Here is a 288,358-nt window from a genome sequence, read left to right on the forward strand (position 1 = left end):
CCACACTTCATGTATAAGTGAAATCATGTGGTATTTATCTTTCTGTGCCTGGTTTATTTCACTTAACATAATTTTCTCTGGGTTCATCTATGATGTTGCGAATGACAATATTTCCTTCTTTTTAAAGGCTGAATAATATTCCACTGTATGTAGATGACATTTTCTTGATCCAAGAGTAATATTTCTAGACTTGGCTATCTTATTCTTTGTCTGATTTTCTCCTGCCCCATTATTCATTCGTTCATTCGTTTATTTTAATTTTATTATTATTATTATTTTGTGATGGAGTTTTGCTCTGTTACCCAGGCTAGAGTGCCATGGGGTGATCTCGGCTCACTGCAGCCTCCACCTCCTGCTTTCAAGCAATGCTCCTGCCTCTGCCTCCCAAGTAGCTGGGATTACAGGCCCCTACCACCACACCTGGCTAATTTCTATATTTTTAGAAGAGATGGGTTTCACCATGTGGGCCAGGCTGGTCATGATCTCCTGGCCTCATGTGATCCACCTACCTCAGCCTCCCAAAGTACTGAGATTACAGGAATGAACCATCATGCCTGGCCTATTTATTGCTTTAAATAGTATACTAGGCCAGGTGTGGTGACTCACACCTGTAATCCCAGCATTTTGGGAGGCCAAGGTGGGCAGATCACAGGAGGCCAGGAGTTCATGACCAGCCTGGCCTACATGGTTAAAACCCCATCTACTAAAAATACAAAAATTAGCCAGTCATGGTGGTGGGCATCTGTAATCTAGCAACTTGGGAGGCTAAGGCAGGAGAATCTCTTGAACCCAGGAGTGGGATGTTGCAGTGAGCCAAGGTTAGGCCACTGCTCTCCAGCCCCAACAGAGCAAGCCCTGTCTCAAAACACCAAATAAATAAATAAAAATTAAGTGGTACTCGCCATCTTAGACCCCAGCTACTAGAGCCAGAGATTGGCATTGACCCCAAGATGGACATTCATAGGTGCCCCAAGTCCAAGGAAATGGTCTGGTATGAGAGTATCAACCACATCACATTTCCCTGTACTATGCCTGGTCAACCAATTAGACAAGTTTTCAGATTCTGAATGTGAGCCATAGATAGGAAGAGATACAGATTGAGAGATAAAAAGATTGTAATTTCAACCATATTAAATTTAACCACTCTGTTAATCAAAACACCAGATAGAGAGTACAAAGACAAGCCACAAAGTGAGAGAACATATTTGCAACATTATGTAAAAGATCAATTATTACATAAAAGAATTCCTACAAATTGCATTAAAAGGTTAGATAACCCAAGAGCTCTCTCCAAAAGTTTACAAATGACAAGCTTTGAGTTTGGCATTTCTAGTAAAGTACTCTCTACAACTCATCAATTGTACTCCTGAGAATATAGCCTAGAGAAATCTGTGCACAGGTGCAACTAGAAGTACGTACAAGAATGTTCACATACATTTTGGCCAGAGAAAACCTAGAAACAACCTAAACATCTGTCAATGAAGAATAGATAATTAACTATGGTATACTCTTACAATGGAATACTATGAAAATAAATGAGCAATAGCTACATGCAACAACATGGTTAATCCAAGTGGGCAGGAAGTGGTAAGTATGGAATAGGTATGTCCATGGTCCCTCATGACTGATGGCTTCACTTCTGAGAGGTTCATTTATTAGCCCCTCTTGGAACATACAAAGTGAGTGTTGGATTAAGCCCTCTTAGGAGCTATGCAGATTTCACAGCCTGGCCTTGCTAATGCAGACATGGTGGGCCAAGTGCTTTTTTTTTTTTTTTTTGAGACAGAGTCTCACTCTTTTGCCAGGCACCAGGCAGGAGGGCAATGGTGCGATCTCAGCTCACTGCAACCTCTGCCTCCTGGCTTCAAGCAATTCTCCTGCCTCAGCCTCCCGAGTAGCTGAGATGACAGGCGTGTGCCACCACATGCAGCTAATTTTTGTATTTTAGTAGAGACGGGGTTTCAGTGTGTTGGCCAGGATGGTCTCGATCTCTTGACCTCATGATCCGCCTGCCTAAGCCTCCCAAAGTGCTGGGATTACAGGCGTGAGCCACCGCGCCCAGCCCCCAAGTGCTTTTTAAGGCTTAAATACTTAAATACTTTTTCATTGATGAGGCTTGAAATTTATTTGGCAATCAGTTTCCTCAAAAACTGAGAAACTCAGTCAGTTCCATGGATGAGTCACCACTCCCCAAGTTCTTTCCTGGATATAGTTGTTGTTGTTGTTGTTGTTGTTGTCGTTGTCGTCGTCGTCGTCGTTGTCCTCCTCCTCCTCCTCGTCCTACTCCTCGTCCTCCTCCTCCTCGTCCTCGTCCTCCTCCTCGTCTTCCTCGTCGTCGTCGTCCTCCTCCTCCCCCTCCCCCTCCCTCCTCCCTCCTCCCCCTCCTCCCTCCTCTTCCTCTTCTTCATTATTATTATCAGAGATGGGGTCTCATTCTGCCACCCAGGCTAGTGTGCAGTTGCGCAATCATACATAGCTCATGGCAGCCTCGAACTCCTAGACTCAAGTGCCTGGTTATAGTTCTCATAGCTGCTTTGTTTCTTTGTTTTCTTGATAAACCAGTGATTGATTCTCTCCCTCATTTTAATGGTGGCTACCTTGAGTCTGTCTGAAATAATTGTCTTCAATGCAAATCCTTAGCTTAGTCTCATCTTTGCCCCACATGGTGCTCTTAGTTTGACTGAGATGTTTTAATGGGCCTTTGAAAAATGCTTTGAGCAACTATAGTTAATGTCTTCTTGTTTGGGGTACATAAGCAATTGACTTTTTAAACTCTGTAAAGGTCCACATTACCCTATTTTTGGACAATTTCTGCTATCTGACCAATTTTTGCCTGCACTCTTTGGTGTAACACCTTGCTAAACAGCAGGAAGGAGGCCCTAAGCTGCACATACCAACCATGTGGTTTTATGCAACTGCTTACTGTAAAGGTAAAGGCTAAGTAGACAAGTGCTCTCTTTCCCTTCAATTTATTGCCAAACTTTTTTTGCCTCAACATAAAATGGACACTGGCTTTCCAGTACACAATATCAATTTTCTTATCTCTCAACTGCTGAGACAATGCCACGTATTTCAGATTTTGATAATAGCAATGCTATATTTTCTATATTAATTTCTGTATTAGTTAGCATAATGTTCAGTTTCTCTAACAAAGAGATCCATCAATCATTTCGTACCTTAAAGAAATAAAAGAGGCTGGGCACAGTGGCTCATACGTGTAATCCCAGCACTTTGGGAGGCTGAGGCTAGCAGATCACTTGAGGCCAGGAGTTCAAGAGCAGCCTGGGCAACATGGCAAAACCTTGTCTCTACTAAAAATACAAAAATTAGCTGGGTGTGGTGGTGTGCACCTATAGTCCCAGCTATTTGGGGGGCTGATGTGGGAGGATGGCTTGAACCTACTAGGTCAAGGCTTCAGTGAGCCGAAATGACGCCACTGCAGTCCAGCCTGGGTGACAAAGTGAGACCCTATCTCAAAAAAAAAAAAAAAAAAAGATAAAAGTTGGGCCGGGCACTGTGGCTCAAGCCTGTAATCCCAGCACTTTGGGAGGCCGAGGTGGGTGGATCACAAGGTCAAGAGATCAAGACCATCCTGGTCAACATGGTGAAACCCCATCTCTACTAAAAATACAAAAAATTAGCTGGGCATGGCGGCGCGTGCCTGTAATCCCAGCTACTCAGGAGGCTGAGGCAGGAGAATTGCCTGAAGCCAGGAGGCAGAGGTTGCGGTGAGCCGAGATCGCGCCATTGCACTCCAACCTGGGTAACAAGAGCGAAACTCCGTCTCCAAAAAAAAAAAAAAAAAAAAAACATAAAAGTTTAGTTCTTTCTCATATAACACAGTTCAAGGTGAGCATTCCAAGCAGTGGGTGGCTCTGTGCCACCTAATCATTCAGGGATCTAAGTTTTTTCCATCTTGTTGCTCCTCTATTCCCTAGGCCTTGCTGTTGTCTACATAGTCCTGGTTGAATCATTGCTGTGTCTCAGTCTCAGTGTGTGGAAATGGGGAAGAGACTGAGGACGAAACACATTCAGGCATAGTGCTGGAAGTGCCACACGGCACTTGTGCTCACATTCCTTTGGAGGACATCTATGCACTTGGCCATATCTAACTATAAGGAAGGCTAGGACATGTGACTGGGATGCAGAGGAGAACAGGTTTTGGTGAGCAATTAGAGCTATGTTACCCAAAAATGTTCAATCTCAAGACTTTAACTTACTTTGCTGCTTTGAGAATAGAATGAGACTCAGAATATTGACCATAAAGTCAGAGCCACATAGAAGACCAGGAATATAAGAGACAGTTCTTTTGTCATGTATATTATCTTCAAAAAGTCAAGCAATTTTACATCTTTTTTTTTTTTTTTTTTTTTTTTTGAGACGGAGTCTTGCTCTGTTGCCCAGGTAGGATTGCAGGGCCATAATCTCAGTTCACCGCAAACGCTTCCTCCCAGTTCAAGTGATTCTTCTGCCTTAGCCTCCTGAGTAGCTGGGACTACAAGTGCCCACCACCATGCCTGGCTAATTTTTGTATTTTTACTAGAGATGATGTTTCACCATGTTAGCCAAGCTGGTCTCCAACTCCTGACCTTGTAACCCATCTGCCTTGGCCTTCCAAAGTGCTGGGATTACAGGTGTGAGCCACCACACCTGGCTATCACATCTTTTTTAATGACTAAAGTAATATATTTACTTTTCTTTTAAAATTTCCCATGTTGGCTATGTGTTCATTATCCATTGATTCAATGTGAAAAGGGGGATTTTGGTTTTAACTTTTTTTTTTCCCAGCATTATTGAGGTAGAATTGACAAATAGGAATTGCATATATTCAAATTGTACAACATGATGTTTTGATATATGTATATATTGTAAAATGATTACCACATCTAGGCTAAGTAAGTTATCCATCATCTCACATAGTTACCTTTGTGCATGTCTGTATATGTGGTGATACTTAAACCTACTTTCAGGTGGTGACTCACTCACACCTGTAATCCTAGCACTTTGGGAAGTCAAGTCAGGCAGATCACTTGAGGTCAGGAGTTCAAGACCATCCAAGCCATCATGATGAAACCCCGTCGCTACTAAAAATACAAAAATTAGCCGGGCGTGGTGGTGCGTACCTGTAATCCCAGCTACTTGGGAGGCTGAGGCAGAAGAATTGCTTGAACCCAGGAGGTGGAAGTTGCAGCAAGCCGAAATCATGCCACTGCACTCCAGCCTGGGCAAGTGAGACTCCACAGAAGAAGAAGGAGAAGGAGAAGTAGAAAGGAAAGCCCAGCACAATGCCTGGCATAAAGTAGGCACTTACATGTCAGTTCCCCTCCCTGTGAATTCCCTTTCAGCATGTTTATTTCTCTCCTGGGGCTGACCTGGCTCACAGAGCAGGTGATGTAATCCAGGATGGCAGAGGGAGCCCCTGCTGCCCAAAGAGCCCAGAGCAAAGTTGGTGGCAGCAATGTAATGTCAAGAGTTGCCTGGTAAAATGGCAAGTGCCACTACTGGGGAGCAGCACCCTGAACACCAAGAAGTGGTGACTACCTGCATAACCCATGCACAGCCATCTCCTCACTCATAAAGGCATCTCCCAGCTGGCTCTTCTCTTCTCACCCCTCTCTCCTCTAATAGCCTCATCATATAGCCTCAAGGCCTCTATCACTGGCTTGTTGTGGGAAGGTAACAGCCTATAAGGGCTACAGCAGCAGGGAGGGCAGATGTTACATAGTCCCCACCGAAGGAGCTCACCCATGGCACGTGTGCACCTGCTGCCTGACTGTTGGGGACAGGGGTGATCTCCCAGGAGGCACTTCACCTCTTGTTTGCTCTGTTCAGGCAGGTCAGAAAGTGGAGGAATGTGATGTGATAGATTTTCCTAAGCTCAATCAGGATGATTAAATAGATGTCTCTATTTCTGGATGTTTGAGTAAATTCCTGCCTGTGTTGCCTAAGCCAAAGGGTCACTCCTGTTGAGTCTAAAGCCTCATGTTGAACTATGTCCACTGTCAAGATGTGAGCAGCCATAAGGAGAGAAAGTAAAGGACAGAGCAGCAAGGACATTGCTGTTTGGGAAGCTCCCTGGGAAAGAATAAGCATGAAGATTATTATGTTGAACTCCAAAACATGCAGAAACATACACACACACACACACACACACACACACACACACACACACACACACGTTGACACCAGTTGATGTGAAGCCTCATGCTAGGTATGAAAAGGCAAGTAGAGGAAGCCCATGTTATACAGTCCTTCAGTTGCACCAAGGGAAGACAGGGTTATCTTAAAAGAAATGTTAGTGAAGTAAAGCATAACATGTTCCATATGTCAGAGGGAAGAGACAGTGAATGAAATGGATCTGGGAAAAAATGAGTTTGTTTAATCATTCATTTATTCTTTCAATCATTTACTCCACAGTGATTTATTAAGTACCAAGTATGTGCCATCCACTCTGATAAGGGTCTAGAGACATGTCACCAACTGGGCACAGACCTTGCCCTTCAGGAGCCCCTGAGTAGAAGTGAGAGACGGGTGGCTGAACAAGTAGAAGCAGAAATGTGTCATTGGGGCTATCATAGATTTGGGGACAAGGTTCAGGGTGAAGCCAACCAGGCAGGAGTCTGTGGGCAGAAGCCAAGAGGAGGCTTGTGAGAAGAAGTGGCAGTGGTGGCAGTTCTGACAGGCAGATGTGTGGCGAGCAGGTGCAGGTCTGGGGTGGTGGGAGGTGAAGGTGAGAGCTAGTGCTGGGAGCTGCCAGAGGCTTAGGAAGCCAAGCTCCTAAAGGAATTGCTCCTGTTGCATGCTATTAAAATGCGGGAAGCAACAGTGTTGCAGGAAAGTTGCCCACTGTTCCAGGGAGAACGTGATGTTGGAAATAGATAGGTGTGTGACCAGTCAACTCTGGGAACTAGTTTCATTCCTGATGGTCAGCCCCTGTGCTCATCAGAGCAGCTGGTTCTTGAGCTGGCAACACCTAATCGGCATGGGGGCCACCTTGATGTAGCAGAGAGAGCGCTGTCCCACCAGACCTCCTAGGAAATGTGACTTTAAAACTCCCACAATGGAGCAGTCAGAAAAGAGGCAGGAGCTCCTCATGGACTCTGCGCAGGTACAAACTTGTGTTGGAATACTGGCTCCTTATTTAACAGATGGACAAAGGACTTGTATTAATATGAGCTTATTGGTTGCAAGTCATAGACACTCAAGCTGGCAGAAGTAATAAGAATCAGTTTAGGGAGGGACAGCAGGGGGTGGGGAGTTGGGGAGGGAAAACATGGGGAGAAATGCCAGATATAGGTGCTGGGGAGGAAGGCAGCAAACCACATTGCCATATATGCACCTATGCAACAATCTTACATGTTCTTCACATGTACCCCAAAACCTAAAATGTAATTTAAAAAAATCAAACAGGTGGTCCTGAAAAGTGCCACTTCAACACCCTCCAAAAGGAGGGATAGGGGAAATGGCAGGTTTACACCACAGAGAAGGGTATTTATTGCTTTCATTTAGGAAAAAAGAGTGCAGGGAAAAGGCTCTGTATCCTAGCGCAGGAAAAAGGCTCTGATACCGACTCTGTATCCTAGTTGGAGCATTTAAGGTAAATAAACAGCTCGAACTTTATATCTGAAAAAAAAAAAAAAAAAAAGAATCAGTTTGTTATAAAGATATACGGCTGTCTCTTCACTGGAGGGCAGGAAGGACCCAGATCCCAGGAAGAACCAGAAACAGGGAGTGGGCGGCCACCCACAGGGTGGCAAGTGGTTCCTCTCTTTGTCTCTGTATCTCTCTGTGCATCTACTTCCTCTCTCTCTCCCTCTCTCTCTCTCCCTCTGTCTCTTTCCTCGCATCTTCCTCTGTCTCAGCATAGCAGAATATGACCATCCAGTGCCCTTGCTTCAAATTATAGCTCCTATCCCATGGAAAGCCTAGATCTCTCTTTGGACGAAATTCCAGATGTGTGCCTTCTTGGGGGAGGGGCTCTGACTCAGCCAAGGACAGACAGCAAGGTTCACACTGAATGGAGGGTGCTAGGAGCAACCACTGTGAGCAAGGGGCAGTGAAGAGGGCTCTTGTGAGTTAGGCAGACACCCCAAAAGCCATCAGCCATAGTTCTTCATATCTCTGACCCCTGGTCCCTGTAGATAATGGTTACTGCTTTACCTGGCTATTGAACTGATTTGATGAGATAATGTATGTAAAACAACTGTTACCCAGTGGGCCCTCAGTAAATGGAAATGATTGTACTTATTATAGCAGTCAATAAAGGTATCTGTGATCTGTTTAGGAAAGCCCAACTCAGGAGACTGGCATGTGCCTTCTTTCCTCCACCAAAGCTGTTCACATTAACACAGAGATGCGGGGCAGGGCCTCTCTTCCTCTCAGTCCCCACCCCTCTCATCTCTTGGTTACAACTTAAAACTCCTGCCTCCTCATGCCCCAAGCTTTCTTTGCTATTACAAATCAATCATGTACTCTTTCAGCCCTTGCTACCCCCATAGGTACTCATCTGTAATGACTATATTTAGGATTATTATTATATGGTGATTAGATGTCTTTCCTCTCAAAGTCTAAGACTGTGAACTGAGAGACCTTTCTGAACACCTGGGACATTGCCACACATCTCATATTTACCTGGTCATATTTGTTGATTCATCATGTTTTCACAGGAAGGACAATTTTCATTTATAGCCTCATAAAAGGAATATTGGAAACTCATTTATTTCGGGTCACTGCCTTTAGCCAGGATAAGAGTTCAGCTTCCTAAATAAATGACCGTGCATTTTATTTGTACTCCCCCGAAAGCCTATGGTCATACAATCTGAGGAAAGGGACATGGAAGGTCTTCTGGACCAGGTACCTCCCAGAGTGGGATTCTGCTATCCACGCCCCCTATGACATGGGCATTTGGTCTGCAGAAGAACAGGGAGTTGTGGCCTTCCTGGGAAGTCCATTCCATCTTTGTTCTTTTTTTGTTTTGAGACAGAGTTTCACTCTTGCCACCCTGGCTGGAGTGCAATGGTGCAATCTCAGCTCACAGCTCACTGTAACCTCTGCCTCTCGGGTTCAAGTGATTCTCCTGCCTCAGCCTCACAAGTAGCTGGGATTACAGGCATGCACCACCACGCCTGGCAAATTTTTTGTATTTTTAGTAGAGACAGGGTTTCACCATGTTGCCCAGGCTAGTCTCAAACTCCTGACCTCAGGTGATCCACCCATCTTGGCCTCCCAAAGTGCCGGGATTACAGGCATGAGCCACCGTGCCCAGCCTGTTCTTTTACAATATAGCATGTTCTTCTTTGTATGAAAGATATCAACTCTGCCTCTGTGTCACTGGTATTCAATGTTCCTAATTCTGTAGGACCAGAACTACTGCCTCTTCCCCGTGGCAGCTGTTCCCCCACACCGCGTGAGGGTGTGTTCATGATACCATGTCCCCTCTAAGTCTCCTTCTATTCCTCCCAGTTGTCCTTCTTCTCCACAAGACAGTTTACAGACCTTTGTCTCCCCTTTCACACCTTGACATGTTATGTTTGCCTTTGTGAATGTTAGAGCTCAGAATTCAGCACTGCACACACACTCCAGCATGCTCTGATGGGGATGTGGGGGTGGGAGTAGGACCTTCTTTGTTCTAGAGGTAGCTACTGTGTTTTTAGTAATGCTGCGTAAATTTGAGCTAGCTTTTTATTTTATTTTTGGTAGAACAATCTCAATTTTGGTTCATATTGTTTTAAAATCCTCATTTTTTTTTCCATTATGGAAAATTCAAGGGAGAAAAAGTAAAACATGCAAAGATAAAGAAGAGAAGAACAACAATATTTTAACCTTATCTCTTCAAGTTAAGTATTGTTTGCAATTTGGTATATATTCTTCCAGGCACTTTCTATGCATACACACATTCTCTGTCTCTCTCTCTCTCTCTCTCTCTCTCTCTCTCTCTTTCTTTCTCTCTCTCTCTCTCACACACACACACACACATACACACACACGAACACACACATACACATACACACACAGAAAAGTGGGATTAAACATCTGTGATAAATTAAAAATGACTTCTAATCCTTTGCTGCTCCCCTCACTGAAAGGTGGGATCTGATTCCTCTCCCTGTGTATCCAGGCTGGGCCTGAGACTGGCCTTTACCAATAGAATGTAGTGGAAGTAACACTGGGTAGCTTCCAAGGCTGGGCCTTTAGAGACTGCAGCTTCTGCCTTCGCCTCTCGGAGCCCAGCCACCCTGTGAGGAGGCCTCACTAGCCACATGAAGAGGGGCATATGGAGAACTGAAGCCTGTGGCAAGAATGCCAACAGAGCTCCCAGGTGGTCCCAGTACCAAATGTGAGCTGCCCCAGAGCCCCAGTCAGTACCAAGTGATACAAACAAATCCACAGAATCATGGGAAGTAGTAAATTGTCATTTTAAATCACTGAATTTTGGGGGTGGTTTGTTAAAACAGTAATTGATAACTGAAACAACTGCACAGAAAAACAGTATTATATCATGCTTACTCTGTGCTAGGCAGCTATAATTTTAAAATACATATTAATTCACATAACCTTTATATTAATCTGATGCAGTAAGTACTATGATTATATATCATTATCCCCACTTTACAGATGAGGAACCTGAGATGCGAGTGAGCAAGCAATGGGGCTGGGATTTGCACCTGGGCGGCCCATTAGGATCCATGCTCCAAAACATCTATGCTCAAAACTATCATATCCCACTGCCTCTCTGCTGCTTCCTCTCATTTAAAATAACATGAACAACTTTAATGTCAATAAATATTAACCTACAACATGATACTTCATGGTACATGTTGAAATCTTAATCCTCTTAGGACCCTTTAAACCATCTTGGGCGCGTTGTTGAGCTTGAAGAGGCTTCTTCTCTTCAGTCTCCTCCCCTTCATTCTTCATTCATTGAGCAAATGTATTATACTCCTACTATGTGCCAGGCCCTGGGCTTAGCTGAATATTCAGAGACTTGCCTGTGTCTCCAGTAGTGGAAAAGAACAAGCACTTAGGAGCTGAATGGCTCCTCTTTCTCTTTGTGATTTGTTAGCACTTCGCTGTTTGCCAAGCTGTGGGACTAGTTTATCTTGTTCTGAACTTTATTGCCCTGGTCACGATTTGCAAGGCCCCTCTCTATAGTGATTTTAACCTTCCTGGCACCATTCTTAGAAGTTTGTGTCTTTCTATTCCTTTCTTAGCTTCCAGGTTCCTCCTTCCAGCTCTTGCAGCCAGCATGGGCAAGAGCCAACATCAAAGTTTCATCCATTGAGGATACTCTATCATACTCTGTACTTTATCTTGCCTGATACAGTTGTGGGGTATCAGGCAAAATAAAGCACACAGAGTCTCTCTGCATGATGGAGACCATTTTACAGCATGAGGAGATGTTTTCTGCCCTGGCTGTGTACTGAAATCCTCCATGGAGCCTGAAATGTGAGTGTAGGTGTTGGGGGTGGGTTGATGGCTGTATGCTTTGGTTTAAGTTCCGCCAGTGATTTTGATGCACATTCAAATGTGGAAACCATTGACAAAGTACAAAAGACAAACAGAAGAAGATAAATAAATTACTCTGTGAGCTAAAGACACAGGCACATTTTAAGCTCTCTTTAGAGTGTATAACTAAGGGCAAACTTAGAGAATAATTAAATTGCCTATCTTTTTCAAGGTACCAAAAACCCTAATGTCAAGTCCCTTTTTTCTTCCTGGAAAAGATGTTTGTGACTTCAATTACATTACTTTTCTTATCTAACAATCTAAAGACACACTGAAGATTTCACACACACACACACACACACACACACACACACACACACTTCATGAGTTACCTCTGCCTGCTTGCATGCTGAAGTCAGATTCTGAGAAATGTCTTGTATTCTTTAACCTCTGAGTAATCACTCTGGCCCTGGTCTGCTCTTTATTATCCAGGAAAACAATCTGATCAGGCCTTGGATGATGGATTCATAGCAGCCCAAATCTCCAGAGTGCTGTATAAACCAGACTATTAATTTATTCTGTGGGGATATTCTGTGAGAGTTCTAGTTCTCCTTGTTAATAATTGAGTAGCCTTGAGCAAGTTGCTTAATCTCTCTGGGTCTCTAACATGATGATGATCACTGAGCATCACCCATTACAAAGTATTTCCTTCTTTGTGGTGGCTCTCTTTAAAATGCCACTTGAGTGTTCTCAGAAAGTTGCTTCGGTGGGCATAACATTAAAGAAAATGGATAAGAATGAGAACAATGAATTTAAGAAACATTTCATTCAGTCCATGGGACATCAGAGTGAACAGCTGTGACTTTTGTCTGCTCAGCACCTCTTCCACTCTTCAGTGGACAGAAGTTCCTTTCATGGGGGAACAGCTCCTTTTTTCTTTCACGTGGTTGTGGGTGGCTGGTGATTAAAGGACCTTGGTCTCCTCCTCTTGGGCCACAGGAGTAGGCATGAGACCCTGACTGAATCATAATAAGAACCTACTCACCCGGCCACAGTGATGGATCTGGGAATTCATCCTAGGATCAATCTGGGGAGAGAGAGACAGAGAGAGAGAGAGAGATGGAGAGAGAGAGAGAGAGAGAGAGAGAGAGAGAGAGAGAGAGAGAGAGAGAGAGAGGAAAGAGAAAGAAAAGAAAGAAAGAAAAAGAGAAGGAAGGAAAGAAAGAAGGAAGGAAGGAAACCAGGAATTTTTCTAAATTAAGCTTATAGGGAAAAGTATCTTTCTTTTCTGGTCAAGGAGGTTTATCAGTGTGACCCTATGTGCCACATGAGAAGGCTGGGAGGACAAGGCCACCAGCCAGAGGGAAGAAGAAATGAGGCAGCAAGAGACAGAGATGGAAACAAGGGTCTGTGGTGTCGAGTTCCAGGTCTGACTCTCCTGGCGTCATCTGGCAATTATTCTTTTAATTCCTCAAGCTACCCCAGGGTTTTCCCAAAAAGACACTCTCTCTTTTTTTTCTCACTTAGGCCAGTTTGTTTTAGAATTTCTACCACTTGCAACTCTGTCTTGATGAACAGAAACACTCTGAAAGTTTTCCTTTCAGCTATACTTAAAAAAAAAAATTTGCCCCAAATTTGAGGCTCTATGCCCTCTTATCACCTGGCCCTTGCCAGCAGCCAGACTTGTGTTGCTTTCTGCAAGCTGCACCTTGTTCACCCATGCCAGGCCAAGCAGTGACTCTCCTGTGATTCTTCACCTCCCCTTTTCAGATCTTCACTTCCCCACTTCCTGCCCCCTCCCCATGTTTTGTAAGATCTCATTTTTGTAATAAATACCTTAGTCCATAATACTCAGTGGTTCTGCTCCCATGGTTCAGCCCTGACAAATGCAATGCTCTTGGGTATTGGGTGGGCCCTGACAAAGAAACTTCCTCCTCCTTCTCCTTTTTTTAGTCAGTGTTTCACTCTTTTCACCCAGGCTGGAGTGAGCATGATCTGGCTCACTACAACTTCCGCCTCCTGGGTTTAAGTGATTCTCCTGCTTCAGCCTCCCCAGTAGCTAGGATTACAGGTGTGTATCACCATGCTTGGCTAATTTTTTTGTATTTTTAGTAGAGAAGGGGTTTCACTATACATGTTAGCCATGCCGATCTCGAACTCCTGACCTCAGGTGATCTGCCCGCCTTGGCCTCCCAAAGTGCTGGGATTACAGGCTTGAACAACCGTTTCCGGCCAAAGCTTCCTGCTTCCATTCTTTGCTTCCTGCCCACACCGCCTCCATCTCTCCATCCGCCCCTCCTCTCCGGTTACCACATCGCCATCTTTCCTCATCCTCTCCCTGCATCAGCGGGAAGGTCTGATGCAGCCCCTGGTCCCTTTAACCACTGTGCTATTTGCAGTCCCAAGCCACTCTTCTCTTTGACCTCTGTCTGGTTCACTTTTGCACTATTTCCTGCGCCTCATTCCCAGTCACAAGTCTGTGTCTGGCAGGCAGCCTGAAAATTTAACACGGGCTGGCACCCAGCAAAGGCAAATGCCGAGATGCCCTGCCCAGAGCTTCTCACTCATTATTTCCAATTAGAAAATGTCACTAGGGAAGAAAACAAATACCCTCAAAGATAACTCAGTGGGGACTGTGTGTTTGTTGCCTGGAATAGATGCCAAATAAATATTTTATCAAAGGAACTTACATAGTAAAAGCTATTTGAGTTGAAAATTATCCAGGAATACTTTCAAAATGAACATGGTGGGTTTTTTTGTTGTGTTTTGTTTTGTTTTTGTAGCATGCATGGATTTGAAATTTCCCCTGGGAGCTGGCTCTGTTTTTGATGAGCTCAAGGTCTCTTCCAACTCTGTGATGTTGGCTCAAAGGCCAGAGCTTCTGATCCCAGCCCAGCCATTGCTCAATGTGAGTCAGCTGACCTCTCTAGACTTTGCCTAGTCTAACTGGATCAATGAAATAAACAGAGAGAAAAAAAAATCAAAATCATTGTATCGTAGGTTTGGAAGCAACCTTACAGGTTATCCCTAATTAAGGAAGCTGGCTGTTGTGTGTCTCCATCCAGCCCCTCTGGCTTCACTTGACCCACCACTTAGCTGGGACCCCATAGGCATACAGTATTGTCTCCTCTCTGAAGGCAGATGCTGGGTATGGTGACTCAGCCTCTGTCCAAGAGTTGGGACAAGTGTCTAACAGCAGAATTTTCTTCATGTAGAATTAGACACCCTAAATCTTAAAAGGGCATTGTTACCAGGTTGACATGGGACATGAATAGCAAAATATTTACCAGTTTTTTAGTAAGAAGGAAATTGAAAGTGGGTATCAAATCATATATCACATCAGATCATATATCAATATATAGTTGGGTAAATTTATGATTAAACAATGTAATTATCTTCTAGTCCTGCAGATTTATTCTTACCTCCTTCTTTCATTATCTACATACATTCCTCAATTGTGTAAGCCTTCTGTTCATATGGGCTGGGTGGATTCTACCAGGCCATGGAAATCAAGGCCAGGTGTCCTTGACCAGGCAAGCTGAGTGAGCAGCAGCCCTTACCAGAGGTTGGTTTGACAAAGTTTACTTGGTTCTGCTGCCTATCACACTTTTCTCACATCTGTCCTCAGAACCTCTTGAAGCACAGGGGCAGCCCAGAGGAGCCCTGACTGCAGCCCAGAGAGAAAAATGACTTGCTCCAGTCTGTGACGAAGCTGGTACCTGAAGCCGAGATCCCTGACTCCTGTTTGTACTTTTCAATGTTTCTTTCATATACGTATGATGTATTTTTACCTATGGCTAGTGCTGCTTTCAAGAGGAGTGGAGGCCTTAGCCACCCCCTCTTAATCTCCGTCAGCATTCCCATGCCCCCCAACACACACACCTCCTTCTTTGTCGTGAGCATCTGGTGTTTTCTCAGTTCAGGTAAGGTCCCGTGAAAACACAACAATCCAGGTCCCCAAGCCTGCCCGTTCCTAAGTAAATGAAGCCCCTGTGTCCTTCCTAGGTGGAAATTCTGAGGTCATCTGCACCTGTGCTTATCTCTTCCGTGAGACTATCCACTCCCTCCAAAGGGCAGGAAATAAACCTCTTTCTCTTTGACACCCCCAAAAGATTAATGAGGGCTCTGCACACTTGCAGTGAATATTTGTTACTGTGCCTGCTGCTGCAGTGACCAGCTATGTTTGGTCCCAATTAAGAAGTCTTGTGCTTGTGTGTTTGGAAGTAGGCATTCCTTGCGCTTCATCTCTGATGTAGGCAAGTAGTCAAAAGAGAAGGTGGATTTTAATTTTTAATGTCTCATGTCACTTTCCCACTGTATATGTTACGGAATCCCATCTTAGACTGTGGGTTCCTCAAGCAAAGCAATCACATATCAAGCATGTAGTTGCTCCCCAGTAAGTGGTTGCCAGGTGAACGACTGAGCATCTGAACACTGCTCCTGATAGCACCTAATAAAAGGGAACACACTTCATCTGAAAAGGGGAGTCGGCAGTCAGGCATACTGTCACTTAACAGGGAGTCATCACATGATGCTTTTTGCTGCAGAAGGAGATAAAACAAATGGATCTGCCACACAATGTAAAACACGAGGGCAATCATCACACACTTCCATGCCTTCTGCCTGTCACTTGTTAGTGACTTAAAGATACACTTACAAGAAAGGATAGTACATACTTCAGAACTGCAGTGGGTTATCTGCTCAGCTGCTCTTCTCTGGGGCCAGTACAACCTCCCCCACCCTTCTGATGCACACACCCCTAGATAGTTCCAGGTGGCCATCATTTATGCTGTAACCTGCCCAGATTCCTCTCCCAGGAATTTGGAATTTTGGACACAGAGGCACAAAGAAAGGGGGCTGTCTGGGGAGGTGGGCCCATTATGGTAGCCTCCTGGAGGGAAGCCCACCACCACCTACTGCTGCAGACAAAGATCAGCAACAGCAATTGCCCATTCTGGGCACAACACAAACAAACACAACATAGAAATAGACTCTAGTAAAACACACACACACACACACACACACACACACACACACACACACAGATGGAATCAGAAAACTTGCTAGTCCTCATGAATAAAGATATAGAATTTAGACGTGAGTTAAATATTTTTTCTCCATTGCTCTCCGTACTTCTGTGGTATCCGCATGGCTTGTATTTTACTTAATATTTTCAACATTTCTAGAAACCCATGAGTGGACCCATGGAGGGCAAGAATGTGCCTTTTTCACCTTTGTACATCTCACTGGCCTAGTCCACCCCTCACCTCCACAGGCATTCGATGGACACCAATGTAGCTGAATTAAGTTTGATTGACTAGGACAAAAATAATGAATTTGCATGTTTCTAGGGTAAACAATATTAAAACTATTAAACTCAAATTTAATTATTTATCCTTCTTCACATCCAGATATTATTTAGGAACCAGGCAGCCATTAGATAAGTGATTGTGCTTTTTAAAAAAGGGGGGAAACAAAGATGAGAGGGAAGTTCCTGTGGTATATTTCCCATTTCTTCCTTGTCCCAACTTCTGTCCCTTGCCTCTCTTTAGTGCCCTTTCTCTGCCCTTAGCCTTCCTCACTACCTCAAATCCCCCACTCCAGGGCTGTGTTCTGTCTGGGGCCCCACGGCAGACATCATGAGTTGTGTCTTACTATGGTAGGACAGAGCACAGAGGGAAACTGGGCGCTGCCATTCTGGAAGCATCACCAAGCAGACTCTTACCAGAGCCCAGCTGCCATTCTGAGCATTAGAACCAAAGGGCATGGCTGAGGAAAGAGCCACAAACCAACAGGCATCAGAAACGGGTCCCCAAGACGGTCCCCAAGATGGTGAGCTTGGAGAACAACAAGCAACCCTAAGGAGTCCTTTGGCCATTGTTTAGGGCTGAGTAGCCTCCTTGTCAGAAGGGCTTTTTATTTTTTTTTTTAATTTAATTTTTCTTTTTTTTTATTTTTTTGTGAGACAGAGTCTCACTCTGTCACCAGGCGCCAGGCTGGAGTGCAGTGGTATGATCTCAGCTCACTGCAACCCCTGCCTCCCTGGTTCAAGCAAGTCTCCTGCCTCAGCCTCCTCAGGAGCTGGGACTACAGGTGCTCACCACCACGCTTGGCTAATTTTTTGTATTTTTAGTGGAGACCGGGTTTCGCCATGTTGGCCAGGCTGGTCTCAAACTCCTGACCTTAAGTGATCCACCCGCCTTGGCCTCCCAAAGTGCTGGGATTAAAGGCATGAGCCACCACACCCAACTGGAAGGGGCTTTTTATAGTGATTTACTGATCACTGAATTTGCCACCTAAAAACATTCCAGAGGTATGGGTGATGATTTTGGTGAGATGGGGAGAGGTTCTGAGTCAAGAGCAGCAGTCTTATGCTCAGAGCAGTCAGGACTGTCACTGTAGTGCCAGGTGTCACCCAGCTGTTCCTTCCTGTCCTGCCCTCCTGGCTGCCTTACCCCAGAAGGCAGCTGTGGGGTGTTGCCTGAGATGTGGCCATGCATGCAATTGAAGACCATGGACATTCAAATGCCTTCCCTGCTGGCAGCTCAGAAAGTGCTGGACAAAGGAGAGGGAGATGTTACCAGACACATTTTTTAGAAATCTGTAAACCTGTATTTGCTTACATGCTACACTGAATATTGTATACAATGAAGGGGGCCTTGCACTTTGAGGGTCTTCCATTCACGTTTCAGAATGTTAGTGACAAGAAAATGTATTCTTATATTCTCTTCTCTTTCCATGCCTATAATATATCTTAGAAAGTAAGCAATTGAGGTAGGTGTTTTAATATTACAGACCTATTAAAAATAATTGAAATATATCTTTTGATTATTTTCTTTTGTTTAATTTTTTTTCTTTTTTTTTTGAGACACGGTCTTGCTCTTTGACCCAGACTGGAGTGCAGTGGTGCAATTTCGGCTCACTGCAACCTTGATCTCCTGGGCTCAAGCAATCCTCCTGCCTTAGCCTCCTAAGCATCTGGGATTACAGGAGTTCACCACCACATCTGGCTAATTTTTCTTTTCTTTCTTTTTTTTGTAGAGATAGGACCTCAATATATTGCTCAGGCCGGTCTCATACTCCTAGGCTCAAGAGATTTCCCTTCCTTGGCCTCCTAAAGTTCTGAGATTATAGGCACGAACCACTGCACCTGGCCTATTTTCTTGACGTAAGTAATACATGTACCCTTTAGAAAGAAGAACCCTATTGATATTTCTATAGACATTCTTACATATGTGCCTTTACATGAAAATATATAGTTTTAAAAATAGATTATATCATAACCATAATGTTTTGAAACTTTACTCAAAAATATATCATGAATATAGTTCAATGACAGTCAACAGATGTACGTTATCATCATCAATCTTAATATTACATAGTTTTCTATTTTATGGAGTTAGTATAATTTGGTCAATTTCCATTGTAAGACTATAGATTTTTTCTAATTTTTGTCTAAATAAACCACATTATATGTATATACATACATATATATATATATATATATATATTTTTTTTTTTTTTTTTTTTTTTTTTTTTTTTGAGACGGAAGTTTGCTTTGTTGCCCAGGATAGAGTGCAGTGGCGCGATCTCAGCTCATTGCAAACTCCACCTCCCAGATTCAAGCAATTCTCCTGCTTCAGCCTCCCAAGTAACTGGGATTACAGGAGCGTGCCACCAGGCCTGGCTAATTTTTTTTTTTTTTTTTTTCAGACAGAGTCTTGCTCTGTCGCCAGGCACCAGGCTAGAGTGCAGTGGCGCGATCCCAGCTCACTGCAATCTCCACCTCCTGGGTTCAAGCAATTCTCCTGCCGCAGCCTCCGAAGTAGCTGGGACTACAGGCGTGCACCACCATGCCCAGCTAATTTTTGTATTTTTTTTTTTTTTTAGTAGAGATGGGGTTTCACCATGTTGGCCAGGCTGGTCTCGATCTCTTGACCTCCTGATCCGCCTGCCTCAGTCTCCCAAAGTGCTGGAATTATAGGCATGAGCCACCTTGCCTGGCCAAATTTTTATATTTTTGATAGAGACAGGATTTCACCATGTTGGCCAGACTGGTCTCGATCGCTTGACCTTGTGATTTGCCTGCGTTGGCCTCCCAAAGTGCTGGGATTACAGGCGTGAGCCACCATGCCTGGTCGATAAATATATTTTTATAATACTTCTGTTTTCTTGTCTGATCACTGTTTTAGGAAAATTTCTTAGAAGTATAATCTTTACATGATTTTTAACTCATAGCCACTCTTTCATCTAGAAAAACTCTACCAATTTATACTTCATCCCATCCCCAACAGGAATGGTATAAAAGCCTATTTAAAATAATTTAAAATTTGTTTTTATTAAATATTAAATACATAAAATATTTCTAATGTGAAGGACATAAAGAATACTCAAACATCTGTGAACCCATCATCTAGCTTAAGAGCTAGAATATTACTAGTCTTGTAGAAGCCCCACTGTGCCCTCTGACCCCATCCCTGTACTCTTCCTCCCCAGAAGAATCCACGTTCCTAAACTGTGTCTCTACCAGTTCCTTGCTTTTAGTTAGTTTCACCACATTTGCTTGTATCCTTTAACAATACGTGCCTTTATTCTGCATATTTTTCCTTTATATAAATTAAATTTTGTATGTATTCTTTTATAACTTGCTTCTAAAAACTGTAAATGAAGTATGTCACACATACAGAGAAGTGCATGTATCTTAAGTGTTCAACTTGGTGGATTTTCCAAGTGAGCACACACCTGGATCAAGACTCAAAACATTATTAGCACCCCAGAAACCCTCTTGACTCCCTCCAAGTTACTGTCTCTGAAAGGAACCACTATTCTGACTTCTAACACCGTACAATTTGTTTAAATGGAATTAGGGTGACTGACTTCACACATTCAACTTTATGTTCATGCCTCTTGCTACATATAGATACAATTCACTCATTTTTACCACTGTATAGTGCCCTATTATACAAATATGTAATTTATATATCTACTTATTTATCAATGGATATTTGGGTTTCTTCCAGCATTTACTCTTATAAACAGGGGTTTTCTAAGCATTCTCTTACATGTCTTCTTAAGCCCAGATGCAAAGGTTTCTTTAGGAGAAACTAGGGATGGAATTGCAGAGTTATAGAAAATAATTATTGTTCGCTTTAGAAGTAATTTCCAGCATGAGCTCAGCACTTACCAGTAAAAAAAAAAAAAAAAAAAGGCCAATCTAATAGGTAAAATTAAATTCATTGCTTAAATTTGCATTTTAAAATTATATTTATTTCATTATTACTTTTTTTTTTTTTGAGAAAATGTCATGCTCTGTTGCCTGTGTAGTGCAGTGGTTATTCACAGGTGATTTTTGTGCATTACAGCTTTTAACACTTGGGCTTAAGCAATTCCTCCCATCTCAGCCTCCTGAGTAGCTGGGACCACTGGCAGGCCCACTGCACATAACTACATCATTACTTTTTTTTTTTTTCTGTGCTGGTTACTGGTCTTTTTCTTAATGATTTGTAAATACTTTTATATATTAAAGCTATTATTCTGACATCTATTATGAATGCTGCAAATATATTCCCTATAATTTTTCTATCTTGTAGTTTGACTTATCATGCTTTTTGCCATTTAAAGTTTTATTTCTTTCCCCTGGGATGTGCAAACTCCAGAAAAAAATGGGGCCAGTGCTCCCCCATTTCAAGTTTTAAATTAAAATTTTTGTGCAATTAGTGCCTTCACTCTTTTTTTCTTACAGGCTCTGCTCTTTGTGCTGTTGGAAGCAGTTTTAAACATGCTTTTCTACTACAGGATGATGCATTTGTTAAGGTGACTTTTTATTTTTCATATTCATAGAGCAACTGGTTTTCCCAAGTTACTGTCCAGAGATAGCAATGGCTGGGTCAGGGGGTGACCAGATGACATTTCTGCTAGGCAGATTTTAGAAGCAAAAGTGATGATGCAGCTCCCATTATCTGAAGATCTGTTTTCATCATACAGAGAATGAGAAGTGAATTGAGTTGTGTGTTAAGGCCAGTTCTTTGCTTATTATGCAAAGGATGTGAAAATAATGGTCCTTTCTTCCTAGAACCCAGCAGGTAGGCTGGGCTCATTACAACAGGGAAATTTCGCCAAAGCAAGAACACCTGAGGGACAAAACTGGTCTGCCGGACCAACCAAATGAACTCTCCAGCAATTGCCTGGCATGGGCTCCCCTCCCACAGGGGTTGCTGATGGCTCAGGCTTTTATAATTCTTGAGCCCTGTTCCAAGGAGCTTTTGTGGTTTAAATCAATATGCTTCTGGGAATAAGTGCCCTTATTATTTCCTCGTTCACATTATTTGCTGTGCTCTTATACTACCCTGACATAATACTCTTTGTGCTGCAGTACAATAACAGTCCTTTCAGGAATCTCTAAGGGCTTTCTAATTAGAACCTACAACCTCACAACAGATGGAGAACATGAAGCCCAGAGACAGGGATGATGAAGCTTCACCTTGGTCACAAAGGAGCCAAGCTTCAGTGTCCAGGTTACGTTGCTTATCTAGCAGTGATTGCAGAATTATAAGTCTGCTTCAGTGCATGGCAGGGAATGCTGAATCCTTTGCAATATGGCTTAGGGGCACCTGCTGTTGAGTTGAGGACTGAGAACTAGCCTATGCCATTTCTAGCCACACCCAGGAATTGGCTGGACAATAGCTCTTGTGTTTACAACCAGTTCTCAGTGACAAGGCTCAGACCAGAAACTGCATGAAGGCTAGGTCATTTGAAACCAAATTTTGCATTCGATAGTTAAACTTTCTTGATTGCTTACCATGTGCTAGCCACCATATTGAACACCAGTAAGGCAAAGACGAACCCCCAATCCCTCCCTTTAAATATTTACAGTCTAGAACAGGAGACATATGTAAGCAGAAAGTTATAAAGTTATAAGAAGCCAAGTGCTTTACTAGAGACCAGAACAGAAGGCGAGGGTAGTCCTCAGACCCGGGGCCTTCAGGGTATTCTTCCTGCTTCCTGGGGAGGAGGACTTTTGACTTGGGTAAATCTTAGGACACAGGCTGGAGCTTGCTGGGCAGAGCTGGGGAAGTGCATTGCATGCTGAGAGCCAAGCAGAGAAAGGCCCAGAGATGGGCAATGTACAGGGGTTCAGGGAGCAACGAGAAAGTCAGCATGTCCAAAGTGACCATGGTCATCCCACTATTCTTTCTCTTGTCCGTTGTTACAGCAAAAATCTCTCTTTCTGTGCTCAATATTTTATTTCAGATGTTGAAAAGGCTGAACATTGGTTTTGTCTTTGTCTTGTTATTTTAACCCTCCATTTCTCCTCAGGGCCTTGTGGTATGCCTCTGAGGGGGAAGATCATGTCTTTCCTGAAAAAAAAAAGCACAAAGATGAATATCTCACTGCAGTATGAAGAAACAAGGGCAGTTCAGGGAATTTAGGGCAGGAACCCAGCTGGGCCTTCTTTTATCATCTTTAGAGCAGAAAACATGGCCTTGGAAAGCTTCCAAGGTTACCTGTCACAGGTCCGGCCACCCAGTGGGAAGTCCTGTGGTCCAAAGCTTGTTGCAGAATCCATAGATGAAAAGACATGGGGGCTAGGGGTGTGAAGGGAAAACACAAGCTAACAGATGGCCCACACAAGAGCAGAAGCCTCGGATGCAAGCTTCATAGCTGGGTCTATAATTGGGCTGGACTGCAGTGGTGGGAAACTGAAGGCCACTTCTGGCTTCCTTTTTTTTTTTTTTTTTTTGAGACGGAGTCTTGCTCTGTTGCCCAGGCTGGAGTGCAGCGGCAGGATCTCAGCTCACTGCAACCTCCGCCTCCCGGGTTCAAGCGATTCTCCTACCTCAGCCTCCTGAGTAGCTGGGATTACAGGCTTCCACCACCACACCTGACTAATTTTTGTATTTTTAGTATAAACTGGGTTTCACCATATTGGCCAGGCTGGTCTCAAACTCCTGACCTCAGATGATCCACCTGCCTCCCAAAGTGCTGAGATTATAGATGTGAGCCACCACACCGAGCCTCTTTGTGTTTCTTTTCCCTGATGTCTTCCTTGCTCACGCCACATTCCACAGGGTCTTCCAGGTTTCATATACCTCCTTGGTCAATGCAAATAATGTGTGCCCTGCTCAAGTCTCCTTCAGTGCCACTTTGCCACCTCAGCTAGATCTTGGCAACATGGACACTCACTGAGCACCCTAGCATAGGTGACAACATCTGGAAGCTTCCTGGGGGCAGGGACTCTGTACCTCCTACACATGTACATAATGCCTTGCACATAGTAGATATTCCAGGAAGAAGAAGGGCCAAGAGGGAGGAAGGATGATCAGGAAAGAACCTATCTTGAAACTACAACCCCAGCCATCCAAAGCAACAACATATTCTAAATTCTGACCAAGAGGAGGCTGCTGCTGGAGGAGGGTGAGAATAACTAGGAGGAAAGAGATAGATAAGTACTCTTAAAAAAAAAAAAACTTTCTTGCAAATTTTAGTCACTGCCCACTCCCTCCTACCTTAGCCCTCAGTTCAGAGCCTCAGCTGCACTCAAGAACCACAGTGGGCCTCTGTGATACTAGCAGGCCCTACTCCAACCCCTCCACTGCTCAGAGCTCAGACATCTTGCCTCTCTGCCTCGCTCCCTCTGAGGTGAACATCTGGGATGACCAGCAGGCAGATCAGCTAGGACTGCTTCACACCAGGGTGTCAAGCAGGGCTGGAGGCCAGAGAATAGCCAGGGAGCTGCTGGAAGGCATGGGGCAATGGAGGGAGCTAGCTGCTCCCGACAGGACATGGTAATATTAGCCTCGATTTGTCCACAGTGATTCCAACCTGAGGGCCATGCAGCTTGACTGCTTCACACAGATGGAATGGGAAATGGGCTATGGAAGAATCCTGAGTATTATGCCTGGCTGGCGATCAAAACAGGGAAGGATGAACAGGTTTTTCAGGGATGGAGGGAAGAGTGTTCAGACAGAGGGAAAATATGAGCAAAGCCACAGAGGTAAGAATGTGCAAACTGAGCTCATGGAATGCGCAGGGTGCCAGTTTTACTGCTGGCTGGGATATACGCAGAGGGCTGCAGAAAAGAGAGGCCCGGCTACTAGACCTGTGTCTAATTACGGAGGATCTTCAATGATAAATTGAAGAATGTGCTGTATTGAGAACTCAGTGGGAATAAAGTTTTGTTTTGTTTGTTTGTTTTAACTAGAAGAGTAAATTGCAGTTGGGCACGGTGGCGCACATCTGTAATCCCAGCACTTTGGGAGGCCAAGGTGGGTGGATAGTTGGAGACCAGCCTGGGCAACATGGTAAAACCCCGCCTCTACAAAAAAATACAAAACATTAGCCAGATGTGGTGGCATATGCCTGTAATCCCAGCTATTCGGGAAGCTGAGGTGGGAGGATCCTTGAACCCAGGAGGTTAGAGTTGCAGTAAGCTTTGATTGTGCCACTGCACTCCAGCCTGGGCAACAGAGTAAGACTCTGTCTAGATTAGGGAAAAAAAAAAAAAAAAAAAAAGTGAATTGGGAAGCAATGGTAAGAAAAAGTTCACTCAGGGGAGATCAAAACTGGCAGCAAAGAAATTAGGAAGTGAAAGCAATATTCCAGGAAGACATAATGAGGTTGTGAACTAGGATGATGGTAGTGGAAACGGAAAGAAAGCACACTGTGGAGAACAGCACCCCCTTCCCCAAAAGTAGGACAGCTCCTCTCCGTGCCTGAACACCTGTCTCACAGAAACATGCACACACACACTTAGGAGGTGAGAGAAAACAGCCTCTTCACATCACTCTCTTCCCAGCTGTCAACCCCAGCCCTCCCCAACTCCATGCCCCACTTCTCCATGCACCCTTCTCCTGTTCCCTCCATCCCATTCTGGGCAATGGCTGGAGGCATCTGCTCTAAGGACAGAGTCACACAAAGGTTATTTATGTCTGTGGCTGCACTGCCTGAGCCCTTAGTCTCAAGGGCATGTGTTTTGTGGGGAGCTAGGCCACACCCCATCTCCCAGGCAAAGCCCTCCTGCTGGGAAGTCTGCAGCGGTGGCCTCCATGAGATCTTGCTGCTGAAATAGGGCCAAGACGGGTATAGTGGCTCATGCCTGTAATCCCAGTGCTTTGAGAGGTCAAGGCAGGCAGATCACGAGGTGAGGAGTTCGAGACAAGCGTGGCCAACATGGTGAAAGCCCGTCTCTACTAAAAATACAAAAAAATTAGCTGGGCATAGTGGCTGGTGCCTGTAACCCCAGCTACTCAGGAGGCTGAGGCAGGAGAATTGCGTAAACCCAGAAGGTGGAGGTTGCAGTGAGCTGAGATCGTGCCACTGCACTCCAGCCTGGGCAACGGAGTGAGACGCTGCCTCAAAAACAAACAAACAAAAATAGGGCCAAAAGGTCATAGAGTCCATTCCTCTGCCTTCAGAGAGGTTCTTAGCAAATGCACTCCTGTGGTTGAGCAGGCTTCCTGTCTTAAGGCCCTTCAGAAGCACCCATGAAGCCTGAATGCCTCCTTTTTTCAGTATGTAATTGTTTCCAGAGTTCACCAAGTTATTTCTTATACCTAACCCAAACTTCTTACTTACGTGAAGCAAGCTGCCTTGCTTCTTGCTCTGTTTTGGGGGGTGGCAAACCCTCCAAAACCTTGTCAGTAGGTCAAGAGTTCTGATCAGTTAGGTATGAAGCACCCATGAACCATGGGGCTTATGTCCAATAGATTTGATGGTGCAAACTAACTTTGGATATAAGCCCATTTATTTTGCACTTGACCAAGTAAGTCTCAGAAAGAATGACAGATGTCTGGGTCAGTTCACTGCACTAGTGATACTTCTCCCATATCTTCCTGGCACACCCCTGGCCCCTCTCCCACTTTCCCAGGAACCAAGACTTCTGCTGACAGGGAAGGCTGAGATGGAAATACCCTCCTCCCAACAGAAAAGGATACATTCCTCTTGATCTAAGAGCTTTTAGTCCCTTCTAGGTCCTCATATGACCTGGAACATCATCCTTCTTTAAGGCAGAGATGACCTGAAATATCACTGTTGTGTAGTGCTGTAAGTTCCTGTCCCAGCTGCTCTCTGGGCCACTGGGCCAGGTTGGCCAATCCGCCACTGAGGAGGAAGGCAACCAACATCTCCTGGGCACCTGCCAGGCACCAGGCTTTGTACATGTTATCACATTTAATCTTCACAAGTCTTCAACGGGGTAACTATGAGCCCCCTTTCACAGATGAAGAAGCCAAGGCTCAGAGAGATGTGATAAGAAGAAACAGACTTGGAGAATAGCCAGGTGGCTGATATGGGGTGTGGGGCAATGAAGAGAGCTGTTTGTTCCCATTAACAGGACCTGATAACATTAGCCACCATTTTTCCACATTTCAGCCAACCCCAGGCTCAGGCAGCTGAATGTACACAATACTGGTCACAGAGAAATACAAAGGATCATGCTTGGTTAGACCAGTCAGGGCCAGGGTGTTTTCTGCAGGGTCTGGAGGGACAGATGGGATTTTCAATATGGAATAGTTGGTGTCAGGAGAGACTGAATTCTGACTGGAGCTATTTCCCTCTGACCGAAGTTTTATGGGAGTTTCCCATCTTTCCCAATAGCAGAGAATTGAAGCAGGTTTAAGATTGCAGTGAGAGGCTGAGATGGGAGGATTGCTTAAACCGAGGTTGAGGCTGCAGCGAGCTGATTGCACCATTACAATCCAGCCTGGGTAACAGACCCTTCTCATTTTTTAAAAGTAAAAATTAAAAGACTGCAATGAGTGGTTTAGGTTGGGTGTTAAGGAAAACTCAATGGGTTGTGAGGAAGGTTAAATACCAAAGGAGACACAGGGCTAGTGAGCCTTTCTGAAGGGCTGCACAGGGAACTGCAGTGGCTCTGACCTGGGGAGTCCCGTCCAAACCCATTCGTTTCTCCTTTCACTGGAGAACATGACCAGCCATGTGAGGAAGCTCAGGCTCACCCTACATAGGGTCAGAATGGGTTTCTCACCACCCTCCCTCCCATGATCTCTGCAGGAAAGGGGGTGGCATGGCACTGAACCCCAGGAGCTTGTCCACCACTGTATTCCCAGCACCTGCTATGCTGCATGTATTTGACAAACACCTCGTGCATAAATTAAAGGTTACCTTCTCAAAACGGTTTATGCCCTTGCTGGCCCTGCCTTTGGCATAAATCTGGGAAATCTGTGTTCAAATTCCTTCTCTGACAAATGTTGCTGACTGAGCTGCAGTGCTCTGTGATGTCAGCTGAGTTACCTTCAGTGCTCAGGAGTGCTTTCTTTTCATCAGCTACTCCTGGTCAGCTACGTGGGAGTGGGGGGCAGGGGCAATTGGTACTTCGGACAGATTCTCAGACCTTCTACCGTGTCAAGGGCCCTCAAGGAGAGATTCCAGATGTGCTCACTCTCAGAACAATTCTAGTCAGGGCCAATATGCTTTTGAGTATCCCAGGGGACATGGCAACCATTGAGTAGGATAGCTCTGATGTTGCTGAAGGGATTCTGTGATTATAATTATTTCTCCCTAATGCTCCTATACCTTAAAATGTGACACGGAGGGGTTCAAATCATCCAGGAGCCTGGCCAGAGGCAGCAGCAGTTTCTGTAAGCAGACAGTATTTAATTTTTTTTTTTTTTAAGTATAAACTCCTATCTCCTTGAAGTTTTAACTATTTTCTTTATACTTTAGGGGCATATCCTTTTTTTTTTTTTTTTTTGGCAATGCTCTTTTGTCCCTTTCTGGCTAACAAGTAGTAGGTACTCAGTTGTTTGAATTACATCAAGAAGAGGCTGAGGAGGAAGGGACATGTGTTCTAAATGCTGCAGAAGGAAATGCCAAACGATGGCCAGTTTTTAGATTACTTAAAGTTGTCTCCTGACTGCTACATACAAGGGGACACTATCAAGAATTTCAGAAATTGCACTGTTTGGTGTTTTGTCATTTTTTAAAGCCCTCTCCACATTTCCTAAAAATAGGCCTTATTCTGTCCAATGAGACTCCAAGTTGCTTGGGGGCTCCGTCAGTTTCCTTTTGACTCTCCCATTGCCAGCCCAGGCCTGGCCTCCTGTTGTGCTCTCACAGGGAAAGTCCACCTCCTCCATTTGCATTTTCCAATCAGTCCTCTCTTCTGCTTCTCCTGTGACCCTCCTAATCACAGGATGTCCACTTTTGCTAGTGGGTGGGATGCGAAGGCAAAGCAAGGCAGGGGCAAGTGTTAACAATTCATCATCACTTTGCTCACCTCACTACACTTTAATGCCATTAGGGTGAGGTGACATAAACAGAAAGCATCATTAGCTTCACCACTTCCAGTAGGGATGGAGGGAAACTCCAGGCAGCTCAGCCTATTTTCACCTTTCATGATCTTGGGAAATACGAGAGCTAGACACTGGTATCTTCTCATAATTCCTTAGTGTAATTTAGCTCCATTTTATTTGTCCATAATCCCCTACTTTAAACATTTTTGACTCATCACCACAGATAAATTCATCAAAACCCTCAAATGAAATCACCAAGAAAACCAAAGAACGTTGGGTTAGAGAATATTTCTTCTCTGCATACCATGTACTTTTCTTCAAAACATCCTGGCCTTCCGGGTATTTGAGATGCTAATTTTCCTGACTGTTATAATTCTTTTGGAATTACCCCATCTTTATTAATTTTACTTAAAAAAATTATCTGGAAACAATGTATTTTTAGAACAGCAAGTTTCAAAGATGATGTCCAAAGGAAAAATGGTTCTGGAAAAGGGGGGAAATGGGGACACGTGTTTGGGAGCAACAGTGCTGACAAGATGGTTCAGAGCCCCAAAGTAGATGGCAACAAAGTAAATAGACACATTCTACTTGAAAAACATGGCAGAACCATGGAAAAGTTAAAATCTAGGATGAGACTCAATGAAGTGGCTGCACAATATGGTTCCGATAAAGCCAGGCTAGGGGACGACTTGGATTGGAGGAACCCACGGACCCCGGCTTTTCAAGCAGCAGCATTTGCCTTGCCTGTAAGTGGAATGGGTAAGCCTGTGTTTACAGATCCGCCCATTAAGGTAAAATCTGTGTATCATATTATTATGGTTGAAGGAAGAAACTAAAATCAAGTTAAGCCAACTCACCAGACTTTGGACTTCTTACTACATCTCATTATACTGTTAATGGCTGTGGGACTGGTAAAGGCTAAGTCCAAGGCATTGTGCAAGTAACAGGGTTTGATTGAGCAACATAGTATTTTAATAACAGAAGCAAAGCAAATGCATGAATCTAAATACTCTCCTTGTCATCTATACTCTCTTTTGTGTGGAACTCTTAGTGAGTCAAATAATTCCAGTGAAGGACCCCTTATCTTGAAGCCTACTGAAGGGTTATCTGTGTCTTAGTAGTCCTCATTTTTTCATTTCTCATTCTCTGCACTTTCCAACTCCACAGGCCATAGCCACATGAGGCTATTTAACTGAATTAGGACAGGCACGGTGGCTCACACCTGTAATCCCAGCAGTTTGGGAGGCCAAGGTGGGCGGACCACTTGAGGTCAGGAGTTTGAGACCAGCCTGACCAACATGATGAAACCCCATCTCTACAAAAAACCACAAAATTTAGGCGTGTGGTGCATGCCTGTAATCCCAGCTACTTGGCAGGCTGAGGCAGGGGAGTCATTTTAACCTGGGAGGAGGAGGTTACAGTGAGCCAAGATCACACCACTGCACTCCAGCCTGGACAATAAGAGTGAAACTGTCTCAAAATAAATAAATCTGGATTAAAAGTAAATAATTCAGTTCGTCAATCACATTAGCTATATTTTAAGTACTCAATAGCTACATGTGGCTAGTGGCTGTACTGGGTTAGTGGAAATTTAGGATGCCTCCATCATTACAAAGTTCTGTTGGTCGGTGCTGCCTAAACTCAACATACCAAGTGCGAGGTCATCGTACTCTCAATATTCTGTTGGCAGGTATTGGCATAGAAAGATCAAGTGACTTATCTAAGGATTAATGAGTCTTAGAAATAGAATTTAAACTGACATCTCTGGGACCCTAGTCTAAGGATCTTGTTTAATTGGTTTGTTCTTCTCTGAACAGTATCTTAACATGAGAAATGACATATCCCCTAGTTGCAAACTGCCTATCTTGGTTGGGTTGCGCTAGAAAGGTTATATCTGAAGATCTTAGTTTAAACTGGAATATATTAATTTCTGAATAGTCAACATTCTATTGCTATCATCACTGAAGGCAATCGGCAGAATGTATTTACATATATTTCTTTGTATGTCTGTCTTTACATATTTTAATTAAATGATTTACAACATAGACAGAAATTCTATTTTGTTTAGGTCATTATTACTTAATGTACCCAAATTGCATATGAGCAAAGATAGCTTAAATGTGTTTAACAGCAGAGACAAGGTAATAAAATGCTCAGTGAGAACCGATCTAACACTGTGGAAAAAAGATACTAAGGAGGATAATGACAATAGTAGTAATAATAAAACCAAATGCTTCTATATCTGTTTACTATCTGCCAAACATGTTCTGTGCTTTCATACATTAATTCTATACTAACTCACTTAATTTTCATACTTACCCCATGAAGCAGTATCATGTTTCTCTATTTTAGAAATAAGGAAATTGAGGCATGGAGAGAATAAGTAGCTTGCCCAAGGTCACTAAGTTAAGATTGGAACCTCAGCAGTGTGGCTCCAAAGGCTGTGCTCTCAGTCACAAACTACACAGCAGTCCCCCTTATCGGTAGCAATCCATTCCAAGACCCCTAGTGGATGCCTATGACAGGATATGCTGAGGATATGCTACATTTTTTCCTATACATACATACCCATGCCAAAGTTAATTTGGCACAATAAGAAATTAAAAGCGATTCTAAAATAGAACAATTATGACAATATACTATAATGAAAGCTATATGAATATGGTCTCTCTCAAAATATCTTCACCTCTGGGAACCGAAACTGTGGAAAGCAGAACTGCAGATTAGGAGAGGCTACTGCACTGCAAAGTGATGAAGCACAGAAAAACTAGCCCCGTTTTCCTAGCTTTAACCAGCAAGTGCCCTTCATATTTCTCAATTCAGGGAACATGCCACTTCACAATTAGTATTCATATTTTTCTTTTATGCATCTTTCATTATCTTTCTTTTCATTCATTAGTGTAATGTTGAAGTTATAGTTTCCCTCTGCGACAAACAACTTAACAGTGGATGCCAAAATTCAGCAGATATTTTACCAAACAAAATCAGAGTTCTGATACTGGATCTAATGGACATACTGAAATAAAAGTATTTCTTGCTTCAGAGTTATGTTCACACTCTGAACTTCTTGGATTTGTTTTTATTTGAATAATTCCTAGCCAGGCGCGGTGGCTCACACCTGTACTCCCAGCACTTTGGGAGGCCGGGACCGGTGAATAACCGGAGTTTGGGACCATTCTGGCCAACATGGTGAAACCCCATCTCTACTAAAAAATATAAAAATTAACTGGACATGGTGGCGTATGCCTGTAAGACCAGCTACTTGACAGGTTGAGGCAGGAGAATCACTGGAACCTGGGAGGCAAAGGTTGAAGTGAGCCGGGATCGCACCACTGCACTCCAGCCTGGGCAAAAGAGCAAGATCCCATCTCAAAAAAAAAAAATCCTTTCTGAGTTTGTGCCAGGAGCCCATAATACACCAGGTTAAAAAGTTCATAAACACATCTATCAAAATACTATCTTTTAAGAACATAAAATTTGGGAAGTTCTCAAAGGGAACTGACAGCTTACAAGATTTGCTTCTTTTTTTTTGGGAGAAGTCTACCTTGAATAGAACCAGAAGCTTGAAATTCACATTGTAAACCTTAATCCTGTAAATAACCACTTAATTACAAATAAAAAAGATCTTCCCCAATTTAAGAAACTTTTGTTTTTAGTCTTTCAGTCACTTGATAATAAACCTCTAGGCTGGAATCCAGAAATCCAGTCTAACTCAATCACTTTAGAGACAAAAAAACAAAACAAAACAACCCTAAGATGCAGAGAGGTAAAGTGACTTGCATTGGTCACAGAGCTAAGTCATTAGAACCAAGAGTAGAACTCAGGCTGATTCAGCTGTTTCCATACCTGGTAAAAGAACAGGGGGTTCTGCAGGTCTTCTGCACTGCTCTGGCAATTGTTCCTAAGGCAGGTGTTCCCAGATGCTGACATGACTGTGCAGGTTGTGTGAACTGTGTACAACTGAGCTGCATCTAAAGAGATGTCATTCGCAGTGGACACCGTGGCTCTCTACACATTTTATGAGAATGTTCTGGCTGTTAGCAGTACAATGGGTTGTGCTCATGGAGGCAAGCAATCTTGGAGAGACCCAAGTTGCTAATGACTTTTCAGTCCCAGAGGCCAAATGACAAGGAAAAAAAAAAAAAGTTTCTTTTTTAACTTACATTCCATTCTCCTTTGAATTAATGTTGATTTTGAAGAGAAAAAGGCAAAACACAAAGAAAGAAACTGAGATGTTTATTTAAAAGGGAAATGCCAGGGAAAGTACCCTGCTTTACCTTAGGAGCTGCATCCAGCCAAATTACTTATAGCATCAATATCTGCAACCATATGATCCCTGATGTTTAGAAATCATGATCCTGAAGCCCTAAATCAGGCGTCCCCAAACTGCGGCCCACGGGCCGCATGCGGCCCCCTGAGGCCATTTATCCAGCCCCCCACCGCACTTCAGGAAGGGGCACCTCTTTCATTGGTGGTCAGTGAGAGGAGCACAGTCTGTGGCGGCCCTCCAACGGTCTGAGGGACAGTGAACTGGCCCCCTGTGTAAAAAGTTTGGGGACGCCTGCCCTAAATGATCCCCAATGAAGAAGCAGTTAGGTTACATCTAGTACACTGTGTTAAGAAAGTCTGTTTTATCATGGTTTTTAACTAATATTAAAATAAGAAAATAAGAAAAAAAAAAAAAGGAGGCGGTTTCTGGCTAACCGGAAAACTCTGTTCCCTGAGCATCCCAATTAACTGAGCCTATGTTATAAAAAGACTGCTCTCTCCAAACAATCAAGTCTAGCATAACTCGTCAAGTAGAAACAAAAGCAATCACCAATGAAAGGAAAAGATCCACCCCTTCTAACTTAAAACATGAAAATACTAAAGGAATTATTTTTTTTCACTTTTAGAACCAATGTGAAATGTCTGTTATTATACAGTCGCAGACATATTAGAAAAAAGCAAATTATTAATTTTTAATTTTCTATGAAATTTCTAGCTGCTCTTTGTGTCAGTTAAATATGAAAATAATAAATTAAGATTGCTTTAGCACAGGAATAGATAGATAGATATGTGGTTGAAATAATACAGCAGGATGTTTCAATACTACTAGACTGTGGGCTTTCATAATCCGAAAGGCTGGATATTGCAGGGTACAGTTTTCAAGTCCATCTATAGGAGGACTCAGGTTCTGCTACCATGGACAAACCTTGTAGTGACTGGTCAGAACTTCCCAATGAGCATCTCAGAATTCTAGGTCTAACTCAGGTAGCAAATGATGTATTTTGGAAGAGGAGCAGTCAAATTTACTAATTTAATGATCTCAACATGTGAATATTCTTTTTTTGTTTGTTTGTTTTGTTTTTTGTTTTGTTTTTTTTTTTTTTTTGAATATTCTTGAAAGAAAAAGAAAAAGCCCAGCAAAAGAAAAAGTAATAATAAAACAAGAAAAAAACGATCTTTCTGGCCAGGAGCCCAATTATTTTTCAAACAAAATTTTTTCCAGAATATTACAAAAATCAATGAATAAATGAACTACATTACAACTTCCATACTTATTCCATATGAAAAACTGTTTCTGCCAATGTGATTGATCTCTTTGAAGTTTGCAGTGCATTCATCCCATGGTTAAAACCGTGTGTAGGCATTGCGCTGCTGCTGTTGCTGTAATGGCTGCTGGGCTTGCTGCTGTTGTAAGCGAATTTGCTGGGAATAAGGGTCTTCCAGGGATTTTACAAATATGGTAGTTCTGGGACCAGTTTTCCATACTATACCATTGGCATCTTTCACTGAAGATTCCACTGTAATGTTGTGTGTTCCAAGAACAGCAAAGTTCAACAGAAATTGAGTACTGAAGTAATCATTATGAGGTTCAACCCTTTGCTCCATCTCATTGGTCATGTTGTCAATGAGTATCTGGAATGAAACAATTGATAAATAACAATGGCTAACATTTATTCAGTGCTTACTATGAGTTAGGCTCTGTTTTAAGAGCTTATTTAGACTATGTAATCAAAAAGTAGGTATTGCTATCATCCTTGCTTCAGAGATTAGGAGTCTGAGGCAGACAGGTTAAATAATTTCTCCAGAAGTCACATGATAAGTGAATGGAGTAGGAATCTGAACTCAGGCAAGCTACCTCCAGAGCCAACACTCTGAACTACTAAGTGATGCTCCTCATTGTTCTTGAGTAGAATGAGCTCCCAGAGCTGTGTTTTGTTTTTTTGTTTTTTTTTTGAGACGGAGTTTCGCTCTTGTTACCCAGGCTGGAGTGCAATGGCGCGATCTCAGCTCACCGCAACCTCCACCTCCTGGGTTCAAGCAATTCTCCTGCCTCAGGCTCCTGAGTAGCATGCCCAGCTAATTTTTTGTATCTTTAGTAGAGACGGGGTTTCACCATGTTGACCAGGATGGTCTCGATCTCTTGACCTCATGATCCACCCGCCCTGGCCTCCCAAAGTGCTGGGATTACAGGTGTGAGCCACCGCGCCCGGCCTTCCCAGAGCTGTTTACAGCCCCTTCGCATGCTAGCCTTTCTTCCTTGCTTACTCAACCCATCTCTAAACCTCTATCTTTCTTTAGACTGTGAAGAGATATTCTGAAGAAACAGGATGAAATCACCTGTTCCAGAGAGTTTAAAGTCTAAGAGACTAAAAAGGAACAAAACACTAAGCAAATTTAAGTTAGGTTTCCTCCCCAGTTAGTCTGGTTTTTATTACTTAAGTAATGTAGTGATTCCCTACTCCTTTAATGAATTAACATTTTGTACATTGCTCATTTAATAAGTGTCTTGTTCAGACTGGAAGTACAATATGTTATAAAACACAGATTTACAGGCTCATTCATTTATTTAGCCAGACTTTCATGCCTCTGTTCTTCAAAGACCAGAATAAAACCTGCTGATGTACTCTTACCTGTACTCAAGATGAAATGTGTCAAGAGACAGACTTATTCTGAGAATGCACATAAAGGTGATCTTAATGTGTATTTGACCAAATTGCTCTAGGGTTATGTGCATGTTTCTGTGGTGTAATTAATTACATAAATGTGCCCTGCAGCTCTGTGTCTCAAGGAGCAGTTACCATGTCATTTTTCCAGAGATATTTACCTGTAACATTAATGAACTGACATTACCAACCAATTCAAGATCATAGAATTATTTATAGTATAGGTACTTTTTCACATTTAGCCTTTGTACAGTTTTTATTTCCCTAAAGAATAAGCCTACCAAAGAACTTCCTTGAAAAGACCAGAAATAAGCCAAGGCAACCTGATCACCCTGAATGGATGGCTGTATTTTAAGGTAAGAGCTCACTGTGAATAACATTGCAAATAATCATGTTATTACATTGCTTATTATGTCAGCTTTCTGACTTTAATCAATGCCTCTTGAGAGGTAAGTCAACAAGCAGAAGACCATAGCTTCTAGGTTTAAATGTAGTTTTCTTCACGGTAGAAATTATATGCAAGGAACAAAGAAAATCATGGTTACTACTGTTTCAAATTCAAATTCAGAGCTGCAGACAGGGATAAATAATGTAAATTCTCATTACAACGTTCTGTGATAGCAGATACCCAATTTTAACAGTTGTACTCTAAATATAGTAAATAATTTTTCATCATTCACAAATTATTGAGTGGCTACTTAAGGCACCATGCTTTATGGCATAGAAGTTAAAACACGAAAAGAGGAGAATGAAGGCTGAACCATGTTAGAGAGTGGACAAAGAGTGCCACAGTGAATACCAGAGTTACGAAAGTAATAATGGTTTAAGAAAGTAATAATAGTTTAGACCCAGACCTTCCCTTGGCTTTTCAACCTAAAACCTCTGAGGATAATAAAACTCTCTCTTTTTATACCTTCACTGATACCCCTCCCTTTCATGCTATGCCACAATAAACCTGGACACAGCCAATCTGGGCATCTGAACAACTTTGCTGCTGTACAACTGTAGACTTGATGCCTTGCTTCATTTACTGGGGATAAACCACCAAGGAATTGGAAATAAATGTCTAAAGCAAGGAACATTTTTCATTTGGAACACTGGCATTTCATGGGCACAGATTCAGCATCTTAGCTCTGGCTAACAATGTAAGCCTAATTCAGGTTAATACTTATCTATATCTTGACTTCTCAAAGCAGCAAATTCCTAGAGTTATACTCTTAAAAGATTTTACTTTATCTGATCATTTTATATAAATGCTATATACTTTATGCTAAAATTTACTTAAAATGGAGAAAACTAAATAGATGTGTATTTTTTGTGGGGTGGAATTAGGTGAGTTAGGGAGAGACTTGTTTTCCAAATTCCAACGTTTGAAGGTTGGAAAAATGTTGGGGGGACCTTTCATTAGATTAATATTACTGGCCTAGCAAGGAGGAGTTGAGTCTTATTGATAGGTGAGTTTCTGGGCAGGAACCAGACATGATGGGAAGGTAAGTACTTGCTCTTTCTCTTCTGTTTTGGGCACCCAAGTCCTCGTGCCCTGCCATATATTTTATGGGGACAGGCTCTCATATGTACTGGCTGAGGCTAGGTAGGAAAATCCAATTCAGGGGTCTAAGGTTAGAAAGTCCTTGCTGCCAGGCATCAGACTTAGGTTTTCCCATAGCTCTTAACAGTAATAAAACTCATACTTTGATCTCTGCCTGGATGCTTTCTCTATTAACTGGTTCAGGGAGAGAAAAGAGAAGTGTTTATCAGCCCCTTCAAGCCCCAGTGTGGACCTTTAATTTATGACCATCTGATCCCTTTGGAGGTGTAACTGCAATCTGCTTCACCATGAAAAACACTGGAAAACTTCCAAGAATGAGCTCATAGTCTCCTATCACAATTCTGCCTCTTTTCTAAATTACCTTGTAGTCTTGTCCGGATTTACTCTGCAGGGTGGAAGAAACATTCAGACAGACAGACTGAATTTTGCGAAAGAGTCCTGGTTTAGATCCGTGCTGAACCACACCCTCCACCTTTAGCGCCAGCTGCTGGTTATTCTGGACAGCAATGGGCTCTGCAGGGTTCCGGGGTGATGGTGACAGAGCAAGCTGAAATGCCAACACTCAAATAAATGCCAACAACCAAGAGCAAGCTTCCTTCCAACAAAAACATGTCTGTGCTAATCACTAGTTACAGGTTAACACATTTGTGTGTTCACTCCCCAACCCAACATGACCTGACTGTGCTGGGACAAGACAGACGTACCTTTAAAGTGCTTCCTTCTAAGTATCACTGTGGTTTTCATTCCAAACCTCAGTTCTATTTGAGGGTAATAGAGAATTAGAGAAAAGCAAAGGCACTGTTCTCCCGATTTCTGTGGTGAGGCATTTCTTTGCCAATGAACCACTTCTAGTAGGGAAATGCATTATGTAAATTTTCATTACCTAAGAGCTGCTGTCTCTTTGGTCTTAGGTAATTTTAGACAAACTAAATTCAAATGTAAATGAACTTAAAGTTCCAGGATTACCTACACGATGAAGTCGCTGTGCTATAAAAAAGTCAATATCCACAAATGAATCAAATGACATTTTTAACCTCTCAGTTTTTCTTTAAAAATGTATTAAAAATCCCAAATACACATCAATTACAGAAAGCTCAAGTCTTGCTGAATGAAAACATGGAAGAAATTTGAGTCTTTTTGATAATGTTGTTGAACTACTAAACTTATCAACCCTGGAGACATCCTACTTTAGGACTTCCCTAGATAATCAATCTTCCTTATTATTCTGGTCATTTTGAAATGGTATGCTCTGATATTTGTCATCAAAAGCACGTGCATGGATGCAGAAGTTCACTGAAGACATTAACTGACAGGGACAATTCAGGAGATCTCTCAGAAGTGACAATTTTCTTCCTTTTCCAACAATTTCATTTTCTGAATCAAAAATCGCTTTTGAATTGTGAGTGGCTTCAATATTTAAAATTACTAATGCTACTCACTGGTAAGTCTCTCAGAACATGTTATTCAAAGGCAAAAGTACTTTGGAAGTAGAACTGGTGAGAGTTTACTAGACCTGATTCATTCTAACTTGGGTCTGAATAGACAGCTCAAGATCCTTGCAGGCTACTGTGATAAATCACTAATTTATTCCTGGAGGTAAGAGACAAACAACGGCGCTCCAGTTACCCAAATGCCTGTCTTTTAGCATTTGGCACCAACAATTAAAAAGGGAGAGAGGTTAACTCTCAAATCCATTCCTTTCACCAAACCACTTGATAAAAGAGAGAAATGGCTTACAGCCAGTTTATCAAAACCAAAGGTAGGCCAGGTACTGTGGCTCACACCTGTTGTCCTTGGGAAGCAGAGGCAGGTGGATCACTTGAGGTCAGGAGTTCCTGACTAGCCTGGCCAACATGGTGAAACTCCATCTCTACCCAAAATACAAAAATTAGCTGGGCATGGTGGCAGGTGCCTATAATCCCAGCTACTCAGAGGAGGCTGAGGCAGGATAATCGCTTGAACCCAGAGGTTGCAGTGAGCCAAGATCACACAACTACTCTCCAGCCTAGGCGACAAAGTGAGATTCTGTCTCCAAAAAAGAAAAGAAAAGAAAACACACACATACACAACAAACCAAAGGTAACACATTAAAGTATAGCTATGTCCTACATAATCCTCCGAAGACAACCTGGTTTTAAAACCTATATGAACCTTCGTATTCTCTGAATATTACCTTGATGCTTGTAGACTGTAGTTTCTGGAAAAAATATCTCTGGAAAGAAAGGGGAACTTTCAGCAAAGCAATGATGGCATTGCAGAGGCATGCTGTATGCTGGGGGGAAAAAGAAACTAAATCAAATAAAAATAAATTTTTCAAATTTCATCAACAAGTGATACATTCAGTATAAAACTACAAATGCCCATACAGATTATTATAAAGGTACATACCAATCAAGAAATAGGTACAACATCCAGGAACTGTGTATACATACTAAATCATTCATGTCAAGAATCACAATTACAGATTTTTACTTTATTGTGAAGTATATTCAATAAAATATAAGTGACAGAAATGAGAAAATCCAGTCCTCAAGATCAAGCAATAGGCAAATTTCACATTTCTACAGTGCTTAGAACCATTAGACGTATTAAACAATTGTAGTAGATACTAAAATATAGAATAACTATCACATGGCAGAGTATGATAAATAGTATGGTAAAGAAGCTTGAGCATTTTGTAGGACCTTGGCTTTAAGTTGGCTCATTCTTTCATCCCATCTCCACTAGGTGGCTTCTTTGTCTCTATGGCCATTGGTCCTCACAGAGTAAGCAATGGTGGAAACAGAATTCATATGAAGGAGGACTGTATCATCGGGGAATCCTGACACTTTAATAAAATATCTTATTTCTCAAATTTGTTTCACACATTTAACTGAGTTTTGAAAATCCCAGCATGACTGCAGAGGTACAGAAACACTGCAGAGAATATTCTGAGCCTTAATCATAGAATCAGAATTTAAGAGTTCAAAGATACTTTAAAGATTCACCAGTTTAATCGTCAATATTGCTGATGACACAGGTCACACAGATAGGGAATGGAACAAGCTGGGACTAGAATCTAGGTTACCTGACTCTTCAGTGATTTTCTTCTATATCACCGATGATTTGCAAACTTAAAAGAAAACTGAAAGCATCATCAGAACACTTTCAACTCCTGCTTGGTCTACTATTCCTTCTTCAGTCTGCTCCCAACTTGGTAGCCTCCTAAGACACCACAGGTTAAAACCTGCTGCATGCACCATGTGGTATGCTGCCTGTCCCTCTAAGCTCTTGCTTTCAAGCAGAGTGTCACCTAGTTGCTCATGCTGTAAACATTTTTAAGTTGTGTGTTAAGGCTAAAAGCCAGAAAATTCCATTCCTTACTGGGTTCAGACAGTGGAACATTTTGTGCCCAATAGACTCAGAACAAATGCCAGGTCTATTACCTGAGATAATCACAAGATTTAAAGACATTGGTTCTATTTCTTCAGATTTCCTCCAAAGAGTAATCTACAAAGTATATCCAGGAACATCCACCTTTGGTGGACCTCTGATGCCACAATAGTGTTTAAGGAGAGAAACATCTTTGAAGGGTAGACTCAGAGGACAAGTGACTTCAGGCTGTTTTCAGGCAGAAAGCCGCCATTTTGCCTTTTAAAAGAATGGTGCAGGTTTTGCAATACTCCCCTTGGAAAAATGTGGAGTGCCTCTGAGGTCAACAGCCCCTTTCAGTAAACCAGCCGAAGGAAGATGTTAATGCTCTCTTAATTGTCAATCTACTGGACACTTTTTAGTCTTTGTATTTTCTGACATTTCTGTGGCACCTGATAATGCTTTTCCTTCCATGAAATTCCACCTAATAGTCACCATCCTTACTTATTTCTGATTCTTCCTTTCACCATCTTCCTTCTGAAGAGCCTTTTATGTGTCCCTTAAAGTTGAGGCTCTCCTAGTCATCTTTTCTTCTCAATTCAAGTATTTTTCATAGGCAATTCTCCCACTCCCATGACTTTAAGAACTTCGATGTGCAGATCACCTTATATGCATCCCAGTCCATCTTTCTTCCAACTCCAACCTATTTATTATCCAACTGCCTAAAAACAGCAACATGTCTGAAAATAAAAACTTCATCTTCTATCACCTCTCTATAGTCTCTCAGTAAAGGATCAATCAATTGTGTAACTAGCCATTCAAGCTGGAAACCTGGAAGGCATGTCTCCATCATCTCATGTCTAAGAGAAAATTCAGCCTTGAAAATATTTTCACTAAGTATCTCTCATCTCTATCTGTTTTTCTCAGTCTACTGCCATTTTAGTAATTTGTTCCTTTCTTTGGATGACTGAAAAAACCTTGTAGTCATTCTTTCCTCTAATTTCACACCCTAACGGCATTTCCTGCTTTGCTTCTATGTAACAATAATATACAATCTGTATTAAGCACTTCTCTCTCCCAACCATTTAAAATTTCTAAGAAGCCCCCCAGTGCCCAAGAACAAAGGCCAAACTCCTTAATACTGTGTTCAAAGCCTTTTGTCACCTGGCTTCTGGCTACCTCTCTGATTTCATCTCTCTAGTCCCTAGCCTGTACGTTACACTGCAGCAATAACAAACTGTTCCTGGAAGACACCATGCTATTTCATGCCTCTGCTTTTGAACATATTCTCTGCCTGAGATTCCCAAACCCTTCTTATCTGTCTGGAAAATTCATATACAAAGATATCTTCTCTCTCAACTGCACCACCAATCCATTTTTCCTATCTTTCGATGTGAATTACTCTCTTTTTTTGTATTACATCTCTACTTTGTGCAGAATTCTATTAATGCACATGTACTGTATTGTATTTGTTTATAAAATCTTTCTTTCTTAGACTATGGACAATTTGAGGGAAGATCCTGTGTCTTTGTCATTTTTCTATTCCTAGGATCCCATAAATACTTATTGAACTGAATTTGGAGGCTCAAAAAGTATCAAATCTATATAATTTGGAAATGGAGAAAAAGGGAAATAACTTTTATTTTTATTTATTAATTTTTTTTTTTGAGATGAGGTTTTATTCTTGTTGCCCAGGCTGGAGTACAATGGCACAATCTCAGCTCACTGCAACTTCTGCCTTCTGGGTTCAAGTGATTCTCCTGCCTCATCCTCCTGAGTAGCTGGGATTACAGGGCTCACCATCACGCCTGGCTAAGTTTTGTGGTTTTGGTAGAGACAGTGTTTTACCATGTTGGCCAGGTTGGTCTTGAACTCCTGACCTCAGGTGATCCGCCTGCCTCAACCTCCCAAAGTGCTGGGATGAGCCACTGCACCAGGCTGGGAAATAACTTTTATTTACCACTCCTTATATGAGAGCATTGTACTAGGCAATAAGCATTATTTCACTTAAACCTTACAGTAATCCTATGAGGCAGGCATTTTTTTCCTCTTCATATAAAAGGATGTTAAGTAATGTGCCCAAAGTCACAGAGCTGCTCAGTAGTAATGCCAGAATTTGAACCTAGTTCTGAATGAGCCTAGGGTCCTTTTTTCTGTACTGTGTTTTCTCCTGGGCAGAAAATTCCCATTCCATTATATATAGTGTGATTCAATTCCATCAAAATGAAGTTTCTGTTTAGCATCTATTTCATTTTTTAGGATGAAGCTTAGAGGAATGTGAAAATAACAACTGCCTCACACAGATATATTTCCTTCAAAGACTGTCTTTCACTCTCCCTTAGCAAACAATGTCACTGTCAAACAGCTGTCAATTTGATTCAGTAAATACTATTGACAATTTTATATGGAAAGCAGTATGTCAAGAGAATTTTCCATCTTTAGATCTAACCTAACTCTTTAATGACACATTCTATTTATTCTAAACACTTCTTAAAGCACGAAAGTACAGAATGAGAAGAGCAGCAGCAGGAGAAGATAAACTTTCCAAGGGGTAAAGTTCAAAGACTGGGGATTGCAGATTGAATGTTTGTGTTCCCCCAAATTAGTATGTGGAAGCCCTAACCTCCAAAGTAATGGCATTTGGAGGTAGGCCCCCATGATGGGATGAGTGTTCTTAAAGAAGAGGAAGAGTGACTACAGCTCTTGATCTCTCCCTACCACATGAAGACACAGTGAGAAGGTGGCTATCACAAGGGCCAGGAAGAAAGCCCTCACCAGGAACCAAATCTACTGGCACCTTGATCCTGGACTTCCTTGCCTCCAGAACTGTGAGAAATAAATGTCTGTTGTTTAAGGCACCAAGTCTATGGCATTTTGTTATAAAACCTGAACAGAGACACTGGGAAATGGTCAGACAGGGAGGAGAAATTGAGTGAGAATATGTCAGCCTGTACTGTGACTGGTAAATCAGGAGAGAAGATTTAATAAAGGGTGAGCGTGCTGAGAAGTTCTTAGGAAGTGCCAACGGCAGCAGAGATTCAGCAGGCTAAAGGCTGAAGAGTGTACTAAAAGGCATTAATGTCATCACCTGGTAGGAAATGATTCATTGCCAATCAGACAACAAGCCAGTTCTTTCTGTTTCAATTGGCCAGTGGTTCTCCCAACCATGTCAGCATGAGAGTATACAAAACTACTAATGCCTGGGCTCCAATTCCAGAAATGGTCAGGGATAAGGTCTGTGTATTAATGTAGTTTATTTTTTTATAATTTTTTTAAAATTTTAAATGTTTTTAAAAGAGATGGGGTTTCACCATGTTGGCCAGGATGGTCTCGACCTCCTGACCTTGCGATCTACCCACCTCGGCCTCCCAAAGTGCTCGGATTATAGGCGTGAGCCACTGTGCCCAGCCTGTAGTTTTTAAAAAGCCCTCAAAATGATTCTTTTTTTTTTTTTTTTTTTGAGACGGAGTTTCGCTCTTGTTACCCAGGCTGGAGTGCAATGGCGCCATCTCGGCTCACCGCAACCTCCGCCTCCTGGGTTCAGGCAATTCTCCTGCCTCAGCCTCCTGAGTAGCTGGGATTATAGGCACGTGCCACCATGCCCAGCTAATTTTTTTTTTTGTATTTTTAGTAGAGACGGGGTTTCACCATGTTGACCAGGTTGGTCTCGATCTCTCGACCTCGTGATCCACCCGCCTCGGCCTCCCAGAGTGCTGGGATTACAGGCTTGAGCCACCGCGCCCGGCCTCAAAATGATTCTTATTGTAGCCTGGGTTGAGAATTACTGCAACTTCAGTTAAATTGTTAAAAAAAGAAAAAGCAGCTTTATTTGCATTCTGGTAGAGCAGATTTTATATATTAATGTAGCTATGTAGCAGCTAGAGATGTGCTAAATGCTTTCATGGATTATCTAATTTACTCCCCACTACAATGCTGTGAGGTAGGTATTAACCCTGTTTTATAGATAAGGAAAACAGGCACAGTAAGGTTAATTTGTTGAACTCACACAGTAAGTACCAGAGATGTGTGAAAAACCTACTTCCATACAATAAAAACTCAATAAAACAAATGCCACTTGCCATATAAGAAACAGGGGTATATTTCCGATTGAGTGATTCTACCTCCTCCAAGACATGATTATATACAGACATCATTCTTCTTTCATATTCACTATCAGCATGGGCTGTTCCAGTAGATCCATATTCCTGGAAACTGAAGTAAAGGTCAATATTCATTAATCCATCAAAATAACATGGCTATTTAATGCCTACATGTATCAGGTACTTTCAACATATTTTCATTTGATTTTTAAAATAATGAAGTTATTTCCATTTATAGGTGAGAAAACTGAGGCTAAGAGCGGAATTAAGGCTAGGAAAGGGTAAGTAGTTTGCCTACAGTCAAATAGCTTGTAAACAGCAAGCAAGAATTCAAACCCAGATATGACTTCAAATTATGTAATTCTTAATCTCTTTGGTTGCCAGGAAATATGAAAATGTTATTGCCATAGATGAAAGAGACATAAGACATTTGAAAAGGGGACTATCAATAAAGCCAGCAGCTAAGTACCAAATTATCAATAAAGATATATACTAACAGGTTAGATACATAAATTAACAGGTCAGAACATGGAGGAATGTCACAGAAGAAAATGGTCTTGAACATATAAGTAGGCAAGTAAGACAGGTAAACTGTGAAGAGATGGAAAGTACAGAACATTCATGGCTAGGGAAATGGAATGAATCTAAAGCATGGAGATGAAACACACAGGCATGTTCAGAAGACAGTTTGTATACACAGCACGTTAGGATAAGTTTAATTAACCTCAGTTTCTTCATTTTTCCTTTACTGCTTCAAACCCCTGCACATTTCTGAAAATATTTCTAAGTGAAAAAAGGCACTTCTAACTAAACTTTTGAAAATACAATGTAAGCAAATATGCTGGGCATAACACTACTCTTATTATTCCCTACTATCACTTTAATGCCTACTATGCATAAGGCATTTCAACCAGGTATTTTATATATATTAGTTCACTTAAACTTCACAACTACTCTGGGAAACAGGCATCATTATCTACCTATAGTTTATGCATACGTGGCTCACTGAGAATGGTATATACATTCACAGAGCTAGGAGTGACTGGTGATGGATTCATGTTTGTATCTGCTGGGCTCCAAAGCTCTGTTTCCTGCTCTGTACTGTATTTTCAGTTCCATTAAGACAAGAACTGAAGCTCATTTTTGTGATGGACTTTAAGGACAACTAAATTACATAAAAGACTCGCTAACAAAACAATTCCATTTCTAGGTGTAGGCAACCACAGATTTGCTTTTTATCTTTGCAAATGAGATTAGTTTCCTAATAGTTCATATAAATAGAACCATACAATACATACTCTTTTGTGTTTGGTATGGAGTAAGGAAGATTTATTTTTTCCCTTTTATATATTTAGTTGTTCTAGCACAATCTGTTGAAAAGACTATTCTTTTCCCATTTAATTATCTTGGCACCTTTGACAAAAATCAAGTCACTGCATACCTATTTCCGGACACTCCACCCTACCCTTAAGCCATCATCACATTGTCTTAATTACTATAGGTTTAAACTAAGTCTTGAAATCAGTAATTAAGTCTTCCCACTTTAGTTTTTCTCATTTATTTTGCAATATGGTAAAGCACATGAATCGATGTTCTAATGTTAACCCAACCTTGCATTCCTGGGATAAACCCTAGTTAGTTTTAATGTATTATATTCATATAAATTGTTGGACTGAATTTGTTCGTTTTGTTAAAATTTTTTGTCTATGCTAATAAAGAATATTTAAGTTTGTCCTGTTCACCTAAGGAAATTTCTTGGCACAAAGTTATTCTTCCCTTATTATGCTTTTACTATATTTAAGATTTTTATTGATGCTACTTTTTTATTTTTATTTTTTTATTTTTTTTTGAGATGGAGTTTCACTCTTGTTACCCAGGCTGGAGTGCAATGGCGCGATCTCGGCTCACCGCAACCTCCGCCTCCTGGGTTCAGGCAATTCTCCTGCCTCAGCCTCCTGAGTAGCTGGGATTACAGGCACATGCCACCATGCCCCGCTAATTTTTTGTATTTTTAGTAGAGATGGGGTTTCACCATGTTGACCGGGATGGTCTCGATCTCTTGACCTCGTGATCCACCCGCCTCAGCCTCCCAAAGTGCTGGGATTACAGGCTGAGCCACCGCGCCCGGCCTGATGCTACTATTTTATTTCTAATATTAGTGATTTATTTATTTTTCTTGCTCACACTAGTTAGTTTTATCAATTTTATTAATCTTTCCAAAGAACCAGCTTCTAGTTTCACTGATTTTCTCTACTGGCTGCTTTCACAGCATGTTTTTGAGGGCACCCATGGTTTCCATATGACCTACTGAATGATCAACATGTCATTCATCTTTATTACTGAGTATACTCAGCATTCTAATTGTGGATATACTACAATTTGTTTATCCATTAGCCTACTGAGAGACACTTGGGTTTTTCCAGCTTTGTTATTATGAATAAAGTGCTATGAACATTTGTGTATATGTCTGTGTGGAAATACGTTTTCATTTCTCTTGGGTAAAATAGTAGGAGTAGAACTGGTGGTCATATGATAAATGTATGTTTAACTTTATATGATACTGTCAAACAGTTTTTCAAAGTGGCTGTATCATTTTGTATGCTCAACAATATATTACTATGAATTCAAGCTCCTCTACATCTTCACTAACACTGCATACTGAAGGTCTTTTTGGTCTTAGCTGTTCTAGTATAAGTAGTATCTCATTGTGATTTTAATTTCTCTAATGACTGGTATTAAGCATCTTTTCACGTGCCTACTGTATATTAATATAACTTCTTTTCTGAAGTGTCTAAAACTCTTGCCAATTTTTAAAAATTGGATTGTCAGGGCTCACACCAGTAATCCCAGCACTTCAGGAAGCCGAGGTGGATGGATCACCTGAGGTCGGGAGTTCGAGACCAGCCTGGCTAACACGGTGAAACCCCATCTCTACTACTAAAAATACAAAAATTAGCTGGGCATGGTGACGCACTTCTGTGATCCCAGCTACTTGGGAGACTGAGGCAGGAGAACTGCCTGAACCCAGGAGGTAGAGGTTGTGGTGAGCCAAGATCGCGTCACTGTACTCCAGCCTGGGTGACAGATAAGACTGTGTCTCAAAAAAAAAAAAAAAAAAATTGGATTGTCGAGTTGTATGGTTTTTTTTGTTTTTTGTTTTTTGTTTTTGAGACAGTTTCGCTCTTGTTACCCAGGCTGGAGTGCCATGGCGTGATCTCGGTTCACCACAACCTCCGCCTCCTGGGTTCAGGCAATTCTCCTACCTCAGCCTCCTGAGTAGCTGGGATTACAGGCATGTGCCACCATGCCCAGCTAATTTTTTTGTATTTTTAGTAGAGACGGGGTTTCACCATGTTGACCAGGATGGTCTCGATCTCTTGACCTCGTGATCCACCCACCTCGGCCTCCCAAAGTGCTGGGATTACAGGCTTGAGCCACCGCGCCTGGCAATTGTATGGTGTTCTTAATAAAACAATGTTTGAATAAAAGTCTTCTGATAAAATGTTTTGAGATTATTTTCTTGCTGTTTGTAACCTTTTTCACTTTTTAAATGACATCTCAACAAAAGCATATTTAAAAGCTTAAATCCAATTCAGAAAATTTTTCTCTTATGGTAACTGTTATTTGTGTCCTACGAAATCAAAATCATAACCAACCTCAAGATCATGAAGAGGTTTTCCAAAGTCATATTCTAGAAAATTTGGGAGTTTTATATTTTGGTCTACGATTCATTTGGAATTAACTTTTGTGTATGCTGTGAGGTAAGGTTATAATTTTTTGCCTCAATATAGGCATCTAGTTGTTTGTTTCGAATTCACTGATAGCAGTCTTTATTATTTGCATCCTTTTAATTACTTTGGGTTTAATTGCTTTCTTTTCCTAACTTCATAAAGTAGAAACTGTGATTACTGATCTTAAACTTTCTTTTATATATTTAAGCATTTAAATCTATAAATTTTTCTTTAAGTTCTACTTATCCCACAAATTAGCTGCATCCCACAAGTTTTGTGGTATGTTCTCATTTTCATTCCGTTTAACATGTTTTCTGATTTCCTTTGTAATTTCTTGGCCTACTGGATTTAGAAATGTTGTTTAATTTCTAAATACCTGGAAATTTTTCAGAAATCTTTCTTCTTTTCTAATTTAATTATGTCAGATAACATATTTGATTTCAATGCTTTTGCATTTATTAAAACTTGTTTTATGGCCCAACATATGATTTATCTTGGTAAATGTTCCAAATGCACTTGAAAAGATGTGTGCTGCTGCAGATGACGTATAAATGTCAGCTAGGTAAAGTTGGTTGATAGTATCGTTCAAGTTACTATCAACCAGAAGGAAGTGGTGAAATCTCCAACCGCAACTGTGGATTTGTGCATTTCTCCTTCAACTCTGTCAGTTTTTGCTTTATGTATTTGGAAGACCTGTTAGCAGGCCTGTAATACTGAAGATTATGTCTTCTGGATGAACTGATCTTTCATCATGATGAAGTATACCTCTTTCTCACTACCAACAGCCCCTATCTTGAAGTCTACTTTGTATGATATTCATATGGCCATTACAGCTTTCTTAGGAGGGTTTGCATGTTATATCCTTTTCCATCCTTTTATTTACTTTTAACCCATGTCTTTATATTCAAAGTGGATTTCCTGTAGTAAGCATATAGTTGAATTTTTCTTTTTAAATCCAGCCTATCTCTGGCTTTACTTAGAGTAAGACCATACACATTCATTGTAATTACTGGTATGAGTGGGTTTAAGTGTACCATCTTTTGTTTTCTACTTTTTTTTTTTTAATCTGTTCTCTGTTCCTGTTTTCCTCTTTCTCTGGCCTCTTTTGGATTAACTGAGTATTTTAGTAATCCACTTTATGCCTCTACTGCCTTGTTTTATTTCTTGGTGGCTGCTTGAGTTTAAAATACCCTCAGTTTATCAAAAGTTACTGTCAAATGATATACTAATAAATGTAAGATTCTTACTACTATATCCTCCCCTTGTCTTATTTCATATATTTTACTTATATATGTTATAAACTCCTAAACATCATTTTTTCTATAAATGGCCAATTATTTTTTAAAAATTAAAAATAAAACATATACCATTTGTATTACTCCTTATTCAGTTTTGTAGGTCTGAGTTTATATCTGAAATAATTTACCTTCAGCCTAAAGAACTTCCTTTATCATGTCTTGTAGTACAGATCTGCTGATGGCAAAATTTATTAGATTTTATCTGAAAATGTCTTTATTTAACCTTAATTTATTGAAGAATATTTTTCCTAAAAATCGAGTAAATTAACATGTTTTTTTCTTCCAGGACTTTGAGGATGTTGTTCCAATTGTCTTTTGGCTTGCAGTATTTCTGATGAGAAATCAAGAGACATTCTGATCTTTCTTCCCTTCTAAATAATGTCTTTCTCTTCATAAAATTTTTCTCTTTATCATTGGTTTCCAGCAATTTGATTATTAGGTGTGTACCTTGCTCTGAGTTCATGTTTTCCCTGCTAGAGATTCATTAAACTTCTTGACTCTGTGGGTTTACATGTTAATTAAATACAAAATACTTGTAGCCATTTAAATGTTTCTGTTCCCCCTTTCCCTCTTTCTAGGATTCCAGTTACATGCGTAAGTCTAAATGACATTATCCCACAGGCCAACTTTGACTCTTCATTTTTTCAGCCCTTTTCCCCCTCTGTTCCAATCTGAGTAGAGAAGTTTAAACTGCTTTGTTGATTATATTCTCTTTGAGGGAACTGACTTTGGAATCTCAGGCCTTACTAGATTGAAATTATATAGAAAGTGTAAATCCAAGAGCTGGGCAAGATGGCTGACTAGACACAGTCAGGTGGAACAGCTGCCCCCAAGGGACCAGGACAATTGGTGCTCTCCTAATAGATCTTTAGAGGGAAAGCACTAAGAGTGGACAGAGGAAAAGCACAGAAGCTGGGTTAAAGAGGAGGCTGGGACCCCTGCATGGGAATATTACACAGCGGAACAGTGAGTTGAACTGGCAAAAAACAAACAGCTACTGCCACGGGCCTCTGGAATTCCAGCAGAAAGAGATTGCTCAACCATTATGAGTTGGCATGGAGAGCTCCTGTGCCAACAATGCCCTGGGAGTGATACCAGGCATGAAGAACAGTGGACCTTCCCCTGTCCTAAGCAGCCACCTCCACCTGCTAAGAGGGCACACACAGTCCTGTATCCACCAACGCCAAGTCCCTACGCTTACACTACCCACCAGTGCCATGGCACACCCAGTCACCAGCAGGGCTCTCCTATACCCCTCCTCCAGGCAGCTGTGCTGCCTCTGCTGCTGCTGTGAAGTCCCAAAGGCTGGCATCCCAGACCGGCTAGCATCCTGCTACAGTGGGCAAGTGTGCATCCTGCTATGCTCCTGCTGCTGGCATGTGAAACTGAGGATGGATCCTACTGCCGTCACCCTAGAAAAGACTTTGACTGGCACCACCCACTGGAGTGTCGTAGCCAGTGGCCCTGGAGCACCTTGGCCCCTTACCCAGTGCAGTCAGTTTCTAACCTCAAGGAGCCAGAGAACAAACTCGGGGCTGATACCAGCTCCCAAGAGCAGGCAGTCCAGGAGTTATGAGCTGAGCCTTGGCTCCCCTAAATCTTCCAGAAATGAAGCCAGTTGACTAAATCTACCTTATACGACAATCAAACCCTCAGGGTCATCGCACAGGAGAAAAGAAAAAAAAAAAATGCAAAGAACAGCAACTTCAAAGGCCGAAGGATCATCAGCCCACAAAGACAAGAAAGAACCAGCGCAACAACTCTGACAACTCAAAAAGCCAGAATGCCTTCTTTCTGCTGACTGACTGCACTAACTCTCCAGCAAGGGTTCTGAACTGAGCTGAAATGGCTGAAATGACAGAAATAGAAATCAGAATACGGATAGGAATGAAGATCATCGAGAAGCAGGAGTACATTGAAACGCAATCCAAGGAAGCTAAGAAGCACAATACAAGGATACAGGAGCTGACAGACAAAAAGAGCCAGTATAAAAAAGAGTGTAACCAACTTGATAGAGTAGAAAAACATACTGCAAAAATTTCACAATGCAATCCTTAGAATTAATAGCAAAGTAGACCCTATGGAAAGAATCACAGAGCTTGAAGACAGGCTTTCTGAGTAAGACAAGAATAAAGAAAAAACACCTTGGGAGGCTGAGATGGGTGGATCGCTTGAGATTAGGAGTTTGAGATAAGCCTGGCCAACGTGGTGAAATCCCATCTCTACTAAAAATACTAAAAAAACTTAGCCAGGTGTGGTGGCGCATCCCTGTAATCCTAGCTACTCAGAAGGCTGAGGCAGGAGAATCGCTTGAACCTTGGAGGCAGAGGTTGCAGTGAACTGAGATTGTGCCACTGCGCTCCAGCCTGGGAAAGAGTGAGATTCTGTCTCAGAAAAAAGAAAAAAAGAATAGAGAAGAAAGAATAAAAAGGAATAAACAAAAATCCTGAGAAATAGGGGATTATGTAAAGAAACCAAATCTACAACTCACTGGTGTCCCTGAAAGAGATGGGGAGAATGGAAGCAACTTGGAAGACATATTTTAAGATATCATCCACGAGAACTTCCCCAACCTAGAAAAAGAGACCAACATTCAAATTAGGAACTGCAGAGAAACCCAGTAAGATACTTCACAAGATCATCGTCAAGACATACAATCATCAGATTCTCCAAGGTTGGAAAAAAAAAAAAAAAAAAAAAAGGCAGCTAGAAAGGTCAAGCCACCTACAAAGGAGAAGTGTATCACACTTAACAGCAGACCTTTAAGCAGAAACTCTATAAGCCAGAAGAGACTGGGAGCCAATACTCAACTCTTTTTTTTTTTTTTTTGAGATGGAGTCTTGTTCTGTCACCCAGGCTGGAGTGCGATGGCATGATCTCGGCTCACTACAACTTCCGCCTCCTGGGTTCAAGAGATTCTCCTGCCTCAGCCTCCCAAGTGGCTGTGATTACAGAGATGTGCCACCACACCAGGCTAATCTTTTAAATATTTTTAGTAGAGACAGGGTTTCACCATGTTGGCCAGGCTGGTTTTGAACACTTGACTTCAAGTGATCCACCCACCTTGTCTTCCCAAAATTCTGGGAGTACAGGTGTGAGCCACCTTGCCTGGCCTCAACATTGTTAAAGAAAAGAAATTCCTATCCGGCCAAACTAAGCTTCATAAGTGAAGGAAAAATAAGATCTTTTTCAGACAAGCAAATGATGAGGAAATCTGTTACCACCAGACCTGCCTTACAAGAGCTCCTGAAGGAAACACTAAATATGGAAAGACCATTACCAGCCACTACAAAAACATGCTAAAGTACACAGACCAGTGAGACACTATAAAGCAACCACACAAAGAAGCCTGCATGATAACCAGCTGCTATCATAATGACAGGATCAAATCCACACATCAATACTAACCTTTAATGTAAATTGGCTAAATGTCCCAATTACAAGGCACAGATTGACAAGGTGGATAAAGAACCAAGACTCAATGGTATGCCAACAGACTCATCTCACATGCAATTACATCCATAGGCTCAAAATAAAGGGACAGAGAAAAACCTACCAAGCAAATGAAAAATAGAAAAAAAGAGGGGTTGCAATCCTAAATCAGACAAAACAGACTTTAAGCCAATAAAGATTTAAAAAAAAAAAAAAAAAAAAAAAAAAAAGACAAGGGCATTATATAATGGTAAAGGGTTTAATTCAATAAGAAGACCTAACTCTCCTAAATATATATGCACCCAACACAGGAGCACCCAGATTCACCAAGCAAGAGCTCAGACACCTTCAAAGAGACTTAGACTCCCACACAATAACAGTGGGAGAATGCATCACCCCATGACAGTATTAGATCATTGAGGCAGAAAATTAACAAACATACTCAGGACCTAATCTCAGCACTGAACCAAATGGACCTGAGAGACATCTACAGAACTCTCCACCTAAAAACAACAGAATATACATTCTTCTCATCACCTCATGGCATATACTCTAAAGTCAACCACACAATTGGATACAAAACAATCTTCAGCAAATGCAAAAGAACTAAAATAATAACTACTTTCTTGGACCACAGTGCAATAAAATTAGAAATCAAGACCAAGAAAATAGCTCAAAACCATACGATTATATGGAAATTAAATAACCTATTCCTGAATGACTTTTCAGCAAATAATGAAATTAAGGCAAAAATCAGGAAGTTCTTTGAAACTAATGAGAATAAAGAGACAACATACCAGACTCTGGGATATAGCTAGTGTTAAGAGGGAAATTTACAGCACTAAACATCTAAATCAAAAAGAAAGACCTCAATTTACAAAGTACATCACAACTAAAAGAACTAGAGAATGAAGAGCAAATCAACTCTAAAGCTAGCAGAAGACAAGAAATAACCAAAATCAGACCTGAACTGGAGATTGAGACACAAAAAAAACCATTCAAAAGATCAATAAATCCAGGAGTTGGTGTTTTGAAAAAAAAAAAATTAGTATCTATTTAATAGACAGCTAGCTAGACTAATAAAGAAGAGAGAAGATCCAAGTAAACACAATTAGAAACAACAAAGAAGATATTATCACTGACACCACAGAAATATGAATACCTCTATGGACACAAACTAGAACATCTAGCTGGAATGGATAAATTCCTGGACATATACACTCTCCCAAGACTGAACCAGGAAGAAACTGAATCCCTGACCAGACCAATAATGAGTTCTGAAATGGAATCAGTAATAGCCTACTAACCAAAAAAAAAAAAAAAAAAAAAAAAAAAAGCCAAGATCTGATGGATTCATAGCCAAACTCTACCAGGTATACACAGAAGAGCTGGCTCCATTCCTACTGAAGCTATTCCAAAAAACTGAAGAAGAGGGACTCCTTCCTAACTCATTCTGAGGCCAGCATCATCCTGATACCAATCCTGATGGAGACACAACAACAATAACAAAAACCTCAGACCAATATTGTTGATGAACATTGATGCAAAAATCCTCAAAAAATACTGGCAAACTGAATCCAGCAGGAAATCAGAAACTTATCCACCATGATCAAGTAGGCTTTATCCCTGGGTTGCAAGGTTGCTTCAACACATGCAAATCAATAAATGTGATTCATCACATAAATGGTACTAAAGACAAAAACCATATGATCATCTTAATGAAGAAAAGGCCTTTGATAAAATTCCATATCCCATCATATTAAAAGAAAACTTTGACTAAACAAGAAATTGAAAAAATATTTCTCAAAATAGTAAGAGTCACCTAGGACAAACCCACAGCCAATATCATACTGAATGGGCAAAAGCTAGAAGCATGTCACCTGAAAACTTGCATAAGACAAGGATGCCCTCTCTTACCACTCCTATTCAACATGGAACTGGAAGTTGCAATCAAGTCAGAGTGATCAGGCGAGAGAAAGAAATAAAGGGCATCCAAATAAGAAGAGAGGAAGTCCAACTATCCCTGTTTGCAGACAACATAATACAATATCTAGAAAACCCCACAGTCTTGGCCCACAAGCTCCTTAAGCTGATAAACAACTTCAGCAAAGATCCAGGATACAAAATCTACATTAAAAAATCACTAGTATTCCTATACACCAACAACAGCCAAGCTGAAAGCCAAATCAGAAATGCATTCCCATTCACAACTGTCACAAAAAGAATAAAATACCTAGGTATACAGCTAACCAGGGAGGTGAAAGATCTAAGGAAAAACTACCAACTACTACTTAATGAAATCAGAGGTGACACAAACAAATGGAAAAACATTCCATGCTCATGAATAGGAGAAATCAATATTGTTAAAATGGCCATAATGCCCAAAGCAATGTATAGATTCAATGTTATTTCTATCAAACTGCCAATGACATTCTTCATGGAAGCAGAAGAAACTATTTTAAAATTCATACAGAACCGAAAAGAGCCTAGACAACCTCAGCATAAAGAGCAAAGCTGGAGGCATCAGGCTACCAACTTCAAACCATACTACAGGGCTACAGTAACTTTATGGTACTGGTATAGAAACACACACAGACCAATGGAACAGAATAGAGAGCCCAGGAACAAGGACACACACACCTACAACCATCTGATTTTTGACAAAGCTGACAGAAACAAGCAATGGGGAAAGGACTTCCTATTCAATAAATGGTGCTGGGATAACTGGATGTCCATATGCTGGACCCCTTCCTTACACCACAGACAAAAATCAACTAAAGATGGATTAAAGATTTAAATGTAAAACCCAAAATGATAGAACCCTGGAAGACAACCTTGGAAGTATCATTCAGGACATAGGCATGGGCAAAGATTTCATGACAAAGATGACAAAAGCAATTGCAACAAAAGCAAAAATTGACAAATGGGATCTAATAAAACTAAAGAGCTTTCATGTAACAAAAGAAGCTATCCACAGATTAACAAACAACTTATAGAATGGGAGAAAATTTTTGCTAACTATGCATCTGACAAACGTCTAATAGCAAGCATCTATAAGGGGCTTATATTATTTACAAGAAAAAAACAGGCCCATTAAAAAGTGGGCAAAGGACATAAACACTTTTCAAAAGAAGACATACACATGGCCAAAAAGCATATGAAAACAAAGTTCAACACTAATCATTAGAGAAATGCAAATCAAAACCATAATGAGACATCATCTCACACCAGTCAGAATGGCTATTACTAAATCATCAAAATTTAACAGCGTCTGTGCTGGTGAGGGTGCAGAGAAAAAGGAACCCTTATACACTGTTGGTGGGAGTGTAAATTAGTTCAACCACTGTGGAAAGCACTGTGTTGATTCCTCAAAAAGCTAAAAACAGAACTACCATTCAACTCAGCAATCCTATAACTGTGTATATACCAAAAGGAATAGAAATCATTCTATCATAAAGACACATGCACACATATGTTCACTGCAGCACTATTCACAATAGCACAGACCTGAAATTAACCTAAATGTCCATCAATGGCAGACCAGATAATGAAAATGTGGTACATATGCACCATGAAATACTATCCAGCCATAAAAAAGAACAAGATCATGTCCTTGACAGGAAGATGAATGGAGCTGGAGGCCATTATCCACAGCAAACTAACGCAGGAACAGAAAACCAAATACCACATGTTTCTCCCTTAGCAGTGGGAGATAAATGATGAGAACATACGGAAACATAGAGGGAACACCACACAGTGGGGCATACCTGAGGGTGGAAGGTGGAAGGAAAAAGAGGACAAGGAAAATTAACTATTGGGTACTAGGCTTAAAATCTGGGCAATGAAATCATTTGTACAACAAACCCCAGTGACAAGAGTTTACCTATATAACAAACCTGCACAAGTAACTCTGAACTTAAAAGTTAAAAAAGAAAGAAAATAAATATTCTAAAATAGAATACTGTGATAGGAAGAACAAGAACTCATTCTTTAATGAAAATAATCAGCCGGGTACGGTGGCTCACATCTGCAATCACAGCACTTTGGGAGGCCGAGGCAGGCAGATCATGAGGTCGAGAGATCGAGACCATCCTGGCCAACATGGTGAAATCCCGTCTCTACTAAAAATACAAAAATTAGCTGGGGGTGGTGGCGCACGCCTGTAGTCCCAGCTACTCAGGAGGCTGAGGCAGGAGAATTGCTTGAACCCAGGAGGCGGAGGTTGCAGTGAGCCGAGATTGTGCCACTGCACTCCAGCCTGGTGCCTGGCGACAGAGCAAGACTCTGCCTCAAAAAAAAAAAAAAAAAAAAAATTTATTTTGAATAAATTAATTGGTTATTAGAGGAGAGGAGAAAAAATTTAAAAGAGCAAAACCAGGGATATTTTGGTTTAGGAAATAAACCAAAGGAAAAAAATCTCAAGTTCAAGTTTAATTGTATCACCAACTCAATTTTTAATAAACAGTTTAATTATAATATGCAAGAAGAAATTGTTCATATTTAAAGAATTTCTCACTTTGAGAGGCCAAGGCAGGTGGATCACCTGAGGTCGGAGTTCGAGACCAGCCTGGCCAACATGGTGAAATCCCATCTCTACTAAAATAAAAAATTAGCCAGGTGTGGTAGCACATGCCTTAGTGCCAGCTACTCAGGAAGCTGAGGCAGGAGAATCACTTGAACCAGGGAGGCGGAGACTGTAGTGAGCTGAGATCAAGCCACTGCACTCTAGCCAGGGTGACAGAGTGAGACTCCGTCTCAAAGAAAAAAAAAAAAAAAGAATTTCTTCCCAGTTACCTTTCCACATTAATTTTTATGAAAACAGGCAGGAGGTAAGTAGAGTCAGAAGATCTGTTTTGTCACGAGTTATATGACCCAGAGAAAATGCTGGAAGAATTCTTCCTCTTTGTTTTTACTACCATAATTCTTGTCCCAAAATACTCTTCTGATGATTATGTAAGAGAATGTACAGAAAGTGTTCTGTAACATCAACTATTATTAATATTAGAATTACCTTGCTGATTCTGGATCCAAAATCAGGGCTTCTATCGCATGAGATATCAGTAAACAGCTCTGCTGCTGTCTGGATTGATGTTAAGGTTATACACAAAAACAGAGAAGAAACCCCCTATAGGTTCTATTATCTGAATATTAAATGGGTTAAGATTTAATGATTGCCTAGTGAAGGTAATCATGTTAGCAACTCAAATGGTCTGGGGCTGTAACTTTTATATCAATGTGTAAGGGATATACATTGTCTCTAACAGTGATTCTCAAACTCTGTTCCAAGAAGGGTACTTCAGAGGCTACTACTGTGGGAAGGAGAAACTAAGTGACAGGCCATGTGATTCAATCACAGCAACTCTGATTTTAGATATAGGGGTTTTTCATAAGAGTTTGAGACAAAGAAGCAAATAAAGGCTTCACCAATAAAAGTTTAAAAAAACAAAAACAGAGTGGTCTAAAGAGTCTTTATCCCAGAAGTTCCTAATCTAGAGCTCAGGGGTCTGGCAACCCCATTGAACTTATATGCACATTTTGGTTGTGTGTGCACATATACATTTTGTAGGGCAGAGGGCCCATAGCATTCACTGGGTTTCAATCAGTAAACTAAATGCCAAGAACTACTGACTGGTTAAGTCCTACAACTTAAAAAAAGAATTTCGATTCCTTCCTTTCAAAACTAATTTGAAGTTACTAATAAGAAAATACAGAGAACTTAGGAAGGATTTAAAAGTGACAAATAGGCTGGGTGCAGTGGCTCACTCCTATAATCCCAGCACTTTGTAGGCTGAGGCAGGCTGATCACTTGAGGCCAGGAGTTTGAGACCAGCCCAGCCAACATGGTGAAACCCTGTCTCTACTAAAAATACAAAAAGCCAGGTTATGGTGGCATGCGCCTGTAATCCAGCTACTAGGGAGGCTGAGGCAGGAGAATCAGTTGAACCCAGGAGGCTGAGGTTGCAGTGAGCCAAGATCATGCTACTGCACTCCAGCTTAGGCAACAGGGTGAGACTGCATCTCAAAAAAAAAAAAAAAAAAAAAAAAAAAAAGTGACAACTAATGCTACTGAAGAGATCATTAATAAAGGAGATGAAACACATGTTTTTTGGTAGGAAAATGTGTTTAGTTGTCTGTCGTAGTTCAAGTGAGCACAGGTAAGCAACAGTGGCTTTGCATGTTGCTTTGGATGCACTTCCTGAATATAAAAAAAGACACCTTTGAGTTACCATTTTTTGTTAAAATCCTGGGTAAAGTTAAAAAGTAAGATAATTCTGCTCATAGTAGATTTCAAAGGGGAAACTATATAATAAATTTGTAGGCTTATCTAATATGTATTTTGTAGGTAAGCACAGCTGACGTAGTTAGTCTCAAGAAAACTTCAAAAAAAAAAAAAAAACAATACTGGGTCAAGCTTGGGATATAGTTCGACGTTCCTCAAAGTTGCTGAGTCAGCATCAAAAGAAGCCTGGTAAAGATCCCCATATCGAGAAGCAAGGCTCCGAAATTCTTCCATGGACTGTTTCATCTATTAAAAAATGTATCAATTATGACAAACAAACATGCTATCATTAATATATAAACAACACAAAAATCAAAACATAAAAAAGCACCTTCAAACAATAATTCAAAAAAATACTGCAATATTTTCATTGTCATTCCATTCATTTTCATAAACTTCGTTAAATAAAAACAAAAATGGCAAATGAAACTATACGTGTTCACAATATTATTACATATGACATATAGAAACAAAAACATTTATATTTTAGATTCTTCAAGTTCCACTAAAATAATTTAGTTATAAACATTCTGAAGTCTTTAAAAAAAATTCTATGTCCTTTCTCTTTATATAAATATCTAGCACTCATAGATACCATTAATCACTTTATTATTCTAATAACACGTCAGTCTATTTTTGGCCAGACAGCTGAGTTAATAAACATTTATGATAGTGTCTGAGTCAAACCACTGATTTTAAATTTCACAACTTTTTATCTTATAACTAACTTCAAAAACCTCTAAAGTGTAAATTAAAAAGTGCACTGAAAGTTAAGACCTGCCTGATTGGAGATTCGACCACACCTCTGAAGGTCATTTCCTAGGGTCATGGCAATTGTTGTGGCAATTGCAGGTGGGGGGCTTGTCTTTAGGCTATTACAAGTACAGATAAGTTGAGAGAAGGCTTGTAGAAGGTCAATCCTGAGTTTTACAAATTCACATTGAAAGCTTAAAGGATTCAGTGGTGTGCTAGCTGCCTGAAAAAAAAGAAAGAAGAGATATTTAAGATAAAGTAAACATAGCAGTGAGATGGGGCAGTACCAAGTATTTATAAGTTTGTGGTCGAGTACAGTAGTTCTCTAACAACACTGATGGATAAAGACCTAAATGATAAAAAGAATAATGTAATATTAGAATGAAAAACATTGTTATTAAACACCAGGTCTGAAAAACTGCATGTACTATCACTATTCATAGGTTCCTTACTTCCAACATTCACAATATGTGGGTTGTCAAGAACATCATCAAGAAGATAATCACATAAAGAATGCTTCAAGGACACTACCATCCCCCCAAAAACCCTGAGAGTATACAGAACAGTCAGAGTTGTGGGAAGTTTCCAGTAACTCTCAGGATCATGCTGCCTTCCCCTAGAGACTACACTCAATCATTTCCTGTTTTTCTTAATCCTAAAAACACAGTGTTTGGCATATAGCAAGTGCTTATGATATGTGGAATAAAATAACTCCACTTCAAAAGGAGAGTATCAGAGGCCTAATGACCTACCCAAAGTCATACCCTGTTAATGGCAGAACCACAACTAAGACAAGGTCTCCTCTCTGTCAATCAAGTGCTTTCTTCCTGTGTCAGAGTTCAATCCTTAATTATTGTCAAGCCTTGTTAAATACACATACCACACAAATCATTAACTCAGCATTAAAATTCAACAGAATTTTTCATAAAATTAATTCCATTTGCCTCATTGTGTTATCATTTATGGTACTCAATAATTAACAATTTTCTGCTCTACATAAACTAGAAAATCAAATGATTCTATTGATCTGAACCAGTAATTGTAACTTTTACTTTTCTGAGGCATTTATTAGCCTAATATAGGAAACAACAATCTCTTCCCAGAATAATCAAGAGGAAAGAATCAAAGTAGTTAGTGCTACTCTTTAAGATGGAAAGGAGCCTGTATTACTGTTTTAAACAACCATCAATCAATCCTAGTAAAAAAAAAGAAATATATATATATATATAATGCTTCAAAATGTATGTGCCTCACAGTAGTCTGAATATTCTCTTTAGTGACACCTGCTTGTTCTGATTCGAAACATTTCAAGATAGCTCACCATTAAAAATATTTCAGGTACTAAAAGTTTTATGGTCCCATCTCAATATATACAATTTTTAAAGTAATGTGACAATTATTTTAAAAATGTTTAATGTTGATTATATAACCTCTTTACTTTTAAGGGGAAAAAGCCCTTGCATTAATATAAAAACTGCTTATTTTAAGGAACGGGTTCTTACTTAGGAATATAACTAATTTCAAGGAAACATAAGGATTTGCCTTCTTTGCAACTCTTTTGTTTTCTTGGCTGAGAAAACAGAAATTGTAGCTAGCAAATGTTTAATGTGGAGTAGGAGGATATCACAGAGAGGTACAAGTGGGACACTAGAATCTCTGATCATTTCTCTTTATCTGTAAAGCAAGAAACTCTAGTTACTTAGTCTGTAGCTGCCAGGTATGAGATGAGGTCAGGGGTTTATGTTTGATGGTTGTACTGATGCAGGCTGGAATCTTACAAAAAAGAGTCTGTACAGGGAGGATCCTATCTCCACACCACTTACCCCTTCTACATGGATTCAGCAATCCTCTTCACATGTGGTGCCCAGTTCTTTATAACAAGAAAATGATAAACTTTTATCAATCTAAGAATGTTAAAAAGGGGGAAAGGTTAAGGTTTTATTTCCATGACCTATTTCTTATGTTGCTATTGCCAAATATACATCAGCAGGTTTCTCAAGTTAGCTAAAATAGGACAATCGAAAAAGAGAAGGGAGAGAATTCTCACACAAGTCATCATCACCAAAGGTGAATTAAGAGGACTTACTGTTAAGGAAGCAATTCCTTTGTGATAGAATTTTAAAGACTCAGCAATGCAAGAAAGTGCTGAACTATAGTTTTCCTCTTGCAACCCAGTGAGACACTGCTCTGCATGTGAGAACTCCTTCAGACTATTTAGCCAGAAGTAGAAGTGTTCTGAGGCAACCTGAGTCAGCAAACTCTGATAAAGCTCTTTGGCCATATCATGATTACCCTAAAAACAAAAAACATAAAGAAAAAAAACAGGAGCACATGGTGAGGTTCTTATATTTGAAAGAGTTGAGGCAGCAGCTAAAAGAGAAACCCAAACCTTGCATAAGTCTGAACAATCATTTCTCATATTATATAATTCTCTGAGACTCTGTCTAAATATTTCTTCAGAGAAAATATGCTGAGTTGTTTTTATGTAATATAATGCTTGAAATTCTTTACTAAAGCAGTTCCAAAGAGAAAATGAATGGAATTAACTATAAACTAAGTCTAGAACTTTAGCCCAAAATACAGAAAGTATAAACGTTATTCTGGATGAACTATTTAGTGGGTGAGAGAAACCCCAGGGGAGAAGGCATAGTTGTTGGGAAAAATGTGAAAAACAGTTAATGCCTGGGGCCAGGGATGCTCAATGTCCTGCAATGCTTGAGACAGATCAGTATAATGAAGAACTGTCCTGCCAAGAGTGTGTGCTCCTCCTTCATTTGAGAAGCAATGCAAAATTAAGAACATGCACTTCAATCACCTAGAGTAATGCTTTCTCAAACTTTGGTCTCTGGACTTATCCTAAAAGGATTTTTTTTTCTTTCTTTTTTTTTTTTTGTATTTTAGTAGAGACAGAGTTTTGCTATGTCAGCCACGCTGGTCTCAAACTACTGGCCTCAAGAGATTTTCCCGCCTTGGCCTCCCAAAGTGCTGGGATTACAGGTGTGAGCCACCCCACCGCTGGCTAGGATTTCTGTACTAAACCAAGGTTTCTATTTCCTTTCAAACAAAATTAATAAAACTTGTTAGACTTTCCATATGGCTGAGAAGAGTACAGCATACTAAAGCTCTCCCATTTCTACTTAAGAATGACAAGGTTGGGGAGAGGAACAAAGATGTGGTAAACTGAGAAAGACAGAAACAGCGGGTGGTAGGTGGCCTTGGTTAGGACAACACAGAGCAAAATCAAAGTGGCACTAACAACCTACAGCCAGAAAGGGCCCAGATTTTAACTTCCTCATTACTAATAACAACAATATATATACCATTCATTTATGATAAAAGTTAAAAGTCAGGCCCTTTCCTTCCTCATCTTCAGAACCCATGACTAAAAGGTTACTTCCATCTTTATTTTTAGTTTGACTAGATTAATAATCATATAATTGAAGGTACATGACCTGACATTTCCACCAACCCAATTCACTCAGAAAGGTAACACATACCATTCTGGAAGCCTGTCTGGCAATACGGTATACAGTCCATCCATTGGAGACACTTTCAAGCTGCTGCTTAATCACTGCCTTCACTTCCACAGATAATGCCTTCTGACTTGCTACAAAAATCACAGTAGCCAAACTCACCTAACATCGGGCAAGAAGAAAACCAAGAAAATCATTTAATTTTATCCAGTGTCATACATAACCTACCCCAAAGGGAGGAAAACTAATTACAGCCCACTGCAAAAGAGCAAAATTTGTTTTCCATTGATATTTAATTTTTTATTTTGAAGTCATTATGTAATTTATTCTGTTCACTCAGAGCACTCTTTATAACAGCAAATAACTAGAAGCAATGTCCATAATGGGATACATACATTAAATAACTTATAATCCACAATAAGATACATAAGTAAAATGGATAAACTAGAGATACACTTACCAATATAGATGACAAACAAAATAGGCAAGAATATGCAAAATGCAAAAGATTACAAGTAGTATAATAATGTTTATATACAATTTAAAATATGCAAAATAATACTGCATATTATTTAGGGATATACACTTTGGTAATAAAAGAATAACAGCCATGAGAACGAGAAATACCAAATTCAGGATAGTGGTTACCTCTGACAGAAGGGAGGAGATGCTATCAGCAAGGTACACCAGGGGCTTCAACTAAACAGGTAATATCTTTTTCTTAAGCTAGATAATGAATGCAAGAGTTTTCATTGTATTATTCCCTAGATTTTTAATCTTAAAGCAGTACTCACAAAAAGGATACAAAGGCCATTAGTTCAAAATACAACTTCAGTAAAAAATAAACTTAGCTAACTGCCTGTTAATATTTCAAAGCCGATTCATATAAAGATCCATACATATTTTAATAAGTGAATGATGTCATCCTCTTGACCACAGCTACCTGGTCATCAAGGTAACCTTTTCTGGCAGCAAATGATAAGATGGGGTCAATCTTTTATACAATTCCCTCTGGAGGATTAAAACAGGCTTAAATAAGTCATTTCATTATGTTTTTTTCCCACATTCTAAATTCAGATGAACGGAATGGCGACCTTACAACTTTCATTTCATTTACAACTATTTAGCATGTACCCTACTCTCAGTCCTGCAGAACTTTTCAATTAAACATTTTACAACTTCCATAGTTTCTGTTTCTTTCTAAGCATCTACCTTTTCTAATTCCAAGGGTCTACAGAAGCCTAAACAGGATCCTAAATAGCTAAAGAGGTCCTGGAATGAAAAACGTAAATTTGGGCTAATCAGGCCCTTTCCTTCTTATTATCATTAGATTTTTTTTTTTTTTGAGACGGAGTTTCGCTCTTGTTACCTAGGCTGGAGTGCAATGGCGCGATCTCAGCTCACTGCAACCTCCGCCTCCTGGGTTCAGGCAATTCTCCTGCCTCAGCCTTCTGAGTAGCTGGGATTACAGGCATGCGCCACCATGCCCGGCTAATTTTTTGTATTTTTAGTAGAGACGGGGTTTCACCATGTTGACCAGGATGGTCTCAATCTCCGGACCTCATGATCCACCCGCCTCGGCCTCCCAAAGTGCTGGGATTACAGGTGTGAGCCATCGCGCCGGGCCATCATTAGATTTTTAACTTCTATTTTCTGAAGTATAAAACAGGGTTTACATCATTATTTGCTTTGTATAAGAAAGAAAAAAGTTTCACTTTCATTTGTCCTTTGTAATAAAATAAAAACATGAGATTGAAGGCTTTGGCTACACTAAGCTGATTTGACAAGGCTTAGGAAGAAAGCAGTTTTAGAGGCGAACAAAAATGGCTTTCTAAATCAAGTGAAAAAAGTGAAAAGCTCATAGAGCCAATTCTATTTTGACATCAACACATTCTTTAGTCTTAGATAATGAATTTAACCTATTGTTTGTTTTGTTTTTTTAAGTAAAGCCAAACAGTAATGTTGACTTAGAAGTAATTCCCACTAGACCAGAGCCTCGTCATTCAAAGGAGATTCAAAATGGGGCTTTTTACCAGAAGTTCTTGTTGCTTGTCTGTGGCTGATCGTCCAATCACCTTGTATAGCTCCATGAGGTCACCAAGCATCCCATCACCCAGCACCGGCAGCTGCATGGCAATGGCTGCCAGACAATGGCACATCAAAATCCGGTCAGCATCCTGAGCACTGTGCAACTGAGTTAACAAGGTCTCAACCACTGACTGACTAAGATGGGGCCTGCCCTTGGCCAACTTCACCATACAGTTTAGAGCAATCTGCATGCCAAAAAGAAAATGAACTAGTTACAGTTGGAAAATATAAATGAAGCTTTGAAGAGAAGGGCTTTGTACAGGTTACTGGGGAAAATCAAGGGCGAGGTTTCTCGTAGGTGTACGCTTTTCTTCGTAAGATACACGAAGTACTGAATCCCACATTAGGGTTTGTGAAGGGCAAAAGGAAAAGCATAGTTAATAGAAGTAAGAAACTGTTAGATAAACATTGGTGCATGTAAGAGCATTAGCTTGTCATAGGTATGGTTTCAAGGAAGTCATGGCTCATTTTAGAATGTTAAGGAAAGTAGTGATGTGGTCATAGTGATAAACAATAAAGAGTAATATCATTAAGTGAAAGTTAATAAGAAGTGGAGAAGGGGGCCAGACATGGTGGCTCACTCCTGTAATTCCACCACTTTGGGAGGCCGAGGCGGGTAGATCATGAGGTCAAGAGATTGAGACCATCCTGGCCAACATGGTGAAACCTCATCTCCTCTAAAAAAAATACAAAAACTAGCCAGACGTGATGGCGCATGCCTGTAGTCCCAGCTACTCAGGAGGCTGAGGCAGGGGAATCGTTTGAACCCCGGAGGCGGAGGTTGCAGTGAGCCAAGATTGTACCACTGCACTCCAGTCAGTCTGGTGATAGAGCAAGACAGTCTCAAAAAAAAAAAAAAAAAAAAGAAGTGGAGAAAGGAAGTAGCAAAACATATGTTTGGCAATGCATTCTGAGGGGATCCTCAGAATCCCCTTGGAACCACAATACATTTAAAACTTTATTTTAAGCAAATCATTTTTCAACAATTGTGAGTGTCAGTAAAATGCTAGACTCAGCACAGTGGGACATACGTAGATGACCAAAAAAGATTACTGTATTAGAGGAGCTTCCCATCTAGAATAAGCTCCTGATGTTTGTAAAGGGGCCTATAATATCAAGCAGAACACAATACATTCTCTGACAGTACACCAAAAAAGTACATAAAGGTCAGAGTCAGGAGTGATTAAGCCAAGGATATTAGGGAAGACTTCAAATAAATGTCATGAGTTGAGTCTTGAAAGATGCTATCAAATTAAAGTAATAAGGAAAGACTGTTTGAGCCCAATGACCACTGTTAGAAAAGACTTGCAAGTAAGAATTTACCTGTTGTGGTGGAAAAATGGTGAAAGCCCACTGTGGCTGGGTGAAATAATATGAGATTTGAAAAGTAGTTCAATCATAGAGGATATAAAATAACATACTATTATGGCCTTGATTCTACAGGTAATGAGGCAATAATAGGATTTTAAAGTAACATTTGTTGTAATTATTATTGTTATTTGAATGTCTATTATGCGCCAAACTTTGTTAAAGACATATATACATTTCTTTCAGTCCCTTAATAACCCTATAATGAAATGTGTTCCCCTCTTATACATATCAGAAACTTAAGCTGAGAGAGATGAAGTACGTTGTTCAAAGCCACTTAGCTAATAAGGGGCAAGCTGATCATCAGCCCTTGCTTGGATTTATCAGACTCTAAAGTTTATGTGTGTGCCTAACACCCCACTGATGGCTACATGGCTGCATTGTGAAGGATGGATTGATGGGCCCATCTTTCAAGAAATTGGAATTAGGGAGAGATTTATGATGTGGTAGAGAGAATGGAAAGGTGCTAACAGTGGATATTAGAGACGACAGAAGAATCTGTTAGCTATGTAAAAGTGGGACTATTTCTAACTTTCTGGTTTTTTGGCTGGATATTAGTGATGTCCTTAACAAGGTCTTAGTAAGAGAAAATCTGGTTTTTAGATTTCAGTTGACAAATAAGAGAAAATTAGGAACCTCTTTCCCATTTTAATGTACTTAGAGTCATCCAGGTAATCTTTTTAAAACTGTGAACCCTCAGTAGCTCCAACATGCGCGCGCGCGCACGCACACACACACACACACACACACACACACACGTACATTAATTCATTAGGGTAGGGCCCAGGAATCTATATCTTTATTTTCATTCTGGAAGATGCTGGTATAGTTTAAAAGCCACACTTCAGAAGCAGTTCCTGAAAAGTTATGATAGTACAGTGTTGGTGACATTTGGCCTGTGTTTGCCTCTTTAGCATTCTTCCTTATGATTTCCAGCTTTCTTAAAAATATTTTAATAGTCTTAGATTGAAATGAGTGGGTTGACATGCAGTCCTAATTTGTAATTTTAAACAAATTAATTTCCTTTGTTATTAATCTTTGAACCATCACAAGTTGTATTTCATGTTTCACTCCAAAAAGAGTAGTCTCATTTCACATTTTAAATTTTTTTTTTTTTTTTTTTTGAGACAGGGTCTCACTTTGTCACATAGGCTGGAGAACAGTGCTGCAATAATAGCTCACTGTAGCCTCAACGTGTGGGGCTTGGGCGATCCTCTCATCTCAGCCTCATGAATGGCTAGGATTATAGGTGTGTTCCATCATGCCCTGATAAATTTTTTAAAATTTTTCTAGAGATGGGGTTTCACTATGTTTCCCAGGCTGGTCTTGAACTCCTAGGCTCATGCAATCCTTCCACCTTGACCTCCCCAAAATGCTGGAATTACAGGCATGAGACACTGTGCCTGGCCTCATTTCAAATTTTAAAAATCTTACATATTTCTAAGATGATTTCTGTAATTAAGTGAAGGTGAAAATTCTTTAAATTATCCTTTCCTTGGCTTATAAACTAGAGCTTATACCACTGGGAAATTAATGAATACTTAGATTAAATTAATGAACATTTACGAGTTTGAATGCAGTCATTTAATCAGGTTTTTTTGTGGTTTTATCAGTTAGATTTAATCACTTAGATTAAAACTTCTAAGAGTATAGGAGCTCTGTCTGCTTAACTTTGCTTTCTATTGTCTAAGACCATCATATATACCTATTACAACTTAATAAATAGAAGTTTTCACCTTTAAAGTGGCCTGAGCACCTGGACTATCATCTTGACTGCAAAGTACCAGTAGAGATTCCAGGCCAAAGACAGCATCTTGTTCCAGTGCCAAAAGATCTAGAAGAAAAACACTAAGCTTTATGACGGCCAAGTGATGTGTGTATAAACACACACATACATATATACACATACACACATAACCTCAGAAAAAAACATTAAGAAGTTTAAGATACAGGAAATAATTAAATGTATAAAGTTAACCTTCCTTGAAAAAGTACATGTGGCATTACTTCTGGAATATAAAGTCTATCTTCAGACTTTATTTCTACCACTTTATTGAAGATTATAAAAATATACACATTAAATCAAAAGCTAAAGCCACAAAGCTATAAATAAACCAAAACTGAAATAGTGTCACTAGCTTAGCTAAGGAAAATACTAAGAACAGCAAACTATGCAGGATGTGTTAATCTCCCTAATCAGAAATAAATTATACAGGTGCATTTTTACCTAAAATTTAACAGTTTTCAGGTTTTTTTTTTTTTTTTTTGAGACGGAGTTTCGCTCTTGTTACCCAGGCTGGAGTGCAATGGTGCGATCTCGGCTCACCGCAACCTCCGCCTCCTGGGCTCAGGCAATTCTCCTGCCTCAGCCTCCTGAGTAGCTGGGATTACAGCCACGTGCCACCATGCCCAGCTAATTTTTTGTATTTTTAGTAGAGACGGGGTTTCACCATGTTGACCAGGATGGTCTCCATCTCTCGACCTCGTGATCCACCTGCCTCGGCCTCCCAAAGTGCTGGGATTACAGGCTTGAGCCACCGTGCCCGGCCAGTTTTCAGGTTCTAATGAAAGTTGAACCACTTTTAGGAAATAATAAAAACTCTACCTTATTAATGTTTTTAAGTCCGACCATAAAGAATGAAACTCTTAGGTCAGGCGTCCCCAAACTATAGCCCGCGGGCTGCATGCGGCCTCCTGAGGCCATTTATCCGGCCCCCCTGCTGCACTTCAGGAAGGGGCACCTCTTTCATTGGTGGTCAGTGAGAGGAGCACAGTATGTGGCGGCCCTCCAACAGTCTGAGGGACAGTGAACTGGCCCCCTGTGTAAAAAGTTTGGGGACGCCTGTCTTAGATGTCTCATGAAATAGCAGTACTACAACATCTTTTCACTACCATCGGGCTAAAATTTCTCAAAGGTTTTTACAAAGTTCTGAATATATTAGTCGTCTTTAGGTTAATCTATTTCAGTGTTGATAACATACAGCAGTTTTCTGTGTTACATGAGAGAAAATACTCTTTGCTATGCCAAATATAAAACAGGCTTAATTATCCAAATCAGAATCAACATTCAACTTTAAGAAAGGTTTCCTTAGTGTAGGAGCTTGGCAAACAGAGTAAAGGCTAGTGAAGGTCAGGTTGCTAGAAAAAGACAGGTACTAGGAACAAGCAGTGCTAAAGGCCAGTGGGGATAAAGGGAACCACTGAGCTTGTAATCCTTAATAAAGATCAAAATCAGCACTGAAACAGATGGAAGATCTAAAATGCATTTCTTGTTCTTGAACACAAGCATGAAATTTTTCAAGTGCTTAGGTCAAAAGATGTTAGGTAGACAACAGAATATGTGCATTATTTTCCTTGCGTGTCCTCCTTGATTATGCAAGTCAGTTTAATACCATGTATATCTAAATTATGTGAAAATTTAATTCACATTGGTCTGTGAATTCACTTGCCTCTAGGTGTAACTATTTGTTATTTAAGTCCCTTGAGAATCTACGTAAATTTTCTAGGTTTCTGTATAAGTGAACACAATACCTTCTTATACAAAAGGGGTAGAGTCCTAAGCAACCTCTATCCACCAGCACCATATGTGCAAAGGTAAGCAGTGGGAGGAAATGGGCAATCCTCCACAAAACCTTTCACTTCCATTCCCAAGGTCTTCGTCCCTTTATTACTTTTCACAAGAATAGAGTAGTCTTGAGAACATATGCTCTAAGAACACTTTGAAAAAAGTCAATTTGTAGATCAAGGTACACAGGCTAAAAATAGGGGATTAAAAAAAACCAAACAGAATTCTGTCCAAGCTCTAAACCAAAGTTTATATATAATATCAGTCCTAATCAAACTTACCCTTTTCTTGACAAGAAACAGTTATATTAGTTAGGACTCTAACTCCATGAGCTGCAATGCCCCTGTTATTATGGTAACAGCACTCTTGGGCTAGTTTGACTAAATCAGAAGATCTGGGAGAAGAACTCACATTTCCTAAAAAAGAAGAGAAAAGTAGTAGAGACTGTAATTCAAACAGTTCAAAAGGAGTTCAGCTTATATGTTCAATTTTCTTAATTTTTGAGAAAAATCTCTAACAATAAACTTCAATGAAATTTCCTACCATAATCCCACTATGAATATACATCAGCATTTCTCTTCCCCATTAAAGTACTTAAAATAGATATATGCCAACAGTTTTGTAATGACTAAAATCTAAAATCAACATAGAATTTCTTTTTAAAATACTAATAAAAATTGACTAACAGTACAAAAGCCAAAACAACTATCCTAAGAGTTCAAATGAATTCTGATTAAAACAAATAACATTATAGGCCGCTTGTCAGACAAAACCATACCTTTAAAATAGGAGAGAAAAGAGAACAATTTTTAAGTTTGCTTTTTTTTTTCCCCCCCAATCTCAGATTGCTGGCAGCATACATTTATACCTCAAGAGGCTTACATAAGAATTCATGATTTTAGAGTTGGAAAGAATTTTGGTATCATCTGATTTAACACATCCTATTTTTACAGATGAAATCAAAGCCCAAAGCCCAAAAATTTTAAGAATCTTGCCATTAAGGTCATACAACTTATTAGTTGTGTACTAATGCCCCTCTTATTCTACTCTTGCACTTTATACCTTAAGTTCTATGCTAAAGATTGCAGCAATTTTTAAAATTCAAATTTGAAATTCTGGAATGCAAGTTCATGTTATAACTATTTTAATTTATAGTAGAGAAGTTGTAACTGAATAAGCTTAGCTTCAAGAACATAAGATTAGAGCCTGTTCAGCTACTTAAAAGAGTCTCCCATTCCTGTCTTCCTTTCCTCTGCTTACTTTTCCATGATTCCTGTCAACTTAGTCTCTCATACCAAAGTTGACCGTATTTTTTGAGGCTGAAAGGGACACTATTAAGAACTGCAATAGGCATAAACCATAAATATTGAAGGCAGTGTGGGACATATGGTCACTTTATTGGTTTCTGGTTTAATACCAGCTTAAGAGAGAGCCTCAGTGTTTTTTGGTTTTTTATTTGTTTTGTTTTGTTTTATTGAGACAGAGTCTCACTCTTGCTCAGGCTGGAGTGTAGCAGTGTGATCATGGCTTACTACAGATTGCTCACTCTTGCTCAGGCTGGAGTGTAGCAGTGTGATCATGGCTTACTACAGGTTGCAGCTCAGACAGTCTCAAACTCTGAGTCTCCAGCAATCCTCCTACCTTAGCTTCTGAGTAGCTGAGAATACAGGTGCATGCCATCATTCCCAGCTAATTTTTTTGTTTTTTATAGAGACGAGGTTTTGCTTTGTTGCTCAGGCTGGTCTCAAAACTCCTGGCTTCAAAAGATCCTCCCATCTTAGCCTCCCAAAGTGTTGGGATTACAGGTGTGAGCCACCATGCCTGGCCCCTTCAAGTGTTTTTAAGTTAGGCAAAACATTAGAAAGCTGAAACTGTATCTTTATTTTTTCAAACCTGTGGAAATTGTATTTCCTCTATTCTTTTTGTCCATGTGATGTGGACAACGCAGGTCATCTATAAATTTACAAACATGTTTTATAAATGCTTTTTTCTTTGTTTTATTCCTATCAACACTCACCATAGAAAACTCAGGGAAAAATATAAAAAACAGAAAAATCCAAAGAACAACACAAAAATCACACCAAATCTCACAAACCAGCATGACCTTATTGTTAACTTTCTGAAATATTTCTTTTAAATCTTTCTCTCCCTATGTACAATACAATTTAAAAACTCACACACAATCAGGATCTGTAGATACTGCAATATCCTGCTTTTAAAATGTAATTTTTTTTAGCATTTTCCAGGAATAAAATTAATTTAATTTTTAATTATTTAGTAATGATTTTCTAAGATAAACTCACATGGCTCATAAGGTACAACAAAGAGTAGAAAATGTTAAAAATGCTAGTGAGAGAAAAGTTTTCCTCACCCACCCAAGGTTATCAGCTTCCTGTGTATTATTTCAGAGAGTCTACAAATTTACAAGCACATGTGTTCCTTTTTCTTTTTCACATACTATTTTGCACCTTGTTTTATTTCTCTTTAAATATTATATCACGGAGACTGTTCCATGCCATATTTTCTTTTTAGTAAATTAGTAAATTGCATTGATTTTTATTGCAGTGATGTGTCATAATTTCTTTGAGCCCTCTTTGATGGACCTTTCAATGCTATTATATCCTCTAATGATGGATAATATTTTGCTATTATATAAACTGGTACTAAGAATTATCTTGTATATATGCCATTTCTCAATGTGTGACTATATAGATAAGATAAATTCCCAGAAGTGGAATTTTTGCGTTATCTGTAATTTAATGAGTATTTCTAAATCGTCCATGTACAAGTTTAATAATTTATATTAGTAGCAGTAATGATTGCTTACCCACACCCTTGTCAACACAGCATATTTATCAAACTTCTATATCCTTGCCAATCTGATGGATTAAAATGATTTCAGTATTGTTTTAATGTGCATTTTCTTAAATATGTCTGATACTGAACATCTTAGATATTTGAGCCATTTGTTAGTGATGATTTAGACATACTAAATTTAAGTTTGCTTTTTAAACTACTTTTGGCTATACTGAAAAAACCTAATCAACCAAAATAAACTTAAAGATTTACTATTGCTTATGGAAATAATCTAACTTTGGAAAATCCTTGACTTTTATTTTTTATACATATTGTCTATTTAAGCCTTTGCTTAATTCCATATATAAGCCAAAATTAACAAACTTCAACAAAAGGACAAATACCTGGCTTGAAAAGTGTCTGAATATTATAACCCAGCATAATACTAATACATATCTTTGGAATTAAAAAATAAATAAAAAGAAAGTTATCGTCCATGTAGGTCAGTTTGGTACAAAAAAAAAAAAGAATTCTGAGTCAGACCACTGAATTCAGGCGTAGGCTCAGACACTTCACAAGTATGTGAACTTTGGACATACCGTCACACATCTGTGAGCCTCAGTTTCAATACTTACAAACTCCTTTGCATATGCCTCACTTGAAAGGCTACCTGTATGGGAAAGCTCTCATCTATTATAATACATAAGACTTTGCCTACCACGGCTCTTTCAAAGTGCAATGTTGGTCAAGGACGTTAACTGCAAACTAAGAAACAGACTGGCTGATTTGGGCAGAAAAAGAATTGAAAGCACACTAGGTATATGGTAGGTTATTTATAAAGAAGGCTGTGATAATCTCTCACATCCCTTGTGGACATGCTCCTTTACCATGTGATTTTCCAATTCCATGTGACTTGCTTTGGCCAATAAGGCACTGGAAAACATGCTGCAAGCGAAAGGTTGACAAGTGCTTATGTGTTGGTGGCTTACTTTCTTTTGGATCCAGCCAACATCCTGAAAACACGCCCAAGCTAGCCCACCAAGTCACATGGATAAAAACTAAGGTGCCTCAGCAGAAAGCCTTTCAACTTCTAGCATGTGAATGAGGCCATCTTTGACCATCCAGTCCTGGTCAAAGCTTTACATGACTGTAGTCACATGAGTCACCCTAGGGTGAGGCCAACAGAACTGCCCAGCTGAGCACAGGCAAAATTGCTAATTGACAGAATTAGAGCAAACAGAAAGGTCATGGTTTTAAGCCACTTGGTTTGGGGTGATTTTGTTACGTAGCAACAGATAACTGAAAATGTACTTCACAGAATCACTGGAAAGCCTGTAAAATTAATAGGAAAACAACGTCAGAAAAAAAAGAGACCAACCAAAACCACAGCCCAAAAGACCATGCAAGGAATGAGTCCGGTGAGTACATGTCAGCCATTGTTACTGATTATTTGATGTCACAGCTTAACTTCTATCACTGGGTACCAGACATAGCAAACACAGACTGCTAGAATGTATTCTGGAAACGAATGTTGCTCTGTCATTGCTGTATCACCAAATCCCCATATCCCCATTCTCCTATATCTCCACTTCCTTGTTGTTACTGGCTCCAAATTGAGTCCGTGGCATGGACATGATTAGTTGAGTCCAGGCCACATGTGTGCCCACTAGCTGGAAGGGAGGTGTAAAAACAGAGTATCAGGTCTTTTTAGCTTCCTATTAAGACTTAAATGGCAGGGAATTCCCTTCACCTAGAAAGTAAGTTCATATACTATGCAGCCATAAAAGGGACAAACAAATGTACATTACAGTTCTGTAATTCAAATTAACTGACTACAAAAGGAAGCAACAGAAGTTTCACCAAACTTGCATTAAAACAAAACAACCAGCCCAGAAGCAGTGGCTCGTGGCTCATATAATCCCAGCACTCTGGAAGGTCAAGGTAGGTGGATCACTTGAGGCCAGGACTTTGAGACCAGCCTGGGCTACATGGTGAAACCCCATCTCTATGACAAATACAAAAATTAGCCAGGCATGGTGGCAGGCACCTGTAGTCCCAGCTACTCAGGAGGCTGAAGCAGGAAAATTGCTTGAACCCAGGAGGTGGAGATTTCAGTAAGCCAAGATCTCCCTACTGCACTCCAGCCTGGGCGACAGTCAGTCTCTGTTTCAAAACAAAACAACAACAACAAAAAACCCCAAAACGACAAAAAAATTTAGCTTTAAGTCTGTTAGGTGAGCAAGCTCCTTACTGGGCATTAATGAAAGCATTTTAGAGTTAATCGTCTTGAACAGGTAACCAGGAAAGCATTATTGAGCTGCAGTAAGGTTTTATTTTATTGTTTTCCAGAGAAATAATAAGCACCTAAAAGGAAGAATATGACATTTGCTCTTAAAACTCACCACCACTTGACCTTTGAAATGTACTTAAATTCAAAGGGCACTTTGAGCCAGACATACACAAAAGCAAACCAACTATTTTAAGCATCCTCAAAAATATTTTCACCCACATATAATTCAAAAAAAGTACAAACCTAGAAAAATATATTCTTGAGTTAAGATCAAGAATACAAGAGGTTGTTATCATAGGCATTAGTTAAGAAATCATGTTCAAATACATCACTAGCCTGTAATAGAGCAGGGGATTCTGAAACTTTCCCTGATGTTAAAGCTTTACAGAAGAAACAACCTGAAACATAAATATGGATAAACGAATTAGCACATTATTTATATAGTATCTCCTTTCTTTTCCTTACCTGGAACTATACTGAAGTAATGTTTGATGGCGATGGTCCCTGATAGTGTGGAAAGGACAGACAACATCCCTAATTTTAAGCTGTCATAAGGAGTCTGGAGGGCACACTCACAAAGTGCCTGGAATGTAGAAGAGAAATCAATATAGAAGTTAAAACATCAATATACTTCTAAATCATCTACTCCATTTACATTTTCTGGCTTTTAGAACAATCATATATTATGGACTTCTTTTCATGTTAAAAAACTTAAGTTGAGGCCAGGTGTAGTGGCTCATGCCTGTAATCCCAGCAGTTTGGGAGGCTGAGGTGGGAGGATCACTCTAGCTAAGGAGTTTGAGACCAGCCTGGGCTCAAAGTGAGACCTCGTCTCTACAAAAATTCAAAAAATTAGCTGGGTGTGCTGGTACATGCCTATGGTTCCAAATATTTGGGAGGCTGAGGCAAAAGGATCGCTTGAGCCCAGGAAGTTGCGGCTGCTGTAAGCCATGTTCACACCACTGCACTCTAGTCTGGGAGACAGAGCAAGACTCTGTCTCAAAAACAAAAACAAAAAAAAGCACTAGGTCAAAATGCCAAACTCCTTAGGGGAGCCTCAGGAGTCAGGATAACTAAATATAAAGTATCCTGATACATAAAAAGGACACTAGGTAAAGACTGAAGAATTATGAATAAAGAATGAATTTTGGTTAATAATAATAACGTATCAATACTGGTTCATTTATAACAAAAGTACTATATTACTGTAACCTGTCAATAAAAGGAAAAATGGTGGGGGAATGTGGGTACCCTGGGTATTATCTTCCCAACTTTTCTGTAAAACTATTCTGAAACTTCCACCATATTTTGCTTACCTAAGAGATATGAATATTGGTTCATATATGTATAATTTTTAAAAATAATGAAGAGTATGGCATTCTAAGTGAATGGAGCTATATTCCTCCCATTTCTGGTCATTTACTCTACTCTTGACCAGGTAGTCTAAAGTATTACCAAAAATAAAAATGCTAGTTTTTCTTTCAATGCAGTGAACTATGAATATATGATCGCAGTACAGTGACTCTTGCCTTATCCTTTATCACATGACTCTATCACATGACTGCACGTAATATAACAAGTCAAAATAACTCTTTTGTTAAACTGACTTCCATTCTCCCACAAAGACAAAGGTTCCAAAAATAAGCAAAACTTAAAAGTCCAGGGAAAAAGTTAAAAATAAAACTTCAGAAAGGATTAAAATAAATTTAATATGACCCTCAGTAAAAATGTCAACAAAATGGCCGTGTGTGGTGGCTCACATCTGTAATTCCAGAACTTTGGGAGGTCAAGGTGGGTGGATCATGAGGTCAAGGTGGGTGGATCACGAGGTCAGGAGTTCAACACCAGCCTGGCCAATATGGTGAAACTCCATCTCTACTAAAAATACAAAAATTATCCAGGCATGGTGGTAGGCGCCTGTTATCCCAGCTACTTGGGAGGGTGAGGCAGGGAACTGCTTGAACCCGGGAGGCGGAGGTTTCAGTGACCCAATACCACACCACTGCACTCCAGCCTGGGTGGCACCACAAGATTCTGTCTAAAAAAGAAAAAAGGCAACAAAATTGCAAGATATTTTAGTTTAACTGATTTTATACGTCACATGGAAAAATAAAAATTAGAAAACATCCAGAAAAACTGCCAAGGAACAGATTCCAATATATACTAGAATTTAACATATGATAATAGCATTTTAAATTAAAGATACCAGTTAATAAAAACTACAAAGACAATTGACCAGTCATCTGGTAAAATAAAACTAGATCCCTGTTTCTTTTTTCATAGCAAATAAAAAATCAAAACTGTAAAAAGTACTATGAGGTAACATGGAACAAAACAAAGTAAAAAGATAACTGGCAAAACTAGAAAAAAATATTCACATCACATAACATCAATAAAGGACGAAGACCCTTAATATATAAAAAGTTCTGGCTGGTCACGGTGGCTCACACCTATAATCCTAGCATTTTGGGAGGCTGGGGTGGGCAGATTGCCTGAGGTCAGGAGTTCAAGACTAGCCTGGCCAACACGGTGAAACCCCCATCTCTACTAAAAATACTAAAATTAGCTGGGTGTGGTAATGCATGCCTGTAGTCCCAGCTACTTGGGAGGCTGAGGCAGAAGAATCACTTGAACCCAGGAGACAGAGGTTGCAGTGAGCTAAGATCGCACCACTGCACTCCAGCCTGGGCAACAGAGCAAGACTCTGTCTCAAAAAAAAAAAAGTTCTAATAAATAGGCAAAAACTCAATAAAAATTTGGTATTTTGCAGAAAGAATTTACACAAATACCTTTTAAATAAAAAGTCTAACCTCATTCATACTTTGAAAAAAAAATTTTTTTTTTTGAGACGGAGTTTCACTCTTGTTACCCAGGCTGGAGTGCAATGGCGCGATCTCGGCTCACCGCAACCTCCGCCTCCTGGGTTCAAGCAATTCTCCTGCCTCAGCCTCCTCAGTAGCTGGGATTACAGGCACGTGCCACCATGCCCAGCTAATTTTTTGTATTTTTAGTAGAGACGGGGTTTCACCATGTTGACCAGGATGGTCTCGATCTCTTGACCTCGTGATCCACCCGCCTCAGCCTCCCAAAGTGCTGGGATTACAGGCTTGAGCCACCGCGCCCGGCTACTTTGAAATTTTTAAATTAAAATGTGTCACTTTTTACCTATCACACTAAGGTTAAAGTTTGATAATACAAAACACTGAAGAATATGGAGAAATAGGGGCTCTCACACATTGTTGTTAGAAGAGTAAAATGGTATAAATCTCTTTGGTGAGTCATTGGTATTAACTCTCAAAAATTAAAAACTATCCATCATTATACCCAGAAGTTTCTTTTCTGAAAATTTATGTTCAGAAAGGTGATTTTCAACAAACTATTCAATGTAGAAATGTCAACAGTAACAGTCAAAGTATCAGAATCAACCCTAATGTCTATCAATGGGGAACTGGGAATAAATATAAAGGAAGTACCACACATCTGATTTAAAAAATTCAGTAGATCTAGCTGCTAATATAAGATGTTCCCCATATTAATAAAAGGTTTAGAACATGCATATAGTATATTTTCATTTGTAAAGAAAAAAGATGGGGCATATACATGTTTGCATATTGATGCAAAAGTTTAGGAAGGAGATATAAAAAACTATTAACAGTGACCACCTCTGCAGAGGAGGCCTATGAGAAGTGATGACTTACATTTCACTCACTGTATACCTTTGAACTCTAAAAAATTTTTTTCATGTGCATGAATACTTTTTTGACTGAAAGAAAAATCTATAAAAACAGCAGCAGCAGCAAAAATTATCATGAAAGGAATGGAAATAGACCTGAAAGATACAGTACGTTTCTGGTAATGGAAGGGAGGACAGTCTAGGTAATGCATACACATACTCTGGCAATTAGGCCAGAATATGGGGTGTTTACTTTTGGCATACAAGGAAATATGTTCAAAAGGATGGAAGCTAAGAAAGGTGGGGGGAATGAGGTCAGATGGTATAGGGCCTTAAAAGTTAAGCAGAGTCATTAAAACCTGATGAAAAAGAAAAAAAAGAAGCCAGAGGAGAGGAATAATGGCATCTAAAGTGTTAAGGAAGATTATTCTGGCAATGGTAAACAAAACAAGTCAAGAAAGAGAACTGAGAGTTAAGAATGCAGTAATCCAGGCAGGTGGTGATGATGGCCTGAACTACAACTTGGTGGCAGGAATGGAGACTAGCGAATGAGGATGACAGACATTTTAAAAGAGATTACATATCAAGGAATGAACAAGAAGGATTTAATAACTATTGCAAACTTTCAAACCTAGCAACCAGATTCCATTTACAAAGACTGAAATTTATGGGGGATAAACTAATTTTAGAAAAAGGACAGAAAACAGGATGAGGTGTGAAGTCCAAGAAGATATATCCACCAGGCATTTGGAATCTAAGACAGAGCAAATTTTCAATCAGAAAACTCACATCAGAATTCTGGCTCTGCCACCTACCATCTCTGTAATCAGAGAGTCTCAACTTCTTTGTCTGCAAAATGGGGGTAAATCTTTATAAAGCACTGCTGATTCTGTCTGTAAAACGAGGGTAAATATAAAGAATTGCTGATCTGTTCACAAAGGTGATTTTCATGAAAAAACACCTCTAGAAAAATATACAAGAAAATGGATATTGGTTGCCACTGGGCAAAGGAGCTGTGCAGATAAGAGAACAGTAGGTGGGAAACAGTCACTAAATATCCTTTTGTAGTTTTAGAATTTTGACCACATGAATGCATTGGCATTTAAAAAACTGAATTAAAATTAAAAATCAAATGTAAGTCAGGTAATATCTATTGTTTGTAAGATTACAAAGCCACTGAAAGTCAAAGCACTTTGCAACCCATACAGGCTACTATGTTAGAGGGCAATGCAGAAGCTCAGGTAAAAGGACTAGATTGTCAGAGGCTCTGCAAACTGGCATTAAGAAAGGCCATTAAGAATGACAGAGAATAAACGGTAGAAAGCAAGAGAGCCATGGACTCAACTTGGAGGTAAAAGGGCAGCGAATACGGAGAAGGCACAGGTTAGGCAGTGTAACGAATGAGTGAGAACAGTTAAGTGCCAAAGAGGCCAAGAGAAGGGGTAGGTCAAAAGTCCCAAATGTAAAGTGCCTAAGCAAAGTGACAGGAAAACAGAACAAAATTTGCAAGTGTATAAAAGAAAGAGCAGGGGATGAGGAAGTAAAGCAGATATAGATGCTGTTTTTGAAGTTCAAAAGAACACATCTTTTAAAAGTGACTATTATTTAATACTATACTTTATTCAAGCACTTAGGCCATTTCCGTTTGTTCACTTTTTGTTACCTAAATTGGCCTGTCTTGTATTGTTAATTAGCTTGTGATTAGAACCAAATAACCTAAACCAAATAGCCCCAGAAGTTAGGAACTATGTTCTATATTTATAATGTATTCCACATTATGCCTTAGATTGCTCTATGTATAATATTTAGCCTTCTGTGATAATAAACTAGGCAAATGAAACATTTTATACAAAAGGACAATAATTCCAAATCAGAAGAATTTTTCAATTAAAAAAACTGAGTATTAGATAATCTTGTGATAAAATTATTTACAAAGTTATATTCTGTTTCTGCCATCTAGCACATTATTGGGAATCTAAGGCAATCTTGGTAAATAAATACTGGTTTAAGCCTGGGCACACAGCAAAGTTCCATCTCTGCTAAAAATTTTTTTAAAATTAGCTCGGTGTGGTGGGGCGCATCTGTAGTCCTAAGCTACTTGGGAGGCTGAAGTGGGAGAATCACTTGAGCCCAGGAATTTGAGGTTGCAATGAGCACTCCAGTCGGGGCAGTAGAGTAAGACCCTGTCTTTAAAATAATAATAAATAAAATAAAAAATACTGATTTAAAAGTTCATTAATCCAAATCAGTAAGCTTAACAGAGCAAATAATGAAGTTCCCCAGAAATGGTACCTGACATTTCAATATAAAAATCTAGTTCAAGAATATTACCTATTACACAATTCTTACCAGAACCATTTTTCATATTAACAAAAAGAAAAAACTGTCTTTTCTAACAGAGTCCTCTGTCTCATTCATTACCACTGCCTTCTTCACTAACTATTTGGTCTAAATCTCCCTCTCCGCTGGCTTAACTCACTGCTCAACTAGAGGCCCTGGCCTGAATTACTGTTTTCTGGGTCAATCCCTAAATAGGGGCTTCTCCTATTCCCTGGAATAGGACTGGCCACCAGGGATGTGTTCCAGAAAAGTATAGTAAAAAGAAGTTTATAATCTTTAAAGAAAACTGTTATGTATGAAAATATTCTGTCAGAGACATAACACCTCAACATTTTCTATGTCTCCATTGTACTAACTGCAAAGAAAAAGATTATTAAAAGAACTAATTCTCAGGCTGAACTTGTCACTCCTCCTAGTAACAGGTAAGATACAAATCAGAAGCTCTCACAAGAGATAATGCTAAAAATAAAATTTAAATCTTTGAGACTATCTCAAACAAATAATATTTTGCTCTGTAACAAAGAGGCTGCATAAATCAAATATTCTCTTCCAATAAGACTACAGGCTGGACGCGGTGGCTCATGCCTGTAATCCCAACACTTTCAGAGGCCGAGGTGGGTGGATCACCTGAGGTCAGGACTTCAAGACCAGCCTGGCCAACACAGGGAAACCCATCTCTACTAATACAAAAATTAGCTGGGCTCGGTGGCAGGCACCTATAATTCCAGCTACATGGAAGGCTGAGGCAGAATTACTTGAACCCAGGAGGCAGAGGCTGCAATGAGCCAAGATAGCACCACTGCATTTGAGCCTGGGCAACAAAGCGAGACTCTATCTCAAAAAAAAAGACTACAGCATCAGATACTGTAAACTATCAATATAGATTAACACCAACGAAGGACATTTATCCTAGCAAGGCATCAAAAAATCTAAAAAACTATATAAACATACTAAAAATATTTTCATATGAAACTATTATTTTTGACTACCTTAATAATAATAATATATTTGGATCTTGACTTAGGTAGACCCCTCCTTCTTTCAGGTTTTTAAAGGCATACAGAATGAAAGCCATTTATTTAAACCTGAAATATCTGATTCCATGTGAAAATTATAATACTAACCAATAAACCAGAAAAAGTAGAATAGAAATGGACACAACGTGAACTTAAAATACTAAAACTCAAAAACCAACCAGCAATGATAAGACTGCCTGAGAGGAAGGCAGGAAGTAACAAAAGAAGAAAAGACGAAAGGAGAGAAGGAAGGAGGGAAGCCCTGCGATTACTTTTGATAATTGTAAAATAGTGATGAAAGAAGTAAGTAAAAAAACCTGTTATACAATTACTCTTGGTAATTGTGAGTAAAATTCAAATTCAAAATCAACACCTTATTACTTTATAAAAGGTTAAATCATTAGAAATGTTTTCCCCTGCTGTATTTCAGTATTTTCAAAAATATGTCTAGGCTATAAGAAATAAATAATTATTTGACAACATCCATTTAATTAAAATCAACATCCTTAGGTTTCAGCCACAATGGAAAAAAAATTCTTCACAGAAGAAACAAATATTTAAAAAAATATATGTTCAATAAAAAAAAAACCCCCACAAAAAGCCGTAAGAAACATAAATCAGAATAAAAATTTCAGGTAAGGGAAGATATGGTATAATGAAGAAATAATAGTAAGCCGTGAAATCGACAAACCAATTACATTTAACTGATTGTTAATGTGATTGTAAAGCTCAATGCAAATATTATTTTAAAAAATTATTACAAAAAAGAAACTTCAGGCCAGGTGCAGTGACTCATGCCTGTAATCCCAGCACTTTGGGAAGCCAAGGCAGGCAAATCACCTGAGGTCAGGAGTTCGAGACCAGCTTGATCAACACAGAGAAACCTCATCTCTATTAAAAATATAAAATTAGCTGGGCATGGTGGCACATGCCTGTAATCCCAGCTATTTGAGAGGCTGAGGCAGGAGAATTGCTTGAACTCAGGAGGCAGAGGTTGTGGTAAGCAGAGATTGCGCCATTGCACTCCAGCGTGGGCAACAAGAGTGAAACTCAAAAAAAGAGAAAGTATGTCTTCTTTTCGAATCCCTGAACTGTTTACAAAAAGTGTTCCTACCATGGGCCACAAATAAACTTTAAGAATTAATAACAAAAGGTTAGCAACAACAAAAATTCTACCAACAAATATAGAAAATTAATTGCTTCAAAAGTAGAAAACATGAAGCTAATGCCATGGTCAAAGAAGAAATAAAAATTACTCTGATGGATATTTAAAAAATTATTTACAGTAGCATTAAAACCATTAAATATTTAGAAAAGTATCTAGCAAAATATACGCAAGATTTGTATGCTGAACTAATCACCACTGATGTAGCCCAGCACGGTTGTACACACCTATAACCGCAGCACTCTGGGAGGCTGAGGCAGGCAGACTGCTTGAGCCCAGGAGTTTGAGACCAGCCTGGACAAAATAGTGAGATCCTGTCTCTACAAAAAAATATAAAAATTGGCATTGGTGAGCACCTGTGGTTTCAGCTCCCTGGGAGGCTGAGGTGGGAGGACCGCTTAAGCCCAGGAGGTCAAGACTGCAAAGAGCCATAATCATGTCACTGCACTTCAGACTGTGCACTGGAGTGAGACCTTGACTCAAAAAATAAATAAATAAAAATAAAAATCACTGAGGAGATAAGGGATAAAAGAATACAAATTGCGTACAGTACATACTGCTTGGATGCACTGGGTCATGGGTGCACCAAAATCTTACAAATCACCACCAAAGAACTTACTCATGTAACCAAACACCACCTGTTTCCCAAAAACCTATGAGAAAAACAAAACAAAACAAAACAAGCCTCTGATGAGAAAATGAAGAGCTTAAAGAAAAACAAAGGGGAGACAGGCCAGGTGTCGTGGCTCACGCCTGGAATCCCAGCACTTTCGAGAGGCTGAGGTGGGGGTATCATTTGAGACCAGGAGTCTGAGACCAGCCTGGGCAATGTGGCAAAATACCATCAACACAAAAATTAGCCAGGCATGGTGGAGTACACCTGTAGTTCCAGCTACTCGAAAGGCTGAGCTCACCTGAGGCTGCAGTAAACTAAGATTGCACCACTGCACTCCAGCCTAGGCAACAGAGTAAAACCTATCTCCAAATAGGAAGGAAAAAAAAAAAAAAAGGATGGAGAGATGTACCATGCGCATGGATCAAAAAACATGATACTATTGCCCAGAGACAGTGGCTCACCTGTAGTCCCAGCATTTTGGGAGGCTGAGACAGGTAGATCATTTGAGGTCAGGAGTCTGAGACCAGCCTGGCCAACATGGTGAAACCCCATCTTTACTAAAAATACAAAAATTAGCCGGGGGTAGTGGTGCACACCTATAATCTCAGCTACTTGGGAGGCTGAGGCAGGAGAACTGCTTGAACAGAGGTTTCACTGAGCTGAGATAGTGCCATTGCACTCCAGCCCTGGAGACAGAGCAAGACTCTATCTTAAAAAAACAAAAAACAAACCACAATACTATTAAGATGTCCATTTGTTTCAAATTAATCTTTAGATGTAAAGTCCAATAAAAATCCCAACAGGGTTTTCTTGGTAGAAATTGACAAACTGATTCTAAATTTTACATGAAAAGGCAGTAGACCTAGAATAGCCAAATTTGAACTCCTGGGCTCAAGCGATCCTGCCAGCTCACTCTCCCAAGTTGCTAGGACTGTAAGTGTACGCCATCACACCCAGCTCAATTTTTTTTTTTTTTTTTTTTTTTAGAGACAGGGTCTCAATATATTGCTCAGGCTAATCTTAAACTCCTCACCTTGTGATCCTCTCACCTTGGCCTCTTAAAGTGCTGAAATTATAGGCACAAGCCACTACACCCCACCTAGCCAAACTATTTTGAAAAACAAATACAAAGGTAGAGGACTCACACTATCTGATTCCAAGAGTTGCCAAAAAGCTAGAGTAATCAAGACACTGTACTATTCGCTTAATGACAGATATACAGACTAATGGAACAGAATAGAATTTAGAAATAAATCCACACAGATATGGTCAACTGATTTTCAACAAAGATGCTAAAGTAATTCAATGGGGAAGGAAAAGTTTTCCCCACTAAATGGTGCCACAACTGGCTATCCAAATGCACCCTGATGTTAATTTTGTACTATACACAAAATTCAACTCAAAATAGATCACACAGGGCTATATACAAAACTTAACCTATAAACCTTTTAGATAAAACTTTTGTGATTTTGGATTAGGCAGACTTCTCAGATAAAACACAACCCATAAAAGAAAAAAACATTAATAAACTACATAGATTTTATCACAACTTAAAACTTCTACTTTCAAAGGACATGTACTAAAGATACATACTGAGAAGAAATATTTGTAAAATATGTATCTGATAAAGGATTAGTATCAAGAGTATGTAAATAACTCAACAAAAAAAAGACAAACCTAATAAAAAATGAATAAAACATTAGAACAGGCACTTCACTGAAGATAACAGATGACAAACAAGCCTGTAATATGATCAACATCATTAGTCATTAGGAAAATACAAAATAAAACCATGATGAAGTATCACTACACACCTATTACAAAACCATACAGTACAAAGTGCCGGCAAGGATACAGAACTAGAACTCACATATGGCTGGTAGGTAAATAAAATGGTATTGGAATTTTGGAAAAAAGTTTGGCAGTTTCTTACAAAGTTAAACAGAGTAAGTTTTTAACCACACAACCCAGCAATTCCATTTCTAGGTGTCACACCCAAGAGATGTCACACAAAGACGTGTAAGATTGCAGCTTTATTCATAATGGTCAAAAACCCAGAAACAATCCAAATGTCCGTCAACTTATGAAAAGACAAATAAATTGTTGTATGCTCATATATTTAAATACTCCTCAGCAATAAGAAGGAACGAACTATTGCTACATGTAACAACATGTATAATTATTAAAAGCATTATGATAAGTGAAAGAAGGGATATCCAAAAGGTCACATACCATGTGATTATTTATATCCTGGAAAGGCAAAATCACAGCAGCAGGAATCAGATTTGTAGTTGCCAGGGGTTGGGGAAAGAACTGACTACAGAGGGGCCTGCAGAAACTTTTGGGGGTAATTGAAATGTTCTGTATCTCAACTGTGATGGTGGTTTTGTACACTTGTAAAAACTCATCCAGTTATATACATGGAAAAGTTTCTGTAAATAAATTATACCACAATAAATCTGGCTTTTTAAAAAACGCATTTCTGGCCAGGTGCAGTAGCTCTCGCCTGTAATCCCAGCACTTTGGGAGGCCAAGGCGGGTGGATCACAAGGTCAAGAGATTGAGACCATCCTGGTCAACATGGTGAAACCCTGTCTCTACTAAAAAGACAAAAAATTAGCTGGGCATGGTGGTGTGTGCATGTAATCCCAGCTACTCAGGAGGCTGAGGCAGGAGAACTGCCTGAACCCAGGAGGCGGAGGTTGCGGTGAGCTGAGATCGCGCCATTGCACTCCAGCCTGGGTAACAAGAAACTCCATCTCAAAAAAAAAAACAAAAACCACGCATTTCAAACTAATGGCAATGAGAACAATACAAGACATAATTTATGAAATTTGGCCAATCTGTACCAAGAAGCAAATTAGCAGTCTTAACTGCTTTCATTATTAAACAAGAAAAGCAAAAATGTACCAAGCACTTGAAAAGATAAGAAAGCAAAGCTTCTGGCAAGTCTAATCAAGTAAAAGGGATATAAACACAAATGTGCAAGATTAAAAAATTTTTTTTAATCAAATACAAAGATATTAGAAGTTACAGACTTTTCGTGCTGATACTAATGAACTTGAGAAGTAAATTAAATGAAAAACAAATGACCAAAACTGATGTCAGAGAGGTAGAAAACTGATAGGACAATAACATGTAGTGATTGGAAATGTTCTCAACGTAACTATCGCTGGAAATACTTCTAGATTCAGATAAATTTATGGCAATTTTAAAGTTATACCTGCAGAAACAGAAAATTCTGTTATAGTTCTTAACCATTCCAGAGTATAGAAAGAGAAACTTCCCAGTTCATTTTATTAAGACAGTACAACCCCAACATTACAATCTGTCAAAGTATTTAAAAACGAAAACTAAAGAATAAACTTACCTTTAAGATAACTTACAGCTATCCTTAAAAAAGCATTTATTTGTATGTGCCACACAACACATTATATATTGCTTTACTCAAATATCTTTCCTGGCAATCCTCTATTTCCCTAGTTTATTTGAATTTCTGTGTTTCCTTAAAACCTTTGTTGTACTCCTCCCAGGATAAAAACAAACACCATACCCTTTAGCAATACCATATCGTTTCTCTGTTCCCTTGAGAGAATTCCTTTCAAAAAGTTTTCTACAGTAGGCATTCAATATTCATGGCTTTCACATCCACTAATTCAACCAAATCCAGATCAAAGGTATTTGAAATATTAATAACAAAAAAAATACAAATAAAAAGCAACATAATACAACCATTTATTTAAAATTACATTATATTGGGTAGTATAAGTAATCTAGAAAAGGGTCGGTCCTGGAACCAATCTCCAGTGGATACTGAGGGACCAATGTACATTCACTGCCTTAAATCTCTCTCCTGTTTTCCTGCAGAATCCACTCTGATCAGTCTTTTACCCACAATGCTGCAGCAAAATTGCTCTCTTAAGGTTATCAATGACTTCATGTTGCCAAATGCAAAGGTGAACTATCAGTCTTTATCTTGGTGAATATGGCTGCAGTAGTTCTCTATTTTATAGGGAGAAGACTAAGGTCTTCTCCCTATAAAATACTATTCTGACTTCTTTATCACAGGCCACTCCTTTTCAGGCTCCTTTGCTGGTTGTTTCTCATTTTAACATTCTCTAAATCTTCTCTAGCCATATTCTCTCCCTAGTCAAGTCATCTAGTCGCATGGTTTCAATTACCATCTATAAAAATAATAACTCTCATATTTATAACCACAACTGGATCTGTCCACTGAACTCCAGGTACATATGTCCTTGACATCTCCACCTGGATGTCTGACATCTTACACTTTATATACTCAGAAGTGAACTCTTCATCTTCCCTTCAAGAAATGAGTCTCCCAGAGTCTTGCCCATTTCAAGCAAACGGCAATTCCATTTGCTGATGGCAAAACACTTAGAGCCAATTTTCTTTCTCTACAATATGCCAAGAAATCCATCAGCTCTAACCTTAAAATATATCCAGACTACTACCACTTCTCACCACCACCCCAACTACCTTGGTTCAGGTAACCAAAATATTTTCCCACTGGATTATTTATAACTGCCTCTTAAATGTTCTCCCTACTTCTGCCTTTAGGCCCCTTCAATATAGTCTCAATAGAGCTAAGCTAGAGATAATCTTTTAGAACTTCAGTTAGATAATGTCCTCTGCTCAAAATCTTCCAAAGGCAATCTATCTCATGTAGACTTAAAAGCTAAAGTCCTTAGGAAGGTCTCAAAAGCCCTAAAAAATTATAGATAATGTCCTCTGCTCAAAATCTTCCAAAGGCAATCTATCTCATGTAGACTTAAAAGCTAAAGTCCTTAGAAGGACTCAAAAGCCCTAAAAAATTACTCCTCCCTCTCATCAACTAACTTCACCTCCTACTAATAGCCCCTATTAACAGTCACACTGACCTCAAACTCCTGAATGCTCTTACTTCGGGGTCATTTTGCTGTTCTCTTGCTGATGATATCCTTCCTTCAGGGGCCCCCAAAATTGACATTCCCTTCTGTAGGTCCTTGCACAAATGTCAACTTCTCAGAGAGAGTTTCTATAACCAGCTTACTTAAAACTGCAACCTCCATCTTCCATATTCACTAATCTTCTTCCTGCCTTAATGTTTCTTGGCAGCATTTAGCACTAATCGGACATCTCTGCCTGGCAGAAGCCAACACAAATCTCTACAGGATACATTCATACAATGGAATGCTATATTACAATTAAAGGGAAAAGACATGGATGAGTCTCACCAGTGTAATGCTGAGCAAAAGAAACAAAAGCAAAGCTAAACAGTATTCTTTAGAAAGACATGTGAAGAAGGCACAACTACAAAGGAGAGCAAAGAAATTATCACGAAAGTCAAAATAGTGGTTTCCCTTTGGTAGGTGTAAAGTTCCAATCAGGAAGGACCATGAAAGGGAAGGAGGCAGGGTTCTGTGATCCTGTAATATTCTATTTCTAGTTGGATGGTAACTGCATGGGTTTTCACTTAAATGTATTTAAACTATTTATACATTTCACATATGTTTCTGTATGTGAGATCTATCTCACAATAAGAAAAAAATGAGAAAGAATTGAGAAAGAATAATACTGTGCTTCTCACTGATCTTTCTAAGTAACTGGGTTTGGTTCTTTGCACAAATTCTCTAAATGACTAAAGTGGTTGGGCATATTCTCTTCTTGGAAAGATAGCATTATTTAGTAGAAAAAGCATTAGGACTAGGGATGAGAAGACAGAAGCTCTCTTTTTTTTTTTTTTTTTTTTTTTGAGATGGAGTTTCGCTCTTGTTACCCAGGCTGGAGTGCAATGGCGCGGTCTTGGCTCACCATAACCTCCGCCTCCTGGGTTCAGGCAATTCTCCTGCCTCAGCCTCCTGAGTAGCTGGGATTATAGGCACGCGCCACCATGCCCAGCTAATTTTCTGTATTTTTAGTAGAGACGGGGTTTCACCATGTTGACCAGGATGGTCTCGATATCTTGACCTCGTGATCCACCCACCTCGGCCTCCCAAAGTGCTGGGATTACAAGCGTGAGCCACCGCACCTGGCTAGAAGCTCTCTTAAACTATTAATTTACTTCTCTTAAGACACTCTCTTAAGCCTATTAAGTCTTTTTGAACCCTAACTGCGTATCTATTAAATGCAGATTTAACAACTGCCCTTATCTTGGGATATCTGTGACTACCAAATCATAATATAATAAATTAAAAGACATTTAGAAAACTGCAAACAAACAGAAAAACAAACACAGCAGTTTAGTTTTAATAATCTGAAATTCAAAGATTTTTGATCCACTGGAATCATGATGATGCTAAGAGATAAAAACTTGCATTCCATTTTAAACAGCATGGTAATGAGTAAACAAACAGGGTTGCATTTTGAGAAAAAATATAAAATATTAATTTAATCTAACAGATAATGTCAAAGTTGTCACATCAAGTCTAAAGAGTGAGATCTGCTCTTCTGTTTACAAAAGAAGACTTAAGAATGTCTTCTGCTCTCTATGAGTAGAGAAATACACTTTCCAAGTTGCCTATCCAGCCCTTCTCCATTATACGTAACAGTCAGCCCCTAAATTTTTCTCCCCAAATTGACTGAAAAATACAAGAATAAAAAAAACAATGTAATTGGGCTTCTCAGTTAGACTTAGTGCCGCTATGGCAAATGAACAAGCAATTGAGTGGCAAGTTTCATTGACTAGAACAAACACTGAAGTATAGAAGTTTTATGTATTTATTATGCCACTTATAAAATAACTTCTGCTACAAACATCAATACTTTTAGACATTTTTCATATTCAACCACTTAGAAGATGACAAAGGACAAAATAAAAATGCAAAACATTTTACATTATAATGTTATATTATTTTTTTCTATATAAAATATTAAGGTTACAAGTTCTACATACCTGAATGTTCTCCTTACTCCAAGTATGTGGTGTTTTATTAGCAAGTAATTTCAAATCTTGAATAGCAAGTCTCTTTACTGCTTTCCTGGGATCATTCTTCAAATACTGCAACAGAAGCTGAATCTATAAAGAAAATAAGTCACTCCATGAACAACACTATAATTGAAATTATCATGAGAAATGCAGTGTAGTTTAGTGAAACTTATAAAGGGACAGGACTCACTTCAAATCAGAGCCCTGTCATTAATTAGCTACATGCCCACATTTAGGCCTCTTTCTCCATGTTTGTAAAATACTACCATTTAAAGTTTTAGCACAGGACCTGGCATTTTTTTTTATTACACTGCCAACTTCACACCCAGCCATGTACCCCACATCTCATTTTCCTCAAGGGCTCTCAACAATCAGTACCGTGAACATAGATAATACAGGCTCATGCCTGTAATCCCAGCACTTTGGGAGGCCAAGGCAGGAGGATCACAAGGTCAGGAGTTCAAGACCAGCCTGGCCAATATGGTGAAACCCCATCTCTACTAAAAATACAAAAAAATTATCCAGGCATGGTGGTGCATACCTGTAATGCAGCTACTCAGGATGCTGAGGCAGAACTGCTTGAAGCCGGGAGGCAGAGGTTGCAGTGAACCAAGATGATGCCACTGCACTCCAGCCTAGGTGACAGAGCGAGACTCCGTCTTATTAAAAAAAAAAAAAAAAAAAAAAGCAAGCAAAAGGAAATTAATCTGACCTTTATTAGAGAAAAGAACCTTAATGTCCTCATGACTTACATGCTACTTTCTTATTTCTAAGCACATATTTAATATGTAAGTTTACCAAGTAATAGGCAGTTTAAAGAAAACTGAAATTACCTGCTTAGGTGTATCAACCAAAGATGAAGCTGCAAGCAGAGTGAAAGTGTGCAAAGAAACAATCACCATTTTGGTGGATGGATAGGATGTGACCAGCTGTTGTAAAAGCTGACGAGCACTGGAAGCCAGGATTGCATCATGGTGCATGTGCTGTAGGATGGGTATCAATTTTAGCTTCAAGTCTACTGGTGTCGCTAAACCTAGACACAAAAAGAATTCTCAAGGTATTTGTGATCATCATCCTTAATGATAGTTCGGATTTAAAAACTGACTCAATTAGCAAAATAGCACTTTAAAAATACAGTATACTTATATTTTATTTATAACATTAAAGATTATATTAGAACTAATCAATAAATTCAATATTTTTTCCAAAGTATTTATCTTAATATTAACTTTTCAATGATTATAAAACTACATGCTGATAGTGAAAACTGCCTTTAAAAAGCACAGTAGAAAGCAAAGTCATATTTGCTGCCAATTTCCTCTCATTATCATAGTAAAAAAATTATACATACACTTATACATATATATACACAAACACACACACTTGATGCCTATAGTCTGACTATACTTATCATTTTAATTATTTCCTTCAACAACTAAATCAGAATCAGGATGTGAATAAACTGTGTATAGAATAGTTTGGAAGTCCTCTGAACTTCGTGTAGTAATTTTTTTTTTTTTTTTGAGACAGAGTCTTGCTCCATTGCCCAGGCTGGAGTGCAGTGGTGCAATCTTGTCTCACTGCAACCTCCACCTCCCGGGTTCAAGTGATTCTCCTGGCTCAGCCTCCCAAGTACCTAGAATTACAGGCATGAGCCATCACGCCTGGCTAATTTTTCTGTATTTTTAGTAGAGATGTGGTTTCACCGTATTGGCCAGGTTGGTCTCGAACTCCTGACCTTGTGATCCACCCACCTCGGCCTCCCAAAGTGCTGGGATTACGGGCATGAGCCACCATGCCCGACCCTATGCCTTTCCTTATTGCACACACAACTGGATCCATGAAGACTAACCCCAATACATCCGTCTATGCTTTAATTTCTGATATTCCCGTGGGTTGTTACTAAATTTCCTTCTCATTCTATGTGCTTTCCCCGAGTGAGCTGATATAATCCCATGGTTTCCATTATCAGCTGAATGTGAAAGACTCCCACACACCCGTCCTCCTGCTGCGGACATCACATGCATGTATCTCATTACTTTCTGCTCATCTGCACTAGGAGATCTCAGAAACATTTTGCATTAATAGGACCCAAAGAAAATTGATCTTCACGTTGAAACTGCCCCTCCAAAAATATTTCTGTCCCAGTAAATGACATCATTATGGCTCCTCAGACCTCAAAGTCTTTCTTGATTAGTGAAAGAAGAATTCTCTTACATCCCATTTCCAAATGTATTAGCAAATCTTACTGGTTTTATCTTTAAAATAAAACCCAAAACTGATTCTACCTTTCTGCCTCCATTGTTAACAAACCGATCCATTTCCATTATCAAATCCTGACTAAATTATTGCAAGTCTCCTAAGTATGCTCCCTACTTAGGCCTTTCCCCATGGCAGACTCTAGTCTCATATCCCTCTTTCCTACACTGCAAGTTCATTCTTAACCCAGTACTCAGAGAAGTCTTTGAGTTTACAGGCATCTTTACCAAAGATTTAGGGAAGCTCGGAGATTTTACTTTGCAGAAATACAAGTGACTTAAATCTAAATGTCAGGATACTCTGTTCCTAAAACTCCTCTTCCATTTGCGTATCTTGGGTTTCAATGTTCCTCTACTTTTCCTCCACCCATACGCCTATGTTTTCCTCTGCCTCTCTCTTCTCCTAATTCCTGTTCTTTTAGATTGTTTAAGATAAAATTTAAGGAAAAATAAAGTAATTAATCGGCCGGGCACAGTGGCTCACATCTGTGGTCCCAGCACTTTGGGAGGCAGAGAGAGGTGGATAACAAGGTCAGGAGTTAGAGATCAGCCTGGCCAACATGGTGAAACCTCATCTCTACTAAAGATACAAAAAATTAGCTGGGTGAGGAGGCATGCACCTGTAATCCCAGCTACTCCAGAGGCTGAGGCAGGAGAATCACTTGAACCCTGGGAGGTGGAGGTTGCAGTGAGCTGAGATTGCACCACTGCACTTCAGCCTGGGCAACAGGGCGAGACACTGTCTCAAAAAAAAATAAAAATAAAGTTAAAAAACAATGAATCTTAAGTGTAAAGATTAATGAATTTCTACGTATGTATGTTCCCATATAACTACCACCAGACACACAAAATACGCAACACAAAATCCTAGAAGGCTCACTTGTACAGCTTTCATCAACTCCCTTGCTATCTGCCCTCTTTTTGGGTTGAACCAATGGAGTGTCCAGCAGAAGTTGCAGAGTAATGAGGTCAGAGTACTTATTCCCTGCTTCTCTCACTGCAGGGTCACATCATGCTCCTGAAGGTTAGTTTCTCAAAGTGGCCCTTCAGACATGACTTCAAGAAGTGTGGTAAAAGTTATTACGGGCTAGGAGGCTGAGGTGGGTGGATCACAAGGTCAAGAGATCGAGACCATCCTTGTCAACATGGTGAAACCCCGTCTCTACTAAAAATACAAAAAATTAGCTGGTCATGGTGGCGCGTGCCTGTAATCCCAGCTACTCAGGAGGCTGAGGCAGGAGAATTGCCTGAACCCAGGAGGCGGAAGTTGCAGTGAGCCGAGATCGCGCCATTGCACTCCAGCTTGGGTAAACAAGAGCGAAACTCTGTCTCAAAAAAAAAAAAAAAAAGTTATTACGGGCTCAAGAACTACATTATCCCCTATAGCACCCCCGGACCATGCCTTTGTGAATGGTTTTTTTATTATATCTTCCTTGAGTTATCTTAATTCAAATGTGCCACCTGTTTCCAGCTGAAATCTTGTCTGATAACAGCAGGCAATTGATAAAATCCTGCTCAATGAATAAGTGATGCTTCCTTCTAATGTCACAAGGATATATCTTTCTGCAAGAAAGCCCTTTTGCTAATGGTGGAAGAAAAAAGACAAAGGGATAAAAGGGAACACAACAAAGTTAATTCTCTATATCTTGGTCTTTAAGTGGTTTTTATTATTTATGCAAGTGAGCAAGTTCTCTTTAATTTTAATATGAAAGACAATTTAAATGCATGCAAAATATAACTACACTGAGAAATTGATGCCCTAGAAAGGCATGATAGCATAGTGGTTAAAAGCATGGGCCTCAAAGCCAAACAGCAAGTTATCAGATGTATAACTATGAACCAATTATTCAGCTTTAATGTGGCTCCATTTCCTTTCCCATAAAATGAACATTATAGTATGACGTATCCAAGGCTGCCAAGTTGCACACTCCGAAGGAATGCTCTTTATAAGAATATAAACAAACTGGTGTTCTCTAGAGTCATGCAATATTGTACCCAAAGAGCTCCCTTTTATGACTGTTATAAGGATAAATAGGGATATGACACACTTATTAACCTTATGGGAGCTCTTGGGCTCCCATAATGACTGTTATAAGATAAATAGGGTTAATACACATGACTCATGGTATAAAAGAGATTGGAAAACCAGGGCTTTGTGGTCTATGGTAAGGAATCTGGATTTGATTCTAACTGCAACTGGAAGACACTGGAGGGACATTAACAGAGAGTCCCAGAGCTCCTAATGGCATTATTCTCTCTCAGACAGAATAGTTTTCCCTAAACCAATCATGCACCCCATAACTATGCCTTGATGAATGACGGACCACATGACAGGCAGTGGTCCCGTATGATAATGGAGCTGAAAAATTCCTAGTAACTCATAGACCCTACGGTCATTGTAACACTACAGTGCAATATATTACTTTTTCTACCTCAGATATACAAATACTTATTATTTTGTTACAATTGCCTATGGTATTCAATACAGTTACATGCTGTACAGGCTTATAGCCTAGGAGCAAGAGGCTATACCACATAGCCTAAGGGTATAGGCAGGCTATACCATTTAGGTTTATATAAGTACACTCTATGAAGTTCAAACAACAAAATTGCCTAAGGATACATTTCTCACAAAGGATCCCCACTGCTAAGCAATGCTGGACTATATCTGCATGGCTCACTCCTTTCCCTCCTTCATGTCTCACTCAAATATCACTTCATTAGAGACCTTCTCTGATCAATATATATAAAATAGAAAAGTCCCTTCTCTCACCCCACTATCGACTTACTTTTGAGACTCTCCTTCTCTCACTTTTTCACCATAGCACAAAATATGCCATATGCATATTTGTCTATCCTCACCCACTCCACCCCAGACTAGAATGTAGGTCAGGTGAGGGCAAGGACTTCGTTTTGCTCAGTCCTATATCCTCAGCATTTAGAACAGTTTGGGCACACAGAAGACACTTAATAAATATTATCTGAATGTATGGTGACTAGCAAATAGTAAGTACTTAATTAGTATTAGCAACTTATCATAAATCTCATGAAGTCACTTCATAATACTGAAAGAAGAATACATACCTTGAATCATTTCACTGATTTTGTTACAGATTCCTACAGCAAAATCTCTTTGGGAAAAAAGATCAGAAAAAAACTTTAAAACCAAAAAATTAAATCTGCTTATGTTTTCTAAGTACTTAAAAGAAATAGAACACAATTAGCACAGAAAAAAATGCAATACTCCAAACTGCAACAAATATTCCAAAGTTAGGTGCTAGGGTCAGGGTAGGTGGTAAGAAACACAACTAAAATAAAAACTCCAGCAACCAAATGGGCTTTGCCAACGCTGCTCTAAAGCAGCTCACTTAGGCCATTATCACAATGCAGCGTTATTTTTTCATAACACTAACAAGCATCTGAAATGATTTTGGGTTTACATAACGATAAGGCCTGAACTTTTTCACCCCTATATTCCTGGCACTTAGAAAAGTGTCTGAACACATTGGATATTAAATAAATATTTCTTTAATGACCATATAAAGACTTCTTATAAAAACTTAAAATTTAAAGATCTGTTACAAAACTGCAAACTAGGAGACTGCAAGTTTTTTGTAATAATATTTTAAAAATTCTTTTTAAAATAACATTTAAACAATTCTTAATGTCAACATTTAAATACAGTGAGACCAAACAGAATAATCTGGTTTCTCAGATGATCCCTTCTCCTTTGTCAAAAACTGAGACCTGAGTACTGGGCATCCATTCCTTTGGTGGTGTGGACATGCTTCAGTTCACCACAAGTGCCACTAGAGGACACTGCTCTCACTGACAATGTTCACCTGGCCCCAGAAAGCATCTGAATCTTGCAACTCTTGCTTTGCAACCCAAGGACTAGCAATTTAAAAGTATCTGGTTTAGAATAAGACAGATGTGGTTTACGGTAGGAGACAGGGGAAGAACAAGATTAAATAAATTCTAAAGGTCTTATTTGGCTATTTACTCTGATTTAATATCCAAAACTGATCAATACAGATACCAGACAAAAAAATCTATCAGTACTGACCGAGATATGTGATCTCAAGCCAGGTCATTATTTCTGGGAGAAGACATGAACACTGATCTCAAAAATATCAATCTCGTCAGCTGGTCGCAGTAGCTCACACCTGTAATCCCAGCAATTTGGGAGGCTGAAGTGAGAGGATCACTTGAGTCCAGTAGTTTGAGGCTACAGTGAGCCATGACTGCGCCAATGCATTCCAGCCTAGGTGACAGAGACTCATTTGGTATTTTTTAATATAATAAATTACAAGCATATCATATTGAAGCATGTATATTAAAAACTGTTTCTACATCAACTGCTAATTTAGATGTTTATAATCATAAATTCCAAAGGTGAAGAATCTTGCTGCTTCTGCTAGTTGGTCTTAATCATTTTCCAAGAACAATAATTACACAGCTAATTTTATTTTAAATTAGCTTCTCATAATAACACAAGAAAAAACTGAACTAAAAATGATTCTCATCTATAAAATTTTATCACTAAATTACAAACTTATCATCCAAATTTAGAAACTAAATTTAGAAAACTATTTTTGGAACCACTAGAAGTACATATTTAATCTGACAGTTTATGAAGCACTGACACCTTGACAGTGGTAATCAGATGATATTTATTCACTAGGTACAACTCCTAATCAATAAAAGTAGTCATGTGTGGCATAACAACGTTTTGGTCAATGACAAACCACATATATGACAGCGGCCTCAAGATTACAGCAGAGATGAAAAATCCATATTGGCCAGAGATGTCTTGATTTCTGACCCAGTAAAGGCCTAGGTTAATGTATGTCTGTCTGTCTTTTGTTTTTTGAGGGGTCTCACTATATTGCCTACATTGGTCTTGAACTCCTGAGTTCAAGCAACCCCCTCCCCCCCACCCACCTCAGCCTAAGTAGCTGGAATTACAGGTGTGAGACATTGTGCGCAGCTGTCTTAATTTTAACACCATTTTAACAAAAAAAGCTTACAGAATAAGAACATGAAGAAATTATGTTTATACAGCTATACAATGTTTGTGTTTTAAGCTAAAAGTGTTATTATAAAAGAGTCAAAAAGTTAAAAGTTATGGTAAGGTAAGGTTAATTTATTATTGAATAAGGAAAAACTTTAAAAATGTAGTGAAACCTAAGTATACTGTGTTTAGGAAGTCTACAGTAGTGTACAGTAATGTCCTAGGCTTTCACATTCATTTACCACTCACTCACTGATCACCCAGAGCAAATTCCAGTCCTGCAAGCTCTATTAATGGTAAGTGCCCTATAAAGGCATACCATTTTGATCTTTTACGCCATATTTTTTCTGAGCCTTTTCTATGTTTAGATATACAAATACCACTGTGCTCCAATTGCCTGTTATTCAGCACAGAAAGTGGTTTACAACCTAACGGCAACACGTTATACCATATAACCTAGGTGTGTAATATGTTATACCATCTAGATTTGTGTCCTCTATGATGTTTGCACAATGATGAAACTGCCTAAAAATGCGTTTCTCAGAATGAACCCTAATAGTTAAGAGACAATTTACTGAAATTTTTTGAAGTCCTCAATACCAATGACTCTCTCAATAAGAAAAACAAAATGCTTATTTTCAAAGACACAAATAGAAACTGTATTTATTGAGATATTTCTGATCATTAATTACTGCTACATCTATTAATTTTGATCTGTGAAATTAAAAATTATATCCTGGCATTATCTACTTTTTCAATAAGAATTCCTGGAATTCTGGAGGTTTCTTAAGAATAGCTGAAGGGGTTGGGCATGGTGGCTCACGCCTATAATTCCAGTGCTTTGGGAGGCTGAGGTGGCAGATCACCTGAGGGCAGGAGTTCAAGACCAGCCTGGCCAATGTGCTGAAACCCTGTCCCTACTAAAAATACAAAAATTAGTTAGGCATGGTGGCCGGTGCCTGTAATCTCAGCTACTCAAGAGGCTGAGGCAGAAGAATCACTTGAACCTGGAGGTGGAGGCTGCAGTGAGCCAAGACTGAGCCATTGTACTTCAGCCTGGGCAACAAGATTGAAACTCTATATCAAAAAAAAAAAAAAAAAAAAAAAATAGCTGAAGAGTTATGTAAATACTTTTTTTTTTTTTTTTTAGACAGAGTTTTGCTCTGTCGCCCAGCTGGAGTGCAGTGGCACGATCTCAGTTCACCGCAACCTCTGCTGCCCAGGCTCAAGCTATTCCCCTGTCTCCAGCCTCCTGAGTAGCTGGGACTACAGGCACCTGTCACCACGCCCAGCTAATTTTTTTTTTTTTTTGGAGACAGAGTCTTGTTTTGTCACCAGGCACCAGGCTGGAGCGCAGTGGTGCGATCTCAACTCACTGCAACCTCCGCCTCCCGGGTTCAAGCAATTCTCCTGCCTCAGCCTCCTGAGTAGCTGGGACTACAGGTATGCGCCACCACGCCCGCCCAGCTGATTTTTTTATTTTTAGTAGAGATGGGGTTTCACCGTGTTGTCCAGGATGGTCTCGATCTCTTGCCCTTGTGATCCACCCACCTCGGCCTCCCAAAGTGTCAGCTAATTTTTTTGCATTTTTAGTACAGACAGGGTTTCACCATGTTGGCCAAGATGGTCTCAAATCTCCTGACCTCGTGGATCTACCCACCTCAGCCTCCCAAAGTGCTGGGATTACAGGCGTAAGCCACTGTGCCTGTCCACAGATAGTATTTTTTATGCTAAAAAAAACCTTATTTTTCAACTGGTTATAAAACTGGAACCTGTTCATGGCAAAATATAGGAAATTAACAAAAAGAAAATAACGATTGTATACCATCTTACCACCCAGAGATAAGATTTTGATATATACCCTTCAAGTCTTTTTTTCTATTGCATAAATACAATTAGGGCATTTTTTAAAACAAATCTGTTATATTACATAAGCTATTAGGGTTTTTTATTTTTTGTTTTTTGTTTTTGAGACAGAGACTTGCTCCCCCTCACCAGGCTAGAGTGCAGTGGCACGATCTCGGCTCACTGCAACCTGTCTCTCAGGTTCAAGCAATTCTCCTTCCTCAGCCTCCCAAGTAGCTGGGACTACAGAGCGCACACCACGACACCCAGCTAATTTTCGTATTTTTAGAAGAGACATGGTTTCACCATGTTGGCCAGGATGGTCTCAATTTCTTGATCTTGTGAACTACCCACCTTGGCCTCCCAAAGTGCTGGGATTACAGGCGTGAGCCACTGCACCTGGCCAGGGATTTTTTTTTTTAAACGAACCTATTATATTACACCTGCTTCCAAATATGTTTCTAAAAACATTCGTTTTAAGCTGTTACTGTATTCTATTGTATGATCATATTATAATTTATCTAAGCTCATTGGCAGAAAGTTAGGTTGCTTCTTTTGTTGCTGCAAGTTAATACTACACCTAGCATCCATACAAATAATTATCAGTACATATTGCTGATATCTTAGAATAAATTCTGGAAGTGAATTTTCTGGGTCAAATATTACCAAAACTCACTCCAGAAGGCAATGCTACTTTTCCTATCAGTCAGGGGGATATTATATTTTCTTTTACAGAGGATAAACAAGCCAATCAAACATGGTAATAAAACCATGGTCAACATTTAATCCTCCTGCCAAAAAAAATACTGTTCTGTAAAACAACAGTGTAAGACACAACATTCTGAATAGGTTAATATTGGTTTTAATTCAAGTCATTGTCTTTGCCAAACTGTGTACAGCTCTAATGCAAAACAAATCAACATTAGAAGATAGTAAGTACTTAATTTAGTATTAGAGATATATATGTCTGAGAGAAGCTCCTCAGTGACCAAAACTTCTGCTACCCATTGAAGCCTTCCCCAACTCATCTATGCTGATCTCGTCCTTCTGGAAACTCATTTCATTTACAATTAATGCCAACATTTGCACTTACATTTTCTATTTTAAGTATTTAAGTCTTATTTCCCCAACATAAGGTAAACCTTCTTGGTAAATATACATTTACACTTTCCTGAATCTCTTAGAGTTTATATACATTGATCAGTTATTCCTTCAAAAACTTTTCTTGGGAAGCCAAATTACTAAAAGGCATATGCTTACTTTGACTGTGCAGAGAAGTTTGCGGCAGCAAAAACAGCAGCTTCGACTTCTACATTATCATGTGAATCTAAACTCTGACGAATACTATGATGAGCATTCTTCCTCTCAGGAATTATTGATGCCAGACTTCCCAACATCCTACAGAAACAGAGAAACCCAAGAAGATCGGATATACAATAAAGTCAAGGTCAGAAATGGAAGAGGCAAGGCAAAGCCTGATTATCGAAACTAAAGTTTATAGGTAATTCCACCAAAACCAGTTAATAAAGCATAACTTTAGGAATCAGTGACTCAAATTTTAAACACTTTTACATACTTCAATATTTCAGAAAAATTAAAATGACTTGTCTAAAAAGCAAAGTTTTTAACAATCATCTTTGGTACATCCCAGGTACCAAACAGCCCAGAAAGGAAACTTTTGAATTATTAAAGCATCAAAATATCAATTTTCCAATGTTGCATAAAGAAGTCCATTTCAGCAAAACATTAAGAATATAGCATTTTTGCTATTAAGCAGATACACAAAGTAAAAAAAGTAAGACCTCCCAATCTTTTTTTTTCCACATCAGTAAATAGTGGTATGATGATTTTCAAATGCCCTCAAGATCCAGAAAACAGAGATTAAGGACACCCCTGCAGATCACACCAGAATCCACAAAGGTGTGGAAGTTAAAGCTTGGAAAACACAGCCCATGTTATAATAAAATTATACATTTAGAAAGGAAACAAATCTATTGTTTGTAATATAAACCACAGAAAACAGTTTGAAAAATCCTTTCAGCAGAAAGACATAAACTTTAGCAATCTGCAAAACACTGCAGTAAATAAAACCTACAATCTTCCTACAACGACAACCTCCTTCAAAGTCAACATCCTAAATAACTTTCCAACATGACATGTAATCACCTAATTATTTCTTGGAACTATACTCAATTAAAAATTAGTATTGTTTCTATAAGCAAGATACTAAAAACTAAATATGTAATTTATATATAATTTGAAAAGTTTTGAAATTATATATTTTTCAAAAGAAAACAAATTACTATTAATCTGTTATACCAGAAAAGATTACACCAGGGTAATACTGACACAATTAATGACGTATTCCTACTGCTTCCAGCTTAATTTTTCTCTACCTAATGAGAAACTCCTCCAAGAATGTTTACAAAACAGGTCCTATATGGCAAACTTCCTAAGGCCTTGTGTGCCTGAGAGTCTTTTTATTTTACTACTCTTTTAAATGAAAAGTGGATTAGATATAAAATTCTTAGCTCAATTTTCCATTAATACTTTTTGCATCAAGTTTTTCTGTTGAAAAATCTGATTTCAATCTAATTTTTTTTTTCCTTTAAAGTGATCCTTCTTTTTGGAAGCTTTCTAGAGATTGCTGGTTTTACTGATAACCACAATGCTTAAAAAAAGAACTGAGGTAAGACTCAATTTTCTTGACTTAAAGAAGGGAAAACATGCAAAATGAATAACAACCAAATATTAATCTACATTCTTATCAAAATATTCAGGCTAGCTCTAAATTATTTATGAATTTCATTCCACCAGTTAAATTCTATCCTTCTCTATTATCTTTTGATATTAAAAAACAAAACCACATTTGTGAAAAACAATTCAAACATTACAAAAAAATGGAAAAGGCTCTTGTAATCTATAACCAAATGACTCTACCAAAGATAATCACTGTTAACAGTATGTATTCCTCTAGATTATTTTCCTGAGCCTAAACATATATATTAGTATTAACTGACAAAATGGATACTATTTGACTACCTTTTAAAACTTAATATCTTTCTACCTTAGTATATGTACACTCACAACTCACTTTATTCTTTAAAAAAGTTATACAGGAGTCCACAAATAACTATAACCATGTTGATTTTTCCTCAATTTTTCATTCTACAAAAATGATACTATAATCATCTATATACACATATTCACCAACTTCAAAAAATTATTTCTTTTAAAAATTCCTATAGGCTTATTTGTTGAAGTAAAGGGTAAAAATATCTTAAATTTAAATTCTGGGCCAGGTGCAGTGGCTCACGCCTGTAATCCCAACATTTTGGGAGGCCAAAGTGGGGAGATCACCTCAAGTCAGGAGTTCAAGACCAGCCTGCCCAACATGGTAAAACCCCATCTCTACCAGTAAACTATAAAAATCAGCCAGGTGTGGTGGTGGTACCTATAATCTCAGCTACTCAGGAGCCTGAGACAGGAGAACTGCTTTGACCATAGGAGGCAGAGGTTGCAATAAGCTGAGATCATGCCACTGCACTCCAGCCTAGGTGATAGAGTGAGACTCCATCAATCGACAGATAGACAGATAGACAGATAGATAGACAGATAGATAGATAGATAGATAGATTCTATTGAATATAGTTTTCAAAAGATAAAAATCAATTAACTGACTTTAAAATATCACATACTGCTCACAGTTTAATCACTCAAAAGGCAAAGAAATGACAAAGGCACTAAATTCTGAACAAGAAGGAAGAACTGATTCCTGGTGTGGAAAAAAGGGCACTCAGGGACGATGTGACATCCCGAACTTCCTAGTTAAAAAGATTGTCTGGGCAAGGTAGGTCAGAAATGAACCCTATAATTTAGGAAAGTGAACTGCAAAAAATGTAAAAAGTTATAGTTATGAGTCTATAAACAGCAGAGCTAAAAAGATAATATGGTTCAAGCTGGATATAAAGCTTACAAAATGAAATTCTAAAAAATAAATTTTTTATAATATGCCAAGAAAGAAAAGAAAAAGCTAAAGAAACAATAGTGGTTTTATCTGATGTTCTCCAATGAGATCGAATATAATTTATCACATTAAAAATGATCACATAATCAAGAAAAACTATAGAAAACTAACAGAAAACAGTAAGTACAAGGTCAGGAAGGCAAAGTTCAAAATGAGCTGAGGCTAAGCTATATTAAGATCCACCAAGTTATTTGACCAGAACATCTACTTACATAGCGATGCATTTCAAACACAAGTTAGGCAACAACTTATAAACAAAACAGTAATATACATGTTGACTAAAAAGCATTTACAGATCAGGATGGTTATCACATTTCTGCACTGACTCTTAGTCAAAAAAACAAAACCAACTTCTAATATTCAAAATGAAAAATGTAAATATGTTGCTTTTTTTGTTCACATAATCTTATAGTGAATTATTATAATACGGTATACCGGAGTGTGATGGCTCTTGCCACGGGATCATTACTATGAATCACAGAAAAAATTCTCTTCACAAATTCATCCACATTTAGAATCTTCTCCAAATGTTTCTCACTTTGTTGGGTAACTTTAAGAACACATAGCCTCAGGAAATTATTTCTAGAAAAAAAAATAAAATAAATTAGGTCACTTTAGAAAGTAATATTTAATTAGGGACTAAAGCAACACTAGTGATATTCAATTTTAGCAACATGCTAATATTTTTCAATTTTATCATTATTTGTCTCACTACTAAAAGAGTTACCTAAAGTTTGTACTTTAGGTAGACACCAAGTATAACCAATCAGCTACGCTATAATCTTGCTGCAAAACACCAAAATGGCAGTGACACAAGGAGAAGCTCTAGAGCAGAACTAAATCTCCTCAAATTATAACCAAGGCCAGGAAGTCAGATGGGCTTTTTCTTCTCTTGGGCTTTCCACGACTTCTTTTCTCCTTCAGGTGTGGTACTGGGTACATTATGAGCACATGAATGCACAAAGAATGGCAGAAAGCAGCAGAAGAGGGAACGGAAGGGGGAGAAAAAGCAAACAGGTATGTATTCAGTGCTTGCATGTTTCAGGTACTTCACAGACATGCATCTCATGTACAAAGCCACAGATTTTCCTGAATTACATAGTAAAATATTAAGGTTATCTGAATTTTATTCTGTTCCCCAAATAAATATTCTCTAAATTATACTCATTTTTGCTTTAAATGTCATGAAATCTCACACAGTCATGTGTGTCCACTAACGGTAACTAACAAGGTGGAAGTCCTATCAGGCAAAAAGAAAAAGACCACAATATAAAACAAGAACTATGAACAAAGTATTTTAGGATACTGAGGCTTTAAAAAGACTTACCCAACTCTGAAAACATCAGCTAACTTTAGAAATGCAGAATTGATAAGAATAGGGAATGGATACTTCTGAAAAAGTCTGGGAAAGCGAACAACTGCTTCACACTGTTCACCAAGTTTGCCAGATCTTAGGCCTGTGAAAAGTACAGAGAGGGAAGAACAGTTTGTATATTTGTGACTACAAAGCAAAAATAAGCAAATATTAATTTACTACATAATAAAGAAATAATCATTCTTAAGAAACAGGTAAACTATATTCATTACCCTTTTAAAAGTAAAAATGGTATATGAAATAGTAATCTGGAAATCACTACTTTTAGATACATAATAATGAAAAAAATGTTTTAAAGATAAGAGTTAAGAATATTCAAAGCCATAAAACAAACCTCAACAAATTTAAAAGGACTGAAATCATACAATTTATGTTTTCCTAATTAAATTAAAAATTGGGGGAAAAAATGCAAGTTTAAATAACCCATAGGTGGTTGGACATGGTGGCTCATGCCTATAATCTCAACACTTTGGGAGGCTGAGACAGGACTGCTTGAGCTTGGGAGTTCATGACCAGCCTGAGCAACATAGTTAAGATCTCATCTCTACAAAAATAAAAAAATAAAAAAAATCCAAGTGTGGTAGTGTATACCTGTGGACCCAGCTACTGGGGAGGCTGAGGTGGATGGATCCCTTGAGCCTGGGAGGTTGAAGCCATAGTGAACTGTGATTGTGTCACTGTACTCCAGCCTGGGCAGCAGTGTAAGACCCCACCTCAAAAAAAATTTTTAAATAACAAATAACCCACAGTTGAAGAAATTAGAAAAATATTTTGAATTGAATGAAAATAAAAGCACAATCTATGGGATGCAACTAGAGTAGTGCTTCAAGGAACACTGATAACATTGAAGGCTTATATTAAGAAAGAAGAAAGTTCTCCAATCAACGATCTAACAAAGACACCAACATAATTCAATGCGGAAAGGATAATCTTTTAAACGTGATTCTGGAAAAACTAGATGAGCATAGGCAAAAAGAATTACCCTCCACCCTTAAGTTGTATCATACACAAAAATTAACTCAAAATGAATCACAGACCTAAGTGTAAGAGCTAAAATTATAAACTATGTAGAAGAAGACATAAAGAAAAACTTTATGAACTTGCGTTAGGCAAAGAATTCTTAGATTAAAAAAAGGCATAAACCATAAAATTAAAAAGTAGTAAGTTAAATTCCATCAAAATTAAAAACTTCTGCTCTTCAAAAGACACTGTTAAGAAGAAGAAAAGACAACCCACATACTGAAAGAAAATATTTACAAAACACATACGTGATAAAGGACTTCATCCACAGTTGCTGCAACTCAGTAAGACAAACCAATTTTTTTAAATGAACAAGAATTGAAGAGAAATTTCATTGAGGAAGAAATATAGATGGCAAATATAAGCACATGAACAGATGCTCAGCACTGTCATCGGGGAAATGAAGATTTAAAACTCCAATAAGATACCACTACACATTCACTAGAATGGCAAAAACTTTAAAAAGACTGATGGGACAGGGTGCGGTGGCTCACGCCTGTAATCCCAGCACTTTGGGAGGCCGAGGCGGGTGGATCATGAGGTCAAGAGATCGAGACCATCCTGGTCAACAAGGTGAAACCCCGTCTCTACTAAAAATACTAAAAATTAGCTGGGCATGGTGGCGCGTGCCTGTAATCCCAGCTACTCAGGAGGCTGAGGCAGGAGAATTGCCTGAACCCAGGAGGCGGAGGTTGTGGTGAGCCGAGATCGCGCCATCGCACTCCAGCCTGGGTAACAAGAGTGAAAGTCTGTCTCAAAAAAAAAAAAAAAAAAAAAGACTGATGATGTCAAGTGCTAATAAGGATATGGGGTAACTATAACTCTCATACATTGTTAGTGGGAATGTAAAACTGTACAGCTCTTTTGACAACACTCTGGCCCTTTCCTTTCTCATTTTTCTTTTATTTTAGTTTCGGGGGTACGTGTGCAAGTTTGCTAATGGCTATACTGTGACACTGAAGTCTGGGGTACAAATGACCCCATTACCCAGGTAGTGAGCATAGTACACAATAGGTAGTTTTTCAACTCTTCCCTTCTCCCTTCCTCCCCACTTTTAGAGTCCCCAGAGTTTATTGTTCCCCTCTTTATGTCCATGTGTACCCAATGCTTAGCTCCCACTTGTGAGAAGATGCAGTAGTTGGTTTTCTGTTCCTACATTAATCTGCTTAGGGTAGTGGCCTACAGTTGCATCCATTTTGCTGCAAAAGACGTGTTTTCATAGTTTATGACTGCATAGTATTCCATGGTGCATATGTACCATATTTTCTTTATCCAGCCCATCATTGACAGGCATCTAGGTTGATTCCACATCTTTGCTATTGTGAACAGTGCTGAGATAAACATGGGCCCATGTGTCTTTTTGGTAGAATAATTTAGTTTCCCTTGGATATATATACAATAATGGGATTACAGGGTCAAATGGCAGTCCTAAGTTCTTTAAGAAATCTCCAAACTGCTTTCCACACTGGCTGAACTAATTTACATTCCCACCAACAGTGTATATATAAGCATCCCCTTTGCTTCACAGCCACACCAACATGTTATTTTTTGACTTTTCAATAATGGCCATTTTGACTGGTATGAGACGGTATCTCACTATAGTTTTAATTTGCATTCTCTGATGATTACTGATGCTGACCACTTTTTCATGTTTGTTGGCTGCTTGTATATCTTTTTTGTGTTTGTTGCTTGTATATCTTCTTTTGAGAATGTCTGTTCATGTCCTTTGCTCACTTTTTAATAGGGTTTTTTTTTTTTTTGCTTGTTGAATTGTTTATGGTCCTTATAGAGTCTAGATATTACACCTTTGTCAGATGCCGAGTTTGCAAATATTTTCTCCCATTCTGTAGGCTGTCTGCTTACTCTGTTGATAGTTTGTTCTGCTGCACAGATGCTCTTGTTTAATTAGGTCCCACTTGTCAATTTTTGGTTTTGTTGCAATTGCTTTTGAGGACTTAGTCATAAATTCTTTCCCAAGGCTTATGTCAAGAATGGTGCTTCCTAGGTTCTCTTCTAGGATTCTTATAGTTTGAGGTCTTACATTTGAATATTTAATCCACCTTGAGTTAATTTTTAAATATGGTGAAAGCTAGGGGTCCAGTTTCATTCTTCTGCATAGGGCTAGCCAGCTATTCCCACACCATTTATTGTACAGGGAATCCTCTTCCCATTGCTTATTTTTATGCACTTTGTTGAAGATCAGATGGCTGTAGGTGTGCAGCTTTATCTATGGGCTCTCTATTCTGCTGGTCTATGTGTCTGTGTGTGTACCAGTTCCATGCTGCTTTGGTTACTGTAACCTTACACGATAGTTTGAAATTGGGTAATGTGATGCCTTCAGTTTTATTTTGCTTAGGATTGCTTTGGCTATTTAGGCTCCTTTTTGGTTCCACATGAATTTTAGAAGAGTTTTTTTTTTTCTCTAATTCTGTGAAAAATGATGTTGGTAGTTTGATAGTAATCGCACTTTGTAGATCGCTTTGGGTGGCTCTCCTTGGGAAAGAGGAAGTGAGAAGTCAGGCTGGCTCTGAAGGATAGGAGCTAAGGTAAAAAGAAGGAAGAAGTGTTTTAAAGGCCTATTGTTTAGTGACAACCCTGGGTTGGGGTAGTATGGTACTCATCTTCCTTGCTCTAGGCCAATTTTGCAAGCACAGGAAAATAGAAGCTCAGCACATTCTGGTTCTAGACTAAGAGGAGTTAGACATTTTATTTCTGTTGCTTGCTACAGGAAGAATGCCCTGATCATAATACCACTAATCATAAGAATACTACTGTAAGCCCAGAGACAAGATTGAGAAGAAGGAATGTGATTGCCCTATCTATATTTTTTATTCTTCCACCAAAAAAAAAAAAAAAAGACAGATCTCTCTTCCTTTTCCGTGCCTAAACAGTGCTTAACTCAGTTGCAACATGCATGTAGACCTGGGGAAGTAAAACAGGCTGTAAATCATTTATTCATTCAAAATTCATTTGGCAGTAATAAAGCATTCATTATTCTAATCATATTTTGCACTTAAAATGTGCAGAGCATTTTGCTAGGCTACTGGTTTTCAGCTTGGTTCTGCATCAGAAACATCTGTTAAGTTTTTCAAAAACATCTATACCAGGGGCTCTACTCCAAACCTACTAAATACATGGGGCAGAAGCCCAGGCATGTTTAACTGCTTTGAAAAGGTTAGAACCTAGGTTTTTGTTTTTTTTTTTTTTGAGACAGAGTCTCACTCTGTTGCTCAGGCTGGAGTACAGTGGTGCAACGTCAGCTCACTCCAGGTTCAAGAGATCCTTGTGACTCAGCCTGCCGAGTAACTGGGATTATGGGCATGCCGCACCACACCCGGCTAATTTCTGCATTTTTAGTAGAGACAGGATTTCACCATGTTGGCTAGGCTGGTCTCAAACTCCCAATCTCAGGTGATCCTCCCACCTCAGCCTCCCAAAGTGCTAGGACTACAGGTGTGAGCCACTGCACCTGCCAGCACCTAGATTCTCAAGTTAACTTCTGCCAATTGATAACTTATTTCACTAGCCTGCCCACGCTGATTATACTGGAGTTAGAAAACTACTAGGCTGCTGAATTTGGTCCTCAGAATGCTTTTATCTGACAGGCACAATGTTTTCAAAGATTTGGAACACACTGTCAAGTTTTACAAATCATACTTCACATAAAACCCCAGGATCTCTTGTTTTAGAAAAGTAAAAGATCTGAAATGTTACCGAAGAATGTAGCAGTGCCTGATCAAAGAAACATAGTAGTACTGCAGAAACATTACAGTATTGCAGGTCTGCGTATTCCACTGTATGACTTTCAGCAGCAATTTTTGACTGCCTTTGGGAATACATGAGTAGAATGGAACCCTGGATGAGAATTTGAAGTACTGGTAAGAAAGTAAATAAAGTTAATAAAATGAGAGACCAAGAAATCGAAGCTAAATAAAGAAGTAAAACAGGTATAGAAAAGTAGAGCTGCGATATATTCAGGTCTGAATGAAAATAAAGACTAGCCAAAACAGCAGTTAATCATAATGATAATGACGATACAGATGAAGTGCTTATTCTGTGCCAGTCACTCTACTAAGCACTTTACATGTATTAAAGTCTCACTAAAAATCACATAAATTAGATACCATTATTTTCCCCATTTGAAAGGTGAAGAAACAGGCACAGACCAGTTAAGCAATTTGCCTAAGAAACAACAATGCTAATAAATGGCAAAGTTCGGATTCAAATTCTAGCAATGTGGCTCCAGAAGCTATAGTGATAACCATTATGCTAAAATGCATCTCTAGCAAGCAACTAGAAAGAAAGAGATTAAGATTTAAGAATGAGGCATTTAAATTAGTGATTAAATGGTGGAATTCTGAGGTGACAAATTCTAGGGAATTAAAGAGGAATGCCATAAATTATGGTACTCTTGGGGTTTGGGATATATATTAATCAAGTTTTCAAAACAGCACAAATCTCCAAGTAGCATCTATCAGCAGTTCTTAGCTGCAAGCAACAGAAGATACCTCTGGCTTATAAGACAGAAAATGCATTTATTAAAAGCCTAAGAGATATTTTAAGGCTCAATTTCTAGGAACACCTAATATCACACTACCAAACCAATTGGATGGAGGAACCCTGCCTTTGATAAGAAACACCAGATGCAACAATTAGCTCTGTTGTCATCTAGGAATACTGTAGCCATTGTTGTTGCTACTGTACACTAGAAACACCTCTGCTGCCAGGGCAAAACTGTCAGTGGACACTTCAACTCTTCTTTCTTGTATCTCTAACTTCTAAATCTCAGTGTGAAGGAGGTGTGCCTGACTGGCAGAGCCTAAGTCAGATCCTGCACTCTTGCAAGGGAAACTAGGAAATGAGTTTCTGCTTCTACCTTGACAGAGTTCATGATGTGGGACATTCCTTAAGCACAAAAAGAGTGTTCAAAGATATTAAGCAACCATCGACATAACTAACGTCCACTACAAAGAACACCACAAATAAAGCATTACCAAACTAACACAATTTAGGAGAATTTGTGAGATACATTTGTTTTAGCTAAGAGATGAAGATGATTCAAAATTGAACCATAACACATACATATCTTAAAGTCTACACATTAACAAAATGTGTGTGTGTGGGGGGAAGATGGGTAGAAATATGAACACAAGCATGCAACCTACAGCTTAAAAAACTGATGATGGCAAAGCCTTGACTTATATTTTAAAAGCACAAATAGAAACAAGTAAAATGACAATAAAAACTAATGATGCATTAATAAGGCAGCATCCATTCACCAAATTTCAGAAAATGTCTGTAATTGCATATGGTGAGATGTATGCAATGTTATCCAGCATGTACAAGTGAGAATACTAATTTATAATCTTAAACAAATTTGAGTTTATGAATACCAACTTCTAGGAATATTTAATAACTCACTTTGCAAATTCCAAGACAGTAGATCTTAGTTATATAAAGAATGAGTCTGTGGGTTTCAGTAAAAGTTGAAGAAGGCCCTTGAATTTTTGGATTAGTTCATAGCCCATCAGGGAATTACCAACCAGGCTGCTGGCTTTTAATGTGGCATTATTAAGTTGCCCAGTGTCTCACCTTAGCCTGAATTCTACATGACTTTTTTTTTTTTGAGACGGAGTTTCACCTTTTGATGCCCAGGCTGGAGTGCAATGGCGCGATCTAGGCTCACTGAAACCTCTACTTCCCGGTTTCAACTGACCTCCTGTCTCAGCCTCCCAAGTAGCTAGGATTACAAGTGCCTGCCACCACACTCGGCTAATTTTTCTATTTTTAGCAGAGATGGGGTTTCACCAGGTTGGCCAGGCTGGTCCCAAAATCCTGACCTTGGGTGATTCGCCCGCCTCAGCCTCCCAAAGTTCTAGGTGTGAGCCAGCAGGCCCAGCCTAATTCTACATGATTTAGGTCCACTTCTCAACACTCTGAGACTAAGTGTGCTCTGGCAGCAGAGATTCTCAGGAGAAATAATTTGACTTAGTGTGGGTCACATGACTACTTCTGAATCCGTCAGTTACGGCATGGAATTAGTAACCTGGAATAAATCAGGCTGCTTAGGCCTTTCTCTTCAGGAGGGGCTATGAAGATACTTCCCCAAAGGCCTCATGTTTGTTCATTGCAATACCAACAGCATCTGAGCCATATCGATAATGTAAAAGCAATCTGTGGTCTTTTTTGACGATCTTTTTTGATGGTCTGAGAATTCAGGTATTTTGGAATACAGGTGAGGTGACAGTGTCTAAGGGGAAAATTCAAGTGTAGAGATAGTTGTCCTCATTCACATTGGTTCTCTATTTCATAACTAAATTTTTCATTAAGCATACCACCGAGCTTTTCACATAACATTACATTCACCAGCATCTCCAGCAGCCACTCTACCCTCTACATTTCCCCCCTTCCCATTGCACCAGCTTCAAGAAAGGGCATGAGAATCACCTCTCTCTTCCCCATTGCTTTTACCTCATCCTTTCCAAGGTCAACACTGCAGAAAGCCGATAGGCTAAACAATGTCATTTAGAGACTCCTCTTTTCCCAGAGGGGAAGGAGATCTTGCGTAAGTTTTCCCAAATCATCAGGATAACCTCCCATCAGCTCATCTAAAAATGTTAAGACTAAGAAGTTATATTGGTGAAAAAGTTATACTAATTTTTGTGAGATGCATCCTTTATATTGCCAATTGTGTGTAATGATTATATCATGAAATGTGTCAGATAAACATAAGCTGTAATGTATCTGATTATGACACTTAACTCTGCTTACGTATGCTCAGCCTTACAGAAGCTCACTTAGCATGGCCATCAGCCTACAACTTTCAATGTCTTCCCATTGCACTCTGCATAAAATTCAACTTCTTGTCCTGATTAACAGCGCCACATTTGATCTAGCATAGTCTATCTCCTTACATTTGTATGCAAGCTCCTTAAAGATGTCTTGTTTGCCAATATAGCCCCTAGTCTGAGAACAGAGCCTAACACAATGCAGGTAGTCAGTAAATATTTGTTGAGTAAATGAATGGCTATCCCATAAATGATTATTTTCCTGTTACTAAGTACATCCAGAAGTAATAGAATTGAGTCAGCTTCAAAATAGTGTTCACTTATTCCTATAGAGATCAGAAACAATCAACTTACTGCCAGTGCTTGCTCAACAGACTCAGAATGAAGTATAATAGGTTATAAATATATAACAGGTTATGGATGGCAGCATTTTCCAAGTGTGTTTCTAAGGACACCAGTGCCACAAAATATTTCTTTAAAATAGAGTTTGAAGGTTACATCTTATGCATAACTGCCTACGCATCTCCATTTGGATGTCTAAGAGACATCTCAAATTTAACATGTCCAAACTGATTTGATTTCAGTAAACAGCAATACATACACCCTTCCAGTAGCTCAGACCAAAAACCTCTTAAGTTTTCTTGGCCACTTATTCTTACATCCTCATCTAATTCATTAGCAAATCTTATTGGCTCTACCTTGAAAATGTATCGAGAATCTCAGCACTTGACACACTTTCAGTGTCACCACCCTGGTCCAAGTCACTATTTTCTTTTCCCTGGATTGCTATAGTTGCATTCTCATTGGCCTCCCTACTTCGGTCCCGGGCCCTCCCCACTTCAGTCTATTCTCAACACAGTAGCCAGACTGATCCTTTTCAAAGGGGTCATATCATCTTACACACCTGCTGAAAATCTTCCATGGTCTCCTATCTCACTCAGAATGAAAGTCAAGTCTTTCTGATGGCTTGCACGGCCCTACTTGAACTGGACTCTGGTTATCTTTCTATACTCATTGCCTATTACTTTGCTCCAGATAACAGCATGCAAAGCGGGTTTCCACCTCAGGGTCTTTGCACTTGCTGTTCCTCCACTTGATTGAGAAGGCCTTTCTTGACTATCCTTCATAACATAAGAAATCAACTCCAGCCCCCGATCACTTTTCTCCAGCACCCTTCATTGCTTCATTTCCCTTTATAATATGTATCACTAACTATCACATGTTTGCTGTATTTGCTGAGGGTCTGTGCCTGCTGTCTAGAATGCAAGCTCTATAAGGGCAGGAGCTTTGTTTTGTTTCATTAAACTACCATGTTTCTAGTACAAAGCCATGTATCTGAGTGTGTGTGCAGAGGTGGGGGAGATATTTCAGAAACAGTATTTCTTGGAGTTTGGGAATGAAAAGAGTTGGAACTTGGAGCCTTCTGACCTTTAGCTCACAAAACAGAAATACTTTAACAGGTAAAAGATGAAACGACTCGATATTTAAAATACTTGACTATATTCTAAATGAAAGTGGCTATAACTTAATTTCCTAACAGCTTTAAAAGGTACTGTATCATGAGGTGAAAAAGAACAAGTTTTCTTTCTGAGCCTGAGATTCATTTGTAAAATACTCAAGCAGGGCATTGCTGGGAGGAGTGAAAATGATCACTTACTTTGTGCCTAGGATTGACACTTGCTATCTTTCTTACAGATATAAAATATTTTCATTTCAACTTTTCTTTTAAAAGAAAAAATTGTGGTCTTTTTATTACAACTGCAAAATTCTAGGGCTTGAACAATTCTAAACTCCTCTTCAGTGCCCTATCTGATCCCTGTTCCACAACCACTATACCACTGTCAGCATGGGATAAGCTCAGCTGGACCAGAATGGCAGAAAATGTCCTTAGAACTGGCAGGGATATTAGATGTTATCCTGATCTGTAATTTTCTCTGAGGAATAAGAAAGAAATGTATCAGAATGAAGAGTGTTTGAAAAACACATTTAATATTACAATTTTATTTTTCAGAGGAGAAAAACCCTATGGATTTGGTAAGAGGAAGAAAAGCTCAGTATCATTTTCTTGGTTGATAAGGGTGCACTAAAGACATGGAAACTCAACCAAGAGAATATTCCATTAGTGCGCTGTGACATTTTTGTGTTTATCAAAAGGAGGTAAAAGGTTTTTTAAGAGCCCGAGAAATTCTTATTTAAACTAAACCACTAAAAATGTTTACAGTTTAAAAAAGAAAACAAACAGAAAAAGAGTCTCAAAAAGTGAATAGACATGTCCAACTCAGAAAACTGGTTAGTGGCTCAAAGGGGAATTAAAGACACATCCTTCTGAGTTCTAGTCCAATTCTCTAACATGATACACTGGCTATGGTTAATCAAGATTTAATTGTATACCAGCTGCCAAAACGGTTCGCGTACAATAAAAATCCTTAATAGGAAACAAAGGTTTCATACTACTACTCCAGTTCTTCACTGACAAGTTTCTGACCTTGCCTCCCACATCCGTATCAAAGAAGGAAGGTGTATCTCTTCCGTATTTACTAAATGCTTCTTTGGCATACCATTAAGTCAATTAATAGAACAATTCTGCCAGCTCAATGGTACTGTACCCACTTTGCAGACAATAAACCGAGGCAACATGAAGTTAATCATAAAATTAGCGCCACTGAAATTGAACTCAGTGTAACCCGAAAGCTCCTTCTACACCAAGCTGCTCCCTGTAAGGAAACAGAACCCCTGGAACTTGTCTGCAGAGAATGAGCAGGGACCTTACTTTCTGTATGATCTTGGCCATATTTAGTCTGCCTTGTAAACCGCAGGTACCAGGACTACGGTAATCAAATGAATCACTGTAAAGTTGGTGCAAGATTACTATTCAGCACATTTGATGAAGACCTGATATCAACCGAACAGACTGAAAACCAACTTCACAATATCTTTGTAGTGTTTCTTAGACCCTAGCCACTGTCACTACTTAGAAAATCGGGGGACTTTGGGAGGCCGAGGCGGGCGGATCACGAGGTCAGGAGTTCAAGACCAGACTGGCCAACATGGTGAAACCCCATCTCTACTAAAAAATACAAAAATTAGCTAGGCACAGTGGCTCGTGCCTGTAATCCCAGCTACTCGGAAGACTAAGGTAGGAGAACTGCTTGATCCGGGACCAGGGAGGAGGTTGCAGTGGGCCGAGATCGCGCCACTGCACTCCAGCCTGGGCTACAGAGCGAGACTCCATCTCAAATAAGAAAAAAAGAAAAGAAAATCGAGGACTGTTCTCTCAACTGGTCAAAACAGGCTCCTCACTAGAGTTCGCTACTGGGTTAGCCGGTGTGAGGCCTATCAGACAATCCTGCAAATTTCCTGCAACATCCCGAAGGGGTCAAAGCCCACGCCCCAGCAAAAGCACTCTCCGCCCAGCGAGGAAATGCGCATGCGCTTTCCCGGCCTCTCGCAAGACTACCACCACCTGGTGGCGCCACCTTCCCCCATGCCGTTTCACCACTCAGCCCGCTCTTTCGAATACCTTTGTCCAATTCCATAAGGGCAGAGTTGGCATCCAGTTCCTGTTCGCCATAGCCGGCGTCTGCCAGGAAAGACTTAGTTGAGTTTGATGCCATGACCCGAACAGTTACTCGACTAGCCTAGTCAGAAAGATTGCAAATTCAGCCCCAGGACCGCCATCTTCTCCCGCCGCCTTCTTGCTGGTTTTTCCTCCGCGCGCTGTCAAGCCCTGTTACGCATGCGCCCTGGTCACCCCGCGGTTCGCCGGTGCCGCTGCTGCCCTCTGCGCAGGCGCTCACGGAGCTCCTGGACTCCTGGTTCCCGCGGCTGGGAGAAAAGGAGGCGGGGATCCGAAGGGGGAAGTGACTCTAAGGCGCCCCGACGCCGCTCGGAAGCCAATCAAAGAGCGTGACGTCAGTTTGGCGCGGAGTTTGGCGGCCGGGGCTTCTTACAGTGGCGGGAGTTGGAGGCGATAACGAGTCGTGTTTTGAGAGGCGAAAGCTGCGATTTCTGCTGGACTTAGAGGCATTTCTGCGACTTTTCTTTCAGCTGAGACTTTTCCTCCGGCCCTGATGCTCTTCAATTCGGTGCTCCGCCAACCCCAGCTTGGCGTCCTGAGAAATGGTGAGTTAACGGTCCCAACCGCTGCTCGCGGCTGGCGGAATTCATCTCCCACACGCCACCTCCTACCAGGGCCGACTCCAACTCAGCTTCTGAGTTCTCAAGGCAAGGGTAAATTAATGTTAACGGGGGCTACTGAGGAAAGCTGTGCTCTTTTAATCATAAACGAGGTTTTAAAATCGAAACGTAGGTAGCGACGTTGAAATAACTGCCTTCCAAGGCCCTTTGCAGCTGATATCTACATTGAGCGTTAACTGGAAAATGCATGCACTTGTGTGTATATGTTTCTTCTCAACAATTATTTGAGATGATCAAAACTGATACTTATTGACTAATTCATCTGTTTGTTGTAGAACCTTAGGGAACCCAGCTATTTGCTATGGATATGTATCAGTGAATATGACCCGCTCTTAAGAAACTCAGTCAAGCAGAGGATTATCTGCTTCTAACAGGATCAAAATCTTTTTTTCCACGTTTACTACATGGTCATAAAAATTTAAATTACAGCGTGAAAGATGCCTGTAACCACATCCCCCAGAGATGACCCCTGTTAATAGATTGAAGTATATTATTCCAGATGTTTTCCATGCTAGACGTCGTATCTATTATTTTCAGAAATAGAATCAAAATGTCATGTTTTTCACTTTAATGGTGTAAGTTGAACATATTCCCGTGTTTTTATGTAGAAATCTGACTTATTTTCTACAGTTCGTTAGGTTCTTAAACTAACGCATTGGCAATAAGAGATTTGAGGTCAGGTTTGGGTGTCATCAACCTAAACTTTCTGATAAGTTTCTTATAAGAGATTTAACTACCCAGACTAACCTTGGGCAGAAGTAAAATCTCACTCATGTAAAGGTCGACTATACCCAGAGGTTCTTTTTGCCCTTGAAACCATGTGAAACGAATCCAAGAAGGCAATTTTTATATTCAGGGATGTCTAGGAAAATGATATTGAGAAGGAGACTGAGAAGTAAGTCCCTCAACTTGCAGCTACCAATCTAAAACTTTATACCATCCTTATTTATTTCCTTCTTAGATAATCTTTGTAATTATACTCTAAATGCACCTCTTTCTATCTCTCCTGGGACCTTGTTTGAGTAACTTCTCTATCCTCTTTTTAAGAGTGATAGTACTGAAGTGGTTAAGAGCTCTGTCTTTGGAGTTAAACTGCCTGGGTTTTATTATACCTCCACACTTTATTATATGTGTGTCCTTGGGGAACTGTTCATCCTCAATTTTGTGACAGATTTTCTCCTCCTAATTATCCATGTGTTTACCTTTCTCTTCTCTATTTCCGTACTGAAATTCATTCATTATAATATGTTGCCAACTGAAATCTATACAATCATCTCCTTTCCTCTTCAGTGTTGGTGTTTCATCCTTGGCCCTTTTTCTTCTAGCTACTCGTATGGATGGTCATAGCAATAACCAGGGCTTCTTCCACTTCTACGTACAACCTTCTGTTTCTTATACAGTAAGTCCTCCCTTAATATCTAGATAGGTTCTTGGAAACTGTGACTTTAAGGAAAACAGTGTATAACTAAACCAAGTATACCGTAGGCTACTTGATAAAAACAAGAATTAAGTTCCAGTGGCATAATACAGGTCACACAAACACCACCAAACTCCCAAAGACCCAAAACACTTTTAATATTAAATATTGAAATAATTGTGCTATACATACATTTGAGAAAGATTAATAAAAACAAATGAGATAGTTATTTACCCAAGTTTTGGTGCATCACTCGGTCATAATGGTGGTGGGCTAAATCAAGGAACAAATATTTGAAAAGTGAAAATTGAAAGGAGTACCTCCTACCACCACCCAGTTCAAAAACAGTCACAAATATGGCAGCTCACTGAGCCCTGTCATACCAAATTGTTTATTATCATTCATTACTATCATTCATTCATACTATCATTCATTACTATGATTATCGTAGAGTTTACAAACTTTTACTTTACAGTTATTTGTATTCATTTATTTTCTGACACACTTAATTCCACTTCAGGCCTGTGGGTGCCTAAAGCCTACCCTGGCAGCTCATGGTGCAAGGTGGAAACCAGCTCTGGACCAGCCACTATTTCATCACAAGAAGCCCTCACACACAACCATGTCTACTGGGACCACGTAGTCATGCCATTGAACCTAATATACACATCTTTGTCATGTGGGAGGAAATCAGAGTACCTGGAGAAAACCCCTGTGAACATGGGGAGAACATGTGCAAACTCCATATAGCCAGTGGCCTCAAACAGGAATTGATATTTTTCTCATGAACAGTATGAGGAAATGATATTGTACAAAATGATGTTATTGGAAGATTTCCTGTGCTTGAGATTCATTTTTATAAAATCTGAGAGGGTTGATTTTTCATCCAGATGGTCAGTCCCACAAGCATCTCAAACTCAAATGCCCAAAACTGAACTCATTTTTTTCCCTAAACCTGGTATATTACCATTTTAGGGAGTGGCTTCATTATTTAAACCAGTTTTCCCAGCCGGAAACCTGAGTCAATTAAAAACTTCTTCATCTTCTTCATAGATATACATTGAGAACATTTCCTTAAATTCCCTGGAGTCCATCCTCTCCTATCTATTCTGATTCTGCATCTTTACTGTGTCTTGGATGTGTTCTATTTTTACTATTCCATTCGCCTAGGTTAGGCCCTAATACCTTGTCTGGTTTGTAAGAAGTCTCCCAAATGGCCTCTTAGTTTCTCTCTCTACAGTTTATTCTCCATATTGCTGCTAATGATTCTTCTAAAATGGAAATCTGATTACTCTCCTGTGTATTTTTAAATTGATATCTAAAAGCTTTTAGCATAAATTTTTAAAAACGCAGAGTGGCCGGGCGCGGTGGCTCACGCCTGTAATCCCAGCACTTTGGGAGGCTGAGGCGGGTGGATCACGAGGTCAAGAGATCGAGACCATCCTGGTCAACATGGTGAAACCCCGTCTCTACTAAAAATACAAAAAATTAGCTGGGCATCGTGGCACGTGCCTGTAATCCCAGCTACTCAGGAGGCTGAGGCAGGAGAATTGCCTGAACCCAGGAGGCGGAGGTTGTGGTGAGCCAAGATTGCGCCATTGCATTCCAGCCTGGGTAACAAGAGCAAAACTCTGTCTCAAAAAAAAAAAAAATGGAAAGAATGTAATTTCTGACCATATTGGGAATATTGACATTTTAAAATAAAAATCCTGTATCACTCTTCTAAGTGTATCTAATATAACGTAAATACTATAGTGATTTGATAATCACATCATCCATTTTTTAGAAAAATAAATCTCCTCTTTAACTGCTAGACATTCCAGGTAGCTGCTTTTTCCTCTTGAATTTATTTCCATTTCATTTCTCCCACAGAATTTCTCCTAATGTAATTTAATTTTATGCTTGAAAAGCTCTTTTACTAATCACTATCATACCCGTGTCAAAAAATGTATTTAAATTGCTGTTTCCTATCAGAAGCCTCCAAGTGTTAAAACTTCATTATGGATTGAATTTTCAATATAATTATTAGTACTATATGATTGATTGAAACAATATAGATTACCAATTTTGATTATTATTAACCAAAAGTAAAACTTTTTTGGAAGGACATCTTTTACAGAGATGAATTTGGGTGTTTATGGTTCCTTTACTGAAGGAAGTATTATCTCTTAGTTAAGTTTCCAGAAGTTTATTTAAAACATTATTTAATATATTATTTAAATAAAATATTTTTATTTAAAAATATTTTGGCACTGAAAAGTTTTTATACTTTGGATCAATGCAAGGTTTTTAAGATTGGGCCATGGGAATGTCTTTCTTTTGTAAAGTAGAAAAAAGGAAGTAATGAAAGGAAGGGAAAAAAGGATACCTCAATCTCCTGAAAGACATCAGGTTTTTCAGACAGGTGAGTTTTGGAAATGTGTATGTAGTCATCCAATTGCTTATAAATGGAGATACATTCTGAGAAATGCATCATTAGGTGATTTTATCATTGTACAAACATCACAGAGTGTACTTAACACAAAGCTAGGTAATGTAACCTACTGTATACCTAAGCTATATAGTTTATTTTTCTTAGGCTATAAACCTGTACGGCATATTATTGTATCAAATACTGTAGGCGACTGTAACACAATGGTTTGTGTATCTAAACATAGAAAAGGTGCAGTGAAGATATGATACAAAAGATAAAAAAAAAAATGGTACACCTGTGGAGGGTGCTTACTATGAATGGTGAATGGGAGCTCACAGGACTGGAGGTTGCTCTGGGTCAATCAGTGAGTGAGTGATCAGTCAACGTGAAGACCGGGGATGTTATACTACTGTAGACATTATAAACAATCTACACTTAGGCTGCATTAAATTGATTAAAAATATTTTCTTCAATAATAACCTTAGCTTATTATAACTTTTAAATTTACAAACATTTTAAATATTAAAACTTTTTGGCCCTTGTGGTAACAGGTAGCATAAAGCACAGACACGTTGTATAATTGTACAGAATACTTTATTTCTTTATTTTCTTACTCTGTAAGCTTTTTTATTTTTAGTTTTTTCGTTTTTCTTAATTTTTTGAACCTTTTGTTAAAAACTAAGACACAATAGGAATTTTTAAGCTCCATTACAATCTTGTAAGACTACTATTGTGTATGCGGTCTGTCTTTGGCCAAAATGCCATTACATGGTATATGACTGTATATTGAAGTTGAGTACAGTGATACCTCCTTTGAAGGATATGTTCCAAGACCTAACCCTATGTATGCCGTGTTTTTTGCTATACAGACATTTACCTATGATTAAGTTTAATTAGGCACAGTAAGAGATGAACAATAACTAAGAATAAAGTAGAACAATTTTAACAATATTCTATAGTAAAAGTTATGTGAAGGTGGCCTCTTGGAATATCTCATTGTACTATGCTTACCCTTGTGATGATGTGAGATGACATAATACCTGCATGATGAGATGAAGTGAGGTGAATGATCTAGGGAGGGACTGTGATATAACATTAGGCTACTGCCAACCTTCCAACTTTGTGGCATACAAAGCAGGTAAATGACTAAAGAGCAGGTAATGTATATGGCGTGGATGCTCTGGACACAGGTATGATTCATATCCTGGACAGGTCAGGGTAGGGCAGTGTGAGATTTTCTTGCTACTCAAAATGGCACACAATTTAAAACTTATGAATTGTTTAATTTCTGGAATTTTCAATTTAATAGTTTCAGACTATCGTTGACCATAGGTAACTAAAACCACGGAAAGCGAAACCATGGATAAGGGGTGACTACTGTATCTGGAAATTGAGACTCTGAAAACTCTTATGTTATTGTATACTACTTGGAATATCTGCATGTATCTCCAGGGGCTTAAGTTGTACAATAAGGAAATAATAGCCTTTTCCAAATGTGTTGTGGAAGAAAGCATTATGCTTTCATGGTCATAACACGGTAAGAATCCGGAAATAGCTTAGGGTGGTTCATCAGTGAAATATGTATTGCAGGGATTGCAGAAGTGGAGGGGTAGGCAAGGACTAATCACATCACCATTAACAATTGGGATGTTAATTGTAGTCAATAAGCCAGAGTTAAAGAGTCATTGTTTAATTCTAAAAAAATTATATGTTTTTCAGAGTGTATCATCTTCATTTCAACCAAGTTGTTTAAAAGTCCTTTTTGAGTTTGTATTTTGCAGTTGATTTTTTTAAAAAATTCCAAAACACAAATGTGTATTTACATAACCTTTGAACAGAGGCTTTTGTTTTTTCACATTTATTCTGTAGATGGATACTTCGGTGAACTCAACATGACTAATCATCGCATTCTTTCAGTTGTCTTTACAGCTCTTTTACAATGATATATGATATTGAAATTATGACATAATGCCCTCAGAACTAATTATTAAATTTGGATTAAATTTCGTTGCTGCCCTTCTACTGATTATTTCAGGTTATGTCTGGGTGGACATCCAAATGTAGATTTGTTTGAAGTTAAGTCAGGTTAAGATGTATTCCCCATATAGAACTTTTGAAGAAAAGTGAGAATTCAAAGTATCCTAAAATTCGGTTTGTCAATTATTTAAGATGATTTTAATATATTGTAAACTCAGCGTTTCCTCCAATGCTTAATGAACATTTGATTTTCAGTAATTACTTGTTGAATGAATGTTTCTTTTATATATTTAAAATGTGTTAACCACAAATCAGTATGATAAAAACAAATCTCTGAAGATGTCTTACTATGTGGGACCGTAGTGCACATTGGTCTCTGACCCAAGCAGAATAAACTTTTTTTTTTTTTTTTTGGAGACGGAGTTTCGCTCTTGTTACCCAGGCTGGAGTGCAATGGCGCGATCTCGGCTCACCGCAACCTCCGCCTCCTGGGTTCAGGCAATTCTCCTGCCTCAGCCTCCTGAGTAGCTGGGATTACAGGCACACGCCACCATGCCCAGCTAATTTTTTGTATTTTTAGTAGAGACGGGGTTTCACCATGTTGACCAGGATGGTCTCGATCTCTTGACCTCGTGATCCGCCCGCCTCGGCCTCCCAAAGTGCTGGGATTACAGGCTTGAGCCACCGCGCCCGGCCTAATAAACTTTTCTTCTATTCCGAATTTCCTGTTCTATGTTCTAACTTCAGTGAAAATTTACCCATCATTCAAGACCTCCTGTAAAGACTTCCCTGACCCATTACCGCTAGCCAGGGCTAACTAAATGTTTTCTAGGGGTCAGTACCAAGATACTATGATTGTTGCTATTAACATTTTAGAGTCCTGCAATTTCAGCACTAAAGGAAAAAGGAACTAACCTTAGTATGAGTGAATACGTTACTGGCTGTAGTAGGTGCATTGACATATTATTTTCTTTGTCTTTTTGACCATTGGATTTTGTATGATGTTCCAAGTAACTTAAGAGTTTATAGTAATGTTGTTGATTTAGTCACTCCAAAAACATAGTAAGGATTTAATGGAAGGGAATGGCAGTTTTAATAGAATGCTTTTGTGGTAGTCTCTTAGGAGAATGGAGAAGATCTTAATATGCAAAGGCCTCTTGTTTATTCTTATCTCAATGAACTAGTGAGAGTCTCCATTTAAGATAGTAAGCCCAAAGCCATACCTCCCCAGAAGTAGGAAGTGTTCTTTCGTTTGTTCCTTAGGATTCCTTAAGAAAACAACAGGAACTGATTCTTCCATAGATATTAGTAGTAAGTGGATCTGTGTTAATATCTAAAGTTTCTTAAGAACAAAGATTTACCTCGCATTTATTAAAAATGCTGAAATGTAATGCTCTATTGGAATTCTATAAGGAATTGTCTTGTTTTAGGATGGTCTTCACAATACCCTCTACAATCCCTTCTGGCTGGTTATCAGTGCAGTGGTAATGATGAACACACTTCTTATGGAGAAACAGGAGTCCCAGTTCCTCCTTTTGGATGTACCTTCTCTTCTGGTAAGAGAATTACTGTCTAGGCAAAGCTTGGACAGAAATCATCTATTTCACACTTACAGGGAAAATATACTGTAGTATTTCCCTTTCAAAGAAAAGTAAATTAGGTAGATGTTAAGAGTTTTTTTTTTTTAAAGACTATTGTCTTCTGATTTATAAAATAGACTTAATCTCTATACATCATTAGCATAACTGTATATTTCCTCTGAAGCATAGACTCTTATAGCACCATTTTTAAAAAAGTGATAATAAGGAAAAGGTTGCAAAGGTTCAGCTACTATGAAATTGTTTTACCCAGTAGATACATACCCTTTGATCTGGTTGAATGTATCTTTCTGTGACTCATTGGGGAATATATGAACAGAAATGGAAGTACTTCAGCTGGGCACAGTGGCTCACACCTGTAATCCCAGCACTTTGGAAGGCCAAGGCAGGTCCAGGCACAGTGACCTACACTTGACTTACCCAGTACTTTGGAAGGCCAAGGCAGGTGGAGCACTTGAGGTCAGGAGTTGAAGGCCAGCCTGATCAACGTGGTGAAACCCTGTCTCTACTAAAATTACTAAAAATGAGCTGGGTGTGGTGGTGCACACCTATAATCCCAGCTACTCAGGAGCCTGAGACAGGAAAATTGCTTGAATCTGGGAGGCTGATACAGGAGAATTGCTTGAATACAGTGAGCCAAGACTATGCCATTACACTCTAGCCTGGGCAACAGAGCAAGACTTCATCTCCAAAAAAAAAAAAAGAAATAGAAGTGCTTGTCTTCACCCATAATAGTTTGAGAGGAAAGAGAAAAAGTTGTGAAAAGGAAATTTCAAGCTAACAGACTGCTTACAAAAATTAGCCAGGCATAGTGGTGCATGCCTGTAGTCCCAGCTACTAGGGAGGGTAAGGCAAGAGAATCACTTGTACCTGGGAGGTGGAGGTTGCAGTGAGCCAAGATCATGCCACTGCATTCCAGCCTAGGTGGCAGAGCGAGACTGTCTCAAAAACAAACAAATCTAATAGACTCTTAATGTAGTCATGATTGTGGTAAAAATTAATAAAAATATAATAAGAAATGAAACTAATAGACTCAGCCTGCTGGCAGCCTACATATCATCTGCCTTTGTTTACAGTATTGGCCAGTACCACTCTCGTTTTAAGTACTACCCTCGATTTAGCCCTTCTCTAAATAAGAGATTATATGAAGATAATTTTGGTGGTTTTTGAGTAAACTTTAAAATGTTTTTGTTACTGTATATATTTTATTCTTTATTTCTGATTTAGCTCCCAATATGGAACACATCCTAGCAGTTGCCAATGAAGAAGGCTTTGTTCGATTGTATAACACTGAATCACAAACTTTCAGAAAGAAGTGCTTCAAAGGTAAGTCTAGGTCTACAATTTTTGTTTTAATATTTTAAATTTAAATTAAAAAATATTTAAAATATTAAAATATGGGCTCCAAAGAGGAGCCCATAAATATAGAGGTCACATGGCAAGAGAAGGGAGGTGATGCCAAGCCCTTTTTTAACAACCAGATCTCCAGGGAACTAACAGAGTGAGAACTCACTCGTCTGCCCACCTCTTAGGGAGGGCATTAATCTGTTCATGAGGGATCCACCTCCATGACCCAAATGCCTCCAACCATTAGGTCCCACCTCCAGCTTTGGGGATTAAATTGTAACATGAGATTTGGAGGTGACAAACATCTAAACTATAACGCATTCCCAATGATGTTAACTTCTGATTAAGTCTTTTTAGGGACCAGGTTAGATGTAAATGGTAGACTGCCTATCTATCAATAACTGTTAACTGTGACAATGCCTTTACTCAAATTTTATATTGATCAAGCATTTTACATCTATAAAGCAAAGTTCTACTAACCTTAAGAAGCTGATAATTTGGAACCTATAAATCAAGTGTTGAAATAACTAAAATGATGTAGAAGTAGACCAAATGATGTAGAAGTAGAAAGAAAACACATAGGTGTCAAATCCCCCATTTGAGTTTAGACCAGTGGAAATGGAAGAGGGCACTCCAGGTGGAGGGAAAAGCATTAACAAAGGTCTAGAGATAGAAAAGGCATAGGATATAATAAAATAGGAAGTGACCAGTTTGATTGGAATAAGATATATCTACAACAGTGAGCGATGAGGCTTGCAACCAAGATAAAGGCTAAAGCAAGCAGAAATTTGAATATCAAACCGAAGTATTTTACATTCCATTCAGAGAGCATATGAAGTTGTTTTTGTTTTTTGTTTGTTTTTGTTTTTGTATTTTTGGTAGAGAGGGGTTTCACCATGTGGCCAGGCTGGTTTCGAACCCCTGGCTGGTTTCGAACCCCTGGCCTCAAGTGATCTGCCTGCCTCAGCCTCCCAAAGTGCTGAGACTACAGGTGTGAGCCACTGTGCCCAGCCAGCATCTTGAAGATTTTTGAACTGGAATGTGTTTCAGATAGATTTTATTTTAGAGAATATATTACTAATGAACTTATGGAAAGAAATTTGACATCAGATGGTAGTAATTCTCATGTGGTAATTAAGGGAATGTGTAATGTCTGAGTCCACAAATTCTCTTTGGCTCATGCACCCTAGGGTGTTGACTACTGCTTTTTTATGTGTGCATCTTTATTTATTTTTATTATTTTAAGTTCCAGGGTACATGTGCAGGATGTGCAGGTTTGTTACATAGGTAAACATGTGCTGTGGTGGTTTGCTGCACATATCAACCCATCACCTAGGTATTAAGCCCAGCATGCATTAGCTATTTTTTCTGATGTTCTCCCTCCCTCTGCTCCCCCTCAACAGGCCCCAATATGTGTCGTTCCCCTCCCTGTGTCCACCTGCTCTCGTTGTTCAGCTCCCACTTATGAGTGAGAACATGCAGTGTTTGGTTTTTCTGTTTGTGCGTGAGTTTGCTGAGGATAGTGACTTCCAGCTCCATCCATGTCCCTGCAAAGGACATGATCTCTGATACCTCTTTTTTATGGCTGCATTATATTCCATGGTGTATATGTACCACATTTCCTTTATCCAGTCTATCATTGATGGGCATTTGGGTTGATTCCATGTCTTTGCTATTGTGAATAGTGCTGCAGTGAACATATGCATGCATGTACCTTTATAATAGATGATTTCTATTTTGCGGGGTATGTACCCAGGGATTACTGGGTGAAATGGTATTTCTGGTTCTAGGTCTTTGAAGAATCACCACACTGTCTTCCACATCGTTGAATTAATTTACATTCCCAACAACAGTGTAAACGTGTTCCTATTTCTGTGCAGCCTTGCCTGCATCTGTTGTTTCTTGACTTTTTGATAATCACCATTCTGACTGGCATGAGATGGTATCTCATCGTGGTTTTGATTTGCATTTTTCAAATGATTGACTACTGATCTTTTTACTACTACATCTTTCCAGGCATTTAAACTACTACTGATATGGCAGCCAAAAATTACAGTTTAGACATTTCACATTTACCATTTTCTTTGTTTAGAATGGATGGCTCACTGGAATGCTGTCTTTGACCTGGCCTGGGTCCCTGGTGAACTTAAACTTGTAAGTGGCTTTTATTTCATTAGGATCTGGGTAAATACTGATAAGGGATTGCTTTATTAAGTTGTGCTTACCTTATTTTTGAAAGGTTACGGCAGCAGGTGATCAGACAGCCAAATTTTGGGACGTAAAAGCTGGTGAGCTGATTGGAACGTGCAAAGGTCATCAGTGCAGTCTCAAGTCAGTTGCCTTTTCTAAGTTTGAGAAAGGTAAGTTTGTGCTAATCCTCTTTCATCTCCTTGACCTTCTTTACAGTGGGGAGATAAGAAGCTATAATGGTTTCTACACTTTCCCTTATCAAAGTTATTACTTTACCTCCATAAATGATTAAGATTCTTTTTTTGGAGACAGTTTCGTTTTGTTGCCCTGGCTGGAGTGCAGTCGTGCTATCTCGGCCCACTGCTTCCTCCACTGCCTCCTGCGTTCAAGTGATTCTCCTGCCTCAGCCTCCAGAGTAGCTGGAACTACAAGCACATACCACCATGCTCAGCTAATTTTTTTTATTTTTAGTAGAGAAAGAGTTTCACCATATTGGCCAGGCTGTTCTAGAACTCCTGAGTTCAGGCAACCACCTGCCTCAGCCCCCTGTAGTGCTTGGATTATAGGCATGAGCCACTGCACCCAGCCAGATGATGAATATTCTAATATGACTGAAAACTGTAATAACATTAAATTGGTTTTAGGCTCACTCTCTGGACATTATCTCTGGCTTGTCCCTAAAAGTCAAGAGTCTTTAGTAAGTTTTTCTATAATTTTGCACATAAGGTAAAACTTTATAAATAGCTGCAATACCGCTGTTAGTTTGATTACTCATTGAGGTTAAAACCTTGCACTGGGCATTCATTTACTCTATTTGTAAAACAGAGTTACTTTTTTTTTTTTTTTTTTTGAGATAGAGTCTCACTACATCGCCAGGCACCAGGCTGGAGTGCAGTGGCACGATCTCAGCTCACTGCACCCTCTGCCTGCTGAGTTCAAGCAATTCTCCTGCCTCAGCCTCCCAAGTAGCTGGGACTATAGGCGCGTGCCATCATGCCCAGCTAATTTTTTTGTATTTTTAGTAGAGACAGGGTTTCACCATGTTGGTCAGGATGGTCTTGATCTGTTGACCTCGTGATCCACCCGCCTCGGCCTCCCAAAGTGCTGGGATTACAGGCATGAGCCACCGCGCCTGGCCCAGAGTTACTTTAACTCTACTCTTAAAATCTAAATGAGCTATAAGGCTGATAAACTGAACGTGATTTTCTGCCTAAAAACTTATGTATTTGGTTTAAATGCCCTAATTTTCTAGTATGTTTTCAACTATTACTTAAAATTGCTTTTCCTGTGTTTATTTTACTGTTACAATGGACAAGAAAGATTTCAAGAGTGATATAACGAATAATACTGTAGCAGCTAGGGAAAAACATATCAGTGTTATCTGAATGAGCTCTTCATTTCTATTTTTCTTTTTTCTCCTTCCATTTGTTTCTTACTAAATAATTTTTTTAAATGGACCAACAAACATTTATCGCAAAGGAGTCTGAATTAATCTGACTGTAATCTCTGAATAATAGTGGCAGACATTATAATCTCCTTTATCACTGAATATCTCCGTTGTCACTCTGTTTTATAAAGCAGTATTTTCATTTATTCACCTCATTCAGGAGGTTAAGCCGGTTTGGATTTTGTTGTTGTTGTTGTTGTTGAGACAAAGTCTCACTCTTTTGCCCAGGCTGGAATGCAGTGGCTTGACAGCTCACTGCAACCTCCACCTCCCAGGTTCAACCAATTCTCATGCCTCAGCCACCCAAGTAACTTGGATTATAGGCACACACCACCACGCCCAGCAAATAGTCTTTTTAGTAGAGACAGTGTTTCACCACCTTGGCCAGGTTGGTCTAAAACTCCTAACATCAAGTGATCTTCCACCTTGGCTTCCCAAAGTACTGTGGTTATAGGCATGAGCCACCATGCCCAGCTTGGCTTGGACTTTTAAGAAAGTCAGTTTTAATCTACTCTGGTTGCAGTTGAAACTAGAACCTTGAAGGGGAAATGTGGCATGGTTTTTTTTAATTTCTGCGTAACTTTTTATTAATATATTTAAGTATAAAAGTAGGTTTCCTTGTGATCTAGTTTACTACATTCCTGTGTCAGAGTTCACTCTGAGTTTGTAAAAATAATTTAAGATAATGAAAATTTACCTAACTAAAGAGTAATGGAAAACATCATATCTTTTGGTCCTTTTGCTTAATTTTTACAACTCTGCGTGTGAATCAGCCTATCTCAAGAAAATGAGATCTAGAAGGAAAGGCACTGAGTTAGAAATTGGGGCAGGTGGCTTTTTTTATGACTTTCAGTAGTCCATAGGTGCTCTAATGTGAATTAGTCTGATCGGATACTATTCCCAAGCACTGTGGTTTGTTTTTGGTAAACGGAATAGATATTAGCTCCACTCACTCCATCAGCCATAAGCCCTCTGCAACTAAGTATGGAAGTCCTTTGTTTCATTCTGGACTCTTGGGCATAGTGATTTCACCTTCTTGGGCCTTCTTTTCCTAATTTAATGAGATACATACCTATTCTATTTAGGTCACAAAAATATTGTAGACATAAAAGTGAGGTGAAATACGAATGCTTTTTTTTAAATCTGAGCTTATTATAGTGGCTCACCCCTATAATACCAGCAACTTGAGAGGCTGAGGTAGGAAGATTGCTTATGGCCAGGTGTTTGAGACTAGCCTGGGTAACGCAGTGAGACCCTATATCTAAAAAAATTAAAAATTAGCTTGGTACAGTGGTATGCACCTGTAGTCCCAGCTACTTCAGAGTCTGAGATGGGAGGATCACTTGAGCCCAGGAGTTCGAGGCTGTATTGAGTTATGATTGTGCCACTGCACTCTAGCCTGGGCGAAAGAGTTAGACCCAATCTCAAAATAAATTAAGTCAATCGATGAGTCTATAAGCAATCAGTCAGAGAACCATATAAACGCTTAGTGTTTTCTGGGTTTTTTTGGTAGATAGCTTGGTAGAAAAGATCATGGGTCCAGTTCTTTCCACCCTACATGGGCAGGATGTAAATAATCCTAACTGGACATAGTCATACTAATGGAATTCACCTTCCCTAAATATCTGCCACCTAAAAGCAAAGAAAATGAACTAGATAAGTGCTTTGTGTGGCAAAAGGGCAGGTATTAGAACTTTTGGGAGATAATTAAAATTGATTATAAATGTATTTCTATTTCTTCTCCTACAAACTTAAATTTGCAACTTCTTTCTCATTCTTCATTCTCAAGTTTTAATTAAATGAAAATGTCTTAGAAGTGGCCAGGCATTTTTTTAAAAGTTCCTCAAGGGGTTCCAATGTGCAGCTAAAATTAAGAAACATTCTTGATCCTCCCCAAGACCTTCTGCCATTACATGTATCCCTATGGCTCCTGTATCTTCAAGCTCTCCCTCTCTATTGTCCGATTCTTCTCAGGAAAGACTCAAGAATGTGACCTATTTTCCCAAATATCTTAACCTCATGTTGTCTTTTAGTTGTTACTGTTGCATATTTTCTATCTTCTCTAATTTAGTTTAATCTACTTTTCAAAGTAGTCCTCTTCATGAAATCACTCTTGCTAAAGTTAACATATCTAATTATCAGAAATCCTGAAACTTTCCAGATCTTTTCTTCTGCTTGTATAATATGTTATACTTTAGGCCATTGATAAAATTTCAATGAAATTATTTTCTTAGAATCTATGATAGATCACTCTTTTCTGGTTTTTCTTTGTCTTTCTCTTTATTCTTTCATAGTTGCTTTTACCTAGCTTGAAGTGTTATCAAGACCCAGGATTTGATGTTTGGTCTTTGTTTTGCTTTCAACCTATACCTTCTTGGACAGTTTCATCTGTACTAGTTTTGTTTTTCACTCTACTTGAGTTGACCCAGATCTATATTCCTAGCCTTAACCTCTCTGCAAGTACTTCAGATTCAACATGTCAAAAACTGAACCCACAACTTCCTCCCTGAACTCATGATTTCTCCATGGTGATGCCATCTTTTTCCTCTTTGGTATCATTTCCTTAAAGAATTTCCCTTAACGTTTCTTATAGTATGAGTCTGGTAGTAATAAATTACCTTTGTTTTCCTTTATCTGAAAATGTCCTTATTTCATTGTCATTCTTGAAGGACTTTTTTGTTGGATATGAAATTTTGGTTCAACAGCTTTTTTTCTTTTCATTGCCTGAAGATGTTCCACTATCATCTGCGGTTTCATTGAGAACTCTGTGGTTGTTAAAGTGATTTCCCTGCATACGATATGCTGTTTTTCCTGAGTACTTTCAGGATTTTCTGTCTTTGGTTTCTAGCAGTTTAATTATGGTTTGTCTAGTCATGATCCCCTTCATAGTTACGCTGTTTGAGGCTTGCTGAGGTGTGTTTTTTTTTTTTTTTTTGAGACGGAGTTTCACTCTTGTTACCCAGGCTGGAGTGCAATGGCACGGTCTCGGCTCACCGCAACCTCCGCCTCCTGGGTTCAGGCAATTCTCCTGCCTCAACCTCCTGAGTAGCTGGGATTACAGGCATGCACCACCATGCCCAGCTAACTTTTTGTATTTTTTTTAGTAGAGACGGGGTTTCACCATGTTGACCAGGATCGTCTCCATCTCTTGACCTCGTGATCCACCCACCTCGGCCTCCCAAAGTGCTGGGATTACCGGCTTGAGCCACCGCGCCTGGCCGCTGAACTTTTTGAATTTGTAAATTCCTTTTTACTGAATAGAGAAATTTACTACTATAATTTCTTGAAATATTTTTTTCTGGCCAGGCATGGTTTCTCAGGCCTGTAATCGCAGCACTTTGGGAGGCTGAGGTGGGCAGGTCACTTGAGGTCAGGAGTTCAAGACCAGTCTGGCCAACACAATGAAACCCTGTCTCTACTAAAAATACAAAAATTAACTGGGCGTTGTGATGGGAGTTTGTAATCCCAGCTACTTGGGCCTGAGGCAGGAGAATCACTTGAATTTGGGAGGCGGGGCTTGCAGTTGGCCGAGATCACACTACTGCCCTCTACACTCCAGCTGGGTAACAGAGAGGGACTCTGTCTCAAAAAAGAAGAAGAAAAAAAAGAGAGAAAGAAATATATTTTCTACCTAATTTATTCATAATCTCTGTCCTCCCTGCTTCTTCTGGTACCTTAATTACTCATATATGTATATATATTCAATTGTTCATATATTTGACTTTTCTAAATTATCCCATGCATCCTTAAGGTTTTCTTTTTCTTTTTTTTCCGGTTATCCTAAATTTAAGATATAATGAACAAGTTATAAAATTCATCCATTTAAAGTACATGTTTTAGTTTATTCAGAGTTGTACAACTATCACCACAATATAAACTTTGAACCTTTTCATCAGCTGAAAAGAAACTTGAACACATTAGCAATATTTTTACCTATTCCTTTCAACCCCATACAACCACTGTACTAATTTCTTTCTCTCTAGATTTGCCAATTATACACATGCATACAAATGAAATGATACAATATGTGGTCTTCTGTGACTGGCTTCTTTCATTTAGCATAATGTTCAGTTCTGTTTTTCTCTCTCTTCTTCAAATTGAATGATTTCAATTAATTTGTCCTAAAGTTTACTTTCTCTGTTTCCTCCAGTCTTCTTATGCCCATCCAGTGAATTTTTTTCATTTCAAATACTAGTTTTCAGTTCTAAAATTTTTATTTTTTTAAGGCAGAGTCTCGCTCCTTTACCGAGGTTAGAGGGCAGTAGCATGATCACAGCTCACTGCAGCTTTAACCTCCTGGGCTCAAGCAATCCTCCTGTCTCAGCTGCCAGAGTAGCTGGAATCATAGGCGAATGCCACCATTCCTGGCTAATTTCTTTTTGTATTTTTTTTAGAGATGGGGTTTTGCCATGTTGCCCAGGCTTGTCTTGAACTTCTGGGCTCAAGGCATCTGCCCACTTTAGTCTCCCAAAATACTGGGATTACAGGCATGAGCCACGATGCCTGACCTTCTATTTGTGTATTTGTTTTCCTGCTGAGATTTATCATCTTTTGGTTGATTGCAAGTGTATGTGTTTTTTTTCTTTTCTTTTTTTTCCTTTTTTGAGACAGGGTCTTATTCTGTCACCCAGGCTGGAGTACAGTGGTAAAATCTGCTCCCAGTCTCTAGCGGTCCTCCCACCTCAGCCTCCCAAGTAGCTGAGACTACAGGTGCATACCACCACACCCAGCTAATTTTTGTATTTTTTGTAGAGATGTGGTTTCACCATGTTGCCCAGGCTAAGTATATGTTTCTTTAACTCATTTAACATGCTTATGTATCCTTTGCAATGTTATCTGATAACATCTGGATTATCTTGGGATTGGCTTCCATTGATTTATTTTCCCTTAAGAACAATTCATTTTCCTGGCTCTTTGTAAGTCAAGTAATTTAAGATTATATTCTGGACATTGCAAATGGTATGTTGGTTTCTAGATTCTGTTACGTTGCTTAGAAAAGAGTTGGTGTTCCTTTTTTAACAGACAATTCACTTGTTTAGATCCAAATTGCAGACTGTCACACCTGCAAGAGGGCAGTGGATCTGACCTCAATTATTTTCTTTAGTTTAAGCCTCAGTTGGAAACTGCTTTCAGTTTTCTCTTGCCCATATGGTATAGGGGTCAGCCAGAGACTTGGACTGAGTTTAAACATGGAATTATGGGTTCCCTTTCTCTAGCTGTCTCCAGGATTTCCCCATTCCCTCACTCTCTGTCTGTTCTTATTGCTACCAGTCTCCTTTTCGTGGTTTGTCTGTCTTGAAAGATGGCAGATTTTTTAATTTACATTTTAGCTGCCTGGTATTAATGCTGCAACTATGGCTGCCCTCAAGGTAAAACAATCAAAAAAGACAAAAACAAAAAAAAACCCAGTAACTTAATTTCACTCCAGTCATTTGCTAAAAATGTTGACTCCCCTCCAAACATCGCATGCTTAAGAGGAAAGCGGGCCAGGCGCAGTGGCTCACACCTGTAATCCTAGCACTTTGGGAGGCCAAAGTGAGCAAATCACCTGAGGTCAAGGAGTTTGAGACCAGCCTATCCAAGGTGACGAAACCCAGTCTCTACCAAAAATATAAAAAATTAGTCAGTTGTGGTGGCGCATGACTGTAATCCCACCTACTCGGGAGGCTGAGGCAGGAGAATCTGTTGAACCCGGGAGGCGGAGGTTGCAGTGAGCCAAGATCATGCCACTGTACTCCAGCCTGGGTGACAGAGAGAGACTCTGTTTCAAAAAAAAGAGGAAAGTGGTAACTTAAAGAGAGGAGTAAATTTTACCCCCAAATAATTTCTATTTTAGGCTGAGTGAATTCCAACAAAAGAGGGGGAAAATGAACCTGTGAGAGTCTGTACAATCAAAACTGTTAAAAGGAATGAATAGTTCCTGACACTTTAAAAGTGCTGAATTAAAGGAGGAGTTTCAACATGGCTGACTAGATGCTTCTGGTATTTACCTCTTCCACAGAGTGGAACCAAAATAGTGAGATAATTATAGTGATAGTGAGACAGTAATAATCACACTTCAAATAGATCATCTAAGAGAGAACACTGGAATTCAACCGAGAAGTGATAAACTCTGAAAGCAAGGAAGGAGAGAAAAGTGAGCCAAGTCTCTGGCTGTTTGGGATCAGCTAGGAATCTGGAGAGGCTTCCTATGCAGAGGAAGAGTTAAGTGGGACCCCCAGCAGACCAAATACCCACTGCGAACTCTAATAGCATTACCCATGAGGGACCCCCTTGATGCTCACAGGCCCTGAGACTAACATAGGGAGCTGCCTGGTGACTTCATGAAGGCATTGGTCCAGAGAGATAGCATACTGGATCCCACAACTCCTAAGTCCTAAGCAGCTGCAACACAGCGTGATTTTCAGAGCCCAGCCCCCACCAGACTACGTCCTGCCCTGCCACTCAGACTGAATTGGGAGCCAGTGATCCCATTCCTCTGAGCAGAGGGGCTGCTGCAGGGCAGAGGTATGAGCAAAGCTCAGTCCCCTAACTACCTGCCTATGGCTGCTCCCAGGGACAGCAACCCCACTCTCCATATCAGTACTGTAGCATAGCTGCTGCTGCCCCTACCTGAGCATTCCACCAGAAGCCTGGGGATCACTCCACCCCTGCCTTCCATAGCCAGCACCTGCATGCACCACCAGAGTCCCTGAGAGCAGTTCCACCCAGCCTGTCTTCATAGCCGCCACTACCCAAGCACAATCTGAGAGGCCTAAGGATCACCCAGTTCAGTTCATCGGCAGTGGTACCCAAGCACTCCTCCAAGAGTCTGAAGTTAGGCCTACTCAACCTACTACTACCACAGCTGGCATCCACCTGGACATGCAACCTGCAGGTCTGCGGACTGGCCTGCCCAAGCTATCACAGCCACCACCAACACTAGTACAGAATACTTGGGTTTCAAGGGATTTTTCCATCACTGCTACTGTCATCACCCATACCACTCCACACCTGTTGCCCAGGGGCTAAAGAACTTGCCCACCCACCTGGCCCACTGCTGCCATTTCCAGTACCTGAGGAAGCCATCTGAATGCCCAAGAATCTACCTGCCTGGACTCATTAACACCAGTGCCATTGTATGCTGCCTTGGGGCCGAAGGACAGGCAGGCCCAGACCACTGCTGCCATCACTGGGGCCTGAAGACTGGCCCTCTTGTTATTTTAGTTTCTGGCAAGACTTAACCAGTCTACACTAACAACCACACTCTGATCTACCAACAAAACCACAGATACCACTGACTCTATTTACGGCCAAAAGGAATGATAGAGACTACACTACTTAATGCATCCAGAATGAAAGCCAAGTGTCGTTTCCAACCATCATCATAGATACATCTCCAGGAAAATGTTCTCCATTACAAACCAAATTCAAAAAATTGGAAGAAGCAGCTGTTAAACCAGGTGCACAAATAACATACAAACACAGGGAACGTCAAAAACCAAAGATATGTGACACATCCAGAGGAACACAGTAATTCTCCAGCAACAAATCCCAATCAAAAAGAAATACACAAAATCCTGGGAAAATGATCCAAAATACTGATAGTAAAGAAGCTCAGTGAGATACAAGAGAATTATGAGAGACAATACAAAGAAACAAAAATAATTAAGGATTTGAATGAGGAATTTACCAGAGAGTTGGGTATCATACAATAGAATGAAATTCCGGAACTACAAAATACATTTGAAAGCTTCAGCAATAGATCAAGCAGAAGAATCTCAAAACTTGAAGACATCTTTTGAAATAACCTAGTCAGACAAAAACAGACAAAAAATAATAAAGATGAATGACTAAAGCAGGCTTCCCCAAATTGCGGCCCCCTGAGGCCATTTATCCGGCCCCCTGCCGCAGTTCAGGAAGGGGCACCTCTTTCATTGGTGGTCAGTGAGAGGAGCACAGTATGTGGCGGCCCTCCAACGGTCTGAGGGACAGTGAACTGGCCCCCTGTGTAAAAAGTTTGGGGACGCCTGGACTAAAGCTTTCATGGCAATGTGGGACACTATCAAATGGCCAAATATATGAATTTTCAGTGTCCCAGAAGACAAAGATATAAAACAAAATAACAGGTGAAAACTTCCCAGGTATGTGAAAAACTGCTCTATGTGACTAATAACCACAGTGAGATATCATCCTAGCCCTGTTAGAATGGCTGGTATTAAACAAAACAGATGCTGGCAAGGATATGGAGAAAAGAGAACTCTTGTATATTGTTGGTGGGAATGTAAATAAGTATAGCCACTATGGAAAACCGTAAGATTTCTCAAACTAAAAATAGTTACCATATGATCCAGCAGTCTCATTGGGTATTTATCCAAAGGAAAAGGAATCTCTCTATCAAAAGAATAACTGCAGTCACACTGTTGCAGCACTATTCACAATAGCCAAGATACGGAATCAACCTGTCTATTAATGGACAAATAGAGTTTCTAAATATGTAACATATATACAGTTGAATACTATTTGGCCATAAGAAGGAATGAAATTATGTCATTTGCATCAACTTTATGTTAAGCAAGCCAGGCGCAAAAGATAAATTTCACATATTCTCACTTACATGTGGGTGCTACGGCAGTGAATCTCATGAAAGTAGAGAGTAGAACGATAGATAACCAGAGGCTGGAAAGTGTGTGGGTATGAAGGGGGAAATGAAGAAAGTTTGCTTGACGGATACGAACATAAAGTTAGATGGTATAAGTTCCATTGTTCAATATCTGACAATTGTCACCTTACAAAATATTGTATATTTCAAGTAGCTGGATAAGTTGAAATGTTCCCAGCATATAGAAATGATAAATACTCAAGGTGATGGATAGCTCAGCTACCCTGACTTGATCATAGTACATTCTGTGCAGGCATCAAAATAGCACATATACTGTATAAATATGTAAAATATTATGTATCAGTAAGAAAAATTGCATGTTTTAGTTCCATTTCCACAGAGCCCTCAGGTAGCTGTTTTTGTGTTTTATCCCACTTACAGCCTATACAAGTGGATTAGTGTAAGTGCTCCCTCTTTCACACAGGAAGCGGGGGTTTTTTGGCTTAATTTTAAAGAATAAACATTACAAATAAATTGAAGTTCTCCTATAGTGCCTTCTCCAATACCATTGCACCCCAGAGGCAACCTCTTTGACAAATTTCATACAAATCTGGTCCATATTTTTATATTGAGCCAATACAGTTTAGAGGTTTGGAGTATAAGCTCTAGATTCATACTGCCAAGAATACCTTTACAAGTTACTTATCCTCTCTGTGCCTCTTGCTACCTACCTAATAAGGTCGATAGCAAGGATTGAGATAATTTGTATAAGTCATGTAGGATAGTAGCTAACATTTAAAATAGCAAACACTATTTTGGCTCTTGCTTGTCATTCTTACTATAACTGTACTATCTAAAGTATTTTATATGGGTTTTAAATTTACAGAGGGGTGATTCTATAAAGTTTTTTTCAACATTAGCATCTCAAGCTTTTTGCAATCCTCTCTCTTATTTGTTATTGAGCCATATATTTTTACATTTTTGATCTCCCGTGCCAGATATAGTACCTAGCACATAATAGATAAGAAATTGAAATTGAAATCTATGTCATTGACTGGTTTTGTTAACCTCTTAATAATCTGTTTATTTCCCCACAGCTGTATTCTGTACAGGTGGAAGAGATGGCAACATTATGGTCTGGGATACCAGGTGCAACAAAAAAGGTTGTCTAGTTCTATTTTAATTTTGAGAGATTTAGGATCACCCTATACTTAATTTTGGGTGAAAGAGTTAGTGATTTCATCTGATCACCACCAGGAGCATGTACTCATAATTCCCCATTTCTGCTCATCGTTCCAGTTCTCAAGATCTTAGTGATTGTTGCAAGTATTACACTCATGTATTTATCTTGTATTGTCTTTGAATTATAATGCCATTTACCCACATTCTTGATGGATTTAAAAATACTATTACACAGCCTCACTGGTAAATATCTTTTAATTTAAATTTATTTAGATTTTTAAGAATTTTTATTTATTTTTTTTTTTTGAGATGAAGTCTCTGTCACCCAAGGTAGAGTACAGTGACACAAACTCAGCTCACTGTAATCTCTATTACCTGGGTTGAAGCAATTCCCCTATCTCAGCCTCCTGAGTAACTGGGATTACAGGCACCCACCACCACACCTGGCTAATTTTTGTATTTTTTTAGTAGAGATGGGGTTTCATCGTGTTTGCCAGGCTGATCTTGAATTCCTGACCTCAAGTGATCTGCCTGCCTTGGCCTTCCAAAGTGCTGGGATTACAGGCGTGAGCCACCATTCCTGGCCTGATTTTAAAGTTAATTTGAAGTAAATAATAAGCTCATGGTTGTCTCATGATGCCATTAAGCGTATAGTGGTGATTATTTCACTGTTCACTTTAATTTATTAAAAGTTTTTTTAGTATCTGCATTTTAAAAAATTGATAACATAGTTCTACATATTTTGGGGGCATATGTGATATCTTGATACGTATAGAACATGTAATGATCAAATCAGGGTAATTGGGATATCCAGCATCTCAAACATTTATCTTTGTGTTGGGAACATTACAATTCCTCTAGCTTTTTTTTTTTTTTGAGACGGTTTCTCAGTCGATTGCCTAGGCTGGAGTGCAGTGTCGTGATCTCACCTCACTGCAACCTCTACCTCCCGGGTTCAAGTGATTCTCTTACCTCAGCCTCTCAAGTAGCTGGAATTATAGACGTGCACCACCACACCCAGCTAATTTTTGTATTTTTAGTATAGACGGGGTTTCACCATGTTGGCCAGGCTAGTCTGGAATTCCTGACCTCAGGCGATCTACCCACCTGGGCCTCCCATTCTTCTAGCTATTTTGAAATATATAATAAATTATTTAGAAAAATCTTAATAAACCTTATTTTATATAGCAGTTTTATGTTCACAGCAAAATTGAGCAGAAAGTACAGAGAGTTCTTATATAGCCCCTGCCCCACCCACACACAACCTACCCCACTGACATCCAACCTATGCCTGAGTGATACTTTTGTTATAATCAGTGAACTTATTTCAACACAGGCTGTCACTCAGAGTTTATAATTAGTGTTATATTGACAAATGTGTAATGACATATGTCCACCATAATAGTATCATACAAAATAGTTTCACTACCCTAGAAATCCTCTGTCCTCTTATTCATCGCTACCTCCCTCTAAGCCCTGGCAACCACTGATCTAAGCCCAGTACAACCAGTTACATTCCCTCCATGTCTTTTTATGGCTTTATCAAGCTCATTCTTTTTAGGACTGAATAATATTCCGTTGTTTGAATGGAACACAGTTCATCCATTCACCTACTGAAGCACATCTTGGTTGTTTCCAAGTTTTGGCAATTATTAAAGCTGTTACAAACATCTGTTCGTTTTTATACATTATAGTCTCACAGGAAATATAGTTCTGTTGGCTTCTAATTTCACCAATTTGGTCAAAAATAACTTAATATCGAAGTTTTACATACACGTGTTACATTCAGCATGTAAGAATGCTGAAACCTAAATTTCCTTGGAATATCTTTCAGATGGATTTTATAGGCAAGTGAATCAAATCAGTGGAGCTCACAATACCTCAGACAAGCAAACCCCTTCAAAACCCAAGAAGAAACAGAATTCAAAGGGACTTGCTCCTTCTGTGGTAAGATTTTACAGATGTATACATTTGTGGAGAGCTTATCAATAGGATAGAATAAATGGGAACTGTTGATTAAGTGAATGAGAATCTTCATGATTCTCATTTGATATCAGTAGTTTATTGCTTATTCAGTACCTACATTGTGGTTCTCAAATTCTGACTTTTAGTTCTTCTGAATTTTAATGCCATTTACTTATATTATTGATGGAATTAAAAATATTATACAGTGACTTCATTGATGAATATCTTTTACTTTAAACTTGTTTTGGTTTTAAAGAATTAGATTGCATTAAACATAAGGTCATGTTGTCTCATGATGCCATTAAGTAGAAAGTGATGATTATCTCTGTTTACTTTTAATTAATTTATTAATTTTTAAATAAAAATTGATGACATGATTGTACATATTTTGGCAGGGTACATGTACACAGCTTGATACATGTATACTGGGTATAATGATGGAATCAGGGTAATTGAGATAGCCTTCACCTCAAATACTGTGTGCATCAGAGTTGCCTGAGGCACGTGTTAAAAATTCAGCTTACCAAGTCTCATCCCTAGAAATCTTTGTTTCTCTCTCTGCACATACACACCCCTGTGGTATAGTGGAATTCGTAAGGAAAAGTAGGGGAGGAGTAGTTTGAAGAAGCATATTAAGTACTGCGATGCACTTTTCTGTGGGGAAAGAATCCCTGTTGTTTTCATAATACAAACTACAGAAAGATAGGTTTTTTTGTGTATTTTTAAGCATTTGACAAAATATTATTAAATATACTGAAATCATGGGTAGAACATAGTACCACTCTGTTAACTTGCAGTCAGAGCTCAATGCCCGTATTATAATCCTTTTACTTTAAAAAAAATTGCCCTTTTCTCCTTTAATGTATTTTTTTTTTTTTTAAATATTTCTGGTGTATAGGATACAAGTTAATATTTTGGGGGAAGTATGACTGCTAAGACATTAAGACTTAAAACTGTATACCATGAACAGGACACAAGCATGAATAGAAACAGATAGTGGAGGCCATATTAAGTTAAAATGAGTAACATTTCAGACATTTAATCTTGTTAGGTAATAGCAATTAGCAGGTAAGACTCTGCTGGGCTTTTTTTTTTTTTTCAGAGCATGTAATAATCTATTATCCATAATTCTTTCAATACTCCTATGTGATAATCTAGGTAGACAGCAACATTTTAGAGATTAAACCGGCACAGGAAAGTTAAATATGTTTTCTAAGGATATACTGCATATTAGTAGGGCTGAGTCTAAGTAGATGCAGTAGGTTCTGACAGGCAAAATCTTTTAGTAACCAGTTTGTTTTTTTGAGTACAAGTTAAAGTATTAACACTGTATACTTTATATACTATATACTAAAATTTAATGATTCTTACTAAAATTACCTCTTGGTCAGCATATATATCCGATTGAGATTATTAGAGATTTCATTTCTAAGTTAGAGTCTGGGGAAGGGGAAAAAAGTTGTTTTTTAACACCTTGTTCTCTTGATGGTAAAGATTATGATGGCCAAGATAAAATTTTCTTCTTTTTCTTTTCTTGTGCTATCAGGATTTCCAGCAAAGTGTTACTGTGGTCCTCTTTCAAGATGAGAATACGTTAGTCTCAGCAGGAGCGGTGGATGGGTGAGAGTCTATTTCTTGGTTCTTCCGATGAGATATTTTTTATGAGCTGTGATAGGGAAGTCACATAGTCTCATTATAATTGAATGTGTGTGGTTTTAACTGTCAACATAGCAAGTACCCCAATGAGAAAAGGGACTAGAGATCACACTGGAAAATATCTAACTGAAGGACTCTTGCTGAAATAATTAAATGAAAGGATACATGTATCACATTTAGCACATTGTCTAGCACAGAAGAGCAGTGGTAGCTGCTGTTGCTGTCTTTGAAAAGAAGCTGGATGGGTAGCTTGCTTGCTTGCCTTATGCAATGTAACTTAGTCACTAATTCTTATTTTGAGGAGTAAAATTTCCATTACTTTGGGTTTTATCTTTTTCAGATTTAAGAATATCCTAAAGGAAGAAATCTGATTCTGGGGATGTAGTTGACATTTCTGGGAGTAGTCTAACTAGATTGATGATAGTAAGGTCTAATGACTTTCACATACCTATCATCCATGATTAGTCTGAATTCTTGACTTCCAAATAAGTCTGCTATGTGATACTTGTTGGTTGCTTGCTTTGTAGAATATAAATTCTTTGCATATGGAGACTCTTTTTAAGCTTCTTCCTATTATATCTCTCAAGGCATCCTTCCCTTAAAATTTTTAATTTGAAAGATGATGGCTTACCAAACTGGGGTTTCCATTGTGTTCTCTGGGCACTAAAACCCTATGTGAACCTAATTCTCAGGCAGTAATGAAGGATTATCTAAAGGTTATTAGTTCTGCTTCTGAATGACTGAAAGATTGCTCTGTTTGTTTCCAAGGATATTGTCATTTCATATCAGGTTTGTGTTTTCAAGTTGCCTTCATGCTAGAAGTAGAGGATTGAGACAATTATCTCAATAGATGAAAGAATACTTTATTTCACAGAACAATTTGTTTAGATTAATTAAGTAGTTATGTATGGAAAGACAACCACAGGGACAGAAATTGCTACTTAAGATACCAAAGGGTATATGCAGAATATTAAAGTCTTAGGAAGTGTTTTTTCTAAAAACAATGGAACAGTTACTATCAGCAGTCAACCTTCGTCTTCCTTTTCCTTTCCCTTGGAGTAAACTCCAGTAACCCAACACTGGGTCAAGTCACATCTGTTTCCGTTCTGTCAGAATTATAAGCCTGATATTGGAGACAACAGTATAAGATAATTTAATTTGTTTCCCAATGAAGTATCCTCACTGTACCTAGTTAATGTGCCAGAGGAGTTAGATTAAAAGTCATTTCACATTGAATGTAATTGAAGTTGTTGGGGATTGGAAGAAGGTCTACAAAATAATTATTTGCCTTGGTTTTTAGGATAATCAAAGTATGGGATTTACGTAAGAATTATACTGCTTATCGACAAGAACCCGTAGCATCCAAGTCTTTCCTGTACCCAGGTAGCAGCACTCGAAAACTTGGTAAGCCTTTATATAGGTCTTCTGGGGGAGATAATGAGTTTTTGTTAAAAAAGAAAAAAAAAAATTAGGCTTATTTTCAGTAACATTGATTTGAAAAATTCTAATATGTGAAATTCAAAAGATAAAAACTCAGAATAATATTTTTGATTTGTGTATATTTTGGGGACAAAGAATTTGGATGATTCTTCTTATGGAATGATCTGTTTTTGCCTTTACATTTTAACCTCAGATCTACTCACCATCATCAGGACATGCTAAACTTAAGTTTCCTTTTTCCAGGATATTCAAGTCTGATTTTGGATTCCACTGGCTCTACTTTGTTTGCTAATTGCACAGATGATAACATCTACATGTTCAATATGACTGGCTTGAAGACTTCTCCAGGTAAGATATTAGTCATTCAAATTCTCTTACCAGGAAACTAATATGGGCTTTTTTGGTAATGACAGTTAAATGGGTTTTCTTCTAAACTGAACTTTCTAAGCCATGTGAGAATTTTGGCATCTTTGATTAGTTCCAGTGATATTTTCAGAAGTGTACATTCCTTGTGATGATTTCACAAGTAAGCTGAATCATGCTTTACATGGTGACTTAAATTTATTTTTATAGAGGGTATCTCCTGAAATTATGCCCTTTGGCCTATATTTAGAATTCTCTCAATTTTTGATTTAATAAACTGAAGTAGAAAAAGTGCTTCTGCTCAGTTTTTGTCCTGTTTAGGGGCTGCTGGTTAAAATTGGTGGTGGCTGAATTTCTCAGACCCCAAAATAGTTTCAGCCTACCTCAGCCTTCTCCTTAATGTTAGAGGCCATTTTATCTCTTTAGGTGTTTTCCCCAGTCTCACCCTTTTTTTTACCTCAAGACTATAAAAATAGAATCTGATACTTAAAATTAATATATAAAGATAGTTTTAAAAAGAAAACCAAGTTTTTCAAGTATACCTTCCTCTTCTCTTTAATCCTCTCTCCTCCTTCCAAATCACCAGCCTCAGGCATGCTTTAAGAGAGTTATTTGGGTTATGTTATTTTTAAGAACATTATCAATTTCTTAAGCAAGCAACATCTTAGTAGCCTGGTTATTCCTCATCTGTAGATCTTTCAAAAACACTTTGAATTCTATAACCAATCTTCAGAGTTACCCAGTTTCCACTACAGTGAAATGTGCTAATAAACAAGAAATCTCAAGTACAGAACTTGTCATTTTAGTTGAGGTCTTACAGAAGCTTCCAAAGATCACCCCAAGCAATCTTATTAGGACTTTAGTATCTGCAACAGCGTCATGGTCTGCATTTCTGCTGCTTTGCATTGGGTCTGGTTTTCTCTAAACAAGAGCAATAGCATTTAGAAAAGAAAAGAGGTGTTTATTTTGCTATTTTCCTTAATGGAATCAGAGCTTGGAGAACTGCTGATTTAGTCGGTCAAATAAAATAGACTTTTCAAAATCATTTCCTTGAAAGATAAAGCCTAATCCTGATTATATTATCAGGATGTACAAGAGCTCTGTCTATTTAATTTTTGCTATAGTGTGTCACTGAAAAGAGCCTTAAGTTTATTGTCCTTCTTCCATCAAACACTTTGCTAGTAATTTAGTAAACCTTTTTATGCTTCTATTTAATTTCATTTGCTGAGATAGGTAGATAGATGAATAGATCGATTAATTCTTTAAAAACTGAATGATGGCCAGTCATGGTGGCTCACACCTACAAACCCATCACTTTAGGAGGCTGAGGCTGGCAGATTGCGTGAGCTCAGGAGTTCAAGACCAGCCTCGGCAACATGTCGAAACCCCATCTCAATAAAAAGATGTAAAAAGTTAGACAGATGTGGTGGAATGCACCTCAAGTCCCAGGTACTTGGAAGGCTGAGGTAGGAGGATTGCTTGAGCCTGGGAAATTTCAGGCTTCAGGGAGCCATGATCTTGCCACTGCACTCCAGCCTGGGTGGCAGAATAAGACCTGACAGCCATCTGTGTAGGGGTGGGGGTCAGGGTGTGTGTGTGTGTGTGTGTGTGTGTGTGTGTGTGTGTGTGTGTGTCGGGGGGCAGTGTGTAATGTCTTGTTATAAATTGTTCTTTTCAAAACTTCTGAAAGGATCTTGGATTTGGTACTTGATCTACCACACTTTGTATTCACGGTGTTATATTAAGTGATGTTCATGAGGATGACTCTGAAGTACTTTAAGAGCCCAGATGATCACGAAAGCAAGATTAAACTGAACTGATTAAAGCCAATATACGTTTTAGGAGAATTTTTAGCAAGGTTTAAACATTTACAGTGTGTTTCATACCAGCCTTTCTTAGACCAGCAGAGGGCAATAAATACTTACAGGTATTGTGGGAAATTCTGGCCAGAGATTTCCATTCATAATTTAGAGTTAAGGAAGATTAAAAATAACAGTTTTAGAACAGTGTTCAAAATAAAGGAATTTTTTGTTTTGCAGTGATAATAGATGTATCCAAATTGATTCCTATCCTGCCCCGTTTTCACAGTAAAAATGTCTGATACCAGGAATATTTGCTCTGCCTGCATAGCTTTTTCCTTAAAAGCTATAAATACAAAGTTCTTTTCCAGCTTTATTCTAGAAAATGGAAGAGATTTCTGTGAGCACTTAAGGAAACCTGTTAAGGCCCCTACTAATACTTTTCTCTGTTTGTTAAAAGATGGAGTGTGATTGTTTTTTCCTGCCTAAAGATATCCTTAAATTCTCCAATAATTGAGATTTTTCTCCTGTATTTGCTCATAGTGTTCTGATGTCAGAAGCCTAGGGATTTGACCTTCTTAGGATAGAAGAACCTGTCAAGAACTTATGAGGCCGGGCGTGGTGGCTCAAGCCTGTAATCCCAGCACTTTGGGAGGCCGAGGCAGGTGGATCATGAGGTCAAGAGATCAAGACCATCCTGGTCAACATGGTGAAACCCCGTCTCTACTAAAAATACAAAAAATTAGCTGGGCATGGTGGCACGTGCCTGTAATCTCAGCTACTCAGGAGGTTGAGGCAGGAGAATTGCCTGAACCCAGGAGGCAGAGGTTGCGGTGAGCCGAGATCACGCCATTGCACTCTAGCCTGGGTAACTAGAGTGAAACTCCGTCTCAAAAAAGAAAAAAAAAAACATATTATGCTAGATTTGGGTACTTGCCCTTTTGCCATTGACAGTGAGAAGGCTAAACCTAACCTAGTGCCTTATGTATGAACATAGTTTACCCCACTAGCTACTTCCACCATTCAGCCTACTTAAAGTGCTAGATTAAAATGAGTCCCACATCCCAGATAAGCTATTAGTAAGTTTTAACCAGAACTCAAATGATACTTTTCACTGATTTTTGTTTTCCTATTCATGGAACAAGTGTTTGAGTATCTACTCTGTTCAAAGCACTGTTAAGTCTAGAGGGGAAAAAGCAAGATATGAAATTTATCCTCAAGAGGCTTGAAGTCTAAGGGGAAATTAGACGGATATAGTATGCAATGGAAAAAATCCTACTCTGGGCTGGAGAGAGGGTATTATAAAGGCATTTTACTGCAAGTTGGACATTAGCTGCATTCTTTTTTTTTTTTTAAGGAATGTTATTCACATTTTTTCCTCTTGATATTGCCATTTTAATACCAAGTATTCAGACTGAGTTCATGAGATTGGATCTAACATAAAGCCTCCTTTTAGGGTTTCATTTTTCTGCCAATGTCCAGTTCCCTTTTATTTGATGAATAAAGCTAGACCATCTGCTTCAATAGGCAATATAGTGATACAACTTGTTAGAATATATATATCCTGTCTATATCCACTTAACCACTGAAAATAACAAGAGCCAAGTAATTTGGTTGTTTTTTCCTCTGGCAGTGGCTATCTTCAATGGACACCAGAACTCTACCTTTTATGTAAAATCCAGCCTTAGTCCAGATGACCAGTTTTTAGTCAGTGGTTCAAGTGATGAAGCCGCTTACATATGGAAGGTAAGTTGCTAAGCTTCCCCACAAATGTTAGGCTGAAGTATTCTTGCAAATATTTGTTCTGTCCAGTGTGAGGTAAGTTTGATGTAACCACATAAACTATACTATTCGTGCATCAGATAGTTAGTAAAGGTTGCTTCTTAGCTCTTAATATAGCTGAAACCTTACTCTGTTACAGAATGTATGAAACTTTCAGGGCCACAGCTTGTCAGAAATTGATAATTCATGTCCTCTGTTTCACAAATTATTAGGAAATTCAGAGAGTAGTAAGAACCTTAGCTACTTTGTCCTGCATCCTGGAAAACATGCTGTACTGACTTTCTGCCCTCTGTTTTCAAACTCTCATTCAGAATACAGTATTTTGATCCCTAGGATCCTGTACTCGAATCACCCATGGAGCCTTGTACAAAACAGAAACTCAAAAATATTTGTATGATTAATTTATTCTTTATTCTTTTCTTACAAGTAGCTGATCTTCAGGCCACTAAAGTGGAAGTGGCTGCTTTATCAAATTTGTATATATTTAATAGCATTATTTAATAATCTTTTAATTAACTTTTTTAACAATAGTAATTCTGAAGTGTCCTCTATAAGCTAAAAAAATGTAAAGCTGTCCTTTTGAAGTCCAGTAGAGAAAATAAAAATAATTCACAACAGTAGCACTTGCTTGTCACTGAGAAAATGTCTCTTGAAGGAATAAATATGAAAATGTTCTGGGAATTCAGAGAATGATCATTAAGGCATTGTTTACCCATGACTAAGAATTAGTTATCTTCTAGGTTTCCCTGTAAGTTCGTAAATGTCTTTGACATTGGTGAATTGAATAATCAGAGTTCACATATTTTGGGTTTAAAGTCATAATGTCTAAAACTTCATAGATCTGTAGTTTTGGTAGTATCAAATCCCTTCTCAAAAGAAAGTTGTATCATTCTTTGTCCTGCCAAGCTTTAGAAAGTAAGATTGCAATTTTTTTTTTTTAGGAAAGAGGTAAAACCTGTTCAGTATGAAGCATAATTCTTGAGCTTAATTTCTTCCAGTCCTGAGGGCAGTACAAAAAAGTGATTTCTATATAACAGGAGTTGCAAAAATGCAACACTACTTTATTAAAATTTTAGTAACAATATCCTAAATAGTCACAAGGTGGAGATACTGCTCTATCCAAGATGCTTCTGTGTTGGGCTTGCCTTTTTTTACAAGCATGTTTCTTTTGTTATGTTTTTAAATGAAAATTTGCCTATAAAGTATATACTTGAGACTCCATCACAAGATGGAGTTTCCTCTTTATAATATGCTTCTTACTTGAGATTTTATGTTACATCGCTAGCATTAATGCTTCTGTCTTATATTTTACATTTTGAGTTTCAAATTTGGTCTTAATGCTTTTTATTTTGCTATCTTTATTTTTCCTTTCTTCTTTGTTCACTGTCTTACCTATGTTTCTTTCTCTACTTTGGCTCCCAACTTAACTAGAGGATTTTATTCCTACCACAGGTCTGTATCTTTTAAAGTTTGCTTCTTCTTGAAAAAAAAAATTCAAACATATCAAAAAGCATGTAAAGAATAATTCAAAAAACATGTATTGATTATTCTTTTAAAATTATTCTTAATAAGGTTTTAAATTCTATATACATAATTATGTATACAATTATATATTGTGTGTGGTTTTCTTGATAGTTTTGAAATTATTAATAAATTTTTGAAGTTTATATATATACATAATTATGTGTACAATTATATATTATGTGTGTAAAGTTTTCTTGACAATTCTTAAACTTCCTCTTCTCTAGCGCAAAGGCCTTTTTAAAATTTTGTTTCAGAGAATGAAGGTTGAGGGAATACTTCCTCCCTTTAAAGATATACACTAAATATAGTTGGCCATTGTTTCTAAGCCATTTTCAGACAACCAATTGGTAGCTACCAAATACATGGGTTACCCTTTTTTATTTCCTAGGCTGGGTCACATGTAAGTGTTGAATGACGTGGTTCAGACGTGATGTTCTGCCTGTCCACACATAACTCAGTGTACAGACTCTGATATTTGAGATCCTGGCAAGCTTGTACATCCTAAAATTGAATTTGCCTAGTGAGGTGGCTCAGTTTCTCTTTTCTATGATTAAGAAAAGGAGGAGTGATATTTTTAAGAGCAATTCCATTCAAGCTGAGTATCCAGACTGTTGGGTTGTCTTCTCTCTTCTACATGTTCAAAAAGTCAGAATTCTCTTAAGTATTGGAATTTTTTCTATGTTAAAAAGCCAAAACTCCGTGGGCACAAGAAAACAAAATAGAAGGGGGTTTTGTATCTTAAGACAGAAGAGAATGGCCTTTTAATCCTCAGTACTACCCAGCAAAGGGGAAATATAATATATTTGGACTGATATTGAAGCCCAAAACTTTTAAAAAGATTTAATATTATACCTTTTCTTTTTAACCTACGCATTGTCCCACCCCCACACCATCCCCTTTTCTCTGGTTTGTTTCTGATATAGCCACTGAATAGCATCAAAGTGGTTATAAATAAACTGATTTGGCATAGTCACTCTACCACTGACGGGCAAAACGTTAAGCCTGACACTTTAGGAAGTGTAAATGATCTCATGGCAGAAATAAAGATTAGACTTGGTTTCCAACTGGGCAGAGAAGAGATTTTGTGAGGAAAAGTACTGATATTCTTTGTATATTTAAGTATACAAAATAACTTTATGAGATCTGTAGATTAGAGCCATTTACTTCTAGAGATACTTTCATAGTTATAAGAGATTTAACTTTAGGATTTCTTGTGCCTTGAATTAAAGTTTTTATTTTATAAAAAGTAGAATATGTAAGAGAGGACAGTCTTCTATGTCTGAGCATCTCCAAAATGCATGTATATAAATGTCTCTTAGACTTAATAGTCTCTTTCCTACTTAAAAGGGAAAGGAAGCCTTAAAAAAATGAGATTATGTAATTATAATGTTTTTATAATAATGGACAATAAATAAAAATTTATTTGAATAAAAATGAAGGATTTAAAAACCACCTGAATCTCATTAGAAGAAATGAATCTTTCTTGAAGTAGTCACTATACCCTAGGATAGTCCTAAACTATCAAAACATAAAAGTTTATGAAAACTTGTTAGACATTAGTTTCTCATTTTAACCCACAACAAACCCTTCTCCCGACTTTCCTTTATTGAGATAGAATTCATATAACATAAAATTCACCATTTTTAAGTTTACAGTTGAGTAGTTACTAGTGTAATCACAGTGTTGTACAAACATCACCACTAATTCCCAAATATCATCACACCAGAAAAAAAAACTATGTCCTTTAACAGTCACTCTCCAATGCCCTCTTCCTTCCCAGCACCTGCTAAACTACATTGTCTCTGGATCTGCTATTCTAGACATTTTGTATAAGTGGAGTCGTACAAAATCAGCATTTTGTGCCTGATGTCTTAGCATAATATTGTCTAGGTTCATTCATGTTATAGCATGTGTCAGTACTTCATTTTTTTATGACTGAATAATATTCCATTGTACAGATAGACCACATTTTGTTTATTCATTCATCAGTCGATGGACATTTGAATTGCTTCCGCTTTTTGACATTATGAATAAAGCTGCTATGAACATTTGTGTATAAGTTCTTTTTTAATACAGGTTTTTAACTCTCCTGGGAGTGTAGGAACAAAATTCTATTCCTAAGAATAGAATTGCTGGGTCATATAATTGTTCAACTTTTTGAGGAGCCTTTCCCCACTTTTAATGCTATGTAAAGTGCCTGGCTTAGACTTCTATTTTCATTATTTATACCTTTTTATCATATTCTACAGTGTTTTCTTTTTTCTCTGAAACACGATAGATAAATGCAAAAAATGTGCATATATTCTATTGGCGGCTTTTTAGGGTTTTTTTTGAAACTTATTTTATCCTCTGTATACACATTTAGGTTCTTCTAGGTATTATTATACAGAAAGTGAGAAAAGATCAGTATTATGAAATTAAATGCTAGAGGCAATAATCAGGGTGAGCCAATGGAAGAGAATAATGTGTTTCTACCAGGTTGCTCAGTAGGACTTGAGGATTTCCTCTCCCTTTTAATTTGCTGCTACCAGACCTGTTTGGACCTTGGGTGAAGAGAAACTTAATAGACTAGGACCATCACAAATGGAGGAGGAAGGAAGATTTCTGTGACTACTGGGATACTTAGACAATCTTAAAACATCTCTTCTAAAATATGTTACCTTGTGAAAGAATGAATTATCTCTGTGGCATTGTAGGAGTAGGCAGTAAGTGAGATTCCTGTAGATGTAGAAAAAGCTTCCTTCTGTTAAATTTTAATTAACTCAGCAAGACAAGTTAGACTCGCTCTTTGTCTTCTTTTGCTTTTTGAATTATTGTATATGTACCATCTGAGTCAAAAGAGGAGTATTAATGATTGAGTTAACCTTACAAATCAGTGTGTCAGATCTCTTAACTATAATTTGGGGAACCTATTAAGTTTACTGAGTCATTTTCACAAATAATCATTCCAGAGTCACCTCCACTTTCTTCATACAAATGAGCCATGATTCAGAGCCTCAGGAAAATGAAAGGAGAATAACTTTTCTCAGCCTGAACCTTCTTGCTCTTTTGAAACACACATGCTAATAATAGTTATGTGAGTTTGTACTCCTTATTATGCTAGTTAATTCCCATGGCCTGTGAAAGAGATTGACATCTCTTGAATGAGTCAGCTGTACGATGCTGTCAAATGCACATAACTGGTGGCATCTGATGAAGGAAAAATATGATTCTTAGTTACATGTACAGGACAATATAATGTGACCCTTCTTTCTGTGTTAAAATAAAATGTGAATGACACTTGAAAATTCAAAACTTCTCTTAGCAAATTAACTGAAATAAAATTTTAGAGGGAAAAAAAAATTTCCGGAGAGGATACCAAAGTGCCACGTAAAATATAGTTTATACCCCTTCAGAATGAAGGTTATCCAACTCAAAATGAAGGAGTATAAATTTGGGTTTTGGTAAAAGTTAGTGAGTCGTCTTTTGGAAGGAAGACAGTCCTCTTGTCCCAAGAGAGCTGGTAGCATGTTTCAGAAATCTTCAGGTTTCACAATTAATTTAGTGTTTCTAGAAGTAGCTGACTAGAGACCTGAAAATGTCTATGCTGTGTAAAAACAGGACTAAGTTGTCAAGTTGACTACTTAGGGATGGATAACATTCTTCCAGAAAGTTTACCACCTAAGGAATGAGGGACAAGGACAGTCTTGAAGTTTAGGCAAAGTATGTATAGTTAGGTTGTCCTGAGATGAAATAAGAACTATCCTTGTGTGTAAGCTCTTATTGTTTACTTATTTTGGCTGTTTTCATTGTGTTTTCTCAGATCAGTGACAGAAATACTTTAATGCCCATTGGAAATCTTTTTTTTTTCCCCCCAAACTATAACTAGGCAGGTCTAGTGGCCTTTGGTAACAATCCTAAAGCTCTCTAAGACACATTTCTGAATTCAAAGCCTCTATCTGGGAGATCCAGCATTGCTTGCTGACTTGTTTCTTTTTGGTTGGACTAGGTCTCCACTCCCTGGCAACCTCCTACTGTGCTCCTGGGTCATTCTCAAGAGGTCACGTCTGTGTGCTGGTGTCCGTCTGACTTCACAAAGGTTTGTAAATGAATTTTTATAGTTGGTTTAAAATGTAGATCACAGGTTTATAGGTTTTTCCAAGGTTTGTTTTGAGACTGATAAGATTTTAAAGATTTAGAGGCCATCCAGGATCCATATCCACATTACTCAGACATATTCTGCTTTTCTTTACCCATACCATAATGGTATTATGCCCTGTGAAATAAGGATAGATTTCTGGTTCCCTAGAGTTATTTCTTTCCTAAATGTAGAATTAAGTTTTTAACTTAATTAAAATTTTATATTAAAATCTAAGGTAAAAATACAATCTAAGGTGAGAACTAGTCTTCTTTACTTTTTAGATGTTATCAATGTAGTTTATTAAAGGTAATATCTTAACAGCCCGATTTGGGTTTTCACATATGGCTAACAAAATGGTTACTGTGAAGTTTTAACATGTTACGTTATCTGTTGCTAAACTATGTAAGTAGGTCTGAAATGTTTTAGATACTCTAGAAAGAAGACAATATGCCCACCTTTTAATTTTTTTAAAGTGACACGTTAAGAAACAAAAAAACCCTAAAATGTAGATAGACCAGAAACATTAAAAACTATGTATATATTGGAATTTTATATAATGGTAGCTCAAGTTCCAGTCATTCTCCCAACCCCCATTGCCTCTGGTCTTTGAGTTATTCTAGGTTCCACAGGAAATCTTATTTCTGTAGAGGTCTCCCCTTTCACGTATGACGTTTTGAGGTTTTGTTGCCTATTGTTCCCATCTGTTTTTTATCTTCCAGAAACTTCTCATGGTCTGGTCTATTTGTGGCATCCGTGCTAGCTTCCAGTACTGTTGTGGGTTTCTCCTTGTCCTTGTTACCATTTCTGTGCTCAACTTTATGGCAGACCATTTTTTGTTTAAGTCATTACTTTAATCACCTGAAATTACATGCTAATGATATTTTTTCCTTGGAGATTTTATATAATTTCTAGTGAAATATCTGCTTTTAACGTGTAGTGTTGCATCTTCATAGAACTTATTAATATGAATGTTTTTTTAATTACTCAGTTAATTTTGTTATCTTTTTTCAACCATCATATATTACCCTTATCTCTGTGCATCTTAAACATCATATATTAATTATCCTTATTTCCTGTGCTCAAAGGAAATAGAAGGGCTATTTACCTATACTAATTTATTGACTACTTTTTTAAGTTTTTTGTTTGTTTGTTTGTTTTTTTGAGGCGGAGTTTCACTCTTGTTACCCAGGCTGGAGTGCAATGGCACGATCTCGGCTCACTGCAACCTCCGCCTCCTGGATTCAGGCAATTCTCCTGCCTCAGCCTCCTGAGTAGCTAGGATTACAGGCACACGCCACCATGCCCAGCTAATTTTTTGTATTTTTAGTAGACGGGGTTTCACCATGTTGACCAGGATGGTCTCGATCTCTTGACCTCGTGATCCACCCGCCTCCGCCTCCCAAAGTGCTGGGATTACAGGCTTGAGCCACCGTGCCCGGCTTAAGTCTTTTAAAAAGAGTTTCATATCAAGCCTAGAATTAGGAAAGTAGAATATGGTTTGTGTTGTTTTTATTTTTTTAATGTCTAACTTTTGGAATAGGAGAAAGCTGAGTTTAAATTCTAGCTCTTCCATTTGATTGTGGTTACTTTGGGCAAATAACTTTATTCCCTTTTTCATAGGAGATTGTTTGATTACAAGGCCTTTAGAGTGTGAGAATTAAATAAGATAAAGAATGTAAACTACCAGACACATAGTAGGTGCTCTGTAAATAACTATTGTTAATAAACTATAGAGGAACTGTGAGATTTCAAACATTTCATATTGAGTAGTCAAATATATGTATCTTCTTTTGGCCTCCCAGTAAGGAAAGGAAAAAGCTGCCAGTCTCTTGGGGGCCAAGACTTCAGAGAACGTGTATTCTTTTTTTCTTTCTCTCTAGTAACTGAAATAGAGAAATTATATAAACAAATGCTAGGGAACAGCTCTGGTACCAGTGGCCATTTGCCACAAGCTCTTCAAGCTGGACTTTCTCTGCCATAAAAGGCTTGGGACCAAGATCGAGAGTGGTCAGATATTTTTAAAAGGGCAAAGGTTATTTTTTAACTTCTTTCAGCCTAGTGAACTTGTTGTTTTCCCAGATTGCTCCTTTACCTATCTGAAAAAGAATCTCAAAAGAAATGGTTTCATTCTACTTGTCACAGAGGCATATTCTGCTTGGCATACTAGAGTCATGGGCCAAGTATGATCTTGCAAATGATGCCTTTAGGTAATGTGGCACAACATGCAGAATTCATAAGAAAATTGTAGAAATTGAATGTTGGTAACATATACTCATTGATCATTTAAAAGAAGAGTAAAAAGGGTGTCTTAATTACATATTTTGTATTTATACAGAAGATGATAAAGAGCCAGGTTTCGTATCAGAACTTTAGATAAAAAACGACTGGTAACAAAAGACATACTAGTAGAAGGTATATGAAGTAGAAACTAGAAACTCAGCTGTGTTAGAAATCTGAAATGATTCCTGAAAGGAAGAAATTGATGTATATGATCTTTCAGATATTATTTTAATATCCTATTTATTAGACAAAATAATTCTCCAGTCACAAGCATTTAAGACAATCAATTTTTTACTGTATTGTGAATCTTTGGTTGAAACTTAACACCCTTCTTTGTTCTCCCTGTTAGATTGCTACCTGTTCTGATGACAATACACTAAAAATTTGGCGCTTGAATAGAGGCTTAGAGGAGAAACCAGGAGGAGATAAACTTTCCACAGTGGGTTGGGCCTCTCAGAAGAAAAAAGAGTCAAGAACTGGCCTAGGTAAGAATATCATCTACTTTCCAAGTTTTTTGTGGTTTGAGTGGTTTAGTCCTTCAGTACAGAGTAATAAGCTAGATTTGATCTTGCATTGGTATGTTTTTAAAGGAAAGCACTATCTTCTTGCCATTCTTTTTGATAAGTACCTCCTGAGCACTACTATGTTTATCATTTACACAATGTACTACAGTGGTAGGTTTATTCAACAAGTATTTCTTGAACACCCAGTATGTGCTGGGCCCTGTTCTTAGTTGATAGGGATTTAGCAATGAACAAAAAATAAAAAATCCTGAAGATGTAAATATAGCTAACATATTAATATGAGAGGAACAAACAAGATAAAAAAGTAAAATATATACTGTGTCAAATAACAAAAAAGGCTTAGGAATAAAGGAAATAGGAAAGGGAAAAGGGCAAGGGTGGTGAAGTAGCTCTTAAAACTTTATATTATGTGGCCAGGGAAGACTCAATGAAAATATGGCATTATAGCAAAGAAAGTAAAGTAGTAAGCCACATAGATATTTTAAAGAAGAATATTCCAGGCAGATGAAAGTACAGAGGCCCTAAAGCAGGAGCATGCTTGACATATTTTTTCTTCCTCAGAAAGGTTAGCATGGCTGGCCCCTAGGGCTGGAGCAGGCAAAGGAAAGGGAGAAGAATAGTAGTGGAAAATGAAATTCTTATGGGACTTTGGGTCTTATTTTGATAGGCAAAAATCCTTCAGAGGGTTTGGAGCAGAAGAGTATCATAATCTGACTTTTAACTTGATCATTCTTGCTCCTGTGTTGAGGATAAATTGTAAGGGGATCAGTAAAAACAAAAAGCTGCTTCTAAAAAGCCATCGAAATAATTTAGGAAGTGATGATGGTGACTTCGACCGGAGTAGTAGCAGAAGCTGTGATGCGAAGTCATTCAATTTTGGATATATTTATAAGACAGAGCCAACAGAATATGTTAAGGGATCAGATGTGGTGATATATGGTAGTTATCAAGGATGACTTCAGAGGTTTTGCTTAAGAAGCTAAAAGGATGTAGTTTCATTAACCTAGATAAATATCCCTGCAGGAAGAGCAGGTTTGGGAGGGAACAGCTGGAGTTCCACTGAGACCTACTTTTTGATATAATTATTAAACACCCAAATGGATATGTCAGGGAGGCATTTAGATGTTTAATTCTGCAGTTCAGGGTTGAGATTGTAGATGTGAGGGTCATTATCACACAGGTGAAGATAGCTATAGATAGAAAAAAATAGGCCTGTGTTCTTGGGGTACCCCAGTGTTTAGAGGATGAGGAGATGACAAATACCATTAAAGCCTACTGAGCAAGCACAATCAGCGAAGTAAGACAAAAACTAGGAGAATATTATATTCTGGAAGCCAAGTAAATAAGAGGGATGAATTTGATTTGATATTTCTGGCATACCAAATTAGATTAGGCCTAAAAACTGACCAATGAATTAGGCAATTGTAGGGGTTATTTGGTGACCTTAATGAATGTCGTTTTGGTGGTATGATGGTGGCCTGACTGGTGTATGAGTTGGAGACTACAAGTATAGAGCTTTGTTATAAAGGAAAAAAAGAAGTGAAGTGGTAGCTAGAGAAAGAAGCAGGGTTGAAGTTTGGTGGGTTTTTTTTTTAAATAGGAATATAACATTTCATAATGATTGGCAGGATCCTGTAGAGAGGGGGAAATTGATGCAGGGAAATTTGCTAGAGCAGTGTCCTCAAGTAAGCGTAAAAGGGATGCTATCCAATACACAAGTAGGAGGGTGGGCCTTTGCCAGGAATGTGAATAATTGATCCATAGTAATTGGAAAAAAGGTGGAATATATAAGCATGGTGCAGGTAGGCTTCTGAGAGTTGGTGGGGCAAGATGAGATGGCCATAACTTACAGAAGTTTCCTTCTGTTCTTATGTCAAAACATGAATCAGGGTCATTAACTATGATAAGGGAAAAAGGGACTAGAGATTTTAGAAGAGACAAGAAAGTCTGAAATAGTCACTGAGAGAATAGAAGAATAAATGGACGGGAAAATATGATTGTTAGGCTTTAAGAGTCAGCTTGAGACTAGCAGTAATTAATTGAAAGTGAGCACTCCACGTAGTTATGTGTTTGCTATGCAAGAGCAGGTATACTGTAGGTAGAGGGTTGGATTTAACCAGGGATGTTGTTTAGCAATGCAAGTCAAGAAGGAAGTTGAGGATGTATACAAAGAGAGTGATTATGACTATAGGATTTAACCTTACTAAAAAGAGGTGTTAGTCGTTTTCACACTGCTGATAAAGACATACCTGAGACTGGGCAATTTACAAAAGAAAGACGTTTAGTGTCTTACAGTTCCACATGATTGGGAAGGCCTCACAATCATGGCAGAAGGCAAGGAGGAACAAGTCACGTCTTACATGGATGGCAGCAGGCAGAGAGAGAGATTAGGCAGGGAAATTCTCCCTTATAATACTGTCAGATCTCCTAAGACTTACTGGCTATCACAAGAACAGCATGAGGAAGACCTGCCCTCATTATTCAATTACCTCTCACCAGGTACCTCCCACAACACGTGGGAATTCAAGATGAGATTCAAGTGGGGACACGGCCAAACTATATCAGGAGGGAAGGGAGGACATAATGGGGCTGGGGGATAGTGTAAATGTGGTAATATCAATGGATTGAGGATAAAAGATTATTGGAATTGAAATACTAAAGGGAGCTGGGAAAATAAGTAGTGATGAGTGGGATGATTGAAATTAAGATAATGGAAGATTTCCAGATATTGGTAATGAAAAGTTCAAGAATAAGTGGCTTAGGAGAGTGAAAGGATGTGATTATTATAGAAGGAGGTCAAGAAACTGAGAAACCAAGGTATTGGAAAGATCATGTACATGGATTTTGTAATCACTACAGATTGACAGATAACATTGAAGAGAGTAACAATGAACCAAGATCAAAAATCTTAAAGCAATGAGCAAGCCAGAGTGGATCCTCAGGGTATCAGTAGATGTGCTATATACCTGTACTTGCATGTTAAACACACAACCATATGGAATGTTCACTTTCAATTAATTACTGCTAACCTCAAGTTGTCTCTTACTGGCCAAAATCATATTTCCCTGTCCATTTACTCTTATGTTCTCTCACTGAGTATTTCAGACTTTCTTACCTTTAAGCTTGAGGTTTAATAAGCTTAAAGAATCATTTTACTTCATCCATAAAGGTGTAAGGTTACTGTAAGGTGAGAAAGGGAAATATACAGACTCATTTTTCTAATGATTTATTTAGTTGCTTATAAGTTGCCGAACTAGACTTCAAAGGAGTCTTTTGCTGTAAGTCTGGGTTCTGTCATCTTTGATGGTGCTACCTTTACTTTTAGCTTTCTTTTTTGTTGTTGTTGTTTGTTTTTGTTTTTGTTTTTGATCAGCCTGGCGTGATCTGGGCTCATTACAACCTCTGCCTCCCAGATTCAGGCGATTCTCCTGCCTCAGCCTCCTACGTAGCTGGAATTACAGGTGCCTACCAGCATGCCTGGCTAATTTTTGTATTTTTAGTAGACAGGGTTTCACCATGTTGGCCAGGCTGGTCTCAAACTCCTGACCTCAGGTGATCCCCGCCTTGGCCTCCCAAAGTGCTGGGATTACAGGTGTGAGCCAGCACGCCCAGCTTTGGTATTACAGTTTAATAAGTCAACTAGTTCTGTGAGAGTGAATAAATAGCCGTCCTCAGACCCCTCTGCCTCATAGTTTCCCTTTCCCAGAGGCAACCTCTTTCAAATCTTTTTGCTGATTCTTTGATATCTATGTCTAGATTTCTAAATCATTTTGTGCAGTTCTATTTATGTTTTGCAATTTTCAACTTTATTAACTTCTTATCTTTGTAACATAAGGATTTAACTCCCTTTACTGTGTCTCACCACTACCAAGCCTTCATGCTCCTCATTCTCCTAATACAGAGTCATGATTTAAGTTAAATCAATACAGTTTAGTGCTTTTAGTGCTTTTAATTATGCAGTTGTCCCTCCAAATCCATGGGGGATTGGTTTCAGAAACCCCCAATAGATACCAAAGTCCACAGAGGCTCAAATTCCTTATATATGGTGTAGTATTTTCTTATAACCTATGTACATCCTTCCATATACTTCTAGCATCTCTAGATTACTTAAAATACCTGGTACATTGTAAATGCTATATTAATAGTTGTTGTACTGTTATCATTTAGGGAATAATGACAAGAAAGAAAAGTCTGTACATGTTTAGTATAGACACAACCATCTTTTTTCATGTTTTTGTTTTAATAGTTTCAATTTGTCATTAACTGAATCCATGGCTGTGGAACCCAGTATACAGAACTCAAGACACAGAGTCAACTATATTTAGAGTTGTATAGTCATTAACACAGTTTAATTCTAGAATATTTTCAACACCTGAAATGAGGGTTCCAATTTCTCTGTGTTCTTGTCAACATTTGTTATTGACCATCTTTTTCATTATATTCATCCTAGCAGGTGTGTCTTAGTATCTCATTGTGGTTTTGATTTATCTTTTCCTGAAGGCCAGTGCTGTTGAACATCTTTTCATGTGCTTTGGCCATTTATACATTTGAAATGAAGTCCCTTGTCATGTAATGATTTGCAATGATTTATCCTGTGGGTTGTGTTTTTACTTTCTTGATGGTATCTCTTGATACACATAACTTTATAATTTTGACGAAGTTCGATTTATCTGGGGTTTTTTTTGTCACTTGTGCTTTTGATGTTAAATCAAAGAAACCATTGCCTGTTCTGAGGTAACAAAGATTTACTCTAATGCTTTCTTCTAGGAGTTTTTTAGTTTTAGGCTTATGATTCATTTTGAGTTTATTGTGTTATGATATGAATTAGAGATTCAAATTAATATTTTACATATGGATATATAGCTTTCTCACCTTCACTTGTTAAAGAGACTATTCTTTATCCCATTGGATTGTCATGGCACCCTTGGTAAAAATCTGCTAAAAATCAATTGACCATAAATGTGAGGGTTTATTTCTGACTTTTCAAATCTGTTCCATTCACCTATGTGTCTGTTCTTATTTTGGTTCTGCATTATCTTCACTACTGTAGCTTTGTAGTAGGTTTTAAAATCCTTCTTCTGTTTTCTTCTTTTATTTCAAGATTCTCTTGACTATTCTGGGTCTCTTTTATACAAATTTTAGGTTCAGCTTGTCAATGTCTGCAAAAAAGCCAGCTAGGATTTATTATTATTATTATTATTTATACAGAGTATCGCTCTGTTACCCAGGCTGGAGTGCAGTGGCACAATCTCAGCTTACTGCCACCTCCACCTCCCTGGTTCAACCAATTCTCCTGCCTTAGCCTCCCCAGTAGCTGGGACTACAGGCATGTGCCACCACACCCAGATAATTTTTTAATTTTTAGTAAAGATGGAGTTTCACCATATTGGCCAGGCTGGTCTTAAACTCCTGACCTCATGATCCACCCACCTTGGCCTCCCAAAGTGCTGGGATTACAGGTGTGAGCCACCACACCCAGCCGCCAGCTAGGATTTTGATAGGAATTGTAGTGACTCTGTAGATCAGTTTTGGGAGTATTGATGTCTTAATAATGTTTAGTCTTCTGGTGCATGAACTAGGGTGTGTTTCTGTTGCCTTAAATGTACTTTTCTTTCTCTCATTTTCTTTCTCATTTTAGAAAAAATAAAAGAGAAGTATGATACGAGGCCATTAGAGAATACTGACCAAAATGTCATCAGAAACATTTCCAGTTATTTTCTGAGGTTTTTCCCTTTATGTGTAAAGATTGTTTTTAACAGAACCATAGTTATAGTGTATATGCATCTGATTTCTCTTAAGCCATCCTACCACGTCAGCCTCCCAGTATCTGGGAATACAGGTGTGCACCACCACGCCTGGATAATTTTTGTATTTTTTGTAGAGATGGGGTTTCACCATGTTGCCCAGGCTGGGCTTAACTTGTGAGCTCAAGCAATCCACCCACCTTGTTCTCCCAAAATGCTGGGATTGCAGACATGAGCCACTGCACCCAGGCTTAAGTACTTTCTATGTTACCTTTTTTGCAACACTGTTTAAAATATGACACTTGAGTAAATGTTCCATAATCTACCTAGCTATTCTATTGTAGTTAAACATTTTGTTTCCAATATTTTAGAAGTTGGGGTTTTTTCCTCCCTCAATTTAGGGTCCCCGTTCCCATTAAAATGATTCCCAAAGGTAGGATTCTTATTTAATGACTATATCATTTTTTAAAATTTGTGATGAAAAGTATCTTGCTTTTAATTGTGTACTTTTAGTATGCCATTAATTATTAGTATTAGAAGCCAAGTCACCAAAAAAGTTACATTTTTACCAAATTTGAGTTGTAACAATAACAATGTTTAGCCATTACTGACGCCTAGCATAATTGTTCTAAGGACCTACTTGGATTATGTCATTTATTTATGAAAACAACTGAAACTGGAGATCAAGGAAGTTCGACTTGCTTAAGATCTCATAGCTATGAACCCTTGCAGTCTGATTCTAGAACACATGCTCAGAACCACTGTGTAGCACTGCCTCCTTTAAAACCTAACAAAGCAAGGCAAAAGTTCAGGTTAAGATCGGAGTAAGAGTTATGCCTAGATTATTTCTGGGTGATGTTAGGGTTACTCTGAAGAGCACTACGGAACAACAGCCTGACATGGGTGCCAAAGGCTGGCACACTGGCCATTTGACTCTCTAAGCCAGCTTCTAGCCACAGACTGGCTGCTTCTAATCACACTGACATCTTGAAAATCATGTTCCTCTGCTTTCCCACAAGCTTCTAATTGCCACACCAACCTTTCATAGCTGTCCTGGGTTGCATATCTTCTCTTCTGGCCCTGGTTTGACTATGTAAACTCCCCAGTTAACACATTAACTGGGAAGGGGTTAAGTGCCAAGACATAGCCTCTTTTCCCTCCGCGTTACTTTTCCCACCCAGCACCTGCTCTGTTGCTTACCATTCTTTCCACTGTGTTTTAGCCAGAGATTTTATAGCACCGTTGAAATCAATAGTTCTCAGTCTTCACTATGCATCAGAACTACTTGGGGAGCTTTTCAAGTCTATATATCCCCAGTGATTAATTATAGGACTTGTGTGGAGGCCAACTACCTATATTTTAACAAAGCTCCAGGTAGGCCTGTTATGTAGCCAGGATTGAGAACCTCTGGTTTAGGCATTATTAAGTGACAAAGTTGATTATCCTTATCTTAAAGAGAAGGAAACTGTACCGATTCTGTCTCAGTTGCTTACTGCAGTCTCACAAGTCAGCAGGATAATTATAGAGAAAGTTTTCTGATGCCTAGAACCTCACCTGTATCCTTGTCAGCAATAATGAAACTTAACATTGTTTAATAATTCCTTGCTAGGCACTATAGGGGTACTGGGCCTAAAGATGAATAAATCATTATTAGCTGCCCTCTAGGCTCACAGTCTATTCTAGGAGGCAGATTCACAAACTTTAGCACACAGCCCTTAGCTGTGTAAACAAAGGGCTCTGAGAACCTACTTCCTCTGTGAGAGGAGAGCTTTGTGGGAGAAGAGGAAAGAAGTTGTGAATTCTTCACAATGGAGTTAACATTGTCATCAGAGCCTTGAAACATGAGAAGAATTTCTGCCTGGCAAAGAAGAAGCTGAATTGGCAAGAAAACCACATGAACAAAGAAATGTGACAGTGCACAGTTTGTTCAGGAAGCAACTAGTAGTGTCCTGTAACATGATCCTAGAATAGCCAAGTACATGATAAGACTGAAAAGGCAGGCTGAGGCCAGATGGCAAACTCTCAAATAGAAAGAAGCTGATGAGGCTCAGTGGCTCACACCTGTAATCCCAGCAGTTTGGGAGGCCGAGGTGGGTGGATCACCGGAGGTCAGGAGTTCAAGACCAGTCTGGCCAACACGGCGAAAGCCCGTCTCTACCAAAAATACAAAATTAGCCAGGTGTGTTGGCACACACCTGTGATCTCAGCTACTCGGGATGTTAAGGCAGGAGAGTCGCTTGAACCCAGGAGGTGGAGGTTGCAGTGAGCCGAGATTACACCTCTGCACTCTAGCCTGGGCAACAAGAGCAAGACTCTGTCTCAAAAAAAAAAAAGAAAAGAAAGAAGCTGCAAGCTGTTAGTATATTTTGTATAATTCTTTAAAGGAACTGACTTTCAGGAAGCATGTAGGGCAATAACTTAGTCTATGCTACCATGTCATCAGATCTCATATATTGCTTAAGGTCAATAAGGAGTTGGTCCACTTAAGTAGAAGAAATGCTAAAGAAAATGACATGTCATATTTAAATGTGTAGGCCAGTATAATGGCATGCAATGCAGCTGTTAAAAATAATGCAGTGCATTTATGTGTACTTACATGAAGAGATATAAAAAGAAGAGCAAGGTGCAGAACATGTACATATATATAGTATAATCCATTAGTATTACCGGGTTTTAAAGGTATGATACATATATCACTTTGTATGTGCCAAAGAGGCACAGAGAAAATTGTGGAATACACAAGAATATAAAAGTGAAATGAAAAAATTAAAAAGAGGTTCGTGTTTCTACCCTCTTCCCCTCTATACTGCTTGAATTTTTTTACCATTAACTTTTATACTGTTAAAAGTCTAGTTACTGTTTAAAAAACACATACACACACACTCTTAAATTTGACTCAGAGTTTGCTAACCTTCAAAGCTAACAGAATATCTTTGACCCCCATGGTCCACTTCCTCCATAATCATGACATTCTGAAGGAAGAGGAAATGCCCAAACTTTCCAAACATCAATTTCCTACCAACCTTATCAGTAAATACTTTCAGTGTGTGCCATGCAAGTACTGTATCAGAAACCTAGATACTTGGTGTGTCCCTGTCCCAGCTCTTCGTTCTTCCCCAGTCTGCCTTACTAATCAGCATTATAAGATGCATACAATTTTAGGACTTTCTGCCCTAAATGTACACTTTGACCCACTTAAACGGAACAGATGACTGTGGCAGCCTTGCAGTGATTATTGACCTACACTGAGGAGTGCAGCAAATGAAAACTTCCTTTTCTTCTGAAGAAATAGCTGTTACCATGCTCTAGAGCATTCGTGTGAGAGCCATAACCAGAGGCTTCATGAACAGGTCACTGTTACTAAGTCCATAGCACCTTATGCCAAAATGGAGTTTTTCAGTAATGATCCTTACTTGAAAGAGCAGTATCATTTTGGCTGGTTCCAAACATATGGTTGGTGAGAAAACTTTAGGCAAAAGTCAATTTGTAGAATTTCAAGGCAAGACTACTTTAGGAGTGAAAAGCACAACGTAAAAAAGGACAGGATAATTAACTGAATAAAGTGAGTTCTTGCAAATCTTTATTTCTGCTAAAAGAGACATGGCATTTTTATATCAGCCCATCCTAAATTTAGCTGGATATAAATGCAATTTGGTAATTAAACTGAATTGAAAATCATAGTTACAATTCAAAGGCTTTATAACTGAGAAATAAATAAACACCCCTTCTTGTTATTTGAAGACAGGAATGCTATTTCAGAAATCTAGAAAGCTCAGAAGGAAATTGAGAAAATGTTGTCTGTGGTAGGGCCTGAGAGGGAAGAAGCATGAAGTTTATAAAAATTTGCCTGAAGTGCTTGCCACTGTATGTAAAAACAAAGGGACAGGTACACAAAGAGAAGGTTCTATCTACTACGTTTTATTTAGAGAACAAACACTGAGATTCTGAATGTTCTTTCTTTTCTGGAAAAAAGCATTCATTTGTAAAATAAAGTGGGAAGCTATGTGAGGCCTGATAACGTTTACAAGTAATTGATTAAATTGCTTCTTATGAAAAGAAAAACTATCTCTATTTAACAGATATGGAATCTGAGTTGAAGGAGATAAAGGGTTATGCCTAAGGCATAGAGTAAGTGATTGTGCCAGGTTTTAGACCTGTGCATTCCTGTTTAAGAGCCCCTGTGTAGTGCCTTTCTGCCCTAGCATTGTTCAAGAGTATTTATAAGAATGCTAATGGCAGTGTTAAATATGTTGTAGAATACCTGTACCTTAGAATACTTTGTAGCTATTAAAAATGATATGGTAAATCTGTGTTAATGTGGGAAATATTCATGATATATTAAAAGCAGGTTATTCCTGATTTTAAAATGGGCAAAATGCCTGAATAGACATTTCTCAAAAGAAGATATGCAAATGCCCAACAGGTGTATGAAAAACTGCTCAACATCACCAATCATCAGGGAAAGGTAAACCAAAACCACAATGAGATATCTATCCCCCTCACACCTGTTAGAATAGCTTTTATCAAAAAGACAAAAGTTAACAGGTGTTGGTAAGGCCATTGTCTAGAAGAGTCTTTACAATATTATCTTCCAGAATTTTTACAGTTTCAGGTCTTCGATGTAAGTCTTTGATCCATCTTGAGTTGATTTTTAAGAGATGAGGTGAGAGATGACGATCCAGTTTCATTCTCCTACATGTGGCTTAACAATTATCCCAGCATCATGTGTTGAATAGGGTGTCCTTTCCCCACTTTTTTTGTTTGCTTTGTCAAAGATTAGTTGGCTGTATTTAGTTTCATTTCTGAGTTCTCTATACTATTCCATTGGTCTATGTACCTATTTTTATACCAGTACCATGCTGTTTGAGTGACTATAGCCTTGTAGTATAGTTTGAAGTCAGGTAATGTGATGCCTCCAGATGTGTTTTTTTGGCTTAGTCTTGCTGTGGCTATGTGGTTTTTTTGTTTGTTTTTGGTTCCATGTGACTTTTAGGATTTTTTTTTTCCAGTTATGTGAAGAATGATGATGGTATTTTGATGGGAATTGCATTGAATTTGTAGATTGCTTTTGGCAGTATGGTCATTTTCACAGCATTGATTCTGCCCATCCTTGAGCATAGACTGTGTTTTTCCATTTGTTTGTGTCATCTGATTTCTTTCAGCAGTGTTTTCTGGTTTTCCTCCTATAAGTCTTTTGCTTCCTTAGATATATTCCTAGGTTTTGTTTTGTTTTTGCAGGTATTGTAAAAGGGGTTGAGTTCTTGATTTGATTCTCAGGTTGTTCACTATTGCTGTATAGCAGTATTACTGATTAGTGTACATTGATTTTGTATCCTAAAGCTTTACTGAATTCATTTATGAGATCTAGGAGCTTTTCGGATGAGTCTTGAGGGTTTTCTAGGTATACAATCATATCATTGGCTAAGAGCAACAGTTTGACTTTCTCTTTACCAATTTGGATGCCTTTTAGTTCTCTTCTCTGACTGGCAGTGACTGGCTCGAACTTCCACTACTATGTTAACTAGAAGTGGTAAAATGGGCATCCTTGTCTTTTTCCAGTTCTCATGGGGAATGCTTTCAACTTTTCTCCATTCAGTATAATGTTGGCTGTGGGTTTGTCATAGATGGCTTTTATTACCTTAAAGTATATTCCTTCTATGCTGATTTTGCTGAAGGTTTTCATCATAAAAGGGATGCTGGATTTTGTCAAATGTTTTCTGTGTGATTATGTGTTTTTGTTTGTTTTTCTCTTAGACAGAGTCTTGCTCTTTTTGCCCAGGCTGGAGAGCAATGGTGCAATCTCAGCTTACCTTTGCCTCCCAGGTTCAAGGGATGCTCCTGAGTAGCTGGGATTATAGGTGCCTGCTACTACGCTCCGCTAATTTTTGTATTTTTAGGCGGGCTTCACCATGTTGGCAAGGCTGGTCTCAAACTCCTGACCTTGAGTGATCTGCCGGCCTTGGCCTCCCAGAGTGCTGGGATTACAGGCGTGAGCCACCACACCCAGCCTGATTTTGTTTTTAATTCTGTTTATGTGGTGTATCACATGTTTTGATTTCTGTATGTTATACCATCCCTGCATTCCTGTTTTGAAATCCACTTGATCATGGTAGATTATCTTTTTGATGTACTGTTGGATCTGGTTAGCTAGTACTTTGTTGAGGATTTTTGCATCTGTGTTCAACAGAGATATTGGTCTGTAGTTTTCTTTTTTTTTTTGTCATGGCCTTTCCTGGTTTTGGCATTAAAGTGATACTGGCTTCACAGGATGATTTAGGGAGGATTCCCACTTTCTCTGTCTTTCGAAATAGTTCCAGTAGGATTGGTACAGTTCTTTGAATGTCTGATAGAATTCAGCAGTGAATCCATCTGGTCCTGGACTTTTTCTTGTTGACAGTTTTTTAAATTACTGTTTCAGTCTCAGTGCTTGTTATTGATCTGTTCAGATTTTCTATTTCTTCCTGGTTTAATCTAGGAGGGTTGTATATATCCTGGAATTTATCCATCTCCTCTATGTTTTCCAGTTTGTGAGCATAAATGTGTTCATAGTAGCCTTGAATGATCTTTCGTATTTCTGTGGTATTGGTTGTTAATATTTCCTGTTTCATTTCTAATTGAACTTATTTAGATCTTCTCTCTTTTCTTGGTTAATCTCACTAATAGGCTATCAATTTTGTTTACCTTTTCAAAGAACCAGCTTTTTGTTTCATTTATCTTTTGTATTTGTTGTTGTTTCAGTTTCATTTAGTTCTGCTCTGATCTTTGTTATATCTTTCCTTCTCCCAGGTTTGGGTTTGGTTTGTTCTTGTTTCTCTAATTCTTGAAGTGTGACTTTAGATTGTCAATTCGTGCTCTTTCATACTTTTTGATGTAGGCACTTAATGCCGTGAACTTTCCTCTTAGCACTGCTTTTGCTGTATCTCAGAGGTTTTGTTAGGTTGTGGCACTATTTTCATTCAGTTCAAAGAATTTTTTAATTTCCGTCTTGATTTCATCGTTGACCCAAAGACATTGAGGAGCGGATTATTTAATTTCCATGTATTTGCATGATTTTAAGAATTCCCTTTGGAGTTGATTTCCAGTTTTATTCCACTGTGGTCTGAGAGAGTATTTTATATAATTTTGATTTTCTTAAATTTATTGAGACTTGCTTTGTGGCCTATCACATAGTCTCTATCTTGGAGAATATTCCATGAATGTTCTGATGAATCGAATGTATATTCTGCAGTTGTTGGGTACAATGTTCTGTAAATACCTGTTAAGTCCGTATGTTCTAGGGTATAGTTTAAGTCCATTGTTTCTGTGTTGACTTTCTGTATTGAAGTCCCCCACTATGAGATGAGGTTCTATTTTGGTGTATTTTGAGATTTTGCTTCAAAATTTAGAACTCCTTTTAGCAGTTTTTGTAAACTGTGCTGGCTTGGTAGTGGCAAGGCAAATTTTCTCAACGCATGAAAAAGACTGTCTTTTCATTTATGAAGCTTAGTTTCGCTGCGTACAAAATTCTTGGCTGATGATTTTGTCAGCTAATAATTCTTTAATGAAGCTTAAAAATAGGACCTTAATCCCTTCTAGCTTATAGGGTATCTGCTGTTATTAATCTGATAGGCTTTTCCTTTATAGGTTACCTCACAGCTCTTAAGATTTTTTTCCTTCGTCTTGACTTTAGATAACCTGATGACTGTGTGCCTAGATGATGATCTTTTTGTGACAAATTTCCTGGGTGTTCTTTGAGCTTCTTGTATTTGGGTATCTAGATCTCTGACAAGGCCAGAGAAGTTTTTATTCTTTTGTCTTTGTCTTTGTTGGATTGGGTTAATTCAAGAGCCTTATCTTTGAGCTCTAAAATTCTTTCTTCTACCTGTTTGAATTCTATTGTTGAAACTTTCCAGTGTATTTTGCATTTCTCTAAATGTGTCTTTCATTTCCAGAAGTTGTGATTGTTTTTTATTTATGATATCTATTTCTCAAGATTTTTATCTGTATCTTGTTTGTTTTTTAATTTAAGTTGGTTTTCATTTTTCTCTGATGCCTCCTTGAGTAGCTTAATAATTGACCTTCCAGATTCTTTTCTGGCAATTCAAAGATTTATTCTTGTTTTGGATCCATTGCTGGTGAGCTAATGTGATCTTTTAGGGGTGTATAGAACCTTGTTTTGTCATATTACCAGTATTGTTTTTCTGGTTCCTTCTCATTTGGGTAGACTATGTCAGAAGAAAGATCTGAGACTCAAGGGCTGCTGTTTAAATTCTTTTGTCCCATAGGGTGATCCCTTGATGTGGTATTCTTCCCATATCCTAGGGACAGGGCTTCCTGAGAGCCAGACTACAGTAATTGTTAATGTTCTTCTGAGTTGAGCCACTCAGCAGAGCTACTGGGCTCTAGGCTGGTGGTACTGGAGAGTGTCTGCAAAGAGTCCTGTGATATGGTCTGTCTTCAGGTCTGTATGCCATAGATAGCAGCACTTGATCTGATGGAAGTATTAATAGGAGAGTGAAGTGGACTGTGTTAGAGTACTTGGTTGTAGTTTTGTTTAGTGCACTGGTTTCCTAGAAGGCTAGTTATACTAGCACTGAAGTTATCACATGGGCAGACTCAGGACATCTTGTTGGCCAGGATGTTACAGGCAGTGGAATGTTACAGGATGTTACAGCGGTTGTTTTCTCCTTTCTTGGAGCATGGTTGTTCTGTTGAGTTGCTGTAATGGCTTGAACTGGTTGGTTCAAGGAGGTGGTGCATTCAAGAGAGTATCAACTGGTAGTATAGGGGTGATATAAGCATGCCCTAAGGTTTCCTGGATAAGTATTCAGGTTTCTCAGGCAATGAGCAGTGCCATAGAGCTCCCATGAGTTTATGTCTTTTGTTTACAGCTACCAGGGCCATTAGAGAAAGACCATCTGGTGGAGGCAGGGTTAGTGTGTCTGAGCTCAGACTCTCGTTGGGCAGGGCTTGCTGGGACAGCTGTGGGTGATAGGAGTGGTAGTTCACAGGCCAATGGTGTTATGTTCTAATGGGATCAAGGCTTCCTTTGCTGCTTCATACACATCACCAGGGAAATAAGGGAAAGCCAGCAGTGACAGGCCACAGCCAGCAAGGCCAGACTCATTCCTGCCATGCTCCCCCAACAGCCAATGGAGCCAAATTTATATCCATGCTTCCAGTGCACAGGGCTGAGATATTGCCCCAGACTATAAGCCGGCCTCCCCACTGAGAAAGCAAGCAGGGCTTTCAGGCCCTATCCATCTGCCTGCCACAGCTTCTGTGCTCATATCTACACTTCCCATTTGTCCCCTCCTCCCACAGATTCTGCCCAGGAAAATTCATGCTCATTTGAAATTATTACAAAGTTCAGCTGAAAGTCTCTTTCTCCCTGTGATCCTTCCCCAGTTTCATTGGCTGCCCTCTCCAAATACCCCTGTGAGATAAAGTCAGAAATGGCTTCCCTGGGGACTGGGAGTGCCTATAGGGCTCTTCCTGCTGCTTTTTCTACTTTTATATTTTGCCTGGCTCTCTAAATTCATTTCAGTTCTCCTTCTCCTATGATCTGGATTTTCAGGTTCCCCAGTGAGAATGTGTGCAGAGGTGGACTTCCCCTTCTCACACTGTTTTTTGTTTGTTTTGAGACAGAGTCTCACTCTGTCAGCCAGGCTGGAACAGTGGCATAATGTTGGCTCACTGCAACCTCCACCTCCCGGGTTCAAGCGATTCTCCTGCCTCAACTTCCCAAGTAGCTGGGACTACAGTTGCACACTACCATGCCTGGCTAAATTTTTTTCTTTTAGTTGAGACAGGGTTTTACCATGTTGGCCAGGATGGTCTTGAACTCCTGACCTTAAGTGATCCACCCACCTCAGCCTCCCATAGTGCTGGGATTACAGGCGTGAGCCACCACTCCCGGCCACCCTCTCATACTTTCGACCTTGAGAGCTCATTTGGAGGTTCTAGGAGGGGAGTGCAGCTATTCATATACCCTTGACCGAAGACTGGTCTTTTGTCGGGGATGGTCATTCTCTTCAACCAAGCACACAGCTTCAGGAGCCCTCTGGCACTTTGGGCACTCAGTTTTTCTGCTGTCTTACAGATTTTGCAGCAGCAAGCCACTTCTTTCAAAGGATCCACGAATTCTTTTGTTTTTTTGTGTGTGTGGTACGTTCCTGCAGTAGTTCTTGGAGCCAAAGTTCATGATGTGAGTCTCCACATGCTGTTCCGTCTGTCTGAATGGCAAGTTAGTCCTGCCTCCTACCTGCCACTTTCCCCTTACCTCAGTCTCATTTTTGTATAGAAAAAGGTTGAGATACATAGTATATATTACATGCACAAATAAAGAACATATGCTAAACATGGTTTACCTAGGTGCTTTACAATTGTTATCTTTATGTTTTTGGTGTTTTATCGATTTGTACAAGTATATGTTTTACACTGGGGTAGTTGGGAGGTTGGCAAGTTGGAAAAGAGAAAGGAAAATGATAAAAGGGTATAGTATGAATCAAATGACATATATAACCTGCTTACCGGCAAATTGATCCTTGGATGATTACATTAACTGATTTTTCTTGATGAGAATTTAGGGACTTTGTATGGCTTTCATTTCTGATCTTCATGATCCTCTCCTCTTTTTCAGTGACAGTAACAAGTAGCCAGAGTACTCCTGCCAAAGCCCCCAGGGTGAAGTGCAATCCATCCATTTCTTCCCCATCATCCGCAGCTTGTGCTCCAAGCTGTGCTGGAGACCTCCCTCTTCCTTCAAATACTCCTACGTTCTCTATTAAAACCCCTCCTGCCAAGGCCCGGTCTCCCATCAACAGAAGAGGTTCTGTCTCCTCTGTCTCTCCCAAGCCACCTTCATCTTTCAAGATGTCAATTAGAAACTGGGTGACCCAAACACCCTCCTCATCACCACCTATCACTCCACCTGCTTCCGAGACCAAGATCATGTCTCCAAGAAAAGCCCTCATTCCCGTGAGCCAGAAGTCATCCCAAGCAGAGGCTTGCTCTGAGTCTAGAAATAGAGTAAAGAGGAGGCTAGACTCAAGCTGTCTGGAGAGTGTGAAACAAAAGTGTGTGAAGAGTTGTAACTGTGTTACTGAGCTTGATGGCCAAGTTGAAAATCTTCATCTGGATCTGTGCTGCCTTGCTGGTAACCAGGAAGACCTTAATAAGGACTCTCTAGGTCCTACTAAATCAAGCAAAATTGAAGGAGCTGGTACAAGTATCTCAGAGCCTCCTTCTCCTGTCAGTCCGTATGCTTCAGAAAGCTGTGGAACGCTACCTCTTCCTTTGAGACCCTGTGGAGAAGGGTCTGAAATGGTAGGCAAAGAAAACAGTTCCCCAGAGAATAAAAACTGGTTGTTGGCCATGGCAGCCAAACGGAAGGCTGAGAATCCATCTCCACGAAGTCCATCATCTCAGACACCCAATTCCAGGAGACAGAGTGGAAAGACATCACCAAGCCCGGTAAGTCAGCAGGAGTGGGAAGATACATTTCCTAACTTAAAGGGGGCCAGAGACCCAGATCTCTCATCAGAATGCTTTAATAAAAACTATTTATTCCTAGTGCTGCCAAATTTAGCACATAAATACAGAACAAATTTTGCATGGGACATACTTTTACTAAAAATTATTTGTGCTAAGAAATTATTTTTGTTTGTCTGAAATTCAAATGTAACTGGATATGCTGTATTTTATCTGGCAACTCTGTTTACTCCCATTAAAATCCCTCCTGTCAGGGCCTGTACTTCTCAGTCCTGTTGCCTGATTCACTAAAGCCTTCATCATGCTCCAGGATATCAATTCAAAAATATCTCCCCTCTCTCCTGTTAGACAGTATGCCATCCTCTTTTTATAGATAAAGCTGTTGTTCATGGGAAAGTTGCCAACATCCGTAAGTAGATTTCCAGTTAGTAATTATATTTTATAATTATTTAAAATACATTGAAACTTAGATACTTACAAAGCAATTTCAGTGCAGAATATTTCTGGATTTTTATGATTTCTCCCCAATCTTTGATAATCATCTTACCACACCACAATAATACTTTTGACACCTATATCTATTATTTTTAACATTCAGTGTAGTGTCACTTATCTTTTTAGGACTCATTTCATTGACTGACTTAATATTTAAATTAGATAATATCAGTATCAGAGATTGCTGCCAGAAATAGGTTTGTGAACCCTGAAAAACAAGAATCATTACAATGGCGGAGGCAGAAGTAGCTGAGATCATTGGGTGAGCTATGGGCACCAGTCAGAGGGAATGGAAAGCTTATATTGTTTGCATGTTAAGGGGAGGTGGGTCAAGGAACTTTGCACTGTACTTCACAGTAGCTCTTTTTATGAGTTACGGAAATGGTGTTAAGATGATTGAAATAGAATCCAGAATCATCAGCATCATCTACCATTTTAAAGGGCAGAAGTTACATAACATTAGGCCTTCATGAGAGCAGGTGGGGGATATGAACACTTTTATTAAACTAAAAAAGTGTTCATATCCCCCACCTGCTCTCATGAGGGTGTATCCCATAATTTTAGAAAAAATAAACTGATATATTTTAAAGACTATTTAGTATACAAACTGCAATCAAGACCTTGCTATAGAAAGTTGGGGGGAAAGACAGTTATAAGGAATCTTTCCTTCTCTCAAAATTATGACTGCTCTTTATCCCTAGCCAAAATTTCCATTTTTTTTCAAGGGAGCTGGTCTCCGCTATGTGTTAGCAGAAAAGTAATTTCAATGAAAAACTATTTTTACTAATATATAAATCTTAAAATCTTTAAAAAGTAGAAATAGTGTACTGGTCTTGTAATTTCTTTGAAGCTAACAGTTCTTAAAAATTTTGTACCTTTGTCTATATGATGGTAATGTCAGCCTTCAAAAGAGAGTAAACAGCTCCCATTTGAATACCTATCTTGTGTGTAAACTGAAGGGGGCTGATTTATTAATTTATTTCAAAAAGGATAGTAATTGTAACCTCTTTGTTTCTTATTAGGTGACTTAGCTAATAAATGTTTTCTATCCACATGAAAAGTCTATGCCTTCTTTTCCTACATAGCATCTGTTAAGCTTTTACTATAATCAGTACAAGTCAGCCAAAAGAGACATTGCAATTCAAAGTATTTGGAGCTGAGGGCAGGTGCTATGGCTCACACCTGTAATCCCAGCACTTTGAGAGGCTGAGGCGGGCAGATCACCTGAGGTGAGTTCAAGGCTAGCGTGACCAAGATGGAGAAACCCTGTCTCTACTAAAAATACAAAATTACCCGTGTGGTAGTGCATGCCTGTAATCCCAGCTACTTAGGCTGAGGCAGGAGAACCCTTGAACCTGGGAGGCAGAGATTGCAGTAAGCCGAGATCACGCCATTGCACTCCAGCCTGGGTGACAAGAGCAAAACTCCGCCTCACAAAAAAGTATTTGGAGCTGAAAGCAAACCGACTAACAATCAAACTTCTAGACAGTGTAATTTAAGGTACTCCTTAGTAACTTGCTGAGGTAACAGTTGAACTTCAAGCAAATCTCTGAAATCTAAACTTTTTTCTTCTAGGTCACCATTACTCCCAGCTCCATGAGGAAAATCTGCACATACTTCCATAGAAAGTCCCAAGAGGACTTCTGTAGTCCTGAACACTCAACAGAATTATAGATTCGAATCTGAGTGAGTTACTGAGCTTTGGTCCACTAAAACAAGATGAAAAATACAAGAGTGACTCTATAACTCTGGTCTTTAAGAAAGCTACCTTTTCATTTTTAGACAAAATATTTTCAATGCTGAAATATACCTAATCTGGTTCTACTACCATAATGTATATGCAGCTTCCCCAGGATAGGGGGAATTTAAATTTGTGTTTAAATTTCATAAAGTAAATTTGTCACTTTAGCATTTTGAATGAATAGTCTTCACTTTTTAAATTATGCATCTTCTCTACAATAATGACATCCAGCTCATGGAGGCAAAAAACAAGTTTCTTGTTATTCTTAAACTTTCTGTGCTCAGTGGAAAGTATCTGCCAGCCACAGCATGAGGCCTATGAAGGCTGACTGCTGAAGAAATCCTCTGCTGAAGACCCCTGGTTCTGTTCTGCCTCCAACATGTATAATTTTATTTGAAATACATAATCTTTTCACTATGCTTTTGTGGGGTTTTTTAAAGTATGTGTAAAAATGTGATGTTTAGATAAGTACATTTATATATCAGTTCAGTGTTAAAATGCAGTTTCTTGAGTTAAAGTCATCTTTATTTTAAATGCAGTGATAAATGTCAGCTCTTTGGAGAAACTAGGAGAGCAACAACAGAAAGCTGTGTCTTTTTTCTCTCCAGTATATCTCCCTTATGAGATTTCAGGTCCCCATGTTTTCACCAAGCAATCTACTATGTCAGCCAACCCAACATCACTTTCTACAGGAGGTTATGATTTTTGCCATTTACTAGAGGAAGATGTTTTATAAAATCAATTTGGGGTTTGAATTCAGGTGCAGCCATCAGTTCTCTAGGTGCTGTAGTGTTTTAAAAAAATAAGTCATCAGATTTTAAGAAAAAAGCGATGATTTCTTATTGATATTTTTATAAAACTATATAGCTCTTAACTGAAAATCCAGAACCAGAAACATAAATCTTGAGGTTATCTTCATGTACATAAAAAGCAATAGCCTTCTAGTATAGATAGCACTGAGCCAAAAAGTAATAGAATTTTCTCTAGATATTTAATACAGAGAGTGTATAGACTGACTCTAAGTTAATAATGTGCAAAATATCTTAAACATCCCTCCCCTTAATCAACAATTATGTATCAGTGATCGTGAACCATTGTTTTGTATTTTTCACCTTTGTAACCTCATGGAAAGAGGCTTTATGTACCTTCTAGTTACTATGTACTTAGAAGGGAGCCTCCTTCCAATCATGAAACTTCATTTGTTTTGAGGACCGTGTAGACTTTATGGTGAAAATCTATTCTTACTGACAACTTTTTAATTCCTTTGATCTTATAAGTTAAAGCTGTAACAACTGAAATTGCATGGGTCAAGTAAGCATAGTTTTATCCAGGGAGAAAAATAAGTAAAGGGAAGCCATAGAATTGCTCTGGTCAAAACCAAACACACCATAGCCTTAACTGAATATTTAGGAAATCTGCTTATATTTGGTGTTTGTTTTTTGACTGCTGGGCTTTGGGAAGATGTTATTTACGACCAGTATCTGCCAGTAATGCTGTTTATCTCACTTGCTTTGAAAACCATTTGGGGGAAAAAATCCTTGACAAAGAAAAAGAGTGGGCCAGGCACGGTGGCTCAAGCCTGTAATCCCAGCACTTTGGGAGGCCGAGGCGGGTGGATCACAAGGTCGAGAGATTGAGACCATCCTGGTCAACATGGTGAAACCCCGTCTCTACTAAAAATACAAAACATTAGCTGGGCATGGTGGCGCGTGCCTGTAATCCCAGCTACTCAGGAGGCTGAGGCAGGAGAATTGCTTGAACCCAGGAGGCAGAGGTTGCGGTGAGCCGAGATCGTGCCATTGCACTCCAGCCTGGGTAACAAGAGCGAAACTCTGTCTCAAAAAAAAAAAAAGAAAAAGAAAAAGAGTGATAAAGCAGATGATTTTGTTTGTATCCCTTCACATCTTCTGGCAGCACTACTGAGTGAAATTGGGATCAATTTGGCTGTCAGAAACTATACTGAGAGTCTACTGGGCATAACATGTCCCACGTGGAAAACTAGTGCTTTAAATGGGTGCCAAAGTTCAACTATAATGAGATAATTATCCCTGCCTATGTCAGTGTCAGACTGAGCTGATCCTGAATAATAAAGCATTTTACCTTATCCGATGTCCTTTTCTGAGCTTTTTGCGTTACCTAGAAGCAGTGTACACAAAAGAACTATAGTAGTAGTCAAGTATGCCTTCTACTTGTTCATTAAATAAAATATTTATTCCCAAAGTTATAATCTATTTCAAGCTGAAAAAGCTTTTAATAAAAAATATCTTGCTTGGGTCAGACCTTGAGCGTTTAAGATGGCTTGGATTTCTTCATAAAGGAGGGCGGAGTGATGTAGTTCTTTTTCTAAACAAGTATTTCCAGCACAAACTTTTCCATTGGAATACATTTCAAGCACTATTGCTAGGATCCTGTATTAGAGTTTGCTTTTGGCTATTTCAGCACAGGCCCTTAACTTTTGTGAGGATGACTGATTAGTCCCTTCAAATGTCTCATCATCTGGACTGCTCATTTAACTGATGATAAATGAAGAGCATGCATAGCTGCCCTTGTGTTGGGGGTCAGCTGATTATCCCCATCCCCAGCCTTAATAGTTTAAAACAGTTTTAACTCTTAGCTTGAAATTAGACTATGGCCATGTTCGTAATATAGGTTGCGTGTGGGTTCAACAAATGCTTTTTGAGAGCCTGTCATAGCCAATATACAACTGCTCTTGTCTGTTTTGCTGCTTTTCTTAGTCCCAAGAGAGCCAATACTTTCACATTGCTCTTAAAGCAAAGGCCAAGTAGTCGTCAGAGAAAAATCAATTCCACAACTAGGTAGTGTGGGCAACATTTTACGAATGTGTGTCAGAAGACAGACTGAGTTAAAACATTTTACTAGAAAAACTGAGTTAATTTCCTCCCTATGACAATTCAACACAAGTGGTTTTTGCTTCATAATTCCATAAAGGGCTATGTGTAGGCCCAGTTGAGCTCTTATTAGCAGATCTCATTGCTTCTCACACAGGTCTTCATGGGGAATTCTTTGCCAGCCCTAGGTATGGATCATACCACATTACCAATTAACCCATTACTCAGAAAATTCTCAGGGATTAGGGGAAAAAATTGATATAGGCAGGCTGAACACATTTTGTTGGACTTGAGTTAAGCTTAATGCTTAGATGTCAGGAATACAAGCCTGGCTTGTTATAAGGTATTCATTTTGTTCCCTAAAGTGGTAACAAAATCTGTTTTATTTCTGAGCTGTGTTTGAATACATGCTAAAAAGTGTAAGGTTTGTTAAGAAATGATGTAAGATAAATTCAGCCTTTAAAAAAGAAATGAGCGTATTAAGCAGCTTGTTTATATTGGTATGCCTGCAGCAAGTATATACATCACAAATGAGAGATATTATGTTATTAAAGAATAGGCTCGTTTGATCCCCAAAGTTCATCCCTTGCTAAGCCAGGAAAGAGGATTTCTAGGGTATGTAACCATGTTCTTTATTTTGAATTTAAAAGGTTTCATATTCCATTTATACTCCATTTCTCTTTAATTTCCTTAACTTGCCACATGCCCCTTTGTTTTGACATTCTGAAAAATTTATATTCAAGCCATGTTGTGAAATATGAATAGCGCATTTCAAAATGCCTTTGATTGGAAGGCGTTTAAGCCAGCCAACATTTACATATCACCTGGGTGCCAAGCCCTGTGTGTGAGGCACCTGGTCTGCAAAGAGCTCCTTTCTTTATTTCCAGTTGTCAAAGGAGTCACTTTATAATACCTCAGTAGGCTAAAGTCAGCATTTGAGAGAAACGGCAAAGATCAGATTTCAAGTCCTTTGAATAAAGTTGTTTGTAATCAGCTATTATGTAGCCAGTACTATCTAGAAGCCTACATTTCCCTCCAGAAACTTAATTCAGCTGCGCTTAGGACTTTTAACTTCTCAAAGTAAAATAGTTTTTTGATGCATGTTTTCATTATATTCCTTATAAGGTTATAAATGATGGTTGAAAACAAGATCTCTAGTGCCAGACTTCTAGCTTTGGGTCCAAGCTCTAGCTGTGTGACTGACCGTGGGCAAGTTATTCAACCCTTCTGTGAATCAGTCTCCTACCTTAAAATGGGATTATGTGGTTATTACGTGTAACGCTCTTAGGACAGTGCCTGGCACATAATACCTAATATTTATTAAACAGTTGCTATTAGCCGTTAATCTTATCAAGTGTGGAAGGCAACAAAAGCATAAACGTTGCCTGGGCCTCCCAGTCCCAGCACTTTTCAAAAGCAGCACGTGGGTCTGTGGAAAAATCTCAGGTTTGAAATTCATGACTGTCCTACCACCTGTTACACAAGAAAATTGTGGAGACTATTTAATATGCGGCCTGTAGCCACTGTTCAAAGAGACCATAATCTGCAAATCTGTATCCTGAACTCTTAAACAAACCAAAGCTTTGCACACACAAAGTCCACCCTCCCATTTCCTGACTGCCCCCAGCTCTGCTACATTGTTTAAGATGTTGAGTACCTTTAGAGAGGAAGCTGCAGCTGCTGGTCTTTAGAGCCAAGAGCCAACTCTTGCTCAATTGTTAGGCTACTGTGGACAAAATAGGCAAAGCTCAAAACAAGCCATGTTGCATCTGTTAGTAGTAGGATACAAAAGAAAATTCAAACATTTCATTGAGGAATATAACGAAGACCAGATTTTTTGCTCTCATTTGATGAGATTCTTCCCCAGGCTCCTATTTTTGATGCCTGTAATACTTGCTGCCATCATCACATCAGTGTGAAAATAGTGAAAGTTTGCTTGATGTTTTGGTGGATAAATCCAGCATTGGGGTTTCAGCTGTCAATCTGAGCATCAGATTTATGCTGCCGCTAATGCTATTAGGGACCCTAGTTTCCAATTTACAGGAACTTACAGAATGTGGCATGCCTTTATTAGAAGCTGGCATCTGCTCCTTTGTGCCAGTTGTCAATTTAAATGAAGATGTTTAGAGCCAGGTTGTTTTTTTGATTGATAACAGCCTTGCTTACTTCTGAAGTCAAGGTCTAAAAGTAATTATACAAATCATCCCTTTCCTCTATCAATATATTACCAGATGATATATGTTACTGAAACAAAACTAAGTAAACCATCTGGCTTTGCTATGTTGACATGGAGTTAGCAAATATTGTTGTACCATGTCACTTAATAATTATTCAGCATGACTTAATTTCTCTTCCACCTTTCCCCCATCCCATGCAATAAGTTCAAACGCAGTTTTCCAAGAATTATTTGAAAAGAAGCATAAGAGGGGGATTTATTAAATGTAACTGTGAAATGACTTATTCGTGGCTTAGGAACTGAGAAATTAAAATCCAGTGGACATTGTTGCCGCTGTAATAGGCAACATTCATTCAGCCCAACCGTTAACGTCAAGTTGGAAATGCTGTTTTCTTAAAAGCCCTCCTGGATTTAGAGAGTTTTATATGGGAGTGAGAGACTCAGAGTCCAAAAATCAATGTCTTCACAGAGAGGTTTACTGGAAGACAAGTTAAAACAAACATTAATATCTTGAGTGTGGTTATGATAAACACTTCCCAACTCCCTAATTAGACTATGAGGTATTGGCCTTGGAGTGCTGCACATGTAATTAAGTATCTGGCTTTGGAAAACTCCTAAAACCAAGAAATGTGACAAAAGTCTTAAGTTATACACAGAAAGCCTACAGGATAAGAAAAATTGAATGATTTAGGAATAGTTTCTATTCGAGCCAATTTTCTTATACGATCAATTGCACAAAGAGAGGATGCTGTTTAGAGCAGCTTGTTAATTTGAGTTATCCTGTGGTGTCCTCTTGCCTTCCTGTTTACATTGACAGCATTTCTAATCCCATTTATATTCTCCCTTCTTATGTCATTTTGGCCACTGGACTCAGTTGAGTAGTGCATGAAGCCAGGGTTGTGGGTTTCACTCCCAAATGGGCCAATTTCATTTCACTCTGTGTATTCGTGGCCATAGGCAGCATCTCACATGCCTGCCCTAGCCAGCCACTCCACAAGGAGGGGTGGATAGAGTTTAGACTCAGTATAAACGCTGGATACAAACTCATAGTATGTATCCTCGCTACACAACCTGAAAGCATTCTAAATGCTGCCTGTCTTCCCTTTTCCTGCCTGAAGACCAAATGTCTAAACCTCTGATAATCAAAGTTATAGATCATTTCATTTAATGCACACTCCTATACACACTTACAACCCTGTATGTGAGTATAATTATCCCCATTTTTGTTGTTGTTGTTGTTGTTTTCACATAAGGGAACTAAAATACAAGTTAAATAACTTGCCCAAGGATATGTAGCAAGTGACAGCTTATGGATTTGGTCTGACTCAAAGCCCACAGTCTTAATTCCCATCCTAGAGTGTCTGTCCCCTGGCCCTCCCCATCAATCAAATACATGCTTTCTACTGTCAGTACCTTCAAAAGAGAAGAACTCTCAAAATACATTTTCTGCTAGAGTAATATATGAAAGAATATTATTCCTTAGGAGTAGAAGCTATTCTGAACTGTAGAAGGAAGGATATGTGCAGGACTAGAAGCTAGAATCAGTACTGACAGTGTGTTATAGGAGGACAGGAAGAAGACTGATGAATGCAGTGATAGGAAAACAGGAACAAAAGCACGGAAGTTAAAATTAGAAAAAGTGAAGAAAGGCTTGCCCCCAAATATGACAGCAGAGAATGAAGATAAAGATACACGTGCCCTGTGACCCAGCTGTTCCACCCTTCTACCCACGAGAAGCTCAACGTGCACTGGGACACATATAAAGATGTTTGTGGCAGCATTGTTTATGCTAGTGAAAGGCTGGAAATAATCCAAATGTCTGTCCACGGTAGAATGGTTAAACTATGAAATACTCATAACAACAGTATATAACAATGAGATGGAAAACGATGAACTAGCTACGGGACAATGACCATGAATGATTAGAACACTGAGCAAAAGAAGCAAGAAATAGTAATGTACACAGTATGACTGCATTCAGATCAAGTATTAGAAGACAGGAAATACTAACTAGTATTGGATATGTATATGGGTGGTAAACAGCAAAACAAAATCATGATTTCATTATAAAAACAGGAGTTCCCTCTGGAGGGTTGTGCTTGGGAAGTAACATGAAGGACTTCTTAGGTTATGGCAAAGTTCTGTCTCTTGCCCTGGTTAGTGATTATATGGGTGTTTGCTCTATAATTATATCTTGCACTTATGTTTTATACATTTTTCTATATATGTTTTATGATTCATGATGTTTTTAAAGGTTTTTTTAAAAGGAATGAAGATCAGGCCGGGTGCAGTGGCTCATACCTATAATCCCAACACTTTGGGAGGCCAAGGCGGGCAGATCACGAGGTCAGAAGATCGACACCATCCTGGCTAACATGGTGAAACCCCATCTCTACTAAAAATACAAAAAGTTAGCTGGGTATGGTGGCATGTGCCTGTAATACCATCTACTCAGGAGGCTGAAGCAGGAGAATCACTTGAACCCAGGAGGCGGAGGTTGCAGTGAGCTGAGATCACACCACTGCACTCCAGCCTGGGCGACAGAGCAAGATTCCATCTCAAAAAAAAAAAAAAAAAAAGGGCGGGGGGAATGAAGATCAGAGTGTTCTCAAGAGAAGATAGATAAGAGGTGGGCCTTGGGGAGTTCTAGATAGACTTGTTAACAGTTCTTCAAAGGGAAATACTGGAGTGAGACTGTGGCTCTTGATACTTTCTAAGGAAAGCAGGAGAATCCTCTGTTCCCTCAAAGCAGAAGGATAAACTAAGTTGCCTCTCCATGTACTGTCAGGATTCAGTATATTCATTCAGTTTAAAAGAAGAGAATTGTGCCTTCAGCAAATAATGCTGTGGCTCAAGCATGGGGTTTGGGATTTTCATAGCTGTCTCTGAGCTGAGAAGTCAGCAAGGGGTGGCCAACAGAGGGAGGTTCTGCAGCGTTGCCAGCACTGCAGCATTTGGCGGCCTGTTAAAGCTCCACATCATATGCATTTCTTCTTTTCTCTTTCTTCCCCAGTCTTGTGTTTTCTTTCTCTTCTCAAGATCAACCATCAAATCAATGCAGAAATGGGGCATAGATGACAAATTCTTATTTTAAAGATACAGAGGGTCACAAAGCTAGGTAGTGCAGAATCTATTCTGGTATCCTGCAGTTTTTCCACCCAGTCTTCTTGATCTGTTAACCATTATGCTCAATACTTTGCTATGCTGATATTTTGAATAATTGAATACTTTGCTATTCAAAGTGTTTCCTCTACCTGGAATAGTTTTCTCACCTTATAGCAACCTTTAAGCCCCCTTTTTTAAAGAACCAGTTCAATCCCTCCACCACTTCCTGTAGGAACTCTTCATAGATTTTCCTAATATAAATTCCTTCCACTCAGCCCCAGAGTGTCTGGTTTCAACACTGCAACAGTGCTTAGCAGATTTGTCTTGGAATTATTTCTATATTTTTTCCACTAGACTAGTCTCCTCTATAGCCAACTGGTCTTACTCATTTCTCTATACCCAGTATTGTGCTGGAACTGGCTTATACTCATGACAGCCAGTTATTAAATATTCAGGGATTTTGTGAGCTGTTAAAATTTTAGTAGCCTGATATCAGTAGGAAATAGTCATGGCAAGAATATTTACACTATGGGAATAGGCAGAAAGTGCAAATCAGGGTCTTTTTTTTTTTTTTTTTTTCTGGAAAGCTAGCTTACCAGCACATCACTGCAGATAACCCACCACCACTTGCCTATCCCTGGGCTTCCTGTAGTGCTTGGCATAGTAGTTGTAAGATGCATGAAGAAGGCAACCAGTGAAAGTACAAATCAAAAGGAAAGAGAATTCAAATAGTGTCAGCTCAGGAGCCCAGGAAAAAGAAGTTTTTGAGAAGTGGGTGGTTCACTGCTGCCGAGAAGTTGGTGAATATAACTTAAATAAGGCTGAATTAAGCACATCTTTGTTCTTCTCAAGGGCTACTTCAATAGGATGATAATATGAAAGATGGCTGGGAATGAAAAAAATACAGGGTGGCTAGGAAATGAGCAGTAAATGTAAATACCTTTCAAGACAAGAGAGGGAGTCTTTCTCTTGTTAAACAGCTATTTGCTGAACATCTATTATGTGTCAGGCATTGCATTAAACAAATAAAACACATAGGCCCATCCTCAACTTGCTCCTAGACTCACAGGGCAGACAAACACAAGAGCACAATGATAAGGGCTCTGAAGACATGATCTAGGGGCTGCCGGAGCACATTAAAATAAACCTGGGCATCCCGGGAAGTTTGCATACAGAAGTCAATCTGAGCTTAACTCAAGAAGAACAAATTTTCCAGATGTTTAAGTGAAGGATTATCCTAGCAAAGGAAATAGCACAATACAATAGCATGAACAAAGGTTTGAGGACATGACAAAGAATGGCCTGTCTGGAGAACTCAGTACAGCAGGAGATGAGACTGGAGGCAAGCAGGGGTAGGGCACAAAGACCTGGCATTGCTACCATACTGAGTTTGGGCTTTATCTTGAGGCACAGACAACTAGTGATCAACCAATCAGGGTACAAGCACAATCAGATTTTTATTTTAGAAAAGTGGTTATATAGTAATGTGAATGGTAGATTGTAAAGAAACCAGACATTAGGCAGGCAACCAAGTTAGGAGGTTGTATTAGTGTGTTTTCACATTGCTAATAAAGACATACCCAAAACTGGGTAATTTTTATAAAGGAAAGAGGTTTAATTGACTCACAGTTCCACATGGCTGGGGTGGCCTCACAATCATGGCAGAAGGCAAATAAGGCACAAGGTCCCGTCTTACAGGGTGGCAGGCAAGAGAGCAGGGGAACTCCCCTTTATAAAACCATCATATCTTGTGAGACTTACTATCACAAGAATAGCACGGGAAAACCTGCCCCCATGATTCAGTTACCTCCCAATGGGTCCCTCCCACAACGTGAGAATTATGGAAGCTACAATTCAAGATGAGATTTGGGTGGGGACACAGCCAAAACATATTAGGAGTTGATTGTCGTAATCCAGGCAGTAAGGAAGGTGGGCCTGAAACAAAATAACGGTGTACATGAGAGGATGTTACTGATTTGAGAGATGCTCCTGAAACGGCAAACTAGAGTTTTCTTAGGTGGGTAAATGAGAGAGGAACCTGGAATGAGTCCCAGGATCCTGGCACCAGTTAATGGGTAGATGGTGTCATTTGGAGGAATGGGGTATTTTAATAGTAGAAATGACCAGATTATGGGAGGAAATTATTTCCCTTGTAGACACTTGGGATAGCCAGTGGAGATGCCCTTTAGGTAGTCGTATGTATAAGACTGGAACTCAAGAGAGTAGTCTGGGGTGGGAAGAATTTTTAGGAGTATTAGGTGTGAAAAGAATAAAGTGGGGTTTATAGAGAAAATTGTCCAGGGAGATTGTAACACAGTAGCTCTCAAACTTGAGCAAACACCCAACTTTTTTTTTTTTTTCTGGAAGTCTGTGCTGGAACCTGAAAATGTGCATTTCTAACAAGTTCTCAAGCCATGCTGATGCTGCAGATCTGGGGACCACACTTGGGAACCATTAGTGTGGAGAAAGGCCAGCATTTAGGGGTGATGAGAGAAAGAAGAGCTGACAGAGGTGACTGAGAAGGTATTTTGGGAAGAGAGATTTCAGAACAGAGTTTCAGGGATTATAACAATAAAGAAGCAGGATGAAGAACAAATAATGTCAATTGCATTTGACAATCTGGAAGGTAAGATTGGAGCCAAGTGGCAGTATCAGGGAATGGGAGATAGCAAATGCAGTTTACACTTTCAGAGAGTTTGGCTAAGAAGTGAGAACAGACACTGAGAAGGTATGGAGAGGGTCATGGTCAAGAAAGGACTTGGGTATGGGAGAAGTTAGATCAGTTCATGGGCTAGAAGAAAGCATGCAAGAAAGGGGAAGGTTTTAAAGACCCAGGTAACAATGGAGGCTTAATAAGGGAAATAGGAAGGAAAGGGACTTTGCCTTAAGCAGGAGGAGGAGCCCCCGCTGTGAGGCCAAAGGGGTAATGGGGATGCCCAGAAAGACCAGAAGAATCTGGGAGGGTTTGGAAGAATAGATACCCCACAGCAAGTTTGTGATGTTTGTAGGTGGAAGGGAAGGAGCCAGCCAGAGGCAGGGCCCATACTATAGGAGAGGTGAAGCAGTGGTTCAGGGTCCCAGAAATGGAGGTTTGCGGGGGATGGCATCAGGAACAGAGAAGGCCAAAGAAATAATTTAGAAAGTGCCCAAAAATGCAGCTGCAGTTATCACAACTGTTATGTATAATCTTGGAAAAATAGAAATAGCTTAAATATTTCTGTTACCAACAAAGCCGGTGCCCCCAAAGTAGTATCTTTTTCTGTTCAGTGCCACAAAGCCAATACACAAAACCAAAATGTCTAGCAGTGCAGGCTTTATTCAGTGGCCATGGAATTGAGAAGTGGATGTTTGACTCAGAAACCAATTTCTCACCTTGTGAGAGCTGGGAAGTCGCAGATACAGAGTATCTTGAATGAAAGGTTTGGGCATTGAAAGCTAAGGGAGGAATATTTATGTCTTTTCTGGGAATGGGTGGAGAACTCCTCTAAAAAGGGGTGCTGCTTTCCTTTTTGTCCTTTTATGGGTTCTTCTGGTCTTTGTCATTGTGATTGTCAACTGTCATGGCGCTGTGGGAGTGTCATTTACTATGGAAATTAGATTATAATGAAGTTAGAGGTACTTCAGAGGTCTAGTGAGTGCCATCTTTGATCCCATCAGTCTTAGCCAATTTGGTCATGAGAAGGAATTTTGATCTTAGGCATCGGAGTAGAAAATCCCCTATTTCATGTAGGTATTACACTGGACCTCTTGATCCACTGGCCTCAGCCTCCCAAAGTGCTGGGATTATAGGCGTGAGCCACAAGTGATTTTTTTCTTTTATAGGCCAGGCCCACAAGTGATTTTTTTCTTCTACTTGTCTGTATTTTCCAGATTTTCTACAAGAAGCATATGTTAATATTGTAATTTTTAAAAGTTATTTTAAGCCAGGCATAGTGGCACACACCTAAAACCTAGCACTTTGGGAGGCTGAAGCAGGAGGATCACTTGACCCCAGGAGTTTGAGACCAGCCAGGCAACATAGTTGAGATCTTGTCTCTACGAAAAATAATTTTAAAAATTAGCTGGGTGTAGTGGCATGCGCCTGTTGTTCTAACTAGTTGGGAGGCTGAGTTGGGAGGATCAGTTGATCCCAGGAGGTTGAGGCTGCAGTGAGCCATGATTGTACCACTGCACTCCAGCCTGGGTAACAATGAGACGCTGTCTCAAAAATAGATAAATAAATAAAATTTAAAAGTTGTTTTACAAAATAAGGTTTAGTTGAAACTAGGGAGGAAAGAGGTTATTTCTCAGAAGCAGGAGAAAATGAAGAAATAATGAGCAGAGATACAAAGAGGCTTTGTATTTTTTCCAAGATAAGGAATTTCACAACAAACATCTTTGTTTGTATAAAAACACAGAATATAAGCCAGGCGCAGTGACCCATGCCTGTAATCCAGCACTTGGGGAGGCCAAGGTGGGCAGATCACTTGAGGCCAAGAGTTCAAGACCAGCCTGGCCAACATGGCAAAACCCTGCCTCTACTAAAATATATATACATACACATACACACACACACAAATTAGCTGGGCATGGTGGTGCATGCCTATAATCCCAGCTACTCAGGAGGCTGAGCCACAAGAATCGCTTGAACCCAAGAGGTAGAGGATGCAGTGAGCCAAGATCACACCACTGCACTCCAGCCTGGGCAACAGCGTGAGACTCTCTCCAAAAAGAAAAAAAAAACCACACAGAATATAGAGTCTTAGGAAAAATATTTAAATATTACAGATAATATAAGATAGTATAACTATGTTATAGAATATTATACATAGAATATACACATTTCTAGCTACTTCTTCATAATAGATTCCTAGAAGTGGAATTACTATGACAAAGGATGTGATAAAGGCAATTAATTGCCTTGACAGTGCCAACTCATTTTTCAGAAAGTTGTAATATAAATGAGAAATTTTTTATAGAATAAAAGTGAATTGAGAGAATTCACCATAAAAGAAGGTCATCTGCAGAGAATGAAGAGACAGAGGGGTGCTGGGGCAAGAAAAGGAAAAAGAACTAATATTTGCAGTGCCTAATATGAGCCAGGCTCTGTGCAATGCTCTTTAAGAAATATAACCTTACACCATGTAAGTACCTATGCAACAATCCTGCATGTTCTGCACATGTACCCCAGAACCTAAAGTGCAATAAAATATATATGTTTATTAAAAAGAAATATAACCTTACTAAAAGTATCATTATTGGCCTCATTTTGCAGATAAAAAAGACTAAATCTAGGCCAGGCATGGTGGCTCATGCCTGTAATCCCAGCACTTTGGGAGGCCAAGGGGTTGGATCACTTGAGGTCAGGAGCTGGAGACCAGCCAGGCCAACTTGGTGAAACCCTGTCTCTACTAAAAATACAAAAATTCTCCAGCCATGGTAGCACACACCTGTAACCCCAGCTACTCAGGAGGCTGAGGTCGGAGGATTGCTTGGACCCTGGAGGGAGAGGTTGTAGTGAGCCAAGATCATGCTCCTACACTCTAGTCTGGGCAACAGAGCAAGACTTCATCTCAAAACAGGAAAAAAGAAAGAAACTAAATCACTTTGAGTTTAAGTGCTTTGCCCATGGAAGGTAGAAAGTAGCAGAGTGGGTATTTAAGTCCCAGCCTCCAAAGCCTGTTGACATGGAAATGACTTTAAATAACCATCATGACAATTGTAATGTCTTCTTTCTCTAGAGATTGGGAACCAGGACAGCAAGAGCTAAACAGTGGAGGCATCTGGGGTTGTGGTACCTGGAGCCCTGAGAGAAACTCATCAGGGAGCTGATTCGATCAAACACAAGAGAGAATGCAAGGATACCCTGAGAGTCTAGTTGCCCACTGGGAATTCTCAAGCAATGCTCTCTGGTCTAAATTGACCCAAAATATTAAAGAGTCAGAATTGAAATAAACATACATCCAATTAAGAGTGAAAGCGGGGCTGGGCGCAGTGGCTTACACCTGTAATCCCAGCACTTTGGGAGGCTGAGGCAGGTAGATCACCTGAGGTCAGGAGTTTGAGACCCACCTGGCCAACATAGCGAAACCTCGTCTCTACTAAAAATACAAAAATTAGCTGGGCATGGTGGCAGGCGCCTGTAATCCCAGCTACTCGGGAGGCTGAGGCAGGAGAATGGCTTGAACCCGGGTGGCAGAGATTGTAGTGAGCTGAGATGGCACCACTGCACTCCAGCCTGGGTGACAGGGCAAAACTCCATCTCAAAAAAAAAAAGAAAAGTGAATAGGGGATGATTTAAAAGATTGCTAGCTGCAGCAAGAGCTCTGATGAAAGTCAATAAACTTTCCACAGAGCTCTTATGAGGAGAACAGTATAAATGTCTTACCCAAATCCTGTAATCTTGACTCTGCCATCTACTGATCCTGTGACCTTATGCAAGTTACTTCATTTCTCTGAGCTCCAGTGTCCTCACTGAAAAAAAGGAAATGTAATAACAGTACTTCCTCTGTGGTCTTTGGAGGATTAAATGAGTTACTGTATGTAGGGTGCCTAGAAAAGTGCCAGGCATGTACTATGTTTAAACTTTTTATGATTATCCTGGGGGTGCTAAAGTCCCTACCTTGAAGTGCAAATAGTGGGGAAGACAGTCAGACATACATGGTCTTAATGGAATGTGTGTTGAAGGCTCCAACACCACAGAGTTTATGCTTTTTCAGCTGCACTCAGCAATCTGGGAGCAGAGCCAAAGAAAACTGAGATAGGGATTACCCAAGGTAGGAAGTCAGCAGCGGGGGACCCATGGGCACCCCGGAAACAACAGGCAAAAGGGTCCAGGCTGGATATGGAGGATGCAAAAGATTCTGGGAAGGGTGAGCAGGTCAGGAAGAATTACCTGAAGCAGGCAGGTAGAAAGAAGCTAAGATGTTTGTGGTCAGAGTAGGGTTGTAAGAATTTGGTTTGATATGGGCCATTCTGATGCCCATGTACGAAGTATATTTGCTAGAGTGAATGACAGGTTGGGCAGAATTTAATGTATTTTTAGTTTTTAGAAAACAATAATGAATTACAATAGTAATCCAGGACAGTACTTCGCTGCTAACTATCCCTGGGTTTTTGCAGGTGTCTCTGCCTCTGGGTTGTATGGCATCAGCTGTCCGGTGAACACCCTTTCCTTACCTTCTCCATTCTTTTCACACACTCCTTCTCCTTGACTTCTTGAAGGAGTCAGTCCCATTGGTTATCCCAGAAGGGTAACAAAACAGGTGACAGAAGAGGAAGTTGCCATGAAAGCTTTCAGGCAGGTGTTAAGCCACTGAGGAGGGCAAGAGAATGTGCTGGACACCAGAGAACAGTTGAATGGACTGAGCCAGCAGTAAAACAGGATGATGTGCCCAAGATGGGTGGGGAAGCTGGGGTCTGGAGAAGCTGAGGTTAGGAGGTTGGAGAATGTCAGCCTGTTCTGACCTCAAGGAAGAGAGGTGGTACTGGAGGCAGGCCAGGTTTTTATTTAGAATGAGAAGGGAGAAGGAGTGTGTGTGTGAAAAGAATGGAAGAGGTGAGGAAAGGGTGTTCAGCAGATAGCTGGTTCCGTGTAGCCCAGGGGCACAGAGATACCTGCAAAAGCCCAGGGCTAGTTAGCAGCAAAGCACTGTCCTGGATTACTGCCTTGCCAGGAAGTGAGAGTGAGAGACCAGGTTATGTCCCCATGTAGCCCTGACAGGGCCCCCCCACTGCAGTGTGGGGGACAAGCTTGCAGGACTAACCCCGAGAAAGGATCTGGGCTCCTGAGTCAGTACAACGTCCTATTTCTGCTACATTCAGCCTGCTGTGTAATGGCTCCAAAGGCAGTGCCAGCAGCTCATAGGGCACAAGGGGAAAGTGAGAAGCAGAGCCTGGCACCTTATTTTGGGAGCTCCTCCTGTCGGCCCAGCCCTCTGGTTCCATGTGCCTGACACAGCGACAGCTCTTGGTGCGAGCTTGGATAACCAGCCCTGCAGACATTGGCTGAGGTGCCCAGAGTGGCAGGCCCTGTGAGAAAGACAAGTTATGTGGCTTCACCAAAGAGGGAGAATTGAGTCCTTACTTTTTTTTTTGAGACAGAGTCTCACTCTGTCACCCAGGCTGGAGTGCAGTGGTGCAATATCGGCTCACTGCAACCTCCACCTCCTGGGTTCAAGCAATTCTCCTGCCTCAGGCTTCTGAGTAGCTGGGATTACACTCATACACCACCACACTCAGCTAATTTTTGTATTTTTGATAGGGACAGTGTTTCACCATGTTGTTCAGGCTGGTCTTGAACTCCTGACCTCATGATCTGCCCGCCTTGGCCTCCCAAAGTGCTGGGATTACAGATGTGAGCCACTGTACCTGGCCAAGTCCTTACTACTTAATAGAGTCCATACATCTTGAAGGAATCAGTCCCATTGGTCATCCCAACTGGGCTGGTGCCTCACCCAGAAGTCCCTTAGGAGTGCACCTTGTTTTCTTTCCCTGCTCACTTGTTCTTTGAAAATTATCTAAAAGGATGATGTCATGCAGAACCAATACAAACTTTAGGTGTCAAGGTGTGCAGTTTGAGCTAGAGTGTACTTAGAGCTGGTTTCCAAAGCCAGGGATGCTACACACACGCTCTCAGCCAGTCCTCCATGTGTCCCCAGTGATGCTCCTGGTTACAGCTAGGGCTCAGTCTAATATGAAAACAGAGTGACATTAGTTATCGCATATATACAAAGGACAAACTTATGATCATTTGAGCACAGTGCTTTGGAAACTTGAGCTAACTGGCCCTGAGAACCTTGGAGGCAAGCCTTTGGCTTAATTTCTGCTAACCAGATGGAACCAAAGACTCAGCCCTGGGGATACTCTTGGCTCTTGCATAGTAGATCTGGTTCCCTTAAATCTCCAGTCTTCCTTAGACCCACCCAGATCCCCCAAATCTGCACTCTAGGTGAGTCCCTATTAATATCTTAATTTCCTATATACTGACCCATCTTTTTCTTAAAAAGTATATCCTATTAATTCCTTGTGATTTTTTCTTAGGAATTCAGTTTCTCTCATATTAAATATCTTTATGAAATAAAGGAATTGGGGCTGGGTGTGGTGGCTCACACCTGTAATGCCAGCACTTTGGGAGGCTGAAGTTGGTGGATCACCTGAAGTCGAGAGTTCAAGACCAGCCTGACCAACATGGAGAAACCCCGTCTCTACTAAAAACACAAAATTAGCTGGGTATGGTGGCGCATGCCTGTAATCCTAGCTACCCAGGAGGCTGAGGCAGGAGAATCGCTTGAACCTGAGAGATGGAGGTTGCAGTAAGCCAAGGTCACACCATTGCACGCCAGCCTGGGCAACAAAAGTGAAACTCTGTCTAAGAGAGAGACAGAGAGAGAGAGAGAGAGAAAGGGAATCCAATGAGATTGAATGGTTTATACTGAATGGTCATAAGAACTTTATAGCACAGCAGTGATTAGAGCCCTAAATCTCTGCCTCTATCAGTTGGCCCACCCCCCACCTGCTGACCTCTGGTTTATGCCAGTCTAAGACCCAAATCATTTATGATCACAGGCATGGGCCCCTTGTATGTGACAGTCTGGAAATCACTGCATCGGGTAATGGTCATCACTACATTGAGGGAACTTTCTGACAGATTTCTTTCTGTGATAAGCCCAACCAGGTGAATTTCTATCGTGCCCAGAGATAATTGTCCTGCAGTCAGAACATTCTGTGTTTTTCTCTGTCATTGATTAATCAAGAGGGTTTCAGGCTTACTTGTAGGCAGAATGTCAAAAGCATAGAAATGGTGAGAGATCTGTATTCTGAATTCCATTAGTTTTTCTGTGGCTACAACTGAGACTTACTCATTTATCAGATTAAATGCAATAGTGTTGGAGATAGGCCTAATGCATTAGCTCACGTCTGTAATCCCAGCACTTTGGAAGGCTGAGGCAGGCAGATCACTTGAGGTCAGGAGTTCAAGACCAGCTTGGCCAACAATGATGAAACCATGTCTCTGCTAAAAATACAAAAATTAGCTGGGAGTGGTGGCACGCACCTGTAGTCCCAGCTACTTGGGAGGCTGAAGCAGGAGAATCACTTGAACCTGGAAGGCAGAGGTTATAGTGAGACAGGATCGCACCACTATACACCAGCCTGGGTGACAGAGCAGCTCAAGGATTTCTTAACCTTTAGAGGTTGTCCACATTTTTCAGAAGCTTTGAAATCTAAGGATACATACCCTGGAAAAATTAACAAAATGTTTATTTATATACAAAATGTTGCTTTAAGAGTGTGAGGAGGGGCCGCAAGCTTGTAAACCCTATAAAGCCCATTGATGGAGTCTGGGAGATTTGTAGATCTCTGTTTAAATATGCCTTAAACTACTCTAAGCCAGTTCAACCTCAAGAACAATGCTGATGGAACAAGGTTGGTAGGTTTGGTCCCTATGTGTTTGAGCTAACTTTGCACATAGGAGCTCTTATCTTAGAACCACAGAATAATCTCAAAAGTTCAGACCTAGAAGGAGGTTTAACATGTGCTCAACAACCTCCTTTTATAGATTAAATGGGGGGGGGAGCATTGAGAATATTAGTCATTTACTTGAGGTCATGTGGATAATTACTGGCAGAGTTAGGACTAGAGCCTATGTCATGCCACACATTCAAAGTAAATGTTCTTTTAATGGTGAATCAGTAATATCAACTTTATATATGGAAGAAAGCACACGATTATAATATCTCCATTTTTAAAGATATCAATCAAGATAGGCAGCCAGTATTTACTGTCTATCATACACTTGTTCATTTATTCATTTATTAAAAATGTATATATTTAATGTGCACTATGCACCAAGCACTGTGCTAAGTACTATTTACCATAAAGCTCAAACCTTCCTTAAGAAGTCAGTAACAAGCCGGGCGCGGTGGCTCAAGCCTGTAATCCCAGCACTTTGGGAGGCCGAGGCGGGTGGATCACGAGGTCGAGAGATCGAGACCAACCTGGTCAACATGGTGAAACCCCGTCTCTACTAAAAATACAAAAAATTAGCTGGGCATGGTGGTGCGTGCCTATAATCCCAGCTACTCAGGAGGCTGAGGCAGGAGAATTGCCTGAACCCAGGAGGCAGAGGTTGCGGTGAGCCGAGATCGCACCATTGCACTCCAGCCTGGGTAACAGGAGCGAAACTCCGTCTCAAAAAAAAAAAAAAAAAAAGAAGAAGTCAGTAACAAACACTGGCTGGGCGCAGTTGCTCACACCTATAATCCCAGCACTTTGGGAGGCCAAGGCAGGCAGATTACCTGAGGTCAGGAGTTCAAGACCAGCCTGGCCAACATGGTGAAACCCTGTCTCTACTTAAAAAAAAAAAAAAAAAAATTAGCTGGGCACAGTGGCTCACACCTGTTATCCCAGCTACTAAGGAGGCTGAGGCAGGAGAATCGCTTGAACCCAGGAGGCAGAGATTGTGGTTAGCTGAGATCGCACCACTGCACTTCAGCCTGGGTGACAGAAAAATCCAGGCTGATCTTGAACTCCTGACCTCAAATAATCTGCCTGCCTCGGCCTCCCAAAGTGCTGGGATTTTTTTTTTTTTTCTCATAAAAAGGAAAAAGAAGTTACTAACAAAAACAAACACATACAGATGCAATTTGATGCCAGCATCTTCTTCTATGCCAATATATTTAACTCATTCTGCGTAGATATAGTCAGATGCTGTCTGCACTCAGTGATCCCACTGGCCACAGCATCAAGATCTCTTCATGTCAAAAATCAAGTTGGAGGGAGACAATTTTAAGGTCCTCTGTCTTCTATGGCCACTTCAATTGCAGACACATCTTTGGTGGGCATGTCACTCTGGAATAGGGCAACTCTAAAAGTTTGAGTAAATACTAGAACTAAACAAGGGAGCCAGGATTTCACACTACATGCAGATAAAACTATTTTAGATACCTAAGCAAGCTCCAGGTCCTGTTCTGATTCTGCTCTGTGTACCCCATTATCTTGCTGCTGCTTTTCCTCAATATCTGACATTCTTTGCTTTTGTTTGCTGGTCTTTTTTTGAGACAGAGTCTCACTCTATCACCCAGTGGGTGGTATGGTGGTATGGTGGTATGGTGTTGCATTCATAGCTCACTGCAGCCCCACACTCCTGGGCTCACGCAATCCTCCTACCTCAGCCTCCCCAGTAATTGAACTAACTTTGCACACAGGAGCTCTACAGGCCAGGTGCAGTGTCTCACACCTGTAATCCCAGTGCTTTGGAGGCCAAGGCAGGTAGATCACTTGAGGTCAGGAGTTTGAGATGAGCCTGGCCAACATGGTGAAACCCCGTCTCTACTAAAAATACAAAAAAGGCAAAGCGCAGTGGCTCACGCCTATAATCCCAGCACTTTGGGAGGCAGAGGCAGGCTGATCACTTGAGGCTAGATGTTTGAGATCAGTCTGGCCAACAGGGCAAAACCCTGTCTCTACAAAAACTACCAAAATTAGCCGGGCATAGTGGTAGATGCCTGTAATCCTGGCTATGCAGAAGGCTGAGGCAGGAAAATCGCTTAAACCTGGGAGGTGGAGATTGTAGTGTGCCAAGATCATGCCACTGCACTCCAGCTTGGGCAACAGAGTTAAGACTCTGTCTCAAAAAAAAAAAAAAAAAAATTATCCAGGGGTGGTGACGCACACCTGTAATCCTAGCTACTTGGAAGGCTGAGGTAGGAAGATTGCTTGATCCCAGGAGGCAGAGGTTGAAGTGAAACAAGATCATACCACTGTACCACTTCAGCCTGGGTGACAGTGAAACTCTGTCTTAAAGAAAAAAAGAAGAATAGAACTACAGACACATGCCAGTGCACCCAGCTAATTATTATTATTTTTTCTTTTTTTCTTTTTTTTTTTAATAGATGTAGGGTCTTGCTATGTTCCTCAGGCCACCATGGCCAGGTAATTTTTTTTATTGCAGAGACAAGGTTTCAGGGGCTCACTATGTTGCCCAGACTAGTCTCAAACTCCTGGCTTCAAGTGACCCTCTCACCTTCAATGGGATGGTTAATATTGAGTGTCAACTTGACTGGATTGAAGGATGCAAAGTATTGATCCTGGGTGTGTCTGTGAGGGTGTTGCCAAAGGAGATTAACATTTGAGTCAGTGGACTGGGCAAGGTGGACCCACCCTCAATCTGGGTGGGCATCATCTAATCAGCAGCTGCCAGCATGGCTGGTGTATAAAGCAGGAAGAAAAACGTCAGAAGACTATGCTTGGCCTAGCCTCCCAGCCTACATCTTTCTCCCCGTGCTGGATCCTTCCTGCCCTCGAACATTGGTCTTCAAGTTCAGTTTTAGGACTCAGACTGGCTCTCCTTGCTCTTTAGCTTGCGGACAGACTATTGTGAGACCTTGTGATCATGTGAGTTAATACTTAATGAACTCCCCTTCATATAACTCTCTATCCTATTAGTTCTGTCCCTCTAGAGAACCCTGACGAATACATCCACTTCCCAAAGTACTTCAATTACAGGCATGAGCCACCTCGCCCAGCCCCTGACACTCCTTGATTTACACATAGTCCTTCTCATCCTGCCTTGACTCCATCCGTACCTAGATTTTTCTCCTGGAACAGTGAATTACATCTGCACCTGGAATTTCTCCTGGAAAAGCAGGAGGACAATGATATCTTCCTTCTATCCCTGTGGCTGGGCATCCTACCTAGACATGGAGTAAGCCTTTGAATTGAGTGATCTGGCACTAAGCCAGGGTCATATCAGACTTGGCCAGCTGTACTGAACCCTCCCTCATCTGGGATCATTTCACAGCTGGGCTTCCTTGGGTGTCAGAGTGGGAAGGGATGATTATAGAGCACTAACTCTGTGTTAGGCACTATGCTAAATACTTCACATGGATAGTTTCACTTTATAACAATGCTACAAGGCGATACTTTCGTTATGCCCATCCTAAAGATCAGGAAACTGAGTCTTCAAGAGGTTGAGTAACTTCCCTAAAGCTTGCAAGTGATGAAGACAGGACTGGACCTAGACGGTCTGACTCCACTATACCCCTCTGAGAGCCGAGTTAGCAGGAAGTCATGGGGTGAGCAAGCTCTGGTCATGGCCTCTGCCTGCTTTCATCCAGCCTGCAATATGCCCAGGGACAGCCATCCTCTGGTGTCTGTATTATTCATCTGGATGTGGATTACACTAGTGTTTCCTATGTATGTGGTTTATTTTTTTTTTTTAATATATTGTGAGCTCCTTGAGGATAGGGACCCTGTTCCACTATAGTACTGCACACATGCCAAGCAAATAGATCAGGAAATTTCCTGAAGACAGAGATTCAGCATAGAGAATCACAACTGGACCTCAAAGATCTTCTAGACTTCAGAGTCTCATTTTACAGTTGAGGAAACCGAGGCCTACAAAGTAGAGTTGGGGCCTTTCTTCAAGGCAGAGCCCTCCCAAATCATTCTCTTCCCCACAGCCCTGGGATCATTGCCCAAACTCTCTGCTTATCAGCCAAATCATGTGAAGACCTTTATATCCAAAGACTGTAAAATAATTTCAATCCAGTGTCATTTCAGTCCAACCAGAGACTAATAGCCAGAAGTGAAGGAGGCTTAGAAATTAACCTGTTCAGCTTTCAGGTTGTAAACAAGGAACAGGCCCAGAGGTGACAGGTCACCTCCCCATCCTTGCCAGTTGGCCAGTGACTTCTCATTAAATGGGGTTGCCCCCTGACCAGAGGTTACAGAGGCATGCAGGATACCCAGGGCAGCCTTTCCCTGGTTGGGGTATGTATGTCCATGACTGGCTCCTTCCCCAAGGCCAGCCTGCTGGGAAGACAGTGTCCACCTTTCAGCAGAGCCATTGGTAGCTCCCCACCATGTTCATCCTCCCTCCTCTGTCTCCCGAGCAGTAGAAACATGACTGGAGCCTGTGGCTGAGCTGGAACCTGATGCTACCACTCCTTCCATCCTCCTCCCCAAGCCTTTTCCTTCCCAGCACCAGCTCTGGCCAAGAGACCAGGTTAGGAACATCACACATTCCCAAATTCTAACTTGGCTTCCATGTGTCTCTTTGGGTAAGAAGTCCAGAGCTGAGGAAAACAAGTGTCTCCGTTCTCTCTTGCTTCCCAAGAAGCCAAGGACCATAGGAAAGAGAGGTCCTGTTGCTTCTTATGGGTGGTATTGGAGTATCATGTTAGCTAGAAACATTAAAGAAGACTCTTTTGTCCTCATTAGACATTAAGTGACCTTCCTCAGGGGGTCACCTCTGGCCCTCCTGTGCATTCCCAAGCACAGTGTGGATCAAGAAGAAAGATGTTTCTGAAGGCTGAAAAGGGTTGTTCCTGACAAGCCTGGAAAACCAGCAGACAGTGTATGAGGAACTGAGCTCCACATGGGGAATCTGTCAGGCTTAACAAAGGGTGGGCTCTCCCAGGGACAGGAAGTTTAGAAGGTAAACTGCAGGGAACCTCCTTTTATGGGGATGAAGAACCACCCTCTCCCACTTTCCTCTGGCTGCTTCCACGGAAGAGCTGAGCGGCTGGCTCTCTCCATCTAGTCAGGCCTCCAAGTAATGCAGGTAAATTCTCTCTTCTCTCTGGCTAAATCCCACCCCCAGATGAGTGAAACCATTTTCTTCGTTCCTGCAACCAAATACTTTTTTTTTTTCAGATGAGTCTTGCTCTGTCATCCAGGCTGGAGTGCAGTGGCATGACTTCAACTCACTGCAACCTCTGCCTCTCCGGTTCAAGCAATTCTCCTCCCTCAGCCTGCTGAGTAGCTGGGATTACAGGCGTTCACCACCCACACCCAGCTGATTTTTGTATATTTAGTAGAGACAGGGTTTCATCATGTTGGCCAGGCTGGTCTTGAACTCCTGACCTCAAGTAATCTACCCATGATCCACCTGCCTTGACGTCCCAAAGTGCTGGGATTACAGGCATGAACCACCATGCCTGGCTTAAGGCAACCAAATACTACCAGAGAAGGTCACCGTCAAGCAGATGGGTTTCTCTATAATTTAAAATCACCAATTCTACATGGGACCAAAGGATGCTCGAAAATATGACTACTGTGCTCTGAAAATGTAGTACTATAGCTCATACTCCTACTATAATCAACTATTTCAAACTTTCTGCACTCTCCTGATACCTCTGACACTTCCCCCACCCCCAACTCTCCACAGATGTCATCATCTTTGAGTTCTTCCTTTTGTTACCAAATGCTTAAACCTACCCACACTTGTACCACCCCACCCCCAATTCGTGCCTCCTGTTGCAATTGAAGAGTTTCTCTTCTGACTGTCTAATCAAGAGCAGCTCCACCCCACTGTGTTTAGATCCCATCTCCTCCCACCTTTTTATCAACCTTCTCTCTAAATTACCCAGTTCCTCGCTGCCCTCTATTGGATCCATCTCATGGTTAAAGAAGCTGATATCCCTGTGATAAAAAATGAAACAAATCCTCCGCCCCTGCACACTCTTAATTCCTCAAAATAGTTCTACGCTCTCTAGTTCCATTTCTCACCTTCCATTTACCCCTCAACTCGGTCCAATCTGACTTTTACTTTCACTATTCTACTAGAACAGCTCTTGCAATGGTTATAGTGACATTCATGTTGTTTCATATAATGGTCCCCTTTCAGGGCTCATCGGCTCTTCAGCATTTGACACTGTTGAATGACTGTTTTGTCTTTCTTATTAAAAAAAAAAAAAAAGAAAGAAAACTGCCAGCCGGGCGCGGTGGCTCACGCCTGTAATCCCAGCACTTTGGGAGGCCGAGGCGGGTGGATCACGAGGTTAAGAAGTCGAGACCATCCTGGTCAACACGGTGAAACCCCGTCTCTACTAAAAATACAAAAAAATTAGCTGGGCATGGTGGCATGTGCCTGTAATCCCAGTTACTCAGGAGGCTGAGGCAGGAGAATTGCCTGAACCCAGGAGGCAGAGGTTGCGGTGAGCCGAGATCGTGCCATTGCACTCCAGGCTGGGTAACAAGAGCGAAACTCCGTCTCAAAAAAAAAAAAAAAAAAAATCAAATCCTGTTGGCTTTATTTATTTATTTGTTGAGACAGAGTCTTGCTCTGTCACCCAGGCTGGAGTGCAGTGATGCCATCTCGGCTCACTGCAACCCCCACATCCAGGTTCAAGCAGTTCTCCCACCTCAGCCTCCCAAATTGCTGGGACTACAGGTGTGCACCACCACACCCGACTAATTTTTGTATTTTTTGTAGAGACGAGGTTTCACCATGTTGACCAGGCTGGTCTCAAACTCCTGACCCCAGGTGATCCACAATCCTTGTCTTCCCGGAGTGTTAAGATAACAGGCATGAGCCACCATGCCCGGCCCTATTGGCTTTATTTTCACAATATATTCAGACTCTGCTTCCACCCATAGAGGAATAACTGAAACAGGAGTACTTTCTCCTGCTAAACAACTGAGAAACTGGATCAAATACACAAAACAGCTATTGCCAGACATGGACAAAAGGCAGTACAGGACTTGACCACTCAGGGAAGGGAACAAATGAGGTGAGCCCACTGTTGTGGAGGCCATTTCCAGATTTCAGTACGGGAAAGAACTTAGAGCCCCATAGTCTTCCTGAGTTGAGTAGTCAGAGACTGGAGTATGGGGAAGCCAAATCAGCTAGAATTTGCTAGATAAAATATCAGCGAGGAGGGAGCTACACAAAGAGCTCCATATAAAACATGGAGGCTCTAGCTGAATACCAGTAGTGCATGCATAGGGTGGCATTCCACAAGGCCAGGCCAAAGAATGACTGATGGGAAAGAACAATGACTGAGGAGGTGTAAGCCAGACATTCTCAGAACTCATTAGGGCTTGAATCATTTAAGTTCTGATTAGAGAAACCTTGTCACAGATTGTATTTTCCAAAGACAGACCAATAGTTACAATCTTGCAACCTTGCTATTCCCATCCAGAGGTGGATGTGAATAGTGCTGCAATAAATATTCTCCTTTAATGTGGGAAGATTTATGACTCTGCCAATTGAAAATGGTAATGAAGCTGTGTTGACTTTGAACCTAAGTTGGAAAGGCAACGTAGCTTCCAGACACCCATGTTATCTACCACCTCTTCCGCAGCTCGTACTTGGTGATCACCTAGTGGTCCCTTATGATCAGCTAATTAGAGGAGGAAAAAGCGCCAGCCTTGGTTCACATATGGGTCACCTCGCAAATGGTGCTGCATCTCAGCCCATTTCAGGGCAGCTCTGAAAGACAGTGGTGAGGGGAAATCTGCCCTGTAGATAGCGCTCCTGTGCACCTGTCATTCATTGATGAGCAAAGAGAAGTTGCATGAGGTAAAAAGTACAGAGAGATTCATAGGTCGTGGTGAATATCTTGACTGTATTGGTCAGGGTCCTGGAAGGTAAAAGATTGGATCAGGCAGGGGCAAGGCGGTCTGAGAGAGGTGTATGTGTGAAGACACAGTGACAAAGTGTGAAGATCTGGGCCAGGCGTGGTGGCTCACACCTGTAATCCAAGCACTTTGGAGGCCACGGCGGGCGGATCACCTGAGGTTAGGAGTTCAAAACTAGCCTGACCAACATGGTGAAACCCGATCTTTAAAAAATTTTTTTAAAGTGTGAAGATCTTTGTACCACAAGTTAATTCCCACAAGAAAGCATCAGCCACGCAGGCAGAATGACTCAGCCAGCTGATGTCAGATAGCCTCTGTCATGGGCCTCATTAGTGCCACCCTTGAAGACTGGTCTAGCTATTACTGCTGCAAAAGCCCAACCTGCCAGAAACAGAAACTGTTACTTAGTCTCAATACATCACCATACTTTGAGGAGATGATCCAATCATTCAGAGTTAAGTTGAGGCCTTCTTCACTCTGGAAGAGATAACAGTTTGCCTTAACTAGGGATTCAAACATATTCCATGAACTCAAAATGAATCACAGATGTACAGGTAAAATGTAAAGTTATAAAACTTTTAGGAAAAAAAAAAACAGAGGAGACTGCCAGGCACAGTAGCTCACTCCTATAATCCCAGCACTTTGGGAGGCCAAGGCAGGTAGATCATCTGAGGTTGGGAGTTCGAGACCAGCCTGACCAACGTGGGGAAACCCTGTCTGTATTTTAAAAATACAAAAATTAGCTGGCTGTTGTGGTGCATACCTGTAATCCCAGCTACTTGGGTGGCTGGGATAGGAAAATCACTTGAACCGGGGAGGTGGAGGTTGCAGTGAGCCAAGATCATGCCACTGCACTCCAGCCTGGGCAACAGAGCAAGACTCCATCTGGAAAAAAAAGAAAAGAAAAAACAGGAGAATATCTTTGGGCTCTGTCAAGAGTGAGTGAAAGATTTCTTAGACTTGATGCTAAAAGCATAATCCATAAAGGGAAAATTTGATAAATTTGTCCTCATCAAAATTAAAAACTTGCTCTGTGAAAAACTTCCACCCTGTGGAAAGGATGAAAAGACAAACTACAACTGGAAGAAAATATTTGCAAAGCAGATATCCAATGAAAGACTAGTGTCTAAAATACATGAACTCTTAAAACTCAACAGTTTAATAAAAATGAATTAGAAAATGGGCAAAAGAAGTCTGGGCACAGTGGCTCACGCCTGTAATCCCAGCACTTTGGGAAGCTGAGGCTGGTGGATCATGAGGTCATGAGTTTGAGACCAGCCTGACCAACATGGTGAAACCCTGTCTCTGCTAAAAATACAAAAATTAGCTGGGTGTGGTGGTGCTTGAACCTGGGAGGCAGAGGTTGCAGTGAGCCAAGATGGCACCAGTGCCCTCCATCCTAGGCAACAGAGTGAGACTCCATCTCAAAAAAAAAGGAAAAAGAAAATGGTCAAGAGCAAAAGATATCTCCAGACAAAATACTGAAGAGGATATATAGACAGCAAATAAGCACATGAAGAGAGATGTTCAGTTTCATTAGCCATTAAAGAAATACAAATAAGGCCGGGCGCGGTGGCTCACGCCTGTAATCTCAGCACTTTGGGAGGCCGAGGCGGGTGGATCATGAGGTCAAGAGATCGAGACCATCCTGGTCAACATGGTGAAACCCCGTCTCTACTAAAAATACAAAAAATTAGCTGGGTATGGTGGCGCATGCCTGTAATCCCCGCTACTCAGGAGGCTGAGGCAGGAGAATTGCCTGAACCCAGGAGGCGGAGGTTGCGGTGAGCCGAGATTGCGTCATTGCACTCCAGCCTGGGTAACAAGAGCGAAACTCCGTCTTAAAAAAAAAAAAAAAAAAGAAAGAAAGAAATACAAATAAAAGCCATAATGATGTTTAACTACACACAAAATAAAAAAAAAATAAGGACAGCATCAAAGGCTGACAAGGATTTGGAGAAACTGGATCAGAGTCATACATTGGTGGTGGGAATGTAAAATGGTACAGCCACTCTGGAAAACAGTTTGGCAGTTTTTAATAAAACCAAACGTGCAATTACCATATGACCTAGCAAGTGTACTCTTGGGCATTTATCCCAGAGACATGAAGACTTATGTTCACAAAAAAACCTGTATACAAATGTTCATAGAAGCTTTATTCATAACAGCCAAAAAACTGGAGATGGCCCAGATGTCCTTCAGTGGGCGAGTGGTTAAACAAACTGGTACATTCATACCATGCGATGCTCAGCAACAAAAAGGAATGAACTATTGATGAATGCAACAACTTGGATGAATCTTAAGGCAATTATGCTGAATTTTAAAAAGCCTATTCTGTACTATATGGTTCCAGCGTTTCATAAAAATGTTTTTTAAAGAGCTCAACATCACTTATCATTAGAGAAATGTAAATCAAAATCGCAATGAAATACCATCTCACACCTTTCTTACAAGTAGAGCCTCGGCCAACACCAGTATCCAGGGATTTAAAGAAAACGTTTGCTCCACTGACATGAAATTGAGTATAACCTTGGCTTGGACAAAGTCCCTTACCACATGACCAGGGTATGCACTAGTTCTATCTCATACCCCAAAGCTACTGGCCTGATAGAGTGATGGAGTGGCTGCTTAAAGATGCAGCTGGAAAAAAACTATTAGAACCGTTAAATTCTGTGAAGTTGCAAGATAGAAAATGAGCCTGCAAAAATCAGTAGCATTTCTATATTCCAACAGTGAACAATCTGAAAAAGAAATCAAGAAAGTAATCCTGCTGGGCCCGGTGGCGCGTGCCTGTAGTCCCAGCTACTCGGGAGGCTGAGGTGGGAGGATCGCTTGAGCCCAGGAGTTCTGGGCTGTAGCGCGCTATGCTGATCAGTCCGCACTAAGTTCAGCATCAATATGGTGACCTCCCAGGAGCAGGGGACCACCAGGTTGCCTAAGGAGGGGTGAACCGGCCCAGATCAGAAACGGAGCAGGTCAAAACTCCCATGCTGATCATAGTGGGATCACGCCTGTGAATAGCCACTGCACTCTAGCCTGGGCAACACAGAGAGACCCCGTGTCTAAAAAAAAAAAAAAAGAAAAGAAAAGAAAAAAGAAAGTAATCCCATTTGCAATAGCTGCAAATAAAATAAAATACTTAGGAATAAACTTAACCAAAGAAGCAAAAGATCTGTACAATGCAAATTATAAGACATTGATGCAAGAAATTGAAGAGGCCATAAGAAAAGGAAAGATATACCATGTTCATGGATTGGAAGAATTAATATTGTTAAAATGTTCATACTACTAAAAGCCATCTACAGAATTAATTAATTAACTAATGAAACATCTATATCTCCATCAAAATATCAATGACATTCTTCACAGAAAGAGAATTAATTAATTATCTGTATCTCCATCAAAATGTCAATGACATTCTTCACAAAAAGAGAAAAATCAATCCTAAAATTTATATGGAACTACAAAAGACCCTGAATAGCCAAAGCCATCCTGAGCAAAAAGAACAAAGTGGAAGAAATCACATTACCCAATTTCAAATTACACTGTAGAACTATTATAACCAAAATAGCACAGTACTGGCATAAAAACAGACACATAGACCAATGGAACACAGTAAAGAACCCAGAAATAAATCCATACATCTACAGTAAACTCAGTTTTGACAAAGGTGCCAAGAAGATACGTGGGGAAAAGCACAATATCTTCAATAAATGGTGCTGGGGAAATTGAATATCCATATGCAGGATGAAACTATACCTCTCACCATATACAAAAATCAAATCAAAATTGATTAAAGACTAATAACCTCAAACTATGAAATTACTAAAAGAAAACATTGGGGAAACTCTCCAGGACGGTGGTCTCAGATAAGACTTCTTATGTAATACTCCAAAAGTACAGGCAACCAAAGCAAAATTGGACAAATGGGATCGCCTCAAGTTAAAAACTTCTGCACAGGGCTGAGTGTAGTGGCTCATGCCAGTAATCTCAGCACTTTGGGAGGCCAAGATGGAAGGATTGCTTGAGGTCAGGAGTTCAAGACCAGCCTAGTCAACATAATGAGACCCCATCTTTAAAAAACAAAAAAACCACTTCTGCATGGCAGGGGAAACAAGAAATGAAGTGAAGAGACAGTTCACAGAATGGGAAAAAATATTTGTAAACTATCCATCTGACGAGGGATTAATAAGAATATATAAGAAGTTCAAGCAACTCAATAGGGAAAAATAATAATCTGATTTAAAAATAAGAAAAAGATCTAAATAGACGTTTCTTTTTTTTTTTTTTTTTTTTTTTTTTTGAGACGGAGTTTCGCTCTTGTTGCCCAGGCTGGAGTGCAATGGTGCGATCTCGGCTCACCGCAACCTCCGCCTCCTGGGTTCAGGCAATTCTCCTGCCTCAGCCTCCTGAGTAGCTGGGATTACAGGCACGTGCCACCATGCCCAGCTAATTTTTTGTATTTTTAGTAGAGACGGGGTTTCACCATGTTGACTAGGATGGTCTCGATCTCTTGACCTCGTGATCCACCCGCCTCGGCCTCCCAAAGTGCTGGGATTACAGGCTTGAGCCACCGCGCCCGGCTAAATAGACGTTTCTTAAAAGAAACATACAAATGACAAACAGGTATATGAAAAGGTGCTCAACATCATTGATTATCAGAAAAATGCAAATAAAAACTACAATAAGATATCATCCCATCCCAGTTAAAATGGCTTTTATCCAAAAGATGCAATAGGAAATACTGGCAAAGATGTGGAGAAAAGGGAACCCTGATACACTGTGGGTGGCAATGTAAACTAGGACAACCGCTATGGAGACCAGTTTGTAAGTTCCTCAAAAAGCTAACAATAGAGCTACCATATGATCCGGCAATCCCACTGGTAAGTATATAACCAATAGAAAGGGAATCAGTATATCAAAGAGATCCCTGCACTCCCAAGTTTATTGCAGCACTATTCACGATAGCCAAGTTTTGGAGTCAACCTAAGTGTCCATCAACAGATGAATGGATACAGTAAATGTGGTACATACATATAATGGAATACTATTCTACCATAAAAAAGAATGAGATATCCTGTCATTTGCAACAAGATGGATGGAACTGGAGGACATTATGTTAAGTGAAATAAGCCAGACAGAGAAAGACAAACTTCACATGTTCTCACTGATTTGTGGAAGCTAAAAGTTAAAACAATTGAACCCATGGAGATAGAGAATAGAATGGTAATTACCAGAGGCTGGGAAAGGTAGTGGGAAAAGTCGTGGCAGGAGGGGGAGAGGGAAACGATTGTTAATGGGTACAAAAATATGGTTAGATACAATGAATAAGATCTAGTATTTGACAGCACAGGGTGACTACAGTCAGCAATAATTTGTTGTACATTTTAGATTAACTGAGTACAATTGAAATGTTCATAACACAAAGAAGTGATGAATGCTTGAAGTGATAGATACCCCATTTTTTAAAACCTTTCCTCTGGTGCCGAGACAGATAACCCATTTATCCTGATGTGAATATTACACGTTGTATGCTTGTATCAAAATATCTCGTGCCTCATAAATATATATACCTACTATGTGTCCATACAAATTAAAAATTAAAAAACAATTTAAAAAAAAGATGCAGCTGAGGTGCCAACTTGGAGTTGATATCCCACAGAGTTGAGGTGTCATCCTCCAGGGTGTCATCCGAAATCAACAACCTTTATGTGACACTGTGTCCCCAGTGGGCAGAATACACAGGTCCAGGAACCAAGGCGTAGACCCACTTACCATCACTCCAGTGACCTCCTGGAGGAATTTGTCCTTTCTCTGCAACTTTGGCTTCTGTGGCTCTGGAAGTCCTACTTCCCAAAGGGAGAATGCTTCCACCAGGAGGAGGTATAGTAGTTTCAGTAAACTAAGCTATGGCTGCTACCCAATCACTAAGCTCCTCATGTCAAGAGACCAGCACACAAGGAAGGGAGTGACCACACAGGCTGATGTAATTGACCCTGATCATAAGGTAGTAAGTCTGTGTTATGCTGTGAGGGCAGAGAAGAATTTCAAATTCACGTAATCCACTGAGATATCTCCTGACCGTCCCTTTCCTAATTATAAGAGAAGTGCAGCCTTGATCTGAGAAAAGCAATGTGACCCACGGCCCAGGCTTCTTAGGGATGGAGGTATGGGTCACACCACAAGGTAAACCCCTTGGAACAGCAGAGGTACTAGCGAATGGTGAGGGGACTCTAGAATGGGAAGTAGAAGAAGGAGATAATGAATGTTGATGTGGCCTCAAGATGAGTAGCAGTAGAGGGGATGGAGGGAGGGGTGACTAGTTCATCCCGCTAACCTTTAAGTTTCCCAAGGAAGTAAACTAACAAGAATCCTAGAAAAGTTATTCCCAGATGGAGTGAATTTATTTTTATTTTTATTTATTTATTTTTGAGACCGAGTCTTGCTCTGTTGCCAGGCGCCAGGCTGGAGTGCAGTGGCACAATCTCGGCTCACTGCAACCTCTGCCTCCCAGGTTCAAGCAATTCTGCCTCAGCCTCCTGAGTAACTAGGGTTCCAGCAATTCTCCTGCCTCAGCCTCCTGAGTAACTAGGGTTCCAGCAATTCTACTGCCTCCTGAGTAGCTGGGACTGCAGGTGTGTGCCACTATGCCCAGCGAATTTTTTATTTTAGTAGAGACAGGGTTTCACTATGTCGGCCAGGATAGTCTCGATCTCTTCGCCTTGTGATCCACCTGCCTCAGCCTCCCAAAGTGCCGGGATTACAGGCATGAGCCACTGTGCCTGGCCTATTTTTTTTTTTTTTTTTTTTTTTTTTTTTGCGACAGAGTCTCAACTCTTGCTCAGGCTTGAATGCAGTGGTGTAATCTCAGCTCACTTCAACCTCCACCTCCCGGGTTCAAGCAATTCTCCTGCCTCAGCCTCTCAAGTAGCTGGGACTACAGACGCGTACCATACCACCCAGCTAATTTTTTATTTTTAGTAGAGATGGGGTTTCACCATGTTGGCCAGGCTGGTCTTGAACTCTTGGCCTCCCAAAGTGCTGGGATTACAGGCATGAGCCACCGCGCCTGGCCAAAGAGTGAATTTATTATAAGAAGAAAATGGATTTGAATGGTGAAAGGAGCGGTTTGTGGTTTGTAGTGGACTCTGATAGAACATCCAGATTCCTCCTTGAGAACTAAGACATTCCTCTTCTCAGCATCCAAGAATGTTGACTCTGTATGGCTTACAGCTATGTTCCTCTCTAGGCAATTGCTGGCAGCTGAAGGGAGCTTCCTTGGCTCAATGCTATACCCCCTCGCTGGGGGCAGCCCACATTTAAAGACTGGTCCATAGGGGGTTGCAAAGCCTTGCCCAGTGCCTCCAGTTGGGGCACTTTTGTCTTAAAAGCATCTCAAAGTTCACTGCCAAACTCTTAGAGTCTCTCTTTCTAAACCTAAACCCTTTTCAGTACATGCCAATTCCATTTTTCTTGTCCAGTCTGAAACTTTGCAGTCTTTCTTGACTTTTGTCTTTCTCTGCCTCCCATACCTAATATGCCAGCAAATCCTGTTGGTTCTACTTTCATCTCCACAATTTGACCACGTCTCAGCACATCGACTGCTAACCCTCTGGTCCAAATCCCTATAAACTCTCGCTTGGAACACACTATAGCCTCCCATCTGGCCTCCCTGCTTCTGCACTTGCCCCACCCCATCTATTTCAAGCAAGCATCCAACGTGATCCTGTTAAGTCTGCTCATGTCACTTCTCTAACAAATTCCTTTAGTGGCTTCTCATCACACTCAGACTAAATCTAGTCTTTACGAAAGCCTCCAGAGCCCTTTGTGTCCTGGCGCCGGGCCACCTGTCTGACCTCCCCTGCCACTCTTTCCCCGGCCCTGTTCCAGCCTCTGGCCTCGATGCTGCTTCTCAGGCACACCAAGGACACTCCTGCTGCAGACCCCGTACACTTGCCTTTCCTTCTGCCTGGAAAGCTTTTCTCCCAGATAGCCACATGGCTCCATCCCTCACTTTCTTTGGGACTTTGCTCACATGTCACCTTGACACAGAGATGTTTCCAGACCATCTCATAAGTCACAACAAACTCTACTCCCATCTTTTTTTTTTTTTTTTTTTTTCTTTTTTTTTGAAACAGGGTCTTACTCTGTCACCCAGGCTGGAGTGCAGTGGTACAATCTTAGTTCACTGCAACCTCCACCTCCCGGGTTCAGGTGATTCTCGTGCCTCAGCCTCTCAAGCAGCTGGGACTACAGGCATGCACTAGCATGGCCTAGCTAATTTTTGTATTTTTAGTAGAGACAGAGTTTCACCATGTTGGCCAGGCTAGTCTTGAACTCCCAACCTCAGGTGATCCACCCACCTTGGCCTCCCAAAGTGCTGGGATTACAGGCGTGAGCCACCATGCCCAGCCCTCTACTCCCATCTTATCACCCACACCCTCTACTCCCCTTTGCCCTACTTTAGCACCTACCACCTGCCATCAATTTTTGTTTACTATCTATCTGCCTTTGCTAGAATATAACCTACATGAGGACAGGGACTTTGTCTTTTTGTTTATTGCAGGATATCTCCAGTTCCTATAACAGTGTTTGGCATGTAGTAGATATGCAAAAGAATTCGTTGAACTAACAGGTAAAATTTTAGAGACTTTATAGTCTAGGGATTCACACTATCCCACTCCACTCTAAAACAGCTACCTCCTAAAATGCAGATGCACCACAACAACCATAGATAGAAAAAGAAGCATAGCACAGCCAGCCAGCCATGGGAAACAGCACACTCACTGACCTGAGGGGAAAAAGGCCTCCTCACTTATGAATTCACTGTCCTAAACCACCTGGATTGCAATGGGACTCAAAGATGTAGGAAGAAAGAAAAGACCTGAGCCTGCAGGAATAACCTGTGGCCTGATGACACCAGAGCTGTTTTGTCCATTAGGCACAGGAAACTTAGCACCAAGGGCTCCTGACACTTTTAAGGGCCCACAAAAATATTTCGGTTTCTTTAGAATCAGAAGAAAAATGAGCATAATAATTGAGACCATCCTGGCTAACACAGTGAAACCCCGTCTCTACTAAAAATACAAAAAATTACCCGGGTGTAGTGGCACACACCTGTAGTCCCAGCTACTCAGGAGGCTGAGGCAGGAGAATCGCTTGAACCCAAGAGGCAGAGGTTGCAGCGAGCCGAACTCCAGCCTGGGCGAGAGAGCGAGAATCCGTCTCTAATAAATAAATAAATCCAGTTTGGATTATAATCATCTTTATACCAATGCAGTCATATATAATTTTTTTAATAGAGAAAGCAACCAGGAAGGCGAAAGGGATCCATAAAAATGACAGTGTGGCTCTGACTTAGCTCCCCTTTAAGGTTCTGGCTAATATCAAGCAGGAGCCGGTCAGGACAGGGAGATGGAGGGAAGCTGATATTCAGTGTGTTTTCCCATTTATTTGTCACCCCAACCCAGCTTTTTGGTCCCATGTTATAAGAGGGGAATGGGAGCTTGGAAAAGTTAAGGGCCAAAGATAGTAAATGGCCATGCTAAAATTTGAATCTAGGACGTCAGAGATCAAGCCACAGGTGAACTTAGTGCACTGCGGCTGTCAAATTACCTGCAAAGTTACAGGCACAAATGTGCAGTTAGACACTTTCCTCAGATCTGCCTCTGCCTGCCGAAGGCAGCCCCGCTGAGTCAGCCCAGCTCTGCCCTGCCCTTCATGAGCCCAAATGTGCCTTGCCTACCCCATCCCCAGTGCCAAGCCCCTGCCCCACCTCTAGCTCCAGGTCTTAATCATGAAACTTTGAGGAAATAGGGTTAAGTGGTAATACCCCACCCTATGAATAGGCAGATCTGGCTGGCCTCTCCTGCCTGTTGGTCCTTGCAGAGAGCATGAACTCGTTCTTGAGAAAGAAAAGAGCAGCCTGGGAAGAAGTCATCCTTATTATTCCCACTGAAGCTGGGTGCCAAGGCCTCTCTCCTTGTGCCAGTGCAAAGGTCTGCAAAGACTCTCAGGGCCTCTCCTGTCTGCATCCTAATCCTCCTCAGCATGCACTCAGGGTTCAGTTCTTTCTTAAGGCCTAAGCAAAAATTCTCTCAGATTTCCTCATGAATCTCCCTCTGTCTCCTGCCCCTATTTGGTGACCCCTCACATAGGAACAGTTGGGCAGTATTCAATATCCAGGAGGGCGAGAAAACCTAGCATGAACTTGGGAACAGAAGGACTTAGTTGAATTCCAGCTCGGCAGATAAATAATTTAACCTCTCCAAATGGAAATAAAACCCCACTCAACAAAGGAAAAGAGAGAGAGGGAATAAGAAGTTCATAAACTGCTTAGCACAGAATCTAGAACAAAGTTGTGCTAATCAATGTTAGTGATATTTGTGCCTGGTGATGTTTCCACCCTAATTTGCCTGGTTTTATGGTGGCTGTATTCTGGGTTTCTCATTAATTCAGTCATTTATTACACGTTTATTGAACACTTACTATGTGCTGGCCACTATATAAGTATTAGAGACACAAAGTAGGAAATAAGACCTCTTTGCCTTTAAGGATCTTGTGTTCTGATAAGGATGAAGAGAAGTGGACAGTCAACTACAATATACTGTGATAACTGTCCACTTCTGCATCTCAGTTGATGGTGTTGCCATCAAGAAACCAAACAGTCAGGGGTTAGAGAGGCATTTAGCCCTCACAGAGGAGATTAACAACATGAAACCAAAGTATATTGTAAGATGCACCAGGAGAGAGAAAAATGGGACCCTAAGACCTGGCCTTTGGCAATTTTATACAATAGAAGGTGTAAACCTAGCTGTTTCTGACTATTTCCCCTAATAGAAACCTCTATTAGGGTCCTGGGAATTTAGCTCTAGGAGGTTTCTAATATTACATTATTTTTATCAGGGCTGACTTCATGAGTAAGTGGAGTAGGCTGCCACTTACGTGTGTGTTTTCAGAGAAATGGGGAGATGCCTCGGCCACATACAAAAATGCCTCCTTACATCACCATTCCTGAAAGTCCATTATTAGAGTCAGTCCTTAGGGACTCATTTAGCCCCCAGAATCTGCACTGAAAGGCACATAATCCAGGGACAATGAGCCTTTGCCCTAACTGTCCCCTGCTTAGGTTGCTCTTTTCCATATATTCAAATCCTAGCTGTCAGTCAGGGCCCTGTGCACTTCCTCAATGGTTTTGTTCCAGCCTACTCTGCTCTGTTGCTCTATTCTTTGGGCTCTGTATTGCTGGTACATGTATTTGATCTAGCAGCTATGGCCTTGTGTGGCCTCTTGGCTGGATTCTGTGTGTGTGTGTCCCCTCTCTTCCTGACTGGTCTATCAATTACATGAAAAACCACCCCAAACTTAGTAACAACTATTCATTTGCTCCTAACTAGGTTGGGATCAGTTGGGTAGTTCTTCTGCTGGTTGGCTTGATGTTTCTCATGCAGCTTCAGTCATGTGGAGGCTCAGTAGGATAGGAGGATCCCACAGGGCCTCATTCACGTGTCTGACACGTCAGCTGAGGAGGTTAGAACAGGGAGGGGCTGACTGTCCCTTCTCTCCACGTGAGGTCTCATTCTCCAGGGACTCTCTACAGAAGCCTCTGTCTACAGCAGGGTAGCCTGGACTTTTTTACAGCATGGTGGCCATATTCCAGAAGAGAGTATTTCAAGATCCCATATGCAAGAACTTATCTACTTGTTTCATGTTTGTTAGTATCTCACTAGCCAAAGAAGTCACACAGCAAACCCCCAAGTCAATGTGGTCTTCAAAAGGATATGACTAGTAGAAGATGTGGTTTGCTGGGGCCATCAATGTTGGCCACAGTTTATAAACACTTCAGGTAGAGATTGCATCTTCTGTTTTGGAAATGTTCATATTTACTAACATTGTCCAGAGGATATTGTTAGGCTCTCAATCAATATTTGTTGACTAAATAAATGAATGGCAAATAGAGTTAACAGACAGCAAAGCTCTGTAGGATGAGCCTTGTAGGCAAGAATGGAGGTTCCTCCATGAGGAAATCAGAGGTCTGAGAGGAAAGATAGTTGAACCCCAAAAACCAATAGGTGGATTTTAGTGAATTTAATGCCTTCCCCACTGATTTGGAGACTAGAAGAATGTACGCAATAAATATCCTAAGAAACCAGAGTATGCTCAGCTCAGCACTGTATTAGGCCTCAGGGTGGATATGGAAGAAAACAAGGCCACTGAGGTTATTGAAGAAAAAGGATAGGAAAACTTAAAATATTACAAGGCCTCTGCCAGGCGCGGTGGCTCATGCCTATAATCCCAGCACTTTGGGAGGCCAAGGCGGGCGGATCACCTGAGGTCAGGAGTTTGTGGCCAGCCTGGCTGGTGAAACCCTGTCTCTACTAAAAATACAACAATTACCCATGGTGGCACATGCCTATAATCCCAGCTACTTGGGAGGCTGTGACAGGAGAATCGCTTAAACCTTGGAGGTGGTGGTTGCAGTGAGCCAGACTGAGACTCTGTCTCAAAATGTGTGTGTGTGTGTGTGTGTGTGTGTGTGTGTGTGTGTGTGTGTATACCTCATAATGTACTTAGCATAGTGCATAGCACATAAAAGACACTCAAAAAATGTTCTGGAAAGAAGGAACATAATGTAGTCAGGAAGTGAAAGGTTACTTCAGGGTTCAGCAAACAATAAACCACAGGCCAAATCTGACCCTCCATCTGTTTTTGTTTTTTGAGACAGAGTCTCGCCGTCACCCAGGCTGGACTACAGTACCGCTACCTCAGCTTACTCTAACCTCTGCCTCCCGGGTTCAAGTAGTTCTCATGTCTCAGCCTCCAGAGTAGCTGTGATTACAGGTGTGCGCTATCATACCCAGCTAATTTTTGAATTTTTAGTAGAGACAAGGTTTCACCATGTTGGCCAGGCTGATCTTGAACACCTGACCTCAAGTGATCCACCCACCTTAGCCTCCCAAAGTGCTGGGATTACAGGCATGAGCCACCACGCCTGGCCCCTCCATCTGTTTTTTTAAAATAAAGTTTTATTGGAGCACAGCCATGCCCATTTATTTGCGTATTGTCTATGGCTGCTTGTCCACCCTAACAGCAGAGTTAAGTATGTAGTTACAACAAAGACCATAAGGCTGGAGAATTCTAAAATATGTACTATCTGGCCCTTTACAGAAAAGGTTTCCCAACCTCCAGGTTAGTCTAAAATGACTCAATCTGTGCTTCCTAGACTCAGTAGAGTTGACACAATTTTCCTCGATGGAGGAGAAGGGAAGTGAGTACAAGATTAGATGGAAAATAAAATGCTTTGTGCTCAAAACTGTGAATAGTTCTAGTCCTAATGAAAAAAATGTTTTTTGGAACCCCCAGCAAGGAAGAATTTGCATTAATATGCAATAATGTGATTCCTCTCAACTTTCTCCCTTTTCATCATCCTGTTTGCACAATCCCATCCACACTTTTGTCCTGATATGGAGCAAGGTTTCCAGATACTGCAGTTGGATAACAGGGAACCACTGACAATGTAGCTGCACTTTCCATTTGTACATACATCTGGGTCCATAGGAGGAAATGGGAGCATCTAACTATGAAGAGAAACAATTTCATACCTTCAACCCTATTCCTTCAGCTTGCATGGGTCTCAGAAGGTCATCTTGATCATTCCCCTATAACTAGACTGAACTGATCTGTTTTTTATTTCTTTTTTTTTTTTTTTTTTTTTTTTTTTTTGAGACGGAGTTTCACTCTTGTTACCCAGGCTGGAGTGCAATGGCGCGGTCTTGGCTCACCGCAACCTCCGCCTCCTGGGCTCAGGCAATTCTCCTGCCTCAGCCTCCTAAGTAGCTGGGATTACAGGCACGCGCCACCACGCCCAGCTAGTTTTTTGTATTTTTAATAGAGACGGGGTTTCACCATGTTGACCAGGATGGTCTCGATCTCTCGACCTCGTGATCCACCCGCCTCGGCCTCCCAAAGTGCTGGGATTACAGGCTTGAGCCACCGCGCCCGGCCTCTTTTTTTTTTTTTAACACAGAGTCTCACTTTGTTGCCCACGTTGGAGTGCAGTGGTGCGATCTCATTTCACTGTAACCTCCACCTCCAGTTTCAAGCAATTCTCCTGCCTCAGCCTCCTGAGTAGCAGGGATTACAGGCACCTGCCACTACACCTGGTTAAGTTTTGTACTTTTAGTAGAGATGGGGTTTCTCCACGTGGGCTAGTCTCGAACTCTGGATCTAATCTCAAGTGATCCGCCTGCCTCAGCCTCCCAAAGTGCTGGAATTAGAGTTGTGAGTCACTGCACCTGGCTTAGACTAGATTGATTTCAAATCATCTCTCAGATCTAACAAACACATACACTCCTCCTACTGTACCCCATACTTAAAAATAGCATAGCCTCTCTCCAGGGCTGACCTATCCATTGGCACAATGGGCACAGTGTGGAAAATATTTCAGGGGCCAAGAAAAATGTTTTAATTTTGATTTCAAACCAGGCAAATACAAAGGACGTAATCATAATAGATAATAATGAATCCAGCTTGGATTATAGTCATCTTTATGCCAGTTATACAAATATAATTATTTATTTATTTATTTATTTATGTATTATTTTGAGAGTACTTTTGCTCTTGTTGCCCAGGCTAGAGTGCAGTGGCGCGATCTCAACTCGCTGCAACTGCCTCCCAGGTTCAAGCAATTCTCCTGCCGTAGCCTCCCGAGTACCTGGGGCTACAGGCACGTGCCACCACTCCCGGCTAATTTTTGTATTTGTAGTAGAGACAGGGTTTCACCATGTTGGTCAGACTCGTCTCAGACTTCTGACCTCATGATCTGCCCGCTCCGGCCTCCCAAGTGCTAGGATTACAGGCCTGAGCCACTGCACCTGGCCATAATTTAATATTTTCTTACGGAGGAAGGACATAAAAGGCAAACGTGCTGAGGGCTAGCAGAAGTCACAATGCAGCCCTGACTTCCTCAACAGGTTTCAGGGTCCACAAACTTCCTGGAAAGGGGATTTTTTTTTTTCTCCAAGGTCTCAGAATCCCTGCTTTGGCCATGTCCTCCCTTGGCCCAGTCCTTTGGAGAACGGAACACAGCTGCCTTTATCCTTTGAGTCAGGATGAAAAACAAAACGGCTCTCTGGGAAGGAAGTGGAGGCCTGCAGGTAGGAAAGAAGGGTGCTGGTGTCAATTCCACTGGCCCCAGGGCCTGGCGAGGTGGGACTGCACAGCCCAGTTGTGGGCAAAGCAGAACGCAACTTAGATCCTCCTGAACAAATATTGCTTCAGGCCCAAGTGTGTTGACTTAAGAAGCCGTTGTTCCTTCATCCTCCCTGGCAGTGCAGATTAATCGGGAGGAGCCACGTCCAGCTGAGAGCTCTCCATGGGGTAAGTGCTGCCTAGAGTTTGCTTTCAAGCTTTGGTCACTACTGATTTGCCACTATGTCTCTAAACACTTCCTCTCTCGGAAGCCAAGGATTTTGTTTGTTCATTAACCAGCTGCTTCAATTTTCCTCTAAAATTCAACCCCCACCCCCAGCCCCAGTTCCCTCTATTTCTGCCTCACAGTGTTTCTTCTTATAAAGGTAGGGAGAAATTTGTTTTCCTTAAAGTCAGAGCAGATGGTGTTAATTAAAATGCAACTTAAAATTTACGTCGTCTTTGTTATGGGTTAAAATGTGTCCCAGCAACAAAAGATGTGTTGGAGGCCTAACCTCTAGTACCTGAGAATGTAATCTTATCTGGAAACAGGGCCATTGCAGATGAATTCAAGATGAGGACATGCTGGAGTAGGGTGAGCCCCCTAATCCGGTACAACCAGTGTCCTTATAAAAAGAACAGGTGGACACACAGGGAGACAACGACCCCGGAAGACATAGGCAGAGACTGGAGGCGAGCCATGCCTGAGGCCACCAGAAGCTAGGAAGAGGCAAGGAAGTATTTCCCACTAGATTCTTCTAAGGGAGTGTGGTCCTGCCAACACCTTCTAGTCTCCAGAACTCAGAGAATACATCTCTGTGCTTTGTCATCTGCTTTGTGTTACTTTGGAGAAACCTAGGAAACTAATACAGGCTTCAAAGCAAATAATCTGCACACAGCTGGAGCCTCAAAAATGGATTGATGGACACACAGTAATCACATCAAGCTCTTGTACGGTATAAAAACTTTACTTCTCAAAGTCCTTTTGTTAGTGACGGCTAATCCATACAGGTCTGCAGCAACCTCAATTCTTGCCTCCTCCGAAGAAAGAATTCCACCCAAGGGCATAAGGCAGAGGGAGAAACTGAGGCAAGTTTTAGAGTAGGAGTGAAAGTTTATTTTAAAAGTTTCAGAGCAGGAACAAAAGGAAGTACACTTGGAAGAGGGCCAAGCAGGAGACTTGAGAGATGCAAGTGCATGGTTGGACCTTTTACTTGGGATTTTATACCTTAGCATGCTTCCGAGGACCTTCTCCCCTGATTCTTCCTTTTCTGGCGGGGGGGGGGGGGGAGTCTGTCTTCATGTATAGTGGCCTGCTAGCCCTTGGGAGGGCCAAATGTGTAGTGTGTTTACTGAAGCAGTACACATGCTCACTTGAGCATTCTTCCCTTACCAGTCAAGTGTTCCCGGAGAAAGATCATATGCCAGTTAAACTTCGTTCTTTTGGCTTGGTGCAGTGGCTCACGCCTATAATTCCAGGACTTTGGGAGGCTGAGGCAGGTGGATCACCTGAGGTCAGGAATTCAAGACCAGCCTGGCCAACATGGCAAAACCCCATCTCTACTAAAAATACAAAAATTAGCCAGGCATGGTGGTAGGCGCCTGTAGTCCCTGCTGCTCGGGAGGCTGAGGCAGGAGAATCACTTGAACCTGGGAGGTAGAGGTTGCCATGAGCCCAGATTACACCACTACACTCCAGCCTGGTGACAGAGACTCCATTTCAAAAAAAAAAAAAAAAAAAAACATCTGTTTGCCTCTTAGTCTGCACGCTTGAGCCCACTCACCCAACTCCTGAGATCTTAGCGGAAAGCTGCTGATCATCAGTTTCAGGTTTTTCTATCTATTGGGAGAATGCCCTTCACTGGTGCCGGCTGTGACCAATTATCATTTTAGAGAGACAGCTTAACACCTGCCTGACCATCACCTGATGATCACCTGGCATTCCTGGTGGGGGTGGGGGACTATGTTCTCCTGCCCTGCTCATGTCTGCTTGGCTACTGCTGTAACTCTTTCATCTCCATTATCTCATTTTAGCCTCATGATTACTTGGTGACACAGGGCAGATTTCATCCCTTATTGGAAGCAAAATATGAAGCTCAGGATATAAAATCACTTACACCAATCATACCTTCAGTACTTCTGTGGCTTAGAAGAACACAACTAGTAACAGAAACCCAAATCTAGCTTTGTTCCTGACTAGACGTATATGGTCTTTAGTGAGTTACCTAACCCTATAGTACCCAAACTTGGTGATTTCAAGTATAGTCATTACTTTTTTTTTTTTTTTTTTGAGACGAAGTTTCACTCTTGTTGCCCAGGCTGGAGTGCAATGGTGCGATCTCGGCTCACCGCAACCTCCGCCTCCTGGGTTCAGGCAATTCTCCTGCCTCAGCCTCCTGAGTAGCTGGGATTACAGGCACGCGCCACCGTGCCCAGCTAATTTTTTTTTTGTATTTTTGGTAGAGACGGGGTTTCACCATGTTGACCAGGATGGTCTCCATCTCTTGACCTCGTGATCCACCCACCTCGGCCGCCCAAAGTGCTGGGATTACAGGCGTGAGCCACCGCGCCCGGCCACTTTTTTTTTTTTTTTTAGGCGGAGTCTTGCTCTGTCACCCAGGGTAGAGTACAGTGGTGCCATCTGGGCTCACTGCAACCTGCTCCCTGCAACCTTGTCCTTACGGGCTCTAGTGATTCTCCTGCCTCAGCCTCCCTAGTAGCTAGGACTGCAGGTGCAGGCCAGCATGCCTGGCTGATTTTTTAATTTTTAGTAGAGAGGGGTTTAGTCATTACTTTAAAAAAAAAAAAAAAAAGAGCTTTAGGCTGGGCATGGTGGCTCACACCGTGGGAGCCTGAGGAGGGTGGATCAACTGCAGTCAGGAATTCGCCACCAGCCTGGCCAATATGGTGAAACCCTATCTCTACTAAAAATACAAAAATTAGGCGGGTGTGGTGGTAGGCGCCTGTAATCCCATCTACTCAGGAGGCTGAGGCAAGAGAATTGCTTGAACCAGGGAGGTAGAGGTTGCAGTGAGCCAAGATCACACCACTTCTCTCCAGCCTAGGAGACTAGTGAAACCCCATCTCAAAAAAAAAAAAAGAGCTTTAAAAATCAGCTACTATCTATGATCAACATCATTTCACCGAAGAAATGGCATTTTTTATTAAGAACAAGGAAGACCATGATATCAGAATTAAGAGCTCATCTTTTAAATTAAATAAATTCTGTTTATTTTATTCAGTTTATTCTAAAAATAAAAGGAGACTACTTTGTTCTTATTTTCATATTTTGGAAGACTGACAAATATGTCTGTTGCTTTTCTTCTGTTTCTTAATATTTTACGATCTGACTCAAGCTCTTACTCTTTTTCCACTAACACAGCTGGAAATGGGAACCCATGGGTTTGGGTGGTTAAGGCCAGAATGCTCTAATTAGAGAAGCAGGCTGGATGAGTGTCCAGGTTCTGTTCTGAGACCACACCATTCCCTGTGCTCTGATAAATCAACCAACAGTTGTTTTGGTAGCAGGAAGAGCTGACTTCCTCTTGGAAAATGACTCCTTTGTATTTGTTGCAAAACAGCTTGGGATTTGATGTGCAAACTGCAGCCTGTTCTCTCCCCTTACCTTTTGCTATCAGGCCAGTTATGACTGGCTTGGCTTTCACCCTGAGTGGAGAGCTCCTTGGTCCATCAGGCTGTGCGGTCCCTGCCTACTGCTGTTCTAGGTCACAGTTTGGAAAAATAGCTTGGAGAATCCAATGCTTCTTCAACAGGCTGCCTGCCACTGTTCTCAGCTGGGAGCTTGCATGTGAGCCACGGCTCAAATCAATGATTTTATCGTTATCAATGATAACAATAAATGTCTTTTGCACATTTTTTAAAGTAGCTTTTAAAATCCACTCTCTTTTTAGAATAACATCAATGCTCAGGGAAACCTTCATGAAAGAAGAGGAGATAGAACTTGTTTACCCTGAAAAATGGATGGTATTTGGAAGGAAGTTGGGGTGGGAGCATGAGAATGGGGTGTGGAGGGCAGAAGGTGCAGGGACACACAGGAGCTGAGGAAAGCCCTGAAGGGAGGAACACTGAATCCTCATGAGAAGAAGAGGGGGCTAGGTGCAATGGCTCATGCCTGTAATCCCAACATTTTGGGAGGCCAAGGTAGGAGGATCACTTGAGGCTGGAGTTCGAGGCCAGCCTGGTCCGCATAGCAAGACCTTGTCTCTAAAAAATAAAAATTAACTGGGCGTGGCAGCACACTCCTATAGTCTTAGCTATTCGGGTGGCTGAGATGAGAGAACCGCTTGAGCCCAGGAGTTCTAGGCTGCAGTTAGCCATGGTGGCATCACTGCATTGCAACCTGGGCAACAGACAGACCCTGTCTAAACAAAAGGGGTGGGGGGAAAGGAAAAGAGAGGATGAACTAGGTATGGGCCAGATGTGTGGAGATCTCTCAAGCTTTTGAGGAAGACAGACTTGGTCAAGCCCTAGCTCAGCCACTCACCAGTGCTATTACCCCCACCCTCCACCTCCTGCCCCTCATTGTGAGGGAAAGATCTTTGAGGCCAGAAAAGTTAAGTGGTCATGAGGAGTAAGGAAAAGCCAGAAACAGAATGAGTCTGACAGGGATTGTTCCTGTTAAAAAGTTATTCAGGGTAATAGTCAAACTACCTTCACCCTCTCCATCTTTTAAAATAGGTGTTTCTGCCGGGCGCGGTGGCTCAAGCCTGTAATCCCAGCACTTTGGGAGGCCGAGACGGGTGGATCACGAGGTTGAGAGATCGAGACCATCCTGGTCAACATGGTGAAACCCCGTCTCTACTAAAAATACAAAAAATTAGCTGGGCATGGTGGCACGTGCCTGTAATCCCAGCTACTCAGGAGGCTGAGGCAGGAGAATTGCTTGAACCCAGGAGGCGGAGGTTGCGGTGAGCCGAGATCACGCCATTGCACTCCAGCCTGGGTAACAAGAGTGAAACTCCATCTCAAAAAAAAAAAAAAAAAAAAAAAAAAAAATGGGTGTTTCTATCCCCTCCTTTTCCTTGAGAGAGGTTTCAAGGTTAAAAAAAAAAAAAAAAAAAAAAAAAAAAAAAAAAAACAGTCCCCCTCTTTGCTCTCAGGCAAGGACATAATAAGGACTAAGGAAGTGACCTCCTTTCAGGAAGTAGGTGGACACATGACCTAAAATTCAACCCTTCCCTTCTTGGAAGGAACTTATCATCTAAAGGAGAAAAGCTTTAAAATGTGCTCCCTTTTCAGTGCAGAAGGGAAAAACGAGTGGGAGGAAGAATATACTGTCCTACAGTAGTTTTTAGAATATAGAGGAAAAATATTTTCTAAAAATGGATAACCTGAGTGAAGAGTTTGTAGCTTTAAAGATACCTTTCCCTGAACATTTTAGCCTCTACTTTTTTAATTGTTCCAGTTGGAAACCTAGGGAGAGTTTTTATCATCGGTGAGGTTGAGCTGCTTATTTATTTACTATATTTTTCCCATCACCTCCTGTTGCAACTGCTGCAATTCATATTGGGTGGTGTGTGAGGAGATGAGGCTGGGATTTAGAGGGGAAAGATTGGCAAGGGAGCCAAGCTATGAAATAGAGAAAGATTGGGGCATACTGCTAAATGAAAGTGTATTTGGCTTTCCATTACTTTATTTAAATTTGCATTTTTTTGATTAAGAAAATAATATATATGGCCGGGCAGGGTGGCTCACTGCTGTAATCCCAGCAATTTGGGAGGCCAAGGTGGGTGAATCACTTGAGGTCAAGAGTTAGAGACCAGCCTGGTCATCATGGTGATAGCTCATCTCTACTAAAAATACAAAAATTAGCCAGGTGAGGTGGTACACGCCTGTAATCCCAGCTATTTAGGAGGCTGAGGCATAAGAATCACTTGAACCCAGGAGGTGGAGGTTGCAGTAGCTGAGATTATAGCACTGCTCTCCAGCCTGGGCAACAGAGCAAGACTCAGTCTTAAAAAAAAAAAAAAAAAACTAAAGGGCCGGGCGTGATGGCTCACGCCTGTAATCCCAGCACTTTGGGAGGCCGAGGCAGGTGGATCACGAGGTCAAGAGATCAAGACCATCCTGGTCAACATGGTGAAACCCCGTCTCTACTAAAAATACAGAAAATTAGCTGGGCATGGTGGCGCATGCCTGTAATCCCAGCTACTCAGGAGGCTGAGGCAGGAGAATTGCCTGAACCCAGGAGGCAGACGTTGTGGTGAGCCGAGATCATGCCATTGCACTCCAGCCTGGGTAACAAGAGTGCAACTCCATCTCAAAAAAAAAAAAAAAAAAAAATTTTAAAAACCCTGAAAATAATATATCCACCTCTTCAAATTTTTGTGTTGTGATTGTTATTTTATGGGTCAGCTTGAATGGGCCATGGAGTGCCCAGATATCTGATTGAACATTATTCTGGGTTTGTTCATGAGGGTGTTTCTGGATGAGATTAATTAACCTTTAAGTCAGTAGACTGAGTCAAGTAGGCTGCCCTTCTCATGCAGGTGGCCTTGTTTAATTAATGAAAGGCCTGAATAGAACAAAAAGGCTGACCCTCTTGCAAGTCAGAGGTCAGGAGATTCTGCCACTGCACATCAGCCTGGAGACAGAGCAAGACTCTGTCTCAAAAAAGAAAAAAAATCTATGTGTGCATATATAAAAATGTATCTCTTCTGTAAAAAAAGAAACACAACACACAGAATTATGCTATACATATTGTTACACATCTTGCTTTTTTCCCCTAAAAATTTTCTTTGGTGATCACTCTTTATCAGTAGTATGAACATATGTCCCAGTTTGCCTGGGCCAGTACTGGTTTATAGCTTTTGTCCCAGTATAATTAACAATAGAATTTCTTCCCACTCTCAAAAGAATCCTGGTTTAGATAAATCTCATAGTCATTCCTCTACTTATCAGGCAAAATGAACCTGCCTTTTTGCTTTTAGTAAGTTTCATGGAATGTCACATCCAGATGCCTCAACTGTAACTAATCATCTATTTATGGGTAGTTGTTATTCCTAGTTTTTTTTTTTTTGGTGGTTGTTTTTTTGTTGTTTTTTAATGGAGTCTTGCTCTCTCTCCCAGGCTGGAGTGCAGTGGTGTGATCTCTACAACCTCTGCCTCCCAGTTTCAAGTGGTTCTTGTGCCTCAGCCTCTAGAGTGGCTGGAATTACAGGCACCCACCACCATGGCCGGCTAATTTTTGTATTTTTAGTAGAGATGGGGTTTTGGCCAGGCTGGTCATGAACTCTTGGGCTCAAGCAATCCGCTCAAGCCATGTTGGCCAGGCTGGTCAAGAACTCTTGGGCCCAAGCAATCCACCCACCTCAGCCTCCCATAGTGCTAGGATTACAGGCATGAGCCACCCCATGCCTGGCCCTTAGTTTTTAACTATTACAAACAATTCAGCAGGTAGCCTCCTTCTTCATTCCTTTGAACCACAATGAAAGCACATGTGGAAGGCAAATCCTAGCAGTGAAAATTGCTGGGTCGAAGAGTTTGTGCCTTTTCCATTTTTCTGTAAAATAATATTTTTTTATTTATTTATTCAGAGATGGAGTCTCATTCTGTTGCCCAGGCTGGAGTGCAGTGGCACAGTCTTGACTCACTACAACCTTTGCCTCCTGAGTTCAAGTGATTCTCCTGCCACAGCCTCTTGAGTAGTTGGGATGTACCACCATGCCTTGCTCATTTTTCTTTAATTTTTAGTAGAAATGGGTTTCACCATGTTGACCAGGCAGGTCTCGAACTCGTGACCTCAAGTGATCCGTCCACCTTGGCCTCCCAGAGTACTGTGATTACAAGCATGAGCCACCAGATGATATTTTTATTTACTTTTTAATTGAGGTGTAATATGGCAGATCTTCAAGCAATGTCGTCGTTTCATTATAACATTGAAAAGAAAAAGATGGATTCCCTGCTAGGGCTGCTGTCTGTGTGGAGTCTGCATGTTCCCCTCTGTGTCTGTGTGGTTTTCTCCTGGTACTCCAGCTTCCTCCCACAACCCAAAGCTGCACCCATTAGGCTCATTGACGTCCCTCAGTGGTCCCAGTCTGAATGACAGTGGGGGTATGTGTGAGTGTGTCCTGTGATGGGATGGTGTCCTGGCCAGGGTGGGTTCCCGCCTTGCACCCTGAGCTGCGGGGATGGTCTCTAGCAGCCGGATATCCTGAACTGGAATAAGCAGGTAAATAGTGATCTCATTTTATTAATCTTCCTTAAATGTATGTATAGCTCACATTTATTTAAACACTTCATAATTGAAGTGTTTGGGTCTTTATTTAGAAGGTGTTTCTGCAACCAGAAATATGCCAAAGGAATTTAACTCTTGTTTATACCCGTTAGCCTGTGGTAAAATTGGTTTCGTTATACCCTTTTTTGCTTACAGTCTCAGTTTCCAAGAACCTACCGGAGAAGTTGTAAAAACTTACTGCATTCCATTGTATGAATATGCCAATTTATTCATCCACCTTTGACATTTTGAACTCTAGCCAAATTCCTCTTCACGAGGGAGGAGCTCCGGGCAGAGGAGCCAACCCAGGTAGCTCTGCATGCCTCCTCCCTCAGAGCCGGGGTCCTCCCACAGCTCTTTGGACTTTGGACGGAGCAGGTCATTGCCCTCCTCACACAGTTCTAGTAGATTCCTGCATGACTCCTTTCTTCCTCCTAAGGGTGCTAAGCCCTCTGCCTCCAGAACTCATTGGCTGACTCCTCTACCACCGTGCCCACTAAGACTGGGAGCAGGACCTTCCGGGGATCCCCACAGCATTCCCTACTTCTTGTGTCCCTGCACACATCACTTGGAACTGTAATCCCTTCTTTAATTCCCATCTTTCCAGCTGGACTCTATTTATTTCCTATTGCTGCTGTAAGAAGTTACCACAAACTTAGTGGCTTAGAACAGTATACACTTACTTTTCTATAGTTCTAGAGGCCAGAAGTCTGAAGTGCTTCTCACTGGGCTAAAATCACGGTGTCAATAGGGCTGTGTTCCCCCTGGAGACTCTAAGGGTGAAACTGTTTCTTGTCTTTTCCGGCCTCTAGAGACTGCCCGTGTTCCTAAGTTCCCCAGCCATCTTCAAAGCCGTCGGCGGCTGACCAAGTCTCTCATTCACATCACTTTGACACTGAGCTTCCTTGTTTAAGGACCCTGCGATTCCACTGGGCCCACCTGTATAATCCAGGATAATCTCCTGATTTTTTTTCTTCCCCCCCTCCTTTTTTTTTTTTTTTTTTTGAGGTAGGGTCTCACTCTGTTGCCCAGGCCGGAGTACTGTGGCACAATTACAGCTCACCGCAGCCTTGACCTCCGGAGCGCAAGCAAACCTCCCATCTCAGCCTCTCAAATAATTGGGACTACAGGCACATGCTACCATGCCTGGTTAATTTTTTTTTTTTAATTTTGTGGGCCGGGCGTGGTGGCTCAAGCCTGTAATCCCAGCACTTTGGGAGGCCGAGGCGGGTGGATCTCAAGGTCGAGAGATCGAGACCATCCTGGTCAACATGGTGAAACCCTGTCTCTACTAAAAATACAAAAAATTATCTGGGCATGGTGGCACATGCCTGTAATCCCAGCTACTCAGAAGGCTGAGGCAGGAGAATTGCCTGAACCCAGGAGGCAGAGGTTGTGGTGAGCCGAGATCGCGCCATTGCACTCCAGCCTGGGTAACAAGAGCGAAACTCTGTCTCAAAAAAAAAAAAAATTTGTGGAAATGAGGTCTCACTATGTTGCCCAGCTGGTCTTGAATGTCTTATCTCAAGGGATCAGCCACTGCACTCAGCCAATCTTTCTATTTCAAAGTCAATTAATTAGCAATCTTAATTCTATTGATAATCTAAATTCCCCCTTGCCATGTAGCATAGCATATTCATAGTATCTGAGGATAAGAACATGTACATTTCTGGGAGCTGTTATTCTGCTTACCATAGACTCCAAACTCTGAGAGGGCAGAAATTATATCTCACTTCTTTTTCTTTTTTTCTTTTTTTTTTTTTTTTTTGAGACAGAGTCTCACTTTGTCACCTAGGCTGGAGTGCAGTGGCAGGATCTTGGCTCACTGCAACCTCCACCTCCAGGTTCAAGTGATTCTCTTGCCTCAGCCTCCTAAGTAGCTGGGATTACATGTGCAATACAAAAATACTAACTTTTGTATTTTTAGTAGAGATGGGGTTTCACCATGTTGGCCAGGCTGGTCTCAAACTCCTGACCTCAAGTGACCTGCCCACCTTGGCCTCCCAAAGTGCCAGCATTATAGATGTGAGCCACCACACCCAGCCTATTTCTCGCTTCTATTATACCTGTTTTCAGGTCAGATAAAGAATCCCACCCTAGGTCTCTGCCAGACAGCACACCACCGTCTATCAAAGCAAGTAAGGAAATCTCATTGTAGCTGTGGAAAGGGTGTTTTTCCCAACCAGTCCTCTCTCTCACCAGCTGCAGACTCTTTTTCTAACAGTATCGTTTTTAGCCTGAGGATGTTGAAGATAGGGACAGTTACAGGTGTCTTTCAGGGCAAGAACGATGTCATTCATCTGTGCGTTCCCTATCACAGGGCCTGGTACACTTTCAGAACTCAATGCATGGATGTTGAGTGGGTCAGGGTGGAACCAGAGTCCAACTGGGGCAACCAAGCTGATAACAAAGTGACCAGTAGGTCATTGGGTCAGGGTGAGAGATCCAGAGCCCAGCTGGGGTGGCTCCTGTGTGACTGCAAACTTCTGAAGCATTCAGTGCTGTCAGTCAGACCACCGGAGAGCCAGATGACCTTGGAGTTGGTGAATCAGGCCAGGCAGAAAGTTAGCATCAGGCAGACAAGGCCGTGCCCACATGGACACCAAGAGAGGGGTTGGAGCCAAGTGGGTCCAAGAACCTGGTGTGGGTGGAAGTTGAAATGGAAGGGATACATCAGAAACCTGCAGGAAAGGAGGAGCCACTCAACCAGAGGCAGCTTCCTGCACCATGACCGAGTGTTGATATCATCCTCTGCAGTGAGAATCAGCTCAGCCTAGCCAGTGGCTCCTGGGCTGCAGCATGGAGCATGAGCAGCGGCTGTGAGAGTCTCTGGTAGGCAGACTCTGAAACCAGTGGTGAGCTGGAAATAGTCACTTCAACAAGTAGCAGTCACAGTAGGTATGAAACTGAAAAGGACAGTGGCCACCCTTGGGAAGCTCATGGTCTAGGGCAATAGTCAGGCACCAAAAGATGAACTCATGTATGGTAGGTAGAGCAGAACAAAAGGCTACCAGACTGAAAGCTTTTTTAAAAACGTCTCCCTTATCCTTTCCAATAATAATAATATGTGGTAGATATTATTTCTTCCTCATAGATGAGAAATGTGAGGCTCAGAGAGGATAAGTAACTCGCCCAAGGTCACACAGCTGTTAAGTGGTAGATCCAGGTTACAAACTCGGGTTTCTTTTACTCAAAAGTCCATGTATCTCAGCTCTGAAGCTGAAGCTGTTTTTCTCTATCACTGGGTATATAGTAGAATATTCAGCAAATGACTCCTCTGAAGTAGAGTTAGTTCTCATGCTCCTATACTCTCCATGCAGTTCTATTATAACTCTATTCTAGTCCCAAGCCCTTGGTAGAATAAATATATTTCACTCATTCCAAACAGGCCTTAAAATAGGATAATTTTGTGTTTCTGAGCTTGCTAAACCAGCAAATCATGTACTCTTGAGAGACAAGGACTATATACCCTACCAACTTTTTAGCCTAACATACAGTAAGTGTGAACACGTGTGAATGTGGTTAACCTGGCAGCATTGTGCTTGATGGACTGGAGAGGGAGCAGAGAAAATCTCGGCTGGAACGGTCACAGTTGTTTTATTCTTCCCAGTATTAGCGTAGTGCCTGGCACATTAGAAGTGCTCACACACATTGGCTGAATGGATGAGTAAATGAAAAATCCTGCATTCATTCACCGTGGTTCTAGTTGTAACAATAGAATGCTATTCACTCAGGGTAGTTCTAGAGCCAGTAGAGATATTGTATTCATTCTGGAGACCCTCCAAGTCCAAGGAATTTCACTGTGTCTACAGAATACCCTTGTCTCCAAAGAAACTACGTATCAGTTCCAAGTAGTTGTAGGACAGTCATAAACACAACCACAAAGGAGGAATGGAAACAAACCACCAAAGCGCTGTGAATGCAAGGCCCAGCTCCTCTCAACCGCTGAAGAGCAGTTTCTAAACAAACACAAAGGGTATTGCACCTGCTCCGGGTCCTGCCAAAAGAATAGAAAGCAAACCCAAGAAAGTCAGACTGGCACTAAGTGAGAACCCAACAGGGCCAAACAGGAAGCTCGCTGGGGGAGGAGAGATGCCAGGATTAGTGGTGGTAGGAGGTTGACCTAATTCCACTGTGTTCAAGGGATATTACTGCCTGGTCCAGTGAGTCATACAGCTCAGGCATGTCATATCATTTTAACCACAGATAATAAGAATAGCAACCTGCTTTTATTGAGTGATTGCTAAGTACTGGCCCTATGCTAAGCACTCTTTACACATTAGCTCACTTAAGCCTCACAGCAGCCCTGTGGAATTGTTAAGACTGGGCAGGGAGGTAATCGGGTTGCTGGAGTCATCCAGGTAGGCAAAAGAAACATGAAGGCAAGCGCACCACCAAGGCTGAGGACAGGAAACGTGGATGTTGACAGACAAGTGTCTGCCCCACCTCTAATTCATTAAGCTGATGATTCCCAAACACACATCCGAGGAAACTGGGAAAGTTTTCAAAAGACAGCTTTGAGTCCCCCTCAGACTCACTGAATCAGAATTTCTAAGGACAAGGCCCAGAAATCCATATTTTTATCTATATTTAAAAATCTCGATTTAAAAAAAAAACCACCCTGAATTCACACTTGTGAATATCCCACATACACGTGGGCCTTTAAAGAAAGTGCAGATGCTAAAATAACCCAGGACCCTTCATTGGCTTGTTCCCAGACTGCTTTCATTTAATCCCAGCTCTATTGGGTCCCAAATCCATGGCTCTAAAACCTCAGACATTCTTTGGGCCTGTGGACCAGGCATTTCTCAGACATTGCATTTGAGTTAGTTCCCAAATCCTTAACTTGACTCCTGGGCATTTTGTGCCACTATAGGTGGTTATATCCTCCCACCCCAGACATTTGTATCCAAACAAGCAGTGCCCTGTTAGTGAGGACGGGTAGGGGACACTTGGATCTAGGGCACTGGCAATGAGATCATCATACAGAAGGATGAGTGTCCTGCAAGATCTGGCCCAATTAAAAGCCTTATGGTGACTGCCTATTGGTGGAAGAGTGAGTGTCTTAGCAGTCCTAAGCACACAGAAATGATGCAAGTGATGTGGCGAATGAGGGCTCTGAGCTTGAAGATAGACCTAGAACCATCTCAGCAGGCTCCCAGGTTCAGAATTCTGTTCATGAATCTTCCTTCTGCATTAAGAACCATCTCCACCAACCCCCATCTCTGGTCTTTACCACAGGCAAACACCTCTGCTCGATCCTGGCAACCATCCACCACCCACAGACAAAAAGAGACCAGCTGGCCTCTGCAAGCACGTTGCTTTCACTGATGAGAAACAAACACTCATTTGGTTTACTTTCTCTTCAAAAGTCCAGGAAGCCTCTTGACAGAAGATATTGGAAGGTTTAGTGAAGGCCAAGGGCTTAAGTTTTGAAACCTAAACCATTTGACAGGTCCCGTGAAGGCGAAAATTATGGTCACATTGAAGCTCTTGCACTTTGAGTCTCATTCACTAAATGTAGTAAGGCATTCATTGGGGTCTCTTAGACGCAGAAAAAATTGTAATAACAGTGAGGCATGTTTGTGCTTCACATAAGAAAGAACAATAATTTTTTTTTTTTTTTTTTTTTTTTGAGACAGAGCCTCCCTCTTTTGCCCAGGCTGGAGGGCAGTGGCACAATCTCAGCTCGCTACAGCTTCCTCCTTCCTGGTTCAAGCAATTCTCCTGCCTCAACCTCCCGAGTAGCTGGGACCACTGGTGCATGCCACCATGCCTGGCTAATTTTTTGAATTTTTAGTAGAGACTGGCCTTGCAATATAATTTGTATATAATAAAATTGGCCAATTTTAAGAGTGTAATTTGATGAGTTTTGACAGAATGCATGGAGTCATGTGTCCACAATAGTCATATAGAACATTTCCATCACCCTACTCTGGATCCTGTGCTGAGAAACAGTAACAGATGGAAGCAGAGAGATGAGTTGAAAGGTTACTGTGGTAATCCCAGCACTTTGGAAAGCCAAGGTGGAAGGATTGCTTGAGCCCAAGAGTCTGAGGCCAGCCCGGACAATATAGTGAGACCCTGTCTCTACAAGAAATAAAAAAGTAAAAAATTAGCTGGACATGGTGGTGTGGGCCTATAGTCCCATTTACTTAGGGGGAATGAGGTGGGAGGATTGCTTGAGCCTGGGAGGTCAAGGCTACAATGAGACATGGTTGTGCCACTGCACTCCAGCCTGGGCAACAGAGCAAGACCCTGTCTCAAAAAAAAATTATATTGCAATAGAGATTAAAAATGTAATCAGATTATGTTATTTATTGGATCAAAACCATAAAAAATGATTTCCCATTTCATTCAGAGTATAATTCAAAAGTTCTTACAATGGCCCTGAAGGTCCTGTTTAATCCATTACCCCCGTTAGCTGTCTGACCTCACCTCCTAGTACGTTCCTTTTCCCTCACTCAGCTTTACCACAGTGGCCTACTCATTGTTCTTCTGTCACACCAGGAATGCACCCACCTTGGGATCTTGTACGCGTTTACCTGTCTAGAACACTCTTATTCTAGCTATCTGCATCCTTGATTCTTCTTCTTACAGAATTTTTTAAATTGTCACATTCATAGTGAGGCTTTCCTAGGCCATCCTATTTATCCCACCTACCTTTTAATTGTAGTGTTAAGACTATTTATATTTAATGTAATTATTGATGCTGTTGATGTCCACTATCTTGCTATTTGTTTTCAATTTAACCTATCTGTTCTCTGTTCTTTTTGCCTCTTTTCCTGCTTTCTTTTGTATAAAGCAAGAAGAAAATTTTCAGGGTTTCTTTTTATCTCCTCTATTGACTCTTGAGCTAGTTCACATGGTTTTTGTTTGTTTGTTTTAAGTGGTTGCTTTGGAAGTTATAATATGCATCCATCACTTATCACAGGTATATCTTGAAGTAAGATTATACTATTTCATATATAAGGTAAGAAACATAAAACTTTAGTTGCTAAATTATATGGTAAAAGTATGTTTAAGAAACCTCCAAACTGGCCGGGTGTGGTGGCTCACGCCTGTAATCTGAGCACTTTGGGAGGCCAAGGCAGGCAGATCATGAAGTCAGGAGTTCGAGGCCAGCCTGACCAACATGGTGAAACCCCATCTCTACTAAAAATACAAAAATTAGCTGGGCGTGGTGACACATGCCTGTAAGCCCAGGTGGCTGAGGCAGGAGAATCGCTTGAACCCAGGAGGCAGAGGTTGCAGTGAGCCAAGATCATGCCATTGCACTCCAGCCTGGGCAACAGAGCGAGACTTCATCTAAAAAAACAAAGAAACATAAAACAACATACTTGTATTTATTCCCTTCTGGTCTTTTCTATTGCTATGATACCTTTTATTATTTCTACATATGTTATAAACTTCACAAATTATTGTTAACTTTTGGTTACAATTCAATTGTATAGACTCACAGATTCCTGTTTTACTCAGTGATACAATCTATTACAGTTATTATTATTTTTTTAGTCTTCAAATCATCCCAGATTTGGCCAATGGGGATCCCTTTAAGTTCTCTCTCTCCTGCGTCCTTTTGATATGTCCCCCATCATTCTTTGAGCACTTTGTTACTTCTGGTAGCAGGTTCCAGATTCATTTTATACTCCTCTGATCTTCCCCTGAAATCAGCCATTTCTCCAAGGAGACTTGATTCTTTTTGTGGAAAGTGATATTCATAAAGCAAGATATAGGTACTAGTGTGTATATTGCTACTAGAGTATCATTCCTTACTTCTAGCCCCCTGTCCTCTCAGTGAACAGAGCTAGGAAATGTGCATTTGTATATACTTACATATATTTACACATGTACACCTGTATCTATTTCTGTAACTATCTATTAAAAACCATGAGCTCTCACCAGTGCCTCCAATTCCAATCCAACATTGCAGGGTTTATTTTAGCCTTACCTTTCCATTTTTGTCTTTTTAATTTTAACTTTTATTTCCTTTGGTGCTCCTCAGCAGGACCCTTTCCATATTTGTAACTCTCTTCATTCACACTGAGAGAATCAGTTTTCATTATTGTCCGTCCATTTACGTATTTGCTTAGTCTTCCTGTATGTAACCTGTAACCAATATCCTGGCCACTCTGGAGCCAGTCTTTGGTTTTGCTGCCCCACTGTTTCCCACTAGTGACATCAGGACTAAATTCTTCCCTCACTAATTGCTGCTGGCCATGCTAGAGCCAAAGCCTAGATCCTGAGGAAGGGCCCAGTAGCCTTGGTGAGAAGCAGGAGGAATGTCAGGATTGATTCACAGCTGATAATCTGTAAAGTAGATGTGACAGGAAGATGAGGGAGCTTGCATACTGAGAATGCCAGAAAAGATGCCATGGGTTTCAGGCAGGTTGCATTAAAAAAAAAAAAAAAAAAAAAAAAAAAGTGTCAGGAGATACACTGAATTAGTAGAAAATGGAGGGCTGGAAATGCTGGAGATCTTGATAAAATCGAAGAATAGATATGATTAGGATTAAGCTATCTGGAGGACACAGCCACTTCCAAATAGCTGGCCAAATGTCTGATTATATCTTCACATGAACTGGGCTACAGAGAGACCCGATTCTACTGGAACTTTTATTATCAAGTGGGTCACATCCGGGAGAATTGCCATTAAGCAGACATTTTTCCAAACAGGGATTACAGGTGCTTCCCCTCCAGTAAATTAAACCCCTAATAGCAGAAGTAAAGGAAGCACATGTACACTTACACACAGACTGAATATAATTCTGGCCCCCAATCAAAAATCCTCAGGAAGTCAGACTTCAAGGCAAGACCTCTGTCCTGAAATGACTCTTTTATGATCAGATAGCACAGGTATCAAAGAGAAAAGACAGAGATGGAGCTTTTGCAAGTTCTCGAACCCAGAAGCCACGGGGTTCTAGGAGACCAACTGAAAACTGGATGAATTAATATCTGAACAATTGAATAAACAAACCTGAGCTAGCCTTGCAGACTGAGTAGGACTTCTGTACGTGAGAGGGAGAAGGAGTGGAATTCACATGGGAAGCAACTCAGTTAAGGATCTAGAGCAAGCCACGAGCACACCAGAACGGTGTGGCAGAACTGTGGCTGCATCTGCTGCATGGGGGTGACGTAAGTCAGGGCCAAAGCAGAGTCATGTCTCCAGGGCCCCAGGTTCACAGTGCTGTTTGGCAATGCAGCTGTATGTCAGTTTCCTCCTTTATCCCATCTGTGGCTATTCAGATTCCGCCCTCTCAGGGGATAGCCTTGCTGGCTTCAGTGATTAACATTAAGACTATCAGTCATGAACTTCCTCAGCCTCCTGTTTCTGCACCTACAAATTACTGTATTTATACCTACTTACAATTTCTTTCTTCCCCAATTATAGGAAGAGATGTCCTGTTAAAGACTAATTCCAGTCAGGCGAGGTGGCTCTTGCTTGTAATCCCAACACTTTAGAAAGCCGAGGTGGGTGGGTCACCTGAGGTCAGGAGTTTGAGCCTGGCCAACATGGTGAAACATCATCTCTACTAAAAATACAAAAATTAGCCAGGCGTGGTGGTGGGCGCCTGTAATCCTAGCTACTCGGGAGGCTGAGGCAGGAGAATGACTTGAACTTGGGAGGTAGACGTTGCAGTGAGCTGATATCATGCCACTGCACTCCAGACTGGATGACAGAGTGAGACTTTGTCTCAAAAAAAAAAAAAAAGACGAATTCCCCCTACCACACTCATGCTGTCTTCCTTTTTCCTCACATCATTATATCAGTTGTCACCCTCAACTCCTTTCAGGATCTTTCCCAAAAACTATGAATAGGAAGTCTCATCATGAGCACATGAAATATTAATCCTATACCCTGAAGCTATTGCCTAATTCTGTGGTTTAAATGGGTCCCCTCCAAAAATCAGATGTTGTCAATGTGATAGAATTAAGAGGCAGGGCCTTTAAGAGGTTATTATGCCATGAGGGCTCCTCCTCGTGAATGGGATTAGGTATCCCAATAAAAGGATTTGGGGAGGAAATTCTCTCTTGCCCTTCTGCTTTCCATGTGAGATGCAGCAAGAAGGCCCTCATCAGGAGCCAGTGCCTGGATTTTGGACTTCCCAGCCTCTAGAACTCTGGGAAATAAATTTTCTTCCTTTATAAACTACCCAGTCTATGGTGTCTTGTTACAGCAGCACAAAACAGACAAAAATCCCTTTCTTTCTCTTTCCTTTAACAGGAAAGCTTATTTTTTGTTAAATACTGTTTTATATTTTTCTCTAATTATAAAAGTAGTACATGTTCATTACAGAATATTTAGAAAACAAGAAAACTGTACAGAAAAAAAAAAAAACAACTTTGTAACCCTGCTATTCATTTTGTAATCTTTCCACCTGGGGATATTTTGTTTCTATGTGTATATATCTATGTTCAGCATTTAATAGCTAACATTTTACTGAGCACTTTCTGTGTACCAGGCTAACCACCACCCAGTGAGGGACTTTACCATGGCTGCATATCCACTCAGTGGCCTAGTCTGGATTTGATCCCAAAGAGTCTGGCTCCAAGAGGGTGAGATCTTAACCCTGCTCCTTATGCCTCTAATTTATACCAGAATTGGAATCATATAAGTAATGTTTTATATTCTGCTTTTCACTTAATGTTATATTGTATTTTTCAATATCACAAATTATGTTTTGTAAATGTAATTTCTTTCTTTCTTTCTTTCTTTCTTTCTTTCTTTTCTTTCTTTCTTTTTTTTTTTTTTTTTTTTTTTTGAGCTAGAATTTCACTCTTGTTGCCCAGGCTGGAGTGCAATGGCTCAATATCAGCTCACTGCAACCTCTGCCTCCTGAGTTCAAGCGATGCTTCTGCCTCAGCCTCTGGAGTAGCTGAGACTACAGGCGTGTGCCACCATGCCTATCTAATTTTGTATTTTTAGTAGAGATGGGGTTTCTCCATGTTGGTCAGGCTGGTCTTGAACTCCCAACTTCAAGTGATCCGCCTGCCTTGGCTTCCTAAAGTGCTGGATTACACATGTGAGCCACTGCACCTGGCTTGTAAATGTAATTTCTACGGTATTATCCTACTTTTCAATAGGATCGCTTGTCCTCTTCCATTCAGTTGTCAAACCATTGATTTTTGCCCTCACTCCTCACCATTCAACAACAGAAACAGATCCCAGAAGGGTCATAAGGTGACCTCTTCAAGGCTAACTCCATTGGATACATTATAACCCCTATCTTTCTCAACTCCTCAAGAATATTTGACACCATTGTACTCTCCTTCCTTCTGTCATTTAGTCAATATTTATTGAGCACCATTAGAAACTTCCTCCTCTGTCCGTTGCTAGGACATGCTTTTCTTTGGTTTCCCTTTCTTGCCTTGGCCATATTTTCTTAGCCTCCAAGTTCCTGATCCTCAGTCTACACTTCAAGTGTGGGACTCCCTGAGAGCCCCATGTTGGGGTTTTCACCAGCGTTTTTCAGCCCTGGCTGTGCCAAGGAATCACTGGAAATAACTGCCTGAAGTATTCAGAGTGGGGACTGGGCTTCAATATTTTGAACATGCTTCATGTCCTCCACTCAGTAGTTGCCTTTCCCACTGTGTTCCCTATGTCAGAGAACAGCATTCATCTCCACCCACGTAAGCTAGAAAGCTTGCCTTTTTTCCCCTCTCCCCATCAATCACTGTGTCCTGTTGATTCTACTGCCTTATTATTATTAAATATTTCCATATCTCTCTATCTCCATTGTCGTTACCTGCATTCAGCCCGTCATCAGTGGGATTACTAAATGTCCTTGTAATTGACCCTGCCTCCAATCTTGCCTCACTCCAATCCTTAGGTGTTTGTTGTTCCACCTTGCAAATAGCTTTATTGTTATTTTTTCTGATAATGTAAATATGACAAAGTCAATATAGAAACTAAAATAATCATAAAAATAAGAGGGAGAAAGAAATGATCACCTGAAATCACACCACCCTGAGATACCCTCATTCTTCCATTAATTTTTTGGTGATTATCCTTTCATGTACCTCTTTATGTTGATCAGTCACATGAGAAAAGGGTCTAAACTTTGATCTTCATTGGGATTCAGATGTCAGAGAGTTGCCTTGAAAGAGGAACAATTTTAATTAGGGACAAAGAAGGCCTAGAAAGAGGCTATATATAATTGTAAACAAACGGCATAATTTAATTGCTATGGTTTGGATGTGTCCCCCAGATTTCATGTGTTGGAAACCATCCCCAATGTGGCAGTATTGAGAGGTTTGGCCCTTAAGAGAATTAATGGATCATGAGGGCAGAATCATTATTCATGGATGAATGGATTAATGGCCTAATGGATTGATGGGTTATCAGGGAAGGGGAACTGGTGGCTTTATAAGAAGGGGAAAAGAGGCAGGGTGCAGTGGCTCATGCCTGTAATCCCAGCACTTTGGGAGGCCGAGGCAGGCGGATCACGAGATCAAGAGCTTGAGACCATCCTGGTCAACATGGTGAAACCCCATCTCTACTAAAAAATACAAAAATTAGCTGGATGTGGTGGCACGCATCTTTAGTCCCAGCTACTCAGGAGGCTGAGGCAGGAGAATTGATTGACCCTGGGAGGCAGAGCTTGCAGTGAGCCAAGATTGTGCCACTGTACTCCAGCCTGGCGTCTGGCAACAGAGCAAGACTCTGTCTCAAAAAAAAAAAAAAAGGGGTCGGGGGGAAGAGACCTGAGCTAGCATCTTAGCATGCTAAGCCCCCTTGCAATGTGATACCCTGTACCACCTTAGAACTCTGTAGAGTCCCCACAAGCAAGAAGACCCTCACCAGATATGGCTCCTTGACTCTGGATTTCTCAGCCTCTATAACTGTAAGATATAAACTCCTTATTTTTTTTTTTTAATAAATTATCCAGTTTCAGGTATTCTGTTTTAAGCAACAGAAAATGCACTAGTCCAATCATAATGCTGTTTTGTTTTTAAAAAGGAGCACATTTTATTTTTATTTATTTATTTTTTTATTTTTTTTGAGACGGAGTTTCGCTCTTGTTACCCAGGCTGGAGTGCAATGGCCGCGATCTCGGCTCACCGCAACCTCCGCCTCCCGGGTTCAGACAATTCTCCTGCCTCAGTCTCCTGAGTAGCTGGGATTACAGGCACGCGCCACCATGCCCAGCTGATTTTTTGTATTTTTAGTAGAGACGGGGTTTCACCATGTTGACCAGGATGGTCTCGATCTCTTGACCTCGTGATCCACCCGCCTCGGCCTCCCAAAGTGCTGGGATTACAGGCTTGAGCCACCGCGCCCGGCCACATTTTATTTTTTAATATATTTTTTACTGTGCATAATCTGCAACAAGAGCATTCTATTTAAGTAATCTTTTTTGTTTACTTTCCCCATCTCTCTTTTTCTACTCCTTGCACCTTCACCTGCACCCCAGGTAACCAGTGCTAATAACTTGGTATGGGTACCTCTCATACCTTTTCTTCATGTACATATAATCATTTGTTGCGTTTGACACCCCATAATAGTGACTCAACACAGGCTTAATCACTTCAGAGTTTATTCTTGTATGTAGGCATCCAGGCCTGCTATGGTGACTCCACAAAGTCATCAGGGAGCCACTTCCTTCAAACTGTATGCCTGGCCATCTTTCACATTGTCATATTTTCAAAGTCATACAATGACTGTAAAGGTACCAGCCATACATCCTTTTCAGGTAAGAAACAGGGAAGACCAGGGGCAAAAAAGAGCTTCATCAAAACTTCATTCAAAACTTACACTTAAATTTCATTGGCCATTCCTATCTGCAAGAAGAGACATGTTTGAGCACATTGCTACCCCTAATGATAGAGGTTCTCTTAGTAAGGAAGAAAGAAATAATAGATTTAGGTAGGCAGCTAGCAGGCTGTACCTAAACACACACACACACACACACACACACGTGTGCAAATGGTTTTAGGGTTTTTGTTGCTATTGGTAGATGTAATCATTTTCTGAAAACTGATTCAGAGTACATCTATACCTTTGCATATAGCTTTCCCCACTTAATCACATTTCATGGAAAGCCCTCCAAGTCCACTAATATAGATCTAACATTTATTTAAGTGGCTACACAATTCCCCATGTATAAGCACACTATAATTTATTCATTCATTCCCCTAATGATGGGCTTAACTTGATTTTCAGTGTTTTGCCAACTACAAACAATGCAGCAATAAACACCTATTACATGCATTTTTTATCTTGATGCTTTTATTTCTATAGAGTAGATTCCCAGCAGTGGGATTGCTAGGTTGAAGGGCAAATGTATTAAAATTGTATAGTATTTGCCTGATTGCCAAAAGGTTTGTAGCAATTCATATTGCACCCTGCAATGTATCAGTACCTATTTCCTCCTCATTCTTACCAATAGTAGGTGTTTTCACTCTTAAGGTTTACCAATCTGAAGGGTAAAAAGTGATATTATGTTATTACCTGAATTTTCATTTCCCTGATTGATAGTCATATTGAGCATCTATTAAATATATTTATCGGTCAGGCAGGGTGGCTTATGCCTGTAATCCTAACACTTTGGGAGGCTAGGGCAGGTGGATCACTTGAGCTCAGGAGTTCAAGACCAGTCTAGGCAACATGGTGAAACCCCGTCTCTACCAAAAGTATAAAAATTAGCTGGGCATGGTGGCCCATGCCTGTGATCCCAACTACTTGGGAGGCTGAGGTGGGAGGATCACTGGAGTCTGGGGAAGTGAGGCTACAGTGAGCCATGATCATGCCACTGCACTCCAGTCTGAGTAACAGAGCGATACCTAGTCTCAAATGAATAAATAAATATTGGACACTTAGATTTCCTCTTCTGTGAATTACATTTCATTCATATCATCTATTTCTACTAGGTTTGTCTTTTCTAATCAATTTCTGAGAGTTTTTGTATATTATGAATATTAATCATCAATTAATATAGTACAATTAGCATACTAGTATACTACATAAAAATTTTATTGGCGGGCCAGGCTCAGTGGCTCACGCCTGTAATCCCAACACTTTGGGAGGCTGAGGCGGATGGATCACGAGGTTAGGAGATCGAGACCATCCTGGCTGATACGGTGAAACCCAGTCTCTACTAAAAATATAAAAAATTAGCTAGGCGTGGTGGCACACAGCTATAGTCCCAGCTACTTGGGAGGCTGAGGCAGGAGAACTGCTTGAATCCAGGAGGTGGAGGTTGCAGTGAGCCAAGATCATGCCACTGCACTCCAGCCTAGGTGACAGAGCAAGACTTATTGGCTGTTCTTTGCCTACAGAATAAAGTCCAAGTTTTTTAGCAAAGGGAAGAATGTTGCAGGAGATGGTGTTCAGATGCCTTTGATAGGGACAGTTAGGGAACTCAACTCCTTTCTCCCCATGTATCCATTTACATACATTGATTTACACAGCGATTAAACAATGTGGTGTTTGAGAAAAAGGTCTGAACCTTGTTCTTGGTTGGATTTCAGTCATCTGATGGGCTGGGGTGGTCCTGAGGGAGGCATAATTAAAGTGGTGGTGGTGTGAGGCAGGTGTTGAAAAGCAGATCATCATAGAGCAGAAGGGATCTGGCCCCTTGGATCCAACCAAGTGTTTGAGCCGAATGTCCAAGAGCAATGTTGTTCTGGGTTCACTGAGGAAGCCAGTACTAGAACTTGTCTCACCTAGCTGCTTTGGCACGTTGTGTGGGTCCAGAAAGCAAATGGGTGTCCTAGTGTGGTTGGGCTGCTGCTATAACAAAATACCATAGACTGGGTAATTTATAAGCAATAGAAATTTATTTCTTACAGTCTAGAGGCTAGGAAGTCCAAGGGCAAGATGCCAGCAGATTTAGAGAGCTTGCTCTCAGCTTCCAAGATGTAAAAATGCTGTGTTGTCACATAACGGAGAGGCAAAAAGGGCCAGGTAGCTCTCTGAAGCCTATTTTATTTTATTTATTTATTTTTGAGACAGAGTCTCACTCTGTCACCCAGGCTGGAGTGCAGTGGCACCGTTTGGCTCACTACAACCTCCGTCTTCCAGGTTCAAGAGAGTCTTGTGCCTCAGCCTCCCAAATAGCTGGGATTACAGCCACCCACCACCACACCCAGCTAATTTTTGTAACTTTAGTAGAGATGGGGTTTCACCATGTTAGCCAGGCTGGTCTCAAACTCCCGACCTCAGGTGATCCACCTGCCTTGGCCTCCCAAACGGCTGGAATTACAGGCATGAGCCACCTCTCCTGGCTTGAAATCTCTCTTGTAAGGACATTCCTGCCACTCACAAGGGCAGAGCCCTTATAACTTAATCACTTACCCAAAGGCCTCACCTCTTAATACTCTTGCATTGAGGATTAAATTTCAACTTGGATTTTGGAAAGACACAAACATTCCAACCATTGCAGGGGCTTGTGTGGAGGTTTAAAGGGCTGTTACTTTGGAGCCAAGCAGGCTTTCCATGGAACCCTTAGTTGACCTGTAGCCAATCAGAGCATTTCCTCTCACACTTGACTAGAGCAGTGGCAATCAAGTCTGGTCTTCAGATGCAGCAGTGATGCTCCAGTTTCAATATGATGAACCTAGTTGTCTAGGTATTCATGCCAATAATAAGAAAAATGTTCCATCCTTGTGTTGGTACCCTGTTTAATCAATAAGCCTTGGAACTGCAGAACTGCAGTGTGGATAGACGTGGTAGCAGGTGGTAATCTAGATGGGTTCATGAAAACATAAAAGTACTCCCCAAAGAGTCCTGTAAGTACGTGCTAGAAAAGACCCTGAAAATCACTTTGATTTCCTGCCTGGATCTTGACTTCTTTTAATTAAACCAGTGAGACTCAAGACTTTGTGAGAGCTGGGTATTGACACTAATGGGACCCCCACAATACACACTGATAAAGGCCAAAATCGGTGGCTTCCATTCTCACTGCGCACATAATGGAGCTTGCTCGCCTCTCCAGCCTTACTCCTGCAGTTTTCTCTGTTTTGAATATGTTGAGCCAGTAATAAATTCCTCCAGGTACCATATATATATATATATATATATATATATATATATATATATATTTTTTTTTTTTTTTGTCTACTGTAACTTTGCGTATGCTAGTCTATCTTCCTGAAAAACTCAATCCCTCAGCTGCATTATTTATTGATTAGCTCTTGTGAGTCACTACCTACTTCAGGAAGTCCTCCTTGATTCCTCCAATTGGGGTTTCGGGTCTCCCCCAAAGCTCTCATCACATTCCTTGTGTCCCCACCTGTCATTCCTTCTATCAGACTGTACACTAGTTTCCTCAGTACTTGAGTGCAGTGTTTGACACATAGCAATCATGTTTGTTAAATAATGAATGAATGGATTTTTAAAAGCTGTTTGCCAGAGAACCCATATAGGTGAGAAACTTTATGAGTGTAATAAATCTGGAAAAGCTTTTACTGATAAATCATGCCTTAATAAACATTAGGCTGGGCGAGGTGGCTCACGCCTGTAATCCAAGCACTTTGGGAGACTGAGGCAGGCGGATTACTTGAGGTCAAGAGTTGAAAACCAGCCTGACCAACATGGTGAAACCCCATCTCTACTAAAATGACAAAAAATTAGCAGGGTGTGGTGATGCATGCCTGTAATCCCAGTTACTGAAGAGGCTGAGGCAGGAGAATCGCTTGAACCCGGAAGGCAGAGATTGCAGTGAGCTGAGATCACGCCACTGCACTCCAGCCTGGGCAACAGAGTGAGACTTTGTCTCAAAAAAAAAGAAAAAAAATAACTCACATACATGCATGTGCTCAATACTGTGCTCACTTTTTTTTTTTTTTTTTTTTTTCCTTTTGAGACAAAGTCTTGCTCTGTCACCCAGGCTGGAGTGCAGTGGCACCATCTCGTGTCACTGCAACCTCCACCTTCCAGGTTCAAGCAAGTCTCTGCCTCAGCCTCTCAAATAGGTAGGATTACAGGTGCCCACCACCATGCCCAGCTATTTTTTTTTTTTTGTATTTTTAGTAGAGACAGGATTTCACCATCTTGGCCAGACTGGTCTTGAACTCCTGATCTTGTGATCCACTCACAGCCTCCTAAAGTGCTGGGATTACAGGCATGAGCCACTGCGCCCAGCCTGTGCTCATTTTTTCTAAGAGAAATAAATAACATATTCCCTGACCTCAAGTAACTGATAACCCAGCTAGGGAGACAGGGTTTTTTGGGTTGTTGTTTGTTTTCCTCCCAACAAACTACGGCATAATCATACACCTATGAAATGAAACATTAAATTACATCATGTACCTGTAAGGTTGATGAGAGTTGAGAGATGGGGATATAATAGAGCCATATGCATCCATGAAAGAGAGAATATTCTGTGAGTGGATATTTCTATAGAGTTCAAAAATAACCTCCAAACTGAATATCAAATATTGAACATGTAGACCCCCCTGTACCAGTCACAGAAACTTTAAAGAGAGGGGAAATTGCTGGCTTTAAGGGGTTATTATTTAGTCAGAACCACTTCAGATTCTGTTTGGAAGTAGACAGGGCACACACTTAAACAGGTAACAAAGAAACAAGTACCATAGCTGGAGTGACAGGGCAGGGTGGCCACATAAAACAAAGCACATCAGTTTCACTCATTAAAATAGAAAATATTAAAATAGAGATAATATGCAGCCTTCTTAGTGGGGGATGCTGAAATGAGTACTATTATACACTATTAGTGGGAGGGTAAATTAGTACATATTTCCTTAAGGGCAAATTGGCATCATATATCAAGACTTTCAGAAATGTTCCAACTCTGACCCAGTAGTTCTATTCTAACAATTTATATTAAGAAATAATCAGACATAGACACTTATGTACAAGGATATCAATAGCAGTGTTAATGGAGAAAAAAATAGTCAAAATGTAGAGAATTGATAAATAACTTATGATTCATCAGTAAGATGGACATTATACAGCCATTAAAATCCATGTTTTTCTGAGAATTTTAGCATTATGGGAAATTTTTCATGTCATAAAACTGAGTGAAATAGTACAGAAAACTATGAAGAGATTTTCTACATTTTATGACTGCAAACCCCTAGACAGTCTCAGTGGTGGAATTATAAGTAGTTCTTTTTTTCTTCCTTATCATTTTATTTATTTTCTAAATTTCCTGCAAGTATGTATAATTTTATCATTAGAAAAGGTTGTTTTTTTTTTTTTTTTTTTTTTTTTTTTTTTTTTTTTTTTGAGATGGAATCTTGCTCTGTCACCCAGGCTGGAGAGCAATGGTGCAATCTCAGCTCACTGCAACCTCCATTTCCTGTGTTCAAATGATTCTCCTCAGCCTCCCATGTGGCTGGAATTACAGGTGCCTGCCACCATGGCCTGGATAATTTTTGTATTTTTAGTAGAGACGGGGTTTTGCCATGTTGGCCAGGCTGGTCTTGAACTCCTGACCTCCCACCTGCCTCAGCCTCCCAAACTGCTGGGATTACAGGCATGAGCCACCGTGCCTGGCCAAAAAAGGCTTTAATTTTTAATGCAAATAAATTGATAGGACAAGGTAGTTTATGCTCAAAGCAAGACAAGCAAGTGACAGTAAAATCACATTTACACAGAATGATTGGGAATTGCAGTCTTTTGTTTTCACGCTGGATGACTGTAGCCTTCTTCTCTACAACCTCTGCAGTTTTTGTTAGGCGGGTGCATAGGGACAAAAGCAAAGAGAATGACATTACCATTTTGTTGTTGTATTCAAGTGTTTTAGGCAAAGTTTGTGGGTGAAGCAACTTGGAGGCCACAGTGGTTGCATCCTATTACCTGCGTCCCGTGAATCTTTTCTTTCCTTGGTTACCCTAAAATAATGCTTGATGAAGAAAAGGCGGGGAACAGCAGAGCAGTGCTGTGCTACAGCAACATGAGCCCTTAGAGGGTTTGCCAGGCAAGCAGAAAAAGCCCCTTTCACTAGCAAATGATGATCATTCTCATGGTCCTAAGAGGAATATCTGTCCTGCCCCAGGCACAATAAGGTTAACAGTGTCTCAGTCCCTTTGACCTGGTGGAGGGGGTGAGACTGAGGTAGGTATTGAACGATCAAAGAAAAAGCAGGCGGGCTGGGCTCAGAGGCTCACACCTGTAATCCCAGCACTTTAGGAGACCAAAGAGGGTGGATCGCCTGAGGTCAGGAGTTCAAGACCAGCCTGATCAACATGGTGAAACCTCATCTCTACTTAAAAATACAAATATTAGCTGGGCATGGCGGCACATGCCTGTAGTCCTAGCTACTTGGGAGGCTGAGGTGGGAGAATCACTTGAACCCAGGAGGTGGAGGTTGCAGTGAGTCGAGATCACACCACTGCCCTCCAGCCTGGGTGACAAAAGGAGGAGACTCTGCCTCAAAAAAAAGAGAAAAAGCAGGTGCACATGTCTACCAAAATACAGATTAGACTGCCTTGGACGTCAACCCAGTAAATATGTGTGCTTCAAGCAGATGATCAATGAACATTTGACATAAAAAACTAGCTTTCATTTGTATCACTTCCCCCCCCCCGCCCCCATTCATCAAGGGCTTTTACATTTATGATTTTATTTAATCCTAACCACAACCCTTTGAGAGAGGCCCCAGTCTTCCCATTTTACAGATGAGATCATCAAGGCTCAACAAGATCAAAGGTTTTGCCCAAGGTCTCTCTCACTTAATAGCAGCTGGAGCAAAAACCCAGACTTCTGGTTCCTCTGATTCTTTCTTATTTGACACATTTAAGCCCTGACTAACACATTCTCAAACAAGAACACTCACAAATAATACAGAAATGTGAAATTAAAAATGAAAATCTGCCTATCTACTGGAAGTTTAATTCATGTGATCTTAGCTACTGTTTCTCCTTTTGAAATTTCATTTCTTAGCTCTTATCATGAATGCCAAGAAGACAACAGTCAGGCCAAGGCACTACCTCTGGGCCTTAGTCAGATTTCATTCTCAGTCCAACCCTGTGAAGTGAGTGACTGTCCTCATTTCATAACTAAGGACCCTGCAGGATCGGAGAGATCAAGCGTCTTATTCAAGGAGACGTGACTAATAAGTGGCCTGGGCAGGACTTGTACCCGGATCTTTCTGGCCATAGAACTCAGGCACTTTCCAAGGTACTACACAGCTTTCTCAGGCGGGAGGTGCTCAGTAAGCATCCTCATCTTGCTCTAATCCATCAAAGGAGATTTGTTCAACTTGGATGTTGAAGAACTCTCCCACCACAGCAGATCAGGTTAGTACACACCGAGATGAATTTGCAGGTCATGCGTGAGACAGAAAACAGCTCGCCTTCACCAGTCAAGCAGATTTGAACTCTCCCTTTCTAGAAAACCTTCCTGCTTGCTGGCATCTGCTTAGCTTTAAAACACTCTAGTTACCTGTCCTCTTTCCTAGCTTAATCTCAGATGATTTTCCCTTGAGACATTTGCTGAGCAATCACAAAAGTATCTTCAGTCCATCCACCTGACAACTGCTTATGTGTTTGCAGGAGAGGAACCCCTCTCAGGTTTTTGGCCCACAGGAGGCAGGGTCCTGGGATGCCTCAGTCACTGCTGACAACCCCCAAAGAAGCCCCGAATCTTCTCCACCCACCTCCCTCTCACCAAAAACCCTTTTCAGAGGGAAGAGTGGAATCATCTTAGCCTGGAAGAACCTCATATCTTGAATGAAACAATAGCTGAGTTTCTCTTCTCCAGGAGAAAAGAGATTTTCAGCCTCAAAGTTAAAAAAAAAAAAAAAAAGTCATCTTTCGGAGTTTTCTCTTTCCAATCTCTTTTACAACAGCTCTCTGAACTTTCAGCTAGACCCACCTGTTTTTTCTCACACTAAGCCCTTCGTCCCGTGTCCAGCCTCACTGTCTTCCCATCTTCAGCCTTGCTGTTGGAGGTCTGGGCCCTGGCTGAGGACGACAACCTATTCAGATGATGCTCAAAGCAGGAAGTCAAGGCTTCACTCTGTCGCTACATTTCTTGCTGCTTAGCATTTGTGTATTTTTGACATATGTTTATCCAGTCTCCTCCATTAAATTAGAATCACAGAATGTTAGGAATGGGAGGAACTTAAGAGCCCTTTAGTTCATGGAGCACCTCCACAGCCTGTTCCCAAACACCTCTGGGGCTTTGGTATTTGACCCAGAATTCCCCTCACATTACAGCAGCAGCAGTTCCTAGCAGGTAGGAGCTTTTCCTTTGTGCGTCTGCCTGGTTGCCTCCACAACTGACACTAGGATCTCCAAAATCAGTGTTCAGTGTTGTTGACGAGGGGAGCAGAATTTTCTAGCTCCAGTCACCCTCAAGGGTCCTCCCAGTTTTGCCAACAGTCCTGCAGGTACAGGCATAGCTGCTTTATCCCACTTTGGTGGTGCTGAGGAATGGCAGGCATGACTACTCTAAGGCTGAGGCCAAGCCATCCGCCCTGCCTCTGATCCCCATCCCCCATGCCACCACCCTAGCCTGGTGCTCGCTCTACCCTGGACGAAGCTGTTTCTATTCTGTGAGTGTGAGAGGGGTGTCTGTAGTGTAGTGTAGTGTAGTGTAGTGTAGTGTAGTGTAGTATAGTGTAGTGTAGTGCAGAGACTCTTCTATATCCCTTTCTGGACACGTCTTGCCCCCACATGTCCCAGCCTGGGAATCTCAGCAGGGCATTTGTGTTTACTGCTGGCTTGGGTTGGCAACAGTAATCACACCCTGATGAGGATTAATGAGCTTCCCGGGCCTGTTGGGTGACTGTGCCTTAGAAACTGTCCAATCCAGAGCTGGGTCTATCCCCATAGCACAGCGTGGTTTGCTATGAGTCACAGCTTTGCAAATGCTGAAATTACCACCACCATGTTCCTAGGGATGACACATACATACTCCCAAATGCCATCACTATATATTTTCTTCCACAGTAAGCATTATAGCTGGTCTGCAAATTGGCTTACATTTTGGTTAAGTTTCTTTTTGTCTCAGTTCTCAGTTATTCCTGCAAGAGGAAGCAGCAGTTTTTTGGATAATCCAAAAGGACAGGTTATCTAAAAATACTTTGAATTTATCTCTGGAATGTGTTAGGTGATTTATTTGTTTTAAGCACAACAGTTACCTTTCTAATGATACTTAATTTAGGGTAATGTGAAAGAAATTGCATTCCATCACTGCAGATGAGTTATATAGGCAGTTCTGGAGGTAAGGGAGAGAGGAGCCAGTGAGGCTGGGTTATGAAACAATGTACTCAACATCCACACTGGCCAGAGATACCCACACTGAGCCCCTACGTGTACAGAGGATTACACAGGCTCCGTGATTTTGCTCCCAGGGCTAGATTCACACATCTTGCCATCTCCCCATTGGCTAGAGAGATCTTCCATCCTGAGAATGACAGAGGGCAAATCGGGCAGACAGTGAAGTGCTTTCTGTGTCCCAGAGTGCTGGGATTGCTGAGTCAAATGGTAATTCTATCTTGGCGGTTCTTAATCTTTTTTTTTTTTTTCTTTTTGAGTTGGAGGCACGTCTTTGACTATTAGAATTTGAGTGGTAGATTTGAAAAAAATGTATATTCTAAAACTCAAAAGGATACCAGTATAAGCAGTAATTTCACCTGCTATCAGTTCTCACAGCATTGATAGCAGTCATGGAGGCCGCGCTAGTTTTCAGTCCTTCTATCATACATCACCGTGTAGAAACAGACTGTTTATTGATCCCTAAAGCCGTCTCTTACATACTTTAGAGACAAAGTTCTCGTGTGTTCCAGTCAACACAGGAGTTTTTCGTTAGTTTGTTTAGGGTGGGGGTAGTGGGTGCCAACTCCATGTCATATTATTCCCTCCTCTTTCTAGAAGAAAGTTCGCATCCCTCTCTGTACCCATAACATGAGCCCCTTGAGTCAGCAGTCAGCATTCTGACATACACTGAATCCTCAGCGGTAGCAAAAAGCAACTTTTTTTTTTTTTTTTTTTTTTTTGAGATGAAGTCTCGTTTTTGTTGCTCAAGCTGGAGTGCAGTGGCACAATCTTGGCTCACTGCAGCCTCTGCCTCCCAGGTTCACACGATTCTCCTGCCTCAGCCTCCCAAGTAGCTGGGATTACAGGTGCCTGCCACCAAGCCCAGCTAATTTTTGTATTTTTAGTAGAGAGAGAGTTTCACCATGTTAGCCAGGCTGGTCTCAAACTCCTGACCTCAGGTAATCCGCCCACCTCGGCCTCCCAAAGTGTTGGAATTACAGGAATGAGCCGTCGTGCCTGGCCCTGAAAAAGTGATCTTTATGCATTAACCAATATTTGATAGTGCTCTGTGAAAGGATGGGCAGGAGCAGAAAGTAAATAGGAAACAGTTTTCCGCCACAAGAAATTCAACTTAATTTAGTTGAAGCTGACTCAACACCTGCTGTGTCCAAGTCCTTGAGCCAGGGTGGGCTTCTGTCCCTAGCAGAGGCTCTTCACCCTTGAGCCACACTGCTGGGCTGGGGCAGGACCAGCTAAAAGTGAGGAAACCATATATGTACGTCAGAGATATGTTTTCTCCGTTTTCCCTTTGGGAAGATGTTCTTGGGAGTTCTCTGCCAGGAAGTTGGTCACTTCCTGCCCAAATGATGAGGTTTCCAAAAGGCATAAATAGATTCTCTTGCCACATGGAATTGGCTGAAGATGCCTCCACATGCCAGAAGGAAGCCTCAGGAGGGTTCTTTCCAGTATCGGGGAGCTCAGAGACAGGAGGCAGCAGCTGCTGGAGAAGCAGCACCAGAACCAGTGGGCACAGTGGGCTTGAGGGCTGAAGGCAAAAGGGCCTGGAAAAGTAGCAAGTCTGCTGCAGAATATGCCGGGAGTAACGTGCTGTGTATGCAGTGAAGCATATGAGAGGAAAGAGCATCGCAAATAATAAGTGTAAGAAATGTGGCCGGGTGGCATGAGCCTGTAAGCCTAGCACTTTGGGAGGCAGAGGCAGGTGGATAACTTGAGGTCAGGAGTTTGAGACCAGCCTGACCAACATGATGGAACTCTGTCTCTACTAAAAACGCAAAAATTAGCTGGACATGGTGGCGCATGCCTGTAATCCCAACTACTCTGGAGGCTGAGGCAGGAGAATCGCTGAAACTTGGGAGGCAGAGGTTGCAGTGAGCTGAGATTGTGCCACTGCAAGCCAGCCTGGGAGACAGAGCAAGACTCCACCTTAAAATAAAAAAAAGGTAAGAAATTTATTTGTAAGACTCTGTGGAAGGAAAAATGAAGACTACTAGAAATGTCAGTACGTGGTCAGTGAGTCACGTAGGGTGAACCACATACAGGAAGGGGTCGGAACAAGAAGGGAAAGAACATAATCACCTATAGGGCTGAACACTGTCAGACTCACCTGGTTGTGCTAAGGAATTCTCCAGTAGGCATTGGTGCTACATTCAAGTTTGTGTTGTGCATATATTATTTTTGTGTGACTTAAGAGCTTACTAAATTCTATTGGTAATTTATCCATGGGAGTGATTGCATTATCAAACACATCCTTTTTCGCTAATGGTATTGCTCAGCCCAGGTGAAAGAAACCCCTGCCTTGGGCCTATGCTTTAGACCTTAATTATTCAAAGTGTGGCCCTTGTACCAGCAGCACTGACAGCACCCACAAGCTTGGGAGAAATGCAGAATATCAGGCCCCACCCATACCTACTTAATAAGATCCCAGGTGATTCATAGATGCATTACAGTCAGAGAACGGTGCTTCCTCCAGCTGTGTCTCTCCTCCTTGGATGCAGGGTCCTCAGGGCCAAGGAGACTTGGCCACCCAGCGCCCACCTTCCCTTCTAGATAATGCTCTAGGTAGCTGGGACATCAGAATCCTCTGGACAATTGGCCCTCTCTGACCCTGCCCCCAAGGCTTTGTGGCCCATCCCCTCAGGGATGGCCTCATTGCCACCCTGAGATCTCTGGGCCTCAGAGGTGGCCTGGGGGCAGCTGTTGGCAGGACATGCAGACAGAGGTTGGACCACATTCTGTAGTATCCACAGGCTTGCACGTGAGGTCCCTTGGACACAGCCAGAAGCAGGAAGGGAAGCGGAGGAAGGAAGTCATCGTGTCCTGTGCTACCACATTTCAGGGCAGGACTCCAAGGAATTCAGGAATCTACATTTGAAATTGTTCTTCCAGGTCATTCTAAAGGTATATTTGTCAGCTAGGTGCATTGGCTTAGGTCGGTAATCCTAGCAGTCTGGGAGGACAAGGTGGGCGGATCATCTGAGGTCAAGAGTTTGAGACCAGCCTGACCAACATGGTGAAACCCAGTTTCTATTAAAAATACAAAAATTAGTTGTGCATGGTGGCATATGCCTGTACTCGAGAGACTGAGACAGCAGAATTGCTTGAACCCAGGAGGCAGAGGTTGCAATTAGCCGAGATTGCACCACTATGCCCCAGCCTGGGCAACAAAGTGAGAGTCCGTCTCATAAATAAATAAATAAATAAGGTATATTTTCAAGCTAGGAGAATAACACACATTTTATTTAACAGTTTGTTCTCTTGATTTATGACCTGGAAATATCTAGACACATGGTACCTGTGACTCCATTTCTGCTCTTCCCCATACCTCCCAAGTGTTTTCGTTGAACCCAAAGTATACAAATTTGAGGAGACCCAAATCATCGTTCCTCATATTGACTGGTTCCTAGGCAGGGCAGGACGGTGGAAGACAGATGGGTTTATCTACAGCCCACCGACCCAAGTTGTAATAAAAACAAGAACATATATTTCGTAACTTGAAAAGGGGTGTTACAAAGGAAAATGTAGATTCTAGAAGGGAGAACAAAAACAAATTATGAACCAATCATTATGCAATTTGAAAAGTGCTGCAACAGAGGCAGAAGTAGAATATGCATTAGCTCAGAGGAGACAGAGATTACCTCAGCAGGGAAGTTTCCACAGCAAAAGCTGGATGAAGGGGTTTTTTAGAAAGTGGCCATTTCAATAGGAAAAAGGGTGGGAAGGACAGCCGTGGCTCAGGCTGGCTGAAGGACTGAATGTGTAGAGGGAGGGCTGAGGGCCAAGGCTGCAGGTGGGAGGGACCAAGCCGTGGAGGGTCTTTATTTAGGAGATCAGCCCTTCCCAAACTGCTCTGCAGTCATCTTGGTGCCAAAAGAATTTACTAGAATATTGCCAAAAACTTTTTCTAAAATCTATTTAAACATACATGTAAAAAAAAAATGTTAAGTGGAACTACTGAATGTCCATATGTGGGGGAAAAAAAATCTAGAGACCTACTTTATACTCTTCCCCAAAATTAATTCAAAATGGATCATAGACCTAAATGTAAAACCTGAAACTATAAAACTTCTAGAAGATAACATAAGATAAAAATCTACATGACATTTTAGTATAATACCAAGGGCACATCCATGAAAGAAATAGTTGATAAGCTAGACTTCAATAAAATTAAAAACTTCTCCTTTGCGAAAAACATTGTCAAAAGAATACGAACATAAGCTATTGACTAGGAGAAAATATTTGAAAAGAGACATCTGATAAAGGACTGTTATCCAAAATATTAAATAATTCTTAATAATGAAAAGACAACCCAATTAAAAATGAGCAAAAGACCCGAATAGACACATCACCAAAAAAAGATACACAGATGGAAAATAAGGATATGAAAAGATATTCAACATCATACATCATTAGGGAACTGCAAATTTGAACAATGATGAGACACTACACATATTAGAATGGCTAAATTCAAAACAATGACAACACCAAATGCTTGCAAGGATGTGGAATAATAGAAAATCATATTCATTACTGGTGGAAATGAAAAGTGGTACAGCTACTTTGGAAGACAGTTTGGAGGTTTCTTAAACATTAAACATGCTTTTACCATACAATTCAGCAACTAAAGACCTTGGTATGTATCCAAATAAGCCAACAACTTATTTGTACACAAAAATTTGCACAAGTACGTCTACAGCAGTTTTATTCATAGTTGTCCAAATTTGAAAGTAATCAAGACATCTTCAGTAGGTGAATGGATAAACAGTGCCATGTCCAGACAATGAAATATTATTCAGTGATGAAAAGAAATGAGCTATCAAGCTATGAGCAGATAAGAACCTAAATGCATATTGCTAAGTGAAAGAGCCAGTCTTAAAAGGTTAGATACCGTATGATCCCAACTACATGACATAATGGAAAAGGCAAAATGTTGGAGGCTCTAAAAAAATAAGTAATTGTCAGGGAGGAAGAGAGAGAAAGTGATGATGGAGCACAGGATTTTTAGGGCAGTAAAACTATTCTATATGATCCTGTAATGGTGGATGTATGTCATTATATATTTGTCCAAACATAAAGCATGTACAATACCAACAGTAGTGAACCTAGTGTAAACTATGAGCTTTGGATGGTAACGATGGTGTCAATGTAATGGCATCGCGTCCGTATATTACTTGGGGGTGCGATGTTGACAGTGGAGAATGCTGTATGTTGGCGGAAGAAGGACAGAAGTGTATGAGAACTGTGTATTTTTTTTCCCAGCTTAATTAAAGTACACTTGCAAACAATTGTGTATATCTATTGGGTACAATATGATGTTTTGAGATACCTATACATTGTGAAATGACTACCGCAAGCTAATCAACATATGTGTATCTCACATAGTTACCTTTTGTGTGGTGAAAACCACTTAAGATGGACTTTCTTAGCAAATTTCAAATATACAATACAGTTTTTTGTTTTGTTTTGTTTTGTTTTTTTGAGACAGAATCTCACTCATCTACCCAGGCTGGAGTACAATGGTACATTCTAGGCTCACTGCAACCTCTGCCTCTCAGGTTCAAGAGATTCTCCAGCCTCAGCCTCCCAAGTAGCTGGGATTACAGACACCTGCCACCATGTCTGGCTGATTTTTTTTTTTTTTTTTTTTTTTGGTAATTTTTAGTACAGATGGGTTTCACCATGTTGGCCAGGCTGGTATCAAACTCCTGAACTCATCTGCCTTGGCCTCCCAAAGTGCTGGGATTACAGGCATGAGCCACTGGGCCCAGCCACAGTACAGTATTTTTAACTATAGTCATCATGCTGTGCAATAGATTTCAAAAATATATCATCTTGCATAACTGAAACTTTGTACCCTTTGGCCAACATCTCTCCATTTTCCCCCAAGCCCCTCAGCACCTAGCAACTACCGTTCTACTCTGCCTTTATGTGTTCAACTTTATTAGGTTCCACATATAAGTAAAGTCATGCAATATTTGTTTTTCTGTGTCTGACTTATTTCACTTAGCATAATGTCCTTCAGCTCTATCCATCTTGTGGTAAATGGCAGTCTGAAAAATATTCCATTATAGTATATACATTGTGTATACACACACACACACACACACACACACACCCCACATTTTCCTTATCCAGTCATTCATCTATTTATCTACAAACACTTTAGCCTGCTTCCATATCTTGGTTATTGTAAATAATTCTGTAATGAACATGAAAGTGCAGATATCTTTTTGAGACACTGATTTCATTTCCTCTGGATATATACCCAGAAATTGGATGGCTGGATCATATGGTAGTTCTATTTTTAACTTTTTGAGAAACCTCCATACCATTTTCCATAATGGCTATACCAATTTTCATTCCCAACAGTGTCCAGGGTTACTTTTTCTCCATATCCTTACCAACACTTGTTATCTTTTGTTTTCTTTATAATAATCATTCTAACAGGTATAAGGTGTTATCTCATTGTGGTTGGTTGTGATTTGCATTTCTCTGACAGTGATGTTGAGCATCTTTTCATAAACCTGCTGGCCATTTGTATATCTTCTTTTGAGAAATGTCTATTCAGGCCCCTTGCCCATCTTTTAGTTGGGTTATTTATGTGTGTATGTGTGTATGTTTTGTTTTTGCTTTGGTAACTGTACTTTTTACTCAGTTTTACTGTGAATCTAAAACTGCTTTAAAAAATAAAATCGCCCAGGTGTGGTGGCTCACACCTGTAATCCCAGCACTTTGGGAAGCTGAGGTGGGCAGATCATGAGGTCAAGTGATTGAGACCAATCTGGCCAACATGGTGAAACCCTGTTTCTACTAAAAATACAAAAGTTAGCTGGGCATGGTGGCATGCACCTGTAGTCCCAGCTACTCGCGAGGCTGAGGCAGGAGATTTGCTTGAACTCGGGAGGCAGAGGTTGCAGTGAGCCGAGATCGCGCCACTGCACTCCAACCTGGTGCCTGGCAACAGAGCAAGACTCTGTTTCAAAATAAATAAATAAAGAAAATCTACTTAAGACCAAAAGATCTTGTGAATAAGTAAATGGAGGCTAACAGACAACTCTTCCCTGCAGGAGAATTTCAAATAATGTACGTAGTTACTCCACCTCAAAGGATGGGGAGCATAAATCCCCAGTTCTTAAGTGTGGCTGTATGTACCGTCATCGCATCCCTTGATATCTTAGAGGGACTTATTCCAGGACCCACACTGATATAGTTTGGATACTTATCCCTGCCCAAATCTCGTGTTGAATTGTAATCCCCGATGCTGGAGGTGGATCCTAGTGGGAGGTGTTTGGGTCATGAGGTGGATCTCTCATGGGTTGGTGCTATCTTTGTAATAGTGAGTGAGTTCTCACAAGATCTGGTCATTTAAAAGTGTGTGGCCCCTCTCCCCACCCAAGTCTCTATTGCCCCTACTCTGGCCATGTGATGTGCCTGCTCCTGCTTCACTTTTTGCTGAGAGTGGAAGCTTCCTGAGGCCTCTCCTGAAGCAGATGCTGGTGCTATGCCTCCTATACAGCCTACAGAACCATGAGTCAATTAAATTTCTTTTCTTATAAATTACCCAGTCTCAGGTATTTACAGCAATCCAAGAGTGCAATAATACAGAAAACTGGTACTAGAAATGGGGCATTGCTTTAAAGATACCTGAAAATGTGGAAGTAGCTTTGGAACTGAGGAACAGGCAGAGAATAGAAGACATTGGAGGGCTCAGAAAAAGATAAGAAGATGGGGGAAAGTTTGGAACTTCTTAGAGACTTGTTAAATGGTTGTGACCAAAATGCTGATAGTGATATGGACAAAGGCCAGGCTGATGAGGTCTCAGATGGAGACAAGGAACTTATTGGGAACTGGAGCAAAGATCACCCTTGTTATACTTTAGCAAAGAATTTGGCTGTATCATGTCTATGCCCTTAGAGATCTGTGGAAGCTTGAACTTGAGGGTGATGACCTGGAAGACCCCAGAATGGTAAATCCACTGGCAGCTTTCACCCTGCACCTGGAAAAGCTGCAGGCATTCAACTCCAACCCATGGGAGCAGCCATGGGGGCTGAACCCTGCAAAGCCACAGAGGCAGAGCTGCTCAAGGTCTTGGGAGCCCACCCCTTATGCCACTGTGCCCTGGGTGTAGGACATGGATTCAAAGGAGATTATTTTGGAGCTTTAAGTTTTAATGATTACCCTGCTGGGTTTTGAACTGTTGGGCTTTGAAAGGGACCTGTAGCCCCGTTCCTTTGGCTGATTTCTCCCTTTTGGAATGAGAATGTTTACCCAATGCCTATATTCCCATTGTATCATGGGAGTAAATAATTATTTGATTTTATAGGCTCATAAGTGAAGGAACTCATCTCTAGATGGCACTTTGAACTTAACTTGGGACTTCTGCGTTAATGCTGGAATGACTTAAGATTTGGGGGGACTGTTGGGAAAGCATGATTATGTTTTGCAATCTGAGGACATGTCACTTGGGAGAGGCTGGGGCAGAATGATATGGTTTGGACGTTTTTTCCTGTCCAAATCTCATGTTGAATTGTAATCCTCAGTGTTGGAGGTGGGGCCTGGTGGGAGGTGTCTGGATCTTGAGGGTGGATCCCTCATGGCTTGGTGTTGTCTTTGTGATAGTGAGTTCTCAGGAGATCTGGTCATTTAAAAGTGTGTGGTACATCCCCGCCACCCCCGCCCCAACTCTCTCTCCCTTGCTTCTTCTTTCACCATGGGATTTCCCTGCTTCTGCTTTGCCTCGCCATGAGTAAAAGCTACCTGAGGCCTCTCCGGAAGCTGAGGGATGTCAGCGCCGTGACTGTACAACATACAGAACTGTGAGCCAATTAAACCTCTTTTCTTTAAAATCTACCCAGTCTCTAGCATTTATTTATAGTAACAGAAGAACAGCCTAATATACCCATGTATATCAAAATCCACACATACGCAAGTCCTCAAGTGGGCCCTGAAGAACTCAGCCATACAAAAAGTCAGCCCTCCCTATCTGCTGATTTCAAATTTCTCCAATACTGTATTTTCCATCCACATTTGGTTGCAAATGTGGAACCTGCGAATACAGAGGGCTGTATATATTTACTAAAAAAAATCTGTGTGTAAGTGGACCTGTGCAGTTCCAACCTGCACTGTTGTAGGGCCAACTGTATTGACTTCCTTCCAAAGAATGCAGTGTGGAAAGCAGGAGATGGAGTAACTTTGCCGTGGATAAACTTGACAAAAATAATGCCTCGATCAGGTGATCAGGGTCAAAATCACAGTGACAAATTGTGTTGATAGTATATATATACTCTTGATATGATGTGATGAAAATAGCACTTTATCTCTGTGATCTTCCTCTTAAAAAAAACCCATAATCTCAGTTACACAAAAAAACATCAGACAGACTGGGCACGGTGGCTCACACTTGTCCTCCAAGCACTTTGGGAGGCCAAGGTGAGTGGATTGCCTGAGGTCAGGAGTTCGAGACCAGCCTGGCCAACATGGTGAAACCCTGTTGGGAATTCAAGACCAGTCTGGCCAATATGGTGAAACCCCTGTCTCTACTAAAAATACAAAAATTAGCTGGGCATGGTGGTGGATGCCTGTAGTCTCAGCTACTTGGGAGGCCAAGGCAGGGGAATCACTTGAACCTGCGAGTTAGAGGTTGCAGTGAGCTGAGATTGCCCCACTGTACTCCAGCCTGGGTGACAGAGTGAGACTCCATCTCAAACAAACAAACAAACAAAAAGAATAGTAGAAAGTGTGGATATGTGGGAACTCTCTATACTATCTTTGCAATTTTTCTGTAAATCTAAAATTCTTAAAAAATGATGTCTATTTTTTAAAAAGATATTACACACACTTAAGTGTTTTTTACCCTACAGTATCCGCCTGTATTTAGAAATGATATGTCCACAGCTGAGTGCAATGACTCACACCTGTAATCCCAGCACTTTGGGAGGCCAAGGCGGGAGGATCACCTGAGGTCAGGAGTTCAAGACCAGCCTGACCAATATGGTAAAACCCCATCTCTACAAAAATAAAAAAATTAGCTGGTCCTGATGGTGGGTGCCTGTAATCCCAGCTACTTGGGAGGCAGAAGCAGGAGAATCATTTGAATCCACAAGGCAGAGGTTGCAGTGAGCCAAGATGGTGCCATTGCACTCCAGCCTGGGTGACAGAGTGAGACTCTTATCTTAAAAAAAAAAAAAAAAAAAAATGTGTCCACATAAGCATGATGGGTGACTTATCCATGCCTGTGCATAGTGGGAGCTTTAAGGGAAGGGGCAACACTTATGAATCAGTGATCATTTCTCCATGATCACCTGACTGGGTAGTATTTGTCAATCACATTATGTTGTGTGATTTCAGCATGTATTGTTAGTCGGTGTTTGTTGTAGCCTAAATATTTACATACCCATTCCCTGAAATTCCATGGTGAGTAGAAGGAGGTTGTGGGATAGTGGTTATCTGAGTCCATTTGGCTGCCATAGCAAAATACCATAGGCTAGTGGCTTAAACAGAAATTTATTTCTCATATCTAGGAAGACTGATATGATGGTGCTGGCAAGGTAGGTTTCATTCTGAGTCCTCTTCTCTTGGCTGCCATCCCACTGTGCTCACATGACCTTTTCTTTAAGTGCACATGCAGGTTTTGGGGAGAGCTCTTAGGTGTCTCTTCTTATAAGGGCACTGATCCCATTATGAGGGCCCCAGCCTAATGACCTCATCTAATCCTAATTACCTCCCAAAGTTCCCATCTCCAAATAACATCACATGGGGGTTCGGGCTTCAACATACAAATTTTGAAAACAAAAACTGTATTTGGGAACAAACATTAAGTCCATAACAGTAGTGAAAACCCCCAGGCTTTGGAGCCAAATTACCTTGATTGAAATCCTGACTTTACCCCTTACTAGTTTTGTGACTTTGAACAATTTACTTTGTGTCTGTCTGTGCTTCCATTTCCTCATCCATAAAATGAGGGATATTAACAATGCCTACCTTTCAGGTTGCTTTAAGGATTAAATGCAGCAATGTCTATAAATTTAACACAGTGTTGGCATGTAAATATCAGTCAGTGAATGCTAGCTATTATAATTGCTATAATGTAGTTCATGAGCTCCTACTAGTATTTTTTTATATATACAAAAAGTGTTGTAAAGTCAGATATACCTGAGAAATGCTGCAACAATGGGGAAGTTTTGAAAAAGGGTTTAAGTAGCGAGGGTCTGCCTCTAGTGTTTTACTTTCTCTGCAGATGTGCCCATCAAAGACACCTAGCTAGAGTGGCCATTTCCTTGCTTTGTTCATTACCTCATTAGTCTTGCTAGAATATTATGTACTTGGCATGTTCCGATTTTAACTTAGGGAAAAAAGATGAAGTTACACATTCAACTATATAATATTGTTTTCAGTGCCACCTCGTATTCTTTTTCTGATGCAGAGAATATGTAAATAAAAGCAGACATCTAGTAAATACAGCACTCAGTTACACATTCAATTTCATTTGAGTTCCAAGTTCAATTTTGATATCTTAACAAATGCCTACTCCATGGTTAATTTTAATGGTCATTTTATTCCTCATCTAGTACACATACCATAAATTTACTGTCATAACCATTTTTTAGTATACAGTTCAGTACAGACTGTATTTTTATTTTTAATGTTTGTTTTATGGGCCCACCTGCATTTTACTTGTGGACTATGTAAACACAGCATATATACATCCCTTTTCTTTTCTTTCTTTTCTTTTTTTTTTTTTTTTGAGATGGAGTCTGTCACCCAGGCTGGAGTGCAATGGCGTGATCTTGGCTCATGGCAACCTCCTTTTCCTGAGTTCAAGCGATTCTTCTGCCTCAGCCTCCTGAGGTGTTGGAATTACAGTAGAAATGGGGTTTCACCATATTAGTCAGTCTGGTTTCTAACTCCTGACCTCTGGTGATCCACCCGCTGTGGCCTCCCAAAGTGCTGGGATTACAGGCATGAGCCACTGTGCCTAGTCTTTTTTTTTTTTTTAAGTTATCAGATGCCTGGTAACCACACCCAAAGGAAAGCTATGGAACATTTTGTTGTCCTGCTTTCTTTCTTTCTTTTTTTTTTTCTTAATGGCTCAGCTCTGTTCAGGAAAAGGTTTAGTTTTTTAAGAAATTTTCAATAATCTGAATAATGATAATTGCTGTCTAAACCTCCCTGCACATCTGACAATGCATTATTCCTGTAATACCTTATCTTTTGTATAAAAAGATAAACATCTCTTTGGTTCTCTTTGCCTTCTGGTAAGGAAAGAAGTTGCACAGAGAAAGGCTGTTGTTCTCTGGCTAACAAGGAACCAAAAAAGAAGTTGCCAACATGGAGAGGCCTAGGGCATGCTAGGAAGGGAAGCAGAGGGGCCCAGGGCATGCTGGGAGGGAAGCAGAGGGGCCCATGGCATGCTGGGAGGGAAGCAGAGAGGCCCCGGGCATGCTGGGAAGCAGAAATGGAGAGGCCTAGGGACCATGGCTGCCAGAGAGCCTGCTATTCCAGGCTCCTCTTGAAAGCTCTTGTGTTCAGCTAGCTAGTCATTGTGACTCAGCTCTGCCTGCAAAGCGCCTACAGTCTAGTTGAGAAGGTAGGGTACATATATAAATATATTAAAAAGCAGTTCAAATTCACATTTAAAATATATCAGCGAGTAAGCAGAAATCTGTGAGTTGGAAGGTTAGAGGAAGCTTGGTGGGAGAACTAAGATTCCCAATGGATCCTAAAAAATGGGTAGATTGTTAAGAAATAGAGATAATTAAGGTCCCACTGCTAGAGAGACTATATATAAGTAGAGGAGGAAAATGAACATAGCATGTTGGGAAAATCTGTATCTCCCAAGCTATTTTATTGTTGATTTTCACCATCTCCGGAACTTCAGTTGGTTGGATTGGTTTTTGCCATTTTGCAATCACTCCTTAAATCTGCAAGGCAATCTCCAGCATTTACCTTTCTATATTTCTGTTGATGAGAAACAGATCTGTCTTTTTGCCTTTTAGGGCATTGGCTTCCTAAGTGTGTAAGTCATGACTGATGCACGATGTGTCCGGGAAAAACAAAAGGAGTTATTCTTTGCACCCAAGGTTAGACTTTCCTCATGGCAAGAGATGTTTAGTTTTTGGCAGTGATCCCATCTTCAGGCACTTCTGAGATACTCATGACTAGTTAACTACTGCTGGCGATGATCTCCCATCATTAACCTTGAGTTTCTCCAGAAAGAGATCACATGTGGGTCTTTCGTAACTGTGTTTTTTCAACAGCAACACTGGCCAGTGTGGCCACAGAGTTAGAACTGGCTCAAGTCTGGACCCTGAAGGCACTGATCAACTTTCTCATCTCTCTTGAGCTTGTGGGGTCTCAACCATTCATCTGATTACTCAACTTATCCTGGCCAAGGGATTTAGCCAAGAAGAAAGGGCATCTGGGCAGAATGCCATTAGGAAGGTTGTCCCCCAGGAAACAACACACCCTTTATTTATGGTCTTTCCTTTCCTCCCATCAAACCAGATTTTGCTTTCTTCCACTACTGAGGTGACAGAGACAAAGACTTGTGTTTAATATGCAAAACCAGTAGCTTACATCCAAATTGCTATTTTCCCTGCAAAAAGACTTCTTTCAGTGCTTTACAATCCGTTAGCTATTTACTTTCATTGCGTGGGTTACATTTACCTATTTTTTGCTGCAAGTTTTATATAGTTTAATCACAAAGAAAAAGAAGCAGTTCTATACTACTATTTCTTTTTTCCAACCAGTCATCCCATTGAATTTTTATTAAGAATATTCTACCTGGATGTTAAAAATTTTACATGAAGGAATTGCAAATAAGTATAAGAATTGCACATAAGCATAAAAATAATTGTATTTTATCTTATTTATCTTGTTTTCCCAAAGATGATAAAAACCACTGACATATACAAGTATAAAAGCACTATATGCCCTCAATTTCTTTTGGTTTCCTCATCTGTAAAATGAAAGATTTGTCCTGCATAGATTATTTTTCAGTTTCATTCTAGTTTAATATTCCATGATCCTGCAGGAGGATATGGTGCTGTTTTTGTTGGAAATTCAAGATGGTAGCATACAAAAAGAAGATTAGACACAGAAACAGACATTTGTGCTGGAGTAGACTGGTAATTACCACCTAAGACCTTTCTTTATTTGGACAGGTCCTTAGAATAGTCAGCATTAGCATAAGTGGAAGTAAGAGTCGGTAATTGTTCCATACCCACCTGGAGTTTAAATTGGCAGCCAAAGGTTGCAAACTCAAATTCCTCCAGCGTTTTGAGATTGGTACTATATGTGTGTGAAGTGGTAGAGTGGGTGCCTGGGGGGAGTGGTAGGAACCTCAGTCTGTAGGAGAGTGCCTGTCTCCTCCCTAAAAGTATGTAAATAAATAAATAAATAATAAAATACTGGTGACCGAAACACACAGACAAATCTCTGGCTATATGTAGCCTGTAAGCTAAATATAAGAGTTTCCTACCCTTAAATTCCAATTCAGTCAATCTTTTCATTTTTTTTAAAGAAGAATCAGGTCCAGAGGGGTACAGTAATTTGCCCAAGGTCAGACAGCAATTTAGTAGTATAGCAAGGCTGAGAAGCCAGATTTTGTGCTCTCTAAGTCAGTGTTCTTCCATCTGGTTGTCTCTCAGCTCAGATCTGCTCCAGCAAGCAAGGCTGCTGATTGTCTAAACACTGAATAGAGTGTGGCTTTGCTGCCTTTACCTGTGCATTGTTTATAGCAATAGCTACTTCATAAAGGTAAAAGTAGATTGCTATGGTTAGAATATGTGCCACAGAAATTAATGTGCTGGAGACTCGATCCCCAATGCAACAGTGTTGGGAAGTGGGGCATAATGGGAGGTGTTTAGCCCCAGAGGCTTGTCTCTTCCAAGCTCTTTTGAATGGACTAATGCCGTTATAAGAAGGGTTCATAGATTCCTCCTCCCACCTTTTCTCTCCTTTTCCTTTCTCCCTACCCCCATCCTCCACTTTTTCCCTTCCATCTTACATCTTGAAAGGATGAAGCAGGAGTGCCCTCACCAGATGCCAGTGCTTTGATCTTAGACTTCCTAACCTCTAGAACTGTGAGAAAGTAAATTTCTGTTCTTTATAAATTACTCAGTCTCAGATATTGTTATAGCAGCATAAAACATACTAAGACATAGATCTATGTTAAAGTCACTTTCAAAAATTGTTGCTGTGTTATTAATTCATTATTAAATCATGAACAGTAGAATAGTGCCATTCAACAGCTCCATACATAATTTTAAATGACTTAGTAGAAACATTTTTTTAAAAACAATATATCAAAAATATAATCATTTCAACTTGTGATAAGTATATAAAATTATTAATGGGATATTTACATTCTTTTTTCATAGAACTCTTCAAATCTGGTGAGTATCTTATAGTACATCTTAATTCAGACAGCCACATTTCAAGTGCTTGATAGCCACATATGGCCAGTGGCTACCATATTGGACAGTGTGGTTCTAGAAAGTTCCTTGTTTCATTCTCACCCTACTCACAGCCAACCAGGAAAGGGAGAAAGTTCCCAGAGGCTTGTCTCTTTCAAGCCTTCTATTGTCGGTTAATTAAATCCCTAAGCAACGGCTGAGTCACTTGCAACTGTGGAAGACAATTTAAGAAATCTGTCTCAAAGCCAAGAACATAGCTCCCCACATAAAAGGAGGGGAGGCAAGTCCTTTGAGTTAGAGGCCTTGAAGGAAGAAGAGTCTGTACTGAGTCAGGTGCCCCTGTATGGGAGGGAAGGAGATTGCTAAGGGGACAGAGGAAAGCAGAGAAGAGAAATGGGTCTCCTTAGGGTCACCATTTCCCTCCAGAGCCCTGTGAAGGAGAGTCTATGGTGCTTTCCTCACTTAGGTCCCACAGCCTCTTCATGAGGCAGGTACTGTACTATTCTCATTTTATAGAGTAGGAAACCCAGATGGAGAGGTCATATACTTGCCTGAGGTCATGTAGCTAGGTAGCTAGTAGTTAGCAAAGCTGGTGCTCCACACTCAGATCTGATGGACTTCAATACCTGTTTCTTTTTTCTTTTCTTTGTCTTTCTTTTTTTTTTTTTTTTTTTTGAGACAGAATCTCACTGTCGTTGCCTGGGCTGGAGTGCAATGGTGCAATCTTGGCTCACTGCAACCTCCACTTCCCAGGTTCCAGCAATTCTCGTGCCTCAGCCTCCCGAGTAGCTGAGATTACAAGTGCCTGCCACCACACCTGGCTAATTTTTGTCTTTTTAGTAGATATGGGATTCACCATGTTGGCCAGGCTGGTCTTGAACTCCTGACCCCAGATGATCTACCTGCCTTGGCCTGCCAAAGTGCTGGGATTACAGGTGTGAGCCATTGCGCCCAGCCTCAATACCTATTTCTTAACCACTGGGCTGTATTAGGAAGTTCTGAAACCATCTCCAAATACCACAGAGGGTACATGAACTTTCGCATAAAATGTGCATGAATGTTTGATGTTTACATACAACTTATTATTGTCTACATGACTAAATTGTCTATTTTCAGGCAAATTTCCATTTAAAACAGTATCACTGCTTCCCAACAAGTGGTTGCTTCTTAATCTTTCTTTCTGCTATGCATTTTCACCCATTCACTATTTCTGGTGGACTCCTGGAAGCAAAACTGTATGGGAAAATGGGAGACTCAGAGAGCAAAAGAGTAGGAGGTAAATGCCAGGAATCAGCAGGGCTGGCTATCTGTATAGGAGTTGGCTGAATGTGGCATCTGATCTGGGATGGAAGAGAAGGGAAATACCACACATTTTATTTGTCTCAAAATATCCGATCAACTTCAGTCCCGTAATTAGTGAGTTATTCCCACTAGGTAATTCATTTCACCAGAGGGAAGGCATTTTCTCTAGAAGACCCCATTGAGATGAAGCAGGCTCAATGGGGTGGCCAGATGGAATGGCAACTGAGTCTGCAGTCCAGGGAGCTGTATTGCCTATTTGACACCCTGCTCTGCCACTTTCTAGATGAGGCACCTTGGGACAGTTTACTGAAATTCCTCTGCCTCAGAGTCTTCATTTAAAAACTGAATATAAAACTAGTTTTATGTGATAGGAGTTTCAGGATGATTAAAAGAGGTGATGAATATAAAGTTCCTGAAGAGTTAGCACTCAGTAATCTTTCGGTGCAATAGCATGAATGCCCAGTTCAGTGGTCCTTAACCACCAACTCACCAGAAATCACCAGGAGAGTTTAGTAAAATACAGGGACCCAGGCTTATTTTCCCAAGAGGGGGAGGGGTTACAAACAAGCAACGTTTGTCCCCTGCCTTGGCTGGCATTGGTGTACGAGAATATTAAGTCCTTATCCATGTGGTGCCAAAAATACCAAGAGGCCACATGATGTTGCGGGAAAGGCATTGGTTTCAGTGCCAGACAGGTCTGTGATGAAATTCGGCCCAGTCACTTGCTGGCTATATGACCCTGGGGAAGGTTCGTTATCTCTCTGAGCCTAAGTTTCCCTATTTGTGTGGTGGAAATCATTACAGCTGTCTTTTTGCTTGTGGCGAGGATTAATTTAGGCCCATCAGTGCTTAGTGGTCAGCCAATGCGGTTAGGATGGAGCCCTCACTTCGTTTGACACCAAGACATCTCAGAACATGGGAAACAGCTTCTGGGAGCATCCTTGGGAGCAGCTGGGCTGTCCAGCTGGCACTAAATGGAACTGAATTTTCTACAGGAGGAACAGCTGCCAGGTCATTGGTAAGCTGGTCACTGAGGACTGATGCGGGCTCAGATATCAGAGTAGGGAAGCTGGTGGGAACAGAGATAGGCAGTGGGTAGGGGTCCATTGGCTTCCTGCTTACTGCAAAATAAACTCCTTCTATTTCTGGGAGTTAGAACCCTTCTTATTAACCTAACAATTAGTCCCTCTATGACAGTAGAACAAAAATATCCCACCTAGGCTGCACCCTTTTGAAGAGGTAGAGTCCTATGAGTGGTGGACCTGGTGATGGTGGTGGTGGTGTTCCTTCCCGCCCCCCCCACAACCCCCGTGAAGGGGAGGAGTCACTTGGAAATCTCCCTCCATTCACTCTTTGATTTATAGTGCTGTAATGGAATGATTTAATTCTCACATTAAATGCACAGACAGATTGACACCATTATATAAAACCAATAATTCATAGGCAAGCCAGAAGAGATTCTGAGGCTTAGTCTATAGAGATGACAGACACAGCGATTCTCTCCTCCCTATTTCCCATATTCCATCCCCAAATACACTGCAGTAGTCCCCGATCTGTCCAGGTAAGGAGGAAGCCCTCAAAGAGGAAATCTCCCTGGCTGCTTCTAGCTCAAGAAATGGTCAAGCTTTACAAGATCTCTTTAGCCTTAAGACATCCTAACAGGGAATCCTGGGAATGGAGACAGAGGAGGGAGGCTTGGAAGTAAGTTCAGCTTTCTTCGCAATTGTTTCTTCATTATTTACATTATGATTTTCCGTGTTTCTGAGCTTTTGTTGACATTTTGCCTTTATTCTGGCCAGTGCTGCCTCCTATCCTGTTTCTAGGAGCACACACCTCACGCTTTCTCTCAGGTGTGCTAGAATGCAGTTCCTCGCCTGACATTCCTCTTTAAGTCCCCAGCACGTAGCACAGTTCCTGACACCTCCTCCATCATGATTGTTGACTGTGTGGAGTGGCTTGTTATTGCACTGGCAGTGAGACTCACTTAGAGAAGGGTGGCTTTGTTATGGTTTCTCTAAAAGGTGGTTCTGCCCATATCTGGCTTGACTGAGCAGAGGGCAAAACAGGGGACATTGGGAGGAGAGGAATCAACAGTTTCCCAGTTTTTCCCCCAGGCAATGGGAAACACCTGGGATTTGGAACCTGAAACCTGAATTCAGGAGACTGAACTTCCACTAACTGGACAAACCTTCGGTTTACTCAAGCCCACTCGACTTCAGTTTATTTGTTTGTTTCCTGGATATAGTAAGATTTTTTTCCTTCCTGCCTTATAATCAAAGAAGCTGTGACAATATAACAAATAAGGTTTTGGAAAACGCTTTATAAAGAAATATGTGAATGACAGCTATTATTTTTCATAAAGTGATTTCTCTGGTGAGTTCATAGTGTTGTGGCTCAAATGTGTTAGGCACCTATATGTCCTAGGCACAGTGTGAGGGGTTTCAGGAAGTACATACTGTAATTAACATGTAAAAGGAGTAGCATGAAGGCAGCTCAAAGAAGAGAGCCATTCATAGACAGCACCCACCCGTTGTAGGTGCTTCTGTTGTGAAAACAGCCCGTAACCTTTCAGCCTTTAGAGTTTGAAGTAACAAGGAAGGCATCCTCATTTGGCTTCAGGACACCCCCAGGCCAGTCTGTGAATGGCTCCCTTCTTTGGGCTGCCCTCATTTGCACCCAGTGGTACTAGCCGCAAACTCTAGGAATGGAGAATTAACCTCTGCTGAAGCAACATATGGAGCATGGAGACTGTGATTTCAAGTATCGGTGTCTATTCTATTAATAATGGTAGGTGTAGGAAGAAAAAAATAATAGTGTCAGCTAAAATTGAGTTTACAAATAGGCCAGGCACTATTCCAAGTGATTTATATATATTCACTCATTTAATCTTTACAAGAATCCCACCAGGGTAGGATCTAGTGTTATCCTCATTTTACATATGAAGGCACTGGGACACAGAATGTTTAAGTAACTTGCCCCAAGCTTCTCAGACTGGAGCTGGGGAGCCATAATTTGAACCCAGGTAGTCTTGCACCAAAGAAAACTGGGCATTCTGCCAACCTTGACAGCAGCCTCTAGGACAGCCATGGACTGTGCCCAGAAGGAGAAGCAGCATACTCTGAATGACAGAATGAGCTCTGGATGACCTCTTACTTATCAACATCTTTTCCCCAACGTAACTTCCAGAAATACCAGGTCATTAGCAATTATGCAAGAGTTGAGGAGGAAGGAGGTTTTCCACTCTTTATTCCACTTCATTATACTTTTTTTTTTTTTTTTTTTTTTTTTTTTTAGACAGGGTCTCTGCTACCCAGGCTGGAGTGCAGTGGGGTGATCTCGGCTCACTGCAACCTTCACCTCCTGGGTTCAAGTGATCCACCTGCCTCAGCCTCCCTAGTAGCTGGTACTACAGGTGTGTGCCACCATGCCCAGCTAATTTTTTTTGTTTGTATTTTTAGTAGAGACAGGATTTCACCATGTTGGCCAGGCTGGTCTTGAACTCCTGACCTCAGGTGATCTGCCTGCCTTGGCCTCTCAAAGTGCTGGGATTATGGGCATGAGCCACTGTGCCTGGCCTATATTTCCTATTTAAGAACAACTTGGCTGGGCGTGGTGGCTCACGCCTGTAATCTCAGCACTTTGAGAGGCTGACATGGGTGGTTCACCTGAGGTCAGGCATTTGAAACAAGCCTGGCCAATAGGTGAAACCCCATCTCTACTAAAAATACAAAAATTAGCCAGGTATGGTGGCTCACGCCCGTAGTCCCAGCTGCTTGGGAGGCTGAGGCAGAAGAATTGCTTGCACCTGGAAGGTGGAGGTTGCAGTGAGCTGAGATCCTGCCACTGCACTTCAGCCTGGGCAACAGAGTGAGACTCTGTCTCAAAAAACAACAAAAGGAAACAATAGATGGAAAAAATTGGGGTTCTATTAGCAAGGAAGAACGGAGAAATAAAAGTTGAGGAGGCCACCCATGGGTTCCACTACAGTCTGCAAATGCCCAGTATAGATTAATATCCAGTAAAGTATATGTCCAAGAAATGTTAGTCATCACTTTTCTCAATGACGCCTGAACATAATGTACAAAGACCGGTTTGAAGGCACATCTTCATGCAGCTCTTCAGTCAGAAATCAAGTCATTTGACAGGTGCTGATGAAAGTTTTTTCAGAAACTTCGGAAGGATAGCTTCCAGAAGTAGATGCTGGCTCTTCACAACTTACGCACGTTGCACAGCACATCACATTGCCACGCAGGTATCGTGGGACTGGCTGGTGGCTCTTTCTGCGTAGAGGCCCAAGCATCTGGTGTTTCTCTCTTCTGTGTTGGCGGATCCTCTGAACTTTGATACAGTCTTCATTCCACAATTGGCAAAGAAAATCTCCTCTGGGATAGAGCGTACACATGCCTCATGCCTGGGGAGGCATGACTCCCAGCCCTGTCCTTTCACTTCAAATGAAATATAATAAATATGAAAGGAAAACAAAAGACAGGCAGACAGAAAGCAGACTCAGAAAGACAGAATGAGAAAACACATATACGCTCTCAAAAGCAAGGGAGAACAAAAGGAGGCAAAGGGCAGACATCTCTCTGTCCACTGGAGCTCTGAGGAATCAGAATTTCTAAAGCCGTTTTTGTTTTGTTTTGTTTTTTCCAAGATGGAGTCTCATTCTTGTCGCCCAGGCTGGAGTGCAATAGCGAGATCTCGGCTCACTGCAACCTTCACCTCCAGCATTCAATCGATTCTCCTGCCTCAGTCTCCTGAGTAGCTGGGATTACAGGCACCCATCACCATGCCTGGCTAATTTGTTTATTTGTTTCTTTGTTTTGGAGACAGAGTCTCACTCTGTCACTAGGCTGGAATACAGTGGCAAGATCTCCGCTCACTGCAACCTCTGCCTCCCAGGTTCAAGTGATTCTCCTGTCCCCACCTTCCCCGTAGCTGGGATTACAGGCACCTGCAACTGCACCCAGATAATTTTTGTATTTTTAATAGAGATGGGGTTTCACCATGTTGGCCAGGCTGGTCTCGAACACCTGACTTCAGGTGATTCACCTGCCTCGTCCTCCCAAAGTTGTGGAATTACAGGTGTGAGCCATCATGCCCAGCCATAAATGTTTACATTTAAAAAAATGGCACCGGGCACGGTGGCTCACACCTGTAATTCCAGCACTTTGGGAGTACGAGGCAGGTGAATCACCTGAAGTAAGGAGTTTGAGACCAGCCTGGCCAAGATGGTAAAACCCTGTCTCTACTAAAAAATACAAAAATTAGGGTTGGGTGTGGTAGCTCATACCTATAATCCCAGCACTTTGGGAGGCCGAGGCAGGCAGATCAGGAGTTCGAGACCAGCCTGACCAACATGGTGAAAGCCTGTCTTTATTCACACACACACACACACACACACACACACACACAAAACATTAGCAGGGCCTGGTGGCAGGCACCTGTAATCCCAGCTACTTTGGAGGCTCAGGCAGGAGAATTGCTGGAACCCAGGAGGCAGAGGTTGCAGGGAGCCAAGACCGTGCCATTGCACTCCAGCCTGGGCAGAAGAGCAAGACTCCATCTAAAAAAGAAAGAAAGAAAGAAAGAAAAAATTAGCCAGGTGTGGTGGCAGGTTCCTGTAATCTCAGCTGCTCAGGAGGCCGAGGCAGGGGAATCACTTGAACACCGGAGACAGTTGTTGCAGTGAGCCAACATGGTGCCACTGCACTCCAGTCTGGGTGACAGAGTGAGACTCTGTCTAAAAAAAAAAACAAAAAAAGGGAAGATTATGACTTATCCTCTCCTTCCTGATAGCCCCCTTTTCAGCAGTTACTTTATTCATCTTGAGGCAGAAGGATAAACAAAGGATCTTTCCTCCTCAAGAAACACCCCCTCCTTCCTCAGTTCCACACCCCTGCCCTAGGAATCCATGACTGCAGGAAATATATTCAGATAAAACAATTCCAGTTACTGGAAAATTGCAAGGCTTTCCTCTGTGGGTTTACAACAGCTTGGCCTCTGACCCACCAATAAAAGAGATTTACTAAGTCATAGTAACACCTTTTATATAGTCTCAATGTGAGGCAAGTCACTTCATCTGTCTCAATCCAGACTCAGGCTCTTAATGGTGAAGGTTGGAATGGATTCGTGGTTCTGAGTGTATATCGTATGTATGTACATGTGTGTGTATGTACATGCACATATACATATTAAACAACATCATCATTTCAAATGCTGACATCTTAAGTGGCACTTCAACAGAAAAACAGGTGAAGGCAAGGGCTTTAATTGGGGGAAGGTGAGCTCGGAAGAGGTGGAGTAAGAGCAGGAGGAATCTGAAATCCTTACCTTTAGCCACGCAGTCTCTTGAAGTATTGCCCCCATGTGGGGCTTCCCAGAGCAATTTGACAACCATTGACCTAGCTGCTCTCTAAGACACTGTAGATCTAAAACACAAAGGTCTTGCTCTGTCTTTAGAAAAAAGACGAAGTCTGATTCCTCCCTTGTAGATTCACACAGTAGCACAACATACCTTGAAGCGGAGAAGGAAGATAAGAAGCAAGAGGGAAAAAATTCCCTTCCTAACCCCATTTCTATCTTCTTTGGAATTCTGAAAAAAAAAAAAAAAAAAAAAAAAAAAAAGGATAGTGAATGGTACAGGGGATAATATAACTCATACCTACCATCCATAATTATAAAATTACAATTTAACATATTTGTCTCATAACTTTTTTTTAAGTTTTATTTATTATTATTATTTTTTGAGACAGGGTTTGCTCTATTGCCCAGACTTGAGTGCTGTGGTATGATCTTGGCTCACTGCAACCTCTACCTCCTGGGTACGAGCAATTCTGCCTCAGTCTTCCGAGCAGCTGGAATTACAGGTGCATGCCGCCACACTCGCCTAAGATAAGCTTTTTAAAGTAAAGAAAACCTGGCAGATGAAGTTCTCTTAGTTCATCACTCCAATCCTATTTTCCTCCTTCTCTCTTCAGTTAAATGCTATCATGACTGACTAATGCCTGTCCCCCCACTCCCCCGCCCAAAAGATGTTCACTTTCCAACCCCTGGAGCCTGTAACTATGTTGCCATGGCAAAAGAGATTTTGCAGATGTAATTAAATTAAGGATTTTGAGATGGGGGAGATTATTCTGGGTTAGCCAGCTGGACCCAATATAATCATAAGGGCATTTTTTGGAGGGAGGCAGGAGGTCAGAGGCAGAGAAGGAGATGTCACAATGTTGCATGAGGTTGGTGAAGATGAAGCAGAGGCTGGTAAGATGCATCCAAGAGCTAAGAAATGCAGGCAGCCTCTAGAAGCTGGAAAAGGCAGGTATTCTCCCTTAGAGCCTCCAGAAGGCACACAGCCTGCTTACCAATTGTAGACTTCTGTGTTGTTTCACGCTATTAAGTTTGTGTTGATTTGTTATAGCAGCAATAGGAAACTAATACAATGAGTTGGGTGAGTTTCCATCTGCTCCATGTTTTTATACTTGGACTAGTTGGATAGATACATAGAAACAGAAATAGAGAAGATATTTTGTTTTATATATTTTCTACAGTCACTTGATGTTTTTGAGAATATCCATTTGATATGTAAATATCTAATTCATCCAGTTTAATTGCAATATAGTATTTTGTCATATGACTATACCACAGTTTGTTTATGTAAGTCTCTAAAATGGGCTGGGTGCGGTGTCTCGTGCCAGTAACCCCAGCACTTTGGAAGGCCAAGCTGGATCCATCACCTACAGTCAGGAGTTCGAGACCAGCCTGGCCAACATGTTGAAACCCCATCTCCCCTAAAAATTCACAAATTAGCTGGGCGTCGTGGCATGTGTGTAATCCCAGCTACTCAGGAGGCTGAGAGAGGAGAATCACTTGAACCCGAATAGGTGGAGGTTGCAATGAGCCAAGATTGCGCCATTGCACTCCACCCTGGGCCACAGAGCTAGACTTTTCTCCAAAAAAAAAAAAAAAAAAAAAGTGTCTAAAATGAGCATTAGGATATTTTTAATTTTTCATAGCAATGAACATCCTTGTACGTTATTTCCATATCATACATGTATCTCCTTGCATATATATGCAAAAGGTCCACTAGAATGTATATCTAGAATTTGCAGGTTCTGGTTTTACTCCAGCCTCCAGATTACATAATAAAGTTCAAAATTCTTGGCATATATGCCCAGACTCTTAATGGGCACTCTCCTGAGAAGAGCGATTATGATTCAGCAGAGGCAAGGGGAGGAAAACTTTCACATTCACCTTGATTCTTTTATGTGTGAATTTTTTACGAGCATATATTACTACATTTAAAAATTTCTTACCCGGGCACTTAGGACCCTAACATAGAGACTGAAAACATCAGTCCTTAGGCTGAACACAGACATATTTTGTTTGTCCCACAAAGGACTTTTAAAATATTGAAATATTCATTCATATTAAACAATGAGATTTCACATAAAAATCCAAAATTCAAAATTATCTTGGAAAAACTAGAAAGGTTGAAAACACTGGACCTTCACTTGGTAATGCCTGGCAGGTGCATTTGCGTTGCTCCCATGAAGAGAAACAAATTTTGTCTTGTTTTGCCATGGTCCCCACCTCTCTCTGTTGCCTGCCCCATTTCTCATTTATTTTATTTCCTGCTCTCCTGTAGGCATTTGAGTTTGCAACTCCAACTAGAGTTGCCAGATAAAACACAAGACTTACAGTTAAATTTTAATTTCGGATGAACAACAAATAATATTTTAGTTTAAACATGTCTCAGATATTGCTGAGCATCCTGCACTTTTGTTTGCTAAATCTGGTAATTTTAACCCCAGTTTCCCAGCTCTCACCAGCCTGGCCTTCCCCCCATTCCAACTTTATCACTCATTGCTCCGTGTTAACCCTCTGCTCTGGCCAAATCAGACTGTTCACTAGTGTCCTGACTGTTTATTTTTATTCTTCTCCTGTCTTGGAGATCCCACCTCTGCTCCTCTCCAGTTGTCTAAGATTAAATCAGGGCCCTTCAAGACCAATTGACGCCCTCACTCCTGCAGAAATGTGTCTGCCTTGGGAATCCCTTTTTCCTCCCTATTCCCATTGCACTACGGAGAGAACTCATTTAGTATTTACTATTTGGAGATGCAGTGTTACTTTTTTACGGGTAATACCCCAACTAGATTATAACCTTTCAATTTTTACTTCTTATAGTATCCCTAGTGCCTAACAAATGCTTTGTACATAGGAGGTAGTTAATAAGAGTTTGCTGATGTAAGGATGATGTATCAGTTAGCTCTTCATAACAAACCATCCCAAAACTTGGTGACTTAAAATAACTGTCTTAGTCAGCTTGGGCTGCTATAATGAAAAATCATAAACTGGGTGGCTTAAACAAGAATTTATTTCTCACAGTTCTGGAAGCTAGGAAGTGCATGATCAGGCACCAGCAGATTTGGTGTCTGGTGAAGGGTTTCTTGTTCATAGCTGGTGCCTTCTAGTTGTGTCCTCACCTGGTAGAAGGGAGGAATGAACTCCCTAGGGCATATTTTATAGAGGCACTAATCCCATTCATGAGGGCTCCACCCTCATGAGCTCATCTACCTCCCAATATCACATCTCCTAATACCATCACATTAGGGGTAGGATTTCAATATATGAATTTTGGGAAGCCTAAAGCATTTAGTTCATAACAATAGCAAATGTTTATTCTAGTTGATTCTGTGGCTAGTTGGGTCTGAACTGGTTTGGTTAGGGCTGGATGGTCTAAGATGGTCTCACTCATATGTCTGGCCTCATGTGGAATCCTAGGAGTGTGGGTATGGCTGGAGCTTCTTTCCGTTAGTACCTCTCATCCTCAAGTCGTGCTACCAGGAGCGGCTTATAGACATGGTGCGAGAAGGGCTCCCACAACAAGAGCCTCTGCTTACATGACATTTGCTATCATCGCATTGGCCAAAGAAGGTCAGATAGCCAAGCTCAGATTCAGCAGATAGAGAAACAGACTCTACTGCTTTTTGAGAAGAAGGACAAAATCACATGGCAAAAGAGCATGCATGCAGAGAGACAAGACAAATTGGAGGGTATTACCATAACAACCTAACTTAGCTGATAAGAATCCAGCTTCCAGAGTGCTTAGAAATCTCAAAATTCATCTCAATTCAAGAAGTATGTTCATTTTCAACTATGGTCTCTGCATGCCAGTAAAACGGAACTTCTTTTGGCATGCCAAGCTACTTCCCACAGGAGCCTTTCCCATGTTGTTTGCTGTGCTTGGAATGCTCCGCCCCTCTCCGTGCCAGGCTAATTACTATATTTCCTTTAAGTTCCTTCCTAAAGTCGCTTCCTGAGGGAGCCTTTCCTGACTCTTCAGAACAGGGCAGGCTCCTGTTCTACACACTCAGGGCACCACAGATGCTGTGTTTACGGCACGCACCACCACTGCCATGCATTACTTTGTTATACAGGTACTTAATACCAGTCTCTCTCTCTTTCTCTCTCTCTTTCTCTCAGCCTCAACCAAAAGAGCTCCACGGCAGAGAGACTGAGTCTATCTTGTTCACTGCTGAATTCCCAGCATCTAGTACAATGTCTAGCATGGAGTAAGTGCTCAGAATTGAAGGAATAAATGGATGAACCTATGAATGAATGGCCTGCAATGTGCTCAGTGTGGAATAGGCCTGTTTAAAAACCTGTTGGAGTAGCAGATACAGAAAACTGCAGCCAGGTGGGGAGTGAAGACTGGGTCATACAAAATGACTGAGAACAACTCAGAACCAAATAGAGGGTGAAATACCAGACGCTGGGCTGCAAATGCCATGGGAGATCAAGAAGAAGAGATTAGGACAGAAGGTCACAGAGGGTAGCACTTGAGTGAGGTCCAGAGGAGAAGCAGGATTTAGAGGAGGAGCAGGGTTTAGAGGAGGAGCAGGGTTTAGAGGAGGAGCAGGGTTTAGAGGCAGTTCGTAAGGAGTCTAATATATTAAGGTCATGAATTTGCTCCTCTGTAGTTCCTATCTATTCATATCCTTATAAGCTCTTTATCAGAAAAGAAAGTGGGCAGGAGAGTAAGGGGAGATGGTTCAGTGGAGGCGGTCCTACTGTTACTGAAACGGCCCCAAAGGTTATGTTTCAGAGGAAACGGCAAAGTTGTGTCGTACACACACACAAAACAGCTCATTTAGAGACAAGAGAGATTCCTCTGAGCCACTGAAATAGAACAACAGTAAACATCTGCTTCTACTCTTCTGGAAACACTGTGGTCTGGATGCTCTCTCTGTCACTCCTCTGCTCTTTCACTTTTAACTATTTATGAAAACTTCCAAACCTTCACAAAGAAAAGAGTGTAAGAAATTCCATCACCAACTTCAAAAAACCTCAGTATTTGCCATTTGTTTTATCTCTCTCCCTCCCAACCCTAAAGTTTTTTTCTCCTAAGGCATTTCTCCTAAAGCAAATCTTAGATAGCATGTTATAACGCTCCTAAATACTTCAATACAGATATCTAAAAGAAATGAGGCCATTTTCTTACATAACCACAAAACCTTTTTCATACCCAACAAAATAAAGCATAATTTGTCAACATCCTTTAACACCCAGTTCATATTCAAAATTTCTTGATTGTCTAAAGAAAGTCTTTTTACATTTGGTTTCTTTGAATCAGAATCTCAACAAGATCCTCACCTTAATTTGGTATCTCTTAAATCTCTTTTAATCAAGACTGCGACGTTCTCTTTCAGCTGGAGCTTCCTTTGCCAACAACCTACCTCAGCCTTCATGGCCTTTATCTCGCTCCTGGATTGGCAAGGAGCTGAAAGATCAGAAGCAGAAGTGAAGTCAACATGGGGAGAAGGTGGGAGGGATGGGGTGAGTATCAGAAGCCTAAGATGTTATGAAAAAAATTCCTAATCAGCTTCAGAAGAAACAGATTAGAATAAGAGACTCTTAAGAACTGGAGTTGACCTGCATGCTCTCCTAACACCTAAGAATGTCAAGAATTTACAGAGATTATAAGAGGCTGATTCCTGTGGGCTAGAGAGGGAGGGCAAGAGAAAGGAAATCAGGATGAACCTAATGGACAACATACAAGCATAGGCAGGACCTAATTTATAGGGCCCAATGCAAGATAAAAATCTCAGAGCCCTTGTTCAAAAATTATTAGGAATTTCAAGATGGCAATAGCAGCACATTGAACCAAGCACAGGACCCTTCAAAGCACAGAGACCTGTGTGATTGCACAGGTTACATGCCTGCCTTTGTGATTTTGTTTGTTTTTTTGGTGGGGACGGAGTCTCACTCTGTTGCCAGTCTGGAGTGCAATGGCGCGATCTCAGCTCACTGCAACCTCCGCCTCCCAGGCTCAAGCAATTCTCCCGCCTCAGCTTCCCAAGTAGCTGGGATTACAGGTGTCCACCACCCTGCCCGGCTAATTTTTGAATTTTTAGAAGAGATGGGATTTTACCAAGTTGGCCAGGCTGGTCTCAAACTCCTGACCTCAGGTGATCCACCCATCTCACACTCTCAAAGTGCTGGGATTACAGGCGGAAGCGACCGCAACCCACCCATGCCTGCCTTTATGAAACTGACCCTGTGCAATGGGTGGCCAAATCTAGAAGTCCCCAGGGAGTTTTCCTACAAGGTAATGCTCTACCAATGCATGTCTCATTTGCATTTCAGAGACAAGCAAAGGCAGTGGGAATTGTTTCCATATCTTGTAGTCACCACCAGCATCTCAGACTTGTCAGGATGCCTAGGGATGGTGAATGACTTTTAGAGGGTCATATAGATCCACACTGCATAATTCTAAACCGTGGATAGTGGTAGGCTTGGACCCTCTGACCTTTATGCTTGTCTCTGTGAGTACAGACTCTAGAGCCAGAATGCCTTGGGTCATAACCAGGCTCTATCACTGTGTAACCGTGGTCAGTTACTTGACCTCTCTGTGCCTGTTTTCTCATCTATCAAATGGGGTTAGTAAAGGTACCTATCTCAAAGGATTGTTAAAAATTAAATTGGTTTATATTTGCTGCACGTGGCAAGCATGATGTGTTTGTTAAAACAAGATAAATTCAGAAGCTAGAGCTGTATGGGTCCAGGCAGATATCTAGTTATGGTGAAACCTGCAGGATGAGCTGACTGCTCTTCTAGGGAAGAGAGGCTGTGCCTGGCATCCTGATCCAGCTCCCCAAAAACGTACACAACGGTCATTTGCTGAGTCAGTGTTCATCCAGTGCCTACATGTATCAGGCACTCACTGAGTGGAGAGTGTGCCAGGCTTGGTTCCAGTCCTTAAGGTGCTGACCTCCAGCATAGGGAGGACTCCACCTGTGAAGTCAGGTGTGCCTCCAGGTCTAGGGGCAGACCTGGATCCAGGTAGGAGGAAGGAGATACTCTCAGCCTGTAGCCCATCAACAAGGTAGTTCTGCAGCTAGTAAGCATGGTTTGACTTCAGCATCCTCATTCCTTGTTCCCAATCTGCTTTATGATATTCTGCTTTGACCAAGCACCTGCCCAATAATTCAGCATTTCTCACCAAAGATTCAGTATTTTATTTCCTGCCCCAAAACTCAGACATTCCCAGTCTGACTTTTTTTTTTTTTTTTGAGACGGAGTTTCGCTCTTGTTACCCAGGCTGGAGTGCAATGGCGCAATCTTGGCTCACCGCAACCTCCGCCTCCTGAGTTGAAGCAATTCTCCTGCCACAGCCTCCCGAGTAGCTGGGATTACAGGCATGCACCACCATGCCCAGCTAATGTTTTGTATTTTTAGTAGAGACGGGGTTTCACCATATTGACCAGGATGATCTCGATCTCTCGACCTCGTGATCCACCCGCCTCGGCCTCCCAAAGTGCTGGGATTACAGGCTTGAGCCACCGCGCCCGGCTTCCCAGTCTGACTTCTAATCCCTGCTGTTGAAACCCCTGAGACGCTGGTACCTGCTTAGCTCCTCCCCTTTGAAGGAGTTCTCAGGATCTTGAATTAGATTTGGGCCACCATGGATTAACAGTGATTATATGGTTGTTAAGAAAGACAATGGGGAAGGTGGCTGGGGCACAATGCCAGGACTTTTTACAGCCTGCTCAGGCTGGCCTGGCCCATGTGTGTCCATCTCTGTCCTCATGTCCTTAACACCTGGCAACTCCTTGACTCTGCATAGCTGCACAGACTTAGATTCCCATCTCACCAACACTCAAGCCCAAGAGCTGAAGGATTCCAGTAGGGGAGGCTGCAGGAGCCCTTAGGAATGTCGGTTTGACATTAAAACAAGTTTTCTCCTTCAACTAACAAATTCTTGGCCCTCTGCTAAGGCCTCTGAGGGGGTGTTTGTGGCAGGATGGCCATGGGAGGATAATGCAGGGTCATGGAGATGGAAGGAGGGTCATGGATAAAGACACCAGCTGCTTTCCTTTGGCTTCAACCCAGAGGCCATGCTGAAACTGCTCTACTCAGCAGCCTGGAGACATTGCCTAGAATACCACCATCCAAAGCTGGACGCGGTGGCTCACGCCTCTAATCCCAGCACTCTGGGACGTCCAGGTGGGCGGATCATAAGGTCAGGAGTTCGAGACCAACCTGACCAAAATGGTATATATAACTCCATCTCTACTAAAAATACAAAAATTAGCCGGGAGTGGCAGCATGTGCCTATAATCCCAGCTATTCAGGAGGCTGAGGCAGGAGAATTGCTTGAACCCGGGAGGCAGAGGTTTCAGTGAGCTGAGATCATGCCACTGCACTCCAGCCTGGGTGACAGAGCAAAACTCTGTCTCAACCAAAAAAAACAAAGAAAGAAAGAAAGAAAGAACACCATCCCAGCTGAAGGCCTTCTAGGCCACTGGACTCTTCCAGTAGCTGGTGATAACAAGTGGCAGGTGGAAGTCAAGGGAGAATTTTTCACTTATCCTTTATCTTCCCCAATCTCATCTTAGAATTTCTGAAGTAGTGACAACAGGTGATGGTTTGGGGCGAGGGCGGGAGTTTCTCCAAGGTCACTTTGGAAGAAGCAATGTATATTAATTTTCCCCTTTAGAGCCATTGAACCATGGCAGGTTAGAGAGCTGCAGATCCTGTTGATGAAGGATCAGTATTACTGCAACACGCTAGTCAACATGGCGAAACCCTGTCTCCACTAAAAATACAAAAATTAGCTGGGTGTGGTGGTATGCACCTGTAATCCCAGCTACTCAGGAGGCTGAGGCAGGAGAATCACTTGAACCCAGGAGGTGGAGGTTGCAGTGAGCTGAGATTGCGCCATTTTACTCCAGCCTGGGCAATAGAGCGAGACTCAGTCTTAAAAAGAAAAAAAAAAAAATTACTGCAACAGCAGAGAGCCAGACTCCATAAGGGTCATGGCAAGAAAATTGGAGAGGAATTCGATGTGTAAATCTTGGGTGGCCTCTGAATCCTTTGGCTCTGGGAAGGGAGAGCAGAGCCCAGCCTGAGAAGAGGCCAAGCAAGAGGACAGACAACAGGGAAGGTGGCCAGGCACAGTGCCAGGACTTTGTATCCTGTTAGGCCACTGTGTTCCTGCAACTTCTGAATATACAACCTAAACCTTACGGAAACTCTAGGCTTCTGTATGAGGTACAAATGGAGTTAGTCTTTAGGCTAACATTTTTTCCATAAACTAACAGATTTTAAAACAATGGATGTTGGTATCTTAAAGGGTCAGTCAACAAATTAGTTAATCATTAATTAATCCAAAACAACATCCAAGGATTGGTGGAAGGGTGGGACAGAATTTTAAAAAGTGACTTCCCTAAAGCATATTATAGTTTAGTAGGACAAAACTTTTAAAATTTGGTAATTAGAAAATTTTTTAGAGGCAGGGTTTTGTTCTGTCACCCAGGCTGGAGTGCAATGGCACAATCGTGGTTCACTGAAGCCCCAAGCTCCTGGGCTTACACGATCCTCCCACCTTAGCCTCCCAAGTGTTTGAGACTACAGGTGCACGCCACTGCACCCAGCTAATTTTTAAGAAATGTTTTGTCGAGGCAGGTGTCGCTATGTCATCCAAGCTGGTCTTGAAGTCCTGGGCTCCAGTGATCCTCCTGCCATGCCCTCTCAAAGTGTTAGGAATATAGGCATGAGCCACTGTGCCCAGCCTACATCCTAGAATATGCTATATATATACACAAAAATACGTGCGTATGTATGTGTATATGTGTGTGTGTGTGTGTGTGTATCTCCAGGAGGAGAGAAATGTAATAATTTATGGGCAATATAGAATACATTGTTGTGTGGTAGCAGAACTCTTTCCTATGGAGTGTTGAGGATAACTTGGAAAATGCAGAATTTGGCCTTGCTGGTTGGGGGATTTAGACTATGAAGCACATACAGGGTGCCAGGCACTGTGCTAAGAACTGGGAACACAAAGATGGAGCACTTTATGGGTTCTCCCCCCAAGGGAGTGCTCACAGACTAGTGTGGGAGGTAGACCTGTGAACAGTGAACAGAACAGAGCCCCGAAAAAAGGAGTGATACCTGTGTGGCTGGGGAGGTGAGCAGGGTGTGTGTGGAGAGACAGAGAGAGAGAGAAAGAAACTTCTGGAGGGCTCCACTGAGGAGGTGGCATTTGGGCTAAGTCTTGAAGCCTACTTTTTCTCTGTGGACTTGGAGGAAGAGCATTTTAAACATGGGGGACAGTGAGTGCAAAGGCACAGGTAGATGTCACACAGGAAAGACAGGGCGAGCATTCAGAGGAGTCTGTGTGACTGGGAGGAAGGCTGCTGATACCCATGCCCAGGTGCCAAATAAAGTGTATAATTCTTTTCTTTCTTTCTGTCTTTTTTTTTTTTTTTTGAGCCTGGAGTGCAATGGCACGTTCTCAGCTCACTACAACCTCTGCCTCCTGGGTCCAAGTCATCAAGTGATTCTCCTGCCTCAGCCTCCCAAGTAGCTGGGATTACAGTCTCCCAAGTAGCTGGGGTTACAGGTGCACACCACCACGCCTGGCTATTTTTTTTTTTTTTTTTTTTTTGAGACAAAGTCTTGCTCTGTTACCAGACTGGAGTTCAGTGGCACAATCTCGGCTCACTGCAACCTCCGCCTCCAGGGTTCAAGTGATTCTCCTGCCTCAGCCTCCCCAGTAGCTGGGACTACAGGTGCATGCCACTACACCTAGCTAATTTTTGTATTTTTAGTAGAGATTGGGTCTCACCATGTTGGCCAGAATGGTCTCCATCTCCTGACCTCAGGATCCACCCACCTTGGCTTCCCAAAGTGCTGGGATTGCAGGCGTGCCCGCCAAAGTGTGCCTTTCTATGCTGTAGGAAATCGAGAGCAGGCCACTATTTTTGAGCAAGAGAAGAGTGGGTTCATGCTTACCTTTCAGAAAGGTCCCTCACTGGGAGAAGGGAGTCTTATTGCTCCAGAAGCCAGAGAAAGGAGGACCAGTTGTGGGGCGGGTGAGTTGGTTGGAGGTAGGGGCACTGAGGCTTTTAGGCAAGGACATGGCAGCAGCTCACAGGATGCCCACAGCTGTGTGGTGTGCAAGATGGATTGGAGGCAGGAGTACTATTTGAGGTAAGGGCGACCTTTAGAGAAAATGCCCTGTGAAAGCCATTTATTTTAACAAAGACGTTTCTATTGCTCTGTTTTTATTCCTCTCAGATGCAACTTTCCTTCTGGGATTGTGAAAATGGGTATCACTTCTGCAGCTTTCTGAAGTTCGGGTAAAATTTCCTTTTCCTTTCAGAGTGGATTCTGTGTAGCAAGAAACGTGGGTTATTTCAGCTTTTCGTCTTCTGAGACCTGTTTCAGAGTGTGTTGTTGCTGGTCCAAGGCTGAAGGGAAGGTCTGTGATGTCACAGGCTGCGAATTTTCTAGAAATGTGTACTGAGATCAGCTGGCACAATTGTGTTTGTTTTAAAAACATCTCAGAGGCAGTCTCCACATTCTGCATAACGGGACCCTTCACCCACTGCCTAGATGGTTAACCCCAACAACTCAGAACACTCCACTAAGCCGGGATGTTATAACGCTCTCCTCACAGGAAAAGCTGCTCTGTAAGGAAAGGGCACTGAAGGAGTGGCTTTTGTTCTGAATTTGGGAAGGCTGGCGCTTGGAATGTGTGCCTCCTCCTGACTTGTTACATGATTTCTCCAGTTCTTGCATTTTATACACCAAAAGCAAAATACAACATGACCCTGCACTATTACATGGTGGTCCTGCCAGGCTGGCTGTGGAACTCAAGCTGTGCCGTGCACTGGCTGGTTAGTCAGGAGACTGGAGCAGAGAGCAAATAAGGTGGAGGTCATGGTTGAAATTCCTATAGAGGCCAATTGGCTGGGCACACCCTGCCCTCCACTCTCTCTGGCCCTGTCCTACAGGTGACTGAGTAAGGGATATGGCTGACTCAATGCAGCCCAGCCCTGCTCTCTTCAATCACACTGCACGTCCTGAATGGCTAGTCAGTAATAAAGACTTCAGGCACAATGAGACCTTGCTTAAGCAACCCTCTGGAAGAAAGCACACTATACCTTTCAGCTGGGTTTTTTTCAGCCTTCGTTAGTGATGTGGAGCAGCATTGATTGCAGTAACTTTTCTACTAAACAGAAAACATTTGTCTGCTGCTCCAGTCAGAAATACCTGCTTTACAGCTTTAATTCACCCCACAGAGCTGCAGGTCCATAAGGTGAGGCCATTTCCCTTCCCCACTTCCTCTTTCCATGCCCTTTCCCCACTTACTGATGGCCTCTTCTCTGTCAGCCCCCGAAGCCATTTTTCTCCCTATCAAAGCAAGAAAGGCTCTTAGAATGGTTGTTTGCACTCACAAGTTGACAGATTGCCCTTCATGGCCATGATTTCTGTTACCACTACTTCACCCGGACATTTTTTCTGGGAGGCTGTCAGTAGAGGGTGGCAGTTAAGATCAAAGCCAGGCTGGGATCTGGCCTTGACAGTTACTATCTGTGTGTCTTGGGGTAAGAACTTGCCAAGCCTCGGTTTCCCTCTGTAAAGAAAAGCTCATAATGCAGTGAATGCATGTTAGCTCTCAGCATTGCCTGGCACATGATAAATGTTAGTTAGGATTATTTGTTAGCTAATTGACACACAGAAGGCTTTACTCTACCAAGAGCCTTATTGCAATAGGTAGCAAGTGGAGATAGTTTTTTATTCACATTTTTTATTTAAAAAAATTTCAAATGTGGAGAAAAGTTGAAAGAATAGTACAATTTGACACTGAAATCCCTTATCTGGAATCTACAGTTGTATACATTTTACCAAATATATATTTTTCCTAAACTCTTTCAATGTAAGACACAGATGTCATCCCTAAATACTTCAACATACAACTCTTGAAAATAAGGACATCCTCCTATATACTCACAGTGACTCTGCTACACTTAAGAAAACTAATGATAATTACCTAATATCCCCTGGTTCCCAAATCCTAAATCATATAAAATTTTCCAAAGTGTTTCTCAATATGTCTTCTAACAGATGTTGTGTGTGTGTGTGTGTGTGTGTGTGTGTGTGTGTTTAAAAATGTCAGTAGCTTTTGGGGTACAAATGGTTTTTGGTTACACGGATGAATTGTATAGTGGTAACATCTGAGATTTTCACGCACCCGTCACCCAAGTTGTGTACATTGTACCCAGTGTGTAGTTTTTTATCCCATACCTCTCTTGTCCTCCCTCTTCTGAGTCTCTGAAGTCCATTATACCACTCTAACAAATGTTTTTTTTCCAAACAAGATCCAATCAAAAGTCTTATATTGCATTTGGCTGTCACGTCTCTGCTCTTTTTTATTCTACAGCTATAGGTGTGAGGAAATTTTGAGAACAACGTTGTTCCTGAAATCAACTGTTGACTCCCAGGTGGAAATGGCCACGACCTCTGCTGAGGCACACGGGGCCCCGCCACGTTGATTAACACAGGCCCTGTGATATGATTGTATAGTTGTCTTGCTGAACTGGTTGGTTACTAGCTTTACTGCTTAATGACTGGACATTAGAGACTTGTCTGTTATTTTTTTATTTCCACCACCTCCACAGCGCCTAACACACAGGTGGTCAATAAAAGTGGATGGAAGGAAAGGAGGCAGGGAGAGAAGAAGGAAGACAGAAAAGGAGAATGGGAAAGAGGCAGGCACGGGCAGGCACCTGCTTCCATGCCTCGTGGGCGCCTGCAGAGTGACACGGTGCCCTCCTGGGAAGCACCTGCCCTCCTACGATTTGGGGAGGATGATTCCTTGTGGCATGTGCCTTTTGTCCACATATGCCTTCTTCCTTCACATGCTCCTTTCCCTCTTTCCCACCCTCCTTACCTGAGCACTAGTTGGCATCCCTCCGACCTACTGCTGATTCTAACTTAATCTTTCCCTCTCTTCCCATATACAAGATTAACATCTGACATGATTTTCAAAGTAGTCTATAATAGATTATCTTTTCCTGCAATCACACTCATTTTCCCAATTCCCTGAAAGGCAATTCCCATATAATTTGTGGTCAGTAATTAAATTCCTGACCACAATGCATCATGAGGAATGTATACTATGTTCAGAGGGATGGCATGGTATCCATAAGGGGGCGAGAGAGGACCCGTGGGGGTTAGCCCACAAAGCCAAGGAGAGCTGTCTTCTAAACACAGCCAACAGAGTTTAGCTCAGGCTTCAGGGTTAAACTATTGCTTCAATTCTATGTGGAAAGAACAATGACTGAATTGACTGGAATAGACCAAAGTTGGTAAAGTGAACTTTCTCCACACCTCATCTCTAATCTCTAAAATTCTGACTTAAAATTTTGAATTAAGTAAATTTGAGTTAAAAATGTTAAGAAGATACAGGGAAGGAATGCAAGAAGCTTTCTGTATGGTGGACTGGCTCATTTTCATCCCAGGCTGACCTCGGTGATACGCTTCTCTACCACTTCTCCTCGCTGAGAAGTAGTTGGCTTTTATTCAAAATACACAGGTCATTTAATTATTAATCAGAGCAAAACATTATTAGGGAAGTTAAACTGTTGAGTAGGTGTGTGTGTACATACGTGGATACTTTCTTGATTATCCGGTTGTTTTGTTTTGCCTTTCTGGGTTCCTGCCCCTCTCCATTTGTGGTGATACCTGTAAGGTGACACTGAATTCCTAAGAGCTTTTTGGTCTCTCTCCCATTCTCCTTGGATGTGTGTGGAAATGTTTGTCAGCTGGGGTGGGCCGGGCCGGGGAGGGTTCATGTACACAAGAAGTGACTGACCTTGGCCATTGAGTAAAGCATGTATCTGTGACCAGGAAAAGGTTCAATGTTTGTGTTTGATGATGGTTTTATGCCCTGCTGTCAGTACAGAGGACTTTATAGGGGTTTCTGATGGCCTAGGGCTCCAGGAACCATCATGATTATTTGGCCAATGATTTTAATGGTCCCATATAAACTTTTTCTGTGTTTATACTAATAACAGAGAAGGAGATGTTAGAAGATTAAATATAGAGGAGGATGGGCTTTAACTGCACTGTTCAGGGCCTTTGGGAATTATTACAGAATTAGATCCAGCCTATTCTCATTATTTCCTTCTTCCTATGGCTTCTTTTTTTTTTTTTTTTTTTTGAGATGGAGTCTTGTTC

At 40.6% G+C, this 288,358-nt stretch overlaps 2 protein-coding genes and 2 long non-coding RNA genes across 6 annotated transcripts in view; 1 reads left to right on the forward strand and 3 right to left on the reverse strand.

The window, feature by feature from the left end:
• Nucleotides 1-34,142: 34,142 nt before the first annotated feature.
• On the reverse strand, nucleotides 34,143-117,506 carry INTS7 (integrator complex subunit 7). Of its 2 annotated transcripts, XM_074385150.1 has the most exons (20): nucleotides 117,289-117,506; nucleotides 105,913-106,042; nucleotides 105,021-105,167; nucleotides 101,819-101,956; nucleotides 96,784-96,830; nucleotides 92,275-92,474; nucleotides 91,409-91,531; nucleotides 76,169-76,286; nucleotides 70,899-71,033; nucleotides 68,789-68,886; nucleotides 65,630-65,869; nucleotides 63,621-63,758; nucleotides 62,210-62,416; nucleotides 60,152-60,346; nucleotides 59,512-59,616; nucleotides 58,102-58,169; nucleotides 44,609-44,741; nucleotides 39,352-39,450; nucleotides 37,540-37,725; nucleotides 34,143-34,598 (listed from the first exon to the last, which is right to left on the reverse strand). In XM_074385150.1, the coding sequence occupies exons 1-20, from the start codon at nucleotides 117,380-117,382 to the stop codon at nucleotides 34,311-34,313; spliced, it is 2,889 nt and encodes a 962-aa protein (XP_074241251.1). In that variant the 5' UTR covers nucleotides 117,383-117,506; the 3' UTR covers nucleotides 34,143-34,310. The 2 variants fall into 2 exon arrangements, with proteins under 2 accessions (XP_074241251.1, XP_074241252.1); XM_074385151.1 differs by lacking the exons at nucleotides 101,819-101,956; nucleotides 105,021-105,167; nucleotides 105,913-106,042; nucleotides 117,289-117,506 and adding an exon at nucleotides 97,766-98,233.
• Nucleotides 117,507-117,666: 160 nt separating this feature from the next.
• Nucleotides 117,667-184,051, forward strand: DTL (denticleless E3 ubiquitin protein ligase homolog). The gene is made up of 15 exons (XM_003930377.3): nucleotides 117,667-117,890; nucleotides 125,203-125,328; nucleotides 126,598-126,696; nucleotides 128,810-128,871; nucleotides 128,957-129,077; nucleotides 140,033-140,098; nucleotides 141,952-142,064; nucleotides 143,629-143,702; nucleotides 145,039-145,142; nucleotides 145,422-145,526; nucleotides 148,974-149,086; nucleotides 154,635-154,724; nucleotides 157,396-157,531; nucleotides 173,936-174,768; nucleotides 176,857-184,051. Exons 1-15 carry the CDS (start codon nucleotides 117,839-117,841, stop codon nucleotides 176,953-176,955), a joined length of 2,193 nt encoding a protein of 730 aa, XP_003930426.1. The 5' UTR covers nucleotides 117,667-117,838; the 3' UTR covers nucleotides 176,956-184,051.
• An 87,917-nt stretch (nucleotides 184,052-271,968) lies between these two features.
• Nucleotides 271,969-278,652, reverse strand: LOC104651755 (uncharacterized). Its single transcript, XR_745181.2, has 3 exons — nucleotides 278,483-278,652; nucleotides 273,164-273,425; nucleotides 271,969-272,396 (listed from the first exon to the last, which is right to left on the reverse strand). It is a non-coding gene; the product is annotated as an uncharacterized LOC104651755 (long non-coding RNA).
• Nucleotides 278,653-284,346: 5,694 nt separating this feature from the next.
• Nucleotides 284,347-288,358, reverse strand: part of LOC104651756 (uncharacterized) — a 13,116-nt gene continuing 9,104 nt past the window's right edge. For both annotated transcript variants that reach the window (XR_012513538.1, XR_745182.2), the window contains exon 3: nucleotides 284,347-284,583. This is a non-coding gene — a long non-coding RNA (uncharacterized LOC104651756). The remainder of the gene's footprint in view (nucleotides 284,584-288,358) is intronic.

Source organism: Saimiri boliviensis, chromosome 14 (assembly GCF_048565385.1).
Source record: "Saimiri boliviensis isolate mSaiBol1 chromosome 14, mSaiBol1.pri, whole genome shotgun sequence".
NCBI classification, from domain to species: domain Eukaryota; kingdom Metazoa; phylum Chordata; class Mammalia; order Primates; family Cebidae; genus Saimiri; species Saimiri boliviensis.

What these genes read in the sequence shown, in the direction of transcription:
- INTS7 (XM_074385150.1), bottom strand. Translation starts at nt 117,382, where the DNA reads ATGGCATCAAACTCAACTAAGTCTTTCCTGGCAGACGCCGGCTATGGC. An exon ending in TGGTTGATACACCTAAGCAG is followed by an intron (nt 91,532 to 92,274) that starts GTAATTTCAGTT and finishes TTTTCTTTATAG; the next exon opens with ATTCAGCTTCTGTTGCAGTA. An exon ending in ATACCCCTGTTTCTTATATG is followed by an intron (nt 39,451 to 44,608) that starts GCAAGTGGCATT and finishes TTTTCCCCCCAG; the next exon opens with CATACAGCATGCCTCTGCAA.
- DTL (XM_003930377.3), top strand. Translation starts at nt 117,839, where the DNA reads ATGCTCTTCAATTCGGTGCTCCGCCAACCCCAGCTTGGCGTCCTGAGA. An exon ending in CAGAAAGAAGTGCTTCAAAG is followed by an intron (nt 126,697 to 128,809) that starts GTAAGTCTAGGT and finishes TTCTTTGTTTAG; the next exon opens with AATGGATGGCTCACTGGAAT. An exon ending in GTCCGTCTGACTTCACAAAG is followed by an intron (nt 154,725 to 157,395) that starts GTTTGTAAATGA and finishes TCTCCCTGTTAG; the next exon opens with ATTGCTACCTGTTCTGATGA.